Source organism: Amblyraja radiata, chromosome 18 (assembly GCF_010909765.2).
Source record: "Amblyraja radiata isolate CabotCenter1 chromosome 18, sAmbRad1.1.pri, whole genome shotgun sequence".
Classification (NCBI taxonomy): domain Eukaryota; kingdom Metazoa; phylum Chordata; class Chondrichthyes; order Rajiformes; family Rajidae; genus Amblyraja; species Amblyraja radiata.
Window position 1 is genome coordinate 363921 of NC_045973.1, and position 260447 is coordinate 624367.

Below are 260447 nucleotides of genomic sequence, written 5' to 3' on the forward strand. Positions count from 1 at the left end.
GGGAAGAGGGGGTAGGTGGGGAAGGAGGGGGGCAATGGGAGGAGGAGTGGGGGGGGCAGGAATGAGGAGTGGGGGGGGGGGGAAGGAGACAAGAAGATCAGCAGGAGGTTGCCCATAACTGTCAGAGAGTGACATGGTGTAGAGGCCTTTGGTTCAGTCACATCAGGCAGTCCATTACCGACATCACACAGAAAAGGCAGCAGGAGATATTATTTACGCAATTAAAGATCTGAAATGGAATAGATACATTAATGACAAGTTATTGGCAACAAACTAGAGTGGGATTGATGAATTCCCACTGGGTGGTGGAACATGCAGCCACAGGTCCCGGTTAGATGGTCAGTCTAGGGAGCAGTGAATGGTCAGGACATGGACTGAGTGTGGACTCTGCGGTAACCAGTTACAATGTAGCGAGAGAATGAAGTCACTTTTGAGGAAGTGGCCAGTTGTGGTTTATTAGTTTGGAACCAGTCAGAATGATGCTTTGTCATTTCCTGTCTAATTACATTTCTTTCCCCTTCAAATAAGATCAACAAATGCTGGGTAATGGGCCTGTCGACTAGTTTCAGGGTGGCCAATGAAGGCTGGTGTGTGTGTGTGTGTGTGTGTGTGTGTGTGGGGGGGGGGGGGGTTGTGTGTGTGTGTCTGTGTGGGTGTGTGTCTGTGTGGGTGTGTGTCCCTGTGTGTGTGTCCCTGTGTGTGTGGGTGTCCCTGTGTGTGTGGGTGTCCCTGTGGGTGTGTCCCTGTGTGTGTGGGTGTGTATGTGTGTGGGTGTCACGGTGTGTGTGGGTGTGTATCCCTGTGTGTGTGTGTGTGTGTGTGTGTCCCTGTCTGTGGGTGTGTCCCTGTGTGTGTGTGTGTCCCTGTGTGTGTGTATCCCTGTGTGTGGGTGTGTGTCCCTGTCTGTGTGTGTGTGTCCCTGTGTGTGTGTCCCTGTGTGTGTGTCCCTGTGTGTGTGTCCCTGTGTGTGTGTGTGTCCCTGTGTGTGTGTGTGTGTCCCTGTGTGTGTGTGTGTCCCTGTGTGAGTGTGTGTCCCTGTGTGTGTGTGTGTGTCCCTGTGTGTGTGTGTGTGTCCCTGTGTGTGTGTGTGTCCCTGTGTGTGTGTGTCCCTGTGTGAGTGTGTGTGTCCCTGTGTGTGTGTGTGTCCCTGTGTGTCCGTGTGTGTGTGTCCGTGTGTGTCCCTGTGTGTGTGTGTGTCCCTGTGTGTGTGTGTGTGTGTGTCCCTGTGTGTGTGTGTGTGTGTGTGTGTCCCTGTGTGGGTGTGTCTGTGTGTGTGTGTGTCCCTGTGTGGGTGTGTCACGGTGTGAACCATGCACATGTGCCCGTCTCACTGCAAGGCCACTGTGGCAAATGTGAACATTCTCAGAACATTTACAACATTCAAATCTTTGGCATCTGTAAAATAAATATGAATACAAAGTCTTGTGCGATTTCATCCTTTGCACTTTGTGTATTTTGTAATTGACATTCAGGAAGTTGGTGCAATGTAGCCAAACATCTTGGTTTAAATCGTGTTAACCAACTGAATTGTAGTAATTCTGACAATAATGAGAAAAAGCTTTCTCCTATTAAACTCTGCTGTCACTTACAATATAGAACATAGAAGAGTGCAGCACAAGAACAGGCCCTTCGGCCCACAATGTCCGTGCTGTACATAATGCCAAGACCATCACATCTACCTGCATCTAACCCATATCCCTCCATACCATATGTTTATCCAAAAGTATTTGAAATGCCACTGACGTACCTGTGTGGCCGAATGTCCCAGACACACCATCCCATGTAATGAATCCTTTGTGTGGGCTGGGCAATGTTACAGTTTCACTCATTCACATCCAGTCCTGGATAGTTTATTTCAACACTCGGAAGATTAAAGTTATTCATCATTTGCAAAACAGATTGACAATATAGCTGCAGTTTAAAATGTTACAGCACCACAATCTTGTTGGGAGATTCAGAAGTGATCCTGTACCCCATCAGTTGGAAATAGGTCTGTATTGTGTCAGTAACAATGTGCCTGCACTTACTCATCTCCACTTATACTTCAGTGCGAACATCAGTGAAGGAAATGTGTCCAATCTGGGTCAATACTGACACGAAGGAAGGCAAAATCTTCAGTAAAATAGCAAAGGCACCAAAAGAAATATGACAGGACAAATCAGAACCATATTCATAAGCTTGAAATTATATCATTTTGCAGGGATAAATATTGATCATCCAGTACTCCTGATGGCATAATCAGAATATCTTTACCTGACCATATCAGGTACCATTATCTGAATACCTTTACCTTTCGGAAGGAGAGATGCATCCTGCACAAAATGATCTTTTCCAGAGCCAGGAGTTTGCTTTATCCAGGATTTGATCAGGTAGGAGGCTGGGCAGTAAAGCATTGAGCCATTGCCCGCAGTGGACATGGATTGGTTTTGATGAAAGCATCATCCGTGGAAGCAGAAGGAAACAACTGAGAAGTGAGCTAGCTGTGACTGACGTACAGGTGTTGCAGGTGATTATAGGTGTTGCAGGTGATGCAGGTGATATAGGTGATGCAGGTGATATAGGTGATGCAGGTGATATAGGTGATGCAGGTGATATAGGTGATGCAGGTGATATAGGTGTTGCAGGTGATATAGGTGTTGCAGGTGATATAGACGATGCAGGTGATATAGACGATGCAGGTGATATAGGTGTTGCAGGTGATATAGATGAAGCGGGTGATATAGATGAAGCGGGTGATATAGATGAAGCGGGTGATATAGATGAAGCGGGTGATATAGATGAAGCGGATGATATAGATGAAGCGGATGATGTAGGTGTTACAGGTGATATAGGTGATATAGGATGTTGATGCAGCAAAGCTGAGGTAAAGGGCAGTGGGGAGAAGGGAGGGAGATTTAGGAGGAGAATGGTCTCATTGATATTAAACCACAGCTGATCCAGGATTGAGGGGTTGGAGGGGGAACCACTGTTGAGCCCTGTGGGGTGGTCACCAGGAAGGTGCAGGGAAGAGATGAGAACTCAGGTGGGCAAGGATGGAGGTACAACCTGCCAGTGTCTGAAAGAACAAACAGCTACTGAAGATTGATATAATCAGGTTTAATCAGACAACAGCAGTTGAACAATCCAGGCCAGAGTCTGTGGATCTTTATAAAGCTAAGGTCAGGATGGAAAGTCATTGAGAGACCCTGACAGATGCTGGAGGTGTGTGGCGTTGATTATGTAGTTAGTCCAGTGAGATGTGCAGCATTTGGCTGTCACATGCATCAGTAGAATGTAACTGCCCGCTGTCACGCCAGTATTTATCCTGACCACACAGTTGCTGACTGAATAAATCTCACAGATACATCACCTTAAAACTCCGCACCGATTTGAAATTGCTGCTGTAATAATGTGTTTAAATATTAGCGTGTTATGGTGGAAGCACAATGACCACTGGGTAATAACTACAGGCAACTTTTAACACTGGCTCAAACTGTTTGGTTGGCTACTGTAGACCAAACTGCATCTTACATGCTTCATATATCTACCCTAGCAATGCTATCATTAATGCCACAACTATATTTCATTCATTTTCATTGATTAGATTTCTGAAATGGTGGTTGTCATTTTTAATATAAAGGCTGTGTCAGTAAAACGTTGATAAAAGTCCAATCTGCAGTTGTGTGACATCACCCACGGGCAGGCGGGGTGTCTCTGCATCAGTCGCAACATCACACAGACCCAGGGTCAGGTGAGGTGTCTCACTGTAGAAAGCTCAGACGTGTCTCCGACTGCGATTTCAACAATGTGCTCCTCAGTCACAGAACTCAATAAAATCCCAGAGTCAGTAGATGTGGAAAAGTCCACGTTCCAAGGGTGAAACGTCAGGTGTGATGCCTTCACACCACAGTGCAGTGGGGCCTCCAATGTCATCTTCCCTGGACTCCTGCAAATAACAGACCAAACATTCATCACTTAATCACATCACCCCCACCCCTACATCCCCACGCCAACCCTGACCCCGCCCTGACCCCCACCCCTGACCCCAACCCTGACCTCTACACCCTCACCCCTGAACCCTGACCCCACCCTGACCCCCCATTCTCACCCCCACCCCCACACCGCCGGATATCTTGTCATGTTTAGTCCACTAACACTGAAACTAATTGCCACAAACATCCTCTCTGCCTGAAGGATCTCAGCAGAAGTTCAGATCAAAGACTGAAGCAGATTGGTGATGCAGCGTCCAGCACAAAACCTCCGCCAGGCCACAAACATTCTACACTCTCACATTCAATTCATCAACATTTATATAATTTACGGTAGGTCATCATTCTCCAGAATATCTTTAAGTTTGGGACAGATTTTTCAGTCCCATTTCATGTAATTTTGCCAGGGCTGTTTGAGGGAGAGATCATTAGGGCTAGGGTTAGGGTTAGGGGTTAGGGGTTAGGTTTAGGGTTAGGGGTTAGGTTTAGGGTTAGGGGCTAGGGCTAGGGCTAGGGTTAGGGTTATGGCTAGGGCGAGGGGTTAGGGTTATGACTAGGGGCTAGGGTTAGGGGCTAGGGTTAGGGTTAGGGTTAGGGGATAGGGCTAGGGCTTGGGTTAGGGTTAGGGGTTAGGGTTAGTGTTAGTGCTCAATGGCACCTGCAGCCTGGGACGGCACAGTGGTACAGCGGTAGAGTTGCTGACTTACAGCGCCAGAGACTCTGGTTCGCTCCTGAAGCTGTTCAAACATTGTTGGTCAAGTGTGAACCCCCTTCAAGGTAGTTGAGGCCAGTTCATTGGCTATATTTAAGAGGGAGTTAGATGTGGCCCTTGTGGCTAAGGGGATCAGAGGGTATGGAGAGAAGGCAGGCACAGGATACTGAGTTGGATGATCATATTGAATGGCAGTGCAGGCTCGAAGGGCCGAATGGCCTACTCCTGCACCTATTTTCTATGTTTCTATGTCCTGGTCACTGGACCAAGGCCTGGTCTGTGACAGATGGGGCCAGGGCTGTTTTACACTAAAATAATTCAGGCAAAGACCACCCTCCACTTCTCATAGCTGGGGAACAGCGTTGCCCCAAGGTACCGGCATTGAAGACTGTGTGTGGCCTTCTCCCACAAGAGATACTGACCCGTGACACTCTGTCATCCAGGAGTGTTGGCCAGAGCTGCCTGTGGAGATGTGGCCAGTCAAAGGTCACAGGAGCAGGAATTGATTTGCTTTTCCTTCCCACTTGATCACAGGATCTGTGGGTCTCACGCCGGCAGTGCCCAATTGACCAATTGCTTTGTTTTGTATTTTAAAGGAAAGGAATAATCCTTAATGTACAAACAAACAAGCCTTATTTGACAACCATAAGTTCAAAGTATTTTACCTGAAGAATCTGTTGTTGTCCAGTCCACTGTCTATTTCTTCAATTAATATGTTATCCTGGAGTTTGTTGTTGTTATTGTTTCTGCCTTTGTATCCTTGGCAAAAGCCTCTCGATTCATCCAGTACATTACATTCAATCTGACACCATGTTTGTAAGTCTCTGGAAAAAATAGATAGGATTTATAAAATGCTGCTTGATGTCTATTTGGCCATAAGACAAGAAAGCAGAGGGAATGGTTTTATCAACGGGAACTTGGGATTTCCAGAAGGCATTTGATAAGGTGACACATAAAGTTGGGGGATGGTGATGTGGTTCTGACAATGGAGATAAATGTGGTGGCAATCCACAGGATCTGGTCTGGGTCATCAATTATAATCTGTGTTAATAACTACAGTGTGATGAAGGGACACTGTGTTATTTACTGATGATCGAGGTGAGTAAATTAGCAAGCTGTCGTGAAGACACAAAGAGCTCACAAAGGCATCTGTGTTTTTGGTTTAAAATAAGAGGCAAGGAATTGGCAGATGAAGCAGAAGGTGTGAAAATGTGGCCATCCACCTTGGAAAGATGAATAGAAGAACAAATGGTTTATTTAATCAGAGTGTGACTGTAAAGGGTTGTGGTACCAAAGAATCCTGGGGTCTTTAGTGATCGGGAAAGGACTTTAATGTAAAGGAGCAAAAGATGAGAATGCTTTAATGCCACACACAGGGCACTGGTGGAATGGAATCTGGAGAAGCAGTCACAGACGCTCTCCGTATCTAAGGATATACCGGCTTTGGAGGCAGTGCTCAGGAAGAGACTCCTGGGATCTTTAGTTTAGTTTATTGTCATGTGGACCGAGGTACAGTGAAAAGCTTTGATGAAGGGTGGGTGTAAGCCTAAGGAAGGTGAGGCAGGGTTGGCTCACATTGGAGTTTTGAAGAATGAAGCAGTTTGTGAGGAGCATTGATGGGGCGAATGCTGGTGGAATGTCAGATCCATCGTGTATCTGGAACTAAGGGCAATTGTGTCAGGATTGTTTGAAATTCTCCACCTTGAGAGCGATGGAGACAAAGCCGGTGAACGTTACACTCAAGGCAGAGACCAGCAGAAGTTAGCTGTTCATTAAAGCTGGTGTCAAGCTAACACAGACTGTCCACAATAGTCAAGGCCTAATGGAAGGGGAGGTTAGTGATTCCGTGTCCTGGGTCAGCTATCATTCTTTAAATGACGGGACAGAGATGAGGGAATTTTTGACCTGTCTCTTCTCATTTAGTCAAACAATTTTTTTCATAAAACAAATATTTTTCTCCTAATTAATGTAAAACGTAACAGATAATGTCACTACCCACAAAGAAATAAAGACCTTCCCTAACCAGAAGCCGTGGATGAGCAGGGAGGTCAGACGCCTACTGAAGGCTCGCGATGCCGCTTTCAGATCTGGCAACGCTGAGGGATACAGCTCATCCAGGGCCAATCTGAAAATGGGAATTAGGAATGCCAAACTCAATCACAAACGGCGGATTGAGGAGCATTTCCAAAACAACTCTGACCCCAGGCGCATGTGGCAAGGAATCAAATCCCTTGCCGATTACCAGAAAGTTAACACCCCTCCCCCAGACAACGCCACCCTTCCTGACGAGCTAAACCATTTCTATGCTCGCTTTGACCGAGATAACAAAACCCCAGCCATCAAAGTTGCTCCACCCCCAAATGAACAACCCCTCAGTCTCTCCACCTCTGCTGTACAAGATGCACTGAGCAAGGTGAATGAGCACAAAGCTGCCGGCCCCGATGGCATCCCCGGGCGGGTGCTCAGGGCATGTGCTGGACAACTATCCCCAGTCTTCACCGACATTTTCAATCACTCACTGGCCCAGGGTGTTGTCCCCACTTGCCTCAAGACATCAACCATCGTGCCAGTGCCCAAACAGTCAGCCACAGGGAGCCTCAACGATTTCCGCCCAGTGGCACTCACCCCTGTCATTGCTAAGTGCTTTGAGCGGCTGATCTTGGCTCACCTCAAAGCCAGCCTCCCCCCCACACTGGACCCCCATCAGTTTGCCTACCGGGCCAACAGGCCTACAGAGGATGCCATATCGGCGGCCCTACACTCTGCCCTGACCCACCTGGACAACAACAACTCCTACATCAGGTTGCTGTTCATTGATTTCAGCTCCGCTTTCAACACTGTCATCCCCGCCAGCTTGATCACCAAACTCAGCGGGCTTGGCATCTCCACCTCCCTCTGCAACTGGACACTGGATTTCCTCACCAACAGACCACAGTCTGTTAGGGTCAACAACCTCACCTCCACCACTATAACACTGAACACCGGCGTGCCACAGGGCTGTGTGCTCAGCCCTCTCCTCTACTCCCTCTTCACCCACGACTGCATCCCTAAGTACGGATCCAACGCCATCATTAAGTTTGCTGACGACACCACGGTGGTAGGACTGATCAGTGACAACGATGAGTCAGCCTACCGAGAGGAGGTCCAGCACCTGACAACCTGGTGTGCCAATAATAACCTCGTCCTCAACTCCAAGAAGACGAAGGAACTTATTGTCGACTTCAGGAAGGTCAGAGGGGGCAGACATACCCCCATCCACATAAACGGGACTGAGGTGGAGCGCGTCTCCAGCTACAAATTCCTCGGGGTACACATCTCGGAGGATTTGTCCTGGTCCCTCAACACCTCCAAGCTGATCAAAAAGGCACAGCAGAGCCTTTACTTCCTGAGGAGGCTCAAGAAAGCCCACCTGTCCCCCCAGATCCTGACCAACTTCTACAGGTGTACCATCGAGAGCATCCTGACCGCCTGCTTCACGGTATGGTACAGCAGCTGCACTGTTGCGGACAGGAAGGCACTACAACGGGTGGTAAAAACCGCGCAGCACATCATCGGTGCCCCGCTCCCTGCTATGGATGCCCTCCACCGAAAACGGTGTCTGAAACGAGCTGGGAAGATCATTAAAGACCCCTCCCACCCCAACCATGGACTGTTTGCCCTCCTCCCATCAGGGAGGCGGTACAGGAGCCTCAGGTCTCGTACCAGTAGGATGAGGAACAGCTTCTACAATCATACCGTCGCATTGCTGAACTCGGAGTCCCGCCGATAGATTCCTCCGGTCCCTCCGTCCCCATTGTTTAATTATTCTGTATTTTTTATTATTCTGTATCCTCTTTTTTTTTAAAATTTCTATATTGCACTACTACGGACTGACGCAAACTGCATTTCGTTGTACCCATACTCAGTATTTGTGCAATGACATTAAAGTTGAATTGAATTGAATTTCTATATGGTTCATTGTGGATAGACAAGGTTCACGGTACATTGGACTGGGTGGAGCCACTGGTCTGTTTGTCACTTTTATAGATTAATATACTTTGCTCCAAATTTCAAAAAGTTTTTCTCCTCCACAAAAACCCGATTTCCTGTCATAAAGAACTCAGGAAGTCACGGTCGACTCTGATAAACAACCACACACTGCAAACTGTGAAGACACATTCCGGCTTGATGCTACATTCACCCCCTCCGCACTTTGTTGCAAGAAACCACCTGAAGTTTCACAAACTCAGGACTGCACAAATGCTGTGATTTGGAGCAAGATACTGACTGCTGGAGTACTGAGAAATTCAGGGGCATTCGCTCTGACAAAGTGTTTGTAATCACAACTCAATGTGTTTGTTGGTGAATCTCCATCCAAACCAAGGACCTATGAATAAACTGAAGTAGATGATGCAGTGCTGTGCGGGGAACCAGGTCAGTGAAGGTTAGATGGAGCATACTCCTGCTGTAACTGTACATTAGTTAAAGGACACAGAGTACTGGAGTAACTCAGCGGGTCAGGCAGCATCTGTGGAGAACATGGGTTGTGTTGTTTCTAACCTAGACCCTTCTTTGGACTCAGGAGAAGGATATGAAGAAGGGTCCCGACCCGAAACGTCACCTATCCATGTTCTCCACAGATGCTGCCTGACCCGCTGAGTTACTCCAGCACTTTGTGGCTTTTTCCGTATTAACCAGCAACTGCAGTTCTTTGTTCCTATGAACCCTGTCGTTAATCTGATACACAAACAGAACCCAGCTCGGCTGTTGTGGACCTGTGGACAGGTTCAGAGATGAGGTGTATCTATCTAGCACATGGCTACTTGTCCACAGCTTAGTCAAAGGGAAGCTGGTGACACAAAGAGCATGCTGACAACACCATTCCTTACCCAGGTCTTCCTTACCTCTGATGCTTCCGTCGTTCTTTTTTCCGCACACATTTGACAAGACAACTGGTTAAAAAAACCATGCTCATCAATAAAATAACGGCTGTGCTGATAATGGAGACAATTACTGCCGTTCTGAAACCAACGTCTCCATATCTCAAAGCAGCTGAAATAAAACAGACAATTTATTGGATTTAAAATTTAATCATTTGATTTTTTTTAAAGGTAGCAAATTTTACAGTGTAGACTATATTAAAAGGATAAAACAAATAATAAATGTTGTTCCATATTCTGGAGCAAGGTCTAATTAATATTGCAGCAGGATGGTTGTGGTCAGTATTTGGGGAACGGTTCAAGAATCAATAACACTTTTATGGAGGTTTGAAATGTGGTGATGCTGATGGACTTTAATGAAAAGCCCAGTTCAAAGTGAATAAACATTTCAGAAGGGAAACACAAGCTAATTGAGAGTAAACCTGATAAACAAAGTAGTGTGGAGATGGAAGCTCATAAATCAGGCTCGTTAGGACCAGTGCACAAACATGGTGCAGGCAAGTTGGCATTTTATTTTTCAGCAACAATGTCTGTGCTGATCTAGGAAGCGAGGATCGTGTGTTTAGAAAATATCGGATTACAGGACAAATCCCGAGGACATCCTTCCTCGCTATCCAAAATATGTGTGTCATCAAACGTACTAAATATCCCCCCCACAGTCACCTCCAAGTTATGGGGGGGAGAACAATTGGGACCCAGCATGGGGGGACCGCCATGAGGGTGGGGGGTGGGGGGAGACAAAGTTGGACCTGGTGCGGGATACTTTGTAATTATGTCAGTGCCCTTTATGTGGCCACTATTTGCATAACGTGGGTACGCAAGAAAATAATTTCACTGTGATTTGTCATGTGACAATAAAGCATTCATTCATTCATTCATTCATTCATTCATATTTTACGTACATCATCCCAGCACTGATCGTTCAGGTATACTTTAGCCACAGACTTCCAATCAAAATGTAACCTCCGTTACCAAGCCAGTTTTGGGTCCAGTTATCTAGTTCGCCAACAATCTCATGTGCCATAAAGTATCGTTCATTCATTCTGGACCAGCCCATCAACCTCGGCAAATGTTTTACCAAAGTCTACCTAAAGAATGTCCTGCCTTCATCAAGCTTCTTAGTTACCTCTTCAAACAAGTCCATCCAATTAGTGAAGCATCTTTCAAGAGTGGTCAGTGGTCATTTATTCTAATTGTATGGACATTGACACAGATGTAACAGTGAAAGCAACAGCCCTGACCAATCAGCAGCGCACCCCAATAACAAGAGTTCATAGAGTGATACAGCGTGGAAACAGGCCCTTCAGCCCAACCTGCCCATACTGACCAACATGTCCCATCTACACTCGTCCCACCTGCCTGCGCTTGGTCCATATCCCTCCAAACCTGTTTTATCCATGTACCTGTCTAACTGTTTCTTAAACGTTGGGATAGTCCCAGCCTCAACTACCTCCTCTGGCAGCTTGTTCCGTACACCCACCACCCTCTGTGTTAAAAAATGGCTCAGTTCATTTGATTCATGCTTCCTTTTGGAATTTCATGTAATATTTTGATGTCCAACCAGCTGGTGTTTGGAGGAACCTTGAAATCTGAATATTGTCGTTACATCGGCGGTTAGTGCGAGTTAGTGAGGCATCAAAGCATCCGGTTTGTGATTTATAAACTGGCCTCAGCAAAGTAAAAGCCCTTCTCCCAAATTAGCCAAACATAAAGATTTTTGTAAACTACCAACAGAAACATTCTGGGAAATCCCGAGTTGTTCCAAGATTTCTTTCCCCACGGACAAGGGGAGTGTTCTGTTGGACAGATGTTTCTGTCTTGACTCTGGCCAGATGTTCTTCAACATCCTACCCCACTGAGCCAACACTGACAGCTGTTTACAACACATTCTTACTGACTTTCAGCATCTTTTAAATCTAAATCTAACAAAATGATCATGTGAGCTTTGTTCCCGTCACCATCTCATGTTGAGTGTTCAGGGCTTTGGTTCCAGACTTATCCTGGTGATTTTCTCTGTTAGTCTGTGAGGAACCTCAGTTTCCTTTCATTTTATTCTGTTACACTGACAAAGGGACAGGACATTCATCGTTACACTGTATAGACAGACGCAGCCTGCATTGATGTGGACAATAGACAATAGGAGCAGGAGCAGGTACAGGAGGAGACCATTCGGCCCTTCTAGCCAGCACCTACCAACTTTGGCTTCAGTTTCAGATTTTCTACAGTTATTGTTTACTGTTTTTATAAGTTTATTTCCTTTCATGTGATCTAATCATTGGGGAATAATTAATATAGACTTTATAAATATTAAAATGTAATATTATATCAATGCAATGTGTGATTTTTTTTTTCCAGAGCTCCCGCAAAGGCAACTTCTCCCGCCCGAGTTGTGGCGTTGAAATTGACCCAGAGCGGGGCGTTACATCGCCCGGCGTGGCTTTAACGCCGCGGGACTTGCCATTGCCCGCCAGGGGCTCCAACATCAAGACCCGGAGCGGGGCGTTACATCGCCCGGCGCGGCTTTAACGGCTGTGGGACTTACCACCGCCCGCCGGGGGCTTTGACATCGGGAGGAGAATGGAGAGAGCAGGGGAGAGACAAGACTTTCCCTTCCATCACAGTGAGGAGGAGATTCACTCTGATGGATGTTTGTGTAAATTGTGTTGGTGTGTGTCTTGGTTCTTTTCTTGTTGTATGACTGCAGAAACCAAATTTCGTTTGAACTTCATTTGAGGTTCAAATGACAATAAACGTTATTGTATTGTATTGTATTGTATTGGTTGAAGCTGGAATTTCAACATTCTCTCAGCATTCATCTCTCAAGAGAACTTAAACAAGGGGCTGTTAGCTTATTATTGATAGGATCTTGCTGACATCAATCACCTGCTTTTGTAAAATGAGGAAGTGACCTGTGACCAATTCACACTAAAGAGGAAGTACATTTCTGCAGGTTTTTAATTCCTTTTTCAACAGTAGCAGAAAATGTTCACTCTGCTTCATATCTCTGAATGGTGGGGGGGGGGAAGTGGGGCTGTTGTACATTATTATCTCCCAATCACAGATAACTTTTCACGCTCTACCCGACAGCAAAGCATTTTGTTTTCCGGTGTTTCACTCCTAGTCCACAATCTCAGGACAGATGTTGAACAATAATTTTACAATTGTAACCCTACAACGCCCAGCCCTGCCTCCACCTGCACACTGGGCCTGTGTACGAAGGAACTGCAGATGCTGGTTTAAACCAAAGATAGACACAAAGATCTGGAGTAACTCAGCGGGACAGGCAGCATCTCTGGAGAGAAGGAATGGGTGACGTTTCAGGTCGAGACCCTTCTTCAGAGTTACTCCAGCTTTTCTACACACAGAGGGCTGGAGTCACAGGACTGCTCATCTCTTCCCTACACATTAATCTGTTTCAAGTGTTCAATCGTGTATGGGAATTATGAGCAAATATAAAGGAATCAGAGATTACAGTGAATTTATATTGAAGTAAAAGTCATCAGCATCTGTTTTATGTCCAATGGTTCATCAATGGCCGTTCATCCAACACATCACATATAGAGCAGGAAAATATTCCATTGTGTGGAACATGAAGGCAATCACAGAGTGAACAGAGAGCAAGATGATATCCATTATTGCCTGTCTAATTAATGTTGCTGCATCCCTAATGAGGCCATCTTAACCAGGGCCGGTCCTGGAGGTGCGGGGCCTAATTGGGAGCAATTGGTCCAATTGGCTTAAGGCCGGCCCTGATCTTAAAACAAGATACTAATCAATTATTACTCAACCAACCAAATTAAATATTCTTTGCCCAAATGTTAAAGATGTTTCAGCTGTAATTCTCATGTTGCTTTGATTTTGTTTTGTTAATGCAACCTGCATTTTGAAACGGTCATTCTGTCTTTATTCCAGGAATTAATTTGCTTCCTTCAGCTCTGACCAACAGAATTACAGGCCTTGTCTCCATGTTTCTTCTGCCTCTTCATAAAGTGCTGCTTCATCCTGGGGCATTATTCCTTAAAGACTTCAGACAATGAGATTATATGTTAGAGACTGTGTGGTCTTCATGCTACCCATTCCTGACCCGTGGCTGGTGACTGACACCCAACTATCCCCAGCTGAATACACTGACTCAGAGACCCAGGAAAAAGTCCATGGAGATTCAAGACATCATAACAGATGTCAGACCACAAAATATATACCACCACGCCCTGATTGCCACATTTCCCACCAGTGTTCAGGAAGCTTTCTGATGCACTTCTCAGAAATCACATCTTTGTGGTGTTCTGAACTACATAAAGATGAGAATGTTTCAACACTTCTTGTGTAAACAGGAGTAACTTTGTAAATCTACTAGGCTGTAAAATAATTTCCGCTCAAGTCTGAAGAAGGGTCTCAACCCGAAACGTCACCTATCCATGTTCTCCACAGATGCTGCCTGACCCGCTGAGTTTCTCCAGCATTTTGTGTCTATCTTCAGTGTAAACCAGCATCAGCAGTTCCTTCCTACACAATTTCTAATCCACTCTTCATTTAAGAGCTGTTCTTCCTTCCAACGGCCCAGTTGACTTAATCTGTAATATCCGCCTCAAAGTACAATTACATGACCTCTGCCCTGCTTTTTATTCAACCTTAAACGCGCCGGCAAACATACTTACTAAACAGTTAAAAGCGAGGAATGTCTATCACAGAAATATGTGCATCAAGGCCACAGGCAAGAGATAGCGGAGACGAAGATGCACTTGTAACTCCCAAAGTGGCGACAAAATGTTAGCTCTTTGCAGTGAGCGGTCACAGTTAAGGGCTTGAATTGTCACTGACCGTGTAACTGTAGACTTACACTAGCAAGGTGATAAACATCAATTTACCAGGAAATGTCATTGAAGTCTGTTAGCCTGAGACGGGCACCAGTGCACGTGGATTTACCCAGTGATGCGGGGATTAAAGGGACAGACAGTCACTTGCTGAGACTTGCTGCACCAGAAGCCAATGCTGGAGGCACTGCATCGCCAGTGACCCACAGATCCAGTGGCCCACACAGATCCAGTGACCCACACAGATCCAGTGGCCCACACAGATCCAGTGACCCACACAGATCCAGTGACCCACAGATCCAGTGACCCACAGATCCAGTGACCCACAGATCCAGAGACCCACAGTACCAGAGTCCCACAGATCCAGTGACCCACAGTACCAGAGACCCACAGATCCAGTGACCCACACAGTACCAGAGACCCACAGTACCAGAGACCCACAGATCCAGTGACCCACAGATCCAGAGACCCACAGTACCAGAGACCCACAGATCCAGTGACCCACAGATCCAGAGACCCACTGTACCAGAGTCCCACAGTACCAGAGACCCACAGATCCAGTGACCCACAGATCCAGTGACCCACAGATCCAGTGACTCACACAGATCCAGCAGAGAGTGCACCTGCAGTTTATAAGCAGTCGGACATGTGCAAACCAAACAGCAAGTCAAAATATTGGCTTCCGATGCTTAACTTAATGATAATAACTTAATGTTAATAACGTAATTCTATAGAGACTTTAAAAATAATTAGGTTCCCTATTTTATATCAATCTCAAAAGCTGCGGTACTTTGATAAGCTGCCCATCAGCTGAGGCAACAAATGCCAGTGCCCAGAGAGGGGCTGTGCCAGTAACAACATCACCAACTATAGAGACGTGCAGCACAGAAACAGGCCTTTCGGCCCGACTCATCTGTGCAACCTAGATTACCATTCTCCAAGATTCACAAACCACCTTGTTGATTAGTGTTTCCTTTCTAACTTATAGCCACAGGAATTATCACAGGACAACCATGTTCTCTAATGGGGATCAACAAGCACAGGAAGGCATATTATTATCTGAACTGTGTCAGATTAGGAAAAGGGGAGGTGCAACATGACCTGGATGCACATCAGTCACTGAAAATAACCATGCAGGTACAACAGGCAGCGAAGAAAGCTAATGGCATGTTGGCCTTCATTGCGAGAGGATTTGAGTTCAGGAGCAAGGAGGTCCTACTGCAGTTGTACAGGACCCTGGTGAGACCACACCTGGAGTATTGTGTGCAGTTTTGAGGAAGAACATTCTTGCTGTTGAGGGAGTGTAGCGTAGGTTCACCAAGTTAATTCCCGGGATGGTGGGACTGACATATGATGAAAGAATGGGTCAACTGGGCTTGTATACACTGGAATGTAGAAGGATGAGAGGGCATCTTATGGAAACATATAAAATTCTAACAGGATTGGACAGGCTAGATGCAGGAAACATATTCCCGATGTTGGGGGAGTCCAGAACCATGGATCACAGTTTAAGGATAAGGGGTAAGCCATTTAGGACCGAGATGAAGAAAAACATCTTCACCCAGAGTTGCGAATCTGTGGAATTCTCTGCCACAGAAGGCAGTGGAGGACAATTCACTGGATGTTTTCAAAAGAGAGATTTAGCTCTTAGGGCTAACGGAATCAAGGGATATGGGCAAAAAGCAGGAACGGGGTACTGATTGTGGATGATCAGCCATGATCATATTGAATGGCGGTGCTGGCTCGAAGGGCCGAATGGCCTACTCCTGCACCTATTGTCTATGTTTCTATGTATCCACTGGATTCCCGCCACTGCAAATCAGCACCAAACCAGCGCGGATCGATCACGCAACACGTTTTAAATAACCTGTTCTAAAGTTAAACTTATTGCGCATCGAAAACAAAATGTGGAAACAAGGAACTGTAGATGCAGGTTTACACCGGAGAAAGACACAGAGTGCTGGAGTAACTCAGCGGGTCGGGCAGCATCTGTGGAGAACATGGATAGGTGACGTTTAGTGTCGGGACTGAAGAAGGGTTCAGACCACAGGTCACCTCTCATGTTCTCCACAGACGCTGCCCGACCGGACCCCGCGGGTCACAGATGTGTGTCTGTCTGTCTGTCACCCCCCTCCACCCCCACCCCCACCCCCACCCCCACTGCCCGCGGAGTCTGTCCGGGACCCCTCGCCCTCACCCTCGGGCTGTGGTCGGTGCCCGTGTCCGCGGCGCTCCCTCCCTCCCGCACTCACTCACTCACCTCTGTGGTTGTTCGCGGCCTCGCGGATCCCGACCCCCGAGTTGTTCCCGCGCGGCGCCGCCGTCGTTTGCATCGCGGGTCCGAGACGCTCCCTCCCTCCCCGTGTCCGTGTCCGTGTCCGTGTCGGTGTCGGTGTCGGTGCCGACAGCAGCGAGTCCGCTCCACAACCAGCGCCTCGCACTTCCTCCCGCGTCACTGACACAGACCCAGCCCCGCCAACCCTGGACAACCCGCTCACTGGGGGGGTGGTGTGTGTGTCCACATTGGTCCCACCCTGCACCCACCCTACACCCACCCTACACCCACCCAGCACCCACCCTGCACCCACCCTACACCCACCCAGCACCCACCCTGCACCCACCCTACACCCACCCTACACCCACCCTGCACCCACCCTACACCCACCCTACACCCACCCAGCACCCACCCTGCACCCACCCTACACCCACCCTACACCCACCCAGCACCCACCCTGCACCCACCCTGCACCCACCCTACACCCACCCAGCACCCACCCTACACCCACCCTACACCCACCCTACACCCACCCAGCACCCACCCTACACCCACCCTACACCCACCCAGCACCCACCCTACACCCACCCTACACCCACCCTACACCCACCCAGCACCCACCCTACACCCACCCTACACCCACCCTGCACCCACCCAGCACCCACCCTACACCCACCCAGCACCCACCCTACACCCACCCAGCACCCACCCTACACCCACCCAGCACCCACCCTACACCCACCCTACACCCACCCAGCACCCACCCTACACCCACCCAGCCTACACCCAGCCAGCACCCACCCTGCACCCACCCTACACCCACCCAGCACCCACCCTGCACCCAGCCTACACCCACCCTACACCCACCCAGCACCCACCCTGCACCCACCCTGCACCCACCCAGCACCCACCCTGCACCCACCCTGCACCCACCCAGCACCCACCCTGCACCCACCCTGCACCCACTTGACCACTTCCTGTCTTCGCTGTATATTGATTTTGGGAAAAAAACGCTACCCAGTTCTCCTCCGCTGAACAGGCCCCGAGGATTTTGCCCATTCGATGAAAGATCAAAAAGTTATGAGTGTTTAAAAAACCTTGAGATCAACTGATTGGTCCTCTCGCCTGTCAATCACTGCAATGGTAACGCCCCTTTGGGGGGGGGGGGGGGGGGGGCAGGAATATAAAACCCCCCCGGATACCTGGACGTGACTCAGTCACTCTGCAAGATTGCGAGGGAGAGGCCACGACTCTCATTCTAAGTTGTGAATCAACTGAGCTGTGAATCTGCAATGTACTTGCAATAAATGATTTGTTAGCCCTTAATGACAATGCCATGAGTTGTTTGGCCTGCTGCCCTGCCTGTGCTTGAAACTGCAATGCTTTATTAGGTCCGACTGTGCTTGGAAGGAATAAATGCTTTATTAGGTCCGACTGAATTTGGTTCAAAAGTCCCGCTCATTTTGTGACTTCCGCTTAGTGGACAGGTCTCGCTGATTGTGTAATTTCCAGTGAGTGCAGAGGTCGCGCTGATTGCGTAATTTCCGGCAAGTGCAGAGGTCACGCTGATTGCGGAGGTGCCACAGACTGCGGAAACCTCAAAGTGGAGAGCCGCGCTCAGCCGTGTGAGTATTCAAGAAAGTTTACTGCCATATATATGGTGTGTGAGTCAGTGAGTGTGTGGGTAAATGTTTGTGAGTGAATGTGTGTGTGTGTGAGCCTGTGTGAGCCTGTGTGTGTGTGTGTGTGTGTGTGTGTGTGTGTATGTGTGTGTGTGTTGGAATTGGTGGGGAGGTGTAATATTGTGTCGGGGAACCAGCCCTCCCGTGTGAAGCTGGGACCCAAAGGGTCCCACTTAGTCTAGTTTCCATTAATGTTTATGGGCTCACTGTTGCAACAATTATTGCCTGGAATACTATTCCTCAGACATTAATTCCAAGCAATGAAGGACTATTGAAACATGCGTTAGACCAGGAAAGCCCTCAGCTGCCAGTAACTACCACAATATTCACAGAGACAAAGCGATGGAGTAACTCAGTGGGACAGGCAGCATCTCTGGAGAAAAAGAATGGGTGACGTTTCGGGTCAAGACCCTTCTTCAGACTGAAAGGTCACTCAATTCTTCTCTCCAGAGATGCTGCCTGTCCCGTTGAGTTATTCCAGCATTTTGTGTCCATCTTCTGTGTAAACCAGCATCTGCTGTTCCTTCCTATACAATAATAAAAACATTGAATGATTAATTGCCGTGTATCACGATAAACTAATATCTTCATGAAAATGTAGAAAATTATCTTAGACCATTATGGTACACATTAGTTTCCTCGAGCAGGACATTAGTGTCCAAGCTATTCATCATTTGTTTGGGGTAATTAATACGTCACAATATTTCGATTCATTACTGACTTAAGAGCATTCCTTTTATTCCTGATTTATTTTTGATGACATTTTGAGTGCACATTTACCAGAGAAAGCAATGTGAATGTGGTGGAAAGGAGATAAAAGAGGTGACATGAGGCACTTTGAAGGCAGCCTGTTCAACATGATAATATCCGACCTACATAATCTCCCATGGGAATTGCACGTCTTAGCACTTGCTAATTTAATTCTACTCTTTGGAACTCTCGTTCCTTGTTACGCAATCAATCCACTTTCATATTTTTTTGCTCAGAAATTATCTTCATAAATTGTTCAGAAATTATATAAAATATAATGTTCTTAAAAGATTTGTATGACTTTTCTTTGAAAACTCTCCAATCCATTAAAGCCTTCTTCCCAAATAGATGCTTAAAATGGCAAACAGCATTTTAAATATAGATCTAACATTGGCCTTAACAGGTGAGATACAATTCTTTTAACTTTCAGCTACTTGCCCTCAAAATATATCCTGATATCATAATTCATGTGGAGCAGCTTCACACAAAATTAGTTCCTCATCCAAAACATTGCCTGCACATTTTAGGCCATGCTGCTAACGTGTGAATTCTTTAAATCTCTGTCCGTGTGATCCTTGACAACGTAGGTACAGCAAGAATCGACATTTCATTAATCTGCGCCACCTTCTGCCCTTCTACATATCTGTGTCTCAGAATTTTATACACTTCCAGCAAGTCACCAAACAACCTCCGACGTTCCAGAGAAAACAATCCAGGTCTGTTCAACCTCTCCCTGTAGCTGAAGCTCTCTAATCCAGGCAGCGATCTGGTAAATCTCCTCTGCACCCTCTCCAAAGCTGCTGCATCCTTCCTGTCATAAGGCGAGCAGAACCAAAGATCCAAGGACCAGAGGACATAGGTTTAAGGTCAAGGGGAAATGATTGAATAGGAATCTGAGGGGTAACTTTTTCACACAGGGGGTGGTGGGTGTATGGAACAAGCTGCCAGAGGAGGTAGTTGAGGCTGGGACTATCCCAACATTTAAGAAACAGACAGGTACGTGAATAGGACAGGTTTGGAGGGATATGGACCAAACGCTGGCAGATGGGACTAGTGTAGCTGGGACATGTTGGCCGGTGGGGGATAAGTTGGGCCGAAGGGCCTGTTTCCACGAACTGTATTGTTTAACCAAAATAATGGTTTACAGGAAACGCACACAGATAACTGGAGTAACTCAGCGGGTCAGGCAGCATCTGTGGAGAAAAGGAATGGGTTATAAAGGATACAGAATAGGATATCCTGGGCTCTGTGTAGGGGGGGGGGGGGTGTATAAGGGGGAACTGCCTGACCCACAAGTTACTCCAGCATTCTGCATGGTCCTCCAGCAGGTTGCCTTTGGTTCCAGATTCCACCATCTGTAGTCTCTTGTCTGTCACAGGGACCCACCTGCGTGTGTGTGTCAGTGTGTGTGTGTGTATTGGGGGTAGAATGCTGACATGGATAGAGAAGTGGTTGGCAGACAGGAAACAAAGAGTAGGGATTAACGGTTCCCTTTCAGAATGGCAGGCAGTGACTAGTGGGGTACCGCAAGGCTCGGTGCTGGGACCGCAGCTATTTACAATATACATCAATGATTTGGATGAAGGGATTCAAAGTAACATTAGCAAATTTGCAGATGACACAAAGCTGGGTGGCAGTGTGAGCTGTGAGGAGGATGCTATGAGAATGCAGGGTGACTTGGACAGGTTGGGGGAGTGGGCAGATGCATGGCAGATGAAGTTTAATGTGGATAAATGTGAGGTTATCCACTTTGGTTTCAAAAACAGGAAGGCAGATTACTATCTAAAGGCGTCAAGTTGGGAAAAGGGGAAGTACAACGGGATCTAGGGGTCCTTGTACATCAGTCTATGAAAGTAAGCATGCAGGTACAGCAGGCAGTGAAGAAAGCGAATGGCATTTTGGCCTTTATAACAAGAGGAGTCAAGTATAGGAGCAAAGAGGTCATTCTGCAGTTGTACAGAGCCCTGGTGAGACCACACCTGGAGTATTGTGTGCAGTTTTGGTCCCCTAATTTGAGGAAGGACATTCTTGCTATTGAAGGAGTGCAGCGTAGGTTTACAAGCTTAATTCCCGGGATGGCAGGACTGTCATATGCTGAGAGAATGGAGCGGCAGGGCTTATGCACTCTGGAGTTTAGAAGGATGAGAGGATATCTTATTGAAACATATAAGATTGTTAAGTGTTTGGACACGCTGGAGGCAGGAAACATGTTCGCGATGTTGGGGGAGTCCAGAACCAGGGGCCACAGTTTAAGAATAAGGAGTAAGCCATTTAGAACGGAGACGAGGAAACACTTTTTCTCAGAGATTTGTGAGTGTGGAATTCTCTGCCTCAGGTGGAGGCAGGTTCTCTGGATGCTTTAAAGAGAGAGCTAGATAGGACTCTTAAAGATAGCGGAGTCAGGGGATATGGGCAGAAGGCAGGAACGGGGTACTGATTGGGGATGATCAGCCATGATCACATTGAATGGTGGTGCTGGCACGAAGGGCCTGCACCTATTGTCTATTGTCTATTGGAAGAGGGAATTAGGAGCAACACTAGCAAGTTTGCGGATGACACAAAGCTGGGTGGCAGTGTGAACTGTGAAGAGGATGTTAGGAGGTTGCAGGGTGACCTGGACAGGTTGAGTGAGTGGGCAGATGCGAGGCAGATGCAGTATAATATAAATAAATGTGAGGTTATCCACTTTGGCTGCAAAAACAAGGGGGCAGATTATTATTTCAATGGGGTTAGGTTAGGTAAGGGGGAGGTGCAGCGAGACCTGGGTGTCCTTGTACACCGGTCACTGAAAGTTGGCGTGCGTGTACATCAGGCAGTGAAGAAAGCTAATGGAATGTTGGCCTTCATAACAAGTGGATTTCAGTATAGGAGGAAAGAGGTTCTTCTGCAGTTGTATAGGGCTCAGGTGAGACCAAATCTGGAGTATTGTGTACAGTTTTGGTCTCCTAATTGAGGAAGGACATCCTTGTGATTGAGGCAGTGCAGCGTAGGTTCACGAGATTGATCCCTGGGATGGCGGGACTGTCATATGAGGAAAGATTGAAAAGACTAGGCTTGTATTCACTGGAGTTTAGAAGGATGAGGGGGAATCTTAAAGAAACATATACAATTATAAAAGGACTGGACAAGCTAGATGCAGGAAAAATGTTCCCAATATTGGGTGAGTCCAGAACCAGGGGCCACAGTCTTAGAATAAAGGGGAAACCATTTAAGACTAAGGTGAGAAAAAACTTTTTCACCCAGAGAGTTGTGAATTTGTGGAATTCTCTGCCACAGAGGGCAGTGGAGGCCAAGTCACTGGATGGATTTAAGAGAGAGTTAGATAGAGCTCTAGGGGCTAGTGGAATCAAGGGATACGGGGAGAAGGCAGGCACGGTATATTGATTGGGAACGATCAGCCATGATCACAATGAATGGCGGTGCTGGCTCGAAGGGCTGAATGGCCTCCTCCTGCACCTATTTTCTATGTCTACGTCTATGTGTATTGTTTGTGGTTTCAAATTCCAGCCTTTACAGTTCCATGTGCCTCCATTGTGACTTTTGGTGATGTTGTCTCAGCAGCAAGTCAGTAGAGGTGACAAACTTCCGTGTCTTTAAACCTTCTCTCTGATTCTCTTTCAGTTTGCAGCCCGTTTGATCCTCCCAACACCCCCACTGCATCTTGAGGTGGAAACTGCAGTCAATCCTGGTTTACCGTGAGTGAGTTACACATTCATGTTGCTCATTACAAGGCCACAGATCACAGCTACAAGATCACAGTAACGTGTCAATTGAGATTGAAGATAATTTGTTTTCCTCCTTGAGAACATGAGTTGAATCAAACGGCTGCTGTTGCTGCAATTTCTCTGATAAAGAACCTGATAAATGAGTTGTCAGAAGGTGAAGCGACGGAAATATCACTGACCTCATTCTTCACCTTTCAGTCCCAGAGTAGACGCGACTCTGAGCCTCAACCAACACCTCTATCACCCGACCACCTCGCCCTCACCAAGACCCACCCTACCTACCTACCTTACTACCTTACCTTACCTTACCTTACCTGCCTTACCTGCCTTACCGACCTTACCTTACCGACCTTACCTTACCTCCCTTCAAGGAAAGCTTGGGTGCAAAATAATCTGATTTTTAAACAACATTTTATGAAGAGCGGGGGCCCACGGGAATGGTGGTGTTCTGATAAAATCATCAGGTCAGCAGCACCCTGAAGGGCCGAAGGGCCTGTCTCCATGCTGTATGGCTCTATGCCTCAACCATGGAAAGTGAAACGATGACCATATGGGTTGGAGACCATTCATCAGGCCCTCTGATGTTAACTCTGTATCTCTTTCCAGTTAGATTTGCCTGAGACTATAGTACATCACAGGAACAGGCCATTCAGCCCACAATGTTGATGCTGAACATGATGCAAAAATAAACCAACCTCCTCTGCCTGCAAGTGATCCAATTCGCTCCATTCCCTGCATCTCCATGTGCTTGTCTAAAATGTTTAACCCCTTGTTTTAGGATTCAGGAGACCACGGGAATGTAAAACACAAGCCACAATCTCAGGACAAATCAGCTGCCATCTCCATTTAGGTCTAATTAAAATGGAAATTACTTCAATCAAAGTGTTGCCATTGATGTAATTCTCTGAGTTTGGATGTTCAGTCATTAATTACACATTAAAGCTGGGATTAATATAGAATCTTGGGATATGGAGATCTGGTAATCAGGATAAGGCATGATTTTACTCACAGTCTGGAGTTGGGGTGGCAAGGATGTAGAGGTGCTGTCTCCGCGCCAGAGTCCCGGGTTCGATCCTGACTGCGGGTGCTGTCTGCACGGAGTTTGCACGTTCTCCCTGTAACCACATGCGTTTTCTCCAGTTTCCTCCCACACTCCAGACGACATTTCCTGCCGGAGACCGTCCAGAGCCTCAGCTGCGGCGCAGCACCGGATTCACCGCAGAGTGGGCAATTCCTTACCTGGATCGCCGTTTGAAGCTCTGGAGTGTTGGGCCTGCTGCTTCAACATCGCGGAGCTGTGGTTTGCGGAGCTCCCAGCCGCGGGCGGCACTGACTTCAACATCGCGGAGTCCTGTGATCCCTTTGCCGAGGGCCGCCAGCGTGAATCTCCGCCCAGCTCGGCCTGTGGACTTCGGGAGTCACAGTAAGAAGCGACCGATTTGGAAGTCCAAGCCGCTGAGGGTGTTCTTCCGTTTCGACATCAGAGTTCCATCATCCCGGCGAGAGGGCCTGAACATCTGCAGGGGGCTCGGGAGGCCCCGAACACGGGTGAACATCAAAGAACATCAAAGAGGAGAATTGAACTTTGGTGCCTTCCCTCACAGTGGGAAACTTTGATTCCGCTGTGTGGGGATGTTTATGTTAAAGACTATCGTGTTCTGTGTTCCTTTATTATTCGTATGACTGTATGGTGACCCCAAATTTCACTGTACCAATTGGAGCAAGTGACAATAAATGTCTCTTGAATCTTGAATATCAAGAATCTAATTGGCTTCTGGAAATTATCCCTAGTGTGTAGGATAGTGTAAGTGTGCGGGGATCGCTGGTCGGTGCAGACTCGGTGGGCCGAAGGGCCTGTTTCCGCGCTGTATCTCTAAAGTAAGATAAATATGAAGATCATTGCAACCAGATAATTAGATGTGGTTTAACCAGTGAAACATTCAAACTCAACATAAGTAACTCAGTGATGTGGAATAAAGTGAAGCTGGGGTGAAGCTGGAGTAATGCTGGACATTGTCACACACACCAGGGTAAAGCTGGACATTGTCGATACCTCTGTGACTCTCCAGAGTGTTTACAGAGAATTCCTGTGGCTGGTTTCTCTCGAACTTCTCGACATTGATACAGACAGGAACTGTGGCCGGCAAAATGCAGAAGTTGTCAGACAGCAGTTTGAGAAGTAGCGGACCAAGGACATCCTTCCTGACACCATTCCTGGCACTTCCTGACATGATAATCTTAGCAGCAGTGGGTCAACCATGTTTGAATTGCTGGTAACTGCTGATAGTCCTGTCCTACACTTGACATAACATGAACGCTTGTTATGATAACATTGATAAGATAACATTGAACTTAACAACAAACTGAAGAACAGGAAGACATGGGCATGTTTGTTGACATTTAATGTGAGCTTTGTAAATGAGGAGAGGCTGTGTAAACTAAGTGGTGTAGAGCACGTAGACAGAGGGGGATAATGATGTAGAGGCTGAGCCTTGACACGAATAAAGAGAACATTCCCACTCCAGGTGTCTGAGCTATTCCTCAGTAAAACATTAACCCGGCAGCTAATGTACTGCATGCCTGACTCAGTGAGACCATGCAGAAAATGTTCTCCAGCACTCTGTGAAACGTCACCTATCCATGTTCTCCACAGATGCTGCCTGACCCGCTGAGTTACTCCAGCATTTCGTGTCTATGTTCTGATCAAACTGTTAGTCTTGCTAATAACACCATCACATAGCTGTATACACATCGAGTACATCCAGTGTTTCATGTGGTGTTTATCAGATCAATGAAGGTAAATATCTCAGCAGATACTTTATTTAGAATTAGTATTCTAGCATCTGTGACAGTGTAGCACCCCCTGGGAATATGGTCAAGATTGGCTGCTGAACCATGGCCTGGATCATGCGTGTAGACACAGATACATGACCTGGATCATGCGTGTAGACACAGATACATGACCTGGATCATGCGTGTAGACACAGATACATGACCTGGATCATGCGTGTAGATGCAGGTACTCTCAAAGACATGTGTTTTCATGCAGCGACTGGGAATAACGTGTTTCCATTCTGGGTCTGTGAGTTGTGGGGTGACTGATGAGGCCACACACACACACACACACTGACACACACACACACACAAACACACTCACACACAGACACACACACACACTGACACACACACACTGACACACACACTGACACACACACACACACTGACACACACACACACTGACACACACACACACACACACTGACACACACACTAACCCACACACTTCACCCACACACACACACACACACGTTAATCCCTATTCTTTGTTTCCTGTCTGCCAACCACTTCTCTATCCATGTCAGCATTCTACCCCCAATACCATATGCCCTAATTTTGCCCACTAATCTCCTTTGTGGGACCTTATCAAATGCTTTCTGAAAGTCCAGGTACACTACATCTACTGGCTCTCCAAATCACTAATATATATGGTAAACCGTTGCGGCCCCAACACCGAGCCTTGCGGCACTCCACTCGCCACTGCCTGCCATCCTGAAAAGGACAATCTACTGAAGGAACCCAACAGATCAGGCAGCAACTAGTTTAGTTTAGTTTAGTTTAGAGATACAGCGTGGAAACAGGCCCTTCGGCCCACCGAGTCCTTGCCGACTAGTTTTATCCAACATCAAGGCAATTTACAGAAGCCAATTAACCTACAAACCTGCATGTCTTGGACCTGAGAAAACTGGAGGTCCCGGAGAAAGCCCACGCGGTCGCAGGGAGAACGTGCAAACTCCATACAGACAGTACCAGTAGTCAGGATGGAACCCGGGTCTCTGGTGCTGTGAGGCAGCAACTCTACCCGCAGCGCCACCGTGCCGCCTCTGTGGCGAGAAATGGAGCAAGGAAATAGCGGGAGGATTGTGGACGTCACCTTTATTTATTTGTCGTGTGATGTGACACTCTCATTGTGAGATTTATTGGGCGGTCTAGCTATCCTCCAGTGGTGAATCATCATCCCTGTCCTTCCAGTAAAGTGTCAGGAAGTGTACCTGTGTTTACAGGTAGCCGGTAGATTCCTGACCCGTGCTCATGTGGTGCCCATATTTACTCATGTAATGAGCAACATCTAAACATGGGAACAACAACGGCATGAACATTAACCTGGTGATTGTTTGTGGAGTAAATCAGCGGGACGGGCAGCATCTCTGGAGAGAAGGAATGGGTGACGTTTCGGGTTGAGACCCTCTTCAGACTTGTATAAGGAGGAGTTGGGCCGAAGGGCCTGTTTTCCTGCTGTGACCTATTTACAAATTAGCCACTGAAACAAATGAATAATAGATTCCTCTGTCAATGAGCTGAGCGTGAGACGGCATATTTTGAAACATTAATATTTATAAAATGCATCATAGAAAGCAACAATACAATGCGGGCGGGTACAACACGACTGCCCACCACACTGCCACACACTGTCCACCACACTGTCACACACACTGTCCACACACTGTCCACCACACTGTCCACCACACTGCCACACACACTGTCCACCACACTGCCCACCACTGTCATACACTGCCCACCACACTGTCATACACACTGTCCACCACACTGCCACACACACTGTCCACACACACTGCCACACACTGTCCACCACTGCCACACACTGTCCACACACTGTCCACACACTGTCCACCACACTGTCCACCACACTGCCCACCACACTGTCCACACACACTGTCCACCACACTGTCCACACACACTGTCCACCACACTGTCCACACACTGTCCACCACACACTGTCCACACACTGTCCACCACACTGCCCACCACACTGTCCACACACACTGTCCACACACACTGTCCACCACACTGCCACACACACTGTCCACCACACTGCCACCACACTGCCACACACAACATTGCTCACAGTTTTAAGCAGCTATTTATTTCTGCATTGTTGATCATTCTCCAGCACCCTCGCCTGGGTAACGAGGAGTTGCAGCAATGTCCATCCACAAACAGATGTCCACACTCAACCTTGTTGGCATCAATAATGTTGTAGATATGTCGAGAACAGGCAAAGCTCCACAATTGCAGTGTGTGTGTATGTGTGTGTGTATATGTGTGTGTGCATGTGCCTGTACATGCCTCTGTGTATGTGTGTCTGTACATGCCTGTGTGTGTGCGTGCCCGTGTGTGTGTGTGCGCGCATGCCTGTGTGTGTGTGCCTGTACATGCCTGTGTGTGTGTGCCTGTACATGCCTGTGTGTGTACCTGTACATGCCTGTGTGTGTTCCTGTACATGCGTGTGTGTGCCTGTTCATGCCTGTGTGTGGGCGCGCATGTGTGTGTGTGTGCATGCCTGTACATGACTGTGTGTGTGCCTGTACATGCCTATGTGCCTGTACATGCGTGTGTGTGTGCCTGTACATGCCTATGTGTGTGTGCCTGTACATGCGTGTGTGTGCATGAACATGCCTGTGTGTGTGTGTGTGTGCCTGTACATGCCTGTGTGTGTGCATGTACATGCCTGTGTGTGTGTGTGTGTGTGTGTGTGCCTGTACATGCCTGTGTGTGTGTGTGTGTGTGTGTGCCTGTGTACGCAGCAGACTTGATGGGCCGAATGGTATAATTCAGCTCCTATGACATGAGTTTATGAGCCACAACAATGTGAACATCAGCATCATCTCCATCTTGCTCCACAGGCAGAGTCCCTGGTCTGAAACACAGTGCAGGAATGAATAACCCTCGGACCTTAGAGCCAGACTTACATCTGACCAATGGCAATGGACAGACAAGGTATTGGGGACGGGGTGACCTCCTGCCTCACGGTGCCTCAGCTCACGTTCGGCTCAAGGAGCGACCTTGCGACCACACTCACCTCTGGGCCAGTCACAACTGGACCTCCATGTCCAGCCCGAGTGTCAATAGACAATAGGTGCAGGAGTAGAGGCCATTCGGCCCTTCGAGCCAGCACCGCCATTCAATGTGATCATGGCTGATCATCCCCAATCAGTACCCTGTTCCTGCCTTCTCCCCATATCCCCTGACTCTGCTATATTTAAAAGCCCTATCTAGCTCTCTCTTGAAAGCATCCAGAGAACCTGCCTCCACCGCCCTCTGAGGCAGAAAATTCCACAAACTCACCACTCTCTGTGAGAAAAAGTGTTTCCTTGTCTCCGTTCTAAATGGCTTACTCCTTATTCTTAAACTGTGGCCCCTGGTTCTGGACTCCCCCAACATCGGGAACATGTATCCTGCCTCTAGTGTGTCCAAGCCCTTAACAATCTTATATGTTTCAATAAGAAACCCTCTCATCCTTTTATACTCCAGAGTGTACAAGCACTGCTGCTCCATTCTCTCAGCGGCCAGGCAGAAACATCTTGGACTCCATGTGTGGTCTGCAAGGTGATACACTCTGAGGAAGCCAAACTCCTGAAAGATATGGAGACACAAAAGACGGTAGATGCTAGAGTCATGAAAGCACCAAGTGCTGGAGTAACTCAGCGGGTCAGGCAGCATCTGTGGAGAACATGGATAGGTGACGTTTCACAGAGTGCTGGAGTAACTCAGCGGGTCAGGCAGCATCTGTGGAGAACATGGATAGGTGACGTTTCACAAAGTGCTGGAGTATCTCAGCGGGTCAGGCAGCATCTGTGGGGAACATGGATAGGTGACGTTTCAGGTCGGGACTTTTCTTCAGACAACAGGACTTCAGGCAGGGGTTCCTGGCTGGATAGTATCGGGGAACCCCCAGTCTGATCAGATCTGTAGCTGGCCTTGATCTTTACTCGCCACCAGTTCAACCCCCTCCCCATTCAGTCTGAAGAAGGGTCTCGACCCGAATCGTCATCTATCCATGTTCTCCAGACATGCTGCCTGACCCGCTGAGTTACTCCGGCACTTTGTGTCTTAACTAGCATCTGCAGTTCTTTGGTAATCAAGGCCAGCTTGTCCAGCAGTGAAATAATGGTGAAAATCAGGAATGTTTATTTAAAAGCACATGACATAAATATGTGAAACATACAAACAGATCATAGCTTAAATGTTCCTCCAGCACAGGAAGATAGAGAAACAAATCTGCAACTTTTACAGCTCTTTCCTAGATTTTGTTAACAGTACATAACATGGGAAATAATCCACTTAGCATTTTTACCTATGAAAAAATTAATTACATCACCAAATGCCAAAAGGGACAAAGAGCATTGTGTATTTAAGAATCGAGTACAAACAGTTGATGGACCATGAGTGGCCAGCCACAGATATTCACATTAACTAATGAATCACTATACATCTTGCACGGGGAGGGGGAGGGAGGGCACTGCCAGTACTGGTGTTAACGCACATTTACACACGCCACCCGACTGAAATAGCTTCAATAAAGTGATTACTTTGTAAATTACTACACATTTTCCTGATGTGTTTAGGTTTCTCAGTAGCACAATTGTTGTCATGGTTGTCAAAGACCAAAAACACAAATAACATTTAAATCTGATACTGATGTAAGGGAGTGATCTAATCTTGAAGTATCTTTCTCAATGAAAGTGCCCTCATTGTTTAATTCAAGTATGGCATCAAGAGGTCACGGCAGAAAGATACCAAATGCAGTCTTCGTTCCTTCTGCTGCTGTTCTCATTCCACTGAGTTACTTGGATCTTCCTCAACTTGACCCTTGGCAACTTTCGAGATGACGTCAATCCATTTTTTCTGAAGCTCCTCGTCATCTGCACTAAAATAAAATGTCTGTTGGGATTGTCTGAGCTTGAAAGTGTGCTTCCTCTCCATCACGTCTCCAGGGATGAGCTGCTCAATCTCGTAGCCGGGCAGTGGGATTGTGCGGGACTGCTTTCCCTCCTGGAAGGGAAGTTCCTGGTGTTAGTAGACAAATCGGGAATGGAGAAGCTTACAGTAACAACGAGACATCGCAACGCAACGGTTATACATTTTACAACGGCTTCCAGACTGAGAATCCTATTTGTAAGTTTGAATAACCAAAGCCCCCAGACTATAGAGAAACAAACCGTACAGAATACAGAGATGCAGTCACTATTATTTTCTGAAAGTTTAATTTAAAAAAAAATCGGATTTCTTAAGTATAATCAGAAATAGTGAACCATTTTGCAGTGAAGATGCTTTGTTTAACCCATAAACACAGTGATTCCTTTGAAAAAATAATCAGTGAAAATGGCAGAATTCTGCTTCAATGCAACAGATATTTTGAAGGAAGCAATGAAATCCTCAGTAATCCTCCAGTCCAATTCTTGGTACCTTTATTCTTGTTCAGCTGCCTCCCTCTCTCTCTCTCTCTCTCTCTCTCTCTCTCTCCCAGCTTTGAGCGGACAAATGTGTTTTATTCAAAGTCTTTAAACGACTGAGTTCACACACGTAAACTCGACATTCACTAATGGATCTCCAAGTCCCCAAGTCCCCCACCCTGGTGTCTGCACCCCACCCCCACCCCACCCCACCCTGGTGTCTGCACCCCCGCCCCCACCCCACCCCCCACCCTGGTGTCTGCACCCCCTCCCCCACCCCACACCCCACAAGGTGGGGTCTCCACACCGAGCCGCTCCAGCCAGCTCTGCCTTCAGTCCACAGCCCAGGTTGTTCATTAGTTCACAGGTCACAGGAGCAGGAGACCATTCGGCCCATCGGGTTCACTCTGCTGCTCAGGTACTGTGGATGGGCAGGTGTAAGGAAGTGGATCTTACCTGGATGCCAATGTGTAGGTACAGAACCATGGGGTCGCTCTTGGGAATGGCCACCCACACCTTGTGCCAAGGTTTCCCCTTCTCCATGAAGCTCAAGTTGCTACAGAACACGGTGTTGTCACTCGTCAGTGAGGTGGGTCTCTGCGGCAGGGACAAGATTCAACATGTCAGTGACTGTGGCAAAGATCGAAAGATTCCTCATCAATTACTGGACCCAACACGGACCCAACACGGGACCAAACACGGACCCAACATGGACCCCAACACGCACCCAACACGGACCTCAACACGGACCAAACACGGACCCAACATGGACCCCAACATGGACCAAACACGGACCCTAACACGGAACAAACATGGACCCAACACAGAACAAACACGGACCCAATATGGACCAAACACAAACCAAACACGGACTGAACATGGAAGTTAAAGCAGAGACGCAAACATGTAATCGTCATGTTCTGTTCAGAACCCTGCCTGTGAACAAGGACAGAGACTGATCAGGTCCACAGGTGCAACAGAACCAGCCTCTCTCCACCTGTCAGCACCCTGCTCCCTGTACAGGTGAGAGATGCCTTGGTGGACAGGTAAGGAGCTTGACTCAATCCTGTGCTCACTGTGGTGAAGCTGAGATAAAGCTGCAGTGAATGTACACCCAATCTCCCCGTCTGCTAGTACAGTCCCACACCGCTGCTTCAAGGAATGGCCGCAACGTCCACTCTTCCACAGTTGTTGCTGCAGAAGGAATGCTGCCACTTGTCAGGGAGCAGTGTCTACATCAGCTGGGGGGGGGTGGAAGAGTCACACTTGGCCCAGAGCTGTTAGTATTAATCAGCAGAGCAGTCTCAGGAGGTGAAGGTAGACAACGTTATTTTTAGTCTCAGCCTGCAGCATCATCGTGGTTTAATTTCAGATGAAATCCCTTTCAAATACATCGGTCATGAGAAAGCGAAGCTGGTAGATGCAATGTCACTGTTCTCAACATAGTCTGGCAGTGAAACTATTCCAACTCTTACATAACTAGTTCAATAAGTTTTGCTCTTCACTGGCATTTTATAATAATCTCTGGTTCCAACACAAACATGCCCATTAATCACATTTCTATTTATACCACACAGCAATTTACAGTGCCCTCCATAATGTTTGGGACAAAGACCCATCATTTATTTATTTGCCTCTGTACTCCACAAGTTAATATTTGTAATAGAAAAAATCACATGTGGTTAAAGTGCACACTGTCAGATTTTAATAAAGGGCATTTTTATACATTTTGGTTTCACCATGTAGAAATTACAGCAGTGTTTTACATAGTTCCCCCATTTCAGGGCACAATAATGTCATGTTTAGTATTTTGTTGCATATCCTTTGCATTGAATGACTGCTTGAAGTCTGCGATTCATGGACATCACCAGTTACTGGGCGTCTTCTCTGGTGATGATCTGCCAGGCCTGTATTGCAGCCATCTTTAGCTTATGCTTGTTTTGGGGTGTAGTCCCTTCAGTTTTCTCTTCAGCATATAAAAGGCATGCTCAATTGGGTTCAGATCGGGTGATTGACTTGGCCACTCAAGAATTCACAATTTTTTAGCTTTGAAAAACTCCTTTGTTGCTTTATCAATATGTTTGGGATAATTGTCTTGCTGTAGAATGAACTGCCGGTCAATGAGTTTTGAGGCATTTGTTTGAACTTGAGCAGATAGGATGTGTCTATACACTTCAGAATTCATAATGCTACTACCATCAGCAGTTGTCTCATCAATGAAGATAAGTGAGCCAGTACCTTCAGCAGTCATACATGCCCAGGCCATAACACCCCCACCACTGTGTTTCACAGATGAGGTGGTACGCTTTGGATCTTGGGCAGTTCCTTCTCTACGCTATACTTTGCTCTTGCCATCACTCTGATATGTTAATCTTCATTTCATCTGTCCACAAGACCTTTTTCCAGAACTGTGGTTGTCCTTTAAGTACTCAAGTTTCTTATAGAAACTTACAAAATTCTTAAGGGGTTGGACAGGCTAGATGCAGGAAGATTATTCCCGATGTTGGAGAACTAGGGGTCACAGTTTAAGGATAAGAGGGAAGTCTTTTAGGACCGAGATGAGGAAATCATTTTTTACACAGAGAGTGGTGAATCTGTGGAATTCTCTGCCACAGAAGGTAGTTGAGGCCAGTTCATTGGCTATATTTAAGAGGGAGTTAGATGTGGCCCTTGTGGCTAAAGGGATCAGGGGGTATGGAGAGAAGGCAGGGATGGGATACTGAGTTGGATGATCAGCCATGATCATAGCGAATGGCGGTGCAGGCTCGAAGGGCCGAATGGCCTACTCCTGCACCTATTTTCTATGTTTCTATGTTTCTTGCCAAACTGTAACCTGGACATCCTATTTTTTCACCTAACCAGTGGTTTGCATCTTGCAGTGTAGCCTCTGTATTTCTGTTCATGAAGTCTTCTGCGGACAGTGGTCATTGACAAATCCACACCTGACTACGGAAGAGTGTTTCTGATCTGTCGGACAAGTGTTTGGGGATTTTTCTTTATTACAGAGAGAATTCTTCTGTCATCAGCTGTGGAGGTCTTCCTTGGCCTGCCAGTCCCTTTGCGATTAGCGAGCTCACCAGTGCTCTCTTTCTTCTTAATGATGTTCCAAACAGTTGATTTTTGTAAGCCTAAGGTTTGGCTGATGTCTCTAACAGTTTTATCCTTGTTTCTCAGTTTCATAATGGCTTCTTTGACTTTCATTGGCACAACTTTGGTCCTCATGTTGATAAACAGCAATAAAAGTTTCCAAAAGTGATGGAAAGACTGGAGGAAAGACTAGGTGCTGAGAGCTCTCTTCTACCTGCATTAAGGAGGCAATTAAACACACCTGAGCAATTACAAACACCTGTGAGGCCATGTGTCCCACACATTATGGTGCCCTGAAATGGGGGAACTATATAAACACAGCTGTAATTTCTACATGGTGAAACCAAAATGTTTAAAAATACCCTTTAATAAAATCTGACAATGTGCACTTTAACCACATGCCTGCGATCTGGCGATGTGTTGCCATGGTTCCCAACACTGACCTCCAGCACTGATTTCCTCTTCTGTTCGGTCACATTGTCGGGCGCGGGGATCGGCGGTTGTGCTGTGACTGGCAGCGTGAAGCAATCCTTACACACGCGGTTGTGTCGACTGTCTGCCAGTGGCTTGAATTCTGAACATTTACCACAGATAATCTAATAAAGAGCACAATGTCAAAATGCGGCTTCATAGATCCCTGTCAAATGAGTCCGTTTTAACAGTGACCTTGAACCAGAACAATGATTTAAAATACAAATTAACGGAGTGTTTTCAGGACTTACTGCATTGCATTGTTTACAGTGATGGCGGCGTTTCGTTATTGAATTAAACGTTTCGCTACAGCTTTTGCACGTCTGCTTTTCCTTATCACGTTTTGTTTTTGAAGCTCTTTTACCCGAATCCATCTGGGGAACAATAAGTTTAGATGAATTATACCCAATGAACACAACTACCAGAGTGGTGCAATAAATACAGCAATATTTACGGGTGCCTCTTGTTCTTTAGTAATGTTCCTGTCGCCCACGTGGGTTAGAAATGTACCAGGTATCACCACAAAATGACACTGTTCATGGGGCTTCATCATAAACTCAATCTACAACACAAGACAAACACAAAATGCTGGAGTAACTCAGCGGGACAGGCAGGCAGCATCTCTAGATAGGTCCGTCCTACTCAATCTACTCAACATAGGACATTGTAGAAAACATTTTCAATATTGTTCCTTCACAAAAACAACTGGGTCACTAAACAAGGAGATGTTTTTCATTAAATCAACACGTCTGATTAGTTCCAGATATATCAATAATTCAAGCTGTTTAAAAGTGTTTAAATTGTTTAAAAATCCCTTTAATTTGGAGATCAAAAGTTGAATTTTGAAAAATTAGATTCAAAATGTTTTAAATTATAAGGATACAATTTTGGGTAATGTTTGCTGGATGCGTGAAAACATAGCCTATTTTTCACCAGTTGTAGATTTCTGTTCTGTTAGAAACATTGAACATCTCTTGTGTTGGACGGCAGTAGTTCAGGTGAACCATGTTGGAAGCATCGAGACCATGACCTGCTTTCTGATGGATGTTTTTTGTTCTTACCTCATAAGACCCAGGTGACGTTTCAGGTCAAAGAAGGGTCTCGACCCAAAACGTCACCCATTCCTTCTCTCCAGAGATGCTGCCTGTCTGTCCCGCTGAGTTACTCCTATCTTTGATTTTTGCAGTACACTTGCTGCTCATTCGATGAGTAGCAGAATAAGAAAAGACATATTTCCAAACTGTGAAAGAACATGTTTCATTTTCTACCATGACATTGCCATTGGTCCAGATTTAGAAAGCTCATTCATAAAGGATGGTGGATTCAAATTTAATTTCATTCTTCCAAAGGGGGTGGGAGATTGCAACCTTCACGTTGTCCGCCCTGTTTCGACGAATGCAATCAACCCGACGTGCAAAAACAAATAAGATCAAATAGAACAAGTTGTCCTACAACTTTAGGCTGTGCACGTCATACGCAAGAAGAAGATTCTTCCAAAGGAAGTTGACAAATGCTCAAGGCAGAAAGATGTCCAGGGATTTGGGAGAGAGCTGCTAAGTTGGACTACCTGGACCAAGTAGCTGCTTCATCTGCCGTTCCTCTCCAATAGAACATAGAACAGTAAAGGACAAGAAGAGGCCCTTCGGCCCACCATGTCTATGCCAGACACTGGCAATTGCACCCATGTTTTATTCCACATTCAATGGACCCCATCCTCCCCACCTCCAGTCTCCAGGAACCTGCTCTCACCCTCAACTCACACTGTTCTCATCACCGATGCCGAGTCCAATGTGAAATCCTCATCTTTATGTTCAAGGCCCTCAGTGGCCTCACCCTCCCATTCCTGTGGCCATCTCCAGCCCAATATCCGTCACATTCCTGTCCAGGTCCCCTTTGTTCTCAGCCCTTCACAGTTTGGAGTTGGCTTTGGAAAGGTTTCCTAGTCTCCACCGCGTTTAAGGCCAATCATTCAATGTTTCACCTGGATCAAACATAATTCTTCCTTTAAATGTCAGCATGAAACTCCTGTGAAGATCATTGCGATGTTCCCATCATCACTACACCATGTGATCTGGTGTGATGATGCACTGTGGCCCCTCACAGACAAAGGTCACAGATCAGGAGCTAACTGAACTTGAAGCCATCTTGTAATCACAAGGGTCACAGACCTTGGACTTGACATCAGGAATGGTGTGAGGCTTGAATGAAGATTGTGTAGATAGCGAGGACTCCTGGTGTCTTATCCTTCAGCCGTAGGTGTGGGAGAGAGCGACCATGTAGCTGAGCTGATCTGATGATCGTTCTCAGATGAGATCTGCCAAACAGCCACACCTAAACACTGTGGTTCCTCTTCGCTTCAAATACTTCTCTTCAATTTCAATGCATTTTAAGTTGATTTATAACATTTGAAACTTGTGGCATGAACCACAATGAACGATGTTACTAATGCAATAAATGACCAAATGTTTGAGTTTGATTGACAATCAATCAGTTCCCGACACCTCTAATCATTCTTGCCCAGGGATCTGCAGAGTCGAGAATGTTTACACACAAATACTGAATCAGTAACAAACACATTGAGTTGGAGATTGCATTGGCCTGGTATATGAAATCTAAAGCTGAAATACAGCTGCTGTTACAGTCAGAGATACATAAGGAGTTTTTGTGGTGAGTGCTGGTGTCGTTTGTTATTTCCTTCCAGCACTGAGCTCAGAGTGACTGCAGCAATGCGGTATCATGGCTGTGTGCCATTGGTCAAAGAGACGATGAAATATCACAGAAAACTCGGCTCCACCTTCACCAACTTTGGAACTTTTAACATCAAAACATGGAACTGACCCGTCCGCCATTAGCCCGATTGTTCCCGCCTCACCCTCTCTGGACACACACCCCCCCTTCAGTGTTCAACAGAGACACACACACAGACACACACACAGACACACACACAGGGGGACACACACACGGACACACACACAGGGACACACACACACACACAGACACACACACAGGGACACACACACACGGACACACACAAAGGGACACATACACAGGGACACACACACACACACAGATACACACACAGGAGGACACACACACAGACACACACACAGGGGGACACACACAGATGCACACATAGGGACACACAGACACACACACAGGACACACACAGACACACACACACAGGACACACACAGGGGGACACACACACAGACACACACACAGGGGGACACACACACACACAGGGACACACACAGACACACACACAGGAGGACACACACACACACACAGGACACACACACACACAGGGACACAGACACACACACACAGGGACACACACAGATGCACACATAGGGACACACACAGGGACGCACGCACACAGGGACACACACACAGAGACACAGACACACACACACAGGGACACACACACAGGGACACACACACAGGGACACACACACAGGGACACACACACATAGACACACACACATAGACACACACAGGGACACACACACACAGACACACACAGGGACACACACACACACAGGGACACACAAACATTCTTCTGTGATAAATAGGCTGCTGGTTGGAAACCGAACAGACAAAGAATCAAATGAACGGCAGCAGCATTGAAACATCAGACAAGAGAACAGACAGAACATAACAGGAAGCACGACTGCACACACTTGCATGTATTTATAGATCGTGTTTGTCAATAGCGTGTTTAATGCATGTTTGCAGCATGTTAATGCATGTTTAATGCATGTTTGCAGCGTGTTTAATGCACGTTTGCAGCGTGTTTAATGCATGTTTGCAGCGTGTTTAATGCATGTTTGCAGCATGTTTAATGCATGTTTGCAGCGTGTTTAATGTTTTGAGTTGATTGAATTTGAGCAATGCACAGCTGCATAAAAATGCTGAATTCATTGTGCAATTTTAACAATCTAATTACAGTTGAAGATAAATTGTAAACTTTGACGTTGTTCAGCATTGTGAACTGTTTGTGAAGCAGGAGAGAGTAGATCACGTGAAGATCAGTGAAGGGCAGAATATCTACCTCTGCATCTTTCATTGTGGGTCAGAGTTGTAAACTCTCAAATTAACATAATTTTGTTTCATTTGTATTAAAACAGTGACCTTTATTCTTTAAAACAGTATCCTCTCGTTCTAGATCCTTTGACAAGATAAATCATCGTCTCACATCCGCCCTGCCAATATTCCTCCCCGTCTCTCCCATTTGTAGCCCAGCCTGTGGAACCTTCCCTACGACACCTCATGAGTCTTGTATTCCTTCTCCAAGCCACTGCCTGAACAGTAACATTCTCCCTTACACAAGGTACACGATACCTCGGGTACATGGATGGGAGGGGTTTGGAGGGATATGGACCAAATGCATCATGTGGATGGGTGTCATCGTGGGCATGGACTTGATGGGCTGAAGGGCCAGTTTCTGTGCTGTGTGACTTTCTCTCAAGGAAGCCAGGTCTGCATACTACACTCCAGACTAAATGTCACCAATACCTTGTGGACTCGAGGCACAATCTCCCACCTTCATGTCCTTGGCCCTGACACAATAACAGTGTTAGCTTTCTCATCCTCCCTCCACAACTGGCCACCTGTCAATCATTTCCACACTTCATGCACCAGATCTTTCACGCCTCCATTTTTGGCCTTTTTCAGTTTCCTCACCAGCCGACCTTCGGGTCACCAGGAGATTTACCAATCACACCTATAGTGGTGTATTACAAATTAGTTATTATATCAATGTTGCAAAAGGCTGAGCAACACCAATCCCAGAGGTGTTGTAGTCACATCTAGTCAATCAGAAGATGACCCACTTATGTCCACTCCTTCCTGCCAGCCAGCGAATCTGTGCTGATACATGACCTAAAATGCCACCAAATGTCATTTTCCACAATGACATAATGCAACACCTTATCCACCAACGTCTGGAAATCTAATGGTACATTTGTCACCACACCTACACAGTTTGCCAAAGAAACTCCAAAATATAATTTCCCTTTCACTGACTGTTCCTGACGTCCTGGGGCTTTTCCAAGTGCCCTCCTTAACGCAACTTACTCAGAACAACTTACACATTTTCCCAACTACAGACGTTGGGCCAAACTAACCCGAACCCTGTCATTTTCTGCTTTCTGTCATCCATCCTTTTTATAGAAAGGAATCACTTTTGCCATTTCCAATCGAAAGGGATCTTCCGTGAATCTGGGAACTTTGGAAAATGAGCGATCTTACTGAGACGAGGTTCAGGAGGATCTGGGGGCTGTCACCCCCAGTCCCTGCCTTCACACTGCTTCTCACCGCCCCGCCCCCTCACTCCCTCTCTCTGTCCCTCGCTCCCTCCCCACCCCCCCCTCCCCTCCCCACCTCGACTCTGCCCCTCACTCCCTCCCCACCCCGACTCTCCCCACCCTCTCCCACCCCCACCCTCTCTCACAGCAGTCATACGCGCCTCACACACGCCTCACACACGCCTCACACACGCCTCACCTGGTCACAGATGGTCACGGTAACTTACACTTTGTGAAAGACAAAAAGGTGTCGGGGTTATGGGGAGAAGGCAGGAGAATGGGGTTAGGAGGGAGAGATAGAACATCCATGATTGAATGGCGGAATGTACTTGATGGCCTAATTGTGTTGCTAACACGTATGAAACAACAAACACGGCATTGTACCGCGTGTTGTGACGGAGACAGAATCTAAATGTCCGCAGCCACGAGGATGGGAAAAGTAGCAGAATTTGTGAGCCATTGACGGCACAGGGTCAAGGTGCGGGGGGGCAGTGGGATCAGAGGGGCAAGACTTTCCAGTCACTGGTATTTACAGTGCCCTCCATAATGTTTGGGACAAAGACTCATCAATTTCTACATGGTGAAACCAAAATGTATAAAAATGGCCTTTATTAAAATCTGACAATGTGCACTTTAACCACATGTGATTTTTTTCTATTACAAATCACAAATTGTGGAGTACAGAGGCAAATAAATAAATAAATGATGGGTATTTATGGAGCTATGAACAGTATGAAGGGCACTATAGAATGAGCTGCCAGAGGAGGTGGGGGAGCCAGGAACACTAACAACATTGAAGAAGCATATGGACAGGTGCTTGAATGAACAAGGTGTGGAGAGAGGAAATTAATGCAGGCAGTGGGATTAGTTTAGATGGACTTGATGGATAGCATGGGTGCGGTGGGCCGAACAGCCTGTTTCTGTGCTGTACAACTCTGTGACTGTAACCAGAAACCCACCTATTGAATAAGGCCACAAGATCTACAGTGTCTGATAACGCTTTGGTCCTTATACTTGCCTCTCAAAAGGCTCTTTTAACAAATATGTAGGAAGGAACTGCAGATGCTGATTTATATTGAAGATGTTGGAGTAACTCAGCGAAACACTTTGTTCTCACACCTTACACTTCCTTATCTGTGTCTCCCTCTCCCCTGACTCTCAGTCTGAAGAAGGGTCTCGACCCGAAACGTCACCCATTTCTTCCCTCCAGAGATGCTGCCTGTCCCGCTGAGTTACTCCAGTATTTTGTGTCTATGTTCTTTTAAAAATAAATAAGTAACTCCCGGAAATCATGGGTGTTAATTGAAGACAGCACCAGCAGGCTGTTTCTCAGCTCCACTCATCCTAGGAACAAGGTGAATTGCTCACTGCCTGGGCACCACTGGCACGGGACATCCCACAAACATGACATGAGAGAGCAAGGGAACTGCACCAAGGGCTCATCTTCATTGGACAAAGGGCATCGTGGAAGTTGCCAGGGGTGTCTGCCATGGATGCCTCATCTTGGGACCACAACACTGCAGACAAGTGTGAGTGTGAACACAATCGTGCACCCCCTCCTTGCTGGTAGAGGTTGGTGCACTTTGCTGCGTCATAAAAGGCAGAACATCAGCTCAGGAACATCCCTACTGCTAGAGGTTTGTAGCAATATGCCTGCAGGATATCCACAGTGGCAGCATCATCTCTGTAGAGACGTCAGTGAAAGAGGGTGAGGTGTAGACATGGAACTGCAGATGCTGGTTTCACAAAGTAGTGCTGGAGTAACTCAGCGGGTCAGGCAGCATCTGTGGAGAACATGGATAGGTGACGTTTCGGTTCGAAACCCTTCTTTAGACTCGCCTGTTCAGTCTGCAGACGTGTCTGACCTGTAAAGTCACCTATCCATGTTCTCCACAGATGCTGCCTGACCCGCTGAGTTACTCCAGCACTCTGTTTTTTGGACACAAAGGGTGATTTTGTCTTTGGGCGTACGACAGATCGTTGTGTTTGGCAAACCTCAGTCTATTTATTTTGAAATCCTAAAGTCATATTTTGGCTTGGAATGGATTTAAACACAGAGATCACTGTGATTATGTGCTCGTTTTCCAGAGAAAAGATGAAGCCTTGAAACTTAAGTTCCAAGTTAGTGTTTGTTTTCCCTACGGCAGAGACTGACCTAGTTCCCCTCAACCAACACGGAAACGCACAGCTCTACCTTCAAGGACAGTTTCTTCCCAGCTGTTATCAGGCAGCTGAACCATCCTACCACAACCCGAGAGCAGTCCTGAACTACTATCTACCTCAGTGGTGACCCTCGGACTATCCATGATCAGACTTGCAGGTTTTACCTTGCACTAAACCTTATCGTGAATCTATACACTGTAAATTGTAATCATGTATTGTATTTCCGCTGACTGGTGTGTAGCATGTAACAAAAGATTGTCACTGTACCTCGGTGCATGTGACAATAAACTCAACTGGAAGGTATCCTCACCCTTAACAACTTCCCTTTTGATTCCTCTCACCTTCTACAAATGAAACGGTCATCAAGTTAACCCCCAGCGTGGGTTTCAGCCACGACTGTCTTTCTGTTTGTTCTTTTGAATTCTCTTTACTGCAAACCTCCCCTTGTATCACTCCCCGACTCATCAGGAAGCCACAAACTGGGCAGTGAAGTGTGGGATGGAGCAAACTCGGTGAGATCACCCTCCACAACCCCAAAAAATAAAATCCCTGGTGATACTATGAAACTCATGATTCATAACTAAAGACGCCACTTCAAATGGCAACTGCCCTCAACCCACGCACAGGTTTTCACAACTTTAATGTTGCAGCAACTGATATTAAAGCAGTTAGTGAAACTTGTAACTCCTTCACAGCCAGTAACCTGCATCACAACAACATCTGCTGACCCCCAGAGGGAGAGAGGCTGAATTGGTGAATGTGTCCCGGTAACAATATCTGTCAGGCTGCATGTGAACAACGACATCCCTGATCATATTGTCCGTGTCTAGTCCACGGTCCACGTTACATGCTACACGCTACACGGTCCACATTACACGTTATACACTACACGGTCCACGTTACATGTTACACGGTCCAGTTACATGCTACACGTTACACGCTGCACGTTACAGGGTACACGGTACACATTACACGGTCCACGTTACCCGCTACACGTTACACGTTACACGCTACACGGTCCACATTACACGTTATACACTACACGGTCCACGTTACACGGTACACGGTCCATGTTACACGTTACACGGTCCACGTTACCTGCTACACGGTCCACGTTACATGTTACACGGTACATGTTACACGTTACACGCTACATGTTACACGCTACAAAGTACACACTCGTCCATCTGCAGATATCTCACCACCAGCAGAAAAATGTCCTCTCTGGGAACTTCCTTCACTAACATGATATAAACTACAAATAATAATGACTGTGTAGGAATGAACTGCAGATGCTGGTTTAAAGCGAAGAAAGACACAAAATGCTGGAGTAACTCAGCGGGACAGGCAGCATCTCTGGAGAGAAGGGATGGGTGACGTTTCGGGTGGAGACCCTTCTTCAGACTGGTTAGTGATAAGGGAACCGAGAGATAGACGATGATGAGGAGAGATAAAGATCAATGAATGAAAGATATGCAAATATGTACCGATGATAAAGGAAACAGGCCATTGTTAGCTGTTTGTTGGGTGAAAGCGAGAAGCTAGCGCGACTTGGGAAACAATGATTATTGCATTCAATGTTTCTTGCTGTCCATACACTTAACAAACAGAAGTTTAACAAGGTAAGGAAGTTGAATGAACAGCGTTGAACTCGGGTGCAGTGTACAGCTCTCTCTGTAGTGATCACCAACCCTGCTCTAACCACCGGTTCACAGAGGGAACCGGCCCATTGCTCCAGAACCACCTTCCAAACAGGAATATTGTGTCGTCATCAAATCATCTGACAGTTCTCATTGTTAAAGCAATCATATGTGTAGGAAGGAACTGCAGATACTGGACTACACCGAAGATAGACACAGAGTGCTGGAGTAACTCAGCGGGTCAGGCAGCATCTGTGGAGAACATCGATAGGTGACGTTTAGGGTCTCGACCTGAAATGTCACCTATACTTTTTCTCCAGAGATGCCTCCTGACCCTCTGAGTTTCTCCAGCACTCTGTGTCTATCTTCTGCATGAATATAATTTCTTGTTCATTAAACAACTAACAATAGAACAAAATGTTTACATAGAAACGTAGAAACATAGGAAATAGGTGCAGGAGTAGGCCATTCGGCCCTTGGAGCCAGCACCGCCATTCGATATGATCATGGCTGATCATCCAACTCAGTATCCCATCCTTGCCTTCTCTCCATACCTCCTGATCCCTTTAGCCACAAGGGCCACATCTAACTCCCTCTTAAATATAGCCAATGAACTGGCCTCAACTACCTTCTGTGGCAGAGAATTCCACAGATTCACCACTCTCTGTGTGAAAAATGTTTTTCTCATCTCGGTCCTAAAAGACTTCCCCCTTATCCTTAAACTATGACCCCTAGTTCTGGACTTCCCCAGCATTGGGAATAATCTTCCTGCATCTAGCCTGTCCAACCCCTTAAGAATTTTGTAAATTTCTATAAGATCCCCCCTCAATCTTCTAAATTCTAGCGTGTACAAGCCGAGTCTATCCAGTCTTTCTTCATATGAAAGTCCTGCCATCCCAGGAATCAGTCTGGTGAACCTTCTCTGTACTTTGCCAAAAGAATATCTATCTTTAACTTCTTGGTGAATAATCGAGCGTGCCATTTAAACGGCTGAGGAGATATATTTGCAGCAGTCGTGATGACAAGAAATGGGCTGACAACTGCTTTTACAGGAAGATCTGATCTGGAAACGAACTTATCTTCAGGCTAAACACAAGCTTGCTCACCTGAGCAATGCTAATGCGAATGCTAATTCTACAAACTATAGACAACTTTGTGTGGCGCATACACTCCAGTTTTATCTTGCTGCTTCTGTCAAGCTTGAAACCCCATGTAAACATGAGCACAAAATGCTGGAGTAATTCAGCCAGTCAGGCAGCGTCTCTGGAGAAAAGGAATCGGTGACATTTCGTGTTGGAACCCTTCAGATTCCGTCTGAATCAGTCTGAAGAAAGGTCTCGACCCGAAATATCACCCATTCCTTCTCTCCAGAGAAGCTGCCTGACCCGCTGAGTTACTCCAGCGCTTTGTGTCTATCTTCAGTATGAACCAGCATCTGCAGTTCCTTCCCACACGTGTAAACATGAAGAGGAGGAATCTATTGTTCAGACACGAGCCAAACATCAGATGGAGAATCCCATCCGTTCCTTCCCCACCAACCCTCACCTACCCCTTACTCTGAATACTCCCACTTCCTCTTGCTCACTGCTTCCAGTCAATTATGGGCCGATGACCCGAATCGTCACCCATTCCTTCTCTCCAGAGAAGCTGCCTGGCCCGCTGAGTTACTCTGGTATTTAGTGTCTATCTCCGGTGTAAACCAACATCACCCTACACGGCTGGGTGTAGCTCCGAGCACAACCACCCTCTAAACAAATACCGTACAGATCCAGGAAACAAGGAGGAAGCAGAAGAGGAGAGAATTAAGACATTTAGATGTCTCTAGTGCGGCAGCATTCTCCAACATGCTCTACACAAACAGCAGACTTCATGAGAGTTTCTGTTGCTTCTTATATCTTATAATTACAATAAAGGATTCACAAAAACTGGATAAAATAGTCCCTCGTGTGTTTCTGAGAGATCTCTATGGAATGTGGTCTAAATATCTCTAACATCTACTCACCAACGAAGGGCTGGAGAAGTCTCCTACATTGGACTCACCACAGGCTGCGCCTGGAACCTGGGAGAACAAACATTTGTGTCAACATCCACAATGCTACCAAACTGTCAACCCTTCAGTCATTTGAGATTTGTTCAACTAATTGAATTTTAAAATCATTTTCAACAATGAAACTTTGCAAGAAGGGAATAATAAAATGTAGAATCTGAGCTTCAAAGGACGGTGGGGGCTAGGAGGATGGGGAGGTTGGGGGGGGTTAATGGGTCGATGATCGTCTGTGACTTGTACGGGATCGACGGCCCAGGCCCACAGCCAGCGCGGAGAAGCAGCGCTAAATGCAGCTCAACTCTGCCTGTCTCGCCGGGTTAACCTACAGCCCTGCCTGGACTGACGGGACACCAGCCTGGAGCCCTGGAGTTAATGGGGCAATGATCATCTGGAACTTGTTCTGCAGAACTTTGAACTCTTTCAGGCTTTTCTTTATCCAACTCTTGAGGTTGTGATGGTCTTGGCATCATGGTTGGCAGACACATGGGCCGAAGGGCCTGTCCCTGTGCTGTACTGTATGTGTTCTACCTTCTACTGAGAAAGGCACGTTCTACATTTAGGTTGCAGCACCCTGCCTCCATTTCACAAGGGACAGACTGCGTCTGCCTTGAGCACGTACTCTGGGTGAGGGGAGAAAGCAGAAACCCAAAGGTGACAGAAACAACAAAATATTGAATGATGGAGTAGACATTCTTGCATCCATAGTCACCTCTTATCAATGAAAGAATGAATAAGTTTATTGGCCAAGTATTCACATACAAGGAATTTGCCTTGGTGCTCCGCCCACAAGTGACATACAGTGACAGGTAGGAATAACACACAAAACATTAAACATTAATAAAACATTATTGATTAAACATGTGAATTAAATAAAAAACAGAGCACAAGGAGGCTACAGACTTTTGTTTCTTGAGTTGAGCTACTACTTGTGGAATCAATTCACATTTAGATTTTTGTACACAACTCGTAATTGAAAACTTCACACACAATGGCACAGCCTCACTGCGCCGGAGACTAGAGTTCAATCCTGACCTCCGGTGCTGTCTGTGTGGAGTTTGCACGTTCTCCCTGTGACCATGTGGGTTTCACAATCACATCCCAATGATGTGCGGATTTGTAGGTTAATTGGCCTCTTGTGTGTAGGGAGCGGAGGAGTGTGAATAATAATAATAATGATGGATGGGATTTATATAGCGCCTTTCTAATACTCAAGGCGCTTTACATTGCATTATTCATTCACTCCTCAGTCACACTCGGTGGTGGTAAGCTACTTCTGTAGCCACAGCTGCCCTGGGGCAGACTGACGGAAGCGTGGCTGCCAATCTGCGCCTACGGCCCCTCCGACCACCACCAATCACTCACACACATTCACACACAGGCAAAGGTGGGTGAAGTGTCTTGCCCAAGGACACAACGACAGTATGCACTCCAAGCGGGATTCGAACCGGCTACCTTCCAGTTGCCGGCCGAACACTTAGCCCATTGTGCCATCTGTCGTCCCATTATGGGTCGGCATTGACTTGGTGGGCCGAAGACCAAGTTTCCATGCTGTATCGTTGAACTAAACGGATTATCTGTCCACTATTTACAGCGCTAGATGCAGTGGACATTACATGCTCCATTACAGGTAACGTTGATCTCACAATGAGCTCACAATCACCATGGCTACTGTTTGTTTCCCTGCTTCATTGATTGGCTGCAGATTGGGCATTGATGTTCAACTTACTGGGGAATCTGGAGCACTTTCTTCATCCCTTGAAAAGGAACTATTGAAAGCCTTGTTGAAAGTCTCACTGTTTTGCTTGTGCTTTTCGATGGTCCCGTGGATAACCTAATTAAATAAAAGACTGTGTTTATGGAAGTTAACAACCACTTCAGAATTGATGGAATACGAAACAGTAACATCATCTTTCGGTGAACATTCCCTACCTGAAACCAATCTTTCCTCTCCTCCTCAGTCCTGAAAAATTCACATTTTAGGGAATTAATTATCTTGATAGTTGTGACTATTTTGTTTAAATTCTTACTTTCGACAAAGCTTTAAAAAAACTTCCTTTCATAAATTTCCAATCCACATTTATTGTACAAACGGAACAGAAAGTTTCATCAGAATAAGGGCGATGATTTAAAGGATTGTATTCACCTGGCCTGGAGTTCTAAGGATCGCTGCTTTCCTACGATCGTAAATGTGTGAGTCACAGTCGATTTCACTTTTTCTTGGACCTGAAGAAGAGATTAAATTATTCCAAGCATCCATTTTACTCTGCAAAATATTTTGTAAGAAAATCACAAATTTTCTGGGCTAAACGCGGGCAGTGTAGATGGGGCATGTCGGCCGGTGTGGGCAAGTTGGGCCGAAGGGCCTGTTTCCACACTGTATCACTCTGTGACTAGTGTAGATGGGACATGTTGGGCCGAAAGGCCTGTTTCCACACTGTATCACTCTGTAACTAGTGTAGATGGGACATGTTGGCCGGTGTGGGGGAGTTGGGCTGAAGGGCAAGTTTCCACACTGTATCACTCTATGACAAACCTGCATTCCAGCGATGTCAATCCTTTCCCTGACACTGAACTTCTGTCCCATGAGTCGGAGCTTTGGCACACAGTACAGGATCATGTTGTTGAACTGAAAATAAAAACACTTCATTTTAACGTGCGCCCGTCTGTTGTAATCCAGTAATAATGCACAACTTCTGTAGATCTGCAGCTAACAGCACACAGGTTACTGCACAACTAGTATTGAACAATGATTCAAAACAAGGTCTCATTTCTATTCAAGATTGTAATTGATGGGGGATAATAACAGTTCAATAAATCACTGAAATAGTCTCAATATTCAACTATTTCCTTATAAATGTCAGTGCAAAAGCCATAACCAAACTGTTACAAAATTAAATAACATAAAATTATTTTGAACTGCACACTCTGGTTTTATACTTGTATGACATGCAATTGCACATTTTTAAGAAATACACTTTGGGTTAGTTGTCTCAAACAGAGTCAAACATTTTCTAGGAAGTTAATTGGCACTTGAATGAGTTTAGCTGGTGATGGAAACTATTTGTCGCAGTCACTGAGCTTGTGGTCTGTCAGTAAAGCCCTGGCCACTGTCCTGCTTCAATCACCACAATGTATGTGGTGAAGATTGAACAGATGACGAGGGACTCAGATAAAGACATTTCTTTCTGCTTCCTTCAAATGCAATGGTGTATTTGCTGCTAACAAATTAACAGCAAGGGAGGAAGAATAACAAACTATGTTGTCAAAGTGGAAAATGGAAAATAAAGCCAACATAACAAGCTCTGTTTGACAACTGTCTGTGCCCAGTGTCAGGGAGAGACTGCTGAGATTGTCACAAAACCACTGGGCCTCGGACAAGACCCACACCTTTGTCACATCTCCTGTGTGTAGAGTAACATTGATCACATTGAATGGCGGTGCTGGCTCGAAGGGCCGAATGGCCTACTCCTGCACCTATTGTCTAACAGAGCTGTGGTTCACTGATGTTGACTCTCGACAAAGGGTTGGAATTTAGCTGCTGAAACGTGAGGGGAAAACAAATACTGATACTTGTTACAAACCTGGTAATGATTTTGGTAGCTTACCAGAAACAAGTATCGATCTTGAGCTGAACCATTCTTGGCTGAGAGCTTCTGGATGTGGCCCTCTTTAATAAGCTCGTTAGCTGGGTTGACAATATCTGCTTCACCACCAAGCCTTTCATAAACTTCTAGTAACTTGTTCATCTTTTCCTGCAGAATAAAGACAGTTTAATATCTTGACAAACCGTCCCAATGATTGGTGAGCAGAACCTTAACTGACCTTAGATTCTCCAGCCACAAGCCTCCGTCCCTGGCTCAGTGTCGAGAACAAGGATGTTATTGACCTTTCCACCATTTATACAGCCTGTCAGCTGGTGATGGACTGCATTCCATGTGCTTGCATGACTTCAGTCCCAACTACTGAGGCTCAACTCCACCCAGGCCAAACCAGGGCATGCAATTAATTCACACCGGTCTGGACAAGGGTCCAGAATGTATCCACATTCTCCACAGATGCTGCCTGACCCGCTGAGTTACTCCAGCACTCTGTGTATTTTGCAGCACACCCAACTGATGCTCCCTTCACTGGGCTACTCCACTCCACACGGCAGTGTAGTGTCCCCGTATCATGGCTGTTGCAGCATCAACCCCTCACTTCACCTCACCTCCACGACCCTGACCCATCACACTGGCCAAAGATGCATCGTGACAGCACAGAGAATGCTGCAACATCACCACCTGCTGGCCACCTTCATGGTTGCAGTCCACACTGACTAACATTTACTGCATGTGGACCAGGAACTGCAATAACAAGTGAGTTCGGTATTCCAACTGCGCATGCCCAGGTCAAAGGTCACTCTGCATAAACAGCCCTAGAGAGCAGTGGACCTTCATTTCTTCTGTTTGTTCCAGCTTTGATTCTTCGAGGAAAGAAAATATTGCTTTCAAACTATGAATTAGTTGTATATATTGTTCCTTTGTTAAAAGTGAACATTATTTTGTCGTTTTTGTTGCTTTTTGCTTTGGTGAGTGAGCGAGATCGTGCTCACTATTTCACTATTTCACGACCTTTCACTATTCTGCTAATTTCAAAGCAATGTAATTCTTCAGCCAACTCCAGCTCAGCTCCCGCTGGGCCAACCGACAGCCCGGACCGTCGACACCAGCGGCCCCAGGCCCACAGCCAGCGCGGAGAACAAGCGCCAGCTCCAGCCCAACCCCGTTACCCAACGGGCCGGGGACCGCAAGCAGCCAACCCCCTCCCCCAGCGAAAGCCGAGCACCAGCCATACACACAAAGTGCTGCAGCAACTCAGCCTCATCCCCGCGCCGGTTGCCAGCCCGGCCAGACTCCTCCGGCCGTCTCCGGACAGGGGCTGGACACCCGGGAGGGGACGGGGACGGTCCAGTAACAACTCAACAGACCCGGGCCCGACACCGACCACGATCTCGCTCACTCACCAAAGCAGAAAGCAATAAAAACACCAAAATAACGTTCGCTTTTAACAAAGGAACAATATATACAACTATTTCATAATTTGAAAGCAATGTTTTCTTTCCTCGAAGAATCAAAGCAGGAACAAACAGAAGAAATGAAGGTCCACTACTCCACTGCTCTCCAGGGCTGTTTATGCAGAGTGACCTTTGACCTGGGCATGCGCAGTCGGAATACCGAACTTGCTTATTGAAATGCAATAATGTGACTCAACTTCTCCTCAATCTCTACCCATGCACCTGTGGCCGAATCTGCAGCTCCCACGCAGATCCCCACAATGCCAGCCACTCTTGGAAACAAATACACTTCATATATTTAGACACAGCGCGGGAACAGGCCCTTCAGCCCACCGAGTCCACACTGACCAGCGATCACCCCGTACACTAGCACTATGCTACACATACTAGGGACTATTTACATTTATACCAAGCCAATTAAACTACAAACCTGGTCGGCTTTGGAGTGTGGGTGGAAACCAGAGCTCCCGGAGAAAACCCACACGGTCACGGGGCGAACGTACAAACTCCGTACAGACAGCACCCTTGGTCAGGATGGAACCCGGGTCTCTGGCGCTGTGAGGCAGCAACTCTACCGCTGCGCCACCGTGTCCTGAACAGGCTGTCCATGGCCTTACCTTTTCTCCTCCTACACCCCAAAGGGGATTAATTTTGGGGAATTATAGAAATGATTTCATGATCATCACCGTTTCTAACCCTGAATTAATTACAGAAATGGTGAGTAAATTGCAAATATATATAAAGGTCAGTGATAAGCTGAGTCCTGCAGGAATCAAGGAAAACAAATGTTTATCTATCAAAGCTTCCATCTATTGTTCATTGTCACTATTTATAAAGGCACAAAATGAGCCTTCAAGTGCAGTGTAAAAAAGTTTACAGTCTCCTCATATAGAACTTTATTTTAGTTCAAAGATAGACACAAAATGCTGGAGTAACTCAGCGGGTCAGGCAGCATATCTGGAGAGAAGTAATGGGTGACGTTTCTTCAGACTGAGAATCAGGGGAAGGGAAATGTGAGATATATATAGGCAGAGATATGGAACAAATGAATTAATGATATGTAAAAAAAGTAAGGATGATAAAGGAAAGGGGCCATTGTCAGCTGTGGGCTCGATGAGAATGAGTTATTTTAGTTCATGTGAATCCAGGTCATTTGTTTGATTTCTTTGTGTTGATGTTTTACAGAAACGATCGTCCACAATCTCAGACATTCCAGGTTACTCTGAATAAGAAAACTAAAACTAAAAAACTCCTCAGATCATTGGCTCGTCACCAAAATGACCCAGAATGTTGGATGAGCAAGGGGCAGAATGATTAAACACAGCTGTTCACTCCTGAACATGAATCATTTACAACCCTTTATCTTCACGTTGCTCCCGATTTAACAGTGCAACGAGTGACAGTGATCTTGCTACCATGCTGATGGACCCGTGCCCACACTGATCCGTGCCCACACTGACCCGTGCCCACACTGACCCGTGCCCACACTGATCCGTGCCCACACTGACCCGTGGCCACACTGACCCGTGCCCACACTGACCCGTGTTCACACTGACCCATGGCCATACTGACCCGTGCCCGTGCCAATAATGACCCGTGCCCACACTGACCCGTGCCCACACTGACCCGTGCCCACACTGACCCGTGCCCACACTGACCCGTGCCCACACTGACCCGTGCCCACACTGACCCGTGCCCACACTGACCCGTGCCCACTGACACGTGCCCACACTGACCCGTGCCCACACTGACCCGTGCCCACACTGACCCGTGCCAATAAACCCGTGCCCACACTGACCCGTGCCCACACTGACCCGTGCCAATAAATCCGTGCCCACACTGACCCGTGCCCACACTGACCCGTGCCAATAAACCCGTGCCCACTGACCCGTGCCCACACTGACCCGTGCCAATAAACCCATGCCCACACTGACCCGTGCCCACACTGACCCGTGCCCACACTGACCCGTGCCCACACTGACCCGTGGCCATACTGACCCGTGCCCATACTGACCCGTGCCCACACTGACCCATGGCCACACTGACCCGTACCCACTGACCCGTGCCCACTGACCCGTGCCCACACTGACCCGTGCCCACACTGACCCGTGGCCATACTGACCCGTGCCCACACTGACCCATGGCCACACTGACCCGTACCCACTGACCCGTGCCCACTGACCCATGCCCACACTGACCCGTGGCCACACTGACCCGTGCCCACAATGGTGTGCAATCGGCAGGATGTAGCAATGGTTCCCTGGTCCAGGATCCGGCTACAAATAGCTATGAGACAGATAGGATGCTGGCTGTACAGGGCAGATGTGGGATGGTCACTGTCTGAAGAAGGGTCACGACCAGAAACATCACCTATCCATGTTCTCCACAGATGCTGCCTGACCCGCTGAGTTACTCCAGCACTCTGTGAAACTTCACCTATCCATGTTCTCTACAGATGCTGCCTGACCCGCTGAGTTACTCCAGCACTGTGTCCTTTTGTACAGGGCAGGGTTGATGGTGGTGATCACCATGAATGTGATGTGTAGCCACAAGAGGCTCGTGCAAAAATGGAAACTAAGTTCTTCATAAATGTTGCTTCAAACTGATTTTGTTCTTTATATCAAAATGACAATTGTGACAAATGTATAAATTAATTTGGGCCTAAGGAGCATGAACTAGGTTCAGCTACAATTGCATTTCCACTACATTCATTGGGCAGTGAACATGACGATAAACGTGGGTAAACATGACATCTTCTCACCATTTTCCTAATGGCCACGTTGGAATGGTTCGCTGCCGTTGAAATGAGCTCCAACGATTCTAAAATTAAAAACAAGATCGATTTAGTCATTAAAATCCAGAGTAGACATAAAGATTTACGGTTCATAAACCCCATTTTGAACCTTTTCTTCGCCCACATTATTTAGATCCCCAACCCACAGGTGCTTCATCTCCATCACACACACACGTCTAAATCCTCAGCACAGGCGCAATGTTTTATTCACGACGCATCTTATACGAGATGTAGACGAGATATTAAGTTAAGTGCTGCAGGTAGAAGATTATTGAAGGACATCAGAATAAACATCAGAGAGTTCTCAACCATGGATAATATTAGAATCATCCAGCTTTTACAGCTAACCCTTTTTTAGGAATTACTGTGACCAATGTCCATTCTCTTCCCGACAATTATCAGGCTCATGTTCATATTTACTCTGGTGGATTAGAAACAAGTATTATGTATTTTTTAGCATTAATAATAATGTATTGCACTGATTGCATCTCCCGCACCCAAACTGATAATCTCAGCTCAGAACTCTGCCTCGTTTATCTGCAGCTTTGATACAGGAGTTGAGAAACCTACAACCACACGTCACAGAAGGAATAGAGTGGGAGGAACAGAATCAGTTCCAGAACTACAGAACAATTTGGACAAGATACAACTGAGAGTCTGCAGCTGATCAGACACTGGGTAATGCACAGAGGATCTAGAATCCAACCGGTCAAGGATCTAGCCATTGGCATCCTTCTTCCTTTTCAACACAATGATCAATAATAGGAGACGTCATTTCAATAGAGTGGAGTAAAATCTTTGGGATATTTAAGAAGGTATTTCTGGGGAATTGTGAGGTTTTATGTCTGTGGAATTCTCTGCCTCAGAGGGCGGTGGAGGCCGGTTCTCTGGATACTTTCAAGAGAGAGCTAGAAAGGGTTCTTAAAGATAGCGGAGTCAGGGGATATGTGGAGAAGGCAGGAACGGGGTACTGATTGGGGATGATCAGCCATGATCACATTGAATGGCGGTGCTGGCTCGAAGGGCCGAATGACCTACTCCTGCACCTATTGTCTATTAAGTTTGATCGCCCATGGCTGAGATTTTGTCCAATTATCCGTTCTCATGCACCAACTAGTTAATGCATGCTTTAGGCAATGTCCCCACAAAACACATGGCGAACATCTCACTTCAAGAGCAGATGATCAATTAAGGTCAAGAAAAATAAAAGCAAGGTTTGCGAGTAAGATCTTCAAAACCTCCAGTTATTTATTACACACGGGATTTATATTTTGTTCACCCACATTTCCCATTGCCTAATTGCTACATTTTATTTTGACCTGCCGATTTGCATCCCGTGCACAACTCATTCATTATTTAAAACACATCGCTCGTTAGTTTTCCACTCTCCCTGCCTGTCACAAAGCTAATGACACAGAACCTCCCTGACTTGCGTGGTCTACACACAACGTAATCATTGACTTTCTCTCATCAGCTCCTTTCCTTTCCCTGAGGGAATGTTCACTGTTTGGTGCCATAATCTCCTCATATCTTTTCACTTATTTATCTCAATTATATACTTTTCATTCTATAGTAATGTTTATTGGTTTTAACAAAACTAATTAGGTTTTCAATTAATAATTGCCCCCTGCCAGTGATCGTTCTGCCTGACATTTCTATCTAGCAGAATGTGCACTCATATAAAACCTAACAACATTCTAGTTTACAGGGGTCCCATTATGATTATTTATGATCAGCAGGAGTTTAACAATCCTCTGTAATCAATGTGCCCCAGTTATTGGCTAAAGTTCATGAATCCATCTATTCTGCCACCGAACGTATCTGCATCTTGCACATGGAACATAGAAGAGTACAGCACAGGAACAGGCCCTTCGGCGCACAATGTCCGTGCCGAATATGGTGCCAGGTTAAACTCATCTCCTCTGCCCACGCATGATCCACACTCCTCCATTCCCCGCACATCCATGTGTAAATCTAGAAGCTCCACTACCACAACATTACAAGAATGATCCCATGAATGAGCGGGTTAACCTATGATGAGCGTTTGTTGGCACTGGACCTGCACTCGCTGGGGTTTAGAAGAATGAGGGGGGACCTTTTTGAAACATACAGAATAGTGAAAGGCCTGGATAGAGTGGATGTGGAGAGGATGTTTCCACTAGTGGGAGAGTCTAGGATTAGAGGTCACAGCCTCAGAATTAAAGGACGTTCTTTTACGAAGGAGATGAGGAGAAATTTCTTTAGTCAGAGGGTGGAGAATCTGTGGAATTCATTGCAACAAAAGGCCGTGGAGGCTAAGACAGTGGATATTTTTAAGGCAGAGAAAGATAGATTCTTGATTAGTACGGGTGTCAGAGGTTATGGGGAGAAGGCAGGAGAATGGGGTTAGGAGGGAGAGATAGATCAGCCATGATTGAATGGCGGAGTAGACTTGATGGGGCTGAATGGCCTATTTCTGCTCCTATTCCTTATGACCTTGTGACTATGGTATCTGCCTCCACCACACTTCCCCACACATCTCCTTTACATTTTGCCCCTCTGACCTGAAACCTATGTCTTTTATTCTTTGAAATGTTCTCCCTGGGTAAAGGTTCCACAGTCTACACCAGCTCTCCCTCTCACAATTTTATACAACTCTGTCAGCTCACACCTCAACCTCTGATGCTCTGGGACAAAAACAATCCCTTGTCCAAACTCTCCTTAAAGTTAATGCCCTCTCATCCAGGTAGTACTCTGGGAAACATCTTCTGCAGCCTCTCCATACTTCCTGCATTGTGTGTGACCACAACTGCACACGATATGTGGCCATCAATGCCCCTCCCAGTGAAGGCAAACACACCCTTTGACTTCACTACCACTATCTACTAGTGTTGCCACTTTCAGGGAGCCATGATCCCCCAACATGGATGTTGTTAAGGGTTTTGTCATGAACCTTCCCCCTACATTCCATCCCCCAAAGTACAACACCTCACAGTCGCTATTTAAACTCCATCTGCCATTCGTCTGCCCACATCTCCCTACCCACACAACAATACCCAGGTAAGTTGTGCCCTTCCACTTCCTGTATTCCATCAAGCACCAACTTCATTCAGTGATCAGAACAAATTTACAAAAACCCATTGAACCATTTTAAACAATAGTCACCAAGAGTTTCTGGTTTACGATATATATAGTTGGGTACTGATTGGGAATGATCAGCCATGATCACACTGAATGGCGGTGCTGGCCCGAAGGGCTGAATGGCCTACTCCTGCACCTATTGTCCTGGCACAATATCAAGATTGATTGATTCATCTGAGTATCGTTCATATGAAGCTTCAATTTGAAGAAGTTACGTTTCTTACTCTCAGCATCTTTCCGATCCAGAGAATCCTCAGGCAGTTTCTTCAGGTAATCTTTCAGCAGCATCTCGTAGCGAGGGATTCGCTGCACAGGTTCTAGCATGTGGTGCTGTAGAGTCAGGTTCCCACACACGTCCTGCTTCTGTTGAACAGTTAGACAAAGCAATCAGCAAACTGTGCCAAGGAATAACTCATAACGTCACCAGGATAGATGTCTACTTCTGAAGACACAGAGTGCTGGAGTAACTCAGTGGGTCAGGCAGCATCTCTGGAGAACATGGATAGGTGACGTTTCACAGAGTGCTGGAGTAACTCAGTGGGTCAGGCAGCATCTCTGGAGAACATGGATAGGTGACGTTTCGGGTTGGAAACCTTCTTCAGACCCAAAACGTCACCTATCCATGTTCTCCACAGATGCTGCCTGACCCCCTGAGTTACTCCAGCGCTCTGTGTTTTTTTTGTGAAACAACATCTGCAGTTTCTTGTGCCTGGATATTTACGTCTAACTCTCTGGCTCCACAACTGGATTTGTAAAGCAGACAGATGTTGAGATGGTTCCGGAATTTCCTGTGCAGAATGACTGTACATTGATGCTGTTCTTTCCTCATCTCTCAGCTGAGTCGGGGAATGTGAGGAATTGGTGAGCATCCATTGCCCCATTGCATCCGTTGCCCCATTGCATCCATTGCCCCATTGCATCCGTTGCCCCATTGCATCCATTGCCCCGTTGCATCCGTTGCCCCATTGCATCCATTGCCCCGTTGCATCCGTTGCCCCATTGCATCCGTTGCCCCATTGCATCCATTGCCCCGTTGCATCCATTGCCCCATTGCATCCGTTGCCCCATTGCATCCGTTGCCTCATTGCCCCATTGCATCCATTGCCCCATTGCATCCGTTGCCCCGTTGCATCCATTGCCCCGTTGCATCCATTGCCCCATTGCATCCGTTGCCCCACTGCATCCGTTGCCCCACTGCATCCGTTGCCCCATTGCATCCGTTGCCCCATTGCATCCGTTGCCCCATTGCATCCGTTGCCCCATTGCATCCGTTGCCCCATTGCATCCGTTGCCCCATTGCATCCATTGCCCCGTTGCATCCATTGCCCCATTGCATCCGTTGCCCCATTGCCCCGTTGCCCCATTGCCCCATCGCTAGTGAGTGTCAGTGCATGGCCCTGCTTGAAGCCGCAGCTACAGACGGGATCCCCATACTAGAGGGTGCACAGATACTCCTCTGTGAGTGTACACATCTCACTTTAGTTTAGTACACATCGGCGCCAAGATCTCTCAGAGAGGACTTGAAACTATCAAGATTTAAGCTTTAAGCCTCTATATGATCATGCATTATTGTCAGGATGTGGTCACAGAGAAATGTCAAAAATGCAGCATCTGAAAATCTGAAATAGAAACTGAAAAATGCTGGGAAGACTCTGCAGTCAGTCAGCACCTGTGGAGAATTAACATGTCATCAATACTCGAGTTTCTGATGAAGGTGTTTGACCTGCTGGGATTGTCCAGTATCTCCAGTTCTTACTCTAATAACTTTAATTACAAAATTGTATGAATGTAGGATGAGCATAAATGAGTGTCTGGTGGTTGTCTAAGGTAGTGGGTCAACATCCCTGTGTCTGGACTGTACCTCTAGGACTATAAATGGACATGTTATCACCTAGCACACAGCTTTCCCTTATCATCATATCTTTCATTCATGTGTTCTATATCTCTACATCACTGTCTATATCTCGTTTTCCTTTCCCCTGACTCGCAGTCTGAAGAAGGGTCTCGACCCAAAATGTCACCTGTTCCTTGTCTCCAGAGAAGCTGTCTGACCCGCTGAGTTATTCCAGCTTTTTGTGTCTATCTTCTATAAATGAAAAGCTAGATGAACGTTAAAGCATGTCCTACATTTGTGGAAAACTCACCTGAATGTCCTGAATGATGGATTTAAACTGAGATGATCGCTGCATCCAGGAGTTCACCAGATCCATTGCCCGATCAAAGTTCTTGACATATTCCCCGTACATCTTTAAGAAGGGAGCAAGTTTCTGGAGTATATCACCTAGTCGTGGGTTTTTATCCCTGTCATTTAACAGAAAAACAAAATGATCACAGCTGGAATTGTCATAATGACATCCTGTTTGTTCCAGGCTGGAAGACAATGAATCATCGACCAACACGACTTTGTTGCTTCAGTTGGCAAATGTCTGGTGGGTAATTAATGGTTCCATAAACTTGACATTGTGAAGATTTATCATTGAGAGACTGAGCAAGAATACATTTCTATCAGTGCCACAAGCAGGTGCACGGGAACATCACCAAGACACCAACCTTTATTCCTTTATCTCCCTGTAACTCAGCACCTCACAACCTTCAGAATCTGTCGAGGTCAGAAACCTGCAGCAACATCTTCTCCTGGATGTTTAAGAAAGAACTGCAGATGCTGGAAAATCGAAGGTAGACAAAAATGCTGGAGAAACTCAGCGGGTGCAGCATGGAGCGAGGGAAATAGGCAACGTTTCAGGCCGAAACCCTTCTCCTGGATGGTCTGGCTGCCGTCTGTCAGATCTCACCATCTTTATAACACAGACCTGAAACCAATTCCGCTGTGCACAGCTGTGTTAGCTGTGGAAATCCCAATACTGATGCAGTTTGCCCCATTGCAGAATATGTGTGGAATCGCCCAAAATATATAATAGTTACATCAAGTAAAATTCAGTCATGAAATGGCTGCATCATGGAAGGAAAGTAGCCTTGGCGTTAGGGCCCCGATAGTCCTCAGCTGGGACTGCAGCAACAGAGGGCAGGAGCAGCAACACAGGGCAGGAGCAGCAACACAGGGCATGAGCAGCAACAGAGGGCAGGTGCAGCAACACAGGGCAGGAGCAGCAACACAGGGCAGGAGCAGCAACAGAGGGCAGGTCATGCAACCTCAGACAACAGCTGAATGGAGCGCTGTTGGGTGTGGGCGAGGTGAGAACGAGTTATACAGACAATGAAACTCCACATGGACCACTGTAGCCTCCACCTTTCCTTCATCATCGTTATTCTTGCGCATATTTATAATTCATTTGTTTGATATATCTCTACATCATTGTCTCTATCTCTCGTTTCCCTTTCCCCTAACCCCCAGTCTGAAGAAGGGTCTGAACCTGATACTTCACCCATTCCTTCTCTCCAGAGATGCTGCCTGTCCCGCTGAGTTACTCCAGCTTTTTAGTTTAAACCAGCATCTGCAGTTCCTTCCTACACAATTTCCCAATCTGATTGGTTTGAATTCTTTTGTGTTCAACCAGTTCAAAACAAACAGATGGTGATCAATAATTTTGCATTCTGAATAATAAATCACATCGCATGGAAACTCGTTCCACAGGTTTAGAATTTGTCAACATTCCCGCATTGGATGAAATGGTAAAGATTGTGACTTCTGTAGAAACAGTCTTCAAATGCATTTAAGTTTCAATGTCTCGACTAGCAGATTATTCAAATACTTCACGTACGGGAACCCTGATTTAGCAATGACCCAGAGAACTGACCAAATGTTACTTTCAAAATCTCTTTAAAAAAAAACATGTTTGGAAGGAGACGGACAGAAGGGATCAGTGATCTTCCAACCCGCTCATGGTTTGCAGCCAGGAAACAAATATTTGAAATTAATTGCCACGTTTCCAAAGGTTTGTCTTTCTCGAGAGGTTTTCTTGACTCACCATTCTTTTTTAATTCTGGATTTTAATTCCGGCAGAAGAAACTGGTCATGAAAGCAATAGATGGAGGAAATGTTGGAGAAGATTCCGGTGATCACATCTGGTGGAATACCGGCTTCAGTCAACTTAGTGCAAAACACCTGGGAACAGAACGGTACAAGAGATAATATCAGCAAATCACCAGGGAAATCACCCCACAATGGCTTACAAATTCTGCCACAAAAATATCGTGTGACAATCAAAGATATAATAGGTATGTTGAAAAGTTTAAATCTATCTTAGCAAGAGGTGCTGGAGAGAACTTTGGTAAACTGTAACTTTTATTTCCAAGCCCCAATTGGCATTTTAGATCCCTGTACAGAACTGAGAATGTTTCTCAGCCGAGACATTCTTCTGACCTTAACGATGACACATCAAAAAGATGCAACTGCCCTGGATCATAAGGTCATGTGATAGGAGTAGAATTAGGCCATTCGGCCCATCGTCTACCCCGCCACTCAATCATGACTGATCTATCTCTCCCTCCTAACCCCATTCTCCTGCCTTCTCCCCATAACCCCTAACACCCGTACTAATCAAGAATCTGTCTATCTCTGGATATTGCAGTAATGTGCATATAATCGCATGTCCTTACAGTCTGCAATTCATAGCCAAATATATAAAGGCGTTGGACAGACACTTGTGTTCAGAGACAGACTTCATCACGGCTCTCAGATGCACCCAATACAAGGCAAATATTCTTCATGTTTACAACTACTTTGAATCGCACACCCTCACATTTAATACAAATTAATTAATGGAGAATATTTCATTGTTTACAGTGTGGAGCAGGTTTAATAATGCGTTATTATTATGACTATACCCAACTTAAACCACAACTGAATGCTCAAGTACTTTCACAAACTGCTGTCTACACAAACAAGAGACATGAGTGACCCCACCCAGGTTGGTCTGCAGTGAGGGAATGAAGAGAGGAGGGTGACGGCTCATCGGATGGCTCAGTCGTCTCTACATCATCTCTACATGTTTGGTGAATATTCTGTGAGTCGTGAGCTGAACGGGTTTGACAAGGTGAGGGATGTTTCTGTACATTCATCGCGGCTTTTGTATAATGAAGACATTTGTATAATTGGGAATAGCACAAAATTAAAGCATGTTAATTTTTGACTCATGCCAATTAGTTGCAAAACTACCAGTTTGGGCTGTGATTGGTTCGGCACGGTTAGGTTTGTTCTGCTTTGGGTAAAACTGGGTAATTTTCACAGAGATGTTTGGAAAGCAGCCAAGGAAGGGTTGAAGTTACAGCCGTTCGTTCATTCACAATAAAACACAATTTCAGGGCACAAATTCCTCAGATTAGAACAATGTATGAATATTCCCGATACCTGATCCAGAAGGTGCAGTCTCTTCACATATGCTTCCTCAGTGTGAAGTAGCTCATTGGCAATGTTGAATAACTTCTGTGGCTCTGTGCACTGAGACAGGGAACAAACAACACTCACTAGTTTACATTTGGAAAAGGTATATTCTGATTAAAGACACAGAAAATTAAAATATATATATACTTCAGATAAAGAAATTGCTGCACCAATTAAAACTGCTAAAATATTAACTCACTATATCACACAACAGTGTTGGAACAACCCAATGAAAACTGCGTTTCTTACTGATGTTGAATGACGACTATTTTACAATTCTGCGGTTAAGGCTTGGACACCCATTCATGGACATCTTGGTGCTGACGTGGCCTTGCGGAGGGTGGGGGAGGGTGGGTGGGTGGGGGAGGGTGGGTTTTGGAGGGTGGGGGAGGGTGGGTGGGTGGGGGAGGGTGGCTGGGGGTGGGTGGGTGCCGGTGGGTGGGGGAGGGTGGGTGGGGGAGGGAGGGGGAGGGAGGGTGGGGGAGGGGAGGGTGGGGGAGGGTGGGGTGGGGAGGGTGGGTGGGTGGGGGAGGGTGGACCAGGCACGGGGTGAGGTTCTGCTGTAAATGAGCTTTACCCACGACACGGCCAAACTCAATGCTGCAGTGTTACGTATAATGTAGCACAGGGAGAAACAGGGAGGACAAGAGCGTGTGAAGATACACACAAACTCGACCAGAAACCTACACATTACGGACTACAGCAAGAGCAAGCCTTACTTTAAAAAGACCAAAGTGAGACAAAGCCAAGCAACACTAATATAACCATGTGTTTGCTGATCAGTGGTTGCTGGGGCAGGCCAGGGCCGAGACACATCCGTGACACTGGACACTGGTCTGGACACTGGACACCAGTGGGTCAGCCGTGATAGGAGTGCCATGTTCTACATTTGTACAGCCCGTGTCGGATACATGGAGAGGCCATTCAGCACCCCACGACCACCCATCACTACTATCCCATCTCCCAGCCCCTACACATGGCTGCCCATTCCTCAGCCCACACCACAACATGACTGAGAGGAGCTCGGCACCACTGTGCAGTTGGCCAGTTTTGTTTTTTTTGTTTGCTTTTAGACACAGCACGGAAACAGGCCCTTCGGCCCACCGATTCCGTGCTGACCAGCGATCCCAGTACACTAACACTAACCTACACACTAGGGACAATTTACACTTGTACCAAACCAATTAACCTCTAACCCTGCACGTGGAGTGTGGGAGTAAACCGCACCACGCAGGTCACGGGGAGAACGTACAAACTCCGTACAGACAGCACCCGTAGTCAGGATCGAACCCGGGTCTCTGGCGCTGTGAGGCAGCAGCTCTACCCGCTGCACCACTGTGCCGCCCTGTCAGCGACACATTTGACCAGTAGCACGGAGATGGCATCTTGCCCCCCCCCCCCACCCCCCACCTCTGGTCCACAACTCTGTCCCCTGGGTCACCTTGATGCACCACCCCCACCCACACCCCACCCCCACATCATCCCCATTAACCCTAACCCTGATTGAAGTAGAAAAGCTATAAAACAAAATCAGATGTTTTCCACAAAAAGATTCCAACTCAGTCGAGCTGAAGATTCACCCTGTAAAATATCAGTGAAGGATCTTCATCTGCAGGCTTTGTGATGTGTGAATACAGTCGATGATGTTGCTCCATGCAATGTTGTTGGGGTTGTGACACCATGAGGGTGAGGTGTAGGGGCCAGTCTACACTCCAACTCAATGAGGATCTCCTCGCACAATGGATAGGACAGGTTTAGAGGGATCTGGGCCAAATGCAGGACTAATGTAGAAGGGACATGTTGGTCAGTGTGGGCAGGTTGGGCCGATGTACGATGTACGACTTTATGGTAAAAGCAAGTAACACATATGATAATTCGCCTCCATAATCATTGGTGTCAGACTAGTTTCACGAAGATAGCACCAAACATAGCATCTCCCAGGACTCCCAGCACTCTCTCCCCTCTCATCTTCAATGTTGACGTTCCTCTCTTCAACAAGGCTGCCATCAGCCAGAGAGACCGCGCTGATTCTCAACTACCACATACCTAGACAGTCCAACCTTCCACCTAGTTCAGCAGAGTCTTCAGAAAGCATACTCAGTGGTTGGCAGAGTCACAGAGACACAGAGACACAGAGACACAGAGACACAGAGACACAGAGACACAGAGACAGTCACAGAGACAGTCACAGAGACAGAGACACGGACTCACAGAGTCACAGAGACAGCCACAGAGACACAGAGACAGCCACAGAGTCACAGAGACACAGAGACAGTCACAGAGACACAGAGTCACAGAGACAGTCACAGAGACACAGATACAGTCACAGAGTCACAGAGACACAGAGTCACAGAGACACAGAGACACAGAGTCACAGAGACAGTCACAGAGACAGAGACACAGACTCACAGAGACAGTCACAGAGACACAGAGTCACAGAGACACAGAGACAGTCACAGAGACACAGAGTCACAGAGACACAGAGTCATAGTGTCACAGAGACAGAGTCACAGAGTCACACAGAGGCACAGAGACAGAGACATAGAGACACAGTCACAGTCAGAATCATAGAGTCATAGAATGACCCAGCGTGGAAACAGGCCCTTCGGCCTAACTTGCCCACACCAACCACATACTCATCTACACTAGTTCCACCTACCTGTGTTTGGTCCATATTCCTCCAAACTTGTCCTATCCATGTATCTGTCTAACTGTTTCATAAACGTTGGGATAGTCCCAGCCTCAACTACCTCCTCCAGCAGCTCGTTCCATACACCCACCACCCTCTGTATTTCTGCTATTTACTGAAAATATTCCATCACACAAGGACTTTGAGTTTATTATATAACTTGCAAACATTTGATAGATAAGAAAAATTACTACAAAAGTGAATTGTACACCAATTTATTAAATTGGAATGATATGGAAGGAGATGCTGGAGAGAGGTGGGGGTGGGTGCGACTCCAACAGTGAAAGACATGTTGACTGTACATAGATGAGTGGGTCTACCTTGGTTAGGCAGCATGGCCAACATGGACAAATAGGGCCGAAGGGCATGCTTCCACACGGTGTGACTGCGATGCTGTGATACACGTGTTCACGTCACCATCAGCTGTAGCGTTCTGAGTGGCGTTGATCACTCACCAAGTAGTGTGTGGTTTCCACGTAGCCCTTGTGTGTGTGTGTGTGTGTGTGTGTGTGTGTGTGTGTGTGTGTGTGTGTGTGTGTGACGCACACAGATTTTGTTGCACTTTATTCAGTTTACATGCCAGTTAAAGAACCAACTCATCGATATTTTCCACATTTTAGCTCGTTTTTTCTTGGTGCATTTTTCACTGCAGTTTTTCCTGCATTGCTGCACGGTTGCTGCAGCTGCACCACTCCCTCTCTCCCCCTGAACCAATCACGTAAATGACACCACATCCTCTGTCATGTTTGCTTGTCCTGGACGGGACCAGGTACTAAACACTGACAGATAAATATATCAAAGATTTTGTTTCTGAAGTTTATATCGCCTCCATTTACACGAAATATGAATATGTTCACTGTCGTGTTGATTGAATCAGACGGATATTGAATGCAAGCTTCTGCAGCAGGGTCTTTAAAACTTAGACTGTTCTTGGTCAAAGCAATCCAAATAATACTGTTAAAAACTGATGGCCTCTGGAACATGCCAGCCTCTGGGAGCAGTGGGTGGTGGGTGGAGGGGGGTGTGGGGTTGGGGGGGGTGTGGGGTTGGGGGGGGGGGGGTGTGGGGTTGGGGGGGGGGTGTGGGGTGTGGGGTGGAGGGGGTGTGGGGGGGGGGTGATAAGGTCCCACATAGATTAGGGCACATGGTATTGGGGGTAGAGTGCTGACATGGATAGAGAAGTGGTTGGCAGACAGGAAACAAAGAGTAGGGATTAACGGGTCCCTTTCAGAAAGGTAGGCAGTGACTAGTGGGGTACCGCAAGGCTCGGTGCTGGGACCGCAGCTATTTACAATATACATATCAATGATTTGGATGAAGGGATTCAAAGTAACATTAGCAAATTTGCAGATGACAGAAAGCTGGGTGGAAGTGTGAACTGTGAGGAGGATGCTGTGAGGATGCAGGGTGACTTGGATAGGTTGGGTGAGTGGGCAGATGCATGGCAGATGCAGTTTAATGTGGATACATGTGAGGTTATCCACTTTGGTGGCAAAAACAGGAAGGCAGATTATTGTCTAAATGGTGTCAAATTGGTAAAAGGGGAAGTACAACGGGATCTCAAGTTCAAGTTCAAGAGAGTTTATTGTCATGTGTCCCTGATAGGACAATTAAATTATTGCTTTGCTTCAGCACACCAGGACATAGTAGGCACGAATACAGAACAGATCAGTGTGTCCATATACCATTATATAAATATATACACAGTTTGGCAAAATAATAAATCAAGGAAGGTAGTGCATCGGTGGATAACAAGGGAAATCAGGGATAGTATCAAAACAAAAGATGAAGCGTACAAATTAGCCAGAAAAAGCAGCCTACCAGAGGACTGGGAGAAATTCAGAGTCCAGCAGAGGAGGACAAAAGGCTTAATTAGGAAAGGGGAAATAGATTGTGAAAGAAAACTGGCAGGGAACATAAAAACTGACTGCAAAAGTTTTTATAGATATGTGAAGAGGAAAAGATTAGTTAAAACAAATGTAGGTCCCTTGCAGTCAGAAACAGGCGAATTGATCATGGGGTACAAGGACATGGCAGACCAATTGAATAACTACTTTGGTTCTGTCTTCACGAAGGAGGACATAAATAATATGCCGGAAATAGCAAGGGACCGGGGGTTAAATGAGATGGAGGAACTGAGTGAAATCCAGGTTAGCCGGGATGTGGTGTTAGGTAAATTGAATGGATTAAAGGCCGATAAATCCCCAGGGCCAGATAAGTTGCATCCCAGAGTACTTAAGGAAGTAGCCACAGAAATAGTGGATGCATTAGTGATAATTTTTCAAAACTCGTTAGATTCTGGAGTAGTTCCTGAGGATTGGAGGATAGCTAATGTAACCCCACTTTTTAAAAAGGGAGGAAGAGAGAAAACGGGGAATTACAGACCAGTTAGTCTAACATCGGTAGTGGGGAAACTGCTTGAGTCAGTTATTAAAGATGGGATAGCAGCACATTTGGAAATTGGTGAAATCATTGGACAAAGTCAGCATGGATTTATGAAAGGTAAATCATGTCTGACGAATCTTATATAATTTTTCGAGGATGTAACTAGTAGAGTGGATAAGGGAGAACCAGTGGATGTGTTATATCTGGACTTTCAGAAGGCTTTCGACAAGGTCCCACATAAGAGATTAGTATACAAACTTAAAGCACACGGTATTGGGGGTTCAGTATTGATGTGGATAGAGAACTGGCTGGCAGACAGGAAGCAAAGAGTAGGAGTTAACGGGTCCTTTTCAGAATGGCGGGCAGTGACTAGTGGGGTACCGCAAGGCTCAGTGCTGGGACCCCAGCTATTTACAATATATATTAATGATCTGGACGAGGGAATTGAATGCAACATCTCCAAGTTTGCGGATGACACGAAGCTGGGGGCAGTGTTAGCTGTGAGGAGGATGCTAGGAGGCTGCAGGATGACTTGGATAGGTTGGTCGAGTGGGCAAATGCATGGCATATGCAGTATAATGTGGATAAATGTGAGGTTATCCACTTTGGTGGCAAAAACAGGAAAGTAGACTATTATCTGAATGGTGGCCGATTAGGAAAAGGGGAGATGCAACGAGACCTGGGCATCATGGTACACCAGTCATTGAAAGTAGGCATGCAGGTGCAGCAGGCAGTGAAGAAAGCGAATGGTATGTTAGCATTCATAGCAAAAGGATTTGAGTATAAGAGCAGGGAGGTTCTACTGCAGTTGTACAGGGTCTTGGTGAGACCACACCTGGAGTATTGCGTACAGTTTTCGTCTCCTAATCTGAGGAAAGACATTCTTGCCATAGAGGGAGTACAGAGAAGGTTCACCAGACTGATTCCTGGGATGGCAGGACTTTCATATGAAGAAAGACTGGATAGACTCGGCTTGTACTCGCTAGAATTTTGAAGATTGAGGGGGGATCTTATAGAAACTTACAAAATTCTTAAGGGGTTGGACAGGCTAGATGCAGGAAGATTATTCCCGATGTTGGGGAAGTCCAGAACTAGGGGTCACAGTTTAAGGATAAGAGGGAAATCTTTTAGGACCGAGATGAGAATATCATTTTTTACACAGAGAGTGGTGAATCTGTGGAATTCTCTGCCACAGAAGGTAGTTGAGGCCAGTTCATTGGCTAGATTTAAGAGGGAGTTAGATGTGGTCCTTGTGGCTAAAGGGATCAGGGGGTATGGAGAGAAGGCAGGTACAGGATACTGAGTTGGATGATCAGCCATGATCATATTGAATGGCGGTGCAGGCTTGAAGGGCCGAATGGCCTACTCCTGCACCTAATTTCTATGTTCTATGTCTATGTTACACACATGAACAAAAAAACTGATTAAGTGCAAATAAACAGTTTATGGGCTATTAATGTTCAGAGTTTGTCCGAGGCGAGTTTAATAGCCTGATGGCTGTGGGGAAGTCACTAAAAGTAAGCATGCAGGTACAGCAGGCAGTGAAGAAAGCTAATGACATGTTGGCCTTCATAATAAGAAGGGTTGAGTGTAGGAGCAAAGAGGTCCTTCTGCAGTTGTACAGAGCCCTAGTGAGACCACACCTGGAGTATTGTGTGCAGTTTTGGTCCCCTAATTTGAGGAAGGACATTCTTGCTATTGAGGGAGTGCAGCGTAGGTTTACAAGGTTAATTCCCGGGATGGCGGGACTGTCATATGTTGAAAGAATGGAGCAGCTGGGCTTGTATACTCTGGAATTTAGAAGGAAGAGATGGGATTTTATTGAAACATATAAGATTATTAAGGGTTTGGACGCGCTAGAGGTTGGAAACATGTTCCCGATGTTGGGGGAGTCCAGAACCAGGGGCCACAGTTTAAGAATAAGGGGTAAGCCATTTAGAACAGAGATGAGGAAAAACGTTTTCACCCAGAGAGTTGTGAGTCTGTGGAATTCTGTGCCTAAGAAGGCAGTGGAGGCCGATTCTCTGGATGCTTTCAAGAGAGAGTTAGAGGACTTAAAGATAGCAGAGTCAAGGGATATGGGGAGAAGGCAGGAACGGGGTACTGTTTGTGGATTATCAGCCATGATCATAGTGAATGGTGGTGCTGGCTCGTACTCCGGCACCTATTGTCTATTGAGGCAGCTCCTACACTTCAGGGAGCCTAGGCAGATATATCCCATTGTATGGAGAAGCTTTTAGAATTGAGGTTTTTTACCGTGGACATTGGACTTGTCTGTGGAACTGATGCGCTACAATGCTGAGAACTATATCCTGCACTCTGTAACCTCCCCTTTGCTCTACCTGTTGGACTGAAGCAAAGGCTCCTCTAGTATCTTTGGACTGGAGTGTTTCTAGATGGATCTTATCTGATCTTATTGGATAACATGCAAAACACAGCTTTTCACTCACCCTCAGTACATGTGACAATAATAAACCTAAACGAGAAATGATTTTGATTTACAGGAAAAATGTTCAACTATATCTGCGATAACACATTCCATTTCAAATGATCACAGCTGTACAAATTGAAGAATGCTAAAAATAAAGAATACTTTGTCAGCATTAGTGAGCAGAGAGGACAGATTAAAGTCAAATGGAAACCCTGGTTCCACGCAAGACAAGCAACACAAAGGTCATAAAAAAATTAAAGGGGTACCGCCTCTCTCTCACAGGCAGGTACACGCACACTAACACGCACACGCACACAAACACGCACACTAACACGCACACCAATGCACACTAACACGCACACGCACACCAACATGCACACTAACATGCACACCAACACGCACACTAACATGCACATTAACACACATGCATACACACACTCATACAGATACGGACACGCACGCACACACATGCACAGGCGCACATGCTCACATGGATATGGACACGCACACACACACTAACACGCACAAACACACACTAAAAGGCACACTAACACACATACATGGACACGCACACGCAGACACACACACATGCACATTCACATGGATAAGCACACGCATGCACAGGCGGACACGCACACGCAGACACACACGGACACTAACACATGCACATGGATAAGCACACACACACACACACACACACACACACACACACACACACACACACACACACACACACACACACACACACACACACACAAAACTTCACGGACACTGAGTTCAGGAGCACGCAGCTCTACACTGATTGCTGTGAGACAAAGAGTGAACAGGGTGAAATATCAACCCGAGCTGGGGGTGTAAGTGGAAGGACACGGACTGGGTGGGATAGTGGGAGGGGGAGGGACTTTGGGGGAGGGGGGTTTGTTGGCGAGTTACCTAAAACTGAAGATTGTTTATACGGCTGGGTTGTCAGAGACCCAAGTGGAATATCAGGAGTTGTTCCACCAATTTGTGTGTGGTCTCACTCTGGCAATGGAGGAGGCTGGGTTTGAGTCACACACTTGTGATGATCTCATTTAGAGACAGAATCTGCTCCAATTGCAAATTAAAAGGAACAACATGTTCCCAGTGAAATTACAACCACTGCTGGTCGGTCAGGATGCTGGAGAACCGATGACTGAAAATATACTACTTAGGTTGGTCAGAGCTATAGTGGGAATCTGATGTGGAAAATGCAAGATTAGCATAAACCTTTATTTTCTTCTAAAATAGTTTTTTTGAAGAGCCCTATAAAAGTGGTCATGAGGAAACTGACAAAGTTGGAGAATTTGGGAAAGAGTGTTTTCCAAAACTTGGCCTGGAATAAAACATAACATCAATGGAGAGACACAGAGTGCTGGAGTAACTCAGCGGGTCAGGCAGCATCTGTGGAGAACATGGATAGGTGACGTTTCACAGAGTGCTGGAGTAACTCAGCAGGTCAGGCAGCATCTGTGGAGAACATGGATAGGTGACGTTTCGGGTCAGTTTGAATGTTGGGGCCCATCCAAAACGTCACCTATCCATGTTCTCCACAGATGCTGCCTGACCTAGCTGAGTTACTCCAGCACTGTATGTTATTTTTTGTAAATCAGCATCTGCAGTTCCTCGTTTCCACAGATTGTGAATCACTACAGTTCACATTTCATTCATGGAACATGCTACACAGGAACCATTTGTAACTGTGATCATTGAACAAGCAAAGATCAACCCTTGTATTGTTGCTCTTTCTATTTTGGATATCTGTTCATTTATTTCAGTTTTCTCAAATTAAGTGAGATTTTCAGTAGTGCAGCTGAGTCAGGTACAATAATGGTCTCAGCTCCTCCACAATACCCACAAGGATGTGTCTCAGTATCTCACGATACTCCCATGGACATGAGAACACTGGATGTTTCGGGGAGACATTGAGTGAAGCAAGTTCACAACGTGTGCTGGGAAGAAGCAGAGCAACCTAGGCACAACATTGGCCTGGACATAAAACCATAATGACCCATCACACTGTCCTAACCCCAACCCCAACCCACCCCAGTCCCACCCCTAACCCCAACCCACCCCACCCCATGCCCACCCCAACCCCAACCCACCCCAGGCCCAGCCCTAACCCCAACCCCAACACACCCCAGTCCCACCCCTAACCCCAACCCACCCCACCCCAGGCCCAGCCCTAACCCCAACCCCAACACACCCCAGTCCCACCCCTAACCTCAACCCCAACCCACCCCAGTCCCAACCCCTACCCCAACCCCAACCCACCCCAGTCCCACCCCTAACCCCAACCCCAACCCACCCCAGTCCCACCCCTAACCCCAACCCCAACCCACCCCAGTCCCACCCCTAACCCCAACCCACCCCCCCCCAGGCCCAGCCCACCCCCAACCCCAACACACCCCAGTCCCACCCCTAACCCCAACCCACCCCAGTCCCAACCCCACCCCCAACCCCAACCCACCCCCACCCCTAACCCCAACCCACCCCTAACCCCAACCCACCCCAGTCCCACCCCTAACCCCAACCCCAACCCACCCCAGTCCCAACCCCACCCCACCCCAGTCCCACCCCTAACCCCAACCCACCCCAGTCCCACCCCTAACCCTAACCCACCCCAGTCCCACCCCTAACCCCAACCCCAACACACCCCAGTCCCACCCCTAACCCCAACCCACCCCAGTCCCACCCCTAACCCCAACCCACCCCAGTCCCACCCCTAACCCCAACACACCCCAGTCCCACCCCTAACCCCAACACACCCCAGTCCCACCCCTAACCCCAACCCCACCCCAGTCCCACCCCTAACCCCAACCCCAACACACCCCAGTCCCACCCCTAACCCCAACACACCCCAGTCCCACCCCTAACCCCAACACACCCCAGTCCCACCCCTAACCCCAACCCCAACACACCCCAGTCCCACCCCTAACCCCAACACACCCCAGTCCCACCCCTAACCCTAACCCCAACCCACCCCAGTCCCACCCGTAACCCCAACCCCAACCCACCCCAGTCCCACCCGTAACCCCAACACCAACCCACCCCAGTCCCACCCGTAACCCCAACCCACCCCAGTCCCACCCCTAACCCCAACCCACCCCAGTCCCAACCCCACCCCCAACCCACCCCAGTCCCAACCCCACCCCCAACCCACCCCAGTCCCAACCCCACCCCCAACCCACCCCAGGCCCACCCCTAACCCCAACCCCAACCCCACCCCCAACCCACCCCAGGCCCACCCCTAACCCCAACCCCAACCCACCCCAGGCCCATCCCCAACCCCAACCCACCCCAGTCCCATCCCTAACCCCAACACACCCCAGTCCCACCCCTAACATACAGTTAACTGAACAACTTCCAAAGTACAAATGCTCTATTTCTGACGTGTTCATATTGAGAAGAGAACCGATTGTTACTGACCAATCCAATATGTACAAATGTTAGGCAGTTATTGTCGGCTAAGTCAGAGGTTTTTGCACAGCTCGTCAAGTAAGGCATCAGTTAGATGGCGATGAATAAATTTAAACAAATTAAATCTGTTCTAAACTATTTCTGGCCAAGTGTCAAGTCTCCAGTGAATGCTAATTTGGAACTCTGGATAGACTTGGAACCAAAGGAAGGGAGGAGTCTCCTCGATCTATTCCTGCTGTTACTCTAGCACTTTGTGTCCATCTCTCTCCAGGGCAGGTCTAGTTTGGGATGTTGGTGGGAAAGAGAGCAGGTTTCACATGTTTGAATTGTCTCTCTTGTAACACCCAAGTCTTTTTCAATGCCCCATTTATTAACCATGACAAAACAATGAATAAAAGTAATTCTATAAATGTAGCTCACAAAATGCTCGGTTACTTTTCCACTGATCACCCAGATGATTTGAGAATTATTAAAACTCACAACAATTAGTGAAGGTAGGGCAGTGAGAGTTGTAAACCAAGTTACAGTTGATGCAGTCACACATATTGTCATTGTCCATTCATTGTCCAAAGCCCAGGGAGCAGATTGTAGCAACACGTTGTAACGAGGGAGCAGCAGTGGGGCCGAGAGCTCGTGTTTGCTCCTCCCCCCCCCCCCCCCCCCACAAAGACAAGGGGTGAGTGGGTTCAGCGGTGACTGTAATTTGTCCAAGTGTACAAAGGGGTGGGAAGATTCATGGCACGTGGGGAGAATAACCTAATTAACGGGAGAACAGATTCATACGGAGACTCTGGCTATCAACATCATTGGTGAAATGTGGAGGAGACCACACTGTGAACCACAACGTCCAAGATGAAAGAAAGACCTTGCACTGGGCAACATCATTCAGCCCATGTCACTACCCGATCATAACCCCATTGGACAAATTAGTACCGGGGAAGTATAGAGAAAAACTAGACTAAGTGGGACCCGTTGGGTCCCAGCTTCACACGGGAGGGCTGGTCCCCCAATGCAATATTCCACCTCTCCACCAGTTCCAATATTGGTGGCCAGTGGGGGGGGGGGGGGGCTTTCTGGAGGGCTAGTATGGGCGTTGTGGGCTGAAGAGACTGGTTTCCAGAGGGCTAGTATGGACATTGTGGGCCGAATAGATTATTGGGGTGGCAGCTCAGTCACTCAAGCCTGTTGTGCTGGCAGCTCACTCACTCACGGCTGATGGGCTGGCAGTTGACTTGCGGCTATTCCTTGAAATTCCATTTCACGCAGGGTGCAAGGGCCACTAAAGGCAGCGAGTCATGATCTCTTGCAGAGACTGAGCCACGCCCCCACTTCTAGGTTTTATAGTCCCTCCCACCAGAAGGGACGTGGCCTTCATGGCACGATTGACAGGAGAGAATCTCAACATTTTTTAAACACTAATAACTTATATTTTTAATCGATGGGAAAAATCCTCGGCACCTGATGAGCGGAGGGGGACTCTGGGTAACATGGCCAAAAATCACAGCCGTACATGGTAGCTTTTTTTTTCTAAAACCAATATAAAGCGCAAACAGGAAGTGGTCAAGATTAGACTTTTAATTATATAGAAGGCAAGGCAACTTTAATTAGGCAAGTCAACTTTAAATAGGCAAGGCAACTTTAATTAGGCAAGGCAACTTTAATTAGGCAATACAGCTTTAGCATTTCCAAACCAAAGGCAACACAGTTTTAGCATTTCCAAACCAAAGGCAACACAGTTTTAGCATTTCCAAACTATATTTTCAAACCACATTAAGGGCACTGACAGGTCAGTAAAACCACTTCCAGTTTAGTAGACATGTGTTCAGTGTTATTCACAGCTCAGACTGAGAGACGTGACCCTCTCGCTCCACTATCTTGCAGAGACTGACTGAGGCACTCAACACTTCCGGGTTTTATAGTCCCTCCGGAAGGGACGTGGCCTTCAGGAGAGAGAATCTCAACATTTTTAAGCACTAATAACTATTATTTTTCATCGATGGGAAAAATCCTCTTGTCCTGCGCAGCGGAGGGGGACTCTGAGTAAGATGGCCAAAAATCACAGCCGTAAGTGGCTGCGTTTTTTCTAAAATCAATATACTGAACAACAGGAAGTGGTCAAGATCAGACTTTTAGTAATATAGATAAGATGCTTCAATACCATGGCAACGTTTAAAGAACCAGAAACATACCTAACCTGTTCAGTCCCAGCCGCGCATATACGTGGTTATGGTCAATAATGGAACAACAAACTTGGCAGTGAACGGGTTAATACATCACATTCGACAGGTTTTTCTGTCAGTAATAGACAACAGACAAAAGACAACAGGTGCAGGAGTAGGCCATTCGGCCCTTCGAGCCAGCACCGTCATTCAATGTGATCATGGCTGGTCATCCCCAATCAGTACCCCGTTCCTGCCTTCTCCCCATATCCCCTGACTCCGCTATCTTTAAGAGCCCTATCTAGCTCTTTGAAAGCATCCAGAGAACCTGCCTCCACCGCCCTCTGAGGCAGAGAATTCCACAGACTCACCACTCTCTGTGAGAAAAAGTGTTTCCTCGTCTAATAGTGAGAGTGATTCTCTTGTCCTGTCGAGCAGCCAGTACCAAGAGGACAGACATGTAGTGGCACGACATCTTGTTTATTTTTCAAACTGAAGTTACTACGATGCCCCATAGTCTGGACGACCGTGGTCTCGGCCTCCCCTGAACACCTTCACTACACAGATGGGCTCAGAGCATCTCCCGCTCCACTGTGGCCGCAGATAAACCACGGATGTGGACCCTCTCATTCAGCCCCTGCCTCGTGCGTAGCTCCCAGTTCTACATCAGCATCGTCCCAGCAGGTGTAGGTTGCCAGGTGGAGGTGAAGACAAGGACCAGACACTCCCAACTCCGCAGCCTCTTGTGACCAGACACTCCCAACTCCACAGCCCCAGGACCAGACACTCCCAACCCCACAACCCTTTGGGACAACCCCTGCAGAACTGATGTCTACACTAGCTGCCATCTTTATAATCAACGCTGGGCCTGCCGGTTTAAACATGTTCCCCTGATTCTTGTCAGCTTCCTGGATAGTGCCAGCCCAACGTTCCAACTTCCAAAGGACTGTGTGGAAAAGCTGAGTCACACAGCAGTGATAAAAGGCCCTTCGGCCCAACGCTACCATGCCTACCAAAATGCCCCATCTAAGCTTGTTTGTATTTGGCCCATATCCCTCTAAACCTTTCCTATCCAAGTACTTGTCCAAGTGTCTTTAAATATTATTATAGTCCCTGCCTCAACTACCTCCTCCGACAGCTCGCTCCATATACCCACCGCCCTGTGTGAAAAAGTTTCCCCTCTACTCCACCTTCAAACTCCCTCCTAACCCCATTCTCCTGCCTTCTCTACATAACCCCTGACACCCTCCTTTATCATCCCATCTACTAGTGGCACCAACTAATCATTCAACATGATGATTCTGTCACAAACCACACGTTAAACTTCCTATTGCTGCTGCTTTCACCCACCAGAAGATAAATAGGTCACCTCCACTTTTATCAAAATGCTATTGTGACAAAAACAGAACAGGGATTTGTATAATTTATTAACAAAATATGACAATTTTCCTTATATTTTTGTCTTTAGCCATAACATGGAAACAGGTGTCCTTGTGATACCTGGGCAGGTATCCAATTAGATTCTTGCAGGTAACCCTTCGGCCTTGACGACAGAGACTTGGTGTCTGGCTCCTGGAGCGAGACTGGTGTTTAGTCTGAAGAAGGGTCTCGACCCGAATCGTCACCTATTCCCTTGCTCCATAGATGCTGCCTGCCTCACCCGCTGAGTTTCTCCAGCATTTTTGTCACAATATCAACTCTGCTTCTCCGTCTACCGGTAACCTTTCACCTTGCCATTTACCTTGGATTCATCTAACTCTGCTTTAAAATATTCAAAGATGGCTTCCGCATCTCTGAGGAAGAGTGTCAAAGATTCATGATGCGGAGAGGGAAATAATCAACTGATCTCTACATTAGCTGGATGACCCTTAACGTAAACAGTCACCTCCTGGTAGATGGAACATGTTCATCACATCTACCCGAGAATGCACTGTGTTTCAGTCCAGACCCCTCTCATCTTCCTACCTCCAGTCCAGCACCCTCTCATCTTCCTACCTCCAGAGATACACATCCTTCAATCTTTACATTCCAGATATTAGAAGCAAAATACTGCAGATGCTGGAAACCAAAAACAAAACATAAATGCTGGACATCCTCAGCAGGGTCAGAGATACAGATCCAGGGTCAACATTAGGGTCAAGGTCATACTGTCTACTGTCAGGTCCGGACAGCACCACTAGGCTCAGAGACAAGTTACAAAGGCTGGACTATTGCTGGACAACGGACAAATCTGAAGAAGGGTCTTGACCCGAAACGTCACCCATTCCTTCTCTCCAGAGATGCTGCCTGAGTTACTCCAGCATCTTGTACCTACCTACAAATCTGTCTATGGATACAACGTTTAAAGTGGTGCATTTATGAATTGAGGAGTGTTGTGAGAAAAAGAGGATTGATTGATTGGCAAGCAGTCCTGCACGGTGGCGCAGCGGTAGAATTGATGCCCAACAGCTCTTTAAGCATCAGAGATCTGGGGTCAATCCCGACTATGGGTGCTGTCTGTACAGAGTTTGTACGTTCTCCCAGTGACCTGCGTGGGTTTTTTCCGAGATCTTCGGTTTTCTCCCACACTCCAAAGACGTACAGGTTTGTAGGTTAATTGGCTTGGTATAATGTATAAATTGTCCCTAGTGTGTGTAGAATAGTGTTAATATGCAGGGATCGCGTGGCGGCACGGACTCGGTGGGCCAAAGGATCTGTTTCCGCGCTGTATTTCTAAACTAAACTAAAGTTCATAAGTAATAGGAGCAGAATTAGGCCATTCGGCCCATCAAGTCTACTCCACAATTTAATCATGGCTGATCTATCTCTCCCTCCTAACCCCATTCTCCTGCCTTCACCCCATAACCCCTGACACCCGCACTAATCAAGAATCTATCTATCTCTGCCTGAAATATATCCACTGACTTGTGGCCTCCACCACCGTCTGTGGCAAAGAATTCCACAGATTCACCATTGTTTATAAATATGGAACACAGCACAGTAACAGGCCATTCGGCCCACAATGTCCGTACCCAACATGATGCCAAGATGAACTGATCTCCTCTGTCTACACACGACCCAAACCTCTTCATTCCTGCATGTCCGTGCATGCAGCTGCATAAAAGCTTCTGAAACACCACTATTTTATCTGCCTCCACCACCACCCCTGGCAGCGCGTTCCAGGCACCCACCACCCTCTGTGTAAAAAACAAACTTGCCCCGCACATCTCCTTTAAACGTTGCCATCTTACTTTAGACCCACAGGTTCTGAATGTCTGCCCTATATCGACATCTCATCATTTTATACACTTCTGTCAAGTCTCCACTCAACCTCTCTTGTTCCAGAGGTTTGTCCAACTCTCCTTGAAGCTCAAGCCCCATAATCCAGGCAAAATCCTGGTAAACCTTCTGTGCAGCATTTCCAAAGCCTCAGCATCCTTCCTGTAATGGGGCACAATGCAGCAATGCCACATATTATGCTGCAATAACATTGTTTCATTGTCAGTACTTTTGAAAGTTAACTATTCTGGACATGACTTGGTAGACTGCAGACAGGATATGACCAGCACTCAGTGCAAGATATTGGCCAGACCAGCTGGGCTCTGTGCCATCCTACCTTGGCTGTTTCCTCAGTCTTTGACACTTCTGCTGGTTCATTTTCTTCACTGCTACCATCATCCATGTCACTGTCATCATCTTCCTGGGCACAGTCTATTTTCTGTTGCATTTCAGAAGCTTCAGCAGGTTTTACCTCCATCTCGTTCTCGGTCTCGGTCTCGACCGAGCCGGCATTTCTTTTCTCTTCCATTGTTTCTTCGTTGGGGAAGACCTCATTGTCCCCGTTACAGGAGGGGCTGTCGATCCCACTGTCCCTATTCGGTATTTTCCCATTCCCGTTCTGTTCCAGCGTGGATTCTCCAATCTCTACTGGGGCTCTTGCCTCTTGAGTCCTCAGTCCTGTGCAATTGTCATCACTGACATCCCCTTGTGCCAACTCCTGCATTGCAGCCACTTCCTGGTTGGTTCGATCCACCAAGTCCATGCTATCCTCAGTCCCATTGTTGTCCAGTTTGTCCGTGGTGATATCCACTTGTGTTACAGACTCCAGCCCACTCCCCGACGCCACACACTCACAAGGGTCCTGTAACTCCTCCATCTTCAGTGATAAAACCAGCTGTGTCCTTTTACTGGTCTCTGGGCTGAGTTGCCTACAATCACATATCAACATTTCAGATGATTTGAACCAATTCAAATAAACATTATGCAAAGACAAATTAGTGAACTCAGGGAAATATTTGCAAACAAATTCCTGATATTATACTGAGAATAAGTGGCACCACTCAACAAACCACCGCCCGCCCCACTAGACATTTCACGGCAGTAATCAGTAAAACTACATCCAATGAATCAGGACATTATTGTAAGAGTTGCCGGCTTCAATGAGACATGCAATACACTTGTAAACATTGAGATTGTAAATCTTCAGACAATCTTTTAGACAGCAGAGTTGAATTGGATGACCGGATGTGAATGAACTGAAACAGTGAAGTGGTGGCTAGATGCCCCATGTCCTGTAACATCACCACACACACACAAAGCAAGGGGAAGAATGTATTTCATCCCATTTATCTAAGCAAGTTTATGTATCGTTCATGCCCAGTCGAGCATGACTTTCAAACAAACAGGAAACAAAAGGGCTCACCTGACACTTTCAAACTGTTCAATGAGTGAGGAGACCCGGGGCAGGTTAGCTCCGTCCGTGCTCACAGACTTGGCCAGTGAACTCTTGCTTTTCTTTGGATCAGCTGGTAAAGGTCTCGACGGGGCTGGAGGAATCCGCTGAAGGACTTCTTCTTGACGCAGGGTTTGAAGGTGGACAGGCTTAGGAGGTACTGGTATAAAAATACACACAACCAATTTATGTCAGCCCAGCTATAGTCTTCTCATTGAGACCAACGACTTACATTGCGACTTACCCCAGACGTGTCTGCTTTATGTTGTACGTTTAGATAACATTCTCCAAGAGCAACCTACAGGTTTCTAACTGCATGGCGGATCAGGCACTGTGTTGCTGTACACCATTTTAATCTCTCACTTTCAGACATGTTGCCGTCCATGGAGGTCTGAGGCTGCGCTTTGCTTCCTTGTTACTAGAACAGGAAGCACCGCTAACGATAATAAAAGCTGTGGTTTTGTAACTGTAAGTAATGGGTCTGTGTGTGCTTGAGGTCAGAGGCAACTCACTTCACTTTAGTGGGTACATTCATGGCAGGGGAAGATAGTTTGGTGTTTTATTTTGCATTTATTAATGACCACCTAGTTAGTGGGCGTTTTGTGTTTTTACTGTAAAACTAGTCGTGTTCTCGACTGGAACTTTGTGGCTTCATTTCTCCTCCTCTGCTTCCTTCCTCATTCTGCAACTTACACATCTTCTCATACAAAATTCATGACAAATTGAAAAGATATAACCAACACCGGCAGTAAAAGGCTGGTCAATCTTAAATATTAAAATATGTAACCGTAACCTTTAACAAGTTTTTGAAGTTGGGCGTGTGCTCTTTATATCAGTCCACAGTTTTATATGAACAGTGAAACACGACCTATTAGAAAGGCCTTGCGATAGACAATAGACAATAGGTGCAGGAGTAGGCCATTCAGCCCTTCGGGCCAGCACCGCCATTCAATGTGATCATGGCTGATCATCCCCAATCAGTGCCCCGTTCCTGCTTTATCCCCATAGCCCCTGACTCCGCTATCTTTAAGAGCCCTATCTAGCTCTCTCTTGAAAGCATCCAGAGAACCTGCCTCCACCGCCCTCTGAGGCAGAGAATTCCACAGACTCACCACTTTCTGTGAGAAAAAGTGTTTCCTCGTCTCCGTTCTAAATGGCTTATTCCTTATTCTTAAACTGCGGCCCCTGGTTCTGGACTCCCCCAACATTGGGAACATGTTTCTTGCCTCTAGCGTGTCCAAATCCTCTCATCCTTCTAAACTACAGAGTGTACAAGCCCAGGCGCTCCTTTCACTCAGCATATGACAGTCCAGCCATCCCGGGAATTAACCTTGTAAACCTACGCTGCACTCCCTCAATAGCAAGAATGTCCTTCCTCAAATTAGGGGACCAAAACTGCACACAATATTCCAGGTGTGGTCTCACTAGGGCCCTGTACAACTGCAGAAGGACCTCTTTGCTCCTATACTCGACTCCTCTTGTTATAAAGGCCAACATGCCATTCGCTTTCTTCACTGCCTGCTGTACCTGCATGCTTACTTTCATAGACTGATGTACAAGGACCCCCAGATCCCGTTGTACTTCCCCTTTTCCCAACTTGACGCCATTTAGATAGTAATCTGCCTTCCTGTTTTTGCTACCAAAGTGGATAACCTCACATTTATCCGCTTTAAACTTCATCTGCCCACTCCCCCAACCTGTCCAAGTCACCCTGCATTCTCATAGCATCCACCACACAATTCACACTGCCACCCAGCTTTGTGTCATCTGCAAATTAATCCCTTCATCCAAATCATTGATGTATATTGTAAATAGCTGCGGTCCCAGCACCGAGCCTTGCGGCACCCCACTAGTCACTGCCTGCCATTCTGAAAGGGACCCGTTAATCCCTACTCTTTGTTTCCTGGCTGCCAACCACTTCTCTATCCATGTCAGCACTCTACCCCCAATACCATGTGCCCTAATTTTGCCCACTAATCTCCTATGTGGGACCTTATCGAATGCTTTCTGAAAGTCCAGATACACTACATCCACTGGCTCTCCCTTGCCCATTTTCCCAGTTACATCTTCAAAAAATTCCAGAAGATTAGTCAAGCATGATTTCCCCTTTGTAAATCCATGCTGACTCGGACCGATCCTGTTACTGCTATCCAAATGTGCCGCTATTTCATCTTTTATAATTGACTCCAGCATCTTCCCCACCATCGATGTCAGGCTAACTGGTCTATAATTCCCTGTTTTCTCTCTCCCGCCTTTCTTAAAAAGTGGGATAACATTAGTTACCCTCCAATCCACAGGAACTGATCCTGAGTCTATAGAACATTGGAAAATTATCACCACTGCATCCACGATTTCTAGAGCCACTTCCTTAAGTACCCTGGGATGCAGACCATCAGGCCCTGGGGATTTATCAGCCTTCAGTCCCATCAGTCTATCCAACACCATTTCCTGCCTAATGTGGATTTCCTTCAGTTCCTCCGTCACCCCAGATCCTCTGGCCACGACTATATCAGGACGATGGATAAAAGGCCTGGTGATTCTGGTACACACTTTACAGCCTGTTTGAACGTAATATAAACAATGTGGAGGAAAGAACTGCAGGTGAAAATAGACACAAAGTGCCGGAGTATCTCAGTAGGTCAGGCAGCATCTCTGGAGAAAAGGAATAGGTGACATTACAAGTCAGAATGAAGAAGGTTTTCCAACCTGAAACGTCACCCATTCCTTCTCTCCAGAGATGCTGCCCATCCTGCTGAGTTACTCCTGCACTTTGTGTCTATTTTCAATATCAACCTGCATCTGCAGTTCCTTCCTACACATTCAGATTTGACATCAGATGAAAGACTGCAGTGGTTGGAGGAGGCAGCTCAACACAATGGCAATGAGGATGTCACTTCCTGCCCTGCGCTGCCCATGGACCCACATCTCATCAATTAATGTACAATCAAACGGTCACTACTTTAGCCTGAAACGGAAACGTGATTATCAGGTAACTGAACCCTCCTCTCTCTCAGCAACCAGAGAGTGGCCCTGACTCCTTCCCCACTGTAATAGTGTGCCTCGTTGGTCCAGAGACACACACTGGAGACATTCTATGGGATGTCCAGGTTCAGTGGTTGGACAGAGATGGAGCTCGGTAGGTCTTCAACTCTTCAAGGAGATGGAAATGGAGTTTGATTGGGGTAGTCTTAGATCCTCTTAAATGCCACAATAAACCACACAACCAAGCAGTGTTTTCCAGTTCCTCTCTGCCACATGGTCAAATAGAAACCCAGAAAAGTGGAACTGCAAAAAGTAACAATGTTAGAGGTGAGGCTGTCATTTCTCAGCTTGCAGCAAGTAGCAAGGTTATGTGACCAACACCTCAATCAATACGTCTACACCCAGGAAGTTGCTTCAACCCCAGTCACATGTAGGAATGAACTGCAGATACAGGTTGAAACCGAAGATAGACACAAAATGCTGGAGTAACTCAGCGGGACAGGCAGCATCTCTGGAGAGAAGGTATGAGTGACGAGGCCCTTCTTCAGTCACAAGTCTACAGTATCTTCAGTCTGAAGAAGGGTCTTGACCTGAATCGTCACCCATTCCTTCTCTCCAGAGATGCTGCTGCCTGTCCTGCTGAGTTACTCCAGCATTTTGTGTCTACCCTACTCATGATTTCCTCATGTGTTTGCAAGTGATCAAAGAGCAGCAGGTGGCAGTAACACTTCTACCAGTTGTCACAGGTATTAAAGACAAGGAGGAAACAGGGAAGGCATGTTGGCAAAGTCAGTGGATATTTTTAAGGCAGAGATAGATTCGTGATTAGTATGTATCTTGATTGATACCTACAAGAATGTTGGTAAAAAAACACAGAAAATTATTATTTTATGCTTAATTATTTTTTTCTATTTAGGCCCTTCCATAGGATCGTGGATGATTTGAAATTATTTCAAGAGAGAGTTAGATTTAGCTCTTAGGGTTAAGGGAATCAAGGGATATGGGGAAAACACAGGAACGGGGTACTGATTCTGGATGATCAGCCATGATCATATTGAATGGCGGTGCAGGCTCGAAGGGCCGAATGGCCTACTCATTCACCTATTTTTCTATGTTTCTAATGACACCATTAATGGTTGACAGTAGCTCAGCCGTCAACATAGAACAGCTTCTTCCCCACTGTTATGGGACTGAAACAGCCACCTCTCCCACCTCCGCGACCTACAGGAAGGTCCCTGAAATCTGCCTCATTCAGTTATTCTGTTGTACATTAAACATGTTTGCACTTGTTATAGTATTTATTGTAGTATTTACCATTACCGTATGAACATCGATAACTCGAGGCTGCTTTGTATGTGAGAATAAACCTGAACCTGAATAATGTAAAAGATCAAAACACTTTGACAAAATGCTCAGAATTAACTGAAACATTTGTAAGAAAACTTTCAACCAACGAGAAATGCCAAGTCCAACAGAAAATATAAACATCAAATTTCATATTCTATATTTTTAAATTTTACTTCTAAAATTATATAAATTTTAATTATTAATTTATCATTTTGCCACAGATATTGTGTGCAATTTCAATCAATAATAATGTTCAGATTTTTTGCATAATCTTGTGATAACTGATTAACAAAGTGTCTGTTTAGATCATCATTTTGTCTCATAATTTCATGTGATTGCAGGAGAATTTGGCCATTCGGCCCATCTATCTACTCCACCATTCAATCATGGCTGATCTATCTCTCCCTCCTAACCCCATTCTCCTGCCTTCTCCCCATAACCTCTGACAACTGTACTAATCAAGAATCTATCTCTAAAATATCCACTGACTTGGCCTCCACAGCCGTCTGTGGCAATGAGTTCCACAGATTCCCCACCCTCAGGTTTGTACCCCAACACTCTCAGGGAGTGACTTGCCTTGAGGTTTTGGGGCTGTGACCCTCGTGGCTGATGGCGATCTGTTGGCTAACGTTCTGGCCGTCTGCTGGAGGCATGGTTCAGAGCCGAGGGGTGGACGTTGGCCGGAACTGGGCAGAGAGTCGGCTCTGGTGAGTGGCGGAGGTCCACGGTAACCTACAGAGAGAGCGCAATGTTGTACGTTAACCGTCCACGCAGAATCAGTGCACATACAGTACATTCTAGAGACCATTCGCCAATCATAGCTTCCTGATGGAGTAGGCCATTCGGCCCTTCAATATGATCATGGCTGATTATCCAGAATCAGTACCCCATTCCTGCTTTCTCCCCATATCCCATGATTCAGTTAGCCCTGAGAGCTATATCTAACTCTCTCTTGAAAACATCCAGTGATGTATTAAGTGATAGGAGCAGAATTAGGCCATTCGGCCCATCAAGGCTACTCATGGCTGATCTATCTCTCACCCATTCTCCTGCCTTCTCCACATAACCTCTGACACCTGTACTAATCAAGCCTCTCCCAGCCCTTTGGAAAAAAGCACTTCCATTCATGTTCACCTCATCCCCTGTTGTTTCCCAAATGTTTCCATATCCAGTGTTTATCCTTGTTTTTGCTAAAGATATGACAGAATTCACTGCCAGAGCCTGCCAGAGGAGGGACAAAGCACTCTATAAAAAATGTAAAATAAAACGCAATGTGCTGGGGTAACTCAGCGGGTCAGGCAGCATCTCTGGAGAACATGGATAGGTGACGTTTCAGGTCGGACACTTACTTATAGAAACTTATAGAAACTTACAAAATTTCTTAAGGGGTTGGACAGGCGAGATGCAGGAAGATTGTTCCCGATGTTGGGGAAGTCCAGGACAAGGGGTCACAGTTTAAGGATAAAGGGGAAATCCTTTAGGACCGAGATGAGAAAAACATTTTTCACACAGAGAGTGGTAAATCTCTGGAACTCTCTGCCACAGAAGGTAGTTGAGGCCAGTTCATTGGCTATATTTAAGAGGGAGTTAGATGTGGCCCTTGTGGCTAAAGGGATCAGGAGGTATGGAGAGAAGGCAGGTACAGGATACTGAGTTGGATGATCAGCCATGATCATATTGAATGGCGGTGCAGGCTCGAAGGGCCGAATGGCCTACTCCTGCACCTATTTTCTATGTTTCTATGACACTTCAGAATCTGCAGAAAGGTCTCGACCCAAATCATCACCTATCCATGTTCTCCAGAGAAGCTGCTTGACCCGCTGAGTTACTCCAGCACGTTGAGCCTTGTTTTGTACACCAGCATCTGCAGTTCCTTGTATCTTCATAAAAAGGTGGACTTGTTTATTTCTGTCAACCTGTCAACTATCCACATTTTAAATTAGATGAAATGTATTCTTTCCAAACCTTGAATGATGTAGAATACTTCTTACAGATTGCTCCTATATTTTCTTCATTTGGAAGTGGAATAATCTACTTCTCTCATCCGTCCAATTAATGAAGCCTTTTTTCCAACAAAACCAACACATTTTCCAAATTCTCCTCAACCCAGAGGAACAGCAGTTGCGACTCAACACATTGTCCAGCTGAGACACAGTTAAAACGTTGTAAACTTTGACTGCACTTGGCAATGACATCAGGGTCCCATTAAACGTCAAACCATCTGTGCCAGAGGTTCCTCTCACCTTCTCAAATTACTGCACAAGAAAATAAGTTGGTGTATCTGGAAAGAAATAACGGTAAACCCTCAGTGGGGCAGCCTGCATCTGTGGCAAGAGGACCAACATCTCACCATCAAATTCATTGTGTTTCTTGCCACAAATCCCATGCAGGTCAAGTACTTACTGCACTCCTTGTAACCCAAGATTAATGCTGATCTGAAAAACCTTCAACATCTAGTTCAGAGAAAGTACCCTCACTGGACATAGAATTGATTGCAATTAACTGTCAATTGAAACATAGTGCAAATGTTTGCTGCATAACCTTACTATCAATTGTAGATTGGAAGCAGAATTGTCAGTCAGTAGACAGTTGTGAACTTGGGTTCACACAATCTAAATATATAAGCGGTCTATAGCTAATGAAGCTGCTGGTGAACAGACAGCACAATACAAGCTTGTCAGATGTTGAAAATAGCAAGCGCTGAGAACTAAAAATCATCTCAGAAACTGATCGAACCTTAGCTCAAAATATATATATACTTCATCAAACCACAGAAACATAGACTCACAGCAGTGAAAGCGGCCCTTTGGCCCAACTCATCCATGCTGGCCAAGATGCCCCATCTAAACCAGTCCCATTGCCTGCGTTTGCTCCATATCTCTCTAAACTTTTAACTTATTTATATGAACCACAAACTGTCGGTTGCACGAGGGACTTTGGGCTTTGGTTATTTTTGCACAAATATTTATGCCTTTTAATATATTTTGTTTGTTTATTGATATCTATTGAGAATTGTGTTTACAGACCTGCAAGTAAGAATGTCAGTGTTCTGTTTCAATGCATACGACAATTAAACACTCTTGACTGTCCATGTACCATCCGGGTGTCTCTTGAACTCTATAATAGTACTTATCTCAACTACATCCTCTGCAGCAACTTCCATTCACCCACCACCCTCGCAGTGAGAAAATTGCCCCTTAGGTTCCCATTAAATCTTCCCCCTCTCACCTTAAATGTATGTCCTCGGGTTCTTAGTTCCCTTATCCTGGGTAAAAGACTGCGCATTCACCCTATCGATTCCACTCATGATTTTATACAACCTCTGTATGACCCCGTTATCCTCCTGCGCTCCAAGGAATAAACTTGTGGCCTGCCCAATCTCTCCCTGTAGCTTAGGCACGCGAGTCTTGGCAACAACTCCAAATCCTCCCTCCATCCTCACAGCTTAAATGCTTTTCAAAATGCAGTCAGTGTTTGATATGAAGTAGCACATTGGCACAAAGCCAACAATTGCTGTGCAGTGTGTAATTAATGATAATATCAACCAGAAGGCCTTTTAAAATGTGACTTTAACGCAGTGAACTAAAGAGGAATAACATAATTTATAGTTCCTGAAGGCAAGGCAATCTTAAAGCAGTTGAAACCATGCAGAATAATTAACAGGGAAAGTGTGAGTAGACTCTGGAAACAGCAGAGATGGAATGTACAGAACCACAGTCTACAAAACACCGCATGGACAGAACGTTTCACTCCAACATGTGGTTAAATAAATGTGTACACACGAAGCTCTGAACAATGCAGCCTGCTCAGGTCAGAAATTAAATATATTATAATAAAATAACCCTACCCTATTTCTAACAAACTCCACAGCTGTCTGAACTGTATTTCTGGATATTTCTTCAGGAGTGCAAGACCAAGGAGTTTGGTCACCAGGCAGAGGACCAGACGTTTGTTCACAAGAGCATCTTCTTCACTGAGTGAAGTGCTGCTGCTCCTTCATGGGATATGTTCAAGGCCAGGACATTACACAGCGAGGAAACCAAGAGATACAGCTAAGGACCATCTTTAAGTAGCAGAACCGGCATGGAAGATTAGAGTACTTCTCATCTCCTTACCAGAAATAGGTTTGCAATGCGCAAGGCCCGACTGACATCATCGCTTGCACACTTTCTCTTTACTAGTCTGAAGAAGGATCTCGTCACCTGTCCATGTTCTCCACAGATGTTGCCTGACCCGCTGAGTTACTCCAGCGTTACTCTGTGTCTGTCTTTCTCTTTAATTTCCAGATTCAGGGGTGGTGATTTTCAGCATCTAAGGGATCCCAACACAGTCAATCATGCCTTCTGTTGATCAAACCGAGCCAATGACACTGGCTCCCTTTCATGAATGATATTAAACTCAGAATTCTTTCAGACGAGGGAGACTGGCAGATGTTCATGACTCAGACACAAACACGTCAGGTTCAGTTTGGGTGTGTACTGCATCGTACACCTTGATAGCAAACCAGCTGGCTCCAAAACTCCAGGATTTACACCACCCACTACAGCTGGTGCAGAGGATACATGGGGCTGCAAGGCTGGCGGGACCCTGTGCTGGGACTCTGTGCTGGGACCCTGTGCTGGGACCCTGTGCTGGGACCCTGTGCTGGGACCCTGTGCTGGGACTGTGCTGGGACCCTGTGCTGGGACCCTGTGCTGGGACCCTGTGCTGGGACTCTGTGCTGGGACCCTGTGCTGGGACCCTGTGCTGGGACCCTGTGCTGGGACCCTGTGCTGGGACCCTGTGCTGGGACTCTGTGCTGGGACCCTGTGCTGGGACCCTGTGCTGGGACTCTGTGCTGGGACCCTGTGCTGGGACCCTGTGCTGGGACTCTGTGCTGGGACTCTGTGCTGGGACTCTGCTGGGACTCTGCCCTGGGCCACACATCTACACAGCAATGGGAAACGCCTGCACTGTATCTTTGAATATTAAGCACTAGCTTTGCCACCCTATGCAGTGTTCATTCTGCTGCAGTCTTTCACCCACCACCCCATCCAGAACATTCTTCAGCCCCACTGAGGTCTGTATCTCTTCAGTATTGACTCCACCTGCTCCAATGCCTCATCGTCCACCCAGACACCTGCCTGCCTCAGGTAATTACAATACCATCGCGACTGTTCCTCTTACGCAGACAGCCCACTTCGTCATCCTCTCTGCAATATTTCCAGCTTGTCATATTTTTTTGCATCACATGACGTGCGTTTAGCATTCAGGGTGTGATCTAACCGGGCTGTGACTCAGGTCCACAACAGCAAGTGAAGATAGTGCCGCATTCTCCCCGTTAACTCCGGCTCCAGCATGATGTAACACCTCCCCACTTTCCCAACTACACCAACCTGACACTTGTACTCAGATCAGCTGACAGGTTGACTACTCCTGGACTCTGGTCTTTGTCCCAGGAGTTCCTGTCCCAGAGGCAGGTAGACCTTATCGTGCAGCACCAGGTTACCTGTTCCTCACCTCAGAATACTTGTCCCACCAAACTCGACCCATTCCACGTCCCAGTGCTCCCTTAACTCTGCACCCAAATTCCAGGCCCCCTCTCTGATGGTGACCACCCAGCCTCCCTCCCCACCGTCTCTGGCTGGTGTGAACCACCCCCTCCCTCTCCCATCCACCCACCACCCGTAAGGGTGGCCACAGGGCAGCTCCACTCCATCCCTTCATCACTAGAGTGTGTGGGATAACATGATTGGTCAGCATGGACTCGGTGGGCCGAAGGGCCTGTTTCCACACTGTATCTCTAAACTAAACTAAAATGAAACTGCAAAGTACCATCTAGATTCAACCTGTTGCAACCGTGATAAATACAGTGGGGGAGACAGGAAATGGCCTGTCACAGATGTGAGGAACATCAGCTCCAACAAGACATCAGCAAACCACGGGTAAATCTCAACGTGAACGTACTCCATCTGAATGTACACGATCATACTCACCTGAATGTAAACAATTGGCAAATTCATCTCCAGGCTTTAGGGAAAGTTGCTATTTCATTCGGATACGTTTCACGAGTAATCACCAAAACATAATACAGAGAAAGCATCTTTCCGTTGACTGGTTAGCACGCAACAAAAGCTTTGCCCTGTACCTTGGTACACGTGACAATAAACTCAACTCATTCACTTACTCTGAGCTCAATAAAGAATCACTGAATCGAAGCTTGCCTCCCATTACATCCAGACGTTCACTGTCTAATCAAGTCCATCTCCAGCCCCGAGTCTGTATTCCTGCTTCTCCCATCTCATAGTTTAAAATGTGAGAGGAAACTCAAAACACTGCCACGTCATTGGTGATGTTACCATGGTGTACAACCCAGGAATTATCATACCTGCTAAACACGAAATGCAGAGTGTGGAGCAGCTCACCTGACCTGACAGGTGACGGGCAGATGAGTAAAGTAACAGTAATGGGATCATCGACACAACTAAATAACACCCAGGATAAAGATTCACTGAAAAACATGGCCGTCTGAAGGGGGGGGTGCGTTGGGTGCGGTTGCACCCCCCCCTTCTTTTTCCAAAGTAAGAAAAAATCCCGCAGAAAAAAATAAATTTGGAGCACAATCAGCATTTCCACTTTGACGGAAATTTCCCGAAATTCTGGTTCGGGCCCAGATGAAGAATTACGACCATCCGCGCCTGCGCAGTCGGGGGAAGCTGGTGACGCTAAATGACGCTGTCTCTCCACGCGTGCGCAGTGGGCCCGGGCGGGATCAGATCGCCGTCAGTGATCGCCTCGATGCCTCGTGTCTACTCCGGGTAAGTAGTGGAATATTGCGTTGTGGGAGGGGGAGGCTGGTTTTTATCCCGAGTGGCAAACTACCCGCGAGGGGTCCAATCCGGCCCTCGGGATGATTTGGGAAAAAAAGGGAGTGCCCGTGTCTCCGGGCCCGGGCGGGGGCGGGGGGGGGGGGGGTGTCTGCCCGCACGGTCCATCACCTCCATCTGTGGCGTTGGAGTCTTGCAGCTGGTCAGCTGGTGTCCAGGAGACCATTCTCCCATCGCCAGGCGGGAGCGGGAACGATACCAGACGCCGCTCCGGCCGGGCCTTCACCCCCCCCCTCCCCACTGGGCCCACGCATCACCCCCCCCATCCTCCCCCCGCTGGGCCCACGCAACCACCCCCCCCCCCCCCTCCCCCCACTGGGCCCACGACACCAACCCCCCCCCCCTCCCTCCACCTGCTGGGCCCACGCATCACCCCCTACTCCCTCCCTCCCTCCCCCCACTGGGCCCACGCAACCACCCCCCCCCTCCCTCCCCCCACTGGGCCCACGCATCACCCCCTACTCCCTCCCTCCCTCCCCCCACTGGGCCCACGCACCACCCCCCCCCCCCCCCCCTCCCTCCCCCCACTGGGCCCACACATCACCCCCTCCCCCCGCTGGGCCCACGACACCTCCCTCCCCCCACTGGGCCCACGCATCACCTCCCTCCCCCCACTGGGCCCACGCATCACCCCCCCCCCCCCCTCCCTCCCCCACCGCTGGGCCCACGACACCACCCCCCCCCCCTCCCTCCCCCCACTGGGCCCACGCACCACCCCCCCCCCCCTCCCTCCCCCCACTGGGCCCACACATCACCCCCTCCCCCCGCTGGGCCCACGACACCACCCCCCCCCCTCCCTCCCCCCACTGGGCCCACGCACCACCTCCCTCCCCCCACTGGGCCCACGCATCACCCCCCCCCCTCCCTCCCCCCACTGGGCCCACGCACCACCTCCCTCCCACCGCTGGGCCCACGACACCAACCCCCCCTCCCCCGCGGACGGGCCCACGACATCTTCCGCCCACGCCACCTCCCACTCCCGCTGGGCCCACGACACCAACCGCCGCCGGACCCACGACACCACCCCAAATTAAGGTAGGTTTTAAAGCTATTATATTTTCTCCTCCATATGAATAATATCAAACAATATCAAATAATATCAAACAATTGGAACTGCTTTCTTTTCCTTGATAACAATACTGACAAATATGAATTCCATAGAATTCCTGACCGACATACACTACAAACCAACTGACTCACATGGCTATCTGGACTACACGTCTTCCCACCCTGCCCCCTGTAAAGACTCCATCCCCTACTCCCAATTCCTCCGCCTACGCCGCATCTGCTCCCAGGGTGAGACGTTCCACACCAGGGCATCGGAAATGTCCTCGTTCTTCAGGGAACGGGGATTCCCCTCCGCCACCATAGATGAGGCTCGCACCAGGGTCTCATCCATACCCCGCAACACTGCTCTCTCTCCCCATCCCCGCACTCGCAAAAAGGGCAGAGTCCCCCTAGTCCTCACCTTTCACCCCACCAGCCGGCATATACAACAAATAATCCTCCGCCATTTCCGCCACCTCCAACGTGACCCCACCACTCTCCACATCTTCCCATCTCCCCCTATGTCTGCCTTCCGCAAAGACTGCTCACTCCGCAACTCCCTTGTCAATTCTTCCCTTCCCTCCCGTACCACCCCCTCCCGGGGCACTTTCCGTTGCAACCGTAAGAAATGCAACACCTGTCCCTTCACCTCCCCCCTCGACTCCATTCAAGGACCCAAGCAGTCGTTCCAGGTGCGACAAAGGTTCATCTGTATCTCCTCCAACCTCATCTACCGCATCCGCTGCTCTAGATGTCAGCTGATTTACATCGGGGAGACTAAGCGGAGGTTGGGCGATGAGTCCGCAATAACCTACCTGAACTCCCGGTGGCTCAGCACTTCAACTCCCCCTCCCATTCCCAATCCGACCTCTCTGTCCTGGGTCTCCTCCATTGCCGGAGTGAGTAACACCGGAAATTGGAGGAACAGCACCTCATATTCTGCCTGGGTTGCTTGCGTCCAGATGGCATGAACATTGAATTCTCCCAGTTTTGCTAGCCCTTGCTGTCTCCTCCCCTTCCTTAACCCTCGAGCTGTCTCCTCCCATCCCCCCGCCCTCGGGCTCCTCCTCCTCCCTTTTTCCTTCCTTCTCCCCCCCCCCCCCCCCCCCCCCCACCCCCCATCAGTCTGAAGAAGGGTTTCGGCCCGAAACGTCGCCTATTTCCTTCGCTCCATAGATGCTGCTGCACCCGCTGAGTTTCTCCAGCATTTTTGTGTACCTTCGATCTTCCAGCATCTGCAGTTCCTTCTTGAAAACCCTGAATTCCATAGTTTGTGACTTTCTTTTTGCATTATATATTTAATATAATTTGAATATTTCACAAATCTGCATGTTTTCAGGGTGATCATGGATCTATCTGTCTGCAGTAATGCAGCAGTCCATTGATGATGTTGCTGCTGAGGAAGCTGGGGAGAAGATGGAGTTGGAAGATTTCCTTGGTGCAGTGAAAACCAAAGGTTAGGAGAGGGAAAACATTACCACCAATTTTATTTGGAGCTAATTGTGATTCTTTATGGTTAAAAACAAATCTGACTAGATTTTCTGACCATTTTGTGTAATTGAATTGCGCGCATTTTGCTACCAAAATCAGCTCTGTAAGGTATCTCCCCTTAAAGATACGTTACAGAGGTGTGTATTAAGTCAATAGACAATAGGGGCAGAAGTAGGCCATTCGGCCCTTCGAGCCAGCACCGCCATTCTGTGGAGAACATGGTGACGTTGGAACTCGTCTTCAACTCTATTAATTCAACTATAGTAACTGAAATGCTGTAAGCAGATCTATTTGTTCCCTGACTACTCACTTGTGTATTCACCAGCATCTACAGTTCTGTTTATACATGTTGACTGCTCCACTTTGAAACCTCCTCAAGGTGTGGTGAATCTCTGGAACTCTCTGCCACTGAAGGTAGTTGAGGCCAGTTCATTGGCTATATTTAAGAGGGAGTTAGATGTGGCCCTTGTGGCTAAAGGGATCAGAGGGTATGGAGAGAAGGCAGGTACAGGATACTGAGTTGGATGATCAGCCATGATCATATTGAATGGCGGTGCAGGCTCAAAGGGCTGAATGGCCTACTACTGCACCTATTTTCTATGTATCTATGTATGTATACTTACTTTGAAGAAGTTCTCTCCCCTCCATACAATCAGTCTGAAGGGTCTCGACCCAAAACTTCACCAATCCACGTTCTCCACAGATGCTGCCTGACCCGCTGAGTTACTCCAGCACTCTGTGTCCATTTGTGTATTAGCCAGCATCTGCAGTTGCTTGCTTTGTGGTTGGGGATTCCACATAGTAACCGTATAAGTTGTTGCAGTTGCATAAGAAGTTGGTGAGGCCGCATTCAGAGTATTGTATTCAGTTCTGGGCACCATTTTATAGGAAAGATGTCATCAAACTGGAAAGGGTACAATGAAGATTTACGGGGATGTTGCCAGGACTAGAGGGTCAGAGCTATAGGGAGAGGTTGAGTAGGCTGGGACTATTACATGGAGCACAGGAGGATGAGGGATGATCTAATAGAGACGTATAAAATCATGATTTGAATAGATATGGTTGAGTCTTTTGCCCAGAGTAGGTAAATTGAGGAGCAGAGGACATAAGTTTAAGGTGAAGGGGAAAAGATTTAATAGGAATCTGAGGGGTATATTTTTCCCACAAAGTGTGGTAGGTGTATGGAACAAGCTGCCGGAGGAGGTAGTTGAGGCTGGCACTATTGCAACGTTTAAGAAACAGTTAGACAGGTACATGGATAGGACAGGTTTGGAGGGATATGGATCAAACGTGGGCAGATGGGACTAATGTAGATGGGACATGCTGGGCCGAAGGGCCTGTTTCCACACTGTATCATTCTATGAATTTCCCCCTCCAACCCATTCTCCTGCCTTCTCCCCATTACCTCTGACACCCATATCAATCAAGAATCTATCAATCTCCTGAAAAATGTCCCGAAGGGCCTGTTTCACTGCTGTATCTCTAAACTAAACTAGAATATTACCCTGCCATTCCCTCCAGAGATGCAGCACCTATAGTGTGTGGTGATTAACATGGCCAGGCGGCTGGGAGATCACAACAAGGGCAGCAGAAACAGGAATAAACTGGGAAATCACTTCACTTCAGTTTAGTTTATTATCACGTGTACTGAGGACAGTGAAAAGCTTTTGTTGCGTGCTAACCAGTCAGCGGAAAGACAGTACATGATTACAATCGATCCAAAATAGATTCCAACTTAAAGGAGAACATCACCATGCTGGAACTGGGGTCAAGAGAAGGGCATTCACGTCGATCGTGGCCCTGTTTCCACCAATCTCTCCACCACCACGCACAAGAAGGGACAAGACAGACACCATTGTATGCAGATGCCCAGCTCTGGCTGAACAATTAATCTTGTGTGTGGACTCGACAAGAAGAACATCCTGGTCTTGGTCAGTCGGCATGGACAGAATGCTTTATACAAGACAGTAATATTACATAAGGCCTGTGAAGTATTTAAACACTTAAAGATAACACCATCAACTATTCTAAAATTCAATCTTTCAAAGTGAGTTGTGGCTTTTCCCCTCCCAATATTGATGGTGGTTACAGGACTCCCACTCTCACATCGAAAGACATTCCGTGCAGTTTAAACCTTTCTCACCGTGAAATCTCACCGCTTGTTCAAAGAGCAAGACTGAAGTGTGGGAGAAAAGTATCAAACCATCCCAAACACTAACTATGCAAATAAACGTTATATTTCACTCGAGTTATAATGTTGCCAAGACAGAGTTCAACTACACAAAAGGCACAGAGTGCTGGAGTAACTCAGCGGGTCAGGCAGCATCTGTGGAGAACATGGATAGGTGACGTTTCACAGAGTGCTGGAGTAACTCAGCGGGTCAGGCAGCATCTCTGGAGAACATGGTGACGTTGGAACTTGTCTTCAACTATATTAGTTCAACTCCTATTGTAACTGAAATGCTGTAAGCAGATCTATTTGTTCCCTGACTACTCACTTGTGTATTCACCAGCATCTACAGTTCTGTTTCTACATGTTGACTGCTCCACTTTGAAACCTCCTCAAGGTACACTTACTTTGAAGAAGTTCTCTCCCCTCCATACAATCAGTCTGAAGTGTCTCGACCCAAAACGTCACCTATCCATGTTCTCCACAGATGCTGCCTGACGCACTGAGTTACTCCAGCACTCTGTGTCCATTTGTGTATTAGCCAGCATCTGCAGTTGCTTGCTTTGGGGTTGGGGTTTCCACATAGTAACCGTATAAGTTGTTTCACCGAGGATTTCCGAACTGAAGAAGTAGTTTAATGTGGAGAGTTGTTCGTGGATGAAGTGAAACATATTTCAAACTATAGTCAGTGTTAACTCTCCTGTACTGTGGTGGAGAACGACCCAGACTTACAGGCACCACTTCAACAAGCTAACATGAATCATTTGATCGCTATGAATCAAGTAGGAGGCAGTCTTTGGTTAAAGGAAAAGATACTGAAGTTTTTCACTTTCCAGATAATTCCAACAGCCATCTCTACATACTGCAAACTTCCTACGTTAGGTTTAGGTTTACCGAGGTACAGTGAAAAGCATTGTTTTGCATGCTATCCAAGCAGATCACATACTATATAAATACAATCAAGTCAAACTCAAGTACAATAGATGGAGCAAAAGGGAAGGTACACAGTGCAGAATTGTTAGACCGACATTTACATCCAAATCAGTTTAGTTTAGTTTAGAGATGCAGCGCGGAAACAGAACCTTCAGCCCAGAGTCCACACCAACCAGCGATCTCCGCACACTAACACACTGGGGATAATTTACATACACCAAGCCAATTAACCTACAAACCTGTATCTTTGGAGTGTGAGAGGAAACCGAAGATCTCGGAGAAAACCCACGCGGTCACGGGGAGAACGTACAAACTCCACACAGACAGCACCCGTAGTCAAGATGGAACCCGGGTCTCTGGCGCTGTGAGGCAGCAACTCTACCGCTGCGCCACCGTGCCACACAATACATACACAACACACATCAAATGAACAAGGGGTCCCATACAAACCCTGCAGAACCCAACACACACAGCTGTCTATTGTTAACCCCCTGACAACCACCACACTCTGCTGTCTTCCTCCAAGCAGACTTTTAAACCAAACATCACTCCCCTCGGCATTTGTCCAGTGTTTACTTTCCTCAATGAATCTGACGTTGGATTCTGTCAAAGGTTGATCTGAGCTACAGATTCCTTCACACTTCCCTTTCAGCTTCTCAAATCTGAAACTTAAACAGAGCGTTCAAGAATTCAAAGCCACTGATGGCAAGTGGTCAGCAAAGGGTCTTCCTTCAACACCTTCACTCCAGAAATGAATAAGATGTCACATCACGGCAGAGAGAAGGAATCTCAACCTCGAGTGCATGGCGCTGGAACCTCACTGATGAAAGAGAGACATGGATAACCACACGTCGTCCTCATTGGACTCTCAATCAGTTTCTCCATGGAGGAGTTGCCAATCCAGACCTATAGATGGAGATTGCAATGTTGCTGGTACCATGGTGACTGGGCTCAAATACTGACCATTGGCAATGTTCCAAGGCACTGAAGTAGAAAGGAGAGAAAGAAAATGCAAGTTTGTACGAGCATAATGGTGGCAGTAAGACTGAGACAATGTATACCTGATGCTGCCGTCCAACAAGATCAGGGCTGGTTTTCCACATCAACAAACATTTCCAGCCACTTGTGTCCTCAAAGAATCACCATTTTCAGCAATCTCTGTTTGCAATGAAATCAATGCCAGGACCTTCAAAGATTCACCTCCTGGGTGAAGAGATTTCTCCCCATTGCAGTTCAAAGATGACTAGGCCTTATTCTACTAGGCCTTGTTCATGTTCATGTGATCGGAGCAGAATTAGGCCCATCAAGTCTACTCCACAATTCAATCATGACTGATCTATCTTCCCCTCTTAACCCCATTCTCCTGCCTTCTCCCCATAACCCCTGACACCCGCACTAATCAAGAATCTATCTATCTTTGCCTTAAAAATATCCATTGACTTTGACTCCGCTGCCATCTGTGGCAAAGAATTCCACAGATTCACCACCCTCTGGCTAAAGAAATTCCTTCTCATCTCCTTCCTAAAGGAACGCCCTTTAATTCTGAGGCTGTGCCCTCTGGTCCTAGACTCTTCCACTAGTGGAAACATCCTCTCCACATCCACTCTATCCAAGCCCTTCACTATTCCGTATGTTTCAAATGAATGTCCTTTAATTCTGAGGTTATTGTGAGTTTGTGAAGATATTGTAGCCTCTGGTTCTGAACCAGCAGAAACACCCTCTCCCCATCTACACTGTCCTGCATTAAGAATCTTGCAACTGTGGGACCACTTTTAATCCTTCGCATCTCTCCAGGTGATCGGACCATCCCAATTTCCCATGCGATGGCTGTCCATCCCAGGAACCACTCTGGCCAAATGCTCCTTCCTGCCTCTATGGCAAATGTCTGCTATTTTTGGATCATGAGACCAAGATAGTCCGCAATACTCAGGCTGTGGTCTCGCCGACGCTGTCTCAGATTGTGGCAAGATATTTTCATCAAAAGGTCAAAAGAGTAAAGCCAAAAAGAGTGCATGCGAAGAGAAGGAAATTAAAATATAAAAAACAGCCTATAAAAAAAGAGACAGGTTTCACTTGTAAACACATTAACAGTTGAGACATTATGGTAAGCCAGAGTAGGGTACAGTCATAGAGTCTTTCAGCATGGAAACAGGCCCTTCAGCCCAAGTCGTACATGCCGATCAACATGCCCAATCTACACTAGTCCCACCTGCCGCTGTTTGGTCCGTATCCCTCGAAACCTTTCCTATCCTGGACCTGTCCAAGAATCTTTTAAATGTTATTATAGTCCAAGCCTCAAGTACCTCCTCTGGCAGCTTGTTCTAGACACCCACTGCCCTCTCTGTGAAAATGTTGCCCCTCAGATTCCTATTAAATCTTTCTCCTCTCACCGTAAACCTATGTCCTCTGGTTTTTGACTCCATAACTCTGGGTAAAAGACTGGTTGTGGTGGGCCGATGATAATGGCTGGAAATCGGGGAACCAGGCAAGGCTGGGACTGCTCTAAATATCAGGAGAGGTTGTGAGGAAGGATCACACATTAACTCAAACACACCATGTCCACTCAGTGCCCACTCCATGACCACACCATGCCCATTCCATGACCACACCATGCCCATTCCATGACCACACCATGCTCACTCCATGACCACTCCATGTCCACTCAGTGCCCATTCCATGACCACACCTTGCCCATTCCATGACCACACCATGCCCATTCCATGACCACACCATGCCCATTCCATGACCACTCCATGTCCACACCATGTCCACTCAGTGCCCATTCCATGACCACACCATGCCCATTCCATGACCACACCATGCCCATTCCATGACCACACCATGCCCATTCCATGACCACACCACGCCCATTCCATGACCACACCATGCCCATTCCATGACCACACCACACCCACTCCATGACCACACCTTGCCCATTCCATGACCACACCTTGCCCATTCCATGACCACACCATGTCCACTCCATGACCACACCACGCCCATTCCATGACCACGCCATGCCCATTCCATGACCACACCACACCCATTCCATGACCACTCCATGACCACACCATGCCCATTCCATAACCACTCCATGCCCATTCCATGACCACACCATGCCCATTCCATGACCACACCATGCCCATTCCATGTCCACTCCGTGAGTGAATTCATTTAAATTTAAAATTGCTCCATGTGAATTTGCTACATCGGCGTATCGAGCAAACATGCTGACGGCAAAATATCAAATGACTTTCAGTGATATGAATGAAATCTAATCATTTTCTGCTTTGTAACCGTGAACTGACTCCCTCCACACAAAACACAAAGCCGAGCTCTCAGCCTGAATGTCGAATCTAAAACAAACCAGGAATATGGGTCACAAATAAGACAGCTTATGGTTATTATTAAAATGTATTATTTTTACGTCAGGTTGAAGACAAATACATATAAGGAAATGCTTCTCATCCTGTGGCCCAGTTCAAGTCAGCTCAGACCATCTGGAAGACTGCAAGACACATTAGGGTTTAATTAACAGCCCACACTGCAGCCTGGTCTGCATCAATTCTTGGATTACCCCATAAAAGAAATACATTCATTTCAAACTTACACAAAGACAAATAGATCCTTGTGGCAAAACGGCACCAATTTGGCCAAATGTCATAATGTGAGTTGCACCTGTGTTACCACTCCATGAAAACGTCACCTTCATTCACACGGCAGGCTCTGCAAACCAAGCTGTCAGCATCGTGGATCTGACTGACACCAGATTGACACTAGTCCCCTTCCTCACACAAAGTGTGCTAGCTTACACACACAGGTCTATCTTTCCTTCTCATAGAGTGATGCAGCATGAATCCAACTTGCCCACACTGCCCAACATGTCCCAGCTAAACTAGTCCCACCTGCCTGTGTTTGGTCCATATCCCTCCAAACCTGTCCTATCCATGTACCTGTCTAATTGATGTGCGCTTACTAAAACTGACAGGGAACCTACTAAGCTGCAGCACCTTTCATGGAGACCTTTGTTTGAAGTGAATCACAGCAAGAACATTTATAGTTCCGTTTCATCCACAACTCTGCAGATACGAGGAACTGCAGATGTCGGTTTACAAAGAAAAACACAAAGTGCTGGAGTAACACAGCAGGCCAGGCAGCATCTCTGGAGAACATAGATACCTTACGTTTCAGGTTGGGATCAGAACCCTTCAATCGACTAAAGAAGGATCCTGACCCAAAACATCACCTATTCATGTTCTCCACAGATGCTGCCTGACCCGCTGAGTTACTCCAGCACTCTGTGAAACGTCACCTATCCATGTTCTCCACAGATGCTGCCTGACCCGCTGAGTTACTCCAGCACTCTGTGAAACGTCACCTATCCATGTTCTCCACAGATGCTGCCTGACCCGCTGAGTTACTCCAGCATTTTGTTGTTTTCTTAATCAGATAAGAAAAACAATCTAATCTCATGTACAATAATTAGCATAGGTGATAACAAGCACCTGTTAGTATTATAGACAATAGACAATAGGTGCAGGAGTAGGCCATTCGGCCCTTCGAGCCAGCACCGCCATTCAATGTGATCATGGCTGATCATCTACAATCAGTACCCCGTTCCTGCCTTCTCCCCATATCCCTTAATGTCAAATCCCAAACCAAGACCACCATGGTCCTTAACACTGACCAGAATATTACTGCACCAGTGGACACAACATGGACACAGCAGGTTAGATGCTGTGTATTTTAATTCCAAAAATCTCTCGAAATTCTTTAAAAGACAGGCGTGAGATTGAATGTGTCGGAAGGAACTGCAGGTGCTGGTTGACACAAAGTGCTGGAGTAACTCAGCAGAACAGGCAGCATCCCAGGAGAAAAGGAATAGGTGCCATTTCGGATTGAGGCCCTTCTTCAGATTGAGAGTCAGGGAGAGAGAGGGAAGAGGGAGTGACAGGGAATATTGTTAGGTTAGGGCCACCCGGGGTATAGGTGGGGTGGACAAACTGCAATAAAACTCCAGTACTTGTTGGCCACCATTGGTTCTGCAGCTGACTGGATGTACAGCCCGTACATCAGGCAAGAGGTCCCGCTTCTGTCCTGTCTATTGTAGCAGACACTGTGCAGTCACCTCATAAACCAGGGGTTGGCAACCTATGGCCCCTGGGCCGAATGCGGCCCGTAACCATCCGGCCCGCTGAGCAGCGGCCGAGCGTCCCGTCCTGAGCAGCAGCGCCGAGCTCTGGCAGTACCGCATCCTGCACAAAGCCACCGGCACGGCCGTGCACCTTCTATCAACACGTTGAAGAAAGAACTACAGATGCTGGAAAAATCGAAGGTAGACAAAAATGCTGGAGAAACTCAGAGGGTGAGATGCAAGGATTGGGTGAGGCTGCCTCACCCACCGAGTTTCTCCAGCATTTTTGTCTACCTTCTGTGAACACGTGATTTGATGCCTGCCATCCGGGGTGGGATGGGGGCAGATCCATGTGTACACGTGATAGATGTGGCACGCCATCCACTCACAGACATGAGTCTTGGCCCCTATGCAGAACAAGGTTGCCCACCCCTGACTTAAACAAAGGTTACAGAATACTCCCTTCTCCACGAGCCACCTTATCCTGGGATGTAGAGAGTGGAACTCTGATAACACGGAACACTGAGGGCTTGAGCATGTGACAGAGCAGATACTGTGGGCAAACGGGATGTAATTCACACCTCAACACACTTTCTAAAAAGATGCTACACAGCACGGTGGAGCAGCGGGTAGAGACAATAACTTTCAGTTGTTCGAAAATAAAATGTGATATACCTATACAAACACTAGCTTTCATGCTGAAATATGGATGGAATATTTGCTGCCTTTGAGACAATGCACATATATACATCTTTGAAGGTGGGATATGAACAAAAAACAGGGGGGATATTAATACTATAATCATTAAATACAAGCTCATGAATTTACGGTTAGATATTGCCAGATAGCTTGGGCACAGATGTCCCACTCACTGGGCCAAATGCTGGCAAATGGGACTAGCTTAGATGGGTCAGCATGGACACGTTGGGCTGAAGGGCCTGAGTCCATGTCTGCATTTCAGAAAGTTCTGATTAAATCTCAGACAGTATTGCCTTTTTATAAATGTATTTTTAAATTACAAGCAAGATTGATGGTCTTTGCATCAGCATCATGGACATGCCTTAGAAACTATATCAAAGCAAGTTAGCACTTGAAATGTAACCATAATGAACAATAATTTTATAAAATCAATATTGAGATAGATTATCCAAATGTTACAGTTGTCCTGGTGAAAATGATTATGAATCAACCTAAAGACTGATGGAGACCCAAAGGGATTTGAAATAGTTTACAATGTAAAGGGGGAAGTGTTTAAAAGATCGATTATCTCACAAGAATACTACACTTCACAAACCTAAGAGGAGCAGTCTGTAGCTGGAAAATGAGCGTCTCGAGACCAAGAACTCGACACCAAATGCAAAGCAAAGCCTGCTCATAAGGTCATGAGTGATAGGAGCAGAATTAGGCCATTCGCCCCATCAAGTCTACTCCGCCATTCAATCATGGCTGATCCATCTCTCCCTCCTAACCCCATCCTCCTGCTGATGGGCGCGTTATTTAGTCCATGTTTAAGTTGGTGACTTGGTGCTCATGAACAAACAGATGTAGTCCAATACCTTGCCCCAAGCCATCCACAGTCGTAACTAGAAACATAGAAAATAGGTGCAGGAGGCCATTCGGCCCTTCGAGCCAGCACCGCCATTCATTGTGATCATGGCTGATCATCCACAATCAGTAACCCATGCCTGCCTTCTCCCCATATCCCTTTACTCCACTAGCCCCTAGAGCTCTATCTAACTCTTTTAAATCCATCCAGTGAATTGGCCTTCACTGCCCTCTGTGGCAGGGAATTACACAAATTCACAACTCTCTGGGTGAAAAAGTTTTTTCTCATCTCAGTTTTAAATGGCCTCCCCTTTATTCTAAGATTGTGGCCCTTGGTTCTGGACTCGCCCAACATTGGGAACATTTTTCCCGCATCTAGCTTGTCCAGTCCTTTTAACTAAAGCAAATTTGATGCCATGTCTTGAACTACTCACAATGTTACATTATTAAAGTATATTAAATAAACCGCTGAATCAAATAAATGAATTGGTTGGCCAGATACTTTCCCGCACAAAGCAATAACCTCTCTAATATAATTGACTCATTGTGTCTTCAATAACAAGCTGCTCCACCTCACCTGTGCGGCAGTGTTTGCACGTTCTACTCTCCAAACAAATATCTTCCTCCTCACTGTCTTCCTCTGACCAATATGTTCATTTCCTGAGCAATCTTCAACCTGATACCCCTGTGCCTGAAGGTTGGTTTCTGACATAAGGGTCCCCCCCCCCCCCCCTTGCACAAATGCACGCAGCTTCACCTCATTTTAAGAATCACAGTCTCAAGGGCATTTATTATATAGACCCGGCTGATGTAAGATTGCATTAAAAATCAAAAACAAAATAACTACAGAAACAGATTTGAAAAGGCAAGAGGATTGGAAGATGGTCCAAGGGGAAACAATAGAAATAGTAAAATACTTAACTGTATAAAGTTAAAGTCGGGGTTAGATTCAAGAATGAATATAAACTGAGATTAAGGAATAACAGATTGCTAAAGAACCCTCTGCCTCGCTGGGTCAGTCACAGAAACGCTGAATAAGAATTGTCGGTCTCACAACTATAAACAAAATGTAAACATAAATCGATTAATTCAGAGTGGAGGATGATCGCAGTCTGAGGGCAATCATGTAGGATCCAGGGTGGAAGGATTTACACGCATCATTGTGTCTGTGTTGCACTGGTTGCCAAGTTGCTTATTTTACAGGACTACTCTAAAAGTGAGACAGAGAAGAAATATAGTTCTGTAGATAAAGTGCCAGAGACCACAACACAGAATGAATTTTCAGCGCAGCTAAAGACAGCCCACATAAACATGGATCGGCTCACTGGTTCGCTGGCTCACTCGCCCGCTCGTCATTAGTGTGATTGAGGAAATAACAGAGCAGGAGGGAAGTGGTGGAGTTCCCCAAATACAGTGCTGGAGCTTTGTTCCTGTTACTCTGAAGCCAGTGAGAGGTAGCGGAATACGGGCGGAATATCAGTGAGTGAGTCCATGTGGCTGTTGGCCTCACTCCACATTAGTAACAGCTGCAAACATCATTCTTGTGGAATATTTCATGCACCAAGACTTCTCCAGAGTTCTGTAAAAATTCCTAAAGCTAGCTGATGTGGATCAGAGTCAAAAATATTTAAACACATCATAATGAGGTTACATTTTAAGCTGCTCACATTTGCCAAGGAATCTAAGAATGTTAGAAATGGGAGTTAGCAAGTTGTGGTGAAAGGTGTTGGTGCTGGGACTGACCACTGACCAGGGCAAGAATCCTTGCATTGGCCGTAAACTCATCCACACCTTGCAGAGTTTTCTCATTCACTAAATGAATGGCATCATCACCTGACACAGTAATTGATACATTTGGCAGACAAGTCATGAACAACATCAACAAACCTATCAGAGTTCAACATAATTGCAATCAGGCCCAAACATCAAGAGATGGACCCTAACCCTAGTTAACCTAACCCTAGCTAACCTAACCCTAGCTAACCTAACCCTAGTTAACCTAACCCTAACCTAACCCTAGTTAACCTAAGGTACACAAAAATGCTGGAGAAACTCAGCGGGTGCAGCAGCATCTATGGAGCGAAGGAGATGGGTAACGTTTCGGGCCGAAACCCTTCTTCAGATAGTTAACCTAACCCTAGTTAACCTAACCTAACCCTAGTTAAACTAACCCTGGGTTCTACCTTCGATTTTCCAGCATCTGCAGTTCCTTCTTAAACTTCCTCCTTGCCCTCCCGCTGGTAATATAACACTAACAGACGGCTGTGGAGGCCAAGTCAATGGATATATTTAAGGCAGAGATAGATAGATTATTGATTAGTACGGGTGTACGAGGTTATGAAGAGAAGGCAGGAGAATGGGGTTAGGAGAGAGAGATAGATCAGCCACTGTTGATTGGCGGAGTAGACTTGATGGGCCGAATGGCCTCATTCTGTTTCTGCAACTAATCCAAAACTGCTTCTTATTCCTCACTTTCATATTTAAAATAATGCTAATTGGAGGATCAAGAGTCAAGAGTGTTTTATTGTCATATGTTCCGGATGGGATAATGATATTCTTACTTGCTGCAGCACAACACAATATGTGAATATGTAAACATTGTATATAACGAAGAAAAAAAGAAAAAGTTCAATAAATAACAAATGTAGTGCAATAATAATAGTCTTTTGCAGTTCAGAGCTCAGAGCTTATTGGTTGTTGTGTTTAATAGCCTGATGGCTGTAGGGAAGAAGCTGTTCCTGAACCTGGACGTTAACAGTTTTCAGGTTCCTGTACCTTCTACCTGATGCAGTGGTGAAATGAGTGTGTGGCCAGGATGGTGTGGGTCTTTGATGATGTTGGCAGCCTTTTTGAGGCAGTGACTTCGATAGATCCCTTCGATGGTGGGGAGGTCAGAGCCGATGATGGACTGGGCAGTGGTCACAACTTTTTGCAGTCTTTTCCGCTCCTGGACGTTTAAGTTGACGAACCAAGCCACGATGCAACCAGTCAGCATGCTCTCTACTGTGCACCTGTAGAAGTTCAAGAGAATCCTCTTTGACAAACCGACTCTCCATAATCTTCTCAGGAGGTAGAGGTGCTGATGTGCCTTCTTTATAATTGCATCAGTGTGCTGGGTCCAGGAAAGATCTTCGGAAATATGCACGCCCAGGAATTTGAAGTTTTTGACCCTCTCCACCATCGACCCCTTGATATAAACGGGACTGTGGGTTCTCATCCTTCCCCTTCCAAAGTCCACAATCAGTTCCTTGGTTTTGCTGGTGTTGAGGGCCAGGTTATTGTGTTGGAACCATTTGGTCAAACGGTCGATCTCACTTCTATACTCTGACTCGTCCCCATCAGTGATACGTCCCACAACAGTGGTGTCGTCGGCGAACTTGATGATGGAGTTCGCACTATGTCTGGCTATGCAGTCATGAGTATAGAGTGAGTACAGTAGGGGGCTGAGCACGCAGCCTTGAGGTGCTCCCGTGCTGATTGTTATTGAGGCTGACACATTTCCACCAATACGAACAGACTGTGGTCTGTGAATGAAGAAGTCGAGGATCCAATTGCAGAGGGATGCGCAGAGACCCAGATCTGAGAGTTTGGTAACCAGCTTGGAGGGGATGACTTTATTAAATGCCGAGCTGTAATCAATGATTAACAGCCTGACATATGAGTTTTTGTTGTCTAAGTGGTCCAGAGCGGAGTGGAGGGCCAGCGAGATCGCATCCACCGTTGATCTGTTGTGGCGGTACGTGAATTGCAGTGGGTCCAGGTTTTTGTTGAGGTAGGAGTTGATTTGCTCCATGATCAACCTCTCAAAGCACTTAATCACCACCGGCGTTAGTGCCACTGGTCGATAGTCATTGAGGCACGTCACCTTGCTCTTCTTGGGCACTGGTATAATTGATGTCCTTTTATAGCAGGTGGGAACCTCAGACCTCAGTAGTGACAGGTTGAAAATGTCCGTAAAAACTCCAGCCAGTTGGTCCGCACACGTTTTTAGGACACGACCGGGTATACCATCAGGTCCAGGTGCTTTTCGGGGGTTCACCCCTCTGAAGGATTTCCTGACGTCGGCCTCTGTGACTGAGACTGAAATACCATCACAGCGAATGGGGGATCGGGAAGGCACATCAGTATTCTCCCTATTGAACCGTGCGTAAAACGCATTGAGCTCGTCAGGGAGTGATGTTTCGCCGACATTCGAGCTGCCTCCTGATTTCGCCTTGTAGGAAGTGATTGCATTCAGGCCCCGCCACAGCTGCCGAACATCTGTCTCATCCTCCAGCTTGGAGCAGAAGTCCCTTTTGGCCTTTTTGATGGCCTTACCAAGGTCGTACCTGGACTTCTTGTAGACCTCTGCATCTCCAGACCTGAATGCCCAGGATCTGGTCTTCAGAAGAGTGCGGATCTCAAAGTTCATCCAAGGTTTCTGATTGGGAAACACTCAGAAGGTTTTTGTAGGGATGCAGTCCTCCACACATTTCTTTACGAAGTCTGTAACGACTGTGGCGTATTCGTTCAAGTCCGTTGCCGAGTCCTTGAACATTGCCCAGTCTACAGACTCCAAACAGTCCTGGAGTTGTTCTTCTGCCCCCCCCCCCCCCCCCCCCCCCAAACCAGGTCTGTACTGTCCTCACCTCTGGGGGTGCGCTCTTCAATTGCTGCCTGTAGGCAGGAAGAAGCAGCACCGCGGTATGGTCGGATTTACCGAAGTGAGGGCGAGGGATAGAACGATAGGCATTCTTGATGGTGGTGTAGCAGTGGTCGAGGGTGTTAGGTCCTCTGGTGCAGCAGGAGACATGTTGGTGGAAGTTGGGGAGTGATTTCTTTAGGTTTGCTTTATTGAAGTCCCCAGCAATGGTGGTAAATGCCTCGGGGTAAGACGTCTGGTGTTTGTTGACCACGGCGTGCAGCTCCTCCAGTGCCAGACGGGCGTCTGCCTGGGGTGGGATGTAGACCGCGGTCAGGATAATGGAGGTGAATTCCCTTGGAAGGGGCGACACTTCACCGCCAGATGTTCGAGGTGTGGAGAGCAGGAGTTGGACAGGACTGCCACGTCTGAGCACCACGAAAGTTGACCATGAGGCAGACGCCCCCTCCTCTCCCTTTCCCAGATGCCAGTGTACGGTCCATACGGTGGATGGAGAACTCTTCAGGCTGGACCGCTGAGTCTGGGGAGCTGGGGGTGAGCCATGTCTCTGTGAAACAGAACACAGAGCATTCCCTCAGCTCCCTTTGATAAAGCAGCCTTGCCCTTCCTTGCTCTTCAACATATGTCCATGGTGAAACTATGCCCAGGTCATTTGATCACAACCTCATTACTCTGACCCTGGCATCACTTATACATGAGTTTACTTTAGTTTGGAGCCACGTGTACCGAGGTACAGTGAATACATGAAAAGCTGTATAATGGGAATGTTGCAGCAATCCCCATTATAGCAACATCTGAAAATAACAAAGTCTATAAAATATTCATTGGAGTAAAGGAGTTACGTTCCATGAAATCAGATAGATCTCATTTTTTGTCCTTCCGTTGCTAAACCCAGACACACAGTTCCTAAAGAGACTACCTCTGCAGAGCTCCTGATATCAACTCCAGAGAGCGTCTTGGCATCGGGCCAAACTCTCGACTGACGTAAATGCAGGATTAAAGCCAACAATTGAACCAGAGGCTGTGTGAAGGTGCGTAGATCCTCTGGCACCTCCAACTAAAGTCTAGACAAAGACTACACACAGAGGTTCAGAAAGCAAATGAGACAAGTGGTATCTTCTCTGGAAGTAGAAGTGAAAGTGCCCAAGGATTGGTGAGACGCAAGGCAAGGATCTGATCTCCTGGAGATGCCACATGCTCAAGTGTCAGCACAGAGTCATCAATGGTCTCATCACTGCAGTCTATCTTACTCAGGCAAGATGCCCAGAAAGCTTAGCACAGACATTGTGGGCCGAAGGGCCTGTTCATAGATCATATGTTCTAGGTGAAGAATTAGATCATTTGGCCCATCAAGTCTCCTCCATCATTCAATCACAGCTGATCTATCTTTCCCTCTCAACCCCATTCTCCTGCCTTCTCCCTATAACCTCTGACACCTGTACTGATCAACAATCTGTCAATCTCTGCTTTTAAAATATCCACCGACTTGGCCTCCACAGCCTTCTGTGGCAAAGAATTCCACAGATTCACTACCCTCTGACTGAAGAAAATCCTCCTCATCTCCTTCCTAAAAGGAACGTTTGTTAATTCTGAGGCTTTGGTCTCTGGTCCTAGACTCTCCCACTAGTGGAAACATCCTCTCCACATCCACTCTATCAAGGCCTTTCACTATTCATTCACATATCTGTGGTTTGATTCTCTCTGGAGAATAACACAGCCTCAAGTACAGCAACTCCAGATCTACAGGCTTGTCTTGGAAGGTTACAGCATCACCTCAACTACATAGTTCGGAAAAATAGCACCAGGGTTTAAAGGATTAACCTCCAGACTACAAAGATTAAGCATGTTCCACCTTTAGTATGGAACTGGGGTCAAGGAAGGAGTGTTCATGTCGATCGCGGCCCTGTTTCCACCAATCTTTCCACCACCACGCACAAGAAGCACAAGGCAGACACCATTGTGCAGATGCCGAGAAGTGGCTGAACAACTTCTAATCTTGTGTGTGGACTCAACTAGAAGAAGAAGTGTGGAATTTAAAGGAGGTACACATAAAAGCTGGAGAAACTCAGCGGGTGCAGCAGCATCTATGGAGCAAAGGAAAAAGGCAACGTTTCGGGCCGAAACCCTTCTTCAGACAAACTTTAAAGGAGGTTGTTTTGTCCAAAGCAGTTCACAGGAAAATATAAATAAATTCCATCCTCCAGAGAAGGTGTTGGGAAAATTGTTGATAAAATTGTAACAAGGGAATGTCACGAAGTACAACTACAAATCTTGGATTAGACACAGTTATTAAAGGCTGTGGAATCAAGACGTGTAGATGGAGACAAAGGAGACATGAAGATACAGACATGAAGATACAGACATGAAGATACAGACATTTAGATACAGACATTTAACAGGTTGAAAGGGCCAAATGACTTGTTGCTGTTATACCTTCTTGTCACGGTACCAGTGGCCAGGGTACATTCTCAGCCCCAGCTATTTTAGCACAGCTGGAACCAATCAATCCATCATACATGGATATTTGATGAACTCAGATTTAAATGGAAAGATATTTCTGGTGAGAGGAAGAAGATTTATTAGGAACCTAAGGGGTAACTTTCCACACAGTGCATGGAACGAGATGCTAAAGGAGGTAGTTGATGCCGGGACTATCCCTACGTTTAAAAGGCACTTGGACAGGTTCATGGACAGGAAAGGTTTAGAGGGAAATGGGCCAAACTCAGACAAATAGGACTCACTTTGATGGCTTCTTGGTCAGCAGGGATGAGTGGGCCGAAGGGCCTCTTTCCCTGCTGTCTGACTATTTGGCTGATATTTGGAAGCATTGTTTGTTTGTGTTCGTGTTGTTGGCATGTTTGGGTGCCAACTAGATTAGACTTTGTTAGATCAACGGGACAACATCTCAACCTGGCCCAGTCAACACTTTCACTGCTCTGCTTGTAGATCCCTGGTCTCAATCTCCAACACGCCCTGGTCAGAGGCAGTTTAGTTACATTCTAGTCCGAACCTTGACCACCATCTGTAGAAGAGGAACCAACCCATTCTAGGTATCTTATCACAAGAATTGTTACTCTGAATAATGTCACTTTTCGTAACACCACTTCTGCATATGCAAGGGATGTGAATCTGTTGGACATCTACAGGAGCTGGGTTAGAGTTGGCCCGACATCTCTCTGGACTTACTCAAAGCTATCATTTATTTCAAGAGGGCTTGTATACAAATACAGGGATGTATTGCTGAGGCTCTATAAGGCGCTGGTCAGGTCGCATTTGGAATATTGTGAGCAATTTTGGGGATCATATCTGAGGAAGGATGTGCTGGCTCTGGAGAGGGTCCAGAGGAGGTTTACTAGAATGATCCCAGAATGAGTTAGTTAACCTATGATGAGCGTTTGTCGGCACTGGGCCTGTACTCGCTGGAGTTTAGAAGAATGAGGGGGGACCTCATTGAAACATACAGAATAGTGAAAAGCTTGGATAGAGTGGATGTGGAGAGGATGTTTCCACTAGTGGGAGAGTCTAGGACTAGAGGTCATAGCTTCAGAATTAGGAAGGAGATTAGGAGAAATTTCTTTAGTCAGAGGGTGGTGAATCTGTGGAATTCTTTGCCACAGAAGGCTGTGGAGGCCAAGTCAATGGATATATTTAAGGCAGAGATAGATAGATTTTTGATCAGTACGGGTGTCAGAGGTCATGGGCAGGAGAATAGGGTTAGGAGGGAGAGATAGATCAGCCATGAATGAATGTCGGATTAGACTTGATGGGCCGAATGGCTTAATTCTACTATCACTTATGACATCTACAATAGGTGGGTTCGAGTGGTCTCTGCACATCTGTGGGACAATTACTCTGTGGAGGAAACAAGACATTTGTGATCTGAATGAGTCGCGGCAACACAATTGTGAAACAGATTTCAGGTTTGGAAATTAAATACTTCAATGTCCGAAAAGCTGGTTTTGTGGGCTGGAAATCGAGGATATAAACTTTGGAAAGAGAGAAAGAGGGAGAGAGAGAGAAAGCACGAACGTTTAAAATTAAAACTACATTTTCATAAGCGATAGGAGCCATTCGGCCCATCGCGTTCACTGCCATTCAATCATGGCTGATCTATGTTTTCCTCTAAACCCCATTCTCCTGCCTTCTCCCCATAACCTTTAACCTTTAAAGGTTTGTCAATCTCAGCTTTAGATAATATCCACTGACTTGGCCTCCACAGCCTTCTGTGGCAATGAATTCCACAGATTCACCACCTTCTGACTGAAGAAATTCCTCCTCGTCTCCTTCCTAAAGGAACATCCTTTAATTCTGAGGCTGTGACCTCTAGTCCTAGACTCTCCCTCTAGTGGAAACATCCTCTCCACACCCTCTCTATCCAGGCCTTTCACTGTTTGGTAAGTTTCAATGTGGTCCCCCTCGGTCTTCTAAACTCCAGTGAGTACAGGCCCAGTGCCGACAAACCATAAGGAATTAACCAATGGCTAACGTTCTGCGCCAGCGTGCCAGATCAGGATTAACTAACATATCACACCAATAAATGCTTTAAGGACATGATGTTACTTTAATGATGAGGACCACAAGCTCCTCAAAAAATAGACAGCAGGAGAGATAATGGTGACAACTCCATCAGTAACCCGCGCGTCTCCCGTTTAACCGCATCAGTTCCTTGTCCGAGATTGCTGGAGGTCAAACCACGCCACACCAAGCAGTATCGACCTGGCTGTGAATACAACAGCAATGTGCCCCATCATTAGATGCCTCTGACCCCTGCAGCACAAACACAGGAAACCACAAGGCACAAAGACCAAGACTAGTTTGCTTTATCATGAAAAAATAATCAATCATTAATCACAGTCTCAATTTATTTTGGGAAACATATCGAAGTTCTAATCAATTGCTGCCAGAGTCAGGGCACCAAGTGGAAATAAAATCATTGTGCTTCCAAAACTGCAACCTGCAGACACAAGATAGACACAGAGTGCTGGAGTAACTCAGCTGGTCAGGCAGCATCTGTGGAGAGAAGGAATGGGTGACGTTTCGGGTCAAGATCTTTCTTCAGACACAGCTTTGTCCACAGAATACCTGTGAACATCCTCGCCTGAGACAGGATTAATGATCTTAAAGTTTTTGTGCTTCAACTATCCGCTAAAATGAAGGACAGTTCATACCGACTGAAGATTGGCTTTAGTTATTATCACGCAAAGTAACTGACCAGTACCATGCCTTGTCAGGGTGAGGCAAACAATCCCTTCCAGTTGATGCTCAGATGGAGAATTATGAATGAATTGATCCCTTTATGTCTCTGTTTGATTCCCACAATAAATGTCAAATATTGGACATTTTAAATAATCTGACCAAGAGCAGCTGATCTCAAGTGGAAGCGTGTTTTACCTCCATGCTCCGTCACCCATTTCACGTGGAGGAGTTTCCGAAGGTCAGCACTGAAGCAGCCGTGCAGCACAGCAATGCATCACAGCCCCCGTGCAGCACAGCAATGCATCAGAGCCCCCCGTGCAGCACAGCCCCCGTGCAGCGCAGCAATGCAGCGCACCCCCGTGCACCGCAGCCCCCGTGCAGCACAGCAACGCATCACAGCCCCCGTGCAGCACAGCACTGCATCAGAGCCCCCCGTGCAACACAGCAATGCATCACAGCCCCCGTGCAGCACTGCATCAGAGCCCCCGTGCAGCGCAGCAATGCATCACAGCCCCCGTGCAGCACAGCAATGCATCAGAGCCCCCGTGCAACACAGCAATGCATCACAGCCCCCGTGCAGCACAGCAATGCATCAGAGTCCCCATGCATCAGAGCCCCCATGCATCACAGCCCCCGTGCAGCACAGCCCCCGTGCAGCACAGCAATGCATCACAGCCCCCGTGCATCAGATGTAGAGCAATGTGTCAGAGGCTTTTGTAACGGGCAACCCTGTCGTTATGGTAACGGCATTGCTGGATATACAGGCAGCAGCACAATTGGCTCTTCACAAAATAATCAAAACCCAGCAGAATTCATACCTGGTTGATTATGATTATTGCCCAGTGTAGGGTCACAGAGCAGTGTAACAGTAAAATGCAGCAATCTTTGTGGGACCAACTGCATTCATTTTTCCTTATTCATGTTTATCTTGCAGTGCAGAAGCAGGCTCATGCATAATCGATTTCTTCACAATATATTAAGATAATTAAATACTTGCTGAGCCAGCAGTCACCTTTAGCAGAGGATAAAATATCACATACAATTGGTGATTGAGCACAGAGCAGAGGATGATGTAGATGGGAGGATGAGGGTGGACAGGGGCACAGACATGAGCATGAAATGGCAATCACAGAGGCACCATTTTAGAACTGCCCCCACACGGAGTCTGGGACGGGGGGGCTGGGTCTGCCGCACCAGGGGCGACCAGGACTCACCGCATCAGTCTAGCCCGGCATCTGGCCTGTCCCCCTCACATCACATCACCGCTCAGCTCAGCACGGACCGATGTACAGCCGACAGCAAGCAGGCAGTCACCGACAGACACACCGGGGTCCCGGGCAACACTGGGGGGGGGGGGGGGGGGGGGGGTGTCAGCACTGCCCACGGCCCCTCATGTACCACGGCCAGCGGTTCACACAATGGTGGCAGCAGCCATTCACAGATCAACAATGCCCCGACACACGGTGAGAGAGGAGAGGTTGCTGTCGACATAATACCATGCTACTGTCTCCCTGGCAACTCATGATGGCCACAGCAGCAGAGGGGAGGGGGAGCAGAGAGAGAGGGAACGAGAGAGAGAGAGGGAGAGAGAGAGAGAGAGAGAGAGCAAGAGAGAGAGAGGGAGACCGAGAGAGGGGGAGAGAGAAACAGAGTGGGGAGAGAGAGAGAGAGGGGAGAGAGAGAGCGAGAGAGAGAGGGGAAGAGAGAGAGAGATGGGGGGAGAGATGGGGGGAGAGGGAGAGAGAGGGGAAGTCTGAGGGGGAGAAACGGAGAGAGACGGGGAGACAGAGACGGGGAGAGAGATGGGGAGAGAATTGACAATAGGTGCAGGAGTCGGCCATTCGGCCCTTCGAGGCAGCACCGCCATTCAATGTGTTCATGGCTGATCATCCACAATCAGTACCCCGTTCCTGCCTTCTCCCCATATCCCTTGACTCCGCTATCTTTAAGAGTTCTATCTAACTCTCTCTTGAAAGCATCCAGAGAATTGGCCTCCAAAGCCCTCTGAGGCAGAGAATTCCACACACTCACAACTCTCTGTGTGACAAAGTTTTTCCGCATCTCCGTTCTAAATGGCTTACCCCTTATTCTTAAAGTGTGGCCCCTGGTTCTGGACTCCCCCAACATCGGGAACATGTTTCCTGCCACTAGTGTGTCCAAACCCTTAATCTATATAACTAAATGTCTGATCTTGACCACTTCCTGTTGTTCAGTATATTGATTTTAGAAAAACGCTGCCACTTACGGCTGTGATTTTTGGCCCTCTTACTCAGAGTCCCCCTCCGCTGCGCAGGACAAGAGGATTTTCCCCATCAATGAAAAATAAAAGAGTTTTAGTGTTTAAAGAATGTTGAGATTTTCTCTCCTGAAGGCCACGCCCCTTCCGGAGGGACTATAAAACCTGGAAGTGTTGAATGCCTCAGTCAGTCTCTGCAAGATGGGGGAGCGAGAGGGTCACGTCTCTCAGTCTGAGCTGTGAATAACACTGAACACATGTCTACTAAACTGTGAGTGGTTTTACTGACCTGTCAGTGCCCTTAATGTGGTTTGAAAATATAGTTTGGAAATGCTAAAACTGTGTTGCCTTTGGTTTGGAAATGCTAAAGTTGTGTTGCCTTTGGTTTGGAAATGCTAAAGCTGTGTTGCCTAATTTTACTTCGGAGTCACGTGAGTGACTACGTGAAGAACCCCGCCAGGACGCATGCGTGCCATATCGCTACACGCATTGCAACGAGTCACAGCAGGGGGAACGACGTTCCCCTTAGCGGCAAAAATTGAAAGTCGGGAACAGCAGGTAAGGAGACTCTGCGTTCCTTCCACTTACCTTACAGGTGGAGACATGGACCAGATCCACGAAGGCTGCGGGAAAGCTGGCGGCAGCAGCCAACGTCACGCTAATCTCCCGTAATGGGAACAGCTGTGCCCGACTTCGCTCCCGCACCGGCCACGGCTGGGCGGTAGAGCGAAGCAAAAACTAACAGAGTCGTTGACTCCGATGAGTCCGACTCTGAATAGCCGCGAGCGACCAGTGCCCGTGAGCATTGGGGCCGGTTGGAGCGGCTTTAGGAGCAGCCGCGAGCGGCCAGTGCCCGTGCGCATTGGAGCCGGTTGGAGCGGCTGGGAGCGGGGAACAAAGCAGCCGCGACGGCCAGTGCCCGTGAGCATTGGAGCCGGTTGGAGCGGCTGCAGGAGGAACAGCTTCAAGCAGCCACGACGGCCAGTGCCCGAGAGCATTGGAGCCGGTTGGAGCGGCTGCAGGATGGATCAGCAGCAGCCGCGAGTGGCCTATGCCCGAGAGCATAAGAGCCAGTTGGAGCGGCTGCTGGAGGAAATACTCCAAAGTGGCAGGCTCCGGGAGATGGAGGCTAGCCACAGTGGGCAGTTAGTAAGCCCCACAGCAGTACCTCTTGTGGGGCTGCACAGTGTTCTCCCTCATCAGAGGGGAGCACGGAGGGTCAATCCTGGGCTGACTGCAGGAGCTGGAGTAGGAGCAGCTTCAGGAGCAGCCGCGACGGCCAGTGCCCGTGAGCATTGGAGCCGGTTGGAGCGGCTGCAGGAACTGGAGCAGGAGCGGCTTCAGGAGTAGCGGTTTCAGGAGCAGCCGCGACGGCCAGTGACCATGAGGTGGCCAGTGCCCGAGAGCATCGGAGCCAGCTGGAGCGGCTGTTGGAGCAGGTAAGTGGCAGGCTCCGGGAGATGGAGACTAGTCACAGGGGGCAGCTAGTAAGTCCTACAGCAGTATCTCTTGTAGGGCTGCACAGTGTGTCTCCCTCATCAGAGGGGAGTATAGGGGGTCAATTCTGGGCTGAACCTGAAGAGGGGTGCAGAACATACCCCTAGTGCACATGAGGTGCAAGAAAACCTATTGGAAGACACTTACCATCAGGGAACTGCAAAACACTGAATGTTCCCAGTATTAACCAGTGTATTTGAAAACATGGCAGGGCCAGGGACTTGAAACAACAGCAAGTTCTGAAAGTCCTAACAGCGGGGATTAAGGGTTTCGGCCGCACAATAAACAAAAAAGACATGACACAAGATCACCAGGATGCACTGACTTTATTTTGCAACTACCAATACGAGTAAACAGCATTAGGAAGAAGTGCCATCCAACCAGCTTTAGACCCTAATTTGCAGGTCTATGCAAACCTGGAACCTCCAAACCACCAATATTACTATTTGGAGGCAACTTATCAAAACAGGTAAAAGAACTTGACAAAGAGGGTAAAACACTGGGGCTCATTAAAGCAACGTCTAGGAACTACTGACACTTCTATTTTCAGAAGTATAGGGTTATACCATAGAATTTATACAAAACATAATCCTCCAGTTCAGCATGTACCGAACCGAATGTTCGTGCTTACAGGCAAAGAACAAATCAAAAGCGCATACTGAACTACAGTGCCCATATAAAAAAGGAGAAATGAAGGATATCCAACACGAATCACAGGAATTCGTGTCCAAAATCTTTATCATAATATAGATGGTGGTTGCCACATCATCATCGATTTGACTAATTTGAATACTTTCGTACTTTATATTCATTACTAGATGGGAACCTTTGTTACTGCTAAGCAATTGATTCCTAGGTTACTACATGGCAAGCATCGTATTAAAAAATGCTTACTATACAGTACCCATTAGAGGTGACCACAGATGTTATTTAACACAATGGATCATCTGCGGTAGACCCTTACCACAGTTCACATGTCAGTGACTTTGCCGAAAGAAAAGGTTACAGCCTTAATGGAGGCTTGCAGCTAAACAAAACCATCCATCAGACTGGTAGCAAGAATAATTGGCATTATAGTGGCTGCGTTTCCAGCCACATAAATCGGACCTTTACATTATCAAAAATTACAGAGGGCACACATTTGTGCACCCAAAAATTATGGGGGTCATTCTGACAGACCAATGAAGCTACCAACAGAGGCCACAATGGAACTAAAATGGTGGGAACATAACATTAGGCATTGTTCCGATCAGCTACCCGTCTATGGAACTACATACTGATGCCAGTGCACTTGGATGGGATGCTACCAATTCCATCTCCAGCTGTGGGGGAGATGGAATGCACAGGAGGCATCATTATTACAAACACTGGGCATAAACTACCTGGGAATGTTGAGTGCATTCCATGGCTTTAAGTCATATTGTTCTGGGTTATATCACCAGCATGTTAGACTACATATTGACAACACCACCGTGGTAGCATATATCAACCATATGGGTGGAAACATATCGACATTATGTGACAATCTGGCCAACACAATTTGGCAATAGTGTATCCAGAGAGATATTTGGATATCAGCTACCTACTTACCAGGTAAACTAAATTTAGTGGCAGACAACAGGTCACGCAAATTCTATGAAAACACTGAATGGATGTTGGATAAAAAATGTATTTGCTGAAATTACAGCACGGTATGGAACACCAGATATCGACCTATTCGCATCCATGCTCTCACCAGTTATCGAATTATGTTCATGGGAACCAGAACCTGGGGCAGTGGTGCAGATGCATTTTCGCTACATTGGGGGATTATTTATTTATGCATTCCCTCCTTCTGCCTCATCAGTCGGGTACTTAGGAATATACAGTAGACTCCGCGTCTGGTATTTTGATAGTACCCGATTGGCCTACTCAACCATGGGTCCCGGTGATACACGACATGGTTTTAGAACCATGCATCACCATCCATCATAGACCTAATTTACTGGTTCTTCCCGCAACAAGGGGTGGTTACCCATGTCATAATTATATAAACCTATTAATTTATAGAGTTGAAAGCACCTCTACTACACCTGGGACTGACGAACCGAACAGTGGATATTATTTCAGCGGCCCACAGACAGTCCACCAAAAAACAGTACTTGGTGTCATCAAGAAATGGGAAGAACTGTCACAACAATAAACATCACCCACAGATCTATGAACATCCCGTCTGTTCTGCAATTCCTGGCAAGCCTCCATTACGATGAGAGGCTCAGTCATAGTGCCATCAACTGCGCCAGAAGTGCTCTGTCAAAATACCTGTGGCAAGGAACAGAGCGGCATTCTGTTGGGACACACCCTGGTAACCAAACTCATGAGGGGCATTTTAATGTTAATCCCCCAAGAACCAGGTACTCCCAAATATGGGATGTGAGCATTGTACTGACCATGTTAAGAAACTGGTCTCCAGCTACAGCTCTGTCCCTACAGAAACTGACTATGAAAACAGTCGTGCTGATGGCCTTGGTCACGGCACAAAGGGTCCAGTCACTACTGAAACGCTGGACAACATGATTATTTCATCTGGAAATTTAACTTTTCACATCAATGAAATAGTCAAACAGACAGGGAGGCCTAAAAAAAAATAATTCAGGGCCTACCCAACAGATGGTCGTCTCTGTATTGTAACACACTTACTATTATATATGGAGTATACTAAGATCATCAGAGGGAAAGAAATGTCACTTTACTCAGCTGCAAACAGCCACTCAAAACAGTGACAGTCCAGACCATCTCTAGATGGCTAAAAAAGGTCCTAATAAAGGCTGGAGTAGACACTAGCATTTTTAAATCTCACTCCACCAGGGCTGCAGCTACATCGGCAGCTATGAAGTTGGACGTTCCTATGGACCAAATCCTCAAGACAGCAGGATGGTCAACGGAGGTAACTTTCCAACGACTTTATAACAAACCAGTCATTGAACCTGGAACATTTGCAGAAACAAATTTAAGTTCTGTAATATAATTTACCCCATAAATAGGGGCAATAATTGGTGTTAATATATATATCGTTGGGTTTTCAATATCGTATTGATGTCTAATGATGTTAACACTATTCTCCCCATAATCAAGGCAGATGTGATGCATGGACTCGTTTCCACGGCATGAAATCACAGAGCTTTAAAATCTTCACGTAGTCACTCACGTGACTCCGAAGTAAAATAGTAAGATTAAACGAGAACTTAACAGTTTGAAGTTTGATCGTTATTTTATGAGGAGTAACGTTGAGGGATTACGTGCCCTCCGCTCCCACCCTTGATCAGATACTCAACTGGTATCTCTTCTCTAATCTTACTATGTTTAGTCATTACCGTTATCTGTGATTTCACACCGCTGCTTTGAAGAATGACACGCATGCGTCCTGGCGGGGTTCTTCACGTAATCCCTCAACGTTACTCCTCATAAAATAACGTTCAAACTGGTACGTTCTCGTTTAATCTTACTATTAAAGTTGCCTTGCCTAATTAAAGTTGCCTTGCCTTATTAAAGTTGCCTTGCCTATTTAAAGTTGACTTGCCTAATTAAAGTTGCCTTGCCTTCTATATAATTAAAAGTCTAATCTTGACCACTTCCTGTTTGCGCTTTATATTGATTTTAGAAAAAAAGCTGCCATGTACGGCTGTGATTTTTGGCCATCTTACTCAGAGTCCCCCTCCGCTCCTCAGGTGTCGAGGATTTTTCCCATCGATGAAAAATATAAGAGTTACTAGTGTTTTTTAAATGTTGAGATTCTCTCTCCTGTCAATCACGCCATGAAAGCCACGCCCCTTCTGGTGGCAGGGGGAGGGACTATAAAACCCAGAAGTGTGGGCATGGCTCAGTCTCTGCAAGATGGAGGAGGGAGAGGTCCAGACTCGCTGTCTTTAGTGGCCTTGCACCCTGCTTGAAATGGAATTTCAAGGAATAGCCGTGAGTCAACTGCCAACCCACCAGCCGTGAGTGAGTGAGCTGCCAGCACAACAGGCGGTGGTGGAGAGGTGGAATATTGCGTTGGGGGACCAGCCCTCCCGTGTGATGCTGAGACCCAACTGGTCCCACTTAGTCTAGTAATATAATATGTTTCAATAAGATTCCCTCTCATCCTTCTAAATTCCAGAGTATACAAGTCCAGCCGCTCCATTCTATCAGCATATGACAGTCCCGCCATCCCGGGAATTAACCTGGTGAACCTATGCTGCACTCCCTCAATAGCAAGAATGTCCTTCCTCAAATTTAGAGACCAGTTTTGGTCTCTAAATTTGAGGAAGGACATTCTTGCTATTGAGGGAGTGCAGTTTTGCACACAATACTCCAGGTGTGGTCTCACTAGGGCTCTGTACAACTGCAGAAGGACCTCTTTGCTCCTATATTCAATTCCTCTTGTTATAAAGGCCAACATGCCATTCGCTTTCTTCACTGCCTGCTGTGCCTGCATGCTTACTTTCATTGACTAACAAGGATCCCCAGATCCCATTGTACTTCCCCTTTTCCCCTTGACACCATTTAGATAATAATCTGCTTTCCTGTTTTTGATACCAAAGTGGATAACCTCACATTTATCCACATTAAACTTCATCTGCCCACTCCCCCAACCTGTCCAAGTCACCCTGCATCCTCATAGCATCCTCCTCACAGTTCACACTGCCACCCAGCTTTGTGTCATCTGAAAATTTGCTAATGTTACTTTTAATCCCTTCATCCAAATCATTGATGTATATTGTAAATAGCTGCGGTCCCAGCACCGAGCCTTGCGGTACCCCACTAGTCACTGCCTGCCATTATGAAAGGGTCCCGTTAATCCCTACTCTTTGTTTCCTGTCTGCCAACCACTTCTCTATCCATGTCAGCACTCTACCACCAATACCATGTGCCCTAATTTTGCCCACTAATCTCCTATGTGGGACCTTGTCAAATGCTTTATGAAACTCCAGGTACACTACATCCACTGGCTCTCCCTTGTCCATTTTCCTAGTTATATCCTCAAAAAATTCCAGAAGAGAGGGTGAGAGAGAGGGAACGAGAGAGAAACAGAGGGACAGAGACAGCGGGAGAGAGTTGGAGAGAGCAACAGAGAGAGAAAGAGGGGAGGAGAGTCAGAGAGAGAGAGAGGGATAGAGGGAGTGACACAGAGAGAGAGCAGGGAGAAGGGACAGAGAGAGCAGCGGGGAAGTGTAACAAAGACCAGCAGCCCCAACACCCACCCATGAAGGTCACACACACACACACTTGGCTTCCACACTTCCACTCTGCTCTCGGCACGATGCATCTGCAATGTTATAAAAATGTGTTCGCTCTTTAACAAAATTTCCCACCAATTAATTCAAAGTTGTTTAAATTAATTCAAAACTCCACAGCAGTCAAGATAATGAACGAGATACAAAAAGTTGCTCCTTCAAGAATTAAAGTTTCTCCCAAATCAAACAAAATGATGACTAGAATTATTTTTATAAAGTTCCAGAAATTTCTCTCCCCATTCGATGGCCAAATGTGCTTGGATGTTTCAAATAACTGTGGTGGAACTGTGGTGGTGAATGTTAACTGGGAAACATTCCATGCTGCCGAAATGACAGAGAGATGGGGGGGGGGGAGACAGTGGAGGAAGTGGGGGGGGGGGGAGTGGAGGAAGTGGGGGGGGGGAGTGGAGGAAGGGGGGGGAAATGGGGGGGGGGGAGTGGAGGAAGTGGGGGGGGGGAGTGGACTTTGCCCTGATTTCCTAGAGGATACAGGGTGGGATACAATCTGTAAATGACAGATACATTTGTTCACATCACTGAGAACTTGGTTAACAAAGCAAACTCAATACTCGCATTTATTTCAAGAGAGGTTGTGTACAAAACCAGGGATGTAATGCTGAGGCTCTATAAGGCGCTGGTCAGGTCACATTTGGAATATTGTGAGCAATTTTGGGGATCATATCTGAGGAAGGATGTGCTGGCTCTGGAGAGGGTCCAGAGGAGGTCTACAAGAATGATCCCAGGAATGAGCGGGTTAACCTATGATGAGCTTTGTCAGCACTGGGCCTGTACTCGCTGGAGTTTAGAAGAATGAGGGGGGAACCTCATTGAAACACACAGAATAGTGAAAAGCTTGGATAGAGTGGATGTGGAGAGGATGTTTCCACTAGTGGGAGAGTCTAGGACTAGAGGTCACAGCCTCAGAATTAAAGGATGTTCTTTTGGGAAGGAGATGAGGAGAAATGTCTTTAGTCAGAGTGTGGTGAATCTGTGGAATTCTTTGCCACAGACGGCTGTGGAGGCCAAGTCAATGGATATATTTAAGGCAAAGATAGATAGATTGTTGATTAGTGCGGGTGTCAGAGGTTATGGGGAGAAGGCAGGAGAATGGGGTTAGGAGGGAGAGATAGATCAGCCATGATTGAATGGCGGAGTGGACTCGATTGGCCGAATGGCCTAATTCTACTCCTATCACTTATGACCTTATAAACAACTCCTGGTAAATTTAAAACAAGGACAAATGGTCCAATGTGGATGAAATGTTGTGCTCACTGAGAGACTGGCTCCATTTGGCACAGGTACTGAGCCCACACTCAGGTATGTAGTGACTGCCTTTTGTACACGACGTTCCTTTCAGGTCAATACATCATCACACTGGTAAAGATATATATTTTTTAATTCAACAATGAAAAGGCAACAAGTGAACACAATAAATATGTGGGTGCTAATTGTGATCATTTAGGATATTTTGTAATAAGGTGAGGATCAGATGTTGATGGAGAGAGTTGCATTTACAATATTGGGACTGTCACATACTGAGCATTTCCAGCATTTACTGCTTTTATTTCATATTTTCAGCACCTGCATTTTAAAATTTCAATAAAATGAAAATTATTTCGATCAAACACAACTTTCAAGGCAGAGATAGATATATTAGTGTGGGTGTTAGAGGTTATGGGGAGAAGGCAGGAGAATGGGGTTAGGAGGGAGAGATAAATCAGCCGTGATTGAATGGCGGAGTAGACAGGATGGGCCGAATGGCCTAATTCTGCTGCTACCACTGATGACTGCATTTGTTGTGTAACATCAGACACAGCCCAAATTAAGATGAGCTTATATCGGGGTGATTCCACCTCACCCACACGGCAGAGAGTCTGAATCTCTCTCACATGAGGCCACTCACATCTATTCACCAGATCCAAGAACTCAGTTTACAGATTTGTGGATAAAAATTGAAATAATACATTTAATAAATTAGTCCAAACCAACTCGCAGTCTCAGGTTTCAGTTCAATGAATATTTCCATTTTAATCATTTATCAATTCCTTTGCCCCACCCTCTCAAAGTTTCAGCAAAAACACGACAGACAAGCCTAGAATCCGGCTCCCTCTCGGCTAACTCGTGTAGTTCACCAGGAATCCAGAATAGGAGCAGCATTTCAACTCTCAGGTCAGCGGACTTTATCAACAAAGATGAAAGTCTAGACTGACTTCACCCTGCATGGGAGCGGCAACAGACTGGCAGCTCCAGAACCCTCGCCACAAACACTCAATCCTCAATTACATACTGTAGACTTCCTCACACTGGGTACACATCTCCCTACAGACACAGTCTGAAGAAGGGTCCCCACCCAAAACATCACCTATCCATGTTCTCCACATATCCATGCTGCCTGACCCGCTGAGTTACTCCAGCACTCTGAAACGTCACCTATCCATGTTCTCCACAGATGCTGCCTGACCCGCTGAGTTATGGTGCAGCAGCATCTATGGAGCGAAGGAAATAGGCAACGTTTCGGGCCGAAACCCTTCTGGAAATAGGCAAAGTTTCGGGCCGAAACCCTTCCGGGTTTCGGCCCGAAACGTTGCCTATTTCCTTAGCTCCATAGATGCTGCCTGACCCGCTGAGTTACTCCAGCACTGTGTGAAACGTCACCTATCCATGTTCTCCACAGATGCTGCCTGACCCGCTGAGTTACTCCAGCACTCTGTGAAACGTCACCTATCCATGTTCTCCACAGATGCTGCCTGACCCGCTGAGTTACTCCAGCACTCTGTGTGTCTACCTTCAGCATGTGCAGTCCCTCACTACACATTTTGCCACCTACCTGCCTGCTGCATGGTGACTGGTGATCGCTGACCGTCACTCAGGTCACTGACCTTCACTTTGAGCAGGCTGGAACCTTGCTGATGTGCTCAGCTCCACTGTCAGTGTAAGCACACACCGACTAATCATCACACCCAGCACCAGTTATTCTTGCAAACATTCAGTGCAGCTACTAATGTCTGGTCCTGGCTCCTATAAATATGTACAGGCAGAATCGCCACAACATCTCTTTCTCGCGGTTCCTATATATAACAAAACACTTGACATTTAAACTGATCTGCATGGAGGGATATTTGCAAACAAGTGTAACAACAAGAGTCTTACAAAACTTACAAAATTCTTAAGGGGTTGGACAGGCTAGATGCAGGAAGATTGCTCCCGATGTTGGGGAAGTCCAGGACAAGGGGTCACAGCTTAAGGATAAGGGGGAAATCCTTTAAAACCGAGATGAGAAGAACTTTTTTCACACAGAGAGTGGTGAATCTCTGGAACTCCCTGCCACAGAGGGTAGTCGAGGCCAGTTCATTGGCTATATTTAAGAGGGAGTTAGATGTGGCCCTTGTGGCTAAGGGGATCAGAGGGTATGGAGAGAAGGCAGGTACGGGATACTGAGTTGGATGATCAGCCATGATCATATTGAATGGCGGTGCAGGCTCGAAGGGCCGAATGGCCTACTCCTGCACCTAATTTCTATGTTTCTATGTTTCTAAGAGTCAAAGGCATCCTGCATCTCAGCCACAGGGTACGTCCACGATGAGTTACTACAGAGGGAATTAGGAGCAACACTAGCAAGTTTTCACCCAGAGAGTTGTGAATTTGTGGAATTCCCTGCCACAGAGGGCAGTGGAGGCCAAATCACTGGATGGATTTAAGAGAGAGTTAGATAGAGCTCTAGGGGCTAGTGGAATCAAGGGATATGGGGAGAAGGCAGGCACGGGTTATTGATAGGGGACGATCAGCCATGATCACAATGAATGGTGGTGCTGGCTCGAAGGGCCGAATGGCCTCCTCCTGCACCTGTTGTCTATGTTCTATGTATCTTGAGATACCAGCCACACTGGCTGCCCCCACCATGTCTAGAATGTTGCCGGAGACTCACGTACCCGCCACGTGGACTTTCATTGTAACAATGTGGCCCCAGTCAGATCACACTTATAATCAACAGTTAAACCCTCTATAGCTGGGGAAAATGGACTTACACTTTAAAACAGATCAATGTCAATTGTGAAAGCCTAGTTGTTAACTGATCATTGAAGATACACATTGAAGTTCATGGCAGACAGCACTGTGCTAAATTTAAATAGAGGCTTTACTTAAAATCCAATAGCAGTTTGCATGTTGTCACTTTGAATTTCAATTACGTGAATATGAAATGACAAGTCAACCAAATGTCTATTTAGATTTACAGACTCAGTTCCCGGCCCTTTCTACATCAGCGCGCGAGCCCCCAGCATAGCGTGGTGCCACACACACACAGTACAGTACAGGTGGGCAAAGTCTGAAGCAGGGTCTCCACCCTAAACGTCACCTATCCATGTTCTCCACAGATGCTGCCTGACCCGCTCAGTTACTCCAGCACTCTGTGAAACGTCACCTATCCATGTTCTCCACAGATGCTGCCTGACCCGCTGAGTTACTCCAACACTCTCACATATTGACAAGTTGACTTAAATAACATTTGAAATTAAATACATCTGGAATAACAAAAAAAATATCAAGTTTAAATTTGAGCATTTGGAATAATGTTTAATGAAACATCAGGTGTCCTCCATGGAGCTGAACTTCAGAAGCAGGATTCACATCCAATGACATTAAAATATGAAGGATCTTCTCTTCAATCCAGTCCAGTGCCTGTATCCCACTGTCGCCTGTGTAGATGTGTGGCTGTCACTATGTGGGCAGTGGCAGGCAGCTCAACCCCGGCATTTAACAACCGTTTCACTGGATTTTGCTCAGCGATTCATTCAGACAAGGATACAATTCCTGGATCGAGCTCCTGTCCACAAACTCTCAACAACACAGCCACAACTCAATGTACAAGGCCTGCACACAGTAGATGTGGAGAGGATGTTTCCACTAGAGGGAGAGTCTAGGACTAGAGGTCATAACCTCAGAATTAAAGGACGTTCTTTTAGAAAGGAGATGAGGAGGAGTTTCTTGTCAGAGGTTGGTGAATCACTTATGACCCTATGTATCAATACACTGTAAACAGCTCGATTGTAATCATGTATTGTCTTTCTACTGACTGGTTAGCAACAAAAGCTTATACTGTACCTCGGTACACGTGACAATAATACAGGAAGCTGCTGTGGATACAACCAACTGTGCAGCAGTTAGTCACCATCCCCGGAACTTTGTTTCAAGTTTACTTTGTCACCAACCTATACCTGTCCACCCTGCAATAACATGTGTGTCCAACTCACTGCTTCTGTCCCCCTCTCCCTCGCTATCATTGTTCCGCCCATCCCTCTGTATACTGGCTCATCTCCAGTACATCCACCCTGCGCTGGACAGGGACTGTGCTGCTGCACGGATAGTTCACTTGGTTCACACGGAGGTACATCACACAGGTGAGGCCATTCGCTCCATTGTGTCTGTGCCAGCTGAGAAACAGTAACCAAACCAAATCCCAGCTGTGGATCACGGGCTCCTCAACCCCAACCAGTGGCGTGACGAGGGGAATATTGGTGTCACAACAAGGACACAGAGTGCTGGAGTAACTCAGCGGGTCAGGCAGCATCTGTGGAGAACATGGATAGGTGACGTTTCACAGAGTGCTGGAGTAACTTAGCGGGTCAGGCAGCATCTGTGGAGAACATGGATAGGTGACGTTTCGGGTCGTGGCCTTTCTTCAGACTGATTGTCGGGGGGGAGAAACACATTGCTTCATCCCCAGTTAATTTAAATCTCGGTCCCTCTGCTTATGGAAGAGGGTCCTTCCTAATTGTTTTCAGGAGTCTAAAGAAGGGTCCCGACCCAAAACACCACCATGTTCTCCACAGATGCTGCCTGACCCGCTGAGTTACTCCAGATCCTCGGTCCTCTCTCCTGCTCCCACCCATAGTCCAGGTTGCAACAAAGCCTAATGTAGGTTTGAGGATTAGCACATCACCCTCCATCTTGGACCATTGTAGACTTCACACTCCACAATTGCAGGCACTTAATCTGTTTCTGTCAGAGGGCACAATGCTGATGCAGATCATCCATATGTAACATTAGTTCATCCATGGTAGACAAAAATGCTGGAGAAACTCAGCGGGTGAGGCAGCATCTATGGAGCGAAGGAATAGGTGATGTTTCGGGTCGAGACCCTTCTTCAGACTGATGTGGAGATGGGGGGGCGGGAAGAAGAAAGGAAGAGGCGGAGACAGTGGGCTGTGGGAGAGCTGGGAATGGGAGGGGAAGGAGGGAGAAAGCAGGGACTACCTGAAATTGGAGAAGTTCATCCGTAGTCACTGCCCTTGTTACTGGTCATCTCTGGCAATCCCCTCTGTGTCCAGCACCAGCTCAGACCAACTCAAGCCTCTAACAAGTCTCGTCTTTGTTTCCCACAAGTACCCTGGTTCATCAGTTGACCAATCCGTTAATGTTTATAAAACATACCATCCTTTTCTCACTCACTGTATGTACTGGAATCATAAACCTCTCAGATCTTCCACTTTTAAACTCCTACACTTGATGCATGCGTCCTCCTTTAAACCAGCCCCAGAATTAAAGGACGTTCTTTTAGGAAGGAGATGAGGAGAAATTTATTTAGTCAGAGGGTGGTGAATCTGTGGAATTGTTTGCCATAGAAGGCTGTGGAGGCCAAGTCAGTGGATATATTTAAGGCAGAGATAGACAGATTCCTGATTAGTACGGGTGTCGGGGTTATGGGGAGAAGGCAGGAGAATGGGGTTAGGAGGGAGATAGATCAGCCATGATTGAATGGAGGAGCAGACATGATGGGCCGAATGGCCAAATTCTACTATTACTTATGACCTTGTCATGACCTGCAGTAATTTCCTTTCTAATCTCTGCAACTCTACAGTAGATTGCCGTGGTCTTTGTCCTTGTCAATTATTCTTCCAAAGCCCAAATCCAAATCATTTACAGGCCCTGACAGCACGATTCCCCACTCGTCACAAACTTTTATATCCAGAATGTGGTTTTAATTCAAAGCATTAAGTTCTCCACTCAGTGGAAATCAACTATTCTCAACATGTGCAGTTAATTCATCTTTAGTATTTGTTGTTGTGACCAAAGAAGGGAAGAGAAATGACACAACTAACTCAAGACCCAACTGGTTGGATCAAAGCCAGAAATCTGCTTGCTTTCAACGTGCTTAGTTTTGTTTATTTAGTTTGGAGATACAGCGTGGAAACAGGCCCTTCGGCCCACTCTGACCATGCTGACCATAGTTCACACTGGTTCTGTATTATCCCCTTTCCCATCCACCCCTACACACTAGGAGGCAATTTACAGAAGCCCATTAACCTACAAACCTGTGTGTCTTTTGAAGTGTGGGAGGAAACCGGAGCACCTGGAGAAAACCCACATGGTCACAGGGAGAACATACAAACTCCACACAGACAGCACCTGTAGTCAGGATCGAACCTGGGTCTCTGGTGCTGTGAGGCAGTGGCGGGCTCATCCCGCTGTGCTATTCAGTCAGTTGTTGCAGAATAGAAACACGTGATAGAACAAACTTATTGACACAGGAACAGCAGTCCACACCGCTCTGTAATATAACAGGAGCCCACACCGCTCCACAATATAACAAATTAATGACACAGAAACAAAGTAGGAAGTAGATTCTGTGGGGAATGCCCGTCTCTTGCCCGTGTGTGTCTGGCCATTTCCCTGCAAGAGGCAATGTACTAACGTGCCACAAATCTAATGGTAATTGCATTAAAATACATGAAGTTTATCGTAACTTATATGGTCCAAGAAACAAGACATAAATCAGTTTTTGTTTAACAAGAGTGCATTGGCGTCTCGTCTACGTGCCTGTGATTCACACATTAAAACACGGCCAAACCATAAAAGGAATGAGACATACAAAGATATCTCAGCAGTGATTGGTTCATCGTTCACTCTGGGCAAATAACCCCAACATGATGCAAGATTAACTCATCTCACGGTGGCCATCGCCAGCATCAACTACCACCAACATTAATCATTCTTCCTCACATGGCTCTTTGCTGCAGAGAAACAAGACGCAGCTTCACGGCAAAGAAGAATTCTGATTTAAACATCAGAATTAAATAGGTGAAGTTAGCAAATTCTTTACACTCCAAGAAGACCATGACTGAACAATTAAAACTCCGCAGACACAAAGTGTTAGTAACTTAGCAGGTCAGGCAGCATCTGTGGAGAACATGGATAGGTGCCGTTTCACAGAGTGCTGGAGTAACTCAGTGGGTCAGGCAGCATCTGTGGAGAACATGGATAGGTGACGTTTCACAGAGTGCTGGAGTAACTCAGCGGGTCAGGCAGCATCTGTGGAGAACATGGATAGGTGACGTTTCACAGAGTGCTGGAGTAACTCAGCGGGTCAGGCAGCATCTGTGGAGAACATGGATAGGTGACGTTTCACAGAGTGCTGGAGTAACTCAGCGGGTCAGGCAGCATCTGTGGAGAACATGGATAGGTGACGTTTCACAGAGTGCTGGAGTAACTCAGCGGGTCAGGCAGCATCTGTGGAGAACATGGATAGGTGACGTTTCACAGAGTGCTGGAGTAGCTCAGCGGGTCAGGCAGCATCTGTGGAGAACATGGATAGGTGACGTTTCACAGAGTGCTGGAGTAACTCCAACACTTTGTGTCTACCTTCAGTACAAAACAGCAACTGCACTTCCCTCCTACACATTACAGCTCCATGATCATCTTCAAGAGTAAAATGAACAAGAGTAAAATGAACCAATTGTTTTACTATATTGAAATATTAAAAGAAGAAAATAAACAAATAACAGACAGGAAATGAAGATTTAGCAGGTTATGTAGGAAGGAACTGCAGATGCTGGTTTACACCGAAGATAGACACAAAATGCTGGAGTAACTCAATGGGACAGGCAGTATCTCTGGAGAGAAGGAATGAAACAGAAACATAAAAAATAGGTGCAGGAATAGGCTATTCGGCCCTTCTAGCCAGCACTGCCATTCAATATGATCATGGCTGATCATCCAAAATCAGTACCCCGTTCCTGCTTTTTCCCATACCCTTGATTTCGTTAGCCCCAAGAGCTAAATCTAACTCTTTCTGAAAACTAGACGAAGGGTCTCGACCCAAGTCACCGATTCCTTCTCTCCAGGGATGCTGCCTGTCCCGCTGAGTTACTCCAGCATTTTGTGTTTATTGAGCAGGTTACGTTCTCTGTGCATCTTCCACCCACAAAGCACGAGTCTGTACCATCTGGTTCTAAAATGTACGACAAACCTAAAGATGCATTGGAGGACGTTGCCAATCTGCAACTTCTGCTGCTTCTTGCTTCAGCCGACGGGGAACATTGGGCAGGCAGTTAAAGCAACAAGATCTAGTGAAATAGTCACTGCATTTATTGGCCAGGATGGATCTTTGTTACCAAGACGGTAAACTTGAATCGGTTACATTAATACACAGCATAATTAATAAAGCAAAATAGTTTTTGTCACTTAGTCCTTCATGAATAAAGACAGGGAAATGTAACAGCTGCATGCATAACATTTCAGTTAAATCCCCCATATTGTCTTATTGTTCTCGAAGGGAAACTGGATAACACATATGGGAAATATTCAGCTTCCTCATAGACCAAATTTGTCTCAGTCCTTTCCTTATTCAGCAAGCAGAAAAACTATAGATATATATATAATATACAAAAAATATAGATATATATAATATACATTCTTGCTTCATTTTATGCTTGATGAATAAGGAAAATACTGAGACAAATTTGATCCATGGGGGAGCTGAATATTTCTATATTATAAGTGTGTGCGTGCGTGTGTGAGTCAGTGTGTGTATGTGTATGAGTGTGTGTATGAGTCTGTGTGTGTGGGGTGTGTGTGTGCGCGTGTGCGTGTGTCAGTGTGTGTGTATGAGTGTGTGTATGGGGTATCTGCGTATGCTTGTGTGTGTGTATGGGGTATCTGTGCGTGTGCTTGTGTGTGTGTGTGTATGGGGTATCTGTGTGTGCGTGTATGGGGTGTGTGTGTGTATGGGGTATCTGCGTGTGCTTGTGTGTGTGTGTGTGTATGGGGTATCTGTGTGTGTATGGGGTGTGTGTGTGTGTGTGCATGTGCGTGTGCTTGTTGTGTGTGTGTGTATTTGTGCTTCATGTTGGGCGTGTATATACACATACACCTTTATTCGTTGTGGTGTGTAACAATGTTTCTCTGCATCACCACAAGAGGCTGACACAATTATGTTCACCACTAGGTGTGTGTAGGGAGAGTGCTTGTTAAAACTCCTTCAGCATCACCTCTGAGATTCCAGTAAACTGCTAGTCTGCCCAAATCGGTCCAATATGTAACATACCAGTGACTATAAAATTCTCTGCAGCATCTGTGAAGAACATGGATAGGTGACGTTTCACAGAATGCTGGAGTAACTCAGCGGGTCAGGCAGCATCTGTGGAGAACATGGATAGGTGACTACACATTTATATTTAGTTGCCCACTTCCTGCTGTAGTTTCCATCCTAACTTCCTCACCCCTTCCCTCTGTGAGTGAGTGATTCCACATTTCATTCAGCAGAATATGATTAGCAGCAAAGATGGGCCACCATGTTTAATTGTCTCGTTTTGCTTCTCATTCAACATCACTTCCTCTGCCTTGGTCAAGGCCACACGTAACCTGGTGCATTTCAATAATTGTGCAGGATCTTTACAATTTGTCATGGAGTGCTAGTGCTTAACTTGTAAAAGTCATTAGGTCATATGTGATAGGAACAGAATTAGGCCATTCGTCCCATCAATCATGGCTGATCTATCTCTCCCTCCTAACCCCATTCTCCTACCTTCTCCCCATAACCTCTTACACCCGTACTAATCAAGAATCTATCTATCTCTGCCTTAAATATATCCACTGACTTGGCCTCCACAGCCTTCTGTGGCAAAGAATTTCACAGATTCACCACCCTCTGGTTAAATAAATTCCTTCTCATCTCCTTCCTAAAGGAACGTCCTTTAATTCTGAGGCTGTGACCTCTAGTCCTAGACTCTCCAACAAGTGGAAACATCCTCTCCACATCCATTCTATCCAAGGCTTTCACTATTCAGTATGTTTCAATGTCTCATTCTTCTAAACTCCAGCGAGTACAGGCCCAGTGCCGACAAACGCTCATCATGGGTTAACCTGCTCATTCCTGGGATCATTCTTGTAAACCTCCTCTGGACCCTCTCCAGGGCCAACACATCCTTCCTCAGATATGGGATTTACGATGACCAGAAGCAAATCGACTAAACGATGGTGTAACGTCAGGGGGCAGCACTGTAACTGAACAACATGCAGAGTGGCTTCATGCTGCCGTTCCTAGCATGGGAATTGAAAATACTTGCGGAGACATGGGGAGTAATGAATGGCCTTTGGCGAACTGTTCAGTTCCCTTCGTCTTGGGTCCAGTGGGAAATGGCTGCTCATTTAAAACCTTTCAGTGCCATCCACAAATCAAACTTCTCAAAGAGCAGCAGTGCAGAAAGTTAACTGTCACAGAGGACTGTAAGATGCAAACAATGGTTTATTCAACTAACTTCTGACGACCAGACTGCTGAGCATTTATTTCAGTGAATGGGGCTTTGTTAAAAGTCGGATGTATCAATTGGAACAGAAACCTCAGATATTATTTGACTGATCACACCGATCACCGACACAACTTGCACGTCACATTAACAATATATTATATAAGATAAAGTCCAGACCAAACTTCAAACACAGGTCTCATTTTCTAAGTTAATAAGAAGGGGCAAAAAATGGCAAAAAAGGCGATATTTTAAATGTACTAATTCACTGCTTTCCCTTCCTCTGAATCACAGACATCTCTAACATCCAATGTTACAAAGACGCTTTACAATCTCTCCTTCCTCAAACATCTGCAATTTGATGAACTGTTTTCCTCCACAATTCCTCTGATTCACAAAGATATAACTGGTTCCCAAATGCCCATTTAGTTGAAGGTTTATAATGTGAGCGCTTACACTACAGTGACCAGCCGTGGGTCAGGCTGATAAAAATAATGATCACGATGTCAGCCTGCAGCATTAGACTGTGTTGTTGGATTGGAACTGCCAAGCCCAGAGTCCAGTCCTGACCTAGATCACACACCAGCAACTTGGTACACCAAAGTATTAACCCTTAACTTCAAGTTTAAAGTCAATGTACAAGGACTTTTCATAGAAACATAGAAAATAGGTGTATGAGTAGGTCATTTGGCCCCTCGAACCAGCACCGCCATTCAATATGATCATGGCTGATCATTAAAAATCAGTACCCCGTTCCTGCTTTTCCCCCATATCCCTTGATTCCGTTAGCCCTAAGAGCTAAATCTAACTCTCTCTTGAAAACATCCAGTGAATTGGCCTCCACTGCCTTCTGTGGCAGAGAATTCCACAGATTCCCAACTCTCTGGGTGAAAATGTTTTTCCTCGTCTCAGGGAATGGCAGATGGAATTTATCTCCGATAAATGCGAGGTGTTGCAATTTGTAAAGACAAGTCAAGGCAGGACTTACAGTGGAAGGGTCGTGGGGAGTGTGTGGAACAGAGATTGAAGGGGTGCAGGTACATAGTTGCAGGAATGTGGAGACACAAGTGGACAGAACAACCTTGACACACTTGCCTTCATCAGTCAGGGTCGTTCAGCAGTTGGGTTGTTACAAGACGTTGGTGAGGCCACATTTGTACTGTTAATCGACTTGCAATTAAACTGGAAAGGATGCAGCAAAGATTTACAGGAATATTACGGTGTCTTGAGGTTTGAGTTATAAGGAGACGTTGGATCTATTTTCTCTGGAGCTGAGGGGAGACTTACAGAGATAAATAAAACCATGAGGCGTATAAATAAGGTGAATCTTTGCCCTAAGGCAGGGGAGTCTGAAACTACAAAGTTTAAGGTGAGAGGGGAAGATTTCAAAGAGACCAGAGGGGTGAATGCCCAGAGTGATGCATAAATGCAGGGAGCTGCCAAAGAAAGTGATTGAGGTGAGAACAATAATGGCATTAAAAAGATTCTTTGACAGGTACATCGATAGTAAAGGTTAAGAGATATATGGGGCAGGTTCAGGCAAGTGGGTTAGGCAACGGTGACATGGACAAGTTGGGCTGAAGGGCCTGTTTCCGTGCTGTACGACGCCTTGCCTCTGGTAATCTGGTGATGATTAGTTGGGGTTTGGGCAAAATGACTTGGTTACAAACCTCATTCCAACTTCATATAAACAAGACGTGAACTTCTGAGATGAAGCTTGTGTGACTGCCCAAAACATCAAGGCAATGTTTAACTGGGAGTGGTAAAACCATAGTAGGGACAGACAGAGTGCTGGAGTAACTCGGCGGATCAGGCAGATTCTCTGGAGAAAAGGAATAGGTGACGTTACGGGTCAGAACGTCTTCAGACTGGAAATGCTTCTGACATACACGGAGAGGTGAGAGAGTGGACAGCACAACGTAATCTGCTCTGGACACCCACTCACCATCCCCTCATCTCCAGCAATGTACCCCAGTCCTGATGAAAGGTGATGGTGAAACGCTGACCTGTCCCTCCGTCCCTCCAGAGATGCTGTCTGACCTCTTGAGTATTTCTCGTTATTTATTTGATGGATCAGACTTGCAGCATTCAAGGTGTTGCTTCTGTTTATCAGTATAAAATGTCTGATGCGTGACATTGTACTTGTGTTCTGAAGCAATTCCCATCTTCTTTAACCTTATTGTTTCTCGTTTCCCTTCCTGTCTTTAATCAGACATTTGCCAAAATCCTTTTCACAACGACATCCTTTTCCTCAGCAAAACTTTCCAACGTTATTCAACAGGAATTCCAACATCCGTTGTACATAGATACATAGATACATAGACACATAGATACATAGACAATAGATGCAGGAGCAGGCCATTTGGCCTTTCGAGCCAGCACAGCCATTCAATGTGATCATGGCTGATCATCCCCAATCAATACCCCGTTCCTGCCTTCTCCCCATATCCCTTGATTCTGTTAGCCCGAAGAGCTCTAACTCTCTTTTGAAAACATCCAGTGAATTGGCCTCCACTGCCTTCTCCAATTCCACAGATTCACAACTCTCTGGGTGAAAACGTTTGTGTGGCTGATGGTTCCTACGGACATGTCAGCAACTCGAGGAATGACAAACCTGGTGTAACCTGTTGTACGCTGCACTGTGCTGGCCACGGAGTGAACAAGCCCAACTCATCAGCTTTGAGCACAGTTATAGAATACAAAAACAGCATCCTCTCTCTCCAGAAGACCGTTAAATCAGAAATATTTGGAAGAATTGCCAATGGTGATGGGAATGACAATCCAACGGCCAGAGACAACCTCACCTGTGCAGCTGTGGGAGTGTCTACCTGAGATAGACACAGAGTGCTGGAGTAACTCAGCGGGTCAGGCAACATCTCTGGAGAGAAGGGATGGGTGACGTTTCTGTTCGAGACTCTTCTTCAGGCTAGGAGGGTCTACCTGTCATGGACAGGCCTGGTCAGCGACAGGAGATGCAGCTCTAGGTGAAACATTCACTCCCCAAAAAGAACGACGTCAAAGCCACTTCATCATCTGCGGCTGGTGAACAGTGGTGGACGCTGGTGGACAGATGCCCAACCAGATGAGAATAAAAATGACATTCCAAATGTTAGCAGAAAATGAACTATATTTATCAGCACCAAAGTTCAGAAGTTCAAGGAGCAGAATTAGGCCATTCAGCCCATCCAGTCTAATCTACCATTCAATCTTGGCTGGTCTAACTTTTTCTCTCAACCCCATCCTCCTGCCTTCTCCCCATCACCCCTGACACCCGCACTAATCAAGCATCTGTCAATCTCCGCATTAAAAATATTTGTTGATGGCCTCTACAGCCGTCTGTGTCAAAGAATCCCACAGATTCACCACCCTCTGACTAAAGAAGAGGTATGCAGGACCAATGTAAACAAACCTTGTGCAAATATCATTTACTCATTTCATATTCCCATTGAAGATGTTGTAAGACTTGGATAAAAGTCTTCAGGTTTGAAAGTTTTAGTTTAAAACTAAACTAAAAACAACTCGGATAAAATTCTTAAAGTGGTTCCGAGATAAATTTGCAAAATAATGTGAAGTTTTGCAAACCATCTTAAGACGGTAACACCAATGTCCAGGGAACACTGTCAGTGGCTATCAGTGGTGGGGCATGTTGTCTGAGCCTCTGCCAACCAACCTCAGCTTCTCACTCCACCTTCTGTACTTCAATCACCATCCCAGTGACAAAATACTTCCTTGTCTCCTCTAAGCCTCCTGCTCCGAACCTTAAACAGGCACTGCCTGGTTTTAGACATCGCAGCCACGGGGAAGAGTCTCTTGCCAGATACCCTATCAGACCTCTCGTAGTTGTATACGCCCCCCCCCCCCCCCCAGCCTTCTCTGCGGCAAGGAAAACAAACCCAGCATCTCCTCACACCTGAAGCTGTCTGTCCCTGGCCCTCCCACTGTTGTTGTTTGGTGACCAGCCCCTTCTCCAGCTGTGGTCTCAGCTCACTGCCTGGGACCTCTGTATAAGGCTCTGCATGTTGGGAAATTCCAGATGTGTGGAATGGTAATGAACTCCAGATGTTAAAGACAGCTGCTCCAGTCCCAGTCTTGTATTCCCAGCTCCATGCTTTCTATTCCACATTCAGCTCGAGTCATTTTTTTTTGTTTCTTTCAGAAAAGGTTTGATGCATCACATGTGTAGGAAGGAACTGCAGATGCTGGTTTACACTGAAGATAAACACAAAGTGCTGGAGTAACTCAGCGGGACAGGCAGCATCTCTGGAGAGAAGGAATGGGTGACGTTTCCAGTCAAGAAGGTTTGATGAAGTGTCTCGACCCATCCCTTCTCTCCAGAGACGCTGCCTGTCCCGCTGAGTGACTCCAGCACTCTGTGTCTACCTGTGATGCATCACAGTACTTGTTGATCGGGTCATTCATCCCCAGTTGTGACTTGCAGTTTCATTAATTAGACTGATGACTTTGGCCTTATTAAATCAAATATTATTTATGGAGTCTCTTCAGTTAATTAACCTGTTGTCCCGACTTACATCACCCACTGTACAATTAATTTGTCCATTCCCGCCAACCTGTATTCTTGTGGTGAGTCTCCTTATGTACAATGTAACCTTCATTAATGCTGGCCTTTCTACACTACACTGTGGAGAACTCACTGCTGCCCCCAGTGTCTACCTGGGTCACTGCGCTGTTACACAGAGATGAGAAACACCTTCACACCCCGTCCATTCTGAAACAAACCATCGCCCTTGCACCATAAACGCATGCCTCAATCATAGAGGAGGATTTGGGTCGTACAAAGTTTGCAAGCACCAACATTTGGGCTCTTTCAGACATAACACTGTAGGAAAACGGACAGTAGTTTCCACATTCGGCCCAAAATTATGCTCAAATCCTCATGAAGCTCAGCACCAGTATCATTTTTCAGCATAAGTACATTATTTAGTACTTTCTCAACACTAGTATTATTTAGTACTTTCTCAACACTAGTATTATTTAGTAGGGCCGGACAACATTCCTGGATGCGTTTTAAGAGACTGTGTCGAGCAACTGAAAGATGTCTTCACAGACATTTTTAACATCTCACTCAGCCAGGCAGTAGTGCCCAACTGTCTTAAGAGTGCCACCATCGTCCCTGTCCCGAAGAAACCAAACCCAGCCTGCCATAATGACTTTCGACCAGTGGCTCTAACACCCATAGTAATGAAGTGTTTTGAGCGACTGGTTATGCAGCATATCAAAAATAGTCTACCTGCCGACCTAGACCCACTGCAGTTCGCCTACAGAGCCAACCGATCCACAGAGGACGCAGTCTCAACAACACTGAACCTCGTACTGTCACACCTTGATCGGAAAAATACTTATGCCAGGATCCTCTTCATAGACTTCAGCTCTGCTTTTAACACAATCATTCCGCAGCAGCTGGTGGAGAAGTTGGAGCTATTGGGGGTTGATGCTGGCACATGTAACTGGGTCCTGAACTTTCTATCGCAACGGCAACAGACAGTCATGGTGGGCAGTAGGACATCAAAAACCATAGCCGTGAGCACTGGCTCGCCCCAAGGCTGTGTCCTAAGCCCCCTGCTGTTTAGTCTGCTTACACACGACTGTACTGCTGGACTCAACAACAACTTCATCATCAAGTTCGCTGATGACACAACAGTGGTGGGTCTCATCAGTGACAATGATGAGTCGGCGTACAGGATGGAGGTGGAGCTGCTCACAGGATGGTGCAAATCCCACAACCTCATTCTCAACGTGGGAAAAACTAAGGAGATGGTGGTTGACTTCAGGAGGGCGGGAAAACAACACCATAATAATAATATAATAATAAACAAAGTGCTGTACATGAGAACTCATGGACAAAAAGTTATTACAAACCATTAAAAACCGTAAAACGAAGGACTAAAAACAGTAAAAATTAAAAGACATTAAAAGCACTAAGAACAGGAGCAATGTCTCAGCCAGTGTCGAAAGCCAGAGAATAAAAATGAGTTTTTAGGGAGGATTTGAAGATGGACAGTGAGGGGGCCTGTCTGATGTGCAACGGCAAGGTGTTCCAAAGTGCCGGAGCAGCAACAGAAAAGGCTCTATCCCCTCTGAGCTTCCGCTTAGACCGTGGTACCTCAAGGAGCAGCTGATCAGCTGACCTGAGGCACCGGGCAGGAGCATATAGGTGGAGCAGCTCAGAGAGGTAAGGCGGGGCGAGCCCATTCAACGATTTGAAAACAAATAAAATAATTTTAAAATGAACTCGAAAGTGCACTGGGAGCCAGTGAAGGGAGGCCAAAATTGGCGTAATGTGCTCCCTCTTTCGAGTTCCGGTTAAAGGGCGAGCGGCAGCATTTTGAACCAGCTGGAGACGAGCCAATGAAGCTCGTGCGACTCCAGAGTAGAGTGCTCCACATCAGCTCCATACACCTCTGCACATCGATGGAGCTGATGTGGAAAGGGTCAGCAGCGTGTAGTTCCTAGGACTACACCTGTCAGATGACCTGACGTCCACGACCAACACCACAGCACTGGTCAAGAGAGCCCAGCAGCGACTACACCCTCTCCGAAGACTACGGAAAGCAGGTCTCCCCACTACACACCTACGAAATTTTTATAGGGGGACAATCGAGAGCACATTAACCTACGGCATCACTTCCTGGTTCGGGAGCTGCAAGGCGTACGAACGGCACCAACTAGACAGGATTATTGGTGCTCCACTCCCTTTCCTGCTGGACATATACAGGAAGAGATGTATCAGCAGAGCCATCTCCATCATCAAAGACCCCTACCACCCATCGCATCACATATTCTCCATCCTGCCATCTGGGAAGAGGTACAGGAGCATTAGCTGCAAAACCAGCAGGATGCTCCTCAGCTTCTTCCCGCAGGCTATAAGACTGATAAACGGACTTTGCCCCCTGCCAAAGTATCGCGCACCAACCACCAACCTGGACACACTGCAGCAGAGCCACTGTCGTGCCGCTGCCGATCGGAACGCCTGTTGATGTTTAGTAGAGTGTTTAATTTGTTCATGATATATGTTTTTTTATTTCTATTTATTTTTTACTGCACACTGAATGGACACTGGTTGAGCAACGTTTTTTTGTTTCCTCTGGGTATGTGAGTACTCAGGAAAATGACAATAAAGATATACTATACTATACTATACTATACTATACTAGTACTTTCTCAGCACTAGTATTATTTAGTACTTTCTCAGCACATCAGTTTTCAACAAGTAAATTTTATTTTACCCCAGACTGTTTTCACCCAGTTTTACTAAAATATGAAAAAGATATTCTCAAAGAATATTATATTCTATTCCTGTGTAGGAAGGAACTGCAGATGCTGGTTGAAACCAAAGATAGACACAAAGTGCTGGAGTAACTCTGCAGGACAGGCAGCATCTCTGGAGAGAAGGAATGGGTGACGTTTCGGGTCAAGGCCTTGCATTAGGGTCTCGACCTTAAACGTCACCCATTCCTTCTCTCCAGAGATGCTGCCTGTCCCGCTGAGTTACTCCAGCACTTTGTGTCTATCTTATATTTTATTCCACAATCTAGGGAGTAATTAGTTGGAATAATTTAATGTACAATGGCCATATAAATATTTTATAAAATGGATAAGAATTTGAATTTGATCATTTATGTTTCATTCCAGTTAAGAAGTATCCAGATTAAGTAATGTCAGAGCAGCCAAACGCCATATTTTGATGGATAAACCCATGTACAATTTCATCAAATATACCATAAAAAAGTCTCCCATATAAACTGATCTTTGTCACGTCTCTACAGTGCAAGGTTGAAGGCACCGTAACAATAAAATGTAACTGTGAGGGTCATGAAATAGTCTTGCACTGAAAACTACAAACTTTAGAAAGAGAACATCTCTTTGATTCAAGTCCGTGAGGCTGAGCAGATCTGACTTTCCAGCAAGTGTCACACAGATAGCATGTGAATATCTGTGTTGTAAACTGCAAGCAAACTTTGACAGATGTTTATGGGCAAAGATAAACGCTACAGAATCTGGGAAGTTGATGTAATCCATGCTCCACTGGTGGTTTTATATGGCCAATACCCTGCATTCAGTACCACCGTTAAACAATCCTGTTACATTTTAGTTCTTCTACTGTTAGTGAAGAGCATTTACTTTCAGGCAATGATGAATTATGAGAAGCAACTTTAAGTAAATAAAAATCCAAGATGCAATGCAAGAATTGAATCCCTTTTTGTAAAGGATATGCAGAGTGCATTTGGAATAACTGCACGAGTTTACCAACAAAGAGCACAGATGGAGATTGTTTCCTTCACTAAGTTTCTCACTGAATACGATTCCACACGATGGCTTCATCAGGCTGCCCGGCACATGCAGGTCAAACGCTGCACTACATACAGGATTCAAGTGGATGGACATTACCAGCATGATTCAATGGCGGAGTAAACTTGATGGGCCGAATGGCATAATTCTGCTCCTATCACATGACCTGATGAACCCATTTTCCACTTTGCCTTCCCAATATATTTTCCATCAATAAAACAAGTCTCTTGGAAATAGTACTTTCCTCTATAAAGAGCAACAAACTTACATCACCACTTTGTTTCAACATATAGTTTTTTAAAAAGATATATACGTTCAGAGTTGTACAGAACGGAAAGGTATTTCCTGCATTAGAGTTTTGGCAGACTTCTATTGTTAAACTCCCTGTAGGATTCCACATCATTATTTCAGCACAGCACAGAGCACTCACACACAAACGACTATTCAGTGTTTACTTCCACAGCCACTTTCAGTAGCTGGAGTAACAGGCAGCCTACAAGCTGATCACTCTGTTTAGAAAATGCCAACTTACCAAAATACGATCTTAGCAATGTAAAAAGCACATAGTTGACAGCTACAGATTAGTACCCCACTTCCACCGTCTAACATCATTATAGTCAGAGTATTAAATAGTAATCAAATCAAAAACAGATCAAGAACGATGACATCGTTATATCTCATAGAGTTACGTGGGGATGTGCTGTTCATTCCCCAACCTCAATATCCCATTGCTCACACTATTTTAATCATTTACAACTGAAGTATTTGTTTTGAGTATAACATGGTCACCGACAAGAATACATCAGTCTTGGAAGGATTCCACAGATCTACCTGCATGATATGTGCTATCGTTACGAGACATTAAGAACTGGTATATTTACTTGACTTCAGCAAGTTATTGCTGCTATCATCCTCCAACAACTAGAGTTCCGACCCGAACATCCACTGACCTCTTTAGTGACCTCGGACTATCCTTGATCGGACTTTGCTGGCTTTACCTTGCACTAAATGTTATTCCCATATCATATATCTACACACTGTAAACGGCTCGATAGTAATCATGTATTGTCTTTCTGCTGACTGGATCGCACGCAACAAAAGCTTTTCACTGTACCTCGGTACACGTGACAATAAACTAAACTGAAACTTATTGGGGATGATCAAACTTTCAAGATAAATAATAAATTAGTAAAGTTCAATTATTTCCATGGACTGAGGGGAGTGGGGCCAGTGGACATGGTCTAAAAATTACAGCCAGAACTTCCTGGAAAGTTTCTGCAAAAGCCTAATCATTCAGAACTCTTGTCCTCGACTAGTGCTGGTTTATGGGGATCGCAGGTAGGTACAGACTCAATGGGCTGAAGGGCCTGTTTCCGTGCTGTATCTCCAAACAAAACTACTGATGATAAATTAGCTGTTGGATGTAGTAATGTGAGCAAACTTGGGCACCATACCTGAGGAAGGATGTGCTGGCTCTGGAGAGGGTCCAGAGGAGGTTTACAGGAATGATTCCAGGAATGAGTGGGTTACCATATGATGAGCGTTTGACAGCACTGGGCCTGTACTCGCTGGAGTTTAGAAGGTTGAGGGGGGACGTCATTGAAACTTATAGAATAGTGAAAGGCTTGGATACAGTGGATGTGGAAAGGATGTTTCCACTGGTGGGAGAGTCTAGGACCAGAGGTCACAGCCTCAGAATTAAAGGGCACTCTTTTAGAAAGGTGAGGAGGCACTTCTTTAGTCAGAACTCATTGCCACAGAGGACTGTGGAAGCCAAGTCAGTGGATATTTTAAAGGCAGAGATCGACAAATTCTTGATTAGAAATGGGTGTCAAGGGTTAAGGGGAAAAGGCAGGAAAATGGGATTCGGAGGCAGAGATCAGCCATGATTGAATGGCAGAGTAGACTCGATGGGCCGAATGGCCTAATTCTACTCCTGTCACTTGTGAACTTGTGAACATGGGACTGATGGCTTTGGTTAATTGAAGGTTTTGAGGGATACGGCATGGATTTGGGCCACGGATGTACAGTCACAGATCAGCCAAGATCTCACTGAAGGATGGAACGGGTTGGAGACTGAAGGTCCCGTTCCTGAACTCCAACCCAATTAGTCAACTGTGATTTGAATACGGACTGGCTCACGATCCATTAAAATAATTACAACCCATACAACACACAAAGAGGTCTAATCACACTGCCACAGATTGCTAGCAATTTGCATCACAACCAGCTGGTTTGGGACTGCATTGAAATAAATTCCACTCAGCATCATTTTGAAACATTTTCCACATTACAATTTCAGCAAGAAGAGAGAGCATATTTCAGAGAAAGAGACTTGGGGACATTTACAGGTAAATTACTGGGAGGAGACTCTGTTTTCAGGCTTCTCATGTTAGGTCCACATACCTACAACAAGTCTCCAAGGCCAACAATAAACTCCAAAAAATCTTTTTTTAACTTCAAAAAGTATGATTTAAAATACATTAATAAAAGCTAACTTTATTCTGAATATAGGTGAGGTTACGCTGCCAATTAAAATCCAGAACCTTTCATTGTTCAGAACTGGTAAACAGCAAACTGCTGCCCAGCTAAACACGAGTTAAATGCATGTCATAAGATGTAGTAACTCAGTGGGCCAGGCAGCATCCATGGAGAATGTTGATTGGTAATGTTTCAGATCAGGACAAGAACAGGCCCTTCTGCCCACAATGTCCATGCTGAACATGGTGCCAAGACCAGCTCTTATCGACTGGTACATAATCCATATCTATTCATATCCATCCACCTCTCCAAATGTCTCTTAAATGCCAAGATCAAAATGTACAAGGGATTTCACAGGAGCTGAATATCTCAATGTGTGCGGTGGAGTATTGACGAATAGTGTAAATACAACTCCAAATCAAAGAGTAGTTTGCATTTAGAAATGTCTTTACCTGGGAAAGCACCCCGTGCCCTAAATCATAGGCGGCTAAAATAAACACAGGTGAAGAGACAGAGTTCAGAGAACAACGTGGACCAGGTCAAAGACACAGTTGCCAACAGGGAGGGAGGTGCAATAATGGTGGGAGTGGAAGCAACATGGCACAGGTAGAGGTGGGACAACAGACACAGGTGGAGGTGGGACAACAGACACAGGTGGAGGTGGGACAACAGACACAGGTGGGGCTGGGGACAACAGACAGGTATAGGCAACAGACAGGTGTAGGCAACAGACAGGTAGAGGTGGGGACAACACAAGGAGCTGTAAGTCCCAAGGAAGGATGAGATCAAGAAGAAATTTAAATCTGAATTAGAGAATTTTGATCTGGAGGGCCAGATCACTGAACATAACATTATGTAGGAAGGAACTGCAGATGCTGGTTTAAACCAAAGATAGACACAAAATGCTGGAGTAACTCAGTGGGTCAGGCAGCACCACTGGAGAGAAGGAATAGGTGACGTTTCAGGTTATGAAGAAGGGTCTCGACCCAAAATGTCACCTATTGCTTTTCTCCAGAGATGCGGTCTGACCCGCTGAGTTACTCCAGCTTTTTGTATCTATATTCACATAAAGCATGCTGTTGGGATGTTTCTCAGCTTGGTTTGGGAACAGCTCTGCCCAAGACTGCAAAGGATTGCAGAGTTGTAGATGTAGCCCAGTCCATCACAGACCACACTCCCCACCATTGTAGATGTAGCCCAGTCCATTACAGACCACACTCCCCACCACTGACTCCATCTACACTTCACACTGCCTCAGGAAAGCAGCCGACTCCATCAAGGACCATTTTCACCCTCGTCATTCTTTTTCTCTCAGCCTCCATCAAAAGTGTGAAAGCTGTATCACCAAGTTCAGGAAAACCTTCTCCTCCACACTTGTCCAACCACAGAACTGTCCCCTAGGGTGTACTCTGATCTTCCCACATATCTCATCGTGTACACTGGAATTTATCTCTGGAAATGTAACACTACAGGCAACATTCTGCACTCTGGCATTGTTCTCGTTACACTACCTGATGTACTCACGTTTGGCTTGTGAGTACTCATGTACAGTATGAACTGACGTAATTGGATAGCATGCAAACAAAACCTTTTCACTGTATCTCAGTGCATGCGACAATGATAAACTAAAGCAAACAAACAAAGAGTCAACAGGTGATAGAAACAGCGTGAGATCTGACACCGTCGACTTTTGTCAAGTGAAGAGAGGGTCGAGAAGGGACGCTGGCCAAGAAAGCACAGCCAATCACAAACTCCACAACGGGTTTTGTCTGGATGACAATGAACAGTAGATCCGTGAGATCCTTGTCCGAGAAAAGGCACAGAGTGCTATAGTAACTCAGTGGGTCAGGCAGCATCTGTGGAGAACATGGATAGGTGACGTTTCACAGAGTGCTGGAGTAACTCAGCGGGTCAGGCAGCATCTCTGGAGAACATGGATAGGTGACGTTTCACAGAGTGCTGGAGTAACTCAGCGGGTCAGGCAGCATCTGTGGAGTACACAGATCGGTCTTATTCAAGGGAAGGATTGAGATTCCAGCAGAAAACAATTGAAAAAGAAAAGGCTCGGATTTAACTTTGCATGAGAAAGATTCTGGAATAATGGGATGATTTGGAAATAAACGACAAAGCCTCACCTGGGGTAACCAGAGCTGGCAAGGGATGTCTGCATTGCTCGAGTTCACAGCGTTTCTGAGAAAAGAATCTCACTGGCTCACACACTCACGGGTGACGTTTCAATACCTTCCCAGATGCCTTGGCTCCTGGTCTCAGCAGGGCAACAACTCCAGCCCCAGTATTTCCATTCCTCCAATACCATCAGTGCAGCCCACTCTCTTTACCACACTTCATAACACAGACCGGTGAAAATCAACATTCATTCTGCTTCCCTTCGACCCACATTCTTTCCCATTGTCCCCTGGGAACCATCAGCACGGTATTGGAAGGCGAGGCAGGCAGACGCACACCCCAGCACCGCGCTTTCCCCTCAGTCATCCTCAGCTCCAGAGATATCTGCCCCAGGGGATTCCCTTCTGGTCTACAGGAACATGTTCACTGTTGTTCCATGTTGGTGCCTTCACCCACTGTAACACAGGGGCAGCGAGACAGAGAGACGGGGAGACAGGGGAGACTAGGTGAGGGGAGATGGGGACCCAGGGGACATAGGGGAGACTAGGTGAGGGGAGATGGGGACACAGGGGTCATTGGGGAGACTAGGTGAGGGGAGATGGGGTGCAGGGGAGAGCTGGAGATTATAGAGAGTTGTCAGATTCCATCAGGAACTGAGGGAAGTCAATCACTACAGGTCATAGACTGCAAGACGGAACGAGACTGAATTATCTTCTTCAAACTAACAAACATTTTCTGCTTTATCAGCTGTTGTAATTTCTAATCAATGTGGCATCTCCGTCATTTTCAGCTTTTATCTGACAATGATTGTGTTTGCTAACTGTAATATACAATGCTCCAAAATATAAAGCTAATCTTGAACCCACCAGTGTGTGATACAATGTGCAGATGCTGGTTTACACCGATGATAGACACAAATAGCTGGAGTATCTCAGTGCTCCCTAATCCCACAACTGAAGATCGGTCTCAAAATGTCACCTATTTCTTTTCTCCAGAGATGCTGTCTGACCAGCTGATTTCACAAGTTATAGGAGTAGCATTAGGCCATTCAGCCCATCGAGTCCACTCCGTCATTCAATCATGGCTGATCTCTGCCTCCTAATCCCATTTTCCTGCCTTCTCCCCATAATAGACAATAGGTGCAGGGGTAGGCCATTCGGCCCTTTGAGCCAGCACAGCCATTCAATGTGATCATGGCTGATCATCCCCAATCAGTACCCCGTTCCTGCTTTCTCCCCAAATCCCCTGACTCCGCTATTTTTAAGAGCCCTATCTAGCTCTCTCTTGAAAGTATCCAGAGAACCAGCCTCCACCGCCTTGTGAGGCAGAGAATTCCACCGATTCACAACTCTCTGTGAGAAAAGGTGTTTCCTCGTCTCCTTTCTAAATGGCTTACTCCTTATTCTTAAACTGTGGCCCTGGTTCTGGAATCCCCCAACATCGGGAACATGTTTCCTGCCTCTAGCGTGTCCAAGCCCTTAACAATCTTATATGTTTCAATGAGATTTCCTCTCATCCTTCTAAACTCTAGAGTGTACAAGCCCAGCTGCTCCATTCTCTCAGCATATGACAGTCCCGCCATCCCGGGAATTAACCTTGTAAACCTACGCTGCACTCCCTCAATAGCAAGAATGTCCTTCCTCAAATTAGGGGACCAAAACTGCACACAACACTCCAGGTGTGGTCTCACTAGGGCTCTGTACAACTGCAGAAGGACTTTGCTCCTATATTTGATTCCTCTTGTTATATAGGCCAACATGCCATTCGCTTTCTTCACTGCCTGCTGTACCTGCATACTCTCTGGAATTCTCTGCCACAGAAGGTAGTTGAGGCCAGTTCATTGGCTATATTTAAGAAGGAGTTAGATGTGGCCCTTGTGGCTAAAGGGATCAGGGGGTATGGAGAGAAGGCAGGTACAGGATACTGAGTTGGATGATCAGCCATGATCATATTGAATGGCGGTGCAGGCTCCAAGGGCCGAATGGCCTACTCCTGCACCTATTTTCTATGTTTCTATGTTTCTACTTACTTTCATAGACTGATGAACAAGGACCCCCCAGATCCCGTTGTACTTCCCCTTTTCCCAACTTGACGCCATTTAGTTAGTAATCTACCTTCCTGTTTTTGCTACCAAAGTGGATAACCTCACATTTATCCGCATTAAACTTCATCTGCCATGCATCTGCCCACTCCCCTAACCTGTCCAAGTCACCCTGCATTCTCATAGCATCCTCCTCACAGTTCACACTGCCACCCAGCTTTGTGTCATCTGCAAATTTGCTAATGTTACTTTGAATCCCTTCATCCAAATCATTGATGTATATTATAAATAGCTGCGGTCCCAGCACCGAGCCTTGCGGTACCCCACTAGTCACTGCCTGCCATTATGAAAGGGACCCGTTAATCCCTACTCTTTGTTTCCTGTCTGCCAACCACTTCTCTATCCATGTCAGCATTCTAACCCCAATACCATGTGCCCTAATTTTGCCCACTAATCTCCTATGTGGGACCTTATAGAATGCTCTCTGACACCATTCTAATCAAGAATTTGTCTATCTCTGCTTTAAAAATATCCACTGACTTGGCCTCCACAGACATCTGTGGTAATGAGTTCCACAGATTCACCACCCTCTGACTAAAGAAGTTCCTCCTCACCTCCTTTCTAAAAGAGCGTCCTTTAATTCTGAGGCTGCGACCTATTGTCCTAGACTCTCCTACCATTGGAAACATCCTCTCCACATCCACTCTATCCAAGCCTTTCAATACTCCAGTACTTTGTGTCTACACACAACCTCATCGTTGCCCCTGGTCCCAGTCACCGCGCCAGTCAGTCTCCAGTCTCCTAATATCACCCATCCATCGGTCCTAGTTATGTGCTCACTGATTTACTCAATCATCGCCCAGAGACTAAAGGATAGTTGCTGCCATTGATCAACTGACCAAAGCCCACACCCTTTGTTGCAGCTTGGGGGCTTGTTGTCAGTTTTATCAAAAGCTGTAACAGAAATAATCTTGTGTGGGAAAGAACTGCAGATGCTTGTTTAAATCAAAGGTAGACACAAAATGTTGGAGTAACTCAGCGGGACAGGCAGCATCTCTGGAGAGAAGGAATGGGTGATATTTTGGGTCGAGACCCGTCTTCAGACTGAAGAAGGGTCTCAGGGTCTTCAGTTTGAAGAAGGGTCTCGACCCGAAACGTCACCCATTCCTTCCCTTCAGAGATGCTGCCTGTCCTGCTGAGCTACTCCTGCATTTTGTGTCAACCTTACAGAAATAATCTTATTGTCTGAAACTCCAAATGGGTCAGAGTCTTAAGCGGAATCTTGTCAGAGTTACAATACTGGACCTGTATACCATGGAGTGTACACAATGTTGACCTGTACACGTTGGGATATACAGTGTTGACCCATCTAACATGTATCCAGGTGCTGATGTATAGTGATACTTGTACTGAACCGTATACAAAATGAATTTCACTGTAGCTCAGTGACAATTTGTGACAAATAAAGTGTCATACCACACATCAGGGGGTGTACACAGTATTGGACCTGTACACATTGGGGTACACACAATACTGGCCCATACACGCTGGTATAGACACACACACACACACACTGGTCCTGTCCACTACTGTGCGGCTCCGAGTCACTGATGGACAACTAGAGGCAATGATTGGTTCGTGTGCGAGGAAATGTTATATTCAGTATAATTGCACCAACCCACACTGAGCTCTCACTCTCTGTCTCTGTCTGTCTGTCTCTGTCTCTGTCTGTCCATCGACTCAGGGACGTGGGGGAGACTGGCTCGGCCCGCGGGGTAGACAGGGGGAGGGTCCGCGCTGATCACTGTGGGGGAGACAAGACAAGACAAGACAAGGGGGGGGTAGAGACTCTGTGTCCAGTCCAGTCCCCGGCCGAGGTGTCAGCTCCCCCGCCCGCCCCCGGCGATGCGCAAACACTGACCCACCCACCCGGCCCGGCCCGCGACCACCTGAGTGGAAGTGAGTGGCCGCGGGTTCGGTTCCCCGCCCGGCCGGGCTGTGTCGGCGAGGAGACACGTTTACAAACGGGCACCCCCTCCCTCCCTCTCTCCTTCTCCTTCCCTCTCCCCCCCCGTCACCCACCGGCCCCCGGGTTTGGGGATTCGCTCTCCCCGGTCCCGGCTCCGCTCCCCGGCTGCATCCTCCTCCTCCTCCTCCTCCTCCTCCTCGCCGCCGCCGCCGCTGCCCGTCCGTCCGTCCGTCCGTCTCTCTGTCTCTGTCCCGGCTCCGCTCCCGCGTCCTGCGCGCGCCCGGGGAGCGCGGACACGCGCCGGGAATCCTCGCCCCCGCGGGCGGGCGCGCGCACGGCGGCCAAAGAGGAGAAATGTCCGCGGAGAATCTGTCGCTGGCTCAGTCACTCACTCACTCTTGCAACCCCGACACCGGACCCTGCCCTGTCCGACTCCCCACTCCACTCCACCCCTTCCTTCCTCCCCACAATAACTGTATTCAAGTCCCGTCTCCGCCACTCTGTCTCCTGTAGACCGGCCCCACTCTCTACTGAACACAAAGTGTTGGAGCAACTCAGCGGGTTAGGCAGCATCTGTGGAGCCGGGACCCTTCAACTCTCCACTCCCTCCATAGATGCTGCCCGACCCGCACAGTTCCTCCAGCACTTTGCATTTTGCTTGAGACTCCAGCATCTGCAGTTTCTTGTGTCTCCGTTTCTCTACACGTTGAGGTTTCACACAACAGAAATTTGCTGTCAACGATTATTTTACTCGCTGCTGGGGAGATAGCGGAGAATTCAGTGGAGAATGAATGACACAGGCGCCGATGTAGCCACACTTCATCAAATGCGTCACCACTGCTCCTTCCACAATCTTCACCACAGAGGTACATGGAGTTTAAACGCTTCAGTAGACTACTGGAGCCTGAGGAACGCCCCGACCCAAAGCGTCACATATCCATGTTCTCCACAGATGCTGCCTGACCCGCTGAGTTACTCCAGCACTCTATGTCCATCTGCAGTTCCCTGTTTCTACCGCGCCTGTGTACTGTACGTTGCCTTCTGTAAATAGCACACGTCTTTTGATAGTTGACATTAGAAACCAAAATCCGAGCCTGTATTTGACAGGACAGAGCCAACTCTGAACGGAAGTTCCAGGGATTGCAGTTTTGCATCAATCTCAAGTTAGAATGGAACACTCGGTGATCCCCAGAATTAACTGCTGCAAGTTAACTGTGAGTAGCGGGCCTTTGGGTGTGTGGTAGATGACAGGATATTTATAGCCCTTATTCCATATGGCACCAAAGTCTTTAGATGTTTTTGAAGGGTGGAACTTGCTGGAGGAACGTCTCTTGCCCAGAGTAGGGGAATCGAGGACAAGAGGTCACAAGTTCAAGGTGAAGGGGAAAAGATTTAATAGGAATCTGAGGGGTAACTTTTTCACACAAAGGATGGTGGGTGTATGGAACAAGCTACTAGAGGAGGTAGTTGGGGCTGGGACTATCCCAACGTTTAAGAAACTGTTAAGACAGGTACATGGATAGGACAGGTTTGGAGGGATATGAGCCAAGTGCAGGCAGGTGGAACTGGTGTAGCTGGGACATGTTGGACCAAAGGGCCTGTTTCCACACTATGACTCTATAACTGTATATTCTAAATGACAAATTGCTGGAGAAACTCAACGGGTCAGGCAGCATCTGTGGAGAACATGGATAGGTGATGTTTCACAGAGTGCTGGAGTAACTCAGCGGGTCAGGCAGCATCTGTGGAGAACATGGATAGGTGACGTTTTTGGTTGGTCCTTCTCTGGATGCGCCTCAAATTTCTGGGCATTAACATCTCAGTTGTCCTGTTGTGGCCCCAGCACACAGATGTAACTGCGAAGGCAGCCAGTGGCTCCACTTTATTAGATGTTTAAAGAGATTCACCAAGTCTCCAAATACTCCAAGATAAACCTCTACAATCTGTACTGTGGGAAGTATGAGTTGGACAGGTACTTTGGATCCATCTTCACTAAGGAAGACACAAACAATCCTGATGTACTAGCCAGAGGATCTGGGGTGACGGAGGAACTGAAGGAAATCCACATTAGGCAGCAAATGGTGTTGGGTAGACTGATGGGACAGAAGTCTAATAAATCCCCAGGGCCCGATGGTCGGCATCCCAGGGTACTTAAGGAAGTGGCTCTAGAAATCATGGACACATTGGTGATCATTTTACAATGTTCTATAGATTCAGGATCAGTTCCTGTGGACTGGAGGGTAGCTAATGTAATCCCACTTTTTAAGAAAGGCGGGAGAGAGAAAACGGAATTATAGACCAGTTAGCCTGACATTGGTGGTGGGGAAGTTGCTGGAGCCAATTATAAAAGATGAAATAGCAGCGCATTTGGATAGCAGTAACAGGATCGGTCCGAGTCAGCATGGATTTACAAAGGGGAAATCATTCTTGACCAAAATTAGAGCACATGGTATTGGGGATAGGGTATTGATATGGATGGGAAATCATGCTTGACTAATCTTCTGGAATTTTGAGGATGGAACTAGGAAAATGGACAAGGGAGAGCCAGCGGATGTAATGTACTTGGACTTTCAGAGAGCATTTGATAAGGTCCCACATAGGAGATTAGTGGGCAAAATTAGGGAACATGGTATTGGGGGTAGAGTGCTGACATGGATAGAAAATTGATTGGCAGACAGGAAACAAAGAGTAGGGATTAACGGGTCCCTTTCAGAATGGCAGGCAGTGACTAGTGTGGTACCGCAAGGCTCGGTGCTGGGACCGCAGCTATTTACAATGTACATCAATGATTTGGATGAAGGGATTGCAAGTAACATTAGCAAATTTGCAGATGACACAAAGCTGGGTGGCAGTGTGAACTGTGAGGGGGATGCTGTGAGAATGCAGGGGGATTTGGACAGGTTGGGTGAGTGGGCAGATGCATGGCAGATGCAGTTTAATGTGGATAAATGTGAGGTTATCCACTTTGGTAGCAAAAACAGGAAGATTATTATCTAAATGGTGTCAAGTTGGGAAAAGGGGAAGTACAATGGGATCTGGGGGTCCTTGTTCATCAGTCAATGAAAGTAAGCATGCAGGTACAGCAGGCAGTGAAGAAAGCAAATGGCATATTGGCCTTCATAACAAGAGGAGTTGAGTATAGGAGCAAAGAGGTCCTTCTGCAGTTGTACAGGGCCCTAGTGAGACCACACCTGGAGTATTGTGTGCAGTTTTGGTCCCCTAATTTGAGAAAGGACATTCTTGCTATTGAGGGAGTGCACCGTAGGTTCACAAGGTTAATTCCCAGGATGGCAGGACTGTCGTATGCTGAGAGAATGGAGTGGCTGGGCTTGTATACTCTGGAATTTAGAAGGATGAGAAGGGATCTCATTGAAACATATAAGATGATTAAGAGTTTGGACACGCTCGAGGCAGGAAACATGTTCCCAATGTTGGGGGAGTTCAGAACCAGGGGCCACAGTTTAAGAATAATAGGTAAGCCATTTAGAACGGAGAGGAGCCTTTCCAGAGATGCAGCCATGATCACAATGAATGGCCATGCTGGCTCGAAGGGCCGAATGGCCTCCTCCTGCACCTATTTTCTATGTTTCTAGGAGGAAGCACTTTTTCACACAAAGTTGAGTCTGTGGAATTCTCTGCCTCAGAGGGCAGTGGAGGCCGGTTCTCTGGATACTTTCAAGAGAGCTAGATAGCAGAGTCAGGGGATATGGGGAGAAGGCAGGAACGGGGTACTGATTGAGGATGATCAGCCATGATTACATTGAATGGCAGTGCTGGCTCGAAGGGCCGAATGGTCTACTGCTGCACCTATTGTCTATTGTTCCATCATTGCCTCGTAAGGCAACTCCAACCCACAGGAATGCACGAGGGTGGAGAGAGTGTTGGACTCAGCCCTGTCCATCGGGGGTACAACCCAAGGATAGACACAATATGCTGGAATAACTCAGCGGGACAGGCAGCATCTCTGGAGAGAAGGAATGGGTGACGTTTTGGATGGAGACCCTTTTTCAGACTGAGAGTCAAGGGAGAGGGAGACAGAGATATGGAAGTGCAAGGTGTGAAAACGAGAGATGAAAGTGGCAATGATCAAGGAAAATGTAGAATGGTTCATTGAGGGCTGAGGGGGAAGGTGACAACGAGGAATAAATCAGTAATATCTAATTTGGAGGACAGTGGAACTAGTCGGAGAACTAGGATGGGGAGGTATGGAGAGAGAGAGAGCGGTTACTTGAAGTTACAGAAGTCACTTTTCATACCACTTGGTTATAAACTGCCCAAGCCCACCCCATCATCAAAAGCCTCAAGAAGGTGACATCTATCATCATGGATCCCACGGGCACCATGGAGGGTTTCCAGAATCACTGGGCACTGCGGGGGCTGGAATGTATCCTTAATAAGGATGGTGAGAAAGTTGTTGAAGAATGTATTTGACATTTAAGAATATTTGTTTGAATAATTGGGTAATTTAGTATTATGGTGGTGGATTTGTTTGGTATTGTTTAGTATTATATATATTATTCTTGCAATAATTGATTAAATTTATTTTTGTAAATAAAATTAAAATGTTATCACAGACTCATCACAGAGGGTCGTGAGTCTGTGGAATTCTCTGCCTCAGAGGGCGGTGGAGGCCGGTCCTCTGGATGCTTTCAAGAGAGCTAGATAGGGCTATTAAAGATAGCAGAGACAGGGGATATGGGGAGAAGGCAGGAACGGGGTACTGATTGGGGATGATCAGCCATGATCACATTGAATGGTGGTGCTGGCTCGAAGGGCCAAATGGCCTACTCCTGCACCTATTGTCTAAATAAAAATAATGTTTTAAAAAAGCATGTACAGCTGATTACCCAGTCACTGGCAATGACTTACCCAGTCACTGGCAATCCGCTAGGTCTGAGCCCCAGACATTGGCTGCCACATTCTACATGGCAACAAGCACTACACTACTAAGCCTCTTAAACAGATACATTCATGCTGTGACATATTTCGGTCTCACATTTTGTCCACATTGTCCAAGTATTAGAAATGAAAAATGCTAAATTTTAACCTTAAGATAAAGAAAATGTTTCAGGCAGTAAAAGGTTAAAAGCTGCCGGAGCGATTCACCGAGTTCAGGGTTGTAAGCATGAATGCTTAATGTATGTATCTAATCAGGCGGGATTTTCTGTTGCTGGGAGAAGACACAAATAAATTGCCCACTTTCAGCTCCTCGAGGTTTGCTGATCTTCTAATAACATGTATTATTCAAACAAGTTATTGGTGTTATTATGACTGGTTGGGGGAAAAAACACATCAACCAGAATCCTGCTTTATTACTTTCTGTTGTAGATCTAAAGGACATTAGAAATCATCCATAAAATACTGTTAACTAAGATTTATGTGAAATGTAGCAGATATATGAAAATGTTATTTGTGTCAAAGCTTATCACCCTTTCGTCATTAGAACGACCAATGATTTTTAGAGACGTTTTTGATTCTGTTGAGATAAATTAGTCAGATGGATTTAAGTGATCATTTTGGGAATTCACCGAAGGATAATGCAAAGCTTGGCGATAATGCGATGGAAGAACAAGGAGACATAAGTAGTCATGGTACTGTATATAGACACAGAAAGCTGGAGTAACTCAGTGGGATAGGCACCATCTCTGGAGAGAAGGGATGGTGACGTTTCGGGTCGAGACCCTTCTTCAGACTAGTCCGAAGACCCGAAACGTCACCCATTCCTTCTCTCCAGAGCTGCTGCCTGTCCCGCTGAGTTACTTCAGCTTTGTGTGTATAATGGGAGCAGCAATTTTTTTGCAATTATAAAATATTTCAATTTATTCATGCTTTTATTGCATAAAACCCAAATGGACCATGAAAACCAAATACAACAGTACAGTTGCAGGAATATTTGCTCATTCATGACTAACATTATTTATACCACAATAAAAATACTGATGAAAATAATGTTATTAAATACAGGAAATGCACATAAATTTGAACTAGAAATCAGAATTGTAGATCATTTTATTTGTACAATCACACAAGGAAAATGTGTTTTCGTTGGTTATATTGGTTGCAGTATCAATAGCTGGATTATGTCGAACTTGTGTCAAGAGGCACAAACAGAAAGTGTCTCCAGTTCACAGAGAACAACGTTTTTTAATAAGGAAATTCACAAGCCTTATTCTGATGACCCACATCACCTACACTGCTTAAGCCTACAGGCAAGGTCCTGGCAGACAGCAAACAAACTCACCCCAGTGACCATCAACCTTGGACAGCAAGGCACTCGACTGTGACATGCCTCATCCTCCCATTGTTCTTCCAAAATAAGTGGTGTTGCAGCTGCCGGAGGATGAAGATTTGGGGAACTCATCAGTGCTCTTCAAGACGCTATCATTACAACATTTGCAGAAAATGCTACTAGAGTTGATAACAAGATTTTTAAGTCATAGGAAATATACCTACTATATTTCTGATGTGCATCTTTGCAAGCAACGAAATGGGTTGATAAAGCTACCAAAATGGATTTGGGAGTTGTATAAATGGAGGCATGTAGTTCAAAGGGAAGAAGAAATGGTAAATCTGTCCTAATGACTAAGGAGGGTCCAGCTTTGTTTCAACACAAGCAAAGATGTTGAAGCTTAGTGAAGGTGATATCAGGATAGCACCAAGGACTTCAGTACGAAGCAGAAATGGAGGCTGAGGATGTTCTCCTTCAAGCAGTAACCGTGACAACTGGTAGCAGGTTTATGATCATTGGCCAAAAGATTTAAATGAAATGTAGATTATTTTAATGTAGCAAATTTCACCATCAGAAACACCCTTTCAAAAGTCAGTGCCAGAGGATTTGTGTAACTTCCAAAAGAGAAATTAAAACATACTTGAACTTTCCAGAGCTCTGGAGGATAGGAGAAGGTAGGATAAACTGTTTCACAAACACAATGGGTGTTTAATTCCAAGATTCTTCTTTATCTTGACCAAGCACGTCAATGTTTCTATTGCCTACATGTCCAATAATTTCACCTTGCAGCTTCTGGTTATTCCTTCAGGTCATAAGGTCATTAATGATAGGAGTAGAATTAGACCATTCGGCCCATCAAGTCTGCTCCACTATTCAATCATGGCTGATCTATCTCCCTCCTAACCCCATTCTCCTGCCTTCTCCCCATAACCCCCGACACCCATACTTATCAAGAATCTATCTATCTCTGCTTTAAAAGTATCCACTGCCTTGGCCTCTACAGCCTTCTGTGGCAAAGAATTCCACAGATTCACCACCCTCTGTCTAAAGAAATTTCTCCTCATCTCATTCCTGAAAGAACATCCTTTAATTCTAAGGCGATGACCTCTAGTCCCAGACTCTCCCACTAGTGGAAACATCCTCTCCACATCCACTCTATCCAAGCTTTTCACTCTTCTGTATGTTTCAATGAGGTCCCCCCTCATTCTTCTAAACTCCAGCGAGTACTGGCCTGCTCATTTTTCCTGGTTTGGTTTTAATTCAGAGGAAAATCAAAACATAAAAAACATGACTCAAAGTAATCTCCAAACCTGGACATAACTTCACCAACGTCTACAAGTCAATCTCATGGATTTCTTTAACTTTAGTATACCTTATTGTGTTCTTTGTGTGCACCAAAGTGTCTCTTCCAACCCTTGTGATTTGTACCCAGAGCAAAAAACAAGCGTTGATTTTGCTCAAGATTCCAGCATTTGCGATCTCTTGTGCCTTCACTTGTACTGTATGTGACTTGAATATCCTCCATATCCATTCAAGTGTACCTTTTCATTCATATTCTGAACCAGGTCCATACCTCCTAGCCTTCTCCCTCTGTTTAGCATTTCCTGTGTTCCTCACCGTACTGGCCTTCGACACGGTCTCTTGTTCCTCCCAACAATTACATCACTCAACAATATCAAGATAGGGCTGGAACTCTAACCATTGTTAACAGTGGGAAATTATTGCAACAGTTACACGTGAAATCAAAACCAAAACTGGTGAAGAAAAAACAAAGCATTAAGATCTTCACATATTTGTACTGTTATTGGTTCACCAGAACAAGATTAAAGATGGACCATAAATATGATTACTGAAAAGCTCTTTGCTGATTAACACCCTGTATTATAACATTTTAAGAGTTACATTCTGTAATTAAATAATTTGATTCTGTTTTTAACTCATAAAACATTATTACTCGCCTCAGCTAATTGCTCTTGTTTTTGTGTGATCCATCATGTTATTGCACTATTATAAATACATCTGGCTGTTAGATTCTTCCATAAATTTGCTCAATTTGTTTTATTCTGCCAGGATTACAAATAAATGCAATTGATAAAAACAGCAAGCATTTATCACAAATCATAACTTTGCTCCAAGACAGACACTGGGAATTTATTGACCACCCTACAAGCTGCTGAGGCGAGGCGGTCTATTGCAGGGTCTGTAAACGCAGTCTGTGACTCTGGGCCATCTGCTCTACCTCAGTGCGTTATAGGAAGTGACTGCAGGTCAGCTGGAGGCAGAACAGCTGTTCTCAGGATAAAATCAATGAATAAGCAATTCATCACAATTCATCATAAAATAAATTCACAGGGTGCAAGTTTCCAAAAACCAATATAACGGCAGGACACAAACGACATAATTATCTGTGCAAGAACGCATTTTTCCAGAGAGTTCCATCTTTCTAATGGGAAATCATTTCCAGTTCAAAGTGAAATATTAATGGAGACATTATTGCCTAAAATAAAAGTTCCATCGTGGAATATTAAACATCTAGGTTGCAGTGAAAATTACACAAACATTTTAAAATGTAGTTCTAAGTTTTGACAATTTTCATGGGGATAAATGACCTTACCTAAAGGCAAAGTATATTTTATATCACAGTATCTACATTTAGTTCACTTTCCTGACCATCCCGTTGTGGTTGCTGAATGACACAAAGAGCTGATGGGAGGGGACAACCCCAGAGTATTACTACCTTCAACAATGGTGAGGCCCAGTACATAAGTACAAGACAGGCTGATGTGTCTGCAATCATCTACAGCCAAGTCAACGATGCCAAGAGATGATCTACACCAGGTTCTAGCATTACTTCAAGAGGGCTTGCCTACAAAAACGAGGGTGTAATGCTGAGTCTCTAAGGCGCTGGTCAGGCCGCATTTGAAATATTGTGAGCAATTTTGGGCACCATATTTGAGGAAGGATGTGCTGGCTCTGAAGAGGGTCCAGAGGAGGTTTACAAGAATGATCCCAGGAATGAGTAGGTTAACCCATTATGACCGTTTGTCAGCACTGGGCCTGTACTCGCTGGAGTTTAGAAGAATGAGGGGGAATTGCAGATTAACCCCTATTAGGACTATATCTTTGGCAACCCGATCACAGTCGAAACCGATCACCAGCCCCTGGTCAGTATCCTCAGCAAGCCGATCCACGCGGCACCAGTGCGCTTACAACGCATGATGATGGAACTGCAGAGATATGACATCAGACTAACCTACAAACGTGGCAAGGACATGCATTTAGCTGACACCCTCTCACGGGCACCTTGCCCAACCTGCGAAAAACATCTGTCTGATAATGAGCATGAGGGGTACACGGTTATGATGGTCTCCTGCCTCCCATCTGCCGGTTTAGACATCCTAGTGTCACAAACAGCTGCAGACGAAACACTACAGTCGCTGGCCATTGTCACCCGCCGCAGCTGGCCAGACAAACAGCACCACCTGCCACAAGCTGTCCAACCATTTTTCCCAGTCCATGATGAACTGGTCATTCAGGACGGCGTGAGAATGAAAGGACACAAGGCGGTCAGTCCGAAGTCTCTTCACAGCAAGTACTATGACATTGTCCATGGGGGCCATCCCGCTGCAGAAATAACCCTTCAACATGCAAAAGGAATGCTGTTCTGGCCAGACATGGCTAACTACATTCTAGAGAAGGTTGCTGGCTGCCCGATCTGCAATAGCCTGACCCCGCACCAACAGAAACAACCACTCCTCTCGCACCCCACGCCGGACTTACCCTGGTCCACAGTAGCAAGCGACATCTTCGAGTGGCGCAGTAAACAATACCTGGTTCTAGTCGATTCCTACTCAGGATGGTTCGAAATCGAACTGCTCAGTAGCCCGACCTCAGCCATGGTCATTCAGAAACTAACTCGTCACTTCTCTGTCCACGGAGCCCCTCTAACGCTGCTCAGACAATGGACCTCAGTTCTCCAATCAGCTCTTCGGGAATTTCGCAGAAAGCTGGGACTTTCACCACATCACCAGCAGTCCCGAGTACCCGCAGTCCAACGGCCTGGCTGAACGCGTGGTAAAAAGTGCAAAGGAACTAATGGAACGCTCACACAGGGCCGACTCTGATGTTTATCTCGACTTACTCAACCTACGGAACACCGTCCGCGACCCTCTCCTGGGATCTGCAGCCGAACGGCTGATGTGACGGCGAACCCGCTCCACTCTGCCGATGGCCAAACAAATACTAGAACCACAGGTTCGTGCACCGTCAATTATCCAATCCCAGCTCCAACGCCACCACAACATACTAAGAAAATACAACGATAAAACCAGCTCTCCGCTTCAACCACTCAACAAGGGACAGGTTGTCCGCTTGCGGTCACTCCGAGGTTACGACCGCCTCGGTCTCATTCTGGGGTCCACCGTGGAACCACACTCGTACTTGGTCAGTATTGACAACGGCATTTATCGGCGAACCCTCCAACACATCCTTCAAGTTAATGAACCAGCACCTCCACGTCCCTACCCGGACCAGCCTGTCGGCCTTCTCTCATGCTCTGCGAATGCTGCTCCAGCGATTCATCTGCCGGTGCCAGCACCATCCCTGCCTTCCCCGGTGCCCCAATCTCCACCGGTGTCTTCCCCTCCACGTTCACCCGACATGCAACTTGCTTCCCCAACGAAGGAGGAGGTGTCTGCCGGAGGTTATTATCGTACACGTGCAGGTCGTGTCTGCAAGCCAAACCCGCTAATTGGGAAATTTACTGGCTATACCTGAACTGTGCATGACCTGTTTAGTTTATGTGCTCTCACATGCAGCACAATAATAGATACCGCACCTTATGCTAGTGTTTCGTAGCTACTCCACTCACCATCATATATGCTTTACTTCCTTAAGAGGAAGGATGCAGATGAACTCTTATTCATCCATGCCATTTATAACCTTCACTACACAAATGTGCATGCCATCCTTTCAAGAGCACTACGGTACTCACACAATATCACTCTCTCCCAGTTGGTCAGCGAGATGCATGCAACACTGACTGTTGATAATGCTCAAGTATACTCGATGTAATAAAGTTGGACTCTATTATGATCGTGTTCTATTCATTGAGCCAGGGACCTCATTGAAACTTACAGAATAGTGAACTGCTTGGATAGAGTGGATGTGGAGAGGATGTTTCCACCAGTGGGAGAATCTAGGACTAAAGGTCATAGCCTTAGAATTAAAGGACGTTCTTTTAGGAAGGAGACGAGAAATATCGGTGAATTTGTGAAGTTCTTTTCCATAGAAAGGTTGTAGAGACCAAGGCGGTGGATTTTTAAGGAAGAGGTGGGTAGATTTTTGATTAGTACAGGTGATAGAGGTTATGGGGAGAAGGCAGGAGAATGGGGTTAAGAGGGAGAGACAGATCAGCCATGGTTGAATGGCGGAATAGACTTGATGGGCCGAATGGCCTAATTCTACTGCTATCACCTACGAACTTCAGACTTTTGGTGAAATACTGGGCTATACATTGGGCAAAAATTAACTTGTAAGTTCAGGGAGGCAAGAAAATGGATCTGCAAGTTTCCAAAACATCTCAGGCAACTTGTACCGCCCTTCCAGGTCCCACAATCTGCCCTCTGCTTCCTCATTATTAGGCCACAAGACACAGGAGTAAAATTAGGCCATTCACCCCATCACATCTACACTGCCTGATCTATTTTTCCCTCTCAACCCCATTCTCCTGCCTTCTTGTCGTTACCTTTGACATGCTTACTGATCAAGAACTTATCAATCTCCACTTTAAAAATACCCAATGACGGCATCTACAGCTGTCCGTGGCAATGAATTCCACACATTCACCCCCCTTTGGCGAAAGAAATTCCTCATCATCTCCATTCTGAAGGTATGTCCTTTCATGTTGAGGCTGTGCCCTTTGGTTCTATTTTTAAGAGCTTACTACATGTTCATATAATTGTGGTTTAAACAGAAAGTTTGGGGTTAGAATGCAAATGCCTTTTTCATTACTGAAAGTGTGTTTATGCAACAATGAAAAACCCATTAAACAATTTGTTCAATCTTTTTCCTCTGGCCAATTATTGTTAAAGGATCTTTAAGAATATTAAATTACGTTTCCTTTATATTCCTTTGTCGTTTTCTCCCATCGTTTCCTTTATTCTCCATCAGTTCTTGTCTTGACTCATGGTCGTCTGTAACAATCTTCAATTTCTTTGGCAAACTTTGACTCTCCTTGGTGAAGAATATCACTGTCAACCAGCACAGCCTGGCTAAAACAGCACCACTATCATCCAACACTTCTGATGAGCTCCAAGGTGCCAATTAACCACTTGTGTGAATGCTGGACCAAGAGATCATGTCAGGTCAAACAGTTGCCTGTCCATTGTTTCGGACAGTACAATGGCTTCCATTCGCAAAGTAATTTCCTTTGGAGTCACTAGTTCAAGAACAGCGTTAATATTCATTGCATCTTCCACCACAAATCTGTTTTGCGGGATCACCAGCACACCAGTGTAACCTACAGAAATATCCTGAAATGTTCATTCCTGATTGTCCTGCTTTACATTTCCCCAAAAGCTTTATGAAAACTCATTTACTCTGTGCACAGATATCTTTATTGTTTTCCCAAGAAAACATTAGGTATCAAATTTAGTTTTTATTGGCTGAAGTTGTGGTGTCATTTATTTCCTGATATGCTCATCATATGACTCACTGGGCCAAGATATAAAGTCCCCATTGTAAACAGCACTTCATTAGTGACCTTACTTGCCTCCACACAACTGCTGGAGATGTTGAATTGCTCTTTGTGCATTTCTAAGCATTAGAAGATTAGAACGTCATCATAGTGTAGTTTTGAGAAATAGATAACTCCTCCCAATCACACATTGATGGGAAGCAAACTGAGTGAGTTCTGTACATTTTAACATGAATAGCTAACATAGAGGAAACAGCCCACCTCATGGAAAGGTTTATAGTTACACAATAAGTGGAGTTAGATTTAGCTCTTATGGCTAAAGGAATCAAGGAATATGGGGGGAAAAGCAGGAACAGGGTACTGATTTTAGATGATCAGCCATGATAATATTGAATGGCAGTGCTGGCTCGAAGGGCCGAATGGCCTACTCCTGCACGTATTTTTCTATGGTTCTATGTTTCTATAAGTGGCCGTTGTTTCCCTGTTTAAGTGGTTGTTATGATTGTGTTGCTCTCCGACATTTCATTTAAGAATGGAGCTTCATGCTGAAGTTTTGAGTGTTTTTTAAATTATTGATTTATTTTTACTGTTGTCCTGTATTGGTACTTTGCACAGTCTGTTTGTTAAAAATTACAGATAATATGGAATGAACAAAAGTTCGTTGCTATTGTGCTTGCCAATTATGACATTTCAATCAATCGTCCAAACAACACTACAGACTCCCAGCATCAATGTGTGGGGAGAATGATTGGGCGGCGTGGTGGCGCAGCGGGTAGAGCTGCTGCCTCACAGCACTAGCGACCCAAGTTCGATTCTGATTAAGGGTGCTGCCTGTACGGAGTTTATACATTCTCCCCACGTGGGTTTTCTCCGATATCTTTGGTTTCCTCCCACACTCCAAAAGGCGTAGATTTGAAGCTTAATTGGCTCGGTATAAATTGTCGGTAGTGTGTGTAGGACAGCGTTAGTGTGCAGGGATCGCTGGTTGGTGCGGACTCGGTGGGCCGCAGGGCCTGTTTCCCTGCAGTATCTCTGAACTAAAGCTGAACTAAATTATGTCAGGTTAGTGTTTGACTAGTCTGTGGTCATCTCTTCTGCAATAGACCTGTCCCATTAGCAGGGTAGATGAAACATGAAATAGAGGTAGACTGAAGAAGAGCTCTGATGCAAAACATCGTCAGGTGTAGTCCTTCCACATACACTGCCCGATTGATGAGTTCTTCCAGCTGTTGGTTTTTGCTATGGAATGTGCAGACAGGAAGGAATTGCAATTGTGACAAAGTCTCACTCGGAAACATTAATTCTCCTAATTTCAGCATCCTCCTCAAAACACATATTTCCATCATATCGTGTTGTTTCCACCTTCTGAGTGTCTAATTATGAGTTTACTCATTCTAACGGGAGCCTCTATTCCATCTCGCTGGAGCCTCTATTCCATTGCACAAAGACAGCAAGAATCTTAAAACCGTTGGACAAGTGCAAGGGCTGAACTTCTAATGCCTCCAGACCTGCCTCACAGTCACACATCCCACTGACCAAATCTACTCTCATTAGTCTCGGGGATATGACAAGATGTCCAGGTAGCTTTCTCACATCGCAATGCATCCAAGTGTCTGAGGTTCATTAACTCCCAGCTCACCTCAACATGCATGCACTTACTGCAGATGGGCCCACTGTCAATCAGTGGTTTCCACACTTCCCACGTCTGTCAGAATCTACATTACTAATTATCTTCAATTATGTATTATATTTTTAACTGACAATTACAATTTAATCTAGGTAATAACCTGGTTTTTTAATTTCTTATGCTTCTTTTTGGAAATGCATTTAATTTTTTGTACAATCCCATTTAAGATAGCAGGAAAACAATCTGTGAATATTTTAAAAGACACAGAGTGCTGGAGTAACTCAGCGGGTCAGGCAGCATCTGTGGAGAACATGGATAGGTGACGTTTCAGGTCGAGACCCTTCTTCCTTAGAAACATAGAAAATAGGTGGAGTAGGCCATTCAATATGACCCTTCAATATGATCATGGCTGATCATCCAACTCAGTATCCTGTACCTGCCTTCTCTCCATACCCCCTAATCCCTTTAGCCACAGGGGCCACATCTAACTCCCTCTTAAATATAGCCAATGAACTGGCCTAAACTACCTTATGTGGCAGAGAGTTCCAGAGATTCACCACTTCTTGCTTCTATTTCCTATTCTTTGACAACTCACCAACCAACTTCCTAAAAATCTCTCAGATTTTTTTTTAACTCTTGTTTTTCAAACATCTAATTTGTATTGCCATCACTGATGCTGGTTAATAATGAAACCCTTTATTTAATATCAAGGCAGCATCCCTTCACTTGATTTCCATGCAGCATATTGAAAAAGCAGTTGGATGGATTGCACACACTGTCTCCACACACAAATTACTGATCATCTGGACACAGCTCCAGAGATGTGAGTGAAATGGAATTGCACAAGTTTGGGCTGTGCTTGCAGAGACTGAATGGCCGCATACTCAAAGAACAGAATGAGGGAATGCCCAGAAGTGGTTTGGATCAGACAAGGTCATAAGTTTATAAGGAACAGCAGTAGAATTAGGTCATTCGGCCCATCAAGTCTACTCTGCCATTCAATCATGGCTCATCTACAGTGCCCTTCATAATGTTTGGGACAAAGACCCATCATTTATTTATTTGCCTCTGTACTCCACAATTTGAGATTTGTAATATAAAACACTGCTGTAATTTCTACATGGTGAAACCCAAATGTATAAAAATGGCCTTTAATAAAATCTGACAACGTGCGCTTTAACCACATGTGATTTTTTCTATTACAAATCTTAAATTGTGGAGAACAGAGGCAAATAAATAAATGATGGGTCTTTGTCCCAAACATTATGGAGGGCACTGTGTCTCATCCACCGAACCCCATTCTCCTGCCTTCTCCTCATAACCTCTGACACCCGTACTAATCAAGAATTTATCTATCTCTGCCTTAGACATATACACTGACGGCCTCCACAGCCTTCTGTGGCAAATAATTCCACAGATTCACCACCCTCTGACTAAAGAGATTACACATCTCCTTCCTAAAAGAACGTCTTTTAATTCTGAGGCTGTGACCTCTGGTCCTAGACTCTCCTACAAGTAGAAACATCCTCTCCACATCCACTCTATTCAGGCCTTTCACTATTCTGTACGTTTCAATGAGGTCCCCCCCTCATTCCTCTAAACTCTAGAGAGTACAGGCCCAGTGCCGACAAACGCTCATCATAGGTCAACTTACTTATTCCTGGGATCATTCTAGTAAACCTCCTCTGGAACCTCTCCAAAGCCAGCACATCCTTCCTCAGATATGGTCCCCAAAATTTGTTCACAATATTCCAAATGCGGGCTTACCTGCGCCTTAGAGCCTCAGCATTACATCCATGTTTTTGTATATAAACCCTCTCAAAATAAATGCTAGCATTGCGTTTGCTTTCTTTATAGACAATAGGTGCAAGAGTAGGCCATTCAACCCTTCGAGCCAGCACCGCCATTCAATGTGATCATGGCTGATCATCCCCAATTAGTACCCCGTTCCTGCCTTCTCCCCATATCCCCTGACTGCTATTTTTAAGAGCCCTATTTAGCTCTCTCTTGAAAGCATCCAGAGAACCTGCCTCCACCACCCTCTGAGGCAGAGAATTCCACAGACTCACCACTCTCTGTGAGAAAAACTGTTTCCTCGTCTCCGTTCTAAATGGCTTCCTCCTTATTCTTCAACTGTGGCCCCTGGTTCTGGAACTACCGATTCGACTTGCAGATTAAATTTTTGGGAATCTTGCACCAGCTCTCCCAAGTCCCTTTGCACCTCTGATTTTTGGATTCTCACCCCATTTAGAAAATAGTCTACCCCTTTATTCCTACAAAAATGCATGACTCCACACTATATTCCATCTGCCACTTCTCTGCCCACTCTCCCAACCTGTCCAAGCCCTTCTGCAGACTCCCTGCTTTCTCTACACTACCAGCCCCTCCACCTATTTTCATATCATCCGCACTTTGCCAAAAAGCCTTTAATCCCCTCGTGCAAATCATTAATATACAACGTGAAGTGTAGCAGCCCCAGCACTGACCCCTGTGAAACTCCACTAGCCAACCAGAAAAAGCCCTCTTTATTGCCACTCTTTGTCTTCTGCTCTCCAGCCAACCTGCTATCCATTCCAATATCTGGCCTTGGATTCCGTGGCTCTCATCTTCTTTAGCAGCCTCATGTGTGGCACCTTATCAAAGGCTTTCTGCAAATCTAAGTAAACAACATCTACTGACTCTCCTTTGTCTGTCTTGCTCTTTACTGTTTCAAAGAAACATAGAAAATACAGAAAATAGGTGCAGGAGTAGGCCATTTGGCCCTTCGAGCCAGCACAGCCTTTCAATATGATCATAACTGATCATCCAAAATCAGTACCCCGTTGGGCTTTTTCCCCATATCCCTTGATTCCGTTAGCCCCAAGAACTAAATCTAACTCTCTCTTGAAAACATCCAGCGGATCAGCCTCCACTGCCTTCTGTGGCAGAATTCCTCAGATTCACAATTCTCTGGGTGACAACGTTTTTCCTCATCTCAGTCCTAAATGGCCTACCCCTTGTTCTTAAACTGTGACCCCTGGTTCTGGACTCCCCCAACACTGGGAACATGTTTCCTGCATCGACCTTGACCAATCGTCTAAGAATTTTATGTTTCAATAAGATCCCCTTTCATCCTAAATTCCAGCGAAGCCCAGTCGACCCATTCTTTCATCATATGCCAGTCCTACCATCTCGGGAATTAACCTGGTGAACTCACGCTGCACTCCCTCAATAGCAATAATGTCCTTCCTCAAATTAGGAGACCAAAACTGCAAACAATAGTCCAGGTACGGCCTCACCAGGGTCTTGTACAACTGCAGTAGGAATTCCTTGCTCTTAAACTCAAATCCTCTCGCAATGAAAGCCAACATGCCATTGGCTTCTCCACTGCCTGCTGTATCTGCATGCTTACTTTCAGTGACTGATGTACAAGCACTCCCAGGTCTCGTCGAGATGGAAATAGGAACCAAGGCAGAAGTGGTGGAGAGCAATGTTATGAGGAGGAAATAGGCAGGATACCATACATGGCTCAATGCTCAACTTGGAATCAAATGTATGCCAAGATTTCAAACAGTCTGATCAAGTTCATGTAATTTCCTGGCAGAGAGATAGAACAGCTGCAATGTTATAAACATCAATAAACTGGTTATTAACCTTCAATATTTAAGATTTAATTATCGACAAGTAATTTGTTTCTGTAGCACAGCGCACATTCACCTCTCAGTCCTGCAGTTTATCAGCTGTCAAACTTGGAGATTAAACTCACCTTTCAACCCAAATGCCTACATGCATGTTCTACAGAGGCCATCCTTTCTTCTTCATGTGGAAGATGCATGTAGGTTGAGGCGAGCTACAGATGCTAGCTTACAAAGTACTGGAGCAACTCAGTGGGTCAAGTAGCATCTCAGGAGAACATGGATAGGAGACATTTTGGGTCAGAACCCATCTTCAGATTGTTGGTCTGTACAAGGGTCCCGATCCAACCCTAAGCATCACCTAGCCATGTTCTCCCGAGATGCTGCTTGACCCGTTGAGTTACTCCAACCCTTTGTGTTTACTTCAGTGAATAAGTTAACCACTGTACGGTTTTCTAAAGTACATTAACAGTTTCTCTGTCTATCCTTTACTAGCTTCCTCCACTTCAGTACAGAGTATCTATTTATAGGATTGGTTTTTCACTAATTTCAAATTCCCAAATATAATTTAATTATTGCTAGACCAGCTTAAAACAGTTTAGCAATTTGTTTACTAGCAGATAAAATGTGGATCTAAAAAATAGAAAATGCTTGATATACTCAGCAAGATCGACACATCTACGAGTAGAGTTAACATCTTTGGCTGGTGACCTTCAAAACTAGTGAAAGATAGAAAACAGACATCTTTAAGCAACAACATTAACATCCGAAGAAAGGTTATCGATCTCAAATACTAAATCTGTTTCTCTCTGCTGATGCTACCAGGCCTGCTGATTGTTTCTATCTTCTGTTGAAACCAAAAAGCTGGAGCAACTCAGCAGGTCAGGCAGCATCTCTGGAGGAAAGAAAAATGTGACTTTTCGGGTCGAGACCCTTATTTCAGCATTTTGTTTTTGATTCTGATTTCCAGAATCTGCACGTTTTGTATTTTTTGCTGCTTCATTGCCACCTGGTGGTAAAACTTATCAATGCCAATATCCTGCCCTCATTCACATCACCACACTGTATTCAATTTGAACAGCAATGAAACATATTCAAACAACATGCCTCCAAATTCTAGCATCTAACATATTTTAGTAAATCACTTGAACATGATTAATCACATTTTTCATTTTATGACAGACTTCTTATGCATATTAAAATATAAAATTATTGAAGGAAATATTTCATTTTTTTTTATTTTAAAGAACGTTTTGCATCCTTTTTTTAGAGTAAGGATGTGATCATTATTTCTATTCTGTGACAATTTCAGACTCGACACCAAAATATAAACACTGCATAATTCCACTAAATATTGTACAACATGGTAGTACAGGTTACTGTCATTTGACCATTTATTTTTAAACTTTGTTTTAAATATATCACTGTACATAGAATTCTATCAACCCGTAAGATTTTGTCCGAAATTGCTTACTCCTTCTCATCAATGGTGAAGTTCAAAGTTGAAACGGCAATTTGGGGCAATGAATGAATGAATGAATTAATTAATATTTTCCTTACATACTCTGAGTCTATATCTATAAATTCATTGTCTAAATATTCAAATGACATAACTTCTTAGAAGTATGGTCAAACAACATTCAATGTATGAGTATTAGAGAGTTGATCAACAGATTGATCAATGGTTAAAGTATTGGAGAGAGGTGAAGATTACCAATGGTGGAACAAGAGATGATAAAGTGACGGAGAAGTGAACTGAAAGTTATAGGATTGAAGGAGAAATACTACGGTTTTGAGGAGTGTGGCCATATCATAGATAAAATAGATATTATTATTTGCAACAGCTTTTTAAAACCTTTGACAGAAAATGGGAGGGATCTGTAACCAGAATGAGAAAACACCCATTTCCACAGAGATCAATCTCCCCGCGTCTCCTTAATTCACTCAACCCTTCCCACTGGATCTCCCAGTTGCCAACCATTTTAATTCCCCTTCCAATACCAAACTTTCAGTCCTGAGCCTCCTCCATTGTCAGAGTGATGCCACACACAAACTGGAGGAACAGCATTTCATATTCCACTTGGGCAGCTTACAACACATTATGAGCATTGAATTCTCAAATTTTAAGTAATACCACCGCCCAATAGCACCCTCTCTTGCCCTTGCCCCTCACCCAAGTATGCACACATTTCTCTCCCCCAAAATATTAGTATACCATTTTGATTTGCATTTTTGAGTTCCCAGTTACCTTGCATTGGGCGCGTCACAGCACTGATCGTACATCCACTGACTTGAGGAGCTGGTCCCATCCTTACCCTGGGTTGCTGTGTGGAGTTTGCACTCCCTTTGTGACCACGTGAGCTTCCTCCAGTTGTTCCAGTTTCCTCTCACATTCCAAAGACATGGGTAGCTTAATTGGCCTCTGTAAATTGCCCCCAGTGTAGGTGAGTGGTCGAATCCGGGGGAGCATTAGCTGATGAAAATGTAGAGCATGCTTTTGGAAGAAGTGACGTAGCATTAGTGTAAATGGGTGGATGATGATCAGTTTGGACCAGACAGGCCAAAAGGTCTGATTCTGTGCTGATTCGTGACTATTTAATTAGTTAACCTTTTATGATCTCCTAAATAGGGGCAAACTCACAGGATTGCATCAGACTGTACTCATACACTCGAGGCTGGTTGATGATCCACAGTGGGGCCTCTTTTCATAATCAAGTACTTGTCAATCTGCACTTTAAAAACACAAATACTTCACAGCCTCTATTGCCTTCTGTGGCAAAGGATTCCACAGATTCGGCACCCTCTGGATAAAGAAATTCCTCCTCATCTCCATTCTAAAGGTACGCCCTCTCGACTCGTGCATTACTGGAAACATCTTTTCCATGTCTGCTCTTTCTAGGCCCTTCAATATTCTGTAAGTTTCAATGAGATCCCCCTATCATCTTTCTAAACTCTAGCTAATACTGAACAAATGCTCCACGTACCCAATCATCCCCGGGATCATTCTTGTGGACCTCCTCCAATGACAGCACATCCTTCCTCAGATATGAAGTCTGCCCAGTGCCTCATAAAGTTTCAGAAATACATCCTTGCTGTTTCTCTCAACCATTTATCATCTACTTCAGTCTCCCACTACTGGTTATATAACCGTTTATTGCTTATTTAAGCTGTTTTAAAATTTTTATCCATTACATATTGGCCTGAACGGTGCTAATTTTACATATGGTGTTTGAGATGGAAACATTTTGCAGACCAGTGTGATAACCTGCATTATTTCAGTGGGTGTTTATAAAGAGTCCCCAAGGAACAATGCTTTGAACTTCTTTGGCTCCAAGAACCCGATTAATTATTTTTTAATCTTCATCCCACTATTTAATCACTTGTTTCAAATCACCGACTTCCAAAGGCAATGTCCGACTTCCAAAGGCAATGTCCGCAAGGAAATAAACTAAACAAACTAATTTACTTCCAATTGAATTAAAAAATAAGAGACAGAGTCATGTCTTTGTGATCACATTTATTGACATAGCCAATAGGATTACCTTTACACAGATTTGATCCTTGAACAATAAGCCTCTCCCCATGCTTTACACGTTTGCTAGTCCAATGTCAAACATCTCAGTTTATAACACATTTAGCTTTGTGCTATTTTTAAAATCTTGAATTCAATTTAATTATAAAGAAAAGCTGTGTAAAGGTTTCTAGGCTGGCACACATGCATATTACATTGTTTAGGCCAACCTACCACTAAATGATAATCCACATAAAAAGAATACAGTACTGCGACATTGCTTCAAATAAATACCCACTTGAAGTATAGCTTAAATGTAACTGAGCATAACAATACTGTAAAACAGGTTTTTAAAAAAAACATTCTTCCAGCGAACAGAAAATATCTCCCATAACAATGCTAAAATTCATCATTTAAATTGCACTTAATTTAATCTTATTTTTTAATTTGACCTGATTTGTCAAAAGCTGGCCTCAACAAACATGAGCACTTTCACCAAGTGGCTAGGCTTGTTGATGCAGCATCTATTTTCTGTTTGCTGAATTTACACAATGATTACACGGTTGGTAAATAAAGTTATGACTTAATGCTTTCTGCCAACATACCAGTTACTTGCGACCATCACCAAACAAAGCTAAGATATAGATGACACAGTCTTCCGTACTGCAATCACAAATATGTTAATACAATTTAAATTGTTCGTCAGGAGTCCAAAGTCATTAGATTTGGTTCCCAAAATAAGTATCCCCTGAAATTGCATGAATCTGCATTTCTTAAGTATCACTGACAAAAGAGAATTTCATACAATTTATAAAATTAAGACTACAGTGGAAATTCTGTGCAAAAGGAAGGGGCTCTCCGTTGCACTTATTGCTCTATGCTTTCTTTGTGAAATTTAAATACTTTGCAAAAACATTATTGTAGGATCAAGCACTGGTGAAATTATCAAAGGCACCACTGGCAGAATTAACAAAAACAAGGCATGGAAACAGAACACCGCACAACAAATACCTTAGATATTACCTCTAGAAGTACCAAGTTTGGCACAATAAACAAAATGAGAAATAATGATACAATTCCAATTTGGAATTTATTTGGCGCATCTTGTAGAAAATTCTGTTAAATCAATGATACTTGATTTTGTTTTAATAAACCCAAAAATCTGGCATTAGTTGGTAATATAACTTTATAAGTTTCTATTACCATTACCAGAGTAAGTCAAGTTTTTTCCTTGTTACATTGAACTATTCCTAAGAATAATATCCATGAAAACCCCAGAAAGCCCCTGGATTTTAGAACATGGCAGTTAACATCAGTAAAGAAACAAATTCAATGGAGAAAATGCTGAAGCACAAATCCCGGTAGTGTAATATTTAATTTGACCACAGGTTAAAAATAAAACCAACTTTTCTGCAGCATGCTGATGCAGAAATCTATCACATCAAAGAAAAGACACTACCGGCAAGAGATTTATCCACAAATCACAGCATTTTCTGCCATTCTTAGAATAAAAAGAAATATATATATCAAAAGTGCACAGGTATAACATCTGATTAAAAACACTGAATAATTGCAACAAAACATATAATACCACAACACCGTCTCAAAATTGTGTAATATTCTATAAAGCCTTAGGTTAATCAAATCATTGAAGTTTTCTTCAACACTTGTGAGTTTCTCTTCCTCCAGCAGCAACTTCAATAATGCTTTTGTTAATATTTGCAATTTTAATACAAAAATGCAACAAATTGCCTTTACTATTTAGGTCTTTCAATAGCCTTTTATGCAACACACTATAGAAGCAATTTTAAAATAAACTGAATTCTTGGTCAGAAAGTCCATCTCCAGGGACTATTTTATCACTGAAAAAGGGAAGATACAAAAAAAATTAGCCAAAACCCTTTTTAAAAATAAACTCTTGCACAAGGAGCAATTCACGAAAAATGCATAGCACAAGGTTTGCTAGGAATATTAGTCTATTAATGTAAAGAGCAAACTGTTAGTCGTCTGAGAAAACGGCTATTTTGAAATATTTCTCAGCATAAAGTTTAATACCGAGCCATTTATAGGAAGCTAACCTCACAAGTATTGAGTGACCATATAGTGGTCATGCAGAGATCTCATCACAGGAATCGGTTTACAGAGCCATTAGATTAGAAACATGCAGATTATTATTTGCAGGCTGCTAGGAGTAGCAACTCAGCCAAATACAGCCAGAAGACAAACGACAGCCTGCTAACAGAGGTAGGCAATATATTGATTTATCTTGCTGTGTATTACAGCCGTTATCTAACAAATGCACATTCCAAAATTTTCAAACTTGGACACATTGCCATGTCACAAAATCAGTTTATACTTCTACAATACATGAAACATCTTACCAAGTAACTTCAAAAAATCGCATTTGCAAATTTGGCGATTGTTTACTTTTGCCATTACTATAGGGAAGCGTCTGCATCAAAAGGTTTCCTGAAACACCAGAATCTGCTTTAAATTGAGCAACAGTGTTTAGTGTCACATTCCTAAATGATGGGTTTAGTTAAACCACTGGCATTTATTAATAGCTTAATACAATTAAGTACATCAAAGGCCTTCAAAGAATTGTGCAGCATAAGAGACTGAAGCCAGATTGAATTCAACCAAAGTTCCTTGTATACAAAATTTAAATGGCAAATACAACAAGCAGTCGGGATTAAATTTAAAAATAATCTTATTAGTCCCAAAAAATCATTAAATTATATCATCACAAAATCCTGCTTTTAGGTGTTTTTCAAGTTCCTATACAGCTAAATACCACATCCCAACCCACTGATAGAAGCTCCAGGGACAACACGTCCGATTATTTCAACCATGACGTCCTATCCCAGTGCCAACAGCACAGGAATGAACAAATGTCGAAACTCAACATTTGAACAAAACTAAGTGGATTTGAATAATCACTGCTATATAAGCAAAGTATATTTAGTTTGTCTGGCCACATTATGGAGTTCAGGTTGTAACAATGCATTATTCACTGCATTCCAACCAGTAGTGATTATAATTATATTTGAATAAAACTGAATAGGATTGCAAGAAATACCACTGACGGATTTTGGATTTAACAGCAAATCTGGCAAAAGTAAAACGTGATGCCAGAAAGATCCAGAAATTAAAATTTAAAATTGCCATAATTTAATGCAAGATTTGTTTTAAAAAGTGAGAAATGGAGAATTCTTGGTAATCCAAAAAAAATTGAAATATTCAATGATTATAAAATACCATTTAAGATATGATTTGATAGTTAATCATGATTTTTTTCTGGGAACAAAGACTAAGCATTGCATTTTCTTTGTTATTAAATCTATCTGTGGACAATGGCTTAGTGAAACAAAGCTGCATCAATCAGTGAGGAGGACGCAGGATTCAGGACAATTTTCTTACTGCAGATAAAAGCTCAAGCGTAAGTGACAGGTAAGACAGGGATTCATGTTAAAACATTTATTTATATGATGACAAGTGCATTTTAATGAAACTTGGTATACCATCAGTCTCTTATGTATTTCTAATTTGTGCTTATTTGCAATAACAGCACTGGAAGGCTGTGTATTTTGCAGAATGTGCATCTGAATCTGAAGTATATTGTTTTAAAATAAAAATGAACGTATTCATTTCTATTTTTGCAATTCTAGTCATTAGAACAGTTTCTTGTCCTACATTATTACAGAGAATGGGGGGTTCCACACTATCTGTGCTCATTTCAATAATAAGTTCAAGACTCCATTTTGAAGCTAACAGGTGCAAATACTAAAGGTATAAACAGTGAAGCAGTTCACGTTTTTTCTGAACACTGGTATATACAGAGAAATATATTAACTCAATCTCTTGCTTGGAATATCAATTTACTCACTAACGTACTCAAATAGCTTTAGTAAATAGAAAACTCCAAGATTTTAAGCAATTACAAATGTTCTTCCAAAACATTTATAAAACTGCGCATCATTTTGGAGGATTTATTTTAGAAAGGGATAAATTTGCATATATCAAATACTGTAAACATGAGCAACATTATTAAATGGAGCTTTTGTCAGGAAGGTGAAGTGCAAATTAAAGCTGGGTGGAGGAAAGAAAAGCACATTTGTGCTGTACAGACTTCAGACTGTGGTACTGGAGCAGCCTGACTGACCAACTCCCTCCCCCAAGATACCATGCTACCCACATAATCAACAGGTATCAAGATTAAAAAGCCCTATATCACAAGAAGGTTAGGCTGCACTACTGCAGTCACTTCACATCCATGTGAATTAACAGTGAACACTCCAATACACATGAACTCATGGCAACACGAGGAAAATGGGGCAGAGAAGCCATGTAGGACACATCTATTTATTATCCAACATATGAAGCCCCAACAATGTACCACAGTCAATCACAGTAGATTTTGTACTTCTCACTGCAATACACTTGGTTACCAACACTTACTCCCTCTTGTTTGACAACACGAGAGCGCATGTGACTTACACTCGGGTTGCTCGCTCTAGTTTTGGTCCACGATTTGGTTCGGCCGCGCTTGGTCTGTTCATGGTCAAACTCCAAGTCCTCCAGCCGCTGTGTCAGTGCCAGTTTCTGCTGAATGGCCATGCGGAGAAGAGAATTCAGTGTTTTCTTTTCATCATCAGCAGCTGCAAGTTGGCGCTGCATTTCATCAAGCTGGTTCACATATTCATCGCACCTGAAACACAAAATTAATAACTGGCTACTTTCACAAAAATATAAAGTTAACTATTCCGTTAACTACTGCCAGTTAGGTTCTACTGTTTTAATTTATTTAGGTCAGTTTACACTGAAGCTCCACTGTCAAATGATTATGAAAATCAACATTCAGTAAGAAAGAAAATAATTAAAGCTTGATACAATTACAAACAACTAAGTGCCACTGATTAAATATCAGAATATATGGCAACGCTATAATTAATATTGCCTTGCATAAATTAATCTGCAAGACGTCAAAAATACATTTCCATATTTATATTGTATATTTCTTCACTATAACTATTTTTTTTTTACACAAGAAACTGAGATTACCCAGACACAAACACAAGATTAAAACTTGGGTGTCAGATTGAAGAGAAAATGAATAATGAATCACGGTTTATGGTTACAGTAATGTTCTCAGTAATTATCCATGGTGGAAATACTTAACAATGTGCAAACCTCCAAATACCTTGAAAACAGATTACATTTAATTAGTTATTTACATTCACACCGAGTAACAGTAAAGACAAGACCAGATCCGCTGAATTAATGCAGCATCAAGCAGTTATGAAATTGTATTGGAAAACAGTAAAACCGATATTCCAATTCAGAGAGTCACCTACTGCTGCCTTATTATACCAGGCAACTTTGACATTTACTTTCACTGCTGAGAAACCTTTCTGACAATTGCACGTTGATCTAATTTGGTATTTGACCAGTTATTAAAGAGAGATTTCAGTAATTTTGTTCTACGGTCTTTTGCTTTGTAGCTGAATTGAGTTTTTAACTTGATAAACGTGTCATCACACTGACAGTCACTGTTGCACAGAAATCACTCCTTACAGTACAAAATTAATTAAGAAATCATGCATATAAAAATTGAAATTTAAGTTGAACGTGAATCTGATTTTATTTTTAAAAGTACAGTTATAGCTAACCTCCAAGCCACAGATACAGTTCTTCAATCCTCAGTCTGTGCAAGATTTGCCTATCCCATCTGGGATAGCGGTGGTAAAATGATCAGTTGCACACCCAGTCGGGCAGCAATGTTTAGCCTCCCACCTCAGTGAAACTGTTACCAGGCCATGCTTTGCACCCAGAGAATACTTTATAACCTCTACTGCCAGTACTTTGTCCGATTGTTCAATGTGGAATACTAATATATCAGAGGGAGGAGAGTAGATGATGATCGGGGTGTCCCACCCCATGTTCAACTAAATGCCATGGCTTAAACAGGGATTGTAGTGGAAGAGCCAACACATTGTGTGGAAGGTCCTGTGAGTATGACTACATCAGGCAATTAGTCTCAGAGACAGCCCTCCCTCTAAACGAGGTGGGGATTGCAACATTGACTGGGCTGAGCACACTTTGTCATGTTGTCGTGGCTATCCCTCGAGGTCGAGGATGATGGTCTACATTCTGTTGTTTTTATGGACTATCAGGTGGCTTATGGGTCCAATCCTGGCTTTGAAAGTTCTTCGACATTCAGGACAGGTAATTCCAGATGCCAGATCGGGCTTTGGTTGTTGCTGCTTCTCTTTCCGTTTTCTTCTCTTTTCTTCTAATTCTGCGCATTTCTTGGTTTCGAAGGTCACTGTTCCTTCTTGGATGATGGTTCGTCAAAGTTTCCTGTCCTTAGCATTGGTTTCCCATTTGTCAATGTCGATTTCACATTTCTTCATGCTGGCTTTTAAGGCGTCTTTGAATCTCTTCTTTTGTCCGTCTCTTTTACGTTTTCCTTCTTTAAGCTGGGAGTAGAAGGTTTGCTTTGGTAGGCGCTCGCCTACCAAAATCAGCACCAACTCCATGCTATGTGGTCTCACTAATATTGTCTATTTTTAAAAATGGGACAATAAGATGACGCTGGAAGAACAAAGAAAAAACAAAGTGCTGAATTACTCAGCAGCTCCTGCAGAAACAATGGAGAGAATCAACATTTCATGCCAAAACCCTCCAGAACAATCATCCTGCTGGATCTGCACAATGCTCCAGCATCTTGACTTTGCTTCTATTTGAACACAGAAAGCATGGCACAAATGTGGCGAGGAGATGGTGACATTGACCATCGACCAGCTCAAGGCAGCCGATCGTCCGTAAAGTTCATTGATGAACCAGATCATTTTTTTTCAAAAGGAAAGTTCTAATGGTTTTGCGGTCATCGTTACTAATGGCCTTATATTTTTTTTTAAAAATCTAAAATATTAACAGAATGTAAGTTCCAGTTGGCCGGGTAGCATTTAGCCCGACTGCTACATAAGCCCCTGGGTAACTGAATACTGCTCCTGGGCGTGGGGCAATCTATCATGGGCACCTTACCATCCAAGTAACTCCTTGTATTATCCAGTTTAAATTGGGGTGGAAGATTGCAACCTTCATGTGGTCCGCCCTGTTTTGACGAATGCAATCAACCCGGCGTGCACAATCAAATAAGATCAAATAGAACAAGTTGTCCTACAACTTTAGGCTGTGCACGTCATACGCAAGAAGAAGAATCCAGTTTTAAAAAAAATCCAGGGCTTCAGAAACTTCTGAATAATCTCCATATACAAAGTCCTCAATTTCTTCTCTCACAGGCAGGTAAGCTTTGAGACACTGTTAACTGGCAAGTTGGCACCCACTTGTACACCCGTCAGCAAATTTGGAATACAATGGAACCAAATGTAAATGTGCATGTGAGATCAAACCTGGCACTTAGACAGGTATCAATGCTGGCACCCAAATGGCAAATCTCACATTTTCTATGAACAGTAGGATTTAACATGAAGCCTTGGAGATAGGTATATTGAGGAACCTAATGAAATTAAATCTTCAATTAGGAAAAACTGCTTAAACCCTTTGTGAGCTCTTTCCCATCCTGCTGGTCAAGTGTTGGTCACAAGAGGTCACCTTGCAATGGGTGCTGGACAAAAAATGCTGGAGAAACTCAGTCGAGGCAACTTCCATGGAGAAAAGGAGTGGATGACGTTTCCGGTCGAGACCCTTCTTCAGGTGCAATGGGAGCTGGTAATTCAAGTGTGATTCACAAAAAAATGATCAGGGATTTTCAGGTAGGTATTAACATAAATTACAATGTATAACCTAGCACCAATTACAATTTATGCTGCAATATTCCAGGAATAGATTTTAACTAATTATATTACAAACCTTACTTTGAAGCATGGAAAATTAAAATCTGGACTGTGAATTCCTTGGGTTGCCTGCTTCATGTGTGCACCATTAGTGGTACAACTGCTGTTGTAGTAGCTGGAAACTACAGTTTCTGGGTACGGCTATTACTAATTATACTGCAATTTAGGTTAACAGTGCACAAATGTGCTTTCAGACTGAATTTGTTCGGTCCTACACTCACCACTTGGTCCTTTATAAAGAAACTACAATTACTTATACAGGACTGTTGTTGAGGAAACATCTCCCAGGATAAAACAATTCCATAAAAGCAACAAATTAAAAATATAGTAACTAAATATATGTTAATCATTTTATATGTATCAGAAATGTCCATTATTTTTGCAGATTTTTTTTTTGTTAATTTGACCAAATATTGGTCAGTGTGAAAATTAATGATTTTTTTCTGCAAGTCAAATTGTTGACTTTCTAAAAAACAATTTGCTTCGGACACAAATATTTATTAAAATATGTACTAGCTGAGGTGACCTCAGAAGAGGATGAAAACAGAGTGCAAAGATAAGACGTTTTCAGCAATTAGGAAGCCAAAATGGTGACTTTGTCGCAGATGGATTCCATAATAAAGCCAGCAGAGGGCACTAGAACTTCCACAGCGCCCACACTACAGTACAAAAGCCAGCATGCAGGCACTGTAGCAATTGCAACACAAGCCGCAGAGATAAACACCTGCATTTATTTATCCTACCTGATCAATCTTTGTGGAGTTTAATAACCTGAAGCATAATAATAAATTATGTATGGTTAGAAGAAGAAAATCTCACTGCGAAATTAAAGATTTCAGCAAATAAGGTGATCCTCAATCCACTTGGCCAGTCAGCTCCACATGAAACCACAAGTTCACTTTCCTGCACCCTTTGATATTTCCCAGTCAATATAGCAACTTGTAATCAGTATACAAAGAATACTAGAAAAACAATTGTCAAAGACTTATTTTCATCAAGAGTACTCATTCAAACTGTATGCTTCCACTATTACTGATTAGTACTGACTACTGATAGAAGTTGGGAGGTCATGTTGCAGTTGTACATAGGGTTGCCAACTTTCTCACTCCCAAATAAGGGACAAAAGGTCAAAATAAGGGACAAATTTCCGGCGGCAATTCGTTGACCGACTCGGCCGTGGGTGGGTGAATGATGAGTTGGCCCGGGTGCTGGACTGCACACAAAGCCCAGCCGGTGGGCCAGCTGAGGAGTTTTGGCCTGGGCGCCAGACATTCCGTGCGACGTCACGTGCAAAGTCCGGCACCCCATCCAACTCATGAACCGATGATCGTTGATGGAGTCGGCGGTAAGTGAAGGTCCGAAGGTCGGACAGCTGGCCGGGCTGCCGACCGATGGTCGGACGCGGCGCTCCGACCCGACAGTCCCCTCAGCCCATGTAGTAGCAGTCAAAATACGGGACAAGGGCGGTCATTTAGCCAAATATACGGGATGTCCCGGCTAATACGGGACAGTTGGCAACCTTAGTTGTACTATACGTTGGTGAGACCGCATTTAGAATATTGTGTTCAGTTCAGGGTACCATGTTATAGGAAACATATTGTCAAGCTTGAAAGCGTTCAAAAGATTTACAAGGATGTTGCCAGGACTAGAGGGTGTGAGCTATAGGGAGGGGTTGAGTAGGCTGGGTCTCTATTCCTTGGAGCGCAGGAGTATAAGGAGTGATCTTATAGAGGTGTATAAAATGAGAGGAATTGATCGGGTAGATGCAGAATCTCTTGCCCAGAGTAGGGGAATCGAGGACCAGAGGACAAGGTTCAAGGTGAAGGGGAAAAGATTTAATAGGAATCTGAGGGGTGACTTTTTCCACACAAAGGGTGGTGGGTGTATGGAACAAGCTGCCAGAGGAGGTAGTTGAGGCTGGGACAATCCCAACGTTTAAGAAACAGTTAGACAGGTACATAGATAGATTTCGAGGGATATGGACCAAACGCAGGCAGGTGAGACTAGTGTAGCTGGAACATGTTGTGGGCAAGTTGGGCCGAAGGGTCTGTTTCCACACTGTATCACTCTATTTGTCAACCTATTAACTCTATCCGTTTCAATCTGTCAAACAAGCCAGGATAGAGCAATGACAATATACAATGAGAGCAGAAAGGGAGGAGAATTGGGGAAAACTGGCACCTTCTACCTTCTGAAGAGTCCACCAGGGACTATACTGGAAGTTGGACAATTTTTATACTGGACAATTTTTACATTTATCAAGCCAATTAATCAAGCCAATTGACCTACAAACCTGTACGTCTTTGGAATGTGGGAGGAAACCGAAGATCTCGGAGAAAACCCACGCAGGTTACGGGGAGAACGTACAAACTCCGTACAGACAGCGCCCGTAGTCGGAATCAAACCCGGTTCTCCGGCGCTGCATTTTGCTGTAAGGCAGTAACTCTACCACTGTGCCCCTGTGACTGAAACAGTAAGTAGCATGAGGAGGTGTAGATGCAACAAAGGCCATTTTTCCAGATGATTCACTGCCTGCTCGCTGGTTACCGGTGCTTAGTCTGCTAAACTCCCCTCTTTTCCCTCATGTTTAACACCCCGTCCCCATCCCCTCACTCTCCAGTTATTTTCTTCATACAGTTCTGCCACCATTTTCTCAAATGCAAAGAATTTTCATTTTGCACTATTCAAAAAAGGTGTTTCATTATTGTTTAACAATTAAGGCTGCTTTTAATGGGATAATTTTTTTAATAACCTGGCATTGATAATAAAGAAAATGATTGCTTGTTTTTGCACAGTTCAGTTATTAATCAATGAATCTGTTTTTTGTTTCATGTGTTTATGTTATGATCTTTCCATCCTTGTATATCAAGATTAGCTTTACAAAGAACAGGCGTATTTCCTCCATTTTGAAAGACTTTCTGAAGTGTTTATACCATTTGTATTCAAAAAGGGCTGAAAGCTATGTAAATATACATAAAATAACATATAGTAAAGAACCTACAATATGCATTTAATGAAAGTGCCCACCTCCCACGTGCTGTTAGTTTGCATTCCCAATTGTTCTGTGCGTGCGTGTGTAAAGCCCAGACTGTAAAACACACATGTGAATACAATGAGGCAATATTTTTCTGAATGCTAGTGCAGTATCTGAAACCAATGAAAGAAAGCTATTTGTGAATATTTGAAAGCAGACAAATTAATGATATATTAACAATGCCATAGCAGAAATTCAGATTTTAAAATTCAAATCAATTGTGAAAGCAGAGCAAGAATCAAAAATGGTGATCATTTGAACAATCACCTCTTTGTTTGTATTAACTATAATCACACGACAAACTAAATTTGCTAAAACCAACAAAAAATTAAAGGCTGGGTGTTAACCTCCAACAAGAATGGAATAAGATTGAGAGAATTAAAATTATCCTTGAGCTTGCAACCAACATTATGAGTGTGCTCAGGCCAGCTAATGAGGTCTTCCACCAAACAGACAAAGAACTCATTAAAATTCAGAAGTCAGGGGCTGATGAGATCATTCCGATCCCCCGAGCTATTTCAACACTCCACAGCGTTGCTCAGGATCCATCAGTAGCCTTAAGCCAAAGTAGCCCCTGACCTCCAGGACCCTGGGCATACCAAACAACATTGCTACAAACTATTCAAACCACATCTTGATTTCGAATACCTCTTTCCTTTAAAACTGCTTATATCTTGATGCCAATAAAATGGAGCTTTTTTTTTGTGTCTTGGTTATTCCATACTTGTTATATCACTTAAGACTGAAACAGATCTTGAGTTCTATTGTTTCATGGTTGTGAACACATCTGTCATTCCTTCTTGTGTAAAAGTCCCTTATCCATAACCAGTCTGAAGAAGGGTCTTGACCCGAAACGTCACCCTTTCCTTCTCTCCACAGATGCTGCCTCTCCCGCAGAGTTACTCCAGATTTGTGTCATTCCTTCTTGTTGTTTTAATTAAACCCACATTTTGAAAAACCTCCAAAATTGTTTGTTGAGATTTTTCTCCACAGCATTGAGATGCATTGAATGTGGTTTTAATTTTTTTTTGAAATGAAGTCCACATCCAACAAAAAATACTAGACTACGTATTTATGCAGGCTATTTATGCAACATCACCATCTTTAAAATTCATGAAATTAGGCCTGCAAAATTACAGTATTTTCCATCCTGACTTAGAACTTAGAACCAGAATGTTGGCCTTCATTGCAAGACAATTTGAATTTAGGAACAAGGAGGTCCTACTGCAGTTGTACAGGGCTCTGGTGAGACCACACCTGGTGTATTGTGTGCCGTTTTGGTCTCCAAATTTGAGGAAGGACATTATTGCTATTGTGGGAGTGCAGTGTAGGTTCACCAGGTTAATTCCCAGGATGGTGGGACTGACATATGATGAAAGAATGGGTCGACTGGGCTTGTATTCACTGGAATTTAGAAGGATGAGGGGGATCTTATACAAACATATAAAATGCTTAAAAGGATTGGACAGGCTAGATACAGGAAAAATGTTCCCGATGTTCAGGGAGTCCAGAACCGGGGCCACAGTTTAAGAATAAGGGGTAGGCCATTTAGGACTGAGATGAGGAAAAACGTTTTCACCCAGAGTTGTGAATCTGTGGAATTTGCTGCCACGGAAGGCAGTGGAGGACAATTCACCGGATGTTTTCAAGAAAGAGTTAGATTTAACTCTAGATTTAGCTCTAGATTCTAGATTTAGATTTAGAGTTAGGGGTAATGGGAATCAAGGGATATGGGGAAAAAGCAGGAATGGGGTACTGATTTTGGATGATCAGCCATGATCATATTGAATGGCGGTGCTGGCTTGAAAGGCCGAGTGGCCTACTCCTGCACCTATTTTCTATGTTTCTAAATCCTGGCATCTAGATTAAATCTCCAAAAGAATCAGATTAAATTATCCAAATTGCTTTACTTCATATTAAAGTGTCAAAGCAGACATCCCTTTAAATTAAAATGCACTCTCTTAAATCTGCAATTCAGTTTTACATTGTATAAAAACACTTTATATAATAATTGTACACAATAGATGAAAAGCCAGATGACACTGAAACAATAAAGAAATTGGAAAAGGATGGTTTACTTAACAATGTGTGGCAAAATGACAGGACAGCACAAGATTGAAACGTGCAAAAGCAGAAACGAAGCCAGAAGAGTCCTCTGTAGCTGACAATTAATGAAATCTTTCAGTCTCTGCAACAAATAATGTAGTGCAGTTCTATGTTCTAACATCCAGATCACACAATTTTGCTCCCTACAGAGCATCTAAAGAATGATTTTTCATTAGTTTATACGTCATAAGAGCAGACAAAATGAAAGAACTGCAGATGCTGGAAAAATCGAAGGTAGACAAATGCTGGAGAAACTCAGCAGGTGAGGCAGCATCTATGAAACGAAGGAATAGGTGACGTTTCGGGCCGAGACCCTTCTTCAGACTGATGTTTAGGGTGGTGGGGGCGGGAAGAAGAAAGGAAGATGCGGAGACAGTAGGCTGTGGGAGAGCTGGGAAGGGGAGGGGAAGGAGGGAGAAAGCAAGGACTACCTGAAATTGGAGAAATCAATGTTCATACTGCTGGGGTGTAAACTACCCAAGTGAAATATGAGACACTGCTCCTCCAATTTGCGGTGGGACTCACTCTGGCCATGGAGGAGGCCCAGGACAGAAAGGTCGGATACGGAATGGGAGGGGGAGTTGAAGCACTGAGCCACCGGGAGATCGGGTTGGTTATTGTGAACTGAGCAGAGGTGTTGGGCGAAGCGATCGCCAAGCCTGCGCTTGGTCTCACCGATGTAGAGCAGCTGACACCTAGAGCAGCAGATGCAATAGATAAGGTAGGAGGAGGTGCAGGTGAACCTCTGCCTCACCTGGAAAGACTGCTTGGGTCCTTGGATGGAGTCGAGGGGGGAGGTAAAGCGACAAGTGTAGCATTTCCTGCAGTTGCAAGAGAAAGTACCCGGGGAGAGGGTGGTTTGGGTAGGAAGGGACGAATTTACCAGGGAGTTATGGAGGAAGCGGTCTCTGAAGATCCAACGGGATCCCACCACTGGCCACATCTTCCCATCTCCTCCCCTTTTGGCTTTCCGCAGAGACCGCTCCAGCATTTTTGTCTACCTTCATAAGAGCAGAGGTAGGCCATTCGACCCATAGAAACATAGAAAATAGGTGCAGGAGTAGGCCATTCGGCCCTTCGAGACTGCACCGCCATTCAATATGATCATGGCTGATCATCCGACTCAACCATCTTGTCTACACTGCTGTTCATTCATGACTCGTCTATCTTTCCCTTTCAATCCCATTCTCCTGCCTTCTCCCCACAACCCTTGACACCCTTACTAATCAAGAATCTGTCAATCTCTGCCTTGGTAAAATATTTCTAATTCATCTCGAATCAATTTAACAGTTGTCAGTTTATTAGTTACTTAAGGTCACTTAGGTGTCCAGAGGATGAACAAATATAAACCTTTGGACAAATTAAAGATATTGCTCTACCTTGTGGGTATAGACAATAGGTGCAGGAGTAGGCCATTCGGCCGTTCAAGCCAGCACAGGCATTCAACGTGATCGTGGCTGATCATCCCCAATCAGTACCCCGTTCCTGCCTTCTCCCCATATCCCCTGACCGCTATTTTTAAGAGCCCTAACTAGCTCTCTCTTGAAAGTATCCAGAGAACCAGCCTCCACCGCCCTCTGAGGCAGAGAATTCCACAGACTCACAACTCTCTGTGCGAAAAAGTGTTTCCTCATCTCCGTTCTAAATGGCTTAACCCTTATTTTAAACTGTGCCCCCTGGTTCTGGACACCCCCCAACATCAGGAACATGTTTCCTGCCTCTAGCATGTCCAAACCCTTAATAATCTTATACGTTTCAAAAAGATGCCCTCTCAACTTTATAAATTCTGAGTATACAAGCCCAGCTGCTCCATTCTCTCAGCAAATGACAGTCCCGCCATCCCGGGAATTAACCTTGTAAAGCTACGCTGCACTTCCTCAATAGCAGGTATGTCCTTCCTCAAATTAGGGGACCAAAACTGCACACAAGGTGTGGTCTCATTAGGGCCCTGTACAACTGCAGAAGAACCTCTTTGCTCCTATACTCAACTCCTCTTGTTATGAAGGCCAACATGCCATTGGATCTCTTCACTGCCTGCTGTACCTGCATGCTTACTTTCATTGACTGATGAACAAGGACCCCCCAGATCCCGTTGTCGTGTAGCACACATCAGAGGATCTACATTGAGGAAAGTACAACGATCACAAATGAAATGAAATAAAGTTGATGGAACCTGCTGTTATTGGAAATGATAAAATACATTTAGAAATGTAACCAAGTCCTTTTTGTCTTTGTGTGAATTATTATTAGTTGCAAAAATGTAGTGAAACATTATATAAATATCAAAAAGTAGAATAAAACTGTACAGGTTTAGAGAATCGAATCCAAAAGTGTGCGCACACAATTACAAATTGTCAAAATCTGAATATTGTCTCAAAAAAAACTGAAGGTAAATTTTACCTGGTGGCAAACATAGCTCTTAGAGATGAAAAGGTAGCAGCGTCCTCTTTTAAAGCTTTAAGCTCATTACGTAGTTTCATAATTGTCTCAGTAACCATGGATTTCTCCATTTCATATTTACTCTTCAAATTTGAAAGGGCCATTTCAGCAGTCTGAAAATAAACATTATTCTGCTTTTAGAAAGATCATCTTAGATGCACATTTTTCTTAAACTGACAATACAACCTGAATAATTCAGTCAAACTCTAGTAAAGACTCACTGTTCTTTGTATTCTGTAAACTATAATAGCTGTGCAAAAACTGTACATTATTGCATTACATTTGTAGTGATTATTCATTTTACACCTAAAATTAGCAAATTTGATAACATAAATAGCTAACTGATTAAAATTAGTTGATAATCCTAATACCTGGTCAACTCTAACAACTAATATTTATCCTTGATTCCCAATAGATGCATGAGGCTCAAGTTCACCACCCATATTACTTAAAAATAATGATTGATCTACCTGCTTGTTTGCTTTGAGCACAGCTCTCAGCGTTGAAATTTGTTCTCTCTTGGTACTCAACAAGGACCTCAGTTTCAAGATCTCTTCCATAAAAACTTCTTTGTCTTTGTCTGCCATTGCCCCCAGTTCATGGGAAGCAGCACGTTGTTTGGATAGTTCTGTTGATCTATCAACTGCTTTCTGAAGATGCTTGATTTGGTCACGAATGACAGCAATCAGGTTGTAAATATTCATTGGTTCTTTGCGTGGATCACTAGCACAAGACACAGGTGAGGGCAAAGATGAAGCAGAAGCTGGTACAATGTCTCCATTGTTGTTATTTTCAACTTTTCCCATCTCTCCTGGGAAAAGGCCCTTGGTAAGCAGTACTGGAGATCTTCTCTCTTTACCTTCTGAACAGCTGCGGACATTTTTACCTTCTTTAAAGTAATCCAGTATTACTCGGTTGGGTGTCTCGTTGTTGCAGATACAAACATGGTTGTACAGATTTGCTAGTTCTTCACTGAAGGTGACCAGTTCATCCTGCGCCACAGTCAAGCTACCTTGAGTTCCTTCAGCTACCTCACTCACTTTTTTCAGCTCCTTTTCCAAGCAGATAATCTGCTCCTGCTCTTCTTTATTAGTTTTTTCTAGTAGTTCAAGTTTCTCTGTCATGGACTGGATTTCACTTTCGTTCCTGGTCTTCTCCTTCTCATATTTATTCTCATTATCAGAGTATGTGGCCTTCAGGTTTTTGAGTTCTTCTTTGAGTTCGTTTACATCAGCTATAGCCACCTTGTACTTGCACTCCAAAATCTCAGGGCCATTGATATCTACCTCGTAGTAATCGCCATCTTCATGGCTGTCTCGCTCTTTCTCATTATCAAGTGCACTCTGCCGTTCTTTGCTAGCCTGGAGTTTTTTCATGGCACTGACATGCTCGGTGAGTCTGTTGACCTTTTCATTCTGTTCTGACAAGGCACCTCTTGTATGTTCCAGCTGCTTTTGTGACTCTTGGAGAGTTGCAAGTAATGTGGTCTTATCCCTTTCCACCTAAAATTGCAAGTAATCAAAAAATATTGAAAAAAAGATTTATAACCTTATCACAACCCTTAATGTTCTCAACAGATAATTAAATACTTTTGCTTTTATGTTATAATTTGGACGATTACAGAGACATCTCACAGAAATGAACTTAGCAAGAAAAATAAATAAAATAAAAAGTTCATTCAGACACCTCCTCTCACCAGTGAAATATTCTGAGGCAGGTGTTTACTTGTCTATACTTAACCAAGAAAAGCTGTGTAAAAAAACAAGATGTTGAAATATTTCTAAATTTGATCCAGTCACATACATGACCTAAAAAGCGCCAAAACGCTGCTCATCACTAATAATTAACTGAAAGTCACATACCTGCATCAGCTGCTGTTTCAGTTTCTGCATTTCAGATAAATTCAGCTCACTTAGCAAATCAGACACCAAGCTCGGTGCTGGCTTGAAATGATCATTTTTCTTAGGAGTGGACAGCTTATTGTCACCATTCAATTTAGTCAGGCCGTTTTCAAAACCATTAATTAGTTCATCATTGTTTGGTTCATTACAATCATCGCTAAACTTCAATCCATCCAGAGAGATACTCAGTTGGCTGGTGTACATTGAATCACTGATGTTCATATAGTGAGATAATTCTTTGCGCATGTTATTCTTCTGCTCCCGCTCATTCTTCAGCGTCTCCAAAGATTCCTCAAGTTGTCGTTCTGCTATTTCTTTTAGTCTGATAGCATCTTCCAGCTGACTGTTGAGGAACTCTGTTTCTTCTTCAAGCCTTTTAATTTCATGTTTCAAACTTTCAAATTCAACCTGCATCATAATAAGATAATTAACCCCATTTCCTGACCAGTACGATATTTCACCAGTAAACAAATTAGCAGTAAAATTGAACTTTCACAAACTCTTCCCACATTTATATACAAATTACTTTTTATGGCTTGAGGTAAATAGACAAACTCAAAATGCATTCTCTTTGCTTAAACTACTGACAGATTCAATAAACATTAAATAAATATTGAAACAAAAAAATGGCACCTACAAAGCTTCTTTTGGTGCATACGAAGGAGTTTTAAAAGTGCAATTCAAATTATGTTTTATGTTGCTTTTATTTTTAATTCTTATTTCATCCAAAACAAAAACAACGTGGTAATGCTCTTGTCCATAATATTGCAAATCATGTTTTATTTTGAAGCACAAAGTTCCTATTTCTTGGACTTTCTCTCCTTAAAAAGGTTCTCGGCTCCAACTCCCAGCCCATCTCCAACACTCCTTTCCTCTCAAAGTCCTTGCATGTGTTGCAGACTTCAAGAAACCGTTCTCATCTTTCATGTTCGAATGTCTCCAAACAGGTTCGCCTCTTGTCACATCTCAGACAGCTCCCATTACAGTATGGGTCAAAGAGACAACTTATGTAAGTGCGTGAGGATATAGCTTGCCTTTAAGTGGTATTAAAATGGCATTTAAGAGTCTTTTACAAAGACGTATATAGGGAATGGAGGGCTATGGATCATATTCAGGGAGATGAGATTAGTTTATCCTGGTATTATGTTTGGCGAATATGTTCGGGCCTATTCCTGTGCTGTATTATGTTCTCTAATGCCAGCTATATAGAGTACAAATTTCCTCTCAAACATTAGCTCTGGCTTTCCTGTTGCCTTTGTAGCCTTCCTCAAATTTAATTTCCCAACCTTTCCTCTCTCCGAACTGGACTGTTCACAACTTCGGTGGTCCAGGATAGCTTCCAGCCCACATGTGGATTCCATCACCAAATTAGTTTTGATACAAATATTTTACATTCATAAGTTGTTTTTTCCTTTATCACTAAAGTGAAACTTTTTTTGCATTTTTATCCTGTGCTTTCATTGTTTTAAGACATCAAGTAAACCCACCACCTATCACAATGCTTTGTACCTGCTCCAATGCAGAATTCTGAACAGATTTTATTACTCACCTGATTTTGTTTAAGCACTGAGACTTGTTTCTGAAGAGAGATATTTTCCTCTTCAAGTTCAGAATAATCTTGCAGAAGTCTTGTTTCACGAAATTTATATTCTTTAATATCATCACGCAGGCGATTTCTTTGTAACTCCACAACCTGATTGCTCTAGAAACAAAAAACATGTATTTACAGACATTAGCCAATCTGAAAACCTGTAACACATACGGCAATTCTAAATGCTAGCTTCATCGTGGTAGTGCGTTAAATTAAACCACTAAATCTTTATCCTTATTCAAGAAAGTCCAATGAATGTAAAATTATATGCAAACCCTAAAGCAGTTAAAATATTCTAATGTCAACCTATTCAGATAGAATTTCATTGTTTTCACAACACAAAAATTACTGTCCAGTTTGCTTTAGCAATGGCTTTCTCAAAGTATTAATTGCCTTTACTGTATAGATGAGTGATAGAATCTTGGTGCATTTGATGTGAATGTGTGCAGAATAAAAATGAATCATGTAGAATTAGTGCAAATGTATGTTTGGGTGGAGCTTACACATTCTCACTGTGACTCTGTTGATTATCTCCTGGTGTTCTGGTTTCCTATCACATGCTTAAAATGTGCAGGTCAGAAAGTTAATTGTCCTCAACAAATCTGCTCCTGGTGTAGCCTGGTGCTAGAATTGATGGGAAAGTAGAGAGAACAGGCTTCTGTGACAATAAGTTTCTTGATTAGAATAGAATAGTTTCTTTATTGTCATTGTAACATGAACCATGTACAACGAAAATGTAAAATGTAAAATTAATAAAGGTGTCAGAGGTTATGGGGAGAAGGCAGGAGAATGGGGTAAGGAGGGAGAGATAGATCAGCCATGATTGAATGTCGGAGTAGACTTGATGGGCCGAATGTCCTAATTTTGCTCCTATCACATAATCTGTGGGAGAAGGGGATTGCTCAGTAAACTGTTGGATTCAATGGGCCAAAGGGCTTCCTTCTGTATCACAAGGAAACGTGGATAGAAACATAGAAAATAGCTGCAGCAGTAGATCATTCAGCTCTCCGAGCCAGCTCCGCCATTCAATATGATCATGGCTGATCATCCAAAATCAATACCCCATTCCTGCTTTTTCCCCCATATCCCTTGATTCCAATAGCCCAAAGAGCTAAATCTAACTCTCTCGTGAGAGTATCCAGTGAATTGGCCTCCACTGCCTTCTGTGGCAGAGAATTCCACAGATTCACAACTCTGGGTGAAAAAGTTTCTCATCACCTCAGTCCTAAATGGCTTACCCCTTATCCTTAAATTGTGATCCCTGGTTCTGGACTTCCCCAACATCAGGAACATTTTTCCTTCATCTAGCCTGTTCAATCCCTTAAGAATTTTATGTTTCTATATGATCCCCTCTCATCGTTCTAAATTTCAGCGAATACATGCCGAGTCAACCCATTCTTTCCTCATATGTCAGTCCTGCCATCCCGGGAATTAACCTGGTGAACCTACGCTGCACTCCCTCAATAGCAAGAATTGACAAATAGATAACATTGTCACCTACACCTCCTATCACTTCACTGTTATTTAGACAAACTGATTGGGCAGTAGTTAGGCCAAAAGGATTAGTCCTAACTTTTATGGTGCTGACACCGTTGAGCAGTTTTATACACGGTCGATTAATCGTGGGTTAAGTCATTAAACATTTTTTTTAAATTGGTGGCATTGGGCCATACAATGCAACAGTCAGGGGAAATGCTTCTAACTTCTAGCCACAAAAACATAGCTGAGGATCAAGGTTACCACAGCTCTGGACCCCTCTCAAAAGCATCCACTTACATAAATAATGGAAACTTTGACTCATGATAGCAGCAGGGGGTCTTCAATTATAACAACCTGGAGTGAGAAGAGCTTGCATTATGCAGGATTTTCTTGGGAAAAATGTATTTAAATACTTTTGGACTTAGAAGTCTAAAATTAAAAATCTGATTTACATTATTTTAACCCTGGGTCGGGCGAAGCGGCCGACGGAGACACCGTGAGGGGGAAGTGAAGAACAATGGAGGACCCGGCGTGGGGGGACTGCCGTGAGGGGGTTAGGGAGGACAATGGACAATGGGGAGGAGGGGACAAAGGACAGTGGGGGAAACTGTTGGGGGAAGGGGGACAAAAGGGGGAGCTGGCGTGCTTTGTAACTTTGTCTGCGCCGTAAGTGGCTGCTATTTGTATACGTTGTGTATGCAAGCAAAGAATCTCACTGTGCCTAGTCACATGTGACAATAAAGTATTCCTATTTCTATTTCACATTTACATGCTGAAATGCTCGTCTGAATAACAAAACTTGACTCTGAAGTTGCCTTTCACACAATCTCACAACACCAACAGGCTACGTGCTTGCTGCCTGCTTCTCCCTGGGCATTTTTCCCCGTCCCCTTGACAACCGCACTTGTGGAGGTCTTAGAACTATAGTTGTTTTCCTGCCACAAGTTGGGTGGTAGCAAAAGAGTTGTTCCCATTTTGTTTGCTGTGGAACATTTCCCAAAATTATTGTACCCTAGAAGAGGAATGAAAGAGAATAAAGAGCCAACTTGAGCAGATCTAAAGCTATCTTTTAAACCTTTGAATACTTGGGTATACTTAAATATAAAGGTTGAAAGATAACTCCTTTTCAGACAGCTGATCTTTAGCCACAGCTGTACTGAATTGAACCAGCACAATCAGATTCTGTACAGTTAATTCTTCCTTGTGGATCAAGGAAAGAAAAACAGACAGCTCTACAATGAGAATTAAAATACCAATGTATAATATAAAATGTTTTAGGATGACAAACTAATTAAATGCATATCTATTACTACAAGTATATGAATACATTTTAATTTACAGATTGAATAAATATCGTGAGCCATCTATTATAGGACATCGTCAGACAAATTTTGCAACTGCTTGGATTATAAGATTTATATTAAACCAGGTTGTGACTTTTTTTAAATTCATTCACTTAATGTGCACCCCCATATTTATTGCCCATCGCTAATTGTTCCTGATGTGAGGACAGAGCTTGGAGTTATCCACATTGGCGAGAACTAAGTAGTTGTCAAATTGACACACAAACACATACTCCTGGATCCAACTGTTTCAACTCAGGCTCCTAGTAACAATTTCATTGTTCAATTTTGAAAAATGTAACAATAAAACCCTCGACCATCTATTTTGTTTAATTGAGCATTTTGGAACGTGCATTAACCCAGGAATCACACTGTAGATTCAATGTTTTGATGATCCTTATTCCATCTTATTCTTCATTGGAATCTTCTTGAAAAGTCACCAGATGGTGGTTCAATTACCGAAATTGCCCAAGAAAAAGTCAAAACTTACTGGCAGTGCAAACCAAAGATACTGGAGGAACAAGATAGACCACTCCTACGAAATCCAATGGACCGACGTGCAGTACGCAAAGGAACGTCATTTCCGCCATTTTAGGAATAAGACCCGCTCCTCTGGTATCTTTGGTGCAAGCTGCTTGTGTGTTTGGCACTGCAAGGCAGCAATTCTACCGCTGCGCCACCGTGCTGCCCTCAGTTAGCCTAAAGTTTGTTTAAAAAATATACTTTTGACTTGTTGACTGAAATTTGGAGTAGCTAATCTAATGACTAATCCAAGATTAAAAGTCAAATAACGAAAATCTGAAAGGAAACAGAAAATGTTGGAAACACTAAATAGTTCAAGGAAGCATCTGTGAATAGGAAACAAAGTTGCTGATCCTTCGCCACAAAACAAATTTTACGGGTTTTTAATACTGAATTATATTTAAAATGTATCAAATCAGAACTATAGCATATCTTTAAATTGAAAGTGTTTATGTTGTCTGAAAAGATATTCATCAAATTCACCATACGGTTCTTGTTTCAGAGCTTGCGCCTTAAACCAAAACCGATGACTCCAAACAGTCAAATGTTGAGATTTTCGCCATCAATATTTAATAGCACAAGCTAAATGCAGACATTATATTAGCGGGTGATTTCCAAATGAAACAAATAGAGCTCTGTAATAACAGAATGGCATTTAATCCAAATGTAATATTTGCCCCAGTTATCTATGTCAAACATCTGGCATGTAATCAATCAAATCCAAAATCAGATCAAAGCAGAACATTAAACTGCCACAGGCCTTTCCAGCTCTTTAACAAAGATTATCCAAGAAATAAAGAGCTTCTTCTTTATTAATATCTTATGTAAGACAAAATTCCGTCACGCCATTATTGGTGGCCATGCACATTTTTCTCTTCTCCAATATTTTTCTTCAAAACAAGCCATCTCCTTTTACTGAAGGTAGACACAAAAAGTCTGAAGGGTCTCAACTCGAAACGTCACCCATTCCTTCTCTCCAGAGATGCTGCCTGTCCCGCTGAGTTGCACCAGCTTTTTTGTGTCTATCTTTGGTTTAAACCAGCATCTGCAGTTCCTTCCTACACATCTCCTTTTACCTCTTGATATAAATTTGATTTTGTTTGGTCAATTGTTGAATTTTAGCTGAAAGCACTTTCAATGAAATACTGTAAGAAGGAACTGCAGATGCTGGTTTAGACTGAAGATAGACACAAAAAACTGGAATAACTAATGGATGACGTTTCTTCTTGAAGAAGGGTCTCGACCCGAAACATCACTCATTCCTTCTCTCCAGAGATGCTGCCTGTCCCACTGAGTTACTCCAGCTTTTTGTGTTTATCTTCTATGAAATACTTGTATTTTTGACTGGGTCAGATAAGAGGAAAAAATAAATATGAAACAAAGCTGTCACATGCATTGGCTGATGCAAAACAAAGATTATGGTTGCTGCATATTCCTGACTGAGTTGATGCTCTGCCATCAAAATAAGGTTAGTTAGATCTTTGGAAACATAAATAGGTCAACATCCCTGTCCTTGCCGTGTATAGCTGGAAGGGAAATAGACCTTTCTTGCTCCAAAATGACAAGAATCTGGGGCAGTGGGACCATGATTGGCTTCCAAGTGAATGATTTGCAAAATGTGCAGTAGTTTAATTTGGGGAATACCTGCTAGAAGACACTGTGTTTCACCTAGGTCCATGGATACATTGTTTGGAATGTTAGTAGTACCAAGGAGAGTAATCAAAGAACGTGAATGCTGAGCCTATTGCCAGTCATTATTGAATAGCATTAAATCTATAACTTGAATTGTTTGTATCACACTATTTTGAGTGGCCTTTCATTCAAAATTCAATGTCATCTAGAATGCGATTGTTCATCTATGCACAAATCAAACATAAAATTTAAATGCAATATGACTATTTACCACTGTTTATAACGATTTTTCAAATTATGCCTCTGTGGGCAAAATTTTACACGATGCAATTTCACTTCCTCAGGGGGGAATTTTTGAAAGAATTTAAAATAAATGGACAATTAAACTTGTTAAATTGATTAATTTTCTAATGTTGGCTTGTCCAAGCATAAATAGACTTGCTTTGTCAGCAACTAGCAAACATTTTTCTGTGACTATTTCCTTCAGATTTGTGTCTGTATAAATAAAATCCAGCTCATTTTTATCTTTTATGTTTTTTGTTGCCATCTCTACTAAGATTAGTTAACACAGCAGAAATCCAAGAATAAAATGAGAGACTTATCTGATTTGAATGGTACAGACTACCCCAACCTTATCAAAAACCTGCATTCAAGGGAGTAGGGAAATAAAGGATGAAACGATGCACAGAGAAAATGATTTTTTGTTAGGTCAGTATTTTTTATTACCTCCTTCAGCTGCTGTGTGATGGAAGCGAGATGGTCATTTTCAGACTGGGCATTGGTGAGCACATTTTTCATCTGTTTCAGATCGGTCTGTAGCTCCAGAATCTTGGCCACATAATACGCTTCTTTGGAAGCAGACTCTTGAATCAATGACTCCTCACGACTTTCTCCATCAGCTGCCACCTTTTTCTGGTTACTATAAGCCTGACCAAAAGCCTAAAAGAAGAAATAAAACACAAGGTAATGATCTTAGGAGCTGATAAACATAACTATACATCATATACATCTAACTAACCACACCGTGTATAAGACAGGCTAATTAAAAACAATCTCCAGAATTATGATCACATTTGAATCCATGGACAAACAATTTCAGCTTTATGACATTAATAGATATCTGCAGTAAAATATATTCAAGGCTACCAATGCTCCTGTTAATTTACTAAGCTTTCGTTATTTTAAACTGATGATAGGGAGAAGCACAAACACAATACATCACGTGGCATTATTGCCATTATTCAGAGATTCAGAATTTCTGAAACACAAGTGGTCCAGAATTATGTATGAAAAATAGAATGAACACAATTCAACTATTACTCACTGGGTTGGGCTTCCTCCATTGGCAGACTGAGGCCCAGCACAAATTGGAAGAACAGCACCTCATATTTCACTTGGGCAACTCACACACCAGCGGTATGAACATTGACTTCTCTAACTTCAAGCAACCCTTGACTTTCCCTCTCTCCATCCTCTCTGCCATTCCAGTTCTCCAACCAGTCCTACTGTCTCTGACTACATTTTATCTGTTTGCTGTTTCCTTCTCCCAACTAACGATCTATTCAACATTTTCCTGGAACTCATTCCCTTTGTCCTGTTTTCACACTTTACACTTCCTTATTTATGTACCACCCCTGACATCAGTCTGAAGAAGGGTCTCGACCCGAAACGTCACCCATTCCTTCTCTCCAGAAATGCTGCCTGTCCCGCTGAGTTACTCCAGCATTTTGTGTCTTTCAACTATTACTCATCTTTATTCCTCCTGCTGCTGTATTTAATTTAACCTTCAAACCCCATCTGGATCCTTCAGAAACAAAAATATTAAATTGTCTTATACTCAAAAAGGTTGCTAAGGAACTAAACATCTAAGCAAATGGATCATTAATCTAATATAAATGCACTCACTGTCTACAATTCCAGGAAATAAAACTAAATGTTGTGTTGCATTTGTATTTCAGTTACTTTCCACACTGCTTCAAAGGTGAAAAAGAAAAAATGCATTCTCAAATTGTGATCAATGAAGCAAGATACATCTCAGCAAAAAATAGAGAAAAATTGGTAACTACAGAGGCATCTCATTTCAGTCAGTCACTGGAAAAGTCATCCAAAGGCCCTTCACAACAGCCACTTCTCAGTGGTTGAACAGTTGCTTCAGTGTGAAAATTGAGGCACAGCAAACAGCAGCACTGCTGCTTTACATGACCTTCTTCAGCAACATTAGTCGGTAGAGGGCGCTGCACTGGCAGCGCCTGTCGGCAGCGTGTCCGTCTTTTTTCAACTTTTTAAATTTTTTTAGTATGTTTAAAAGTGTGTTTTTAATGTTTCCTTGTGTGTTATGTGTGGGGGGTGGTGTGGGGGGGTAAGGGGGAAACCGTTTCGGCCGCCTCTTCCATGGAGAGGCGACTTTTTCAGGTCGCCTCCCCCGTGGCCTAACAGCAAGGATCGGCACCGACTTTCCCGGAGACGCGCCCGGAGCTTCAGCGGCGGGCACAGCGTGGACTCTCGGCGCGGAGCGGGTGAGACCTCGCTGGAGGGGAGCGCTCCGTTACGCTGGCCCGTGGCAGCCGGCAGCCTGAAGCAGCGGTCTGCAGAACTCCAGCTGGTGCGGCGTCTACAGCCCGGGATCTCACGTTGGGGACCCGGGTGGAAGAAGCTTCCACCGCCGGCCCGCGGCCATCTTCTACCGCGGGCGTGGTATGGACTTAACATCATCCCAGGAGGGGAGCTTCGACCGCCGGCCCTGCAGACTGCAGAGCTTCCGGCTGCGGCACGGCAGGTACTTTAAAACTTTGACCGCCGGCCTGCGGCCTACACCAGCCTGAAGCCGCGGTCTCTGGTTGGGAAGAGCCGATCCTGGACTCACCTTGACTTTGACTTTGTCCCTTACCATCTGGACGCCCGCAGCAACGGCTGTGGAGGGTGGTGGTCCCGACCACGGGGGAAAATGGAGGAGGACTGGCCAAGCTCTGTGCCTTCCACCACAGTGATGAATGCTGTGGTGGATGTTTGTGTAAAATTTTAATGTGGTTGTGTTCTTTATTATTGTACCGCTGCTGGCAACCCAAATACCACCGACCTTGGTTGTGTGGCAATAAAATTATTTCTATTTCTATTTCTATTTCTATTAAAACCTTTGCCTCCGTCAATCAAGAGAAATCTGTAAAACATCCTCCTCAAATCCATCTGCCCACAGCAATTCATCCGTTTTTCTTTTGCTTCATGATGGTGCCAAGCTATGATACTAACAGCTGGGCCAATAAGTGACTTTGGTATTCCGACTGCGCATGCCCAGTTCATAGGTCACTAGCTATAAAGTCTCGGCAACGGTAGTGCTGTATTGTGTGCAGGCTTGCGTTTCGTCTGTGGTCAGGGTGCTCTTGTTGCTGCTGGGCCGCCCCCGTCCCTGTCCGGAGGTGGCCCTGGGTTGGCTGGGCGGCCCCGGACTTGCAGCCGTTGGCTCCAGCTCGGCTCTGCCGGCTTGGCCACCGCCCTCCACGTCCACCCCCCTCCCCTCAGTCTGACACCGAGATCCTGCTGAAGATGGGCAGCCGCCGGCTGGATGAAGTGGCAGCGGGTACCGTAGGGGCAGAGCGCAGCTCGGCCAGGCCGTGGGCGAACTGGCACTTGTCGCCGCAGTGGCCCATCGAGGAGCGGGGTTGGGCAGGAGTTGGAGCGGGGTTGGGCTGGAGTTGGTGCTGGCTGTGGGTGCGTGCTGGCGGTGGGCCTGGGGGGCGGTGTCCCGTCGGCCCGGACGTCTCCGGTTGCCCCTCGAACGGGGATGGGACACTCGAGTGGGGGGGAAGAACCGGGGACGGTCCAGTGGCGGTTCGGCAGCACTTGCGGCTGTGGGGACACGGGTTCGATCCTGGCTGCAAATGAGGCGCAGTTCTGCGGATGAGAGCTGGTCCAGTCTTCCCCCAAATGCCCCCCCCCCCCCCCCCCCAGTCTCTTGAGCGGCGCTAAGCTGCTTTGTGTAAACAGGGCTTTATTTCCTCCGTATTTTTGATCTTTCATTATTCTAGGTAAGGAAATACTGTTTTAAAACTATTGGTGGTAGACAAAAATGCTGGAGAAACTCAGCGGGTGAGGCAGCATCTATGGAACAAAGGAAATGGGCATCATTTCGGGTCGAGATCCTTCTTTCGACTCAAGCGGGGTTTTAAAACAAGACAATATACAATAGGTGCATATTCAAGCAAGCACCCCCATTCAATGTGATCATGGCTGATCATCCCCAATCAATACCCCGTTCCTGCCTTCTCCCCATATCCCCTGACTCCGCTACTTTTAAGAGCCCTATCTAGCTCTCTCTTGAAAGCATCCAGAGAACCTGCCTCCACCGCCCTCTGAGGCAGAGAATTCCACACTCACAACTCTTTGTGAGAAAAAGTGTTTCCTCGTCTCCGTTCTAAATGGCTTACCCCTTATTCTTAAACTGTGGCCCCTGTTCTGGACTCCCCCAACATCGGGAACATGTTTCCTGCCTCTAGCGTGTCCAAATCCTTAACAATATTATATGTTTCAATAAGATCCATTCTCATCCTTCTAAACTCCAGTGTGTACAAGCCCAGCCGCTCCATTCTCTCAGCATATGACAGTCCCGCCATCCCTGGAATTAACCTTGTAAACTTACGCTGCACTCTCTCAATAGCAAGAATGTCCTTCCTCAAATTAGGGGACCAAAACTGCACACAATACTCCAGGTGTGGTCTCACTAGGGCTCTGTACAACTGCAGAAGGACCTCTTTGCTCTTATACTCGACTCCTCTTGTTATAAGGGCCAACATGCCATTTGCTTTCTATTAATTAGTTGCATTTATTTTGCTTTTGTACAAAGCTGCGATGTTTTTCTCCTTTTTATTGATTCATACTTCCGTGAGTGAGCGAGATCGCGAGGATAAATGACACAAATTTTATAATTTTCTTGAGAGCGAATGAAATTAAATGTATGATATCTATAACTTTCAATAGAATTTAAGGAGTTCTTTGTACTGATTTCAATTGCTGCAGCAAGAGCTGCAAGTTCAGCTTTTCTTCCTGTTTTTTTTAAAAACCCACTCTCCGCTAAAATAATCTTCAAAGCATCGACTTTCCATGACAAAATCTTCCAGCTTCATATCTTGGTACTTTGAATCAGCCATGACAAATAGAAACTTAAAAAAAGACAAAAAAAAAAATCAGATCAAAAGTATACTCACTGTATCTATAGCGCTGAGATCTATTTACCAGTATAGCTGACAACCTTTGACAAATCCCATGATTCCTTGCGTTTTTCAGAATACCGAACTCGATTATAACAGTGAATGATGTCAAACAGAGCTGAATCACTGCCCAATGTGGTAAAAGTGCACATTGTCAGATTTTAATAAAGGCCATTTTTATACATTTTGGTTTCACCATGTAGAAATTACACCAGTGTCTATACATAGTTCCCCCATTTCAGGGCAGTGCTCACCAGTGCTCTCTTTCTTCTTAATGATGATCCAAACAGTTGATTTTGGTAAGCCTGAGGTTTGGCTGATGTCTCTAACAGTTTTATCCTTGTTTCTCAGTTTCATAATGGCTTCTTTGACTTTCATTGGCACAACTTTGGTCCTCATATTGATAAACAGCAATAAAAGTTTCCAAAGGTGATGGAAAGACTGGAGGAAAGACTAGGCGCTGAGAGCTCTCTTCTGCCTGCATTAAGGAGCCAATTAAACACACCCATGCAATTACAAACACTTGTGAAGCCATGTTCCCAAACATTATGGTGCCCTGAAATGGGGAGACAATGTATAAACACAGCTGTAATTTCTATATGGTGAAACCAAAATATATAAAATGGCCTTTAATAAAATCTGACAATGTGCACTTTAACCACATGAGATTTTTTCTATTACATATCTCAAATTGCGGATTACAGAGGCAAATAAATAATGGGTCTTTGTAACAAACATTATGGAGGGCACTGTTTAATAGTATGCGCGTCAAATCAAGGCTTTCAAAAGAGAACTGAAAAGCCACATGAAGAGAGGAAAAAATAGGGCCATGGGGAAAAAACTGAGAAATAGAAGTGACTGAATTATTCTGAGAGCCAGATGCATACAGCAATATTTGCGTGACCTTTATCTGTGCTATAATGATATTCTGATTTTTAATTCACTCACCATCTAAATCATAGAAAATATATAGTCATATGGGCAAACTACAATATCCATAACATTCTAAATTAGAGAGAAACCAATAATTAAGAGGGGGAGAAATGTTAATGAAACTAAGAGCTTTTTCAAGACTGATAACTGCAAAGTTACCACAGTAATACCTATTCAATAGATCCTTTAATCGATGACTATAAAACATTTATTTCATCTTGAATTCAAACTCTCACAATGCAAAACAGGAAAAACATAGGAAGTGGAAGATCTTTTTTTACAATTATGACTCATAGGATGTTGCATTTAACTAGGGGGAAAAAAGACAAACTACTTGGAGGTCATAATACAGAAATAGATGGTTGAACACAACTTAGCATTAAAGTTCCAGCGTTGAAATATTAACTATACTTCAAAGTACTTAATTGGATGCAGTTGGGACTTCCCATTACCCCATAACCCATTATCTGTCATTTTGCACTTTATCAGTTTATTTATTCATGTGTTTTGTAGTCAATGCCTATTATGTTCTGTGTGCTGAAGCAAAGCAAGAGTTTCATTGTCCTATCAGGGACACATGACAATAAACTTGAACTTGACTTCCCAAAGCCATGAAAGATGATATATAAATACCTGCTCACTCGAGCTGTCTCCTCCCATCCCCCAGCCCTCGGGCTCCTCCTCCTTTTTTTCCCCTTCCTTCTCCCTGCCACCCCCTATCAGTCTGAAGAAGGGTTTCGCCCCGAAACATTACCTATTTCCTTCGCTCCATAGATGCTGCTGCACCCGCTGAGTTTCTCCAGCATTTTTGTGTACCTTCAATTTTCCAGCATCTGCAGTTCCTTCTTGAACATATAAATACCTGTGTTACTTTTTTGCATTATGTACTTGCCATATTGTGCTCTGAAGTTATTTTTACCTCAGCAGCCACAGGAGAAAGTTGAGGATGCAAGTCATTGCATATTTTACTCTAACCCGCTACATCATAAAATCGGCATTTTATCCCACAGCATAAAACAAGAGCTCAAAAAATACAAATAGCAACTACATGATAGCAACGAACTGAACCAAAAACAAATTAGTTGTCCATTTGCCTCACCAAATATTTTGCATATTTACTAAGGAGGCTACTATCCTTTATAACAATCACGCTGCAAATGCATGATCATAGACGACATCCACATGATCACAGACAATTTCCAGAGTTCAATAGCTAAGTAGTGAAGAAAACCACTGATCAGGATTAGAAATTACTAATCAAACTAGGCTAAGGGCATCCATCAAGCCATTAATAAGCATTAATAGTCACTAATCAGATTTTAATACTCCTGTTTAAGCAATGTTTCTTGTTCCCCCTACCCACCCTATAGTTTCCTACAAAATTAAGCATAAGTGAAGCCCCCTAACCAAAACCATTGCCTATCCACCTGCCCCCATTCATCCTGAAAGCAAAATCTATTGACCCAGCTGATTCAACACGCCCAATGGATCTTGCAAAACTAAATTGCTCTCTCAATACCACCTCCCACATCAATCTATATTTATATAGCAACTCAAGGTGGTAAATTTGAGGAACTTCACAGAAGAGACTAACAAACTATATCCCACACTAAGGTACTTAAGATGATGAGGGAAGCGGAAAAAAACCTCAGTCAAAAATATTTTAAGGAATCTGGGAGATAAGCAGAGAAAAAGGGGGGATGTTTAGGGAGCAAATTACAGTTTATGATTTAGACAGTTGTCAGTTAAGAAGCAATCAAAATCTTGGAAGCTGCCGGGGCAGACGACTCTTCCAGTCTGAGCAGATGAGACTCGACCGGCGAGACCGATGTCGGGCAGAGCCATAGTGGTGGGCGATTCCATTGTCCGAGATACGACAGGAGATTCTGTGGCGGCAGGCGAGCAATGGGGACTATGGAGGCAAGAGGGAGGAGCTGGACAAAGTTGACTGGAAAGAGACCCTAGCATGGATGACAGTGAAACAACAATTTCTGGGAATAATACAGAAGGTGCAGGACCAGTTCATTCCAAAGAGGAAGAAAGATTCTGAGGAGAGTAAGAGGCGACGGTGTCTAATAAGGGAAGTCAAAAACAGTATAAAAATAAAAGAGAAGTATAACTTAGCAAAGATGAGCGGGAAGCCAGAGGATTGGAAAACTTTTAAAGAGCAACAGAAGATAACTAAAAAGGCAACACGGGGAGAAATTATGAGGTACGGAGGTAAGCTAGCCAAGAATATAAAGGAGGATACTAAAAGCTTCTTTAGGCATGTGAAGAGGAAAAAAATAGTTAAATGTGGGTCCTTTTTTGAAAGAAACAGGTGAATTTATTATGGGGAACAAGGAAATGGCAGACGAATTGAACAGGTACTTTGAATCTGTCTTCACTGAGGACACAAACAATCTCCCAGATGCACTAGTGGCCAGAGGACCTTGGGTGACGAAGGAACTGAAGGAAATTCACATTAGGCAGGAAATTGTGTTGGGTAGACTGATGGGACTGAAGGCTGATAAATCCCCAGGGCCCCGATGGTCTGACAATAGACAATAGGTGCAGGAGTAGGCCATTTGGCCCTTCGAGCCAGCACCGCCATTCAATGTGATCATGGCTGATCATCCCCAATCAGTACCCCGTTCCTGCCTTCTCCCCATATCCCATGACTCCGCTATTTTTAAGAGCCCTATCTAGCTCTCTCTTGAAAGCACCCAGAGAACCTGCCTCCACCATCCTCCGAGGCAGAGAATTCCACAGACTCACCACTCTCTGTGAGAAAAAGTGTTTCCTCGTCTCCGTTCTAAATGGCTTACCACTTATTCTTAAACTGTGGCCCCTGGTTCTGGATTCCCCAACATCGGGAACATGTTTCCTGCTTCTAGCGTGTCCAAGCCCTTAACAATCTTATATGTTTCAATGATATCCCCTCATCCTTCTAAACTCCAGAGTGTACAAGCCCAGCTGCTCCATTCTCTCCGCATATGGCAGTCCCGCCAACTGGGTCTGCATCCCAGGGTAATTAAGGAGGTGGCTCTAGAAATCATGGACGTATTGGTGATCATTTTCCAATGTTCTATAGACTCAGGATCAGTTCCTGTGAATTGGAGGGTAGCTAATGTTATCCCACTTTTAAAAAAAGGAGGGAGAGAGAAAACAGGGAATTATAGTTCAGTTAGCCTGACATCGGTGGTGGGGAAGATGCTGAAATCAATTGTAAAATATGAAATAGCGGCATATTTGAATAGCAGTAACAGGATCGGTCTGAGTCAGCACAGATTTACGAAGGGGAAATCATGCTTGACTAATATTCTGGAATGTTTTGAGGATGTAACTAGGAAAATGAACAAGGGAGAGCCAGTGGATGTAGTGTACCTGGACGTTCATAAAGCCTTTGATAAGGTTAGTGGGCAAAATTAGAGCACAGGGTATTGAGGATAAGGTATTGACATGGATAGAAAATTGATTGGCAGACAGGAAACAAAGAGTAGGGATTAATGGGTCCCTTTCAGAATGGCAGGCAGTACAAGTGGGGTACCGCAGCTATTTACAATATACATTAATGATTTAGATGAAGGGATTAATCAATAATGTTTTATTATTAATGTTTAATGTTTTATGTGTCATTCCTAACTGTCACTGTATGTCATGTCACTTGCGGGCAGAACACCAAGGCATATGCCTTGTATGGGAATACATGGCCAATAAACTTATTCATTCATTAAAAGTAACATTAGCAAATTTGCAGATGACACAAAGCTGGGTGGACGTGTGAACTGTGAGAAGGATGCTTGCAGTCAGACTTGGACAGGTTGGGTGAGGTGGCAGATACAGTTTAATGTGGATAAATGTGAGGTTATCCACCTTGGTGGCAAGAACAGGAAGGCAGATTATTATCTAAATGGTTCTAATTAGGAAAAGTGGTAGTACAACAAGATCTGGGTGTCTTTGTACATCAGTCACAGAAAGTAAGCATGCAGGTACAGCAGGTAGTGAAGAAAGCTAATGGCACGTTAGCCTTCATAACAAGAGAAGTTGAGTATAGGAGCAAAGAGGTCCTTCTACAGTTGTATAGGGCCCTAGTGAGACCACACCAAGAGTAATGTGTGCAGTTTTGGTCTCCAAATTTGAGGAAGGACATTCTTGCTATTGAGGGAGTGCAGCGGAGGTTCACCAGGTTAATTCCCGGGATGGCGGGACTGTCACATGCTGAGAGAATGGAGCGGCTGAGCTTGTATATACTGGAATATAGAAGGATGAGAGAGGATCTTATTGAAGCATATAAGATTATTAAGGGATTGGACACGTTAGAGGCAGGAAACATGTTCCTGATGTTGGGGTAGTCCAGAACCAGGGGCCACAGTTTAAGAATAAGGGGGAGGCCATTTAGAACAGAGATGAGAAAAAACATTTTCACTCAGAGAGTTGTGAATCTGTGGAATTATCTGCCTCAGAAGGCAGTGCAGGCCGATTTGCTGAATGCTTTCAAGAGAGTTAGATAGAGCTCTTAAAGATAGCGGAGTCAAGGGATATGGGGAGAAGGCAGGAACGGGGTACTGATTGTGGATGATCAGCCATGATCACAGTGAATGGCAGTGCTGGCTCGAAAGGCCGAATGGCCTATTCCTGCACCTATTGTCTATCGTCTATAATACAAAAAAAAAACAGCCATATCGTGGAAAGTTTCAGATAGCAGGAAGATATACTAATCAAGTCAGCTGGGCAGAAAAAAAGGTAAATAGAATTTAATTTAATTTAATTTAACACTCAGCAGGTCAGGCAGCACCTATGGAAATAGATGGCATTTCAAGTCTCAGACCCTTGATCATAAATGAAAGATCCTGGACATTAAACTTTAATTGTTTCACTGATGCTGAAAATGCACAGCAGGTTAGGCAGTGTTCTCGGTTTCAATCTAATGGGAACACACAATAAATGGAAAGATAATAAGTGGTGTGGAAAACCCTGGGGAGGCAGCATAATGAGTTGGAAAAGGTGGTTAAAAGGTGTACAATACCACTTTGCAAAAGGTTAAACTATGGCTTGATGGACTGGGTGGGGGGGGGGGGAAGAGGGGGAAGAAAGAAAGGGAAATATCATTTCCTGAAGTCCCTACATTGGGTAAACTCCCTGCACCTAATCCTACCAACTGTCTCAACACCACCCACATTTCTCCATCCACACATGCTGAAATTTCCATCTCAACGCAGGCAGACATTTTCTCCAGCCATCTTTACTACCCTATCTCTGAGAAGGTAATTAGGATCGGCAATCCTATTAATATGTTTAAATTACACAGCCTCTACAGGCAAGCGATGCTCCATGGAAGAAGAACTGCTTCGACTGTTTGAACTTTCACTGGTCAGTGAATCTAAATTAATATCATTTAAGGAGCTGCTGTCTGGAGCCCAGCATCAAGCTATATCCCAGCTTTAGCTTAATCCCAACTCAAGGACACGACAAAGGCAGAAAATAATTCCAAAATATTAAATTCAAATCAAATTTGAGGCAATATTATTTGATATTATGCATGAAGCAGCTGAGGAAATATTGAATTAAGTGCAACGTGAAAAACAGGATTTAGATAGACACAAAATGCTGGAGTAACTGTACATCGTCAAGACCAAGCCCAGACTCGCCGATCGTTTTACTGAACACCTCCGCTCAGTCCACCTTAACCTACCTGATCTCCCGGTTGCTCAGCATTTTAACTCCCCCTCCCATTCCCAATCCGACCTTTCTGTCCTGGACATCCTCCATTGTCAGAGAGAGGCCGAACACAAATTGGAGGAACAGCACCTCATATTTCACTTGGGTAGCTTACCCCAGCAGTATGAACATTGACTTCTCTAACTTCAAAGAGCCCCCCTTGCTTTCCCTCTCTCTCCATCCCTACCCCTTCCCAGTTCTCCCACCAGTCTTACTGTTTCCGATTACATTCTATCTCTGTCCCGCCCACTCCCCTGACATCAGTCTGAAGAAAGGTCTCGACACGAAACGTCACCCATTCCTTCTCTCCAGCGATGCTGCCTGTCCCGCTGAGTTACTCCAGCATCTTGTGTCTACCTTCGATTTAAACCAGCATCTGTAGTTCTTTCCTAAAGATTTAGGTCATGTTTTATACACCTATATATATTTTTTTAAAACAAGCTGTTTAAACGAGCACAAGAATCAAAAATGAACAAAAAAAATGCAGTGGAAAAAATGCAGTGGAAAATATTGAAGTTTTTTTTTGCTGGGCTCCTTGCCAATATTGTACACAAGTTCTTTGAAGTTGCAGAAAAAAAGCACTAAACTGCAAAGCAAAGATCTTAAATGTTAGGGGGTTATCCATTTTATAACATATTGCATAGTGAGGCCCTGGTATTTATGGGCATTGCTTTAGGCTATAAGATTTAATCATAGTTCATTACAATACAGAAGGCGGGGGTGGGCAATCCAACAATTCCATGCTGTCTCTCAGAAACCCCCCTTATTCCCGGTGAAGTGCTTCATACACATTCCCATTAACACCATCATCATTCTCCTACTTCCTTGCCACACTTACAGTAGCTAATTAATGCAATAACCACTATTTGGGATGTTTAAAGAATCCAATTCATCAGGGGAAACCCACACAGGGAGAATGTGCAAACTCCACACAGAGCACACCAACTCCGGGTTGCTAGAAATTAGACAGTTACAATACACTACAATACTGTGCTGTCCTCTTATTAACCAACACACTTAGGGATAGCGGAGTTAAGGGTTATGGAGAGAAGGCAGGAACGAGGGTATTGATTGTGGATGATCAGCCATGCTCACATTGAATGGCGGTGCTGGCTCGAAGGGCCGAATGGCCTATTCCTGCACCTATTGTCTATTACTATCACATGGATGAATGTCAATCAGATAAAGATGAGAACGCTAGCTCTGTTAATGTTGTCTACTATCAGTATCCCATCCCTGTTGTATAGTATAGTAGTATAGTATATCTTTATTTTCATTTTCCTGACTACTCACATACCCAGAGGAAACAAAAAAACGTTGCTCAACCAATGTCCATTCAGTGTGCAGTAAAAAATAAATAGATCGGCAGCGGCACGACAGTGGCTCTGCTGCAGTGTGTCCAGGTTGGTGGTTGGTGCGCGATACTTTGGCAGGGGGCAAAGTCCGTTTATCAGTCTTATAGCCTGCGGGAAGAAGCTGAGGAGCATCCTGCTGGTTTTGCAGCTAATGCTCCTGTACCTCTTCCCAGATGGCAGGATGGAGAATATGTGATGCGATGGGTGGTAGGGGTCTTTGATGATGGAGATGGCTCTGCTGATACATCTCTTCCTGTATATGTCCAGCAGGAAAGGGAGTGGAGCACCAATAATCCTGTCTAGTTGGTGCCGTTCGTACGCCTTGCAGCTCCCGAACCAGGAAGTGATGCCGTAGGTTAATGTGCTCTCGATTGTCCCCCTATAAAAAGTTCGTAGGTGTGTAGTGGGGAGACCTGCTTTCCGTAGTCTTCGCAGAGGGTGTAGTCGCTGCTGGGCTCTCTTGACCAGTGCTGTGGTGTTGGTCGTGGACGTCAGGTCATCTGACAGGTGTAGTCCTAGGAACTACACGCTGCTGACCCTTTCCACATCAGCTCCATCAATGTGCAGGTGTATGGTGTTGTTTTCCCGCCCTCCTGAAGTCAACTACCATCTCCTTAGTTTTTCCCACGTTGAGAATGAGGTTGTGGGATTTGCACCATCCTGTGAGCAGCTCCACCTCCATCCTGTACGCCGACTCATCATTGTCACTGATGAGACCCACCACTGTTGTGTCATCAGCGAACTTGTTGATGAAGTTGTTGTTGAGTCTAGCAGTACAGTCGTGTGTAAGCAGACTAAACAGCAGGGGGCTTAGGACACAGCCTTGGGGCGAGCCAGTGCTCACGGCTATGGTTTGTGATGTCCTACTGCCCACCCTGACTGTCTGTTGCCGTTGCGATAGAAAGTTCAGGACCCAGTTACATGTGCCAGCATCAACCCCCAATAGCTCCAACTTCTCCACCAGCTGCTGCGGAATGATGCCTATTACAACTCAGTATCCCATCCCTGCCTTCTCTCCATACCCCCTGATCCCTTTAGCCACAAGGGCCACATCTAACTCCCTCTTAAATATAGCCAATGAACTGGCCTCAACTACCTTCTGTGGCAGAGAATTCCACAGATCTGCACCTGTATGCCTACTTTCAATGACTGGTGTACCATGACACCCAGGTCTCGTTGCATCTCCCCCTTTCCTAATCGGCCACCATTCAGATTACCACTGTGGAGATAGATGAAAATTATGAACCATTTTAGTGCTCCTTGCAAACTAAGGAATTTTCTGGTTATTGAGGGTTTTGGTATGCATCTTTCAACTACATTTTGCATGAGATTAAGAACATTAATCTACAAAGTGAAACAAAAAGTTTAATCCCCAAGGAATTTCAACTGTGAATGTGCATAACAGCACAGCTGCAAGGTAGAGGCCATTATAAGCAAACTCTCAATCAGTCCATTGCAACTCTTCTACACTTTCAAATGATATACCCATAATTTGCATATTTATTGCCAGTCCCCAAGAATCAATTATTTGCTTCACAACTGGACAGATGTGACTGCGGGCAATCCAGGTCAAACAAAATCTAAAACTGTTTAAGAAGGAACTGCAGATGCTGGAAAATCGAAGGTACACAAAAAAGCTGGAGAAAGTCAGCGGGTGCAGCAGCATCTATGGAGCGAAGGAAATAGGCAACGTTTCGGGCCGAAACCCTTCTTCAGTCTGACACAGTCTGTGTAAAATCTAAACTGTGTTTTACACAGAGGAATGCTGTGACAGATGAGATTTATGAACGGACTCACATTTCTGCATCTGAGGTATTCCAATACTGTTGGTCTTCTTTCACATTACTTCCCAAATCAACCCCAAAGGCTCTTTGTATCAAAGCAAAAATAAAAATCCTTGAGGAAATAACGCAAAAAAATCTAAACTGCAAATAGTGGAACAAAAATAATCTTCTGCATTTACTTAAAAATACCAACATCCATTACTGTATCAAAATCCAAGAAAAATTTAATCTTTTGTCCCATGAAAATTTTGCAGGCTTCCAATACCAAAGAGAAAGCTCAGTTGGATTCCCAGTAACACTGGATATGCAATGGTGTCTGTACTAGAAACTGCTTTAATCAATCTTTAATAAGCAGGTCAAAGCAACATATCAAGTTTCCCTTATCCAAGATTCATATTCACCCATATATTTTGTGATCATAACTTTCTAGCTACCAATTGTACTTTGCAAAGTCATGCAAGAAATGTAGTCAGGAGAGTGAACATTTCAAACTGTAGATATTTGATTAGGGTTAACCAATTTAAATCAGACAGATAGACAAATGGAGGAAAGCATGAGTGCAAATTGAACACCCCTTTATGCGACTTTAACATTCTATTACCATTCTGAAGAACGCTGCCAGTACTGCAACTCAAATTCGACTATTGGTGTGGACATTATTCCAAATTTTGAAACCTTTTAGTGGAATGATAATTCATCCTTTTTATTGGAGAATTAATAAAGGATTAAGCTCTAATTCAGTCCCTTTGTAATTAAAAGTTGAAGTTAATTGTGGGAACAATTGGCAGAGATACACGCTCGAAGCTGAAAAGGTTTACAAAAGGCAGCCCGTTTGGCAGAACTACAGTACATCCAATATTATGAACGCACCAGCTGAGGGTTACCACCCATCAGACAGCTGATTTTCTTTTTCCTCCCCCACAGTTGACTATCGCATAAGGCGTGATCAAGCACGCAAGACAGCAATTATTCAGCTTCGTGTTGTGGAAATGCAGCTGCTACCTGTTTTGCATGTCCAACACCAAGCATACAAAAAGTTGCATTCATCAGTATGCAGATCAGAACCAAGCTCTTTTCAATCGACATGCAGTCATTTTCAGTATATTGTAGATTTTAATCTAGATATTTTACTTTGAAATTCATATGTACTCAAAATTCTTACATATCAATACAGAGATTTAATTTGCAATCGCCTAGCAAGACATTTGATAACAGAACACATGAACAATTATGAAGTTAAAAGGTAAAGTAAAAACAAAATAATGAAAAGCATTGTGCATACGTAACATTTAACTTAAATCATAAAATATAAAAGATTTGTTAATATATTGGAATCCATATCCAAGTACCACATCTTTATTCAGAAGTGTTATTGGTGACCATGGAACTACCAGAACGTCCAAAGAAAATCTACTATACCTCAGAGAAGTAAAATCTGACATCCTTGTCTGGGGTCATGCAATTCCAGACCCACATCTACATAATCTATATTAACTGCAAACTTCAATGGCAATATCTCCCGTCCATTTTTAACAGAAAATAAATGTTGTGCTAGTGACATCCACATCCCTTTTTCTTTCAAATTCTCAACCAAACAGACAAATAATCTAGATAAAACTGCAGATGGTGCAAATCTGAAAACATAGAAAAAAGGCCAGAAATACTTCACCTGAAACCTTTGTTTCTTCTCCTGACCAGCTGTTTAAGTTTTCAAGCTTGATTCAAATAATGAATGACTTATTTTTTTATAGAACAGTAACTCAAAAGGTCAAAGCTCTATAAGATCTATTGTCATCCAAAGTACAATTCTGCCAGTGACTTCATGTGACATAAGTGATTCATTTTATGATTAAACTTAAGAGAACAACCAAAATTCTAAATCTTAGGTGCAACATTTATAGTATATTTTACTTGGAATTTCTACAAATTATTTAATAATAAGTTTTTGAAAGATATTCCAATAGCACAACAAATTATAAAAGTCGGTGTTTATTCGTTCTTCAGTACAGCTCCCTACTCCTAACATGGGGCACGGGCGTTGCCCGACCTTATATATTCCCCGGGGTGCCCCGTGACCTGCACCTCCCGTCACCATGACACTTGACTCTCCCTCCAGAGCCGAGTGTTCGTACTGCGCGTGGCTTAGCACTACATCGGTGACATTTCTGGTCAAGACCCTTCATCAGAATGCTGAATAGCTGCAGGATAGCCCCTTTTATGTTATTTTACTTAGTTCCATTTTGGACTCCAAACTTCACATAACAAATGAAATGCCAATATTTATATATATATATATATTGAATATTGATAAAACTACTCCAAAGCGAAGTTTACACTATGGAAGTAATTTTCACTATTCGAGAACAAGAAACTAACTTTGTTATGTCTCCCAATCCACAAAGCACCATCCTGAAAACAGTACTGAAATGATGCGATCCACTTCAAGGAAAATAGGCCTATTGTGGAGTATCTCAATGTGACATCCTCTGCTCTTCTTTTCATCTCTCCATCTACATCCAGTCCTACTTAGTCAACCACCACACTTGTTAAACTGCATTCCATTCCAATCCATTATCTTAAAATTCTCATCTTCAAATTACCCCAAGTTATATCTCTAATCTCCTTCAAGAATTCTACAATCTTCTAATTCTGGCTTCTTGGGCATTCCTCAATTCTTAGCCCCCATCCAATATTTGTGATTATGCCTCTAGCTATACATTTAGATTTCAAACTCGGGTTTTCTTCCACAAATCTGTGCCTCTGAATTTCTCCTTAAAATGTATTACTTTAAACAAATGCTTTCTTCTCCCAACTGAAGCACATGAGATATAACCGCACATTACAGGCATTGTACAAATGTAAATCATTGCAAAAGTAATGAAATATATTTCTACAGTGAAATAACACCTCACTCCTTTCATTTGAAAGCCAACAAAATCCTTCTGAGCTACTGATATTTTACCTCTGTAACTGTCCAAGAATCCAGGACTCCCAACTACAATTAGTTCAAGAGATTCCATCTTCAGCTGTCAGAGCAAGTGACCTCCATTAATGGACCCCCCACCCCATGGATTCCTGGGATGGGATGTAATGTTCTACAGATTTCCCAGCATTTAGATTGGGAATTTGCCCACTGAACAACTCATCCAGCTGACCCATGCATTTTAATAAAACAAAAAAACTCAAAATTGTATTTTGATTTAAATTTTGTCTTTTTATGCGTTCCCGTTTAACTGCTAAACAATGAAGTGTAAACAATATTGTTAAACGCTTCTGAACATCAGAGACCTTCACAAATAATCAATTTCCTGTATAATCCTGCGAAGAATGGAGGGACATGGAACTGCAGATGCGGGTTCACTACATGCAGGCAGATGGGATTATTTTAAATTGGCATCAACGTCAGCACAGACATCAGGAGCAAACGGACCTGTTCATGTGTTGTACACTTCCCTGTCACTGATATCCCACAAGAGCATAGCATAACTAGCTGTCAAAGAAAGTGGGCAGGTCTTGACAGCTTCAACCAGGTCTTGGTGCCTTCCATAACCACAGGGGAGCCCAGGAAATCACTTCAAGTGCGTGCAAGCTTCAAAGACAGACACCTAGCAAACTATTTTTTTTTTAAATCTGAGCAATGAGACAAAATAAAATTATCAGGTTAAAAGAAATCAGAGCAAAAGAGCTTACAACTTCTTATATATCTTGAAAACAAATTCCTTTACAATTTACTGAACCTGGCAAACTCCAGAATCTGGCAAAGAAGCTTTACAAGAGTTATGTGTTCTCCAGCTGAATCATCCTCTTCTGCTTGGCATTTTGTTTAAATTTAAACAATGTATTCCAAGCAATTATTATGCAGTATAAACCAAAATACTGGAATTACCAGGCACAAACTAGCATTGCATAATGTACTCAAACATTTTCCTGTATAAGTACTAAACACGATTTGTACTGAATTAATGAGGCTAGAGACATTTGTGTTATTCGTTTTCATTGGCCACACAGATATGTTTTTATATTATTCAACCCGATAATACATCGCCACTGTTGACAGCTGGATATAGAACAGTACTTTGAATGGCTAATTATTTCAGGACTAAGCCCAGCCTCTACTTACTTTTTTAATAATTTGTAACTGTTAATGAAAGTAAACAAAGTAATTGGAATGGAATACCACAGTTAAAAACGTGCTGGGGAAAGAGGAAGCATTTAATCCTTTTGTCACTTTAATGGGAGAGAAAGGGATTTCCAACATGTCCGTTACAAAAAGATTGCTATTTCTTCCCATGAGGAGTTAGCAACTACAATAATCCCATATACTCGCAGTTATATGGGAAGAGTACAAACCCATGGATTGATTAAAATAAATCAACTAGTCTTATGGAGTGACATTTTTTAGACATATTTTTTGATGAAAATATTAGCAACCCAAAATATTTATCTATTTCTTGGAGATCTTCTGTCAGAAACTGCAACTCTGCCTGCCAAGTAAATCATGTATTCTATTTGCAAACTTTAATAAAATCAACAAAAGTTGATGCAAACATGTCGCAAAATATTGCATTGCCTCAAAATATAACTTGCATTATAAATTTCCGACTTCAAACAGACAACTTAGCAACACAAAATGTTGATAGCTCCCATTTTGTACCAGAAAAATGTAAACTTGATTATTCATTTAATCAGCAATGTTCTTTATTTTCAAAGTTAAAACATTTCAAATATTGTAAAAATAAAAGTATACGAAATGAATAACAAAATTAATAATCTTTGGAAAGGAACAGAGACAAGTTAGTGATGCAACAACTGATGTGGTATGCCAACTAACCACACTGTCATTTGTAAGACAGACTAGTCTTTTTCCTTAAGTTGGGGCAAGAGTTGAAAAGATGTGTATGATATATTGTCCCTGAAGATGTGCATGATATATTGTCCCTGAAAGAACAGGGATAATTGTATCATCTTAACCTATCGACTCCTCAAAGGATTGAACAGGTTTGAAATGAACAAGGATGTATAAATCAGAGAATGGAAAAACTCAGCACGTAAAGCAGTATCTGTGGAGAGAGAAAAAGCATCTCCATTGATCCAGATAAAACATTCTTTTAAGAAAACTATGCAATACCATCTACTTAAATATTGTTTTTTTAATTGATTGTTGTTACAGATAAAACACATGCCCTTCAGCCCACAATGTCAGTGTCGAACACGATGCCAAGCTAAACTGATCTCATCTGCCAGCACATGATCCATACCCCTCCATTCCCCGTGTATCCACGTGCCCATCTAAGAGCCTCTAGAATGCCACTATTATATCTGCCTGAAGCCACCTACCATCCTCTATGTAAAAAAAGACGCCTGGCATATCTCCTTTAAACTTTGCCCCTCTCACCTTACTGCTATGTCCTCTAGTTTTTGATATTTCCACCCATGGAAGGTTATAAACTTTTATCACGTCTCCCTTCAGCCTCGGACTTTCCACAAGCAACAATCCAAGTTTGTCCACCCTCGAAGCCTTCTCCTTACAGCTAATACCCTCTAATAGAAACATAGAAAATAGGTGCAGGAGTAGACCAATAGGCCCTTCTGAGTCAGCACTGCCATTCAATATGATCGTGGCTGATCACCCAAAATCAGTACCCCGTTCCTGCTTTCTCCCCATATTCCATTATCCCTCAGAGCTATATCTAACTCTCTCTTGAATACATCGCTGAATACATCTAATCCAGGCAGCAACCTCTTCTGCACCATCTCTAAAACCTCCACATTCTTCCTGTAATGGGGTGGCTAGAACTTTACGCAATACTCCAAATGTGGCCTAACTAAAGTCCTATAAAGTTGTATCATGACTTACTGACTCTTATACTCAATGGCCTTCTTTACCGCTATCTACACGTGTAGCCACTTTCCGGGAGCTATGGACCAAAATCCCTCAGCTGTTAGGGGACTTGCCATTAACTGTATGCTTTCCCCTTACATTTGACCTCCCAAGGTTTGTCAAAGGTCATTCATCATCATCAAAACATCATGTTTTTCTAAAAAAAAGAAAGTGCTGAAGTACAAGGCGGCAGATTTTGATCTGAATGGTGTCAGATTAGGAAAAGGGGAGATGCAATGAGACCTGGATGTCGTGTACACCAGTAACTGAAAATAAACATGCAGATACAGCAGGCAGTGAAGAAAGCTAATGGCATGTTGGCCTTCATAGCGAGAAGATGCATGTCATACTGCAGTTGTACAGGACCTTGGTGATCAGTCATGATTGATTTTGGACGATCAGCCATGATCATATTGAATGGCTCGAAGGGACAAATGGCCTACTCCTGCACCTATTTTCTATGTTTCTAAAATGCACATTTCAAGTGTATTGTTTAAAACTATTTAGTTTAGGACAGAGCAGACAATGCAAAGAGATTTCCCTGTTTTGCAGATAGTTCTCTTATTCAAATGTGTTTACTTCTTCCAAGATAAAAATGAAACTGGATAATCAGTTCAAAGCAAAACAGATAATTCTGTTTATTATAGAATACAACAGTGCTACGTTGACATACTAAGTGTGGCAATAGGGTCAGTCCAAACCCGTGATTTTCCTAAATTAATCCAACATGCTTGACGCAGGAGCCAGAAAGAGCGCAATGTTTTCTCGAGTGGAAGTCAAGATGAGTCATAGCATTCAAGAATTTCCAAATGGCTAATTACAGCATGGCTGCAGAATATATTGTCTGCCTTCATCTGGATATTTTGTACAACGATACATTATACCCATCGCACAATAATAATTTTGTTTTTTGTTTTACTATGTCAAGTGTTAAAATTGAAATTCAGCATTGCGTGTGGATAAATTCCCGACAAAGCCCTTTCCTCAACAAACTCAAGTCAACGGATATGTATTGCCAACATTTTTTGAACAGGAGGAGGGGTGTAGATATGGCAGTTGTTCGTCATCTCGCAATGGCAGACAGGAGGGGTTGTGCCTCCCGGGGATATGGTGGCGGATCCCAGATGGAGATCAAAGGAATGAAAGGCAGAGTACAGGACAAATGCCGCCCCCCTCCCCTCCCCTCCCCCAGTTGTAGCGGGGGATTGAATGATGTGGGCTGTTAGCGAGCTGCGGATTATGGGCGCCCGTTAGTGGGTGGACACCAGCCCTGGCTAGATCAGATCAATGCATTCCTATTTGTGTAGGAAGGATCTGCAGATGCTGGTTTATACCGAAAAGCTGGAGTAACTCAGTGGGACAAGCAGCATCTCTGGAGAGAAGGAACGGGTGACGTTTCGGGTCGAGACCCTTTTCCTATTTGAAATGTGTGCGTTAAATGCCAATGACTCTTTGTTCCTGCGGAGAAGCCTCACCTCCCGCAGTTGCTCCAGCTCCTGGCGGGCCGTCTCGTACTCGGTCTCCAGCTCGTCATACTGCAGCTTGAGCGTCTGCTTCTCCTCCAGCACCACCAGTCCGTACTCTGCCGCCTGCATCTTCTCCTCTGTCGTCTCGCTCAACTCGCGGTTCAGCCGCTCCACCTCAGTGCGGAGCTGCTGCTGCTCGCCCTCCATGCTGGCCGGCCCGCCTGCCTTCCTGCCTTCCTTCGTGCTCAGCGGGGTCGGGCTCCGGGGGCCGCCGACACCCGCCTCGGCCAGCGCCGCCCTCCGCCCGCCTCACTCAGGGCGCCGCCCGGCCAGCCGCCTCATAGCGCCGCTCGCCCTCCACCATGGCCGCTCGGCTCGGCTCAGCTCAGCTCTGGCCCGAGGAGGAGGAGACACAATGGAGGAGGAAGGGGCTGGGCGAGGAACGACGCCCCACGCCCCTTCTAGCGGCGCGCTTCTCCTGCTCGTGCCCGCGCTCCTGCTACTGCTCCTGCTCGTGCCCGCGCTCCTGCTACTGCTCCTGCTCGTGCCCGCGCTCCTGCTACTGCTCCTGCTCGTGCCCGCGCTCCTGCTACTGCTCCTGCTCGTGCCCGCGCCTCAGCTGCTGCCCGCCAGCCCACTGCGCTGATTGACAGCTCCTGGTCAGGCGCTGACGTCAGCGCATTGGCTTGCAGCAAGGAGCCGGCGGTAGGGGCGGGGCCTGCGGGGGGCGGGGCAATGTGGTAGTGGGGCGGGGCCTGAGCGCGGGCGCGCGCATCAACTGCCGCACGTTCAAACTACCGCGCGCCATCCTCACTGTCACTTCAAGTCACTTTTATTTCTATAGCACATTTAAAAAACAACTCTGGTTGGTCAAAGTGCTTTACATTGGTGGAGGTACTAATGTTACACAACATTGGTTCATAGATTAAGTACATACATCACTACATACATGTAGCCCTCCCTCAGAGAATGTCAAGAAAGGCTTGGGAGTAAAGATGAGTTTTAAGTCTCGGCTTAAAGGAGTCGATGGAGGGGGCAGTTCTGATGGGAAGAGGGATGCTGTTCCACAGTCTAGGAGCTGCAACCGCAAAGGTGCGGTCGCCCCTGAGCTTATGCCTAGACCGCGGGATGTTCAGCAACCCCAAGTCGGCCGATCTGAGGGGCCTGGAGGTGGAGTGGTGGGTGAGAAGACTTTTAATGTAGGTGGGGGCAAGCCCATTGAGGGCTTTGTAGACATAGAGGAGGGTCTTCAAATGTATACGGAACCGCACAGGGAGCCCGTGGAGAGGCCAGGATCGGGGTGATGTGGTCCCTTTTTCGGGTTCCCGTCAGGAGTCTTGCTGCGGCGTTTTGGACCAGTTGCAGGTGGGACAGGGAAGATTGGCTGATGCCAGTGGAAAGGGAGTTGCAGTAATCTAGGCGGGAGGAGATAAATGTGTGGATGATCTTTTCGAGGTCATCAAACTGGAGGAATTGTTTTATTTTAGCTATCGTCAGAAGCTGGCATTGACTTGTTTGTCAAATTTCAATGATGAGTCAAATATCACTGCCAGCGGACCCCGCGGGAGAGACGCTCCCTCACTCCCACACCCGGGAAAGACGCTCCCTCACTTCCCGCTCGAAAACCTCAAAATTCATCCGAAGAACTGCTGTACGTTGATATTTGTCATCGGAGTGGTCACCGACTCCAGCAGCCCGTGAACTAATCTGCTGAAAGAAAGCTCATGGCACCTGGAGGTGAGATTCAGTGAAATAAGCCAGTGGTCCATCGCTTCCCGGAGACTTGTGTGGGGCTGAAGTGACCCTGGGCTTGGCTGGAGACCACACAGGAGGCCGTTTAACGCCACAGTAGCAGGTGATTCTGACACAAAGGAGGTGGAAGTGACCATTCTCCTCCCCATACCTGCCCCAAGACAATGTGTGACTGTAGCACCAATTGACATCCATTAAAACTTTACCAGGAGCAGGGGAAATCTACAACCAGAGGACATAGGTGTAAGGTAGACAAAAGTGCTGGAGAAAGTCAACGAGTACAGCAGCATCTATGGAGCGAAGGAAATAGGCAACATTTTGGGCCGAAACCCTTCTTTGGACTCTAGAGTGCTAGTATGGGTGTTGTGGACATAGGTTTAAGGTGAGTGGAATCTGAGGACAGATTTTTCCTGCAGACGATGGTGCGTATTTGGAACGTGCTGCCAGAGGAGGTGGCTCAGGCAGGTACTATAAAAAGACTTGGGTGGGTACATGGATAGGAAAAGTTTAGCAGGATATGGGCCAAAAGAGGCTTGGATGGGTCATCTAGATCAAAATGGACAAGTAGGGCGGAAGGGTCTGTTTCCTTGCAGTATGACCATGACTTTTAAACAAGAATAACTAATGGCCATTTCCAAGTATTTACATCACTATTATTCTTGACAATAGGCAATAGGTGCAGGAGTAGGCCATTCGGGCCTTCGAGCCAGCACCGCCATTCAAAGTGATCATCCACAATCAGTACTCCGTTCCTGCCTTCTCCCCATATCCCTTGACTTTGCTAGCTTTAAGAGCTCTATCGAACTCTCTCTTGAAAGCGTCCAGAGAATCGGCCTCCACTGCCTTCTGAGGCAGAGAATTCCACATTCACAACTCTCTGGGTGAAAACATTTTTCCTCATCTCCGTTCTAATGGTCTACCCCTTATTCTTAAACTGTGGCCCCTAGTTCTGGACTTCTCCCATTCCTGCCTCTAGGGTGTCCAATCCCTTAATAATCTTAAGTTTCAATAAGATATCCTCTCATCCTTCTAAATTCCAGTGTATACAAGCCCAGTCCCTCTATTCTTTCAACATATGACAGTCTCGCTATCCCGAGAATTAACCTCGTGAACCTACGCTGCACTCCCTCAATAGCAAGAACTAGACTAAGTGGGACCCGTTGGGTCCCAGCATCACACGGGAGGGCTGGTCCCCCAACGCAATATTCCACCTCCACACCAATTCCAATATTGGTGGCCAGTTGGGGGGGGGGCTTTCTGGAGCACTAGTATGGGTGTTGCGGGTTGAAGAGACTGGTTTCCAGAGGGCTAGTATGGACATTGTGGTCCGAATTGATTCATGGGCTGGTGGCTCAGTCACTCAAGCCTGTTGTGCTGGCAGCTCACTCACTCATGGCTGGTGGGCTGGCATTTGACTCGCGGCTATTCCTTGAAGTTCCATTTCAAGCAGGGTGCAAGGCCACCAAATTCAAGTGCAGTTTCTTACCACTTCCAGCAGGGTGCAAGGCTACCAAATTCAAGCGCAGTTTCATACCTCTCCCTCCTCCATCTTGCAGAGACTGAGCCACGCCCACACTTCTGGGTTTTATAGTTCCTCCCTCCCCTCCCACCAGAAGGGGCATGGCCTTCAAGGCGCGATTGACAGGAGAGAGAATCTCAACATTTTTTAAACACTAATAACTCTTATTTTTCATCGATGGGAAAAATCCTCGGCACCTGATGAGCGGAGGGGGACTCTGAGTAAGATGGCCAAAAATCACAGCCGTACATGGTAGCTTTTTTTCTAAAATCAATATAAAGCGCAAACAGGAAGTGGTCAAGATTAGACTTTTAATTATATAGAAGGCAAGGTAACTTTAATTAGGCAAGTCAACTTTAAATAGGCAAGGCAACTTTAATTAGGCAAGGCAACTTTAATTAGGCAACACAGCTTTAGCATTTCCAAACCAAAGGCAACACAGCTTTAGCATTTCCAAACCAAAGGCAACACAACTTTAGCAATTCCAAACCAAAGGCAACACAGTTTTAGCATTTCCAAACCAAAGGCAACACAGGTTTAGCATTTCCAAACTATATTTTCAAACCACATTAAGGGCACTGACAGGTCAGTAAAACCACTCACAGTTTAGTAGACATGTGTTCCGTGTTATTCACAACCCAGACTGAGAGACGTGACCCTCTCGCTCCCCCATCTTGCAGTGACTGACTGAGGCACTCAACACTTCTGGGTTTTAAAGTCCCTCCGGAAGTGGCGTGGCCTTCAGGAGAGAGCATCTCAACATTTTTTAAACACTAATAACTCTATTATTTTTCCATCGATGGGAAAAATCCTCTTGTCCTGCGCAGCGGAGGGGGACTCTGAATAAGAGGGCCAAAAATCACAGCCGTAAGTGGCAGCGTTTTTTCTAAAATCAATATACTGAACAACAGGAAGTGGTCAAGATCAGACTTTTAGTAATATGAAAGACTAGACCAAGTGCATACCCGTTGGGGGGGGGGGGGGGGGGTTGGGGGGGGGCTGCGGCAACACACTCACATTAACCACACCCCAAACACACAGATGGGGTGGTGAGGGGGGTGAGAAGAGGGGAAGGAGGGGAGAGGAGGAGGAGGAAAAGGGGCAGATTTGGGAGGGAAAGGAGAGCGGGGTAGGGGGTGAGAGAGGGGGATGGGGAGGGAGATGTGTGGGAGGGGAGGGGAGGGGGGAGTGAGGGGAAAGAGTGCGGAGGGAGAGTGGAGGGGGAAGGGGGAGAGAAGTGGAAGCGTGGGGTGGGAGTGGTAGGGGGAGTGGTGGAAGAGGGACAGAGGGATAGGGGATGGGGGCGGGGGGAGATGGAAGAGGGTGGGGTAGAGAGTGAACGGGGTGGGGAAGAGAGGGATGGGTGGGAGAGGGAGAGGGGTGCTGAGAGGGAAACATGGAAACATAAGATTCTATAAGATCACCCCTCAATCTTCTAAATTCCAGCGAGTACAAGCCGTGTCTATCCAGTCTTTCTTCATATGAAAGTCCTGACATCCCAGGAACCAGTCTGGTGAGCCTTCTCTGTACTTCCTCTATGGCAAAAATGTCTTTGGGCATTGTGACATCACACGATGACACAGTCACCAGGGGCTGGGGCTGGTGCAAAGGCATATGTAAATGGTTCCATCCCGATTGGACATCTGCAAGCATTGGGCATTGTGACATCACACGATGGAAACAAATCAAAAGGCAGACAGGCGGACGGACGGCAGCCGGACGGACGGCACGAGAGTTTTATATAATAACTAGACCAAGTGCAGACCCGTTGGGTCTGTTTCCCCAACAGCGTTTGCGGGGGTGGGGGGGGGGGGGGTGAGAAGAGGGGAGAGGAGGAGGAGGAAACGGGATAGATTTGGGAGGGAAAGGAGAGCGGGGTAGGGGGTGAGAGATGGGGAGAGAGATGTGGGGGAGGGGGGAGGGGGAAGATAGGGAGGAGGGAGGGAGGGAGGGGGAGAGGGGTGGGGGAGAGAGGGGAAAGAGTGGGGAGGGAGAGTGGAGGGGAAGGGGGAGAGAAGTGGGGAGGGAGGAGGAGAGGGGTAGGGGGAGTGATGGAAGAGGGACAGATGGATAGGGGAAGGGGTGGGGGGGGAGAGGGAGAGGGAAGGGGGTGGGGTAGAGAGGGAAGGGGGGTGGGGGAGAGGGATGGGAGAGGGAGAGGGATGAGGAGAGGGAGAGGGGGAGGAGAGAAGGGAGAGAAGTGGACGAGTGGGGAGGGAGGGAGGGGTAGAAGGGTAGCGGGAGTGGTGGAAGAGAGACGGGGGGTGGTGGAAGAGGGACAGAGGGGTAGGGGAAGGGGTGGGTGAGAGAGGGGAAGGGAGGGGAAGAGAGAGGGGTGGGGGGAGGGAGAGGTGGGGTAAGGGGATAGAAGTGGAAGAGTGGGGAGGGAGGGGTAGGGGGAGTGGTGAAAGAGGGACAGAGGGGTAGGGGGAAGGGGGTGGTGGTAGAGAGGGAAGGGGGGTGGGGGAGAGAGGGATGGGTGGGAGAGGGAGAGGGGTGAGGAGAGGGAAACATAGAAGCATAGAAATTAAGTGCAGGAGTAGGCCATTCGGCCCTTTGAGCCTGCACCACCATTCTATATGATCATGGCTGATCATCCAACTCAGTATCCTGTACCTGCCTTCTCTCCATAACCCCTGATCCCTTTAGTCACAAGGGCCACATCTAACTCCCTCTTAAATATAGCCAATGAACTGGCCTCAACTACCTTCTGTGGCAGAGAATTCCAGAGACTCACCACTATATGTGTGAAAAATGTTTTCCTCATCTCAGTACTAAAGGATTTCCCCTTTATCCTTAAACTGTGACCCGCTTGTCCTGGACTTCCCCAACATCGGGAACAATCTTCCTGCATCAGACAAATGCAATTCAGCACTTTTCTCTTCACAAGCAAAGTCAGAATGACGGTTAGTGAAGAATTCGAACAATCGCTGAGCTTTCAGATGCTGCGCGCGCCTCCTGCACCAAAGGGGGGGGGGAGCGTGTGTCGTCACACACAAAGATCTTTGGTCATACACTATGCACGCGCCTCCACAAACAGATGAGCGTCTTCTTGAATGGAGAGCGCGTGGCTGCCTCCGCAATCAGTCACACACACTGTGGACCTGCCCCCGCAAAAAATATTTTGTGTGGAAGGGGAGGAGGAGGGTGGAGAGGGAGAGGGGGAGGGGGGGAGGAGAGGATGGGGGAAAGAGGTGAAGGGGGGGGGGGTGGAGGGGTTGGAGTGGGCGTGCATGAGTCGAGAGAAGAGAGAAGGGCAGAGAGAGAGAGAGTGGCTGGTTCAACAACAAAAAACCTGGATAAACTCAGCGGGTGCAGCAGCATCTATGGACCGAAGGAAAAGGGCAACGTTTTTGGCCGAAACCCCTTTTTCCGGGTTTCGCTCCATAGATGCTGCCGCACCCGCTGAGTTTATCCAGGTTTTTTAATGTCTACCTTCGATTTTCCAGCATCTGTAGTTCCTTCTTAAAGACAGAGACTGTGCACGGTAAGGGAATGAGGAGGGAGAGGGGGAAGAGTGTGGAGGGAGGGGGAGAGTGGGATGAGAGGGGGAGAGGGGTGGGGGGGGAGAGGGGAAAGAGGGTGGGGGGGAGAGAAGTGGAAGAGTGGGGGGGGGAGGGAGGGAGGGAGGGAGGGAGGGAGGGAGGGGGAGAGGGGTAGCAGGAGTGGTGGAAGAGGGACAGGGGGAGTGGTGGAAGAGGGACAGAGGGGTAGGGGAAGGGGTGGGGGAGAGGGGAAGGGAGGTGGAGACAGGGGTGGAGGAGGGAGAGGGGTGGGGTAAGGGGAGAGAAGTGGGCGAGGGAGGGGTAGGGGGAGTGGTGGAAGAGGGACAGAGGGGAAGGGGGCGGGGGAGAGAGAGAAGGGGGTGGGTGGAGAGGGAAGGGGTGGGGGAGTGAGGGATGGGAGAGGGGTGAGGAGAGGGAGAGGGGGAGGAGAGAAGGGGGAGAGAAGTGGAAGAGTGGGGAGGGAGGGAGGGGTAGCGGGAGTGGTGGAAGAGGGACGGGGGAGTGGTGGAAGAGGGACAGAGGGGAAGGGGTGGGACAGGGAGGGGAAGAGAGAGGGGTGGGGGTGGGAGAGGTGTGGGGTAAGGGGAGAGAAGTGGAAGTGTGGGGAGGGAGGGGTAGAAGGACTGGTGGAAGAGGGACAGAGGGGTAGAGGAAGAGGGTGGGGGGAGAGGGAAGGGGGTGGGGTAGAGAGGGAAGGGGGGGGGGGGGAGAGAGCGATGGGTGGGAGAGAGAGGGATGAGGAGAGGGAAACATAGAAATAAAGTGCAGGAGTAGGCTATTTGTCCCTTCGAGCCTGCACCACCATTCAATATGATCATGGCTGATCATCCAACTCAGTATCATGTACCTGCCTTCTCTCCATACCCCCTGATCCCTTTAGCCACAGGGGTCACATCTAACTCCCTCTTAAATACAGCCAATGAACAGGCCTCAACTAACTTCTGTGCCAGTGAATTCCAGAGATTCACCACTTTCTGTGTGAAAAATGTTTTTCTCATCTCGGTCGTAAAAGATTTACCCCTTATCCTTAAACTGTGACCCCTTGTTCTGGACTTCCCCAACATCTGCAACAATCTTCCTGCATCTAGCCTGTCCAAGCCCTTAAGAATTTTGTAAGTTTCTATAAGATACCTCCTCAATCTTCTAAAATCTTGCGAGTACAAACCGAGTCTGGGGCTGATTCTATGGGTGAGATGCCAGTTTTAAAAAATATATTTGGTGGGGGGGGGGGGAGGATTTGATTAAAAATGTGTACATAAACACGACAAAATGTAATCAGGAGTTTCTATAAGATCCCTCCCAATCTTCTAAAATCTAGCGAGTACAAGCCGAGTCTATCCAGTCTTTCTTCATATGAAAGTCCTGACATCCCAGGAATCAGTCTGGTGAAGCTTCTCTGTACTCCCTCTATGGCAACAATGTCTTTGAGCATTGGGCATTGTGACATCACACAATGGACCGTTCACCAGGGGCTGGGCCTCCTGCAAAGGCATATGTAAATGGATCCATTCCGATTGGACATATGTGAGCATCAGGCATTGTGACATCACACGATGGAACGTTCACCAGGGGCTGGTGCTGATTCTATGGGTGAGAAGCCAGTTTATTTTTGAAATATTGGGGGGGGTGGGGAGAAGGATTTGATTAAAAACGTGCACTTAAACACGACGAAATGTAATGAGGAGCGGTTACTTAAAAAGAAAAGTGAAATCTCTACCGAAATGGAAAAGATGTCGGCGAATCTGCGTCTGGTTTTGGAGTTGCAGTTAATCAAAGGAAGAAATGCGGCCGGAAGCCGTACATGTAAATGGATCCATTCCGATTGGACATCTGCGAGCGTCGGGCATTGTGATTGGACGTCTGCGAGCATCGGGCATTGTAACATCGCACGGCGGGAACGAATCGAAAGGCAGAAAGGCAGCCGGACGGATGTCGGACGGATGGGACGAGAGTTTTATATATTAACTAGACCAAGTGCAGACCCGTTTCCCCAACGGCGTTTTGCGGGGGGGGGGGGGGAGGGGGGGCGGCGGCATCAAACTCACATTAACCACCCCCCAAACACACAGGTGGGGGGAGGGGGGATGTGAAGAGGGGAGGGAGGGGAGAGGAGGTGGAGGAAACGGGACAGATTTGGGAGGGAAACGAGAGCGGGGTAGGGGGTGAGAGAGGGGCATGGGGAGAGAGATGTGGGGGAGGGGGAGGATGGGGAGGTAGGGGAGGAGGGAGGGAGGGGGAGAGGGGTGGGGGAGAGAGGGGAAAGAGTGGGGAGGGAGAGTGGAGGGGGATGGGGGAGAGGTGGAAGAGTGGGGAGGGAGGTGGAGAGGGGTAGGGGGAGTGATTGAAGAGGGGCAGGAGGAAGGGGGCGGGTGGAGAGAGGGAAGGGGGTGGCGTAGAGAGGGAAGGGGGGTGGGGGAGAGGGATGGTGGGAGAGGGGTGAGGAGAGGGAAACATAGAACCTTTGAAATTAAGTGCAGGAGTAGGCCATTCGGCCCTTCGAGCCTGCACCACCATTCAATATGATCGTGGCTGATCATCCAACTCAGTATCCTGTACCTGCCTTCTCTCCATACCCCCTGATCCCTTTAGCCACAAGGGCCACATCTAACTCCCTCTTAAATACAGCCAATGAACAGGCCTCAACTACCTTCTGTGCCAGTGAATTCCAGAGATTCACCACTCTCTGTGTGAAAAATGTTTTTCTCATCTCGGTCCTAAAAGATTTACCCCTTATCCTTAAACTGTGACCCCTTGTTCTGGTCTTCCCCAACATCCGGAACAATCTTGCTGCATCTAGCCCATCCAACCCCTTAAGAATTCTATACGTTTCTATAAGATACCCCCTTAATCTTCTAAAATCTAGCGAGTACAAGGCGAGTCTATCCAGTCCTTCTTCATATGAAAGTCCTGACATCCCAGGAATCAGTCTGGTGAACCTTCTCTGTACTCCCTCTATGGCAACAATGTATTTGAGCATTGGGCATTGTGACATCACACGGTGGAACGTTCACCATTGGCTGGGGCTCCTGCATAGGCATATGTAAATGAATCCATTCCGATTGGACATGTGTGAATATTGGGCATTGTGACATCACACGATGGAACGTTCAGCAGGGGCTGGGGCTGGTGCAGCTTCTGTGGGTGAGAAGCCAGTTTAGTTTTGAAATTTTGGGGGGGGGAAAGGATTTGATTAAAAACGTGTACTTAAACACGACGAAATGTAATGAGGTGCGGATACTTTGAAAGAAAAGTGAAATCTCTACCGAAATGGAAAAGATGTCGGCGAATCTGCGTCTGGTTTCGGAGTTGCAGGGAATCAAAGGAAGAAATGCGGCCGGAAGCCGTCCATGTAAATGGATCCAATCCGATTGGACGTCTGCGAGCGTCGGGCATTGCGATTGGACATCTGCGAGCATCGGGCATTGTGACATCGCACGGCGGGAACGAATCAAAAGGCAGAAAGGGATCCGGACGCCAGCCGGACAGATGGGGCGAGAGTTTTATATATTAACTAGACCAAGTGCAGACCCGTTGGGTCTGCTCCCCCAATGGTGTGATCCCCCAACCCAATATTCCACCATGCACTCGTCTCCTCCAATGGAACTGAAGCCGTTCCCAAATGTAAGATTCCAGCACTCCCCTGCCTCCCTCAGCAGTGGATTTAAAAAAATCTAATTGCACCTCCCCTGCCTGCTGCAGCAGTGAAAGGTTCAGAGTGTTCCTGTCTTGCAAGTTTGTTTCGAAGTGTATTGGAAGCTGTTTCGAAGTGTGTAGGAAGCTGATAGGAAGGAGCAGCCGTCAACAAATCAAAAGGCAGAAAGTCAACGAATCAAAAGGCAGAAAGGCAGCCGGACGGACGGCAGCCGGACGGATGGCACGAGAGTTAGATAGATAGATAGATAGATAGATAGATAGATAGATAGATAGATAGATAGATAGATAGATAGATAGATAGATAGATAGATAGATAGATAGATAGATAGATAGATAGATAGATAGATAGATAGATAGATAGATAGATAGATAGATAGATAGATAGATAGATAGATAGATAGATAGATAGATAGATAATAGATAGATGTCCTTCCTCAAATTTGGAGACTAAAACTGCACACAATACTCCAGGTGTGGTCTCACTAGGGCCCTATATAACTGCAGAAGGACCTCTTTTCCAATTTACTCAACTCCTCCTGTTATGAAGGCCAATATACCATTCATTTTCTTCCCTGCCTGCTGTACCCGCATGCTTACTTTCAGTGTGATGCACAAGGACCCCCAGATATCGTTGTACTTCCCCTTTTCCCAATTTGACACCATTCAGATAATAATCTGCCTTCCTATTTTTGCCACGTTAGTGGATAACCTCACATTTATCCACATTAAACTGCATCTGCCATGCATCTTCCCACTCACCCAACCTATCCAACTCACCCTGCATCCTCATAGCATCCTCCTCCTCCTCCTCAGTCCCATCAGTGTACCCAACACCATTTCCTGCCTAATTTGAATTTCCTTCAGTTCCTCTGTCACCCTAGATCTTCTGACCACTAGTACATCTGGGCGATTGTTTGTGTCTTCCTTAGTGAAGACGGATCCAAAGTACCTGTTCAACTCATCTGCCATTCTCTCATTCCCCATAATAAATTCACCAGTTTCAGTCTTCAAGGGTCCAACTTTGGTCTTAACTAATGTTTTTCTCGTTCATGTACCTAAAGAAGCTTTTACTATCCTCCTTTATATTCTTGAGTGGTTTTGAGTAACCTTTGAGCAACATTCTAGTGCTATAATTCTGAGATTGAAGAATGTTTTAGCTTGAAACATGTTGGGCTTTCAATTAGGTAATATTTAGCGTTGTCATCCTTGTACAATGGTTGATTATTATATTTTTATGTCAGAGAATAAATAAAGGTTTTTTAAATAAGGTAAAATTTTAAAACCAGGCAACACAATATATACCAAAAATAAATTACTTTACTCAAATTGCTTATCATCTAAATTACGAATGTCTGTTTATTAATATCTCTGAATACTAAAATAGTTTCCCAAATGGTTTTCTGCAATCAATTTAATTTATTGATCACATTAATAATATTTGCTGACAAAGAAATTTTATTCCCCCCCCCCCCCCGCTCTCTCCTGAATCTGTAAATGTGAACTGATGTGAACTTGTCCATGCTGACCAAGTTTCCCAACTAAGCTAGTCTCACTTGCTTATGCATGGCCCATAATCACTCAAAACCTTTCTTATCCAAACCTTTAAATGTTATATTTGCACCCATCTCTACCGCTTTCTCTGGCAGCTCATTCCACATACTCACCAAACTTTCAATCTTTCCCCTCTCACCTTAAACCTATGCCCTTTAATTTTAGACTCCCCTACCCTGGAATAAAACCATGGCTATTCAAATGTCTATGCCCTTCATGATTTTATTATTCCCTAGAGAACACCTTCAGCTTTCAACGCTCAGGATAAGACTCCCAGCCGCACCTTTATAACGCAACCCTCCAGACTCGGTAACATGCACTCTTTCCAGCTTAATGACATTCGTCTTACAGTAGGGCGACCAGAACTATATGCTTACTCCAAATATGACCTAACCAACATCTTGTCCCATCTCCTGCATTCAGTAACGATCATCAGCTGATATTCTCCTGATATTTGAACCATTCCTATCAACACCAGATGTATTATATTAAAACAGGATTCCATGAAGCAAAAACGTGTAGCTACATGTCTACACAACCAGTCTATGTTTATCTATTATTTTTGTGATATAGTCTACATGCCTTGAATTTACTCTTTTGCATTGCTTTGCACATTCTTCCTTCTCTCCACATTAAATTGAACTCTGATCAAAACTCATTACATAATTATTCAATATTACATTTTCATGGAACCCCTAAGCAAACTTAAATCTAGTCAACTCCACTGTTTTGGTGCTTTCAACAATGAAGTTTTGTATCACCCTGCTGCCTTAGTCTTTTCAAACTTTCCAATTTTTGCTTAAACTGTCTATCAATTTACAGTAATTCAACATTCTGTGGAAGTACATTCAAATGAAATTAAATTTTCAATCCAATGTTTGGAAATTAACTTCAATCAATTTTAGGACACAATATTAGAGTTCATGAAAGCAAACAAGACAATTAGGTTAATGTGTCATACAGTCAATGCATTGACAGATATTTAAGGGAATTTTTTTTACAGTACACACATAATAGATTTATTCCATGGAGAGAGAAAAAGAGATTTCAGTGGTTAACTCAACATTTTTAAAACACTAATAACTCTATTGGAAAAAGACCGTATCGAACATCAAGAAAAAAGTTGGCAATTGTACAAAATTGGGTGGCATTTCAGTTAAGGCTGATTTGAAAAACAGCAAAGAATGACCAAACAATTAATAAGAAAAAAAACTAATACAAAATAAAGCTAATTAGAAATATAAAAACAGAGTAAGAAGTTTGACAGATGTTTAATTAAAAAAATACCAAAGTGAGTTTCGATCTTGCAGAAAGCGAGTCTGGGCATGTTAAAAATCGAAATCAAGGAGATGGTACATCATTAACCAAGTATTTGTCATCAGTCTTCTGTTTAAAAGATAAATATAACATGCCAGAAATAAGAATCAAAAGGTCCATATTGAGCAAGCTATTCGAACTACAGTCTGTGAAGTCCCCAGGTCCTGATGGACCATCCTAGGGTCTAAAAAGTAATGGCTAGTGAGAAAGCCATTTAGAGCATAAATAGGGTGAATGCAGAGCCTTTTTCCCAAGATTGGGGAAACAAGAACTAGAGAGCATAGCTTTAAGGTGAGAGGAGAAAGAGTTGATAAGAATCACAACTTTTTCACAAAGAGGGTGGTCAGTATATGGAACAAACTGCCAGAGGTAGGTACAGTAACATTTAAAATAACAGCAACATTTAAAATAAATTTGGACAGAAACATAATTAGAAAAGGTGCACAGTAGAGAGCATGCTGAGCGGTTGCATCGTGGCTTGGTTCGGCAACTTGAGCGCCCAGGAGCGGAAAAGACTACAAAAAGTAGTAAACACTGCCTAGTCCATCATCGGCTCTGACCTCCCTTCCATCGAGGGGATCTATCGCAGTCGCTGCTTCAAAAAGGCTGGCAGTATCATCAAGGACCCACATCATCCTGGCCACACACTCATCTCCCCGCTACCCTTAGCATTATAAATAGCGGTTCCATGTCAAAATTTACTTTTGTTGTTAGGTAGCCTAGAAAATTCAAACGAATGCAATGCAACATTTTGGAATTGCCTCATAAAACAAATATTATTGCGAGATGTAGTGACAGTTTTTTACAACGTCTCGAGGATTTAGTCCTTGATAGTCACTTTAATTGATGACCGTGGATCAGAAGGTAATCTATAATCTAAATGGCTACTACACTAATTAAAAAATAATGCTGCAAATCCAATGCTTGAATTTCAGTGTTTCATTTTTAAATATTCAGATTATAATCTTAAATGCATTCGCTATTACATAAGCCTACTGTTAGTGTACAAGATCATTGTACATGTGTGCATCGCTATAAACATGGTCATTTTTCAAGTACAATTTTTGTGCTAAAAAAAATTTACATCTAAGCCAGTAGGCAATTAAAAAAATCATGTAATCTTCATGTGATTCGTGAAAACATGCTGCTTAAATTTCAAATTGTATAGTAATTAAATTACCCGATGAAACCTTTTAAATGGAATTTGAATTTGTTATCATCTTAAAACTACAAAGTGTGCTTTTGTTTCTGTGTTTGTGATTCAATGATTTGCCAATTTCTTACAATTTAATTCAAAGTAAATTTCATGCATAGTATCTGCACCTTCTGTGAGACTATGGATTCATTTAAGTTGAAAATTGCACATCAGACCCGTATCAATTTTAACGTTCCATGTTGCAGGATGTTCTGTAATGCAAAAATAAATAAATATGAGTAGGCATTGAAGATGTAAAATTGAAATGTATATTTTGGAAAATAATAATATGTCCTGAAAGCTTAAACCCTTTCAAAGATATTGTCAATTGACTGAGCTGAATTTTGTTCAATTACTAGCTAACAATTCTGCCATTCCTTGGTTTGTATCTGAGTAAAATGTAATTCAAAACCAACGTATAATTTTGTAGGCCCTAAGTTCAATTATGTAAAAGATTTGCAATTTTTTTCTGAGAAATTTCCCTTCAGAAGCGTTGTCTTTTTGCATGTAAAGACCCACTTGAGAGCCATGGTAACTTCTAAAACTTCTGCACGGCCAATGTTCACCAACCACTTTAGCTGTTGTTGTCCCTTCAACTCTCACTTCTCTTTACCATCATTTCTCCTCACGTTTGGAATTCTGAAGTACAAGAAATGGCTCTCATGGTTAGCCCGATTCCCACAATTTTTAACAGCACAAAACTGCCCATTTTAATGGTATTTTCCAGGTAAGAACATCAAATGAAATTTTGTAAAGCGGTAGTACGTGTTGCGTGTGTGTCAAGTGTATGCCGGAGGCTTGCTTGTCCTCCAGTATGCTTGTGCGACTCCGTGGGTCACACACATTGACCTTTTGACCTACCGTGCAATCGCCCTTATATCAAAAAATGAATTACAAATAAATGTACTATTTCAAGTTTGTATGTTCTGTGAAATAGTATTTCCCAGATCTACATATAAAAACTCGAATAAAATTCTGTAGACATGTGAAAATATGTAGTCTTGTAACAAAATGAATTGTGTTAAGATAAATTTGTTAACCTGTCAGAATATAGTACACTCTCTGTATGTTTTCAAAGTTCATTGTAACAGCTTCCTGAGAAGATACTTAACTGATATTTAAGCTTGTCAATCCATTCTGAACTCAGCATTGTTATTGTTTAACTCACGTGTAGGAGTCTTGTGATGCAGTACCCATGACTAATTGTCTTCCCTGAGTAAATTGCTTTGTCAGCTGAACCACTCCCTTCCCCTACCCCACCCTTGTGGAGCAATTAACTGCATTGCAAATCTTCATCTACTAATTCTCAAGCAAAAGTCACGAAATTAAACACGTTTAAATATGACTAAAAATTCAAGTTTATCAGCTTCTGATTGGACATTTCATCCACCTTTTTATGCCTGGGTTGTCCATCGTTTAATATAGAAACAGGAAATGCTCAGTATATCACCCAACACTTGCTGTTTGTGGTTTAAACCAATGATTTGGATTAGGATGTACGGCATGATTAATAAGTTTGCAAATGACACAAAAGTGGGTGGTATTATAGATAGTGAAGATGGTTAGCAAAAATGATAGCAGTATCTTGGTTAGCTGACCAAGTGGGCTAAGGAATGGTTGATAGGGTTTATGCAGATAGGTGCGAGGTTTTGCATTTTGGGAAGTCAAACAAGGGCAGGACCTTCACAGTGAATGGCAGGGCCCTAGGGAGTGTGGTAGAGCAGCTTGGATGTAGGAGTGCAGGAACATAGTTCCATGGAAGTGGCATCATAGGTAGATAGGGTGGTCATGAAGGTTTTCAGTACATTCGCCTTCATCAACTGTACAAGACATTGGTGAGGCCGCTTAGAAACATAGAAACATAGAGTACTGTGTTTAGTTTTGGTCACCCTGGTATAGGAAGGATGTTGTTAAACTGGATAGATTGCAGAGAAGATTTACAAGGATGTTGCCAGGACTTGAGGGCCTGAGATATATGGAGAGTTGGGGAAGCTAGGACTTTATTCCTTGGAGCATGGGAGGCTGAGGAGGAGAGATAGGGTGAATGGAATGAGCAGTCACAGAGGAGGTAGTTAAGGCAGGTACTATAACAACATTTAAAATACATTTAGACAGGTCCATGGATTGGAAAGGTTTAGGGGGGATATGGGCCAAAGCAGGCAGATGGGACTAGTGTAGATGGGACATCTTGCTTAGCATGGGCAAGTTGTGCCGGAGAGCCTGCTACTGTGCTGTATGAGTGCGAAGGCAGAAATCTAATTAATGACCTTTGATCAGAACAGTTCTGAAGAAGTTCAATCTCAGTATTGCCAAACTTGCTCTGCTTAAAAGGAAAATATTTCATGTTGCATCTGACAGTGGAAGTAATTCCACATGAAGTTGAAGCTCGCTAGAAGTAACGGCTGACAATGCATTAAAATGGCAGCATTAATTATAGACAATAGACAAAAGCAGGCTATTGTGGTGCAGGAGTAGACCATTCGGCCCTTCAAGCCAGCACCGCCATTCAATGTGATCATGGCTGATCATCCACAATCAGTACGCCGTTCCTGCTTTCTCCCCATATCCCCTGACTCCGCTAACTTCAAGAGCCCTATCTAGCTCTCTCTTGAAGGTATCCAGAGAACCGGCTTTCACCGCCCTCTGAGGCAGAGAATTCCACAGACTCACAACTCTCTGTGTGGAAAAAGTGTTTCCTCATCTCTGTTCCAAATGGCTTACCCCTTATTCTTAAACATATTTTCTGATCTGGTTGGAGAGTTCGTGGTCAAAGAGAAGGACATAATTAGAGGGACCATCCTGCCACACAAAGTCTGGAATTCAGATACATTATAAAAGTGCACACACAATTCGTACAAGTTTAAATAAGCGCAAGGATTCCTACTTCATGACTACTGAACTTTTCATCAAAAATCTAAGCAACGTTCTGGGAAAAAAATTGAATTCACTAAAATAAATATTTAAAATTAACAGGAGTTTATATAATTTGATTCAATAGCATTTATCTGTTATGGATGAAAAAGAACTTGCAATTTTTAATGACAAATATATGTCCTTGTTTAATGGCCCCTCTTCTGGAGGGGTGTAATTTATACAACTCCAGTCCCTTGTATCATTCTCTACACAAAATGCTGGAGTAACTCAGCGGGACAGGCAGCATCTCTGGAGAGAAGGAATGGGTGATGTTTCGGGTCGAGGCCCCTCTTCAGACTGAAGAAGGGTCTCGACCTGAATCGTCACCCATCCCTTCTCTCCAAAGATGCTGACTTCCTGCTGAGTTACTCCAGCATTTTGTGTCTACCTTCGATTTAAACCAGCATCTGCAGTTCTTTCCTACTCACTCTGCACACAGCTGAATGCAGCAAATCGTGAGTGGGAGGTGACCTTTGCCTTCCTATTGTGAAAATTCAAAACTAACATAATGCGTTGGACATTTATGACTATTCCTGCATTTGAAAGAAAACATTGTTTGAATTTAAAATCAAATCGCACTGATGACATAATCATACATGATTTCATTAAACGGAAGCGACAGCTTTCAAATGAGGCCTTTTATTTGCCAAAGACTCGAATTCTGAGTACATCCACATCTGTTATTATCGCAATGATAATGAGGGAAAATTAGATTTTTTCTGACAATCTTAGAGTTCTATCAGTAACAAAGTTGGGACAATATGTTAAAAATATTGCTAGATGGATGATTGCCTGGAGGGGTGTTGTGGTTTTCTGTAACAAAACCGTGGCAAACCAGATCCAAATTGGCTTGGTGATGAGAGGCAGAAGATAATGATGGAGGGTTAATTTTCTGACGTGAAGCCTATAACCGGGCGTGTACTGGGGATCAATGTTATGGATCAATGTTGGGACATTTGTTGTTTGTCATATATATAAATGGCTTTGATGAGAAAGTTTGTGATCTGCTTAGTATGTTTGCTGCTGACAGGAAGATTAGTGGAGTTGGAGATGGACAGGATACCAAGGGATATGGATCAGCTGGAAGGAGAATGGTTGGAGATAAAATTAAATCCAGACAAGTTTGAGGTCATCTAATACTGGCCAGACATAAACAGTAAAAGACAGACCTTCAAAGCAATGATATACAAAGGAACATGAGGGTGCAAGTTCATAGTTCAGTGAAAATGGCAACACAGGTGGATAGAATAGGGAAAAATGTGTTTAGCATGCTTGCCTTCACCAGCAGTAGGTGTAGAGAAGGGTTTCGGCCCAAAACGTTGCCTATTTCCTTCGCTCCATAGATGCTGCCTCACCCGCTGAGTTTCTCCAGCATTTTTGTCTACCTGTAGAGTATAAGAGTTGGGACACGAGTGTGAGAGATTGCAACTGTACGAGATTGAATAGCCGCACTTATAATATTGTGTTTAGATCTGGTCACCACACTATAGAAAGCATGTGGGAGAACTGGAAAAAATGCAGCAGATATTCACCGGGATACTGATGGGAATGGAGTGCTTTAGTTACAGAGATTGGGTAGGTTGGGATTGTTCTCACTGGAGCACAGGAGATTGAGGGGTGATTTTATAGAAGTTTATAAAATTATGATGGGCAGAGATAGTCACAGTCTATCTAAGGATAGGGTCTAAAACCAGAGGATATAGGTCAAAGGTGAGAGAAGATAATTTTAAAGGAGATTTGAGGGGCAAGATTTTCACATTGAGGATGGGGGGGATATGGAACAAGCTGCCAGAGAAGGTGATAGAGACATGAATGGTCACAGAGTTTGAAAAGCACTTGCACAGGTAAGGCAATGTTCATTGTTTTTTTTGTTTTAGTTCTATTAGTACCAATGTGAAATAACATATTCAATCCTATATCACTAATTTAGTGATGTTATGGTGTTGACATTTTCACATAAATAGCAGATTCTAAATGAATTATATTTTTCTTGAGTGGTATTTGTTCATCCTGCAATGGATGACATGTACAATTGGCAATATGCTCCCAAATAAAATAGACAGAAATAGATACAGATTGCTTGGAAAACTAAATATGGTATAGATTGCCAAAATCAATCCCCACCATGGTGTGGCTCATTTGATTTTAGGGTGTGCTGAAAAATATGAGATTTATTAAAAATGTTTATGGAAAATAGGCCAAATGGGGAAACAATTAAATTATCAACAGGAAAGGCAGGGATTAGTGAAAGGAAATTGAGTTCATCTTAGATTTTCATTTGTTAAAATGTCTGTGTTAACGTAAACTGCAATGACCTGCAATATAAACTGTGATAGAAAACTTTAATGTCAGAACAAGTTCTCTCCCCTTTGACAACAATAATATAAACAGTGTAGAACAAGAACTAACCTGAGGAAATACATTTTTTAAATTAATTTATTTATTTTAATATGTTTTATTTATTTATTATTTATTTTTATGTTACATGACTGTAAGGAAAATTCATTTTGTTGTCTCTAATATGAGATAATGACAATAAATTGAATACAATACAATACAATACAATACAATACAATACAATACAATACAATACAATACAATACATTCTTGCCGTAGAGGGAGTACAGAGAAGGTTCACCAGACTGATTCCTGAAATGTCAGGACTTTCATATGAAAAAACATTTTTCACACAGAGAGTGGTGAATCTGTGGAACTCTCTGCCACAGAAGGTAGTTGAGGCCAGTTCATTGGCTATATTTAAGAGGGAGTTAGATGTGGCCCTTGTGGCTAAAGGGATCAGGGGGTATGGAGAGAAGGCAGGTACAGGATACTGAGTTGGATGATCAGCCATGATCACATTGAATGGCGGTGCAGGCTCGAAGGGCCGAATGGCCTACTCCTGCACTTATTTTCTATGTTTCTATGTTTCTAACAAGCCTACTGCCCACAAAGGTGCGAGTCGACGTTTAAGGTCAAGACCTACCTCAGGACTGAGATGGAAGAGAAGGATTGCCGGTATGTAGCAGTACATATGGGTTGGTGTTGGAGGGAGGCTGGTAGATGTTGTTCCAATCGGATTGGGAAGGGGTGATGGGCAGATAGAACCAGATGGGAGGAGGAGGATGGGAAAGGTAAACGTGTGTGTGTGTGTGTGTGTGTGTGTGTGTGTGTGTGTGTGTGTGTGTGTGTGTGTGTGTGTGTGTGTGTGTGTGTGTGTGTGTGTGTGTGTGTGTGTGTGTGTGTGTGTGTGTGTGGAGCACAATGGTGTGGTCATCTGACATTTGAGAATTCAATGCTTATATATGAGTTGTAAACTACCCATGTGGAATATGAGATGTTGTTCTTCCAACGTACTGTCTGGTAATGAAGAAGGCCGGGGACAGACAGGTTGGTGTGGGAGTGGGAAGGAGGGTTAAAATGAGATGCAACTGGAAACTTGAGATAGTTGTTGCAGAGTGCACACGCTCCACAAAACAATCATCCAGTCTCCTGATGTTGGTGAAATGTTGGACTGCTGCACCAGTGGATCAATTGCTAGAGTGAACAACTAAATGATGTGCAGAAACATATCATGTCATGTATGTGACAAGCCCACTGCTGTGTATCAGGAGTGGGAACTGGGCAGGTAGATACTCTTTTATTCCCCTTGTCATTCTCTGTAAAAGCCTTTATTGCCGTGGGTTGTCACATGAAATCAGAGCCTCATTAAACCATGGATCAGAAATAAATGACATGTGTCTCCATTGATCACATGAATGCACAACACAGGTGCGGCCAGATTCAATGGTGACATACTCACTAATTACAGGCCTTCTGTCTGTAAAAGTGAAGGATGTGATTGGCTGTTGCGTTCTCAATTACTTAAGTTTGTATTTGTAGATTCATCATTCTGGATTGTTCCTCAAATTCGACACTTGGTCTGGGTTTTGGCCCAGTTCATATTTTGTTTACTTTGAGTGGAGTAATTCTAATTTTCTCACGGACTTGCAGCTTTAATGTAATAGTTCAATGCCTGAAGATGGAAATTGCTCTCCATGTAATTCTTATTAATGATCAAAGGCTGATCTGATTACACAGAGATGGTCTACTCTTCATGGAGCCCACCATTACATAACGTGCTGGAGTACCTAAGATCAGGCAGCATCAGAGGAGAGAATGGAGAGGTGACATTTGGGGTCACCTATCCATTCCCTTCACAGATGCTGCCTGACTTGCTGAGTTACTGCAGCATTTTGTGTTTTAATCAAGGTTCCAGCATCTGCAGTTCCCTGTGTCTTCACCGTTAACTAACTAGTTGTTTGGTTAACCAGACCACTTTGATACATCTGAGATCTTCATTTATTTACTGTCCTTCACGCGAGAGACAACCAACTAATATCGCACCAATCCTTCAAACAAGGCCACTGCTGTGTCTCTGAGATGGAGAACACCTTGAACACTCAGAGATCACTGCCAGCAACTATAGGAATGCATGGGAAATAAGTAAATCTGCAATGCATCATAGCTCAGGCAAGGCTTGATATGTTAGGAAGAATGTCAACATTTGGAAAACTGCTGGCAATACAAAGAGTACTTAAGGATTTGGTAGATCAGAGTAATGTCGCCCCCTCATTGCAACCCCACACCGCCAGGTTCAGGGACAACTACTGTCTTACAACCATCAAGCTCTTGATTTGAACCTCACAACCCAATCTACTTTGGCAACAGAACACCACTCGCACCATCATCAACTTGTTTTCTAATTGGGTTTTGCACTGATGTCTTGATTTTTCACAGTCCTTTTCACTGGCGTAACATTGACATGCAATCTATGCACAATTTATGAATGATTTAAGTGTTTGAGTGTTATCTGAGTCTATGTACCTGTGATGCTGCTGCAAGCAAGATTTTCATTATACCTGGATCTCACTTCACACCCAATTACCCACCCCCTCTGTGCCGCACAACATCACTTCTCCATCATCACCAATAAAAATAGAGGAGGTGGAGAGGTTTTTCAGAAGACAGAAAAGCCGGAAATCTCCAGGACCGGACAATGTTTCCGCCTCTTCTCTCAAGCTCTGTGCCGAACAACTGGCAATGGTCTACACAGACATTTTTAACCAGTCCCTGCAAACCTGTACTGTCCCTGCCTGCCCCTATTGTCCCTGTACCCAAAAAGGCAAGGATTACTGGTCTTAATGACTACAGGCCTGTCGCACTGACCTCTGTAGTCATGAAGACCCTTGAAAGGCTTGTCCTGGCCAAGCTGAAAAATATCACAAACTCCCTGCTGGACCATCTGCAGTTTGCATACTGGGCCAATAGATCTGTGAATGACGCAGTCAACCTGGGCCTGCACTTCATCCTCCAGCACCTACACTGCCAGGGGACCTATGCGAGGATTTAGTTTGTTGATTTTAGCTCTGCATTCAACACCATTGTGCCAGAGCTACTACACTCCAAACGTTCCGAGTTGACTGTGCCTGAACCCCTCTGTCGGTGGATCACCAGCTTCCTGACAGACAGGAAGCAGCATGTGAGGCTGGGAAAGCACATCTCAGACCCGCAAACCCTCAGCATAGGAGCACCGCAAGGCTACATACTCTCCTCTCTCCTCTACCCCAACGACTGCACCTCCACTGACTCCTCTGTCAAGCTTCTCAAGTTTGCGGACGACACAACCCTGATTGGACTGATCCAGGATGGGAAGGAATCTGCCTACAGACAGGAAGTGTCACAGCTGGCCTCCTGGTGCCGTAGCAACAACCTGGAGCACAATGCTCTTAAGACAGTGGAATTGATTGTAGACTTTAGGAGAGTTCCCCCTCCCCTCACCCCACTCACCATCAACAACTTCACAGTCACATCTGTGGAGTATTTTAAGTTCCTGGGAACCATCATCTCCAAGGACCTTAAGTGGGGGGGGCTACCATCGACTCCACAGTCAAAAAGGCCCAACAGAGGATGTACTTCCTACAGCAACTGAGGAAGCACAATCTGCCACAGGCAATGATGGTCCAATTCTACACGGCCATCGTAGAGTCTGTTCTCACCTTCTCCATCATGGTCTGGTTTGGCTCAGCCACCAATCACGGCATCTGGAGGCTGCAGCGAATCGTCCGATCAGCTGAGAAGGTTATTGGCTGCAACCTTTCCTCCATTGATGAACTGTACACTGCAAGGGCCAGGAAGCGAGCGGGCAAGATCATCTCTGACCCCTCTCACCCTGGCCACAAACTCTTTGAATCACTTCCCTCTGGAAGGCGACTCCGGACTGTCAAAGCTGCCACAGCCAGACATAAAAACTGTTTTTATTCACGAGTAGTTGCTCTACTCATCAGCCAAAAATCTGTAGCCTCCCTTTGCTCTGGTATTTTATTTTATTCACATGTTTAATCAATAATGTTTCATTATTAAATGTTTTATGTATCATTCTTAACTGTCACTGTATGTCATGTTGTCACTTGTGGGCGGAACACCAAGGCAAATTCCTTGTATGTGAATACTTGGCCAATAAACTTATTCATTCATTCCTGCAAATGACAATAAAATTGACAATAAACTTGATTCAACTCAATGGTTCTCCCATAAAGAATGTCCCTGGAACATAATCTCCTCTCCTATCCCAATGACATGCACAATAGCTCTGCCTATGTGTAACACCCACCATTTAAAATGGACATTTAACATCTTCATCACAGTTGCTATCTTGAAAATTTTCTCAAAAGTAAGTTCAAGCAGAGTGAGCATTTTGATTCTCATTCAATTAGTATTACCTGTCCACGTGTCTCTCTTACAGATCCACCAAAGTTGCAATGTATTGAAAGATTTTTCAATACCACAGTGCAATCACTAATCAATATCACTCATCAATATCACTCATCGAGTCAACTCAGTGGGTCAGGCAGCATCTGTGGGAGAAAAGGGACAGTCAATGTTTTATATAATAGACACAAAAACCTGGAGTAACTCAGCGGGACAGGCAGCATATTTGGAGTGAAGGAATGGGTGACGTTTCGGATCAAGACCCTTCTCCAGACCAGTTAGGGAAAAGGGAAAGGAGAGATATAGACGATGGTATAGAGAGATAAAGAACAATGAATGTAAAATTGTTTTAGGTCGAGACCCCGCACCAGATCTGTCTGATCGTTGAGTTCCTCCAGCAGTTTGTTGTTGCACAATAAGGCACTACAATACTCATTTCCCCGTGTATCTCAAAGCTCAGCAATATCTCATCATTGACTTTTCTTACCAAAATGGATAATATCAGTTTCCCCACACAATACATTTCCCAGTCCTTGGCCCTGTCTACATCTCTTTGTAACCTCTAGATAGTTTCTACAATTATTTCTCATGGGATACTTACTATATGCAAGGCCCAACCAGCCTTAATCACCACATGACATTCATTATTACACCAAACTGTCTGACTCATGAGCTAAAAATGAACAGTTGCCATTAATGTTTGAGCTGCTTAGAAATATCTTCAAATAGTCCTTGTTGCTCTTGTTAATGTACCATGAACTGTACCTTAAACTGACGTCCTTTAATTCTGAGGCTATGACCTCTAGTACTAGACTCTCCCACTAGTGGAAACATCCTCTCCACATCCACCCCATATAACCCTTTCACCATTCGGTATGTTACAATAAACTGTACCATGAACTGTACCTTAAACCATTTCAATATCTATTGTTCAACAGCAAGAGCGGCAGTGACATCTCCAATGCTATGTCCTGTCCTCTGCCTCTTTCACCGTCTGCTTGAAGATGTTATAAAGACAAAAGGATCCCACTGTATTAGAACGAGTTTACATCTCACCCCTGGGTTTCCTATTCAAGGCAAGTGCTGACTTCTGTCTTGAATTGAATGCTGTGCAGATAATTGTCAGACAAGACCAGCAAGTTAGCGCTCTAATGAATCGTGGCCTGCTGTAGATGATTCAGATACAAAACATCAGATCTAGTCTGAACCACATGATTAACCCTCATGCAGCCATTTTCTTCAGTTTTTCCTTTCGTGTCCCTCAGGATATGTTAGACAATGTTAGACAAGGGATGAGAATCCTCCAACACTGATCCATTCCTGCCTCTCTCATAGTCAAGCTTTTCTGCCCTGTTTCTGCACCTGGTGTATGTAACCATGTCCATGCTAGATGCACTACAGTGTCTAAAACTCAGAGCTCAGATCATCAGTGCTGAGCTGAGGTTTATCCAGCTGTGAACACATGTCAGATATGGTGGCTGTACAATATATAAAAGGAAACTACTCTGCTGGTCTCTCCTCATCATTAGGAATAATCTGTACTGAGAAGAAATGTTAGGCAATTTACAGCAAACCTTTCACAACCTGTACGTATACTGTATGTAAACAACATGCTGGAAACACCCACAGTTCAGGTGGAGTAAATAAAGGGGAAACAGTTAATATTTGAAGCAGGGTCTTGACCCGAACCAGCTGAAGAAGGGTCTCGACCCGAAACGTCGCCTATTCCTTCTCTCCATAGATGCTGCCTCACCCGCTGAGTTTCTCCAGCATTTTTTGTCTACCTTCGATTGTTCCAGCATCTGCAGTTCTTTCTTAAACACTTTAATATTTCACCCTGTTGACCTATCGTCACATCATTAGAAAGAAATGTGAAGTCTATTACTCTGTTGCACAGGAGAAACTTTTGGTTCTGATGTACAAGATCCACAATTTTTGTTTTTACTCTGCACTTCCATTGTATTTTGTTTAAATACTTTTGAAGTGCAGTTATTGTTAAGGTAAGAAACAATAACTATTTGGTCACCGCAAGTTCCCACGATGTGGTGATGATGAGATCATCCATTTTTTAGTGCTGTTAATTGCAGTCTCTCGCCAGGGCAACTCCCTTCAGAGTTGTCATGTGGGAGGTTGTTATTAACGTTGAACAAACAAGCAGGGCCTCCCTTCCAAAAATACATTCCTTCTTCACTGGAGTACTGGTGCCAGCACTTATACCGCATTAATAGAAACATCACGTTAAGGAACTTTGAACAAGATCAACAAAAGGGAAATATAATGATGATAGTTTATAAAGAACCATTGAAAATTATTTCTTCTTTGGAGTATTTTCATGTTTGGGCAAACAATAGTGATAATGAATGGACAGAGTTGGTGTGTGAGACAGGTCTACAGCCCACGGTGCGGGTGGTACATCGGAGCTGTTTTTAATGTTCTGTTGTTCATAAGGCTGTCAGGCTGTGGGTGGATCAGCTCTGGAACGTAATTGTAGGCGTTATTTGTCATACCCTGCCTTGAGGCTGTCTCTGGCTGCAACAACTTTCCACAGTACTCTGCTTGCTAGTGATTGAAACTGACCTCCTGTCTGACGCACTGAATCCCTCCAGCAGATTGTTCGCTGCTCCAGATTCCAGCTTCTGCAGTCTCTTGTCATAGTCCTACAGGCTGTTCAGCCCAACCCATCCATCCCGACCAAGATGCCCCATCGAAGATAGCCCACAGTTGGTCTATATCCATATAGGATAGTGTTAATGTGCGGGGATCACTGGTCGGCGTGGACTCGGTGGGGCAAAGGGCCTGTTTCCGCGCACTGTATCTCTGAAACGGAAGTACCACAACTGGCAGCTCATTCCATATGCCCACCACCTTCTGAATGAAAAGTTGCCCGTCAGCTGGATATTAAAATTTTCCCTCTCACCTTAAACATATGTCCTCTTGTTTTTGATAAATCTACGCTGGGAAAATTACTCAATGCATTCACCCTATATATTTCCCTCAAGATTTTATACTCTATACGATCAGCCTCCTATGGTCCAAGGAATAAAGTCCTAGCCTGCTCCATATCACCATGGAGATTAGCTTCTAAAGTCTTGGCAACTTTCCCACAAAGCTTCCCTGCACTCTGTCCGTGTTCACTTGTGTCTCTACATTGGTGCAAGTGCACAACTCCACAATGATTCTGAAAAGCCCACACTGGAAGCTTCCTCAGTTGCCTGCATAATCTATTGCCAGGACATATTCCAGCATGGGAAAGTACTTCTTATTTCTGTTCTGACAGCTTCACTGTTATACTGAGACTGGATGAAGAAAGTCTCCTTTCAAGCTTGAGGCCAATCCCCCATTCTGTTCACCTTGAACAAGTGCTGGAACGGTGGCTCAGGACTGTCACACATCATCAACACGCTAACTCTGCGTCTGCAACATGTCATCCTTGTGTGTCCATGCACAGTCTGTGTCTGGAGCTCTGAGAATAACCACGTGCACAGGTTGAAGGTGTAATGCTTGAATAAACCTTTACGGCTTTTGACAGTGGTTGGCAAAAATGCAGAGGCAAGGTTGGAATTAGTTCAGGCCTGACATTATTAGTGAAGGAGCAGGTTGGAGTTGGGGAAGGGCAGAGTGGGGGAGGGGTGGTGTGTGTTGGAGGGGAGATGGTGGCGGGGATTATGCCTGCTCCTAATTCACGTGTAAAATAAGTGAACCATGAGTTAAAAGCAAAAGACTAAATCTGAAGTCAGAACAGAAGTGTTGGAAATGGTCTGCAGGTGAAGAAAGGAGGAGTTCATGTTTCAATGGAAGCACGGCAATGTTGCAGTTAATGTTTCAAGTTGATGATATCTAAACTTGGAACATTTAGAAAATAAATGTACTGAGAAGGGAGAGGAGTGGATGTCAGTGAAGACCCGTGCCATCAACAACACTCTGTCTTGCTGTGCTGTTGCAACTCACCTCCAGGAGACGAGCTAATCCTCAGGATGCAGGAGGACATCCAGCTGTAATGACTCTGCTCCAGAGACAAGATATGAATGAAGGAACTGCAGATGCTGGTTTACACCAAAGATGCTGGAGTAACTCAGCAGGTCAGAAGGCATCTCTGGAGGAAAGGAATAGGTGACATTTTGGGTCGAGACCCTTCATCTGGAGACAGGGTACCTGAATATCACAAAGCCTTACCTGAACATCTGAGAGAGGATTCTCAGATGATCAGCAACTGGAAGCTCCTGAGTCAATGGTAAACGTTTTATAGACCATTCCTATCCAAATCTACACCATATTATGTTGATATTTTATCCAGTTTTGTTCCAGGTGTAGGCCTGAACTCACTTCGTTTGGAGCAGAACAAAAGGATTTATTTCCTAAAATCATTTAATGAATGAGAAGGATTTGAATTTACTTCACCAGTTGACCTGAAGCCAGGTTTGAGACTGTACACAGGGCTATTTTAGCTCAAAAACATTGCAGAGGTTTCAAAGTAACTGTTGGAATAAAACACGGACTATCCTACCCTGTGTACGAGTTGCATTTGTTAGAAAATGTATCTGTGTGATTGGGCAGCAGCACATTGGAGATGCTGCTGCCTCACGGCGCCCGAGACCCGGGTTCGATCGTGACTTTGGGTGCTGTCTGTGTGGAGTTGTGCATTTTCTCCGGGTGCTCCAATTTTACCCACATGCCACAGACACGTGAGTTTGCAGGTTAATTGGCCTCTGTATATAGTCACTGTGGGATAACACAGAACTAGTGTGAACGAGTGATCGATGGTCGGCATGGACTCAGTGGCTCAGAGCTAGTCTCCGTGCTGAATATCTAAACATAAAATAGTTTTTGCCCAGATACTTCATAGTAAACATTAAAATTCAAGTTGTTTGACAAATTTATAACTGGAATGTGAAATCACTATTATAAACACGTCACAGTTTTATCTTACAGTTTTCCAGGGTGTTTGGTCACATTGTTTTTGTTATAAATGTGGATGACATTGTAAGTTAGGTTAGGGTCTGGTATTTGGGATAGTGTGGTGACATTTGCTGCATGTGACTTTAATATCAGCCATTGTTAATTATAGGTAAAATACTTCCTGTATTGTACTGATCTGTGGCCAAATTATCCTTCCATAATTGCCAGCTGATCCTGTGCAGCTAAGATTTAATGAATGCACATGCAAGGACTGACAATTTCAACTCAGAAAGTGTCTGCAGCCATTTGTTGGAGACTATTTTTTGCCCGTAGAGGCTAGTCGTGCCCTTATAGTCGGGCCTCTGGCAACTTCTTGCAGAGAGGGCTACCTCCTGAACACACCCAGTGCTTCAGAAACATTGTGTGTACCCACACCCTCCCACCATTGTAGCTCCACCCAACAGCTGAAAGTGCCGTTTATATTGGGGTGTTAACCCTTGAGGGGGAATTTCTGAAGTCAAAGTTGTGAGGAAAACTGTTACTACTGTAGGTGCCTGAGTGGTGCTATAAGGCAGAACCACCAGTGTTGGATCGCAACTGTAGATTCAGGATTTTGCAATTCTTTCAGAGTTTCTCAGGGAAGTTACTGACAATAGACACAAAAAGCTGGAGTAACTCAGCGGGACAGAGAGCATATCTGGAGAGAAGGAATCGGTGACGTTTTGGGTCGAGACTCTTCTTCAGAATTAAAAAACTTCAGGCTTTATGTGTTTATCTTCAGTTTAAACCAGCATCTACAGTTCCTTCCTGCACAAGTTACTGACAATGTTGAACTCTGGAAAAATAGTACAGATGAGATTTAAAGGATGCACACAACTGGTGGGGGTAGGGGGGGGGGGGGGGGGTGGTGGGGAGATGTCAGCCCTGTTCTTGGAGTTGGATAAGAGTTGGTTTGCAGGTAAATAAGTGCTGGTCTTGGCATAATCTTCTGCCATGGGCCAAAGTGCTGTTCCTGTGTGTTGCTGTAGCTCTATGATCTATGAGCAGTCAACCCAGAACGAGTGTCAATAATCCCTATCCATAATAAGCTAATAAGCAGTTTGACAGCCGATAGTATTTTCTAAAGGGAAGCAATACTGATTTTCTTGGCCAGAGTGTGTGGTTGTTTGGCTGTGGAACATTTCCTTGTTCTGCCAGTGAGCTGGATGAAGGGTATTACGCACTCTTCTGTTCCAGGCGTGTGGAGCAATCAGACTCCACCTGTCAGTTTGTAGCTTCTAAATTAAACTGCTATTTTTAATTTTATGCAGGTCCACTGTATATTTTTAAAATATATTTAGTTCACGTGCCTTTGATTTGTTGTTACTACTTTGGTGCATTTGAAATTCTCCTTTTCCTTCTCGGTAATTTTTGTAAGTTCTTTTCAGAATAGTTTGCAACCCCCGTGATCAATAATTGCACATCTTCAATAACCAAATGGTACAAACAGGAAGCTTTGCTTTCGTTTTACTTCCAGTTCAAGCATGAGGTTTGAATTATTTTTGTTTATTAATCTCAAAAAGGAGCCGGCTTTTTTTGTTACCGAGCAGAGGACTATAAAGGCGATGAGCTAAACTTGCTGTTTGGAGTTTGATTTCCATGGGCCAGCTGTTCACATTGTTTAGTTACTCTCTGCATGTTGCATGGTAACCACAGGCCCATACAGCTCTCTTCCCTTCCATAAGTTTCCACGCAAGGCGTTGATTGGAGGTAGTATGTCATATTTTGAATCAGGGTACCACAGATGGGCATGTGGAGATATTGTGCCGTGGCGTCTAAGTGTGTGTAGGGACTGGAGGCCCAACTCTGGGCTCATTATCACTCACTCTCTACCTTACAATCAGCCATCTGCTCTTAAACAGGGATATAGTTTAATTAATTGCTCCCATAGGAAGATCAGAAGGAAACCATTTTATCAGAGCCGTCTTGATGAGTATTGTTAACATTTACATGAAACAATAACAACCAAATATAAAAGTAATTACAATGAACAATTGTGCAAGGAAACGGAATAATTGTGAATTTAATTCAAACACATGGTGTATGTGTTCTCAGTGTGATGTGCTTCATTTATAGCACAACATTTATTGGGACCTCAGTGCAGAAATGTCTACTTTGGATTCGATGTTTATCTCACATATGTTCAGGTGCACATGTACATCCACACATGCACACACATGTACACACACGCATACACACACATGTACACACACGCATACACACACATGTACACACACGCATTCGCACACATGTACATACACACACACACACACGTGCATACACGCATACACACACATGCACATGTACATACACGCACACACAGGTACAGACACGCATATACACACATGTACACAAACATGTACAGACACACACACACATGTACAGATGCACACACACATGTACACACACATACACACACATGTACACACACGCACACTCACATGTACACACACACATGTACACACAGGCATACACACACACATGTACACACACACATACACACACATGTACACACATGCATACACACACATGTACACACACACATACACACACATGTACACACACATGTACACACATGCATACACACACACATGTACACACATGCACACACACGTACACACATGCATACACACGTACACACACATGTACACACATGCATACACACACATATACACACACGCATACATGCACATGTACACACATGTGCATACACAAACATGTACAGACATGCATGTGTATAACAACTAATTGACAACATTGGTGAAACAAGTTGTTTATCAGCCAGTCTGGACTATGCATCAGAACACTGGTATGAAGAGGGACATTCCATGTCTGTACTGGTCAACATCTGCTGAAGTGATGGATTGCGTTTGTAAACTGAAGGTAGGAGCCATATTCATGGTCTCACTGCCTGACACATCCCTGGGCAGGAGGACAGTGGCCAAAGGCACAGGCACTCAGAGGGGGCGGGATAGACAGAAGGGCAGAGTCGTACAGCACAGAAACAAGCCCTTTGGCCCAACATCCATGCTGAACAAAACGCCTCATCTACACTAGTCCCACGTGGCCATATTTGGTCCATATCCCCCTAAACCTCTCTTATACATGTACCTGTGTAAATGTATTTTATAGCACCTGCCTCAATTACCTCCTCTAGGAGCTCAATCCATATACCTACCGATCTCTGTGTGGAATGGTTGCTCCTCAGGTTCATATTAAATCTTTCACCACTCGCTTTAAACCTATGTCCCCTAGTTATTGATGTCCTTACTGTGTGTAATAGACTGCATTAAACTATCCATCTCATGACTTCATACACCTCTATCACTCCTCATCCTCTTGCTCCAAGGAATAAAGTCCTAGCCAGCCTAACCTCTCCCTATAGCTCAGGCCCTCGAGTCTGGGCAACATTCCTGTACATCTTCTCTGCGTTCTTTGCAGCTTAACGACATCTGTCCAGCAGAATAGGTCAGGAGGATCTCATCCTGTGAGTGCGCTCCCACCTTCCCCTGCCTGGAACCAATGCGTTAGAAAAAGAACAGCTTCTAAATCAGTGTCAATAAGGATTTGTTGCCCTCTGTAGGAAGAGCCCCCCATACACACACAGCTGCAGCAGGACTGCTCTCAATCTCAAATTAAAGGTCACATTGAACTTAGCTTGCAGACAATTCCACGCTCCAGCTGCCCGTAAATGTCACAGCCCTCAGATCCCTGCTCACTGTTGCATGAGATGACAGGGAACATCTCCATCTAAGGAAAGGGTAATTCTACTCCTTGTACAGAGAGCAGCAGCTGAGCTAGGTTTGCCCAGAGGATCCATTTCCCGAGGGTCGACCGCACCAAGGTGACAATGCTGGTTACAGATATCAGCCCAGAGTTCTTTATAAACCATGATAGACACAAAATGCTGGAGTAACTCGGCGGGACAGGCAGCATCTCTGGAGAGAAGGAATGGGTGACGTTTCGGGTCGACACCCTCCTTCAGTTCAGCATTTTGTGTCTAGCTTCGATTTAAACCAGCATTTGCAGTTCCTTTCTGCACCTTATAAACCTTAATGGCCTCACTCCCTGGACATCCTGACCTGCCTCTTCCCCAAAGAGAAACGCAGAAGGAACAACAGAAAGACACCAGGAAAAAGGAGGGATGAAGATGGCAAAGGGTTAAGGCTACAAACAGCGGCGGCCAGATACACACCAATGCCTCTACTTTGTCAGAAGACCAAGGAAATCCGGCACATTGCTGACCAGTCTCTACAGATGCATCATAGTAAGCCTCCTATGTGATGTATCCCAACTTGGTCTGGCTTGACCACTGCCCTGCCCAAGACCAGAGGAAATTCACGAGACTTGTGAATGTGGTACAGTCTAACACACGGACCAGACTCCCTACCATCAACTCCATCTACACTTCTCATGATAGCAACCAACATAATCAAGGGCCACTCACACTCTGGTCATATGGGCAGAAGATACACATCACCAGACTCAGGAACAGCTTCTTCCCTGCTGTTAATAGATTTTTGAACCGACCTCTCAGATGCTAAGGATGAAGTTCCATTCTTGCAATTTTGCAATCATCTGCACTCCCGCTGTAACACTGTAATGGCCATCTATTCCTAATTTTGATTAAATCAAAGTCATTTCATTTTCACAGAATAATTTCTCCTTCATTGTCTTTTTGCTTCACATTTATTTGTGCTATCTCCTTCCTCCATGGTTGTGGAAACGCCCTCATTCATTGGACCCCGCCCTGAGCAATGATACATTCAGCCACCTCTCCCCACTAGCATTGCTGTACTTCCACCTTTTAACATAGAACAGTACAGCACACAAACAGGCCCTTCAGCCCACAATGTCTATGCTGATCATGATGCCAATTTAAATGAATCACTTCTGCATCCACATGATCCATTCCCTCCATATCCATGTACCTGAATAAGTCTCTTAAATGCCACGATCATTCCAGGCACCTACCACGCTCAGTGCAAAAAACTTGCCCAGCACATCACCTTTAAACTTTGCCTCTCTTCCTAAACTTATGCCCTCTGGTATTTTCTGCTGCTGCTCTTTTAACCATGCCGAATAAATCAACATATATTCAAACTACTTATTAAAAGTGCTTACCCTTCGGATATGCCTCTGTCCATTTTATATTCAGCTTTTGTTTAACTTGATGCTCACAGTTTTCAAATATTTTAATCTGATAATGTCCAAAAGGAGATAGCAGTGGGACTTTGTGGGCAGCATCAGATATCTGATTTAACTAGTTCTTCACCTTTTTACAAGGCATTGTCTGTGTCGCCACCTCATGGAACTATGTACCCTTGGTCTTTCTGGTCTACAACACTGCCTAGGGCAGCACCATTGTCTGTTTAAGTCCTACCAAAATGCAACGTCACATTCATCTGAATTAAATTTACTTATTGGGTTGTAACAGATTGTAACAGTAAACCCAAAGAACACTTGGTTGGAGATTTAGTTGGAGTGAGGCCTCCGTATATTAATGATGATAGAAACATAGAAAATAGGTGCAGGAGTAGGCCATTCGGCCCTTTGAGCCAGCACCACCATTCAATATGATCATGGCTGATCATCTAAAATCAATACCCCGTTCCTGCTTTTTTCCCCATATCCCTTGATTCCCTTAGCCCCAAGAGCTACATCCAACTCTCTTTTGAAAACATCCAGTGAATTGGCCTCCACTGCCTTCTGTGGCAGAGAATTCCACAGATTCACAACTCTGGGTGAAAATGTTTTTCTTCATCTCAGTCCTAAATGGCCTACCCCTTATTCTTAAACTGTGACCCCCTGGTTCTGGACTCCCACTACATCGGGAACATTTTTCCTGCATCTAGCCTGTCCAATCCCTTAAGAATTTTATATGTTTCTATAAGATGCCCTCTCATCCTTCTAAATTCCAGTGAATACAAGCCCAGCCGACTCATTCTTTCATCATACGTCAGTCCCGCCAACCTGGGAATTAACATGGTGAACCTACACTGCACTCCCTCAACAGCAAGAATGTCCTTCCTCAAATTAGGAGACCAAATTTGCACTCAATACTCCAAATTTGCACTCAATACCCGAGCCCCCAGGTCGTTCCGTTGGAAGCCGCTCCACGGTGCTAGGCCCCAACGACAACAGAGACCCGACAGAGAAAAAGGTCGGGTCTCCGTGCAGGGAAGAGATTTAAAAGTTTCCCCCCCCACCCCCCACCCCTACACGTACACATTTAAAAGCCCACTACAAACTATACCCTCAACGGGACAAAAAAACAAAAAAAACACAGACAGACGGCAGAGGCCGCTGCGACGTCGGTCGCGCCGCCCACCCAACCAAAAGTGGATTTATCCACATTTAGCACAGAGGCTGCCCAGTAGCACAACATTGTCACTAATAAGGCCCCCAATTACAGCAGTGATCATCCTTCAACAGTTGTTAATTGGTCGTAAAGTGCTTTGGGATTGTGGGAAGCAGTATCAAGTCCATTTTTCTCACATTAATGCTTAATAAGTTGATACTTAATTTTATACAGAGCAAAATAATAAGATTGAAGGATATATAAAGAATAGTGAAACAAGGAACTGGTTTACCCAAAAATGTTTTGTGACGTTTTGTATCGGCATTCTTTTTCACCCCTTTTGACATATTAAGAACAAAAGATTAAAAAATAAATCCTGTGTGCAGTGTTAGTAGTGTAAAATTAATCTGACTCTGGTCATAAATTCATGTGAGAAGCAGAATTAGGCCATTTGGCCCATCAAGTCCACTCTGCCATTCAATCATAGCTGGTCTATCTCTCCCTCTCAAGCCCATTCTCCTGCCTTCTCCCAATAACCTCTGACACCCGTACTATTTTGTTCTTGTACTCAGAGCCTGTGATCGTTGGTCAGCTGTGGATATGTCCAATGTTTAATGAAGAGAGGTAGATGTTACATGGGCCAACGTACAGGCTACAAAGAGGATGGATGGAAGCTTGCAACAGATAAATATAAGAACTAATTGTGAAGCACCAGTTGTTGCTTTGACAGCACTTAGTGACTGGAGTAACTTCAGGTTCGTACCGAATTCTAAACTTGCTTCAGCCTGTCAGAAACAGATTGAAACAGGCGGAGGGGTATTGGGGGAATTCATCCTCTTGAGCCTGAACCCCATGCTGTGACAACCAAAGACAAAGGTGGAGAAACTCAGCGGGTGAGGCTGAAGAAGGGTCTCGACCCGAAACGTCGCCTATTTCCTTCGCTCCATAGATGCTGCTGCACCCGCTGAGTTTCTCCACCATTTTTGTCAACCTTTGATTTTCCAGCATCTGCAGTTCCTTCTTAAAGATAGCTCTATGATCTTTGATGACAACAGCAGTTCAGGGAACTAACTCCGAACTCCTGCCTTTGCCCTGTACTCTATAAACGTAGTTAACTCTGACATTAGTAATTAACAGTTTCCAAGTATCATGTTCTCCAGAGATGCTGCCTGACCCACTGAGTTACTCCAGCATTTTGTGTCTATCTTTGGTATAAATATGGACGGGAAAGGAATGGAGGGCTATGGTCTCCATCTCACATTGTGTTTTTGATTTTTTGTTTTTGGACTGAATTCTGTTTTTAATTTGTGTTTCTGTGATGTCTTTATTATGTATTTTATTCTGATTATATGTTTTTTATTCCTGTTAATCTCTGTGAGGTCTCCTTGAGATGTCTGAAAGGCGCCCAAAAATAAAATGTATTATTATTATTATGATCTGAGCGCAGGTATATGGGACTAGGGGAGAATACGTGTTCGGCACGGACTAGAAGGGTCGAGATGGCCTGTTTCCTTGCTGAAAATTGTTATATGGTTATATGGTTGTTATAAATCTGCAGTTCCATTTTATTACACGAGGAGTTAATTTAACTTTGCTAACTCACTACTGCCACCCCGTGTTTGGAAACAGAACTGCCCAGGAAATGGGGACGATAAATTTAATTTGTTTTACAATAGCTCCATAGAAATATAGAAATTAGGTGCAGGAGTAGGCCATTCGGCCCTTCGAGCCTGCACCGCCATTCAATATGATCATGGCTGATCATCCAACTCAGTATCCCGTACCTGCCTTCTCTCCATACCCTCTGATCCCCTTAGCCACAAGGGCCACATCTAACTCCCTCTTAAATATAGCCAATGAACTGGCCTCGACTACCCTCTGTGGCAGAGAGTTCCAGAGATTCACCACTCTCTGTGTGAAAAAATTTATTCTCATCTCGGTTTTAAAGGATTTCCCCCTTATCCTTAAGTTGTGACCCCTTGTCCTGGACTTCCCCAACATCGGGAGCAATCTTCCTGCATCTAGCCTGTCCAACCCCTTAAGAATTTTGTAAGTTTCTATAAGATCCCCTCTCAATCTCCTAAATTCTAGAGAGTATAAACCAAGTCTATCCAGTCTTGCTTCATAAGACAGTCCTGACATCCCAGGAATCAGTCTGGTGAACCTTCTCTGCACTCCCTCTATGGCAATAATGTCCTTCCTCAGATTAGGAGACCAAAACTGTACGCAATACTCCAGGTGTGGTCTCACCAAGACCCTGTACAACTGCAGTAGAACCTCCCTGCTCCTATACTCAAATCCTTTTGCTATGAAAGCTAACATACCATTCGCTTTCTTCACTGCCTGCTGCACCTGCATGCCTACTTTCAATGACTGGTGTAACATGACACCCAGGTCTCGCTGCATCTCCCCTTTTCCTAATCGGCCACCATTTAGATAATAGTCTGCTTTCCTGTTTTTGCCACCAAAATGGATTTAGTTTAGAGATACGGTGTGGAAATATGCCCTTCGGCCCACCGAGTCCACGCCGACTATTGATCACCCGTTCACACTACTTTTATGTTATCCCACTTAAGTACTCCCAACACACGCAGGGAAATTTGCAGGCGGACAAAAATGCTGGAGAAACTCAGCGGGTGAGGCAGCATCTATGGAGCGAAGGAATAGGTGACGTTTCGGGTCGAGACCCTTCTTCAGACTGTGGGGGTGGGGGGCGGGAAGAAGAAAGGAAGAGGCAGAGACAGTGGGCTGTGGGAGAGCAGGGAAGGGGAGGGGAAGGAGGGAGAAAGCACAGACTACCTGAAATTGGAGAAGTCAATGTTCATACCGCTGGGGTATAAATTACCCAAGCTAAATATGAGGTGCTGCTCTTCCAATTTGCGGTGGGACTCACTGTGACCATGGAGGAGGCCCTGCACAGAAAGGTTGGATTCGGAATGGGAGGGGGAGTTGAAGCACTGAGCCACTGGGAGATCAGGTTGGTTAACGCGAACTGTGCGGAGGTGTTGGGTGAAGCGATCGCCGAGCCTGCGCTTGGTCTCACCAATGTAGATCAGCTGACATCTAGAGCAGCAGATGCAATAGATGAGGTTGGAGGAGGTGCAGGTGAACCTCTGCCTCACCTGGAAACCGGGAAATTTGCACGTCTTTGGGATGTGGGAGGAAACTAGTGCTCCTGGGGAAAACCCACGCGGTCACAGGGAGAAGGTGCAAACAGCACCCGCTGTCAGGATCGAACCCGGGTCACTGGTGCTGTAAGGCAGCGGCTGTGCCACCGTGCTGCCCATAATAGTTTGATTATTGATTTGTTTTTACCATTCATTTAACCCTATATTATCCTGGTTTTGAGTACCATGATAGTTGGAATTGGCATGGCCCTTAATTTTGAAACGTTGGTAAAGAATTAAGATTTTACAAACAGTAATAATTCACCATTGAAAAAATTGCAGCAGTTTAGAGTTTAATGAAATAATATTTGATTTCAGCTGCAAAATGTGTACAATTTATACACCACAAGCCTCGTCTGCCAAACACAGGATTAGATCTGATCAACTCCCCCAAAGTTTCTCAGCCCTTTCTGTATTTCCGGATTCCTTTAATATCCTGAAACCAGTCAAAGATGGAGATCCAGGGCCTTCTCAGTAGAAGATTCCAGAGTCACTAATCTTGAATGAAAACATTATCCTCGATTCACTTCCACATTTTGAGGCTTGGGACTCAATTTACATTCAATGCAAGAGAGAAGGCAGACAAAAATGCTGGAGAAACTCAGCGGGTGCAGCAGCATCTATGGAGCAAAGGAAATAGGCGACGTTTTGGGTCGAAACCCTTCTTCAGACTAATGGGGGGTGGGGCGGGGAGAAGAAAGGAAAAAGGAGGAGCCCGAGGGCTGAGGGAGAGGGTTAGATAGAGCTCTAGGGGCTAGTGGAATCAAGGGATATGGGGAGAAGGCAGGCATGGGTTATTGTTTGGGGACAATCAGCCATGATCACAATGAATGACGGTGCTGACTCGAAGAGCCGAATGGCCTCCTCCTGCACCTATTTTCTAGGTTTCTATGTATAAACTAGTGAGCTGTTCTGTCACTAATTGACACTCAATAACTGTTCATTCATTGAGAAACGATGGATTGATAATTGCCACTATTTTCTTTTTAAATTCTACACACATGGCCTTGTTTGAAAAACCTCAAGGATATCCTCATACCACGATAATAGATTCCTTAATCCATATTTCAATGCCATTCCCTCTTTCACATCATGCCTGAAAATTCCATCCTGGAACGCCTGTCCTTTCCTCAACCAGACCAATATGATTGCAACATCATATTCCCATGAGCTGCTCAACACTGCACACCGACACTTTGCATTTGAATAAATAATGGTTTAATGGTTATTTATTGTCACACGTGCTGAGGTACAGTGAAATTCTATTTGCCTCAGTCACACAAAAAAGCAACATGATCATCGGCGGTCACTCGAAACGAGTATGACTGTCCTCTCCTCTCCGTAGGGTCGTCTACTTGATATGCAGATGTCTGTGTGGGCGATCCACGATCCACACAACGTGGGCAGTGGAGACTGGCGGTGGTTGGTAGTCATCGAGCCCCCTTCTCTCTCTCCTTACGGTGGTGTCGCTTTGTCTCTGCGACACGGCGTAGTTCCGTTTCATGACATGCAACTCCTTCTTGCATGGATTTCCTCCAGGAGCGCCTGTCCAGTGCAATGTGCTCCCAGTTGCTCAATGTGATGTGGAATTTCTTCAGACTGTTCTTGATGTTGACCTTGAAGTGTTTCTTTGGCCTGCCAGGGGCTCGCTAACATTCCTTCAGTTGAGAGTACAGGATCTGTTTAGGGAGATGTGTATTGGACAAGCCAGTTCGGTGGGCGGCGCGACTTTCGTCAGCAGCGGCCTCTGCAGTCCGTCTGCGTTTTTATTATTTTATGTCTTTGTTTTTATGTAGTTTTTGTTATTTTTTGTTGGGGTATGTGTGTGGGGGTGAGGGGGTAACTTTTAAATCTCTCCCTGCACGGGAGACCCGACCTTTTCTTTGTCGGGTCTCCGTTGTCGTTGGGGCTGCAACGAGGAGCGGCCTCCAACAGGAAGACCGGGTGCTGTGGTGCCGACTACTCACCTCACCGTCACGGAGCTGGCCGAGTCCAGAGCGGGTGGAGCTGTGGTGGACGCTGCTGCGGCCCGACCCCCGGAGTTCGGTGGCTGCAACTGCGGGTCTGGCGGACAGTGACACCGGGAGCCCGCGGGTCCCTGCTGGGAGTCCGCTTTTCGGGGCTTCCGCAACGGCGACTTCTCCTGCCCGAGTTGCGGGGTTGAAGAGCTCCTGGAGCGGGGCCTTACAGCATCGCCCCGCGCGGCTTGGAATGGCTGCAGGACTCTGCGAGCGCACGCCGGGGGTTCTAACACCAAGACCCGGTGTGCGACCTTGCATCACCCGGCGTGGCTTTAATGGCCGCGGGACAATTCGCCATCGCCCGCCGGGGGCTTTGACTTTGACTCTGACATCGGGGGGGAGGGAGTGCAGTGGAGAGAGAAGTTTTTTTGGCCTTCCATCACAGCAATGTGATGGATGTTTATGTAAATTATGTTGTCTTGGGTCTATTTGTTTGTAATGTATGGCTGCAGAAACAACATTTCGTTTGGACCTCAAGGGGTCCAAATGACAATAAATTGAATTGTATTGTGTTTCCTGACCATTTCTTGAAATGTCTGTAGAAGGGTCACTATCCGTGTTCTCCAGAGATGCTGCCTGATCTGTTGAATGATTCCAGCACTTTGTGTCTTTTTTATGTGCAGTTCCTCGTATTGATAATTTCTTGTGCACTCATGGACTGTTGCACAGATCTGCCCTCCAGCTTTTCCTTGTTATTTGTGGAGTGGTGCACTTCGGCAAAGCTTCTGGGCACAATCAAGGCTTTCAATAGCATTCCAACTTCACTGTAACCAGACGGAGGCCAGGGATTCCCAAGTCAGCGAGGACATTACATTTTCTCAAGGGAGCTTTGAGAACATCTCTAAATCTTTTATACGAGTTCATAAGTGTTTGGGAGAATGATATCAGGAATGCCAATGATGTGGCTTCCCCACAGAATTGATTCAGCGTAAGTCGGGCATCAGTATTGGGCTGGGAGAGAACACTGACCTCAGTTCACGAGTTGTCTTTCTGCTGAATGGATAGCACACAACAAAAGCTTTTCACTGTACCTCGCTACACGTGACAATAAACTAAACTGTTAAACTGTGATGGATTCTGTAGAGACAGAGTTGGTGGTACTTTTACCGTGCCTTGACACGTCTGCTGTGGGAGTTCAGGTCACAGTATATAGGAAGCGCTGCTCAGGAGACGTGGTGTTTTGTGCTCTGTGAGACGTCTGCAGGAAATGGATCCGTGTGCAACTGGATTAATTTAACCCACATC

The 260447-nt window shown here is 45.0% G+C and overlaps 3 protein-coding genes and 1 long non-coding RNA gene across 7 annotated transcripts; 1 reads left to right on the top strand and 3 right to left on the bottom strand.

Annotated features, from left to right (window-relative positions):
* Positions 1 to 3569: 3569 nt before the first annotated feature.
* On the bottom strand, positions 3570 to 16864 carry susd3 (sushi domain containing 3). Its single transcript, XM_033036532.1, has 4 exons — positions 16674 to 16864; positions 9564 to 9711; positions 5346 to 5504; positions 3570 to 3925 (listed from the first exon to the last, which is right to left on the bottom strand). Exons 1-4 carry the CDS (start codon positions 16744 to 16746, stop codon positions 3727 to 3729), a joined length of 579 nt encoding a protein of 192 aa, XP_032892423.1. The 5' UTR covers positions 16747 to 16864; the 3' UTR covers positions 3570 to 3726.
* A 12945-nt stretch (positions 16865 to 29809) lies between these two features.
* Positions 29810 to 150970, bottom strand: fgd3 (FYVE, RhoGEF and PH domain containing 3). Of its 2 annotated transcripts, none has more exons than XM_033036533.1 (19): positions 150834 to 150970; positions 84838 to 84993; positions 79903 to 80092; positions 78817 to 79408; positions 62087 to 62176; positions 60705 to 60841; positions 58923 to 59079; positions 57003 to 57141; positions 53626 to 53684; positions 49417 to 49563; positions 48345 to 48437; positions 47955 to 48034; positions 47741 to 47771; positions 47538 to 47642; positions 45767 to 45823; positions 34907 to 35029; positions 34628 to 34780; positions 31554 to 31694; positions 29810 to 30696 (listed from the first exon to the last, which is right to left on the bottom strand). In XM_033036533.1, the coding sequence occupies exons 1-19, from the start codon at positions 150889 to 150891 to the stop codon at positions 30475 to 30477; spliced, it is 2730 nt and encodes a 909-aa protein (XP_032892424.1). In that variant the 5' UTR covers positions 150892 to 150970; the 3' UTR covers positions 29810 to 30474. The 2 variants fall into 2 exon arrangements, with proteins under 2 accessions (XP_032892424.1, XP_032892425.1); XM_033036534.1 differs by lacking the exon at positions 150834 to 150970 and adding an exon at positions 125101 to 125128.
* On the top strand, positions 149142 to 183194 carry LOC116983024. Its single transcript, XR_004414598.1, has 3 exons — positions 149142 to 149158; positions 167618 to 167732; positions 183182 to 183194. It is a non-coding gene; the product is annotated as an uncharacterized LOC116983024 (long non-coding RNA).
* Positions 172390 to 219109, bottom strand: bicd2 (BICD cargo adaptor 2). Of its 3 annotated transcripts, none has more exons than XM_033036537.1 (8): positions 218634 to 219109; positions 197031 to 197243; positions 191287 to 191439; positions 189699 to 190145; positions 188307 to 189338; positions 187798 to 187949; positions 176896 to 177106; positions 172390 to 174260 (listed from the first exon to the last, which is right to left on the bottom strand). In XM_033036537.1, the coding sequence occupies exons 1-8, from the start codon at positions 218829 to 218831 to the stop codon at positions 174258 to 174260; spliced, it is 2409 nt and encodes an 802-aa protein (XP_032892428.1). In that variant the 5' UTR covers positions 218832 to 219109; the 3' UTR covers positions 172390 to 174257. The 3 variants fall into 3 exon arrangements, with proteins under 3 accessions (XP_032892428.1, XP_032892426.1, XP_032892429.1); XM_033036538.1 differs by lacking the exon at positions 172390 to 174260 and adding an exon at positions 181001 to 181028 and having other exon boundaries at positions 176964 to 177106; XM_033036535.1 differs by having other exon boundaries at positions 172390 to 177106.
* Positions 219110 to 260447: the final 41338 nt, after the last annotated feature.

Bases quoted from the DNA above. Each gene is read 5' to 3' on its own strand.
- susd3 (XM_033036532.1), bottom strand. From the start codon at position 16,746: ATGCAAACGACGGCGGCGCCGCGCGGGAACAACTCGGGGGTCGGGATC. The intron at 9,712-16,673 runs GTGAGTGAGTGA...GTTTTATTTCAG, and splicing joins GGCCGCGAACAACCACAGAG to CTGCTTTGAGATATGGAGAC. The intron at 3,926-5,345 runs GTAAAATACTTT...TGTTATTTGCAG, and splicing joins GACAACAACAGATTCTTCAG to GAGTCCAGGGAAGATGACAT.
- fgd3 (XM_033036533.1), bottom strand. From the start codon at position 150,891: ATGCAGCCGGGGAGCGGAGCCGGGACCGGGGAGAGCGAATCCCCAAAC. The intron at 48,035-48,344 runs GTTTGTCATAGA...TCTCTTCTTCAG, and splicing joins TTGACATCGCTGGAATGCAG to GTCCAAGAAAAAGTGAAATC. The intron at 31,695-34,627 runs GTCAGTGTTGGG...TCCCTGCCGCAG, and splicing joins AGAGGAAATCAGTGCTGGAG to AGACCCACCTCACTGACGAG.
- bicd2 (XM_033036535.1), bottom strand. From the start codon at position 218,831: ATGGAGGGCGAGCAGCAGCAGCTCCGCACTGAGGTGGAGCGGCTGAAC. The intron at 191,440-197,030 runs GTAATAAAAAAT...TTTTGTTTCTAG, and splicing joins TCACACAGCAGCTGAAGGAG to AGCAATCAGGTTGTGGAGTT. The intron at 189,339-189,698 runs GTATGTGACTTT...TTGCAATTTTAG, and splicing joins TGAAACAGCAGCTGATGCAG to GTGGAAAGGGATAAGACCAC.